Source organism: Pararge aegeria, chromosome Z (assembly GCF_905163445.1).
Source record: "Pararge aegeria chromosome Z, ilParAegt1.1, whole genome shotgun sequence".
Taxonomy (NCBI): domain Eukaryota; kingdom Metazoa; phylum Arthropoda; class Insecta; order Lepidoptera; family Nymphalidae; genus Pararge; species Pararge aegeria.
The window spans coordinates 11,365,750-11,626,236 of NC_053208.1; the positions used below are offsets into that span (position 1 = coordinate 11,365,750).

Here is a 260,487-nt window from a genome sequence, read left to right on the forward strand (position 1 = left end):
AAGAAGTAAATGGAAGAAGAAGACAACTGTGCCGACCCCACATAGCGTTGGACGAGAACAAAAAGAAAATGTTTCGTTTAGATGATATTGTTCCTTGACGGCTGTCAGAGATACGTCATCTATGATTCATCTGGAGCGACTATCAACTGAGTGTAAAGGTTCGAACTGGTACATAGCATGATAGCATAGCTATATCGTCTGCGAAAGGTGCAGAAGTCATTTGTGGGATTGAGTATACGCTTTTATAATATGATTCCTAAGGTAATTTTGGACCTACCAATCCATAAGTTTAAAGAATGTGTTAAAACACATTTATTACAGCGAGGTTATTATACAATTGATGAGTTTCTTAATGACAAGGTTGCTTGGAAGCATCCGGCTCCGCTTTCATCTCTCACAAGATAGAAAAATGAATGTTAAAATATAAAATGTAAATTTTTGATGTTGGAAAAGAGCAACTGCTGACGTTCTTGCCGGCTTCTTCTCGGTAGAATCTGTTTTCCGAACCGGTGGTAGAGTCACTACTCACGGACAGACTTGACGTTTCAAAAGTGCTTGTATTAGGCCTACTTGAAATAAATGAATTTTGAATTTTGAATTTTGTATTTTTTTGAATTTTGAATTTTATTACATGGGTGATGAAGGATATTAACAGCCGAGGTCATACTTGTAAATAAAATTTTAAAAATTTGACTAACTTGTACTGTACTCCATAACACAGTATGGATTAAAAAGTATATTAACTTACTTTATATTTCAATTAAATACTTTCTAAGTGGATATGATGTTATAGTTTATATAATCATTAATTGATGCGGCAAATAGAAATTTACAAAAATTTTCGTAAATTCAACTCATTAAATGTCAGAAACGCACTTTTTTTACAATCGCTTTGTAAAGGTCTAGATTTACGAGGCAATTTACCGCCTTACAATGCCTCGCAAGTGATTTCGCTATTGCACGTTCACGGTTTATGTCTATATAGCCTACCTATATATCCAGATAGTAAAATATTAAGTGAATGCCTACATCGAAGGCGAAAAGATCGCATGCAATCTGGCGCGTTTCCACTCTCAAATATCTTCGCGTGAGTCGTGTAAACTCGAGCGCCGCAAGCTATTATGGCCCAAATTACTCGCGAGAACTATTGATGAAAAGCTACATGAACGTGCTACTCGCTATTCTACATGCACGAGTTTATGAGTGGACGGCAGCGATGATTACCTTTGATTTGCGTGAATAGCGCTAAATGCTTAATAGGCTACAAGCCGAAGTGCCTAGCTTCTTCCCTATTCTTCTAGGCTATGGCCTAAAAAATTCCGCAACTCATGAAGAAATGAGCGTTTTTCTGTAACTACCTTCTTATACTAAAACAGCTGAGTGGATTTTGATACTGACTGACTACCGTCATTTTTATAACATATTACACATTTTTTTATCACATCTGCAGAAAGCATGGTCAACTCAAATCAAATCAAAAACTCCCTAACTCCCTAAGATTTATCCGTTGTTAGGTTATAAATTAAAGGAAAGGCAGAAGGTCACTTAATATTAAGATCAAGGATTAATGCAGATTTTTTAATGTTACTTTTCTGCTAAAAATTAAAATTAAATTAAAACATTTTTACCTATATTATAGAAGTAAAAATAAGATAAAAGAACGTTTACACGATTTGATAATAATAGCGCCTAAAACGTGGGTCCGTAGACAGTAACAACTGTTATCATGTTGTACTTACCACTCTTGCAGGACAGTGCATTATCCAGAACGAATACTAACTCATAGTGGAAAAAGCAGACTGATCTAACTTAAAACTAACTGAAATTAAAGTGCCCATCCTAAATGTTTGTTTTTACTGATGCTCAGTTTTTATTTATATTTTAACGGAGACAGTAAAATGAAATAAAATTATTACCACTGCTTTGCTATCAGTGCAAAGCAGTGGTAGAGTCACTAATTTAATGGTTCAAAAGTGTTTATAAAGTAGGCCTATTTGAAATCAATGCATATCGAATCTTAAATAGGTACTTTTAGCAAGAAGAAGAAGCTTAAAAAGCATTCGCGGTTTTATAATTCAATTAGACACAGTACTTACAAAGTTACTGATGACCCTTCCGACTAATGATAAATCCATCTTAATCTCAATAAAATATACTTTATGAAATGATTAACTTTTACGCAGACATGAGTTGCTCCTAAAAGAGCTGGTGACTAGTTGACGGCTTTCTAAATAATAAAAGTATAAAAAAGGCACCTTCATACTTCTAATGAAATAAAAAAGTCGTATTCGTGGAAAAGAAATCAGTAGACTAACCATAAAGAAACGCGACTTTCAACGAACTGCTATTCCATTTTTATGCTCACATGTTGAAAGATAAGATCTACCGTGTCTCTACTGAACTTAGTAGAGTTTATCACGAATACCGAAAACTTTCGTAAAAATAAATATGTGGCTCGAAGTAGTCCACAAGCGTTTTATATTTTGCCTTCAAACTGTGTTACTATTTTAGTCGAGATCATTTTTACGATCAAAATTGTCTTCTTTAGCTCTTAATTGCTACCTATTTAAATACAAATGTTTGTGCATTTACAGCGCATTTTGAAGTACAACCTCAATTGAAATTGATTTCAAGAATCATTAATTAAGTCATCGATAAGAATTCGGTGAGAAACCAATCTGATGAAGATGGGCGACAGAACTCCTAAAAGAATCGCAATAATTACTGTGGTCTATTCAACGGTAGGTATAAGCATTTGATGTAAATAGCTTATTGATGTTTTGTGTTTATTTTCATCATCGTCACATGATAACAAAAGGCCGAACGGTATAAATGCGGTAAAAAGAAGTTTATTTCTTATGATACCGTATTAAGATTAGTACACATAACATACAACGATTTTCTGAAACACAGGACTTCTTTAATTTCGAAAAATCAAGTAATAATATAAATGCGAAGAGGTCTGTTAGTTTGTCGGCAGTAGTGCTTTAGTACAAAACTGGAGATACAGTACAAGCGAATTAAAAGTTTAACAGATGAAGCTGCGGGCGGATTAAATTCAGTTTATTCCTACTTTAATACCTCAAGACTGTGGGAAGGAAGGAAAAAATAAACACACGGACGGACGGACCGTCTGACAAGCAATATAGAGATCATATGTGGATTTCGTTTTCCATTATGAGGTTCGGAAACATTAAAAATAATTTGCCTATTATTTGGGAATGGGACAGCATGATTCATTTAGTAGGTATACATGCAAAGGGTTGTTGCTAAATAAAGAAGACTGTATATAGCTAAGAAACAAGGTTTTTTAAATGACTTAAATATTCAAATCAATTATAATCTAATAACAATAACTAAGATTTTTTACTTTGCAAACTTCAGAGATAAAAAATGTTGTTTATGATTTTAAAAAAAATTATAGGTAACGAATCGACCCATTACCGGCCCTCTCGCACTACTCCTCTCTCAGGATTGATTGAATGTGTTACTATTGTAAGTTCACTGCTTCTCAGAATAGGAAAAGCTTTAGTCTACCTCGTTGGCTAAGTATGGATTGGTAGACTTCGAACGCCTCGGAGAAGTTCATGGAGAATTCTCAGGCATGCGGGTTTTGTCACGATGTTTTCCTCGTTAAACCACTTGCTTTAGCTTTATTAATTGCTTGAAATGCATATAGCTTCTAATTTTAGTTGTATGTAAGGGGATTGATCTTTGTTTTGAATTCATTTATCTCAAGTAGGCCTAATTTTAAACTTTACAAATGTCAAGTCTATGTCTTTCTAGTGACTCTACCGCCGATACGGAAGGCAGATTGTACCAAGTAGAAGCCGGCCAGAAACTAAGCTGTTGCTTCCTCTTAGGTCTCTATTTTTACTGATACTCCATTAATCATAATATTTACACACACACTTAAAAGTAAGTTGTTGACAGTAAACCAATGCGACACATGCAATATAGCACGGTTAACATCGTCAGCATTATCTTTACTCCTGTCAATTTTAAAAATTAGGGATGTATCATCTGCAAACAATACAATATCGCATAATCCATTGACATGGTATGGAAGATCATTTATGTGCACTAAAAATAGAATCAGAAGACGGTAAGTTTCGCGCTCATTTGGCAATCAAACAAACAAAATAATAATAACACTTTCTTTAGACACTGCAATTGTAGCACTTTCCTACAACACTCCATCCAACCTTTCAAAGTTTCAAGCCTCTTTTCTTACAACCTTTATCATCATCATTGTATCAATCGATTAACGGCCCACTACAAAGCACGGGTCTCCTTCCACAATGAGAAAGGGACCAATATGGAGAATTATCAGGCCTGCAGGTTCCTCATGATTTTCCTTCACCGTTGAAGCAAGTAATATTTTAATTGCTCAAAAAGTTAGAGAAGCGTGCTGGGATTCGAGCTGAGCCCCCGAAAGTGAAATCGAAGTCCTATATACTGGGTTATCACCGCTTCTTTATTTCTTGCAATATAAAGCTTAATTATTTGTCTCGCTTTATACAATATTAAGCAAAATTCTATGTCACCGGCAACGGCATTTAGACAGACATTTCTTAATTAGATTTCGATTGCAGTATATTATTAAGAAAACAAGCTTTAAGTTACACTTCAAGCGAACATCAAAATTATTCAGTATATTTTCAACCTGATTATCATTAACATCTGTCCCCGTAGCCATTTAAACCTGATTGCCAAGCCATTACTGAGAAAAAGGGGCATCGATACACATACCGTCGGAAAGACGGGCATACAACAGAATGATCCTGTAAGAGGTACCCGTTTTTCCATTATGAAGTCTGGAACCATAAAAATACCTAATTATGGCAACACTTATTTTTTCCACTTAATTATAATTATTAGGACAAAGCAAAAAGCAGTACAATACTATAAACTTGAAACAAAGGCTAGTAAGGTTTCAAACGCGCTTGATCTAGAAGAAGTAGAACATCGTAGTATTGTATATATCATAGATATATCAGAATGCTGTTAACTTTAAAATGTGAAAGTAAACTACACTTCTAAGAGTTTTAGATTTAAGACATTGCGTCTATCGCCTGTGTTACTTACAATTCGTATACTACGCCACAAGAACATCGATAAATCTAGCGACACGTCTAGGTATTACGACTACATTATAATACAGCTAAAAAAAATAATTATAATCAATTGACGATTTCAGCTTTTTCTCTAAATTCTAATTCAAAACCTACTCTTAATATATTAATATTTTCTAGTTCCAACTACCGTGTATAAAATCGTTAAAATCAATGACACGAAAAATACCTGCACCACTTCGAAATCAACCATATTGCAACTGCATCAATTTGTCACAGATAAGTGTATAAAATAACTTCACATTAAAGCTAGTCAATGATTAAAAGCTGGAGTCCAAGGTTCGCATAACGCACATGTCGGTTACAATAATATTTTTTGACTGACTAGGTAGTAAGTTGATTCGTGTCATTTCAATAGCAGAGTATGTTCGCTATCGGATCCATAAAAATAAAGGTATTTTACATATTCTTTCAGTGTAGTGGTTGCGTGGAAAGCAATGGGGCAATTTTGCCGAAAATAGTGAACTGCGGTTGGCAGGCCTCCATTATATTGAAAATTATTCCTATTATTTGCATACATATGATGAAGCTATAAGTTCTATTGTAAAAAGGCATTTCAAATTGTAAAATGCTGTTCCTTGCCGGTTTCATCTCAGCTGAAACTGCCTTCTGGACCGATGGTAGAGTCAATACACACAGGATTGACGTTTCTAATATACCTATATTAGACCAACTTGAAACAAAATATGAGTCTTCATTATTTTTAACGTTTTATCAGATTTCTAACTGCGTCTGGTAATACTGGTCATACTGAGAATTCTTCGACAAAAATCCAAAACGTTTTTAAACATTTGGTTCGGACCTAAATCGAACCGAGCGAATAAGCAAGTGATCCGTATTCGAAGTTGCTCGACCACGACACAATGCACAATAATAATAATAATAATAATAATAATTCTTTATTTTCAGACAATAGTCCCATAGAATGGGACAATGGGAAGCTGTGTGGCAGTTATAAAGTATTTCCAGTTTATTGACGTTAATCTGTCAATATCAGATACCTATTAAGCCAAATGTAATATAGAATTGCCTACCTTCTAATCTTACTACCCTGAACTTGAAGATTGAACTTCAGCATCACATTAGTTAGGTCCAACATCTAGGCATGGACTTAATTCTCGGGAGAGATAGATAGATAGATAGAACTGGGTTAGCATCAGATTTATCGAGTCGTGTAGCATCAGTAGGTACGTGAAGTCCATCGGAATCCTACACTTTGTTTTAACTTCTATTATCACGATAATATGTTAATGTCATTTATGCGATGGACGCTGACGATATCAGTCCAGTATGCACGTCTACAGTTGTGTGATAATATAATCATTAAAAGTTCACTAACCCGCATTAGGGCAACGTGGTGGAACTTTCTTTCCCATCGAGCAGCAGCGCCGTAGCACTAATGTCAAAGTAGTGAGCGGGGTCGTGGGAACAATTCTCCTAAAAACCCTCTTGTCGTTAGGACGTTATAGTTAACAACGAACACGATGATGAATACGTTAGGTAGTGAACTTCCATTTCTAGATAACAATTAAAATCACGCTGTTACTGATATTGTCTTAGCTAAGATCTGTTAAAGTCCTCTCCGAGGGACCACTTTTTACTTATGAACCTAACAGCCCAGACAGCCATTTGAGTCAACATTAAAACAATTAGTAACCAAAACACAGAAGTCAATAACGCATCTAATAAAAAGTAAACGATACACATTTGTTCATATAATATATTAAATAAACACCAATCTTGTTCAACGGTCGATATCACCGAATACAATGTCAATTGTAGCAACCAATATGGCTATATCGGCAAGCATACAATTTTTTGTTAAGAAACTCAAACCTGCCAAGTGATTATACGAGCATGGCCTAACACCAACTCGATAGGGCTTCGAAGTGCCATCAGCTACGATATAAAAACCTAATTCACCTTTAGGACACTCTGCGGCTGTGTACGTTACTCCTGGTGGAACTACATAACCCTCTGTACATAACTTAAAATGATGTATCAGAGCTTCCATCGACATTTTCATTTCTGCTCTTAAAGGTAATGAGATTTTTGAGTCATCAGTTCTAATTTCGCCTTCAGGCATTGTATCGATGACCTGATTTATAATTCTTATAGATTGACGCATTTCTGCTAAGCGAAGTAGGTGACGGTCATAACTATCGCCGAAGGCACCAACTGGCACATCGAAGTCGTACATATCGTAATTATCGTAAGGAAAAGCAATCCGTAAATCCCATTTTACTCCTGAACATCTTAGCATAGGTCCGGAGAAGCCATGATAAATAGCTTTATACGCCTCTACAATGCCAATACCTGCAGTTCTGGCGTAGTAAAGTCTACCTCCGGTCGATATGTCTTCAGTTTCATCAAAGCGTTCACTCAATTTCGAACAAAATTCATGAACGTCATCGAGAAATCCGATAGGAATATCTTGCGATACCCCTCCGGGTCTTACATAAGCGCAGTGAATACGGGCACCACAAAGTCTCTCGGATAATTCATAAATCTTTTCACGTTCTTCGCACATCCAAAAAAATGGGGTTATCCCGCCAGCGTCCAGAATTGTGCCGGATACATTTAAAAGATGGTTAGCAATACGTACGAGTTCACTGCAAAGAACTCTGATAGCCTTAGCTCTAGGTGGTACATCGATGTTTAGAAGGTTTTCAACTGCTAATGCAAATGCTTGTTCATTAGCTAGTGTGGATACATAATCAAAACGATCAACGTATGGCAAGTTTTGGCTGTAATGTTTGTATTCCATTAGTTTTTCTGAGGCTCTATGTAAAAATCCTATGTGTGGATCAGCTCTGACAATTGTTTCACCATCTAACTCTAGGATTAATCTCAGAACACCGTGAGCAGCCGGGTGCTGGGGTCCAAAGTTTAGCCACATATTCTTTAGTTTTCTTTCGATAGGCCTCACCCGCGAATCCCATATCACTTTGTAATACTTGTCTATTGTTTCATTGGTATAAATTGCTACTCCACTGAATTGTTCCAAAAAACGTGGATCGGGGTGCCACCTCGTTGCTTTCAAAGGGGCACTGGTTCGAATGCATCGAACGTGTTTAAAATTAAAATATCTTGATAATGATTTTTGGTTCCACATTATTTAAAAAACCCTGCTTTGATACCGATAAAAGCTAAAGAAAGCACAATTTAAGTTAACCTATAATATTTTTTGTCGTTCAATTCAATTCTTAAATCTCTTTTTTTAATTAAAGGATTGACATTTTATTTTGACAGATTTATTTTAGTCAGTTTCACTAGCAAGTGCCCTACAAAATGCTAATGGCATTAAAAATAAATAACCTCATTACTAACCTAAACAAAATAGACACTATACCGATAGTCCTACCTATTCTTATAGATTATTTGCAAATTCGTTTTTTTTTTCTACAAATAAACAAAGTAACTCTAAAAACTTCAAAACATACTCGTACATTAACACGATTACGTTGAATGCAAATCTCATATATGACGGGTATGAAAATAATGATTTTTATCACAATATTTCAGTCAATGAATTTGATGAAATATTGAGATATTGATGTACAACAGAATTGGCCATTGCATTGTAGGTATAATTTCTTTTCCTAAACAACAAAACAAATTGATTTAATATATTATTACTGGCTATAATTCATTTTCATAGCGTAACGTGTGTAGTTTATAATATTTATATTCCACACCAAAATCTGTTTGGTGTGGAATATAAATATTGAAGAAATAATAAATAACACCATACAGATTCTGCCGCTTTTCGCTGAGTATAGCAAATTAAGCTTAATTTTCATAATATATCATGGAATCCAGCAAAGGAACGCCTGTTTCTATCCAATATTTAATCATTAATTCAATAACTTAGGTACTTTATGTAAGATCACTGGTTTAAATATATAAAAAGGTTAATTAGAACAATGCAAACTAAATTTACAGGAGCTGTGTCTGATGAAAACGAGGTTTAAGTACATATTCCTAACATTGGTATGTGTGGTATTTTTCTGGCAACCCTCTTACAGCAACGTAGAGCCCCAGGTGGGTTTGTTGCGACAGGTAAGTATTAACATAGTGGCTACTATACAGTCAGTAAGAGTTTCATGTAACCTATGATCCTCCCAAAGGTATCCATGAAGATTCATGTTTTGCAAACTCATGAGTTACACATTTGTTTTGTTTGCCCTGGAGACCCTGGGGCTATGGAGTCTTAGTATAAAATAATTTACAAACTTTCCCGTCGTTCTACGAGCTACACCATTCCCCGCTCATTGCCACTTAGGCTTCGCGAGTTGTTGGGATATATGCGTAACTCTACGAATCTCCTCATTACTGATTTGATCACATAGAGATACGCCGAGCAGTCTTCATCGCCCGCTTGTACCATAAGATACCACGATTCAGAGCGGGCTGACTCATTTGTTTGCCACAGGATCAGCTGCATTATTCAGCCCGGAAATGTGGCCAGTATATAAGTAGCGCTCTACTTGTTTAGTAATTGGTTAAGGCTATGTTTAACTTTTTCTTGTAAATTTCAATAAAACCACAAAATGAATTAACAGATATTTACCTCAAGAGAATCTCCTTCTTCTTCATACTCATATTTAACAAAGGCATAACGTAACTGGTTTTCAAATTGTTCTCTCGCTTCCAGTTTGCTCATAACACTTGTTTCCTCCATTTTGATAATCAAGGCTATATCACAATTATTTTAGGTACAAATGTTTTTACACCGCATAATTGAATACAAAGAACGGCTGATGATCAAAAAAAAAATTGACACTGGCATGCTCATTTTTCACTCACCGTTGATAGAAAGTGTGTAACTATCGATAAAACAAGCAAGGTGTTCACTGAAGTAACGCGACTGGCACGCCCATAGGGGCAATTAACTAGTTGAACTATACGCTTGAAAATTCCCCTTATAAATATGCTTCTTACTTATTAGTTACTATTTCTTCGAAACTAGAAGTTCTACGTTTTATTTTCAAATAGGCCTACTTATCAAAAGCACTTTTGAATTATGAATACATACATATTATTATTATTAAGTGTTGATAAGCACAAAGCTAAGGCCAAAAGGGTTCAAAACTTCACAAAAAACTTAGATTTGTAATAATTATTTATCACTTGATCAAAATGTCGAATACGTAGATTATCGTCTATTCACTAAGTATAGTTTGATTGTTCTAAGTAGGCGAATAATGTTTTGCTATGGTGGTACAATTATAATTAATTCTTTTTTTTAATTCAAAGGGATCTTCTTTATTGTCTCAGGTTAGGTACCAACTAAGTTTTATTTACAATAACAATAAATACAACAAGAATGGTTAGTTAAGTTAAATAGTTAAAGATTGTTTAAAAAAGATAATTTAGAATTTCTTTAGATATGTAACCGTTACTATTATAAGACAACATTCACGTTAGAATATTGCAATAGAATTGTTAGGAAGTTAATTCCACACAAACATTTATTGTATGGCCATACATATCACATGTGTACCTTATAATATATGACTTCAATAAAATGAAAAGTTTATCTTTCGATGGAACGACTAGGCACAGCAAACTACGGTAAATCATATTTTAAGAATAACAACCTACATGGTAAGTTGTTATTCAAATATAAATTCAAATACTTCACATACTTATAAATTTAAAATAGAATGAGTAAAAAGTAAAAGTTGGAAATTTGTTCAAATGTAAGTCAGAGCCCTCATTGTCTTGTAGGTACATAACCTAACCCACATACGTTATAATCGGAACTCTGGGAAAAATTACAGACAATGTAACGACCTAGGTGTTAAGATACATTGAAAATTATATTTTGGTAGTGGTTGTTTATTTATTTATGAAATAACAAATATAACATATTTTGTAGATTCTTCGCACCCTTAAGCCTTCTCGACTTGTCAGGGTAGGTACTATATATTTCTAATCTACTGATGCTATTTTAATAAAACTTTTTGTATTCTATCTAGCTATAGTGACGAGCTGAAGATAATACTTACCTTCTGATTTCATTATCAATACAATATAATAAAGTGAGCCCACAACTGATTAACAATTCATGTTTTAAAGGCTTACCTACATATTTGTTGAAACATTTCAGACGCCTACGCATGACATGACGTACCTACGATTATTATTGAATATAATATTAAGTATAGGATTTTTATATTTAAGTTTGTAGTCTGGCCTACCTAACTACTCTTCACCAATTTTACTTTTCTCAAAATAGGCATGATTTTGATCATAATTTTATAGGTAAACTTTTATTTTTACCAAGTACCTAGTGGAAGGAAAACAATACTTAAATTGCCATTTTGTTAATTAATTTAAATTTCACTTATGACGCCTCCAATAGGCACAAGTAATATAGATCTTATTTCGGAAACCAGATATTATGAGAGTTTGTATTTCCGATAATTGGCTTATAGGGAGGGCGTGCTATTTTGAAAAAGAGAGCGAAATTGTCAGACGATTAGGTAATGGAGGGTAAGTAAAAATAATAACAGATCTATCCTTTATAAAAGAATACTTCAACGCCCATACGAGATAAGCAGGTAGGTAAACCCCATACCTACCTGCTAATCTCGTATGTGCGTTGGAGCATATTTTTATAAAGACTTTTTACGTAGGGACGATCATTAACAGCTTAATTTATGTCCCCATGCTAGACACATGCCCAAAGCAGGTAGGGCAAATGAATCTGCGACAAGCCTTCCATCAGCAACCGACTTTGATCAACATAGCTTGATTATAGAAATCATCTGTTTTGTACTGGCCTAACAAGGGTACACCTTTTTCATGAGTCTATATTCATTAACTCGTCGATATAAAAAGTTTTAAAGCAAAACAAACTAAAGGGCTACAACAATGACCATTAAGAAATGTTCAAAATGTAACGACAATGACTTAATGTATACGCATTCTTCTTATTAAAATAGGTAAGTAAGTATCTATTTGTATTATCTTGACTCTATTTTACTGCGGTCTAAAGTTACAATATTATTATGATGATATGTGTCGAACACATAGATCCCTTAAATTGCTCATAATGTGTAGATACCTATGTTATTTACGTACCCTACTGATCTCATCTTCAGTCAGCTGATTCGCCCTCGGAGCTTCCTTTTCAGTCATTTTAACTTTATGACAAGCGTCACGAAGCTTCGCTTCAAAGTTCGCACTAATTAAATTCCATTAACATCAAAATTAAATTTAGATAACAGCACAAAAATAAGTCATCTGATATCACGCGGAGGTAAAAAACAACTGGTACACATTTTCAAAGGTTTGTTAAAAGAAAGTAAAGGCAAATTAGAGTAATATGGTTTATTAATGTTAAAAGTAATTTTGTTTTGATGCGACGTCCTGAGGGGGATGGCGTGCGGCTTGCCGAGACAGGCACAGCGAGGTACCGGCGACATCGATTCCGTGCCTATTTAAAATACGTATTCCATAACTTACTATAATGGCGCGATGCAGTCGAAACCTTCGTTAAACCTTTGTTTGTTAACCTCCCTGGCGTAGTCGCACCGCGGTCTTGTTTGAATAGTTTCGGATTCTATCCCCGGCAAAGGCAATTTTTAAGATCTGAATTTGATTTTCCAGCAAAGGCTTGCAGGTTCTAGACGTTTTAGCGTTCCGGTACGATGTCGGGTAACCGATTACGAGTTTAGGTGTATAACTGCCATACCTCTAACAGGTTACTCCGCTATCACCTAGACAGTATCATCACCTTACCAGGTGAGGTTAAAAAACTTTAATAAAATTCGACCGAGTACTTTGCGACGCGGTTACCGAATAATTTGGCGTTGTGAGTTTCGATTCTGCTTCGAAAGACGACTTTACTGGTAGCCACAGCCCGCAAGGCATTCTGGTAATGGCTGATTTACACTTTGTTAACCCATCAAAAGCCTCCCCTAGGAGAAAAGTTATAGCAAAGACCCGCTACGAGGGTTGGTTTTAACGATTATCATCACAAGCTAGAGTCAATAACTGGGACTCTTCTCTTCGAAGCACGGCCATAGACACAACCATTTTCCTAACTCCGGGCTGGCACTAAATTTTTTTTTTCTGTTTTCGGTAGTTCTTCTTTTTTATTTCTCGTGATAAACCTACTCCAGAAGATGGGTAACCTACAGTTATGAAGAAGCATTATTTTTTTCCATATTCTTGTAGGTAATTAAATATTTATCTACGAAACTTTTTGTATCGGTATAAAATACTATTTTGTGCATCCCTCAATCTTGAGTTATGATGACGAAGTAGCTTTGAAGTTTCATTTTTTGGCTTGACCCCCTACAGTCAGTAGTCTCAGAACATTAAAAAATGCCGTCAGAAAATAGCAGGTTACTCAGAATAGATAATTTGCCGATTTCTCTAGGCCATAGGTTTCCTTAGAGGATAAGAAATAAAAAATCATATTTTCACATTAAACATTTATTGACATTTCAAACAACATCAAGTAATTAATATTTATATCAAATTCACAATATTAATAAACCTCGGAATGGAAGTTACAGATATCATGTGTATACGTTATCATTACGATCATATCATATTAACTGGCAACTGAGTAGTTTCAATTAAGGCAATAATAAAATTCTTAAATTAGAATAGCACATTTTGATTTATTTTAATTAGAAAAGAAAAACTAATTTTGTATGAAGTAGCATGTTTCGAGGCACTTAATACATAAATATAAACATTCAAATAAATTTGAACCAAGTTAATCAATAGTCAATGAATACGAATGAAAACCTAAAATAACAAACCTTTTAATTCAATAAAATAATTCTCATTCATTTATTATTACATATAAATAATTTAATTCAAAAACCTTTGTTTCATTGTAAAAAATTCACCCCTAGCAGATTTTCATATATGCCAATAAAAGTAAAACTTCAAAAATGCAAAATAAAAATCAATAAAATGTCACGCTCTTTAATCTATTTGTCGCTCTGTTATTCATAAAAAGGTACAAAAATTATACAGATAGTGTACACAAGCGATTAGGTATTTTCTCAACATAAAGATATTCACGGGGAACGTCGTCACCGGTATTAAAACTACATCGACTGATGAATATAATAGCGTATATTAAACTACATGAAATGCTAACAACTAGTGTCAATAGATGTTATGTTAGTATTCCCAAACCAGTGGTTGAACTACTTGTAGCTTAGAAGTAAAAAATAATCTTTTAATTTTTAATGGCATTCCGGTCATCTGGCGATACACAATAACGTTAGATACATTTTTTGAATTTGCGACTATAAAACGAGTAAGTTTGCAATGACCATATAATGTTTCGATACGTGAAAGCGACTCCACGTTTGCAAGCATGCAAATATACTAAGGGTCCAAGTAGAGTACGTACGTACGATGAATTTACTATATCTATTTATGAAATTTCAGAGAATCAATATGCGATAAATAATCGCCTGTGGACACTTGGTAACATACTTGTGCGGCAACTATAAAAGTAGAAGAAATGTAAAAATAAATAATTAAGTAAAGTATAATAAAAAAAAACTTAAGATAAGTTTTTAAAATGTTCATACAAATTAATATATTATATATTTTGCTAAATATTACTTAAATTATAAAATATATTTATTGTAACATAAGCTAAGAAATTATAAAATTGTACGATTTTTCCTGTAAATAAAGACTTTAATTATTAAAATTAATAATAATTTTGGTTTCAGTTACATCAATCAAGCTCCACATCACAAATCATAAGGTTTAATATCTTAAGCAATACAGATTCAAATAATTTAACCTTTCCTTATGTTCTATCCCACGCTTCTTCTCCTTCTTTTCCTTTGTCTCCTACTTGGTCGGCCGGGACCAATTCCGCGCTTTAACAAGTTGCAAATAAATTTCTAAGTATTAAATTTTTGATGAATAATAGTCAATAAAATGGTTATTTAAACGTACAAAATTTTAGTACGGTATGAATTAACACTAATGAAGAATTTATTCACTGCCTAAATTTTAATATTATGGTCTTTGTTGAAAAAACAAAACAAGTGATTTTGAAATATAACTTCTTAGGAGACTTTTTGGACAAGAATTGACTTGACCTATTTCGCTACACGAATGATCAAAGCAAAGAAATATTTAAAATGGACAGTAAAATACAGTAATTTAAAATAGGATTTGTTTAGTTAGTGAACTGTATTTGAATATTATCAGTGACAACATTTTTGCTTAAAAACGTTTCTATTTTTTTTTTAATTCATTCATTCAATAATATAAATTTCCAGAATAATTTGGACAGTAACTACAAAATCTTACTGTATAATTTAGTTTTCCTATTAAAATAGGCTTATATTATGAAATACAATTTAAGATAGTCAATAAAACCCATGTGACATTTCACATCATAAATAATTGAGTCAACAGTACAAATTCAAGGTGTAACTTGGAGTAGGTTACATTTATTACTATAATTTTTCAAGAGTTATCAATGAATAATTCTACATCACATCAAACATAATTAAAAGATAAATAATTACATATTTTACAGAAAGCAGTTTTCATAGAACTCGCTATTAATATATATTATGTAATATTTTTAAACAACTCAATCAACTGTAATAGATGTTAGAAGTTGCTTATAAAAATGCGTATACTTTAGGAGAACTTTCCCATGACGCTACTTAATAGCAAACAACAACCGGAGTATCTTCTACAGACTAAATTATTAGATAACTGTCGAACAATATACGAGTTAATTTATTGTTATTAAGAATTATGTTACTTATTTTACATAAAATCATATCATGTAGATATTATTTAGGGAGCATTCAGTGAGTTTAAGAGATTTTATTTATTTATTTATTTATTTCATACAATCATAAGTAGCTATATATAGGTGACTTGATGTCCTGAAACTCCATTGAGGGATAGAGAAAGGGTTTCGATATTTTAGTATGTAACCTGGATCACCAGGTTTGCTATTTTTATTATATTCCAAAATAGCAGCTACAAGAAGAAAATCTTCTGGTAGCGTCAGGCTTCAGAGAAATATTACCAATGCATAGATGATACGTGGTTTCCATTTTGACAGAATAATAAATTTCAGGACGAGTGTATTAGGCTAAAATAAGCAAGCTCTTTGGTCTAAGGTAACCGTGACCGCAATTTAAAATAAATTGTATTTGAGCATTTTAAAATTTTTCTAGATAAAGTGAGATAATTCAATACTTCGACTCGACTTCTTTACGACATAATTGAATACTTACAGGTGTTAGCCACAATTTATTTTTATTGTGGTATATAAATGTAAGTTTAAAGTAAGTATGTAAGTTTTTAGAATACCTGAAATTTTGTATAACAGTTTCACTTTAGGCGTCACTGACTGCTCCCTCAGCTAAGGTTCTATTTTTTAAAAGCTACTCTTTTATATAGTGTGATTATATCCCATTAACCATTACCCTAAACATTAGAGATAAACGATATTTATACTAAAAGGCTTGTATATTCGAGCGCTTTAGACTTTTTTGGCTAGCGTGTGGACCCTTGACACTACCGGCTTGCACTACTGGAAGTGTCAAAGGTATTTTTAATTCCCATTACACTACTAACAAATAGTGCTGTGCCATTGATCTATTTGGACCCAAATAAAAACTATGCTAACAGCAATTTAAAAAAAAACCTATTAATGTGTAAATTGGAGGCTAGTTTTAAACAAAATCCCCTAAAAAATATCTTCGATACTAAAATACACTTACAACGAATGTTAAATGATAATTAACTGCCTCCTTGATATAGTCGTTAGCATGTTTGAATACGGATCATAAGGTCTTGGATTGAGGTCCCAATTGAAAAGTTCTTAGTACGAACACAGAGTTAGGAAATTAGCGTTGTCCAATAACCAGCTTAGAAGAGCTCATCTAGCGATCAGTCCTGGTTGTAATCAATTACAGGTGAGTAACAGAGTTGTAAGTCTACAAAATTCAAATTAATAATTTAAAATTCATTTATTTCAAGTAGGCCCAGTTTATAAGCACTTTTGAAACGTCAAGTCAGTTTGTAGTGACTCTACCACCGGTTCGGTACGATTTAAATCTCCATTGGATGGAGAGGCATGCATGGCCTAACAGTGAGACTGGCAGAGAATTATAATAGTAGTTTATAAATAAATAAATATACTACGACAATACACACATCGCCATCTAGCCCCAAAGTAAGCGTAGCTTGTGTTATGGGTACTAAAATGACTGATGAATATTTTTATGAATAATATACATAAATACTTAGAATATACATATAAACACCCAGACACTGAAAAACATTCATGTTCATCACACAAACATTTTTCCAGTTGTGGGAATCGAAACACGGCCTTGGACTCAGAAAGCAGGGTCGCTGCCCACTGCGCCAGTCGGCCGTTATGATATAAGTATGCAAAGTGATACTTTACAGTCGAGGCGATAGCAGTCACTTTAAATTAGAACGAATAGCAACAGTAGATTTTAATCCTCCCGGAACATTTATCGAGGCACTAATCGCTAATGAATAACCCGTTTCGACCAAAATCTAGAAAGCGGCCAACGAAACTTTCATAGAGTGCAAACAATGGTATTTTCGGAGAAAGTATTCATAAGTTTATCCTGTTTTTTTTCCTCGCTTCAAGTGTGATGAAACGCGTATGGTATGGTTTCTTGATTCATAATCTACTATATGGACAAAACTCCTTTCTAAAGGGTAAAGAATTAACAATATAGGTTTAATAGTTCTTACTTGAAATGAGTGATAAAAAAATAAATAATAAAGAATATTTCGAGCACTATTTGGCGATGTAGCCAACAAACAGGTCTTCTACTATTTGGCCGGTGGGCAAAGTACGTGAACCTGCCTGTTTATTATGTATTACATAAAATAAGAGTTGAAATCGTCAAAAACCAGCAAGATAAAAGAAAATAACTCGAATATACCAGCCTTAAAATATAGACACCGTTTGCGACCTTTGGACTTTATTTTTGTCACAAAAGTCAACAACATTTTCAAGCCTATATACCTACAGTTATTAATTGTATAATAAAATAATCAGTCACCGACAAATAAATGAAAAATCGCTTGGACCAATAGTTACTCAAGCTAGTTTTCGTGTTTTAAGTGTAAAAAAACCAGTGCCTCTAAGTGTCTTCATGTTATTTGCCGGTGCTCGGTATTATATCTTACATGAAATCCTTCAACTTATGACGATTTTATACATTATTACGTACATTTAATTCTAACTGCGCCTTCTTCAAAATTTTACACAAAAAGTTTATATAAAAATATACATATTTGAATGTAAATATACCTTATACACGTGTATACATTTATAACTGCGTAGTATGGACCTACCTATTGTATATTATAGGTATAAAGTACAACAAATGTACAGGCAGTATACGATTTTTCACATAATAATACAAAACGTGAGAATTTTCAGTAAAGCAATTTCTTCTCAACACTTAAGAATATAATCTTAGAACGCATTTTAACAGTAGATATGTAGCCATGAAAACTATGTATCACTTATCACTTAATATGTATCATCCATCGGTTCAGACAAAAAAAAAAACTTTGTGCATTTCAAATTTAGGGAGGTTATCCTTTTAGAGTGACTTGTATAATTTCAATATTCTTGCATTCAACCCTAATAATATTTTCTGCTTATAATTAAAAAAAATCCTAATTTCTGATCCGTTTTATCAATCAGATCTTGCAGAAAATAACTATATTGCACAGCCGGCCATTGTGGTCTCGAAAGAATAACGAATATTAAAAAAAAAACTTATTTAACATTGAATAACGTGGTTGCATTATTGTATTACATACCCAATCGACCTAGGTATCAAAATTTATAAAATAATTATTATAAAAAAAACTAACATACACGCGTTTTGTAGTGTTATTGTAGTTGTTTTTTATTATTTTCATATTTTACTATAAAAAAATATTTTCTAATGTAAATACTTTTTAAAATATATTACTATTCCTAATAAGATTAATGTGATTAATATATTGTGTATTATTTAAATTGACATACTTTTTAGGGAGTAAAGAAAAGTCGAGACTGAATAATGCCTGACGCCTTGTGTGATCTTTTGACGACTTTTTTCCATATTGGCAATATGTTAATGTCGCCTTTTTACCTATGAGAGATCTTAGGAGACGACTACGATGGTATTGTCTAACCTTTTTACACACACGACATTCTGATATTCAGCCAAGACCATAATCAATTACTCTATTCTAAAGTTTGATATAAAATATACAAGATTTACATACCATCAAAGTTGCATTGCGTGTCGAACGCAAGCTTTCGTGTCGATTTTGCAAATTTAAGTTTATTCTATAGAATACTGTCTTGAGTATAATATAGTAACATAACAAATTTACAATATTTCCTGCACATAAAACCATTTCAATTTTCATTTCATTTCAAAAAGATCTTCAGATCTAAACGGTATAAAAAGCTGTGTGTGTAAAAAATATCTCGAATTGAATATGTGATAAGTATCTTGCATATGTTATATTTCGTTACGGGCAAAGCTATTTATGACTCCGTCGTTCATCGTGCCCGGGAAATGTGAATATAGGCAATACGGTAATGTGAGTTTTTTTGTTAAAAATTCATTATTTATCACATTGTCTTTATGAATATTGAAATAAGACTATGAGGTTATTTTTTATATGTCTAACACCTTTTTGCTTCATCGTATCGTATCATCGTATCATTGATAAATATGAGATTTATCAATTGAGTTTTGTTCGGAGTTTAGCTGTACACAAAACTCAAATGATGTAGCCAAATCAAAGGAAGCATTTAAGTACTTTAAGAAATAATGTAGAAAAGGATTAAAACCGATGGTCAGCAATACATTTGGTGCGCCGTCACCAATAAACGGAATAAAGTATTTCACACTTTGCCCAATATGCTTTATTTTCCATACAACCAGGGCATTACGAATAATCACTCAATCACTTTGCCCGCAACATATAAAATATTTAAAGGCACTTGTATCAATTAATATTATTATCCTTAACTAAATGACCTTAACCAATATCGGTGAGATTCTAGGTTAGGGCCCCGGCTTTTGTCTTTTTCGGCAAAAACTATTCAATTACTATGCAAGCACAGTCGAATATGGATAAGCGATAAATTATAAGAGGAAAAATTTCACGTAAATTTCTTAAAGTTCAGATTACAATTTAACCCATGTATTTTTAAAATTATATAATTTTCGATACTGACATAAGGTATAATCGAGACTACTGCCGAATATTGAAAATATTTTCCATCTAGAAAATGACTGCTTTGGTCAATAAATAAAAGTGGCAAACCGCCATGACAGGTAAAGGCTGGACTCAAAATGTTGACGTCACGTGTATATAAACATAATTTAGCACCGCTTGAACTTTGAAAATCTCTGCGTGTATAAGTATTTTGTGATTCCAAACTATCAGTTGCTAAGATTTTTTTTATCAATACCAAAATCAAAAATATTCTTAAATATTTTTAATATTTATAATTTGCAATTTTAATCAACAAAGCCTTTAATTTCAAAAAATAATACATATATAGGGCAGCTATACAAAATTAGTCATGATGCCTGTTATGCGTACAACTATGGTATCTGCTTGAATATAGGGAAGCTATAAATTAATATTGGTAACTTAAACGCTATATACTCTGGGGACCACATTTTTGGGTTTGCATAGCAATTGAAAGTTACAATTAATAGATCACGCATCCCATTAGGATAGCAAAGAAATTATCGAAATACAAAACGCAATTTCTTATTACGATAGTGACATAATACTACCCATCAGATACGGCGTTATATGTATTTTAAGTCCTAGCTAAAGGTACAGGTGTCCGGACGGTATAGGCTATATGCCTATACAGTCCGGACGTAGCGTTGATATATCTTGTTATACTCGAAAAGAGTAGGCATTTTTTTGAGTATATTAAGTACAGAGCTACTTTATGTTTTGGTACCAGAGTTTAGTTCGGCAATACAAATAAAAATACTCATATATAAGAACTAGTGTTGCCCAAATTCAGTCTTGGTCTTGCAGTCTTGGTCTTGTTCTTGCGTTTTTGCAAGACCAAGACCAAGAACAAGACCGCGTATTTTTAGCAAGACCAAGACCAAGACTGACCGTGCAAGACTTGAGCAAGAACAAGACATAGCCTGCAAGACTCTTGCGTCTTGCAGCTAGGACTTAGCGCTATTTCACGGAGTAGTTAGGTGTAACAGTTCGGTGTATAGGTAGGTAGGTACGCTTAGGAATTCTATGAGACGCAAAAAACTATATCAAAGAATATGAAAAACTGGACCTATGCGCATTACGACTAATACCATAAACATAGCGAATAAAAAAATATCTATTAAAATCAAACTGAGTGCATGCATAGTTATGTTTTAACCATCGGCACTTTGATAATGCGGCATCAAAGGTTTTGTACTTACTTCTCAAAGAAATTTGCCGCTTTTCGGAAGTACATGGTTATGATACACGCGCCGGCGGCTTCTTTTGAAATCTAAAACAATCGTTGCCGCCGCGCCGAAATCCTAACATTTGACACTATTCATGCAAAATAATTTCGAATTTTAAGAGTACCTACAGGTGTTCCAAAGAATAAATAAGTTTCAGATTGGTGATTTTAGATTGGTGGAGGACGCATGAGACAGAGTATCCGATTTTATCGAAAATGGCCCGTGATTTTCTCTCCTTACCTGCAACTTCAGTACCTGCTGAGAGGTTATTTTCTAAAGCATCATTAGTAATTAGAAAACATAGAAATAGGTTAAGTGATGAGTCAGCCAGATGGTTACTTTGTATTAATTCTTGGTCAAAAGAATTGATATAAAGTATCATAACCTAATGATAAAGCTGTTGATTTGTGTTGTATTTTATTTTTTATTCAAATAAATGATAAATCGTAAAACTCTTTTATTAAATTTCTTATAAGTTGAGGGTTCAATCTCTTTCTAGACAGATAAGTATTGTTCTTTAAAATACAGTCAAGTTATTGTAATTAATTTGTTTTTTTACATGTTTTAGCAAATGTAAGCTTATAAATCATAAATGTTTATTAAGAAACAGTTACTTCCATGGAAAACGAAATATAGGTCAGTTGATTTTTCGAACTTCTTATCAAATCTTCAGTTATTTATTAATCTGCTTGATCTTTACTATGGCTATGTTAATTCAAGCTCACAATGTTCCAATTCTAATACGTTTTTCTAAGATTTAAAGTAAACTTTAATAAATAGTAATAGACTAATAGGTAATTGCAAGACTTGCAAGACTCTTGCTGCAAGACCAAGACCAAGACCAAGACTGGGAGCGCAAGACCAAGACCAAGACCAAGACCAGGTGTATTGGCGCAAGACCAAGACCAAGACTGGCTAAGTCTCGTCTTGTTCTTGCATTTGGGCAACACTAATAAGAACATTATTATTATTTTTTGTACAAAAAGCTAAAATTTTAGTCTTGGGTCTTAGGTTAAGCAGGTTAGGTTTATTTTTAGGTAGTTTTTATTTCATTTGTGAAAATTATATACGGGCATATACTAAGCTAGAATTTAGAGTTAGTTAGTAACTATAAATTACACTGTACAGATTCTCCTGCTTTTCGCGGAGTACAGCAAATTAAGCATAATTTTCATAGTACAATTCCGCAAAGTAACGTACTATCGAATAATTACGAACATGATTACTAAAAAATATCTAATTTAATAACTCCGGTGTAGTTAAATAATGTATAAAAGTTTAAAATGTCATCTAACATCTAGCACAAATCTAAACGTAATTAAGAACATGGTAAGCGCGAAAATAACAAATAAATTTTAACATTGATGCTAAATCATTTAACTTAGCACCCATTCAGACTTGACAAAATTATGCATTTTTAGGACCAGTCAGTACCGAATGATTTGTGTGCCTCTGACCGTATCCGTTCAAATAAGTAAGTATCAAGTAATTTTTTTGTCACGACTTAACTTGTGCTTATGAAACTTAAATAATTAATTTGAACTTAACTATATAGTATCTAGAAAAAAAAAAATCTAACATAAAATAAACGTTTCCGCCTTAAATGACAGTGCATATCGCATAACTTATGATAAGCATACATTGGAATCGAAACGCATTGCATCGCAAATACAAATCAATAAAAGGCGAGATGGAAAGGTGAAAGGTGGAAGACAAAAGTAACCTAAAAATTAAATCCCTAATGAATTGAATCGCAATATACGTGTAAGTATGTGAACATGCGTTTGATTTATTGTTGTAATATTGTCTAGTACCATAACCTTTAAGCTGTTGCAATAGTAATCCCTTTTCGACGTTAAATGTAAACATAGCTGTTTTAGGCTGTCACTGCGTATTTTTTTGTCAATTTTGTACATTTTAGCTGGCATTACTAACATACTAGCAGAGCGATTGGCACGTGAATGCTTAAATAGTATGTAAAGATTACCGTGATACAATTCGTTATAAATCAAATTAGTTTAAAAAATAACCTTACCGGAAAGTAATATATTAAAATATGTAATTTGTGTTTTCATTGTAATTGTAATAAGTTACATTATGTAACAATTATTTATAGAAGAGAACTTTATTCCAATATAGGAATCAAGTAATTTAAAATGGGTACTATTCTATTCCATCCCCACGTTTACTAACAGTTTTGATCAAAGTTTGGATTTCAGAAAGAGTTTTGATATAAAAATTGCTATGAATGCTCATCCCATTAAAGTCTCTTTTTCATAAAGTCATTTTTATCTTAGCGGAATAAAAAGTTTTTTATAAAGTCGCGCAATATGATGTCCATAGCGCTTAAATAGTGCTTACTGCTAAAAATGAGACATTTAACAAATGAATATCTAAGACAATACATATAATAGTACTAGTGCCAGTAAGATGGTCAAGACAGAATACACTAAACCGAATAAGTAAGAATTGTGCACACATCGAAAAGCAAGCGTAGTTATCTCTATTGCCAAAAACAATAACCAATATTCGTAGCTTAAAGTATTTCGACCTTCTTTTTTATAACTTGATAAACAAATACAAAAACATTAATGGCAAGAGGACATATTAATCGTCAATTTTTTGCTGAGTCCCCGAACTTATGTGAGCACGATAACCCTTCAAATGATTTGGTTTTTATATTTTTTTCGTTATACTTCGAAAGTGCAGTGTTGGTTGACGCCACACTTGGACAGGCGACATCAAGCGAGTCGCATGGAGTCGCTGGACACAGGAGCTATAAACAACGGACGTCCAATGCTGAACATATGTCTTGCAGTGGACGTCCACGGTTTAACGGTCTAACAGTGGACTTATATCGGCTGGAATAATGATCATGACAATGATTTTTAATATCCCATAGGTAACGCTTTCGAAATGCGAGATATTCTAAAACACACCTGCCTATGATATCAACTAGTAAATTCTATTTTTACCCCGTTTGCGGGGAAACCTCTCCTGCATTTTATTGACCAATGGAATAGTGTCCTTATTATAGAATACAAAATAACGTACATATTTTTAACATGTTCTGCGTAATTTCCAAAATACATTTAGTATTAACAAATAATATACAGATAATGAGCACTGACTTTTCCAAAGTAAAACATCTACAAATGCGTCGGGTAAAAATTATCTTTCATTAATATAGTCTAAACACTTTACAATTCGTACAGAAAAGTTACGCACTCAATTATTATTAACACTCTTATTACTTTTTAAAATATGTTTTGTTAAAAAAAAAATGAAAACTTGTGCTTGCTGACTCATAAAACTAATTTGCACTTCTTCAATTAACCTAAAAGTGCTCTAAATACAAAGAAAATATTTTTTATTTTAATAAAACATTCTACAAAAGTTTCCATGTTTCACAACATTCAAATAAAAATAAAATATACACATGTATATAAAGCAACAGCAAGCCACATTATTTCATTATTTTAATACGGAAAATATGGGTCAACCATAATAAAATGAATATATAGAAGCCTAAATAATTCAACGCATATCCAAATAGTTTGAATCCCACTTGTTTTACCATTACCTTTCCTAATCTAGCTTTAGGGCCCCAATTTCATTGATCGATGCCTTAGTCTATACATCAAATTCATGGGATTTCTGTGGGCGGTCAGTGCATTAGCTGTCAACCAATAAAGATAACGGGGAATTCCGTACGGCAAGTATACAGCTAGAGCGTTTGATATCGACCAATTTAAATTCGCTGAAACAAGTTACAGGGTATTCCCGATCAAGCTTACACGTTCCATTTATTCCTTAATGTTTCTTAAAGTAAAACTGCCGAATCTCCATTGTTACTTATAAATTCATCAAAAGTATTATATTGTACTTAATAGTATTTAGTGTTCTGCGTAAGTTGGACGACTAATACCCGTTTTCACTAACGACGATCAACGCAATGCTTAATAAGTAACGCCTAATGTAAGAAGATTCCTAGGCATACATAAGCCGTTCACAAATAGTTATCACCTAAGAGTAGGTAGGTGAAATTAAGAAAGGTTTTTCAATAGACATCGCCCTTAATCATTTGGTATTCGATTTAGGCGATTGCTAGGTTTAGTGAAAACAGGAATAAGGCATGTAAAGCCTCTGAGGTCCGTTGCCGAATGCAGTCTTAACACTTAACCACAAATAAAGTACCGCTGCTAGATATAACGAATGAATGAATGAATGAATGAAAACACTTTTATTGAACACAAAAGAAAAAAGTAGTTAGATATAAACATACTAGAGCATCACAGCGATTTCTTCCATGATTGTAGGAAGTAGCTGGAAGACGTAATGTTACGAGGTTAAAAAGTTGTACTGGGAGTGTGACTGAGAAGTTTTGGATGATTTTTTATTTGGCCTTGAATACGATATTCTGCTGACCTTCACTGATGTAATTGAGTAGCTTGTAAAGAATCTAAGTGATGATAAGCCGAGGCGTTGGCAGTATTTCCGCGTGTTCTGCGAATGTCATGGCCGACATCCATAGCAACTGGTCTGTCTTCACTGCACCTGCTATCGTGCAGCCGAACCAGGGCCGATCTTTGCTTCTGTAACAAATAATCTATCGATTAGAATCAATCATTTGAAATATTGGATAGAATCATTATGAAATTCCATAAAATACATCGAACATTTAGCTTTAATTGCTAAAATCCACGAACACCAGGCAAATCTGCACGGTGAAACTTGAAATTCCTTCTATAGTTATGCACTAATTTCTTAAAATATAATTTCATTTTTTAGTGGTAGTAGAACTTTTAATTTTTTTTTTTTTTTTTAATTTAATTCAATTTATTTTATCGCCAAGCTTAATGCTGTTTTCCGGTCTGAAGAGCATAGTTGCCAGTGTAATAAACTGGCACAATAGGCGTAATATGAGATGAAAGCATCTCAGGTCGATGGACACAAAGCGGCCCTTTTTAGGATGATGTACCTTCGCATGCCCTGCGAAGTGTTGCGATGATTTTCCACATACAAAAAGATGGTCCATCCGCTCCGTTTATTATTATTATAAGAATAGCCACACCACAGTGGCTGGATGAGAAAGGCGGAAGACCGTGTGTGGTGGCGCCTTAAGGCCTATGTTTAGCAGTGGACGCTTGTGGGCTATTGATGATGAGCCACACCATACAGATTTTTGAAAATACACGCTTTATTCCGACGCCGCGCATCGTTTGGTCGACATTTTTCGGAGATGTCGTCTTAGGACTTAGTATTATAAATTTATTATTACTATTTTAAATTGATATGAATAAATTCAATTAGTTCAATATTATGAATGATCTTCTAAACTAATTGAAACTAATCATCAATTGATAGGAATGAATGAAAGTAACTTTGGAATTGTTAACTTATTTTCTTTTAAATTTTTCTATAGTATTTTAAGTTTCTTACATTTTGCGCTTAGCTGCCTATATAGAAAATGGATAAATAAATAAAATAGCGTGAATAACTAATGCTCCTCAATGACGGATATAGTAAGATTTGAAGTGTCACTTGACACGATGCTTTACCTTTTAGGTTTATCATTTTTGGGTATAAAAGTGATTGTCCATTGCGACTGCGGATTCCGCTTCGGTTCGTGTCCGATATACCATAGTATGTTTTTTATATCCCATTCTTCTATTTTGTGGGATCCCTGAAATAAAAAAGCAGTTGTTTAAAGCTTTAGCATGTCTTGTGTTCCTGTGAAACCATTTAGGGACCCATTAGAATTATGCATACAAAGTTATCATTCAAATCGGTCCAGCCGATTAGCAGGCGTCATGTGAAAAACACGCTTAAAGAAGAATTATAATGTTACACTAATTTTAACCTTCACCAATTACCTACAACGGAGGACCAAGTGAGAGATTTTTTACTGAAATTTACTTATTCGCTCGCGTGAATGGCAACTACCATTTATATGGTATCAAATGAGCGCTATCTAGTACTATTTATGAATGAACGAACGCTAGTGACAGTACGGTTGCCAAGTTTTGAAACTAGATGGCGCTCTTTCCATACCACACTTGTGGTTACTTGGCACTAAGCCCACTACTGCACGGCTAGCATAGGCAGGAGACAATTATATCCTCGGGGAAAGGATACAAATGTATCTTCTTTAACAGCTTTATCAACTTAAGAGCACCGGTGCACAAGCGGAAATATCCATATGATATATGTTTAATAATAATCGGGGGTAAACTTCTCCTTTTCCATGTTTCCGTGCTTTAGGTAGACACGTTAATTTGTCCCTTGTCAGGTAATATACTCGGGGTATATAATTTTTGTCTCCTACCCGTGATAGTCACTTATCATAGCATTGTTCCTATTAAGTAATTTTTGTGAATACGGGCGTAAATCCCTAGGTCCTAAGTCTTAGCTTTATTTTTCATAAACGAATGTTGCTCTTTTGTCTTCATTTGAAATCTATAAGAACTCTAATCTATTACATCATAAATTAAGTCATGATAAGAATATATGCCCAAAAATATTATGGAACGCTTGGAGGTTTTTAGCGTTTAGTGGAATTCAATAATTTTGCAGTATTTTGACGCCCTCCCAGGTGAGCGCTGTGGCTTTAAGTTGGAGGTCCAAGGTTCGATTCCTGACAGGGGCAATTTGGGATTTTTTTTTTAAGGGTGTAAGAACCTCTGACAACGGAAGGGATTCTAAAGATTCACCTTACTGATGATAAACTACTAACATAAACGAATCAGAATGGATCGGTTACCCACCTGCTTATCCTTGTAGTAGCACAACTTCCCTTGCTTGAATTCGAACATATGTAGCTTGAAGGCCTTCGTAGTTTCATTCGCTATCCGAAGCTCACTACAAGCTGAGGTTGTTGATCGGAGCGCCTCTAGATCGTGGAGTATTTTATTTTCCTTGACAACTAAATAGTTATCCTTCCTATCCTTTTCGTCCCAGTATCCCCAGCGTAGGACAACATCCAAGACGATCTCGTCTATGTGGACTGCGCGGCGCATAGAACCATCGCATATTACTTCCTCGAGCATTAGTAAATGGGACTCAAGGTTTGCTTTTTCGCAGAGTTCAATGCAGACGTCCGAGCTTGTTTTGTTCGGTGTCAGCTAATAAAGAATATAATACAATTAATTATAAAACATACTCTTTTAACAGCAAGTTTTCCTTATTCTTCTAAGCAGACCTTTTATTTTCATAGCTTTATTAAAAAGTCGAGACTTTGTCCCGTCCGCCAGATTTAAAATAATGTTACATACTCTTATGTTTTAACGTCCAAACCGAAGTAGTATTAAAGTAGCCCATGTGATTTTCCAGGCTGTAATATTTTTGTGCTAAATTTAATGTAGATTCTTTAAGGCATTCTGGATTTATTGACTAACAAACATCCAAACTTTCGCATTGATAACATTAGTATAAATAAGCTACGTGAACGAAAAGCACGTGTCACTCCGATACCGGAATCTTCTCGAAAGAAGCAATGAACAAAAACCTTATTATTCAGGCGCAAATATTTGACACACAAAAAAAAAGACATTAAATACGATTATGTTACCATGTTGTTATACTTACAGATACTTGGAAGCACGTGTTTCTATCGTGTACATATATCCAGGCTCGTAGATCGCCTGCGGCTTTAGGCGCCATAGTTGCGGTGTTGCTCAGTACGCGAACCAGAACTCGCCTTATAGCGGCTTCCCGACGTAGTTCCGCCTCGGTCGGCTCCCAAACAGCCTCGTAGTTAAGGATAAGATCCCGAACTACTTGGTGCTCCTTGATCGACCAAGCTGTTTGCAGCGTTTGACTAGTCTACAAACAGAATAAAAATTATATACCGAGAATGCAATCCAAAATTCGGTCCAATGGTTTATTAGAAGAAAGCGGACTAACTTATAAGATTTACATTCCATCAGAACTTCTTTTTTCGTCTACAAAAGGTCAAAGGGCTTGCGTATTCAAGAAGTAACAAAACAAAAGTTTTATCTACATTCTGACTATGATTTTAACAATGCACCGATTGTAACTTCTTAACCAGCTGGACAGATTACATCCAACCAGTCGAAGTTAAAAGGTAGCGACCAAAAAGTTGCAAGCAGTTCAAGAGCGCAAAATTCCACAATTTAAGACACTGAAATGTAAGCTAAATGCTTTATAAGTCCTTGTGACAGGCCTACGAGAATGTAGAATTTATAAATTTTTGAGTTGTTTTAATTTTCTAACCTTGGGTATCAAACTTGTTTTTCAAGATATTAAAATATATATAGTGTAAACGAATGACGAAATAATGTTCAAGGATGTATAAGTTTACTTAATAAGGACTAACCATGTAAAAATATTAAATTCCAAGAAGCATATTTATTTTTCCATTCAAACGAATTCAAAACATTCTCAGTGTTTACTTATGACAACCCTATTGAAGATGAAAGATGGAAACGCGCATAGTACCTACGCTCTGTTAAAACTATGGCAGTGGTTTACTCAAAAACAATTAGGTTGCCGGTTACATAGATAAGTCTCAGAGACAATATATATTGTACCTCTAAAGCCTGTAAAGTACTATTTCGTGTTAGCCATAAATTGTATTATGGACCAAAGAGTTATAAAAGTCTAATACTAAGGGGAATTTAACACCACCTAACATTCTGGAGGAACCAAAAAGCCGGAAACAAACATTTAACCACTAAATCAAGGCCTACTGTCATTAGTACAGCCGATGCCATCTGAGTCGTTCCTTCATACTCATCGTTTCAATATGGCGCTTTATAAGCACTAATGATACCGTGCGAGAGAGATACTACTAATATACTTACTACGGCGGTAGGCATGATGGTGGGTGCCCATACAGAGGCAAGGTTTTCAGCGTTCATCTTGTTGGCGTGCGACATTGTTTGCAGGAAGTGAAGGTGCGCAAACAGTTTCCGCGCAGTCTTGTGCGCCACCAGCGGAAGTGACATCATCACGCTTCGGTATGCCGCGTGACGTGCGTTCGGATCAGTGATATCTGTGATACAGAACCGAAGAATACTACATAATAAAGGCCGGTTTTACTATCACCAAATACCTAGCAACGTGTGGTGAGGTCAAATCAGAGTACACTTTGTCTACACTCTTTCTCTTCCCGAGGCTGCGGTACGAGACAACGATCATCAACCCAGCGTAGTGATTATAGGCAAACCATGCCATTTGGCCTCTCCAAAAAAATATTGGCCAAATTCTGCCTCTCCTATTAAAAATATCCAGCTGATACTATGCAATTCAATGCTGGGCAGTTACAGGTTTTAATCACTAGATGTTTTGAGTAGTTCCAAACGAAAACATCAATCGTTTTTAAGTGACAGAGCTCGTCTGGGGAAGTACTATCACAATGATTTGTGGTATTACCACCAACCAGGCCCTTCAGCATCACAGCAATGGTGCTCTATTGCTGTGATGCTGAAGGGCCTAGTTGCCGGTTTAGATAAAGTCCGTGAGGTTTAACACCTCTCCCTAGGGCACAGGTCGGTACTTTGTAGAAGATGTGTTCCTTGAATTTCTCTGTATATATTGAATATATCAGCTAGGTCTGTCAAATATAACTTTAGAAAAAAACATTATTATCTAGCATGCCAGCAAATGCTTATCTTCCTGACGTACGTCAAAAGAATATCTTCAGTAATCCAGGTAGATCATAATCACCTCGAATGTTTTTCTTGGCCTCAGCTGAAGTAATCCGGAGTCCCAAAGTCGAAGTAGACAATGTCAGTTAACTACCAACAACTGCAACTTGTAAAGACTAACGCAGGCAAGGTATGTATTTTAGTAGTTTAATATGATTACAACCCAGCACGTCAATAAGTATGTTCTGGCAGATCTCTAAAGAACCTCTTCAGTACTAATTCGAGATCGTGCTCCGAATGCTATCTTGGTGTGGACTGAAGCAACTACGAATCCAAACGGAAACACACTTTAAGCACCGACGTCAGTTGACTACCACGAACGGCAAATCTACAACGCAGATTAACGCAGCTAGGAGGATTTGGGTAGATTAATATGATTCTTCCCTTCCACGTCAACAAGAGTGGCAGATCGGGCAGATCTCAGAAGAATCTCTTCAGTACTCTGGCGACTTCGTGCTCCAAATGCCATCTTTGTCTGGGCTGAATTAACTACGAATTCAGACGTCAGTTCACTACCAAGAACTGCCAATCTATTACGCAGACTGACACGGGGAGGGTTTTACTAGTTTAAATTGGTATTTACCTAGTACGTCAACTAGTGTGTTGTGATTCTCCTGAGGCACCAGAGGTTCGGGCAGATCTCGGAAGAACCTCTTCAGTACTCCGGCGACATCATGCTCAGAATGCTGTCCCGGCGTGAGCTGAACCGACCACGAGTCCCGACGGAAACGCGCCAAAAGCTCTGACAACACCACCGAACTACCAGCTCTTCGGTATATCCCTTCGGATAAACTACCTGTAAACATGTGGGTGTTTAAATATCGAACTTTGTAACACCCGAAATCTAGTTTTTTTTATTCCACTACGGGTAAGCCTTGATCTGCAATGCAACCAGGTAGTTGTGATGATGCAGTTTTTATAATGGTAGCGGGCTAAACATTTAGGGATTGCAGTAATATTCAATGCCTGTGATGATAAAAGAAAAAGGTTTAAGAAGAACACCCTTTTAGGTACCTGCGAACATCACTTTCGTAATGGTATATTTATTTATTGGTTAATGGTAACAATTAAAAAAGGTGTCTATCTTTACGAAACGATAAGAAAAATAAAAGAAAAAGCAATTTTGATTTGTGATTCAGAACGTAGAAAAAACTCACAAACCTCTATAGGAATTGAGTATAGCGGTTCTTGTAAATAGTATTTTCGAATTTTTTCTGCACGGTGCACAACCATGCGTTTTCCTTCATTTTAAAATTCGAAGACATTTCATCAAAAAACTATACATACCGTGAGCATAAATGAAGCTAAGACTCTTGTCGACAATGACTGGAATATTGTCTTTTGTGAGTTGCTGATGATGTATATATGCGCCATTGTTGTGAGCGGCGAGTTTCACCATGTATTTCCAACCCTACAAGTAATAACGACATAATATTAGTATACTACATTTTTCTTCACCACTTTTCGCTACAAAAGCATTAATATTAAAAATTATAGTTATTACATTGACATCCATATCAACAATGAGGAGTTCGAGAATAACTGGAGTAGACAATAACTGTTAAGCATGAGCGTCGACAATATTAAAATAATACTGCTTTAATCGATGGTAGTAAGCCAGCTGTATTATAATGTAAACGAACTTTTCATTACTTTTAATGTAAAGTAGAAGAAAAATGGTTGAGTTATCCTTTTTTACTTCAACAGTAACAAGTTATGAAAATAGTGTTTACATGATATATCACATCTGCTGATTAGAGATTGTCAGCTTAGTATAATTGCCAACCTTGAAATTCTGAAGACAAATTAGTTTTGATATTTGAGATTTTAAAAGGTATTTTTTGTGCGGTACTTTGAGACTGTCGCACAGTGTCCATTACATAAATTAAGCAATTTTAAGTCTCGTTTTGCATACAATTATATTTGTTTCTAATGGTCGGAAAATAAATCTTTGAATCTGTTAAATCTTAAAACTCACTTGTATTCTAAAAACATAATTTTTATGTATTAGAAAATAAGTTCTATTTTCTGTAAGCTTGCTAAAGAAAAACCAAAAATAAAAGTGACGAAATAACTTAATTTTGTTACAAATATCATTACACCTACCAATGTCAAACACAATCTACGAACCTGCTAGATTTTATATGAAACTATCATGTGCATTGTGCATTATTGATCGGAGAGCAGTTGGTTATTACAGCAAAACACAGCAAAGTGTACCTTAAGATCTCTCTCATGTGGGAAGCGTAGGTAGAGAGTGGCATGAGGACAGTCCAGAATAAGGTTGGCACTGCCGTCCGATGGACACAGCTGCTTCGTCTCGGCATCCGCCGCTTGTGTCACTGTCAACGAAAAACATACTTGCAGTCGAATCTTAGAAACCTGTCTTATAACGTAAATAATTAGTTCATTTTTTTTAGAGTAAAATATATTTTAAAAATAGACGAAAATTAAATGTGGTTGTATAATTTAAAAAAATCTTTCTATATTTATTTATTTAAAATTACCTTAAAAATAATCTATGTTAAAAATTAATAAAAAGAAATATACGTAACTTATTGTTAAAATTTTGGTAAAATTGGCTAAAAGTCCATTGAGTTTGAAAATAATATAGTAATTTTTAAGAGATGAAAAAAAGAAAAATAAGTCAATCGACGCGATATTAGATCGTAAGTAAAAAAAGCGTAACCGACTCATGATTACAATAGCTATTTGCTATTGCGATATCGCTGATCTACTTTTAGAATGGATGCCCATTTCAATACGAGTGTTGTATTCAATACGAAGTTAGGTACATAACTAAATGGGAATAAAACCCACTGATAGTGATATTGTTGACTGATAAAGTTATTTAAAGCTTTATTATAAATAACTTTGCTAACGTTATTTATAGTAAAACTATCAATTTCAATTTTGCAATAATCTTAACTAATGACTTAGCAAAGGTTACGTAATCATTTAGATTACCAACTAATCAAGCACAAATAAGATCCTATGAAAAGAGTTTGTTCTTTATGAAAAAAGATGACTGTATCGGAGGATATCCATAACAGCGTGAGTCATTCGTCACCCAATAAATAGGCAGGTCGCATTATGATCAGTACCTACAATTAGGCAATTTATTGTAACTGTAGGTGTAAGTTTCATCATCATCATCCACAGAATATTAAAGACCCACTACGCTGCTCAAAAGAGGGACGGTGGGCTGAAAAACTATTATCACAAGTGATAATAACTAGGACCGGAGTCTTGACTTGCTCTCCGAGGCACGGGAGTTGCTCCTTCAGTTTTCTAACTCCGAGTAGGTACGCAAAATTATTAAAAAGACAATAAATACACCATAATAATAAAGCTGAAGAGTTAGTTTGTTTGTAAGAACGCGATTACCGCTGCAACTATTAGTGGAGACTAGCCCTACTTGGAAAAGCTTTAGTTGGATTTCACAGTCCAATTTTTGGGAACTGCTTTAGTGTATGTAGCTTCACTCTACGACCCTTAGGAGTTGAGCAAACGAAGAACTAGTGCGGACAGTTGATGTGACGTGGTTGGTTTAGGTGTATTGTATAGAATTGCGAATGGAAGTCTGTTTGGAAAAAAATTACATCAAAGGATCAAGCCAGCATATTTAAAAAAATATGGCTGTGTATCATATAAAGCGTAAATAAAATTATAAGCTTCGCCTACAGTAGCCTGCGCTATCAAAGTAGTGTCTGCACATTATAAAAATAACCGTCACGTAATTATGAACGCTGAATGCACACGCTAGTTTACATTGCATGCTAGGTTCCGAACGGATGTAGGCAATTGTGAAACCCTACTATGATATTATGTGTTTAGATTTAATAGCTCTATATGCTTCCGCGGGAAAAAATTGATTGACAGTTATCAGCGGTTTACGGTCATGACATTTCAAACCATAGGATCTGTGTCACTCTCCGAGCCGTGTCCTCAGAATACTACGCGTATATCTTCACGTTTAAGGTCTTGACAGTACATGAAAAATTCCACTACATGTTGCCATAGGATCAGTTTCATACCCCGAGGGTACCCGAGGTCTACAGTAGGTACATTTAGGTAGGTAGGTACATTTCAATTTCGGTGTATTAGTGGAATACTATGTATAAATATAATCTTATAAAAATAAAATGTGCACTATAATGTGCATCATATCAAGCTCTTTAACTATTTCCTTGTCCACGTGGTGGGACTTAAAAGATGCGCATTCAGTTGCAAGATAACTCTAGAACCCAACAGTGAATTATGGGTTCCCACCCCATAATACACCCCTAAATACCCTTAGTGCTACGCTATGCCCTATAAAGAATACATTGTATGTATTTCAAATGTCTAGATCTTTGCGTTGTCTATCAGTCAGTTTGTCAGACAGTCAGTTTTTTAGTAAGTCAGTCTATCAGTAAGTTAGTACCTACAGTTTTATGCATCGATACAAAGTTTTGTAATCAAAGTCGCGAACATAACGAGAGGATGTATAAACTACTTTATTTTCTACCAGTAGGCTAGCATGGGTAGGAGACAACTATCTCACCGGGGAAAGGATAAAAATTGATCTTCTCGCACAGCTTTATCAACTCTCAGAGCATTGGTGCACTAGTGGAAATAATATCCAAATATGTAATTATATGTAATTATGGGGATAAACTTCTCATATTCCATGTTCCCGTGCTTTAGCTGGAAGACAAGTTATTGAATCGGAGTGTATATTTTTTGTCTACTGCCTGTGGTAGCCCTGCACGTAGATGTACACCTGTACCTAGGTGTAGATTTTTTTGTATGGACCATCGCACACCACACGGTGCACTGGGGCGTAGCGTCATAATTATAAAAGTAGTATTGTTGCAGTATAATGCGTTACGATCCGCCTGTACCACCGTATGCGTTCTCTATTCTTATTTTTTTTTTCCACTACAAGTTTACCCTTGACTGCAATCACATTAAAATATGGTAACGGGCTGGCCTGTTCGTGGGGAGACAGTTTCGTTAAGCCCATACCTCTAATTGATTTCTTCGCGACATCGAACCCTAACGCTACATAGCTTAGCGGTATGTCTTTGTCGGTTGGGCTGTAACTAGCCACGGCCGAAGCCCCCAACAAGACTAACCTTACATTAAAAGCTTTTGCCCACATCATCACTTTTCGGCCGATTGGCGCAGTGGGTAGTGACCCTATTCTCTGTGTCCTAGGTTATGGGTTCGATTCTCACAACTGGAAAATGTTTGTGTGATGAACATGAATGTTATTCAGTGTCTGGGTGTTTATCTGTATATTATAAGTACTAGCTGACCCGTGCAAGTTCGTTGCACCAAATCGGTTATTACCGGAAAACACAAATAAAATGACATTTTCTAAAAATGAATCCTAGCTAGGTCGATTTATCGCCTTCGAAACCCCCTGTGTACTAAATTTCATGAAAATCGTTGGAGCCGAATCCGAGATTCCAATTATTATTATATATATATATATATATATATATATATATATAATTTATATATATATATAAATATATAAATGTTATGTTGGTTTGTGTACGCTTCAAAAACTCAAAAAGTTCTGCACCGATCGAGCTGAAATTTTAGCATGATATATAATACGCATCAAGGATCTATTTTTCTCAACCTTTTAATCACAAAAGAAATCCCTATATCCTATAACCAAAGAAAATTTAAAATATTCTTTATTTTCGTTTATAGTTTCAGTTGACTAATGTGTTTAGTAGCAGCCTAGACGATGCTACGCAAAACGTAGAAGCAGGGCTGTTCTTTCTCAAAAATTAAAAGTGTAAAAAAAAATAAGCACCTTTTGTATAAAAATGTGAGAAAACAAAATTTAAAAAAACAGGTTCATCCGCAGATGGTAGATCTAAGACAGCATTATCACTTACCGACAGGCGAGATTGCAGTGAAGGGCTAACTTCTAGTTAAATAAAGTCAAAACTTGTACATACTTACCCAGTCTACCATTTTCTGATTGTGGAAAATAAACCCGCCACAAAAAATACAGAAATTGTTAAAACGATAAAAAAATATTCGTCTATTTTAAATTCATTTATTCGTCTGGCTCCGTAACACGATCTACAATTCTATAAGGGAACAAGCGAATATAACAATGAATATAAAATTGTGTTTTTGTACGAATTGTAGATTTTCTCAGAATTTTATTGGGAGCAATAAATTGCAATGACGCACGTGAAGTAGGCCGCGTATTTCTTTCGAACTAGCTGTAAACCGCACGGAAGTTTGTCGGTGGGGTTCATGGGGTTCATATGTCACATGTTTGTCGACCTCCCTGGCAGTGTTGATCGCCGTGGTTTTAAGTGGGGGATCCCCAGCAGGGGCAATTTATAATTATTGAATTTTCTCCGATGTTGGGTCATGTGGGAGTCTTCAACTGTAGGTAGTTACCATTCTACCGACAAAGACGTCCCAAAGCAAAGCGATTTATTGTTCCGGTACGAAGTGATGTAGGTTTAATATTAATGCCATACCACTAACAGGTTAGCTCGATACCACCCTAGACTGCGTCTTCACTTACCAGTAGGTGAGATTGCAATCAAGGGCTAACTAGTAGTGGAACAAAGAAAAATGTTTCAGTAGCGATAACTGCGGTTGATACAGAATTCAATCACATTTTCAAAGAGACTTGATAGAAATATTTTTTTGTTTTCAGGTTGAAGGTATGAACATTTAATTGAATAAATGCCCGTTGTCTGCCTAGGTTATTCCTAGAGGCAAAAAAACGTTTCACGAACTCTTGTGTGATGTCTAACGACGTCAGGCGCCGTCTAAAGTTACGACACCGATTCTGCGGATCTTGTCTAGACAGATTTAAAAAAATATGTAAAATATATGTGAATACAAAAACAAAAACCCACACCTTGTGGCAAGGTGAAAACGGGCATAAGTGAAGCGAGACTTCCTAATAATATATAAACCTGCACTGGTCGTGAAAAAATTAGACCAGCTCCAGACCTGTGCCCCTCTGTGGAACACTAAGAGCACAGAGTAAAGGTGTACACTGAGGTCCAAAGAAGCCTCCGAGACGTGATAATTGCGGGGTGGAGCGGGGTAGTGCAGGGAGCGGAAGGTAAATTAGTAAGGGATCTGCGTAGCCTCTGCACACTGACGCGATGCTATGTAGGCATATTTTTTTTTTTATTATTAACGATAGGCCAGCGTTTGACGACAATCATGCCCGTTAGAAAGCAATGATGAGGTCTAGGTTGGAGCACGCTTGTCTAGAAAAAGCCTATTCACTATGACTATAATGTATCTGCATTTACCACGATATCAAAGTCTTCGAACTACATTATCTCTTCTTGATGCAGTGCTAATAAGCTCATGACGATGACTCACCTACGCATCGTGTTTTCCTCAGATCAACAGTGCACACTTCGTCGCCAGCGTAGTAGACGAGGACGCGGCGGATCAACATGATCCACGCGCCACGCCATGCCCCGCTCACTCCTTCCTGTTGAATAAAATTGAATAGAAACTCCACAATTTGCCTGTTTGTACAGTTATTCTGAGGTCCAGCGGGTATAAGAAATTATGAAAACGGAATTCGACTAAAACGAAATTCCTTTGTTTTACTGAGTTCCTAGGCGTGAGACTTTCTACGTTCACTTATTCGATCCCGTGGAAGTTTACTACAATTTATATGGGATGGAAAGAGCACCATCTAGTGACAATACCGGTTCCCAGTATTATTACTAGATGCCGCTCCTTCGATACCATGTAAATCGTAGTTAACTTTTACGCGATCGAATTAGTAAACGTTAGGTTGAAAATGTCTCGATTGTCTTCAGTGAATACATTTAAAACTAAATTCAAAATACATTTATTTCAAGTAGGCCTAATATAAGCACTTTTGAAACTGTCTGTCTGTGTGTTGTGACTCTACAACTAAAATAGAACGGATGGAAGGCTCTGAAATTTTGGTATTGGTGCATAAAAAACTACTATAAGTAATAAGTATAAAGGTATATGATTATAGTCATATATAGGTATCTTTATGGTAGTAACATGGTTAAGAATGTAAAAAATATATAAATGATTGAAACATATTAATCACAGGTAAACTATACTTTATAGCAAATTACGATAATATTCTACATACTAGTTGCTTAACATTCTTATCGTTTAATTTTCAATCACTTACTTGTCGCTATCCCGTAAGCGATGGTTAACGAGGTAGGGATACATGACACCTATCTTTTATAAGCATTGTTAAGATTAACTGAAAATGCATTCTTTAATATTTCGAAATTCTGTTACACGTTGTATACTAGTTTATGTATTAGTAGTCGTATAACTTGTATTAGTAGCAGTATAATTTTTTTTAAAGGAATTATAAAATAAAATTTAATTAATAAACGGCGAATGCCGACGCGGTCCAACTCCTAAATAAGTCTTTTTTATGTCGTAATTTGTAGTGGCTGAAAGTTTGTGCGTTTTTTTTTTTTACTACAAATGGATTTCCAGCAGCTTTATGTGTAGAATACACAATTATAATAATTTTGTCAAACCTCGTCGCCATTAGCGCGCCATCTTAGATTGCATCTTCATTTAGCGTATATAGTATAGGGTAAAATGCGCTATAGGTATATCGCCGCTAACTGAGCATTTAACTGAAAGACTGACTAAGTAAATGTGTAGTTCATTAGGTATCTGTTTTAAAGAAACTCTCTAAACAGAAAACGTTCCACCGCAAAATAGAATTTAATGGTAACAAACACATTTAAGATTAGGCACTTCTAATGACTATCATAGCCCTGTAATAGCCCTTTCATATTTCTAATCATACAGTTTTTAGTAATGCCCAATCGAATTCCTAACTTGAAAATTGTACATATTGGAACAAATCATTCGCTTTGTCGAACAATAAGTTAAATAAAATCGCACGAACACTCGCATGCGCAAAGCCGTGGACGAAAAAGAACAATATGAGTTTCAAAACAATTTTGCCCTCACAATGAACGCTGCATTTTTATTCTCGTTTTTGCCAAGTAAATCAACATAATGTATGTATACATCAAGCGAGACAAAATATAACAATCGCCAATAGCCAGTAACACAATCGTACTTGTAAATAGACTTTATACCACGGACTGTGTTATAAAGTCTGAAAATGAATTTAAGTTCTACAGAAATATCAGCTATGTTATAATAAGTAATAAATCCTTCATGACAGAATTTGAGCATTCGCGTTGCTCTATTACTGGCGTGTTAAAACAGGGCTAAGGATCAAACCTAAGATCAGTCTTGCGCCGAAGCTGCATTGTCGTCTTGACGACGCATCGTGATGACAGTATTCGATTACAGTTAAAAAAGAACCCTAAATAGGTACTACATCGCTTATTATATGATGCTATAGGCATCGAGCGATGGCTGGGTGCGTGCATTACACTTTATTAGGTACTATTAAGGGTACATTCGTAGCATATGTTATCACGATATTGAAGTTAATGTGCATTGAACTCTTTTTAAATAAAGGTACCAACGACACTATTCTTTTTAAAATCTTATTGGAAACGACTACTTATAGAGGGATCCTAAAACACTTACTTTAATCATTAGAACTTTTTTCTGTGTATTTGTTATGGTGATCATAATTAATCATAATGACTCAGTATTGCCTACATTACAACGCGAAAAAAAGCGACCACATAATGACCCGTGGGCATGTTTTACGTCAAAAGCCGCGATAATAGATAACACGTCTAATTTTAGCCAATAACACAAATTGAGATGTTACATTGTAATAAATAATTAGTGTCGTATGAATCTCTTTCTGGCGTAAGGCTTCGGCTGTCGCTAGGTACCACCCAAGCGTTCCAGTACGATGTCGCTTAGAAGGGTATGGCTTTTATTTTTTAACTGCCATACAGATTAGCCCGTCACCATCTTAGGTAGAATCATCATTTACCAGCAGTTGTGATTTTAGACTAGGCCTAACTTTTAGTAGAATATAATAAAAATGAAACTGAGTTTGGGAAAGATTTCTTTCGTTAGAACAATTCCAACTATTCGCCTCGGATAATGCGAGGTTTCAAGTATTTACAAACCCCTTCTTATAAGCATTATCGAAGACGGGCTTGGTGGGTGAATAGTGCAATAAATCATAGTACAAACAGAAGTTATGTTAGATGAATCAGATAAAGCGAGACATGTTTGGTAATGATCTAGAACTAGGTATAAACCTTTATGCTGTATGTCCAGTATGCGTCACTACTTAGGTACTTACCTACATACCAATTATTTATTTAACAGCACTTGTTTGTAGAAATGGCAAGCGTATGAATCAATCGCATTTATTCGCAAGTAGTTTTATTCGCAGTTTCTGTTTAGCAGTTAAATCAATCAAAAATATTCATTACGTAAATACAAAAATAAGCGGACAAAATAGTGAGTACTAATTTAAGAATTAGTTCGAACATACCTCTAACTTTTCTAAGTTATGTGCGTTTTAAGTTTATAATGTCAATTATAATATACAACAGCGGTCAAGAAAAACATCGTGAGGTAACCTGCATGAGAGATCTCCATAATGTTCTCGAAGTCGTGCGGGTCCACCAATCCGCACTGGGCCAGCGTGGTAGACTGCGGCCTAAGCCCTTCTTATTAAGGGAGAAGACCCGTGCCCTGTAGCGGGCCGGTAATGGTTTAATATAATGCTGCCTGGTTCCAATAATAAGACCAACAACACGGAGTGGGCAATTAATCATTTCTTCGTTTTCTCGGTTGAAAACCTGGTGTTATGCTTTTATTTTATCAGTTTATAATAGGAGCACTGACTTGGTGAAGATAATTTCACAAAAAATCTTTGAACTCATCAAACTGGAAGTTAGCAGTCCCCTTTTTGGTCAGGCGCTGGGAACTACGAGTAGTTAGCTGGTTAGTTATAGTACCTCTACTAGATGAGTCATACAACTGAACTCAATTTTGCGTTCGTATACGGGTACTATTACAAATTGATAGGAAGCGTGTAAGGACATTTTTAAACAAATACAAATTGAATAGACAGAGGCGTTAAAACAAACGCATCAAAGTACATATATTAAACGTAATATCTTATACGAGCGATAAGTTGGTTTAGTTTTGTGATAAAATAGACATGATAAATATAGATAGTTATTCCGACAGATGCATTTATTTCTGGACTTGCAATATAATCATCATCAGCATCAGCTAGTTCATTATCAACTGCTGGAAGCAGGATATAGGTGGGATTTAGGGCTTAGATTAACAACGCAGCTACAATGTGGGCTATATGGGTTTTTAAAAATAACTCGTTAAAAGATAGCCTTATTTAAGTCTTTCCATACTTGGGCAGGAGACAATGCTATACGGAGAAATGACGAAATGTTTATCTTCTACTTGTGAGAGCATGGGTGCGCGGATGAAAGTAGCATACCATTAATATACTTAATATTAGGTAGGTAAACTGCTCCTTTCCCCTATGGCATCTGCACGGCTAGCATGGGTAGGAGACAATTATGTCCCCGGGGAGAGGACAAAAATTAATCTTCTGCCCCAGCTTTATCAACTCTCAGAGCACGGGGGCATAAATGGAAATAATAATAATAAACGGAGTAAATATATCTATAGCATATTACTTGTTACCGTGCTTTCGCAGGTGGACACGTTAATTATATCCCTTGTCAGGGGATATCATTTTTGTCTCCTGTCTGTGCTTGCCCTCCTAAGTAAATTTTATCCCTGGTCAGTGGAAATAATCGGTGGATATATTTTTTGTGTCCTGCCTGTTCTAGCTCTGTGCAGATTATTATAAAACTTTAAGTTGTTACTGTGAACGATCAGGACTTATTATTGACCTGCGGGCTTGCTTATGCTACCGTCGCTTAGAGTGATTATATTACGACGTTCTTGTCTTAAAATAATAATTATAATATTTCTTATTTTAAGGAGGTCAAGGTAGGTTATTTAAACTGTCATTTAAAAATGGGGATGGGAATATGTCCAAAGTACTGTAATTAATACACAGAACAATTGTTCTCTTCGAAGTCTAAAATTCTAGAATTTAATTCTAGAAATATCGACCTCAATTTTTAAGCTCCGAGAGCGAGCTGAGTACCTATATAAAAGTCGACCATAATTGGAAGTGGCAAACGGGTATAAAAGCTCCTAACAACATCGTGAGTATATTTCCTATCGGTTGCTAAGTAGTCAACTCTAATAATATACATATTAGCTTTCCGCATTACTTCTCTAAACTCTAAATTTAAATATTTATCAAATCTCAGGCTCCTCAATTTGCTTAATTGGGTCAAGTTAGTGTCGGGTGACGTAAAATGTAGGGCAACGTAGTGGCCCGTAAAAATATGCGTTAGTATAAAGTACTTTCTTATGCATATTCCCACTCCTATTTCATCCAATGTCCAATGTTTTTTTAACCAGTTTTCCGAACATAAATATTGTTAGGATATAGATTTACTTGTGTTAGCAATAATAATGAAGCTGATCAGAGTATAAATCGCAAGAAACTTTTTTTATTACATCAATATACGACCCTGAATCTGAATTAAATTGTCACTTGTGTTGAAAACTGCCTCCTGTTTGATAGCTGGAAAGGCTCGTAATGAGCCAAACATCCACCAGTGGAGGCAGTAAAATCATCTCATAAATGCAAATTGTTGTCAAAATAAAGTTGTTTTGACTGTAGACCCGTTTCGATATTTTCATTCATTATAGCTATTGAGATCAGGACCAAAGATTACTGTCATATTTGTAAAGGATAATGACCACACTCACTATCAATTGCTCGTGACCACTGTGCTATCAAAATTCAAAGAGCTTAGACTGAAACTCTTAAACATATTCACAATAACCTATCTATAGACCTAATTTTGTGTAATTCAATAATATAATAACAGGAAAAAATTACGACTAGTAAATGATTAACGAATATTGTGAAAATAAACGCTCCTCTATAATACTGCAAGATATTTTTTTATGTAAAACTTATCATGTAGGGTTATACTGATATTTAAAATGCTGATGACAGACATTTACTAGTGGTAACAATAGTAAATTAATTTTATAACATGAATTAATATTCAGAGATGTTGCAGTGTAGAATAAGATGAATGTAGAAGGTTATGAGATACCAGTGTTTGCTTACAGAATTCATATTCACATCCTGCTTGGGTTGATGATAAAATATCAGAAAAACCCTATCATAATGTTAAAGATTACATAAATGATAAAACAGCTTTAATTGCTCTAACAGAAAAGTTACCCAGCTAAGTTTGTTGTCGGCTCTTCTTGGTCTAGGGGGCATTTGGAACCCTCGTAGCTTTAGGCTTAAGTTGGCAAACGAAGTTATCACCATACCCTCATAATTATCTAAACATTTATGTATGAACATGAATACAGAATTTTTTAATTTAAATTTGAATTTGAGTACCATCTAGATTTTTTGTCAATAAAGCTCAATGACTGGAATAAACTCTCTCAACTCTTTAACTAAACTCTATCTTAGTTAAGTAATAAAATTATTTTCTATAAACTAAGAGGATATAAATACCTTAAGATAACACCATCCGCATCTTGTAAACTCTGTAGTATATTTGGTTGGGAAGACATTAGTGAGATGCTCTGCAAGCTTTTGAGCCCAGTTGCGTCTTTCAGATGCACTTGAACAACTGAATAGAACTTTTCGCGGCGTATTACGAATCCCTGTTGAAACCGTCAGCTCAAAGCAGTACGAGTTGTTTGTTGAACTGAGGGACAAGTAATGTGTATAATAAAAATCACGTAACAATACTCATTTGAGTACAATACTAATTATTTATTAATGAAGCTAACACAGTTTTTAAACTTTTTAGGTTCTGTGTTGCATGAATATAAGTCATACAAATTAAAAACTCTAACAATGTTCTTATGGTATTCTTCTTTGTGGGAGATTATTAAACATTTGTAAAACCCTTTCTTGTATTAAAATGAGTATTTCATCAAAAATTACATTTTTAATAATAATAATCTATTGTATTTAAATATAAGCTCAATTTATTTATTTAAAATAATACTTCATTTACCTTGATGACAATGGCAAGACCATCTGTACAGAATGGATATTTTCAAGCATGTAAGCTTCCTTTAAAACTAAGTTTGTTGGATCTGAATAGCACATCAGTTTTTGGTCTGACAATACACAATACCGCGACTGAGAGTTCTTAAACAAATCTTCCACTACACCAGATACCACTTTGTTCATCACTCCACTGAAGTATGACACTGGTAAGCTGTTTATGGAGGGGCGCTCAATTACATCAGGTTTTTTTACAATTAGTTTATTTGATCGGTTTCTGACTGTATCTAGTTTTAATATATTTGAGAACTTTTGCATCATTGTACTTTGTACTTTGCTCTGCTCTGTGGACACTGATGCTGTCTCAGAACTTACATACCAACTTGCTCTTTCTGGGCTAATTTCACTCTTTTCATTGCTTGTTACCACTTCAGGAGTAGATACTGGTGAGGCGTCATTAGGATAGAGGCTATCAAAACGTTCAGGTGGAGCAGGTGGATTAAAATACTCTGTTTCCGTAAATTCATACTCATCACTACCATTATCTGCACTTGAAATAATTGTGCCATAGGTATCACCAATCAAAAAGGATTCAAGCAAAATGAGTTCATTACTAATCCCTTCATACTTTTTGTTGGATAATGCATTGTTGTTGTTCAAGGGATCAAACTCATAAATAGTACTTTTACTGGGCCTGGGGTTCACATCTGATTCGATGTTAGGGGAGGAATGGGGCAGTGTCCAATTCTCATATAATGAATTTTGACGCATGACTTCTGTATCACTCATCCTTTTTTTTGTCCTCCCTGGAACTTCAGGTGCTGATCTTAAAATCAAAACACTGTTTGTTCTTGAAGGGGTTGGTCTGTCATAATTTGTTATATTTTCTAAAGTTAAACTTGAATCTGTTTGGTCATTTTCCCGGCTGTCATATGAAAAATTGCTGATTGTATCCGTGTTGGAATCAGAATTACTTGAAAACATTGAAAGATCATCCAGATGTGTTGCGTTCAACTGCAGTGCTGGGAGCCTCTCCAAGCCTTCCTCTTCATTAGTATATTTCTTTTGTTCCAAAAGAGGGGAATGAAATTGAATATTATCAAAAAGACTTACATCAACAACTGGCATTGAGACAGATCTTTGATTGTCATCTTCAGGATTTTCTAGCTTCTTTGATAGCCGTAACTTAATGCTGGCTGATTTAGTACCCTGTTTTACAGATTTTGTGACAGAATCTCTAACGGATTTAGAAGTCATCAACGTTTTTTCTAGAGTGTCTTTCGCAAACCTTGAAGAGTCAGATAGGGATTTTTCAATTTTATCGTTGGCAGACTTTGCCGAACTACTAACTTTTTGTGCAACATCTTCTGTGATTTGTTTTGAAACTGAACTGATGGAACGTAATACATTCGCAGCTGTGATCTTTTCGCCATCCGCTGGCGCTTTAGTTCGTGGCAAGGGTACTGGCACTTTCAAAACATCATTCTGAGGCAGATACGTACTCCGAGGTTTTGGCACAGGCGGCGTATCCATGAGGAATTGATTACCTCGTTATAGCGAATGTGATGTGGCCACATATAATAACAAAAAATAACATGAATTAACGATGAGCCACTAACACAGTTCTCGACAATTTTAACTACAATCAACAATGAGTCACTTATCAACATCCACAACTGGATTACACAAAGAAAGGAAAAACGATAAATACAAGATATCAGTCGTTTTCAATAATACAAATAAAATTTTAATTAAGTGAAATTGTATAATGGTAAATAAAATAAAATTTAACAAAAAAAAATCGATAAAAGCAATCAATCAATCATCGTGTTTGTGTTTGTCAAATGCAAAACGGAGACGAATGACAGTACCACCTATAGACAAAGACACTAGACAAAGGGTTACCTTTTATTTTTGTTACACTGGCATTATGGCCCTGAGCTCCAATCATTTGGCTTCTCAAGAAAAGATAAATATAATATACACAAAGAGGATATGAACACGATGCTTTACATTTCTTCCTCCATACTAGCCTCCACGATTTGAACAAGAGCCAAAAGAAAATAAACAATCCGTTCTAAAGCTTATAAAAAGGGAACACAATCAACTGTTTTATACATCATCATCATAATATCTAGCTTGTCCAATCTACCCACTTATTTCAAAACAATATCATGTAATTAAATGTTGACTTAAATCGCTCAGCAGGCAATGGAAAGTATATCCAATTCAATTCTTCCAAAAACTCGTTACGGGCATATGGAAAGATGCACAGATACGGTAGAATTTTAAAATGTTGGTGCAAGTACGTCTATCGAACATCGTCTGCTAGTCACAGAGGCTTTTGTGTTTTTAGGCCTGTATCCAATACTTACTTGATTAGTTGTTCAGATGAACTAATTGATAAAATCTACTAGTTCAATGGTTGATACAAACGAATGTACTAGAAAACGAAGATTTGTTAGTGGGTATGAGCGAGAGAAAACATTAAAATGAAACTAAAGAGATCAGGTTGCATGTTTATTTACTCATACATCAGAAAAAATCACAATTGTAAAAGCGGTTACAAAGTCCCAACAGTTCATTTTTGGCAATGAAGTAAAAACATTGGAAGGGAAACCTTCCATAAACCACGAATGTCCAAAAAGTTGCCAAAATGCTTACAATTTTGTGCGTTACATATTTTTAATAATACTATTTAATGTATTTATAAACGAAGTCTTGAAAATACACCCGATTCCAATTTTGAGAATTAAAATTGAACCTTTCTGCAGGACCTCGAACCAATACATTATGCATTATTTTAAAGAAGGATTACAAATAAGACATTTGTTCACTAATCAGATTTATAGAACTACTTTTATACTTATGTTTTAACATGACTATGTTTGAAAATACGATAGAAATTATACTTTTATAAAGTAAAAGAAAATAAAGGAATTCCGAATACCGTCAATTCATTAATTTATTATAAATCAATTTAATTTGTCCTAATACTACTTCACTGACTAATAAAAATAATATAGGGCTAAACGAAAATCATTTTAACATAAAAATAAACAACAAAATTATATGTACAATTTAGCAATAAATAATTACAAAAAATAGAGTACAAAGTTATAGATAGCCTGTTATTAGGCGGTGTGAACCCCAAACCTATGTGCGTCATTACTAAAAGTACATTAATACTAGTGCAGGAAAACGTTTCTTCAGGGTTACCTACCAAAATATAGCCACAAGTATGATTTATTGTAAAGGGATAAGACTAGTTGATTTTGCACTGGACTTATATATTATATTGTATGTAAATATAATATTGCTGAGTTTTGCTCAGGCCAACGTACTTACGGGGTTGTTTCTTTCGCAGTCCGTAAAAAAATTAAAATTTGTTTATGATAGAATAATAAAATGAATTCTGCTTTATACGTAGGTATAATGTTTGCTAAAATGCAATACATTATACCTGTTGCTAGTTTTTATATATGTTTTCGTAATATCATAGATCATCATAATCATCGTAAACCCATTACTGGGCCCACTACAGGGCACGGGTCTCCTCCCACAATGAGAAGAGTTTAGGCCGTAGTCCACCGCGTTGCCACATTGCGGATTGTTGAACTTTTCACGCCTTTGAGAATATTATGGAGAACTCACAGGCATGCAAGTTTCCTCGCAATGTTTTCCTTTGCAGTTAAAGCAAGTATTTTAATTACTTAAAACGCACATAACTTAGTAAATTCCAGAGGTGCGTGCGTGTTGCGCAGTATAAATAGTGACTATTAGTACTAAAATTTACAGCCATATTTGGACATACAGACCGACGGTGATGTATCCTTACATTAAAAGTAATAAGTAATAATCAATAAAATAATAAATAATAAATTATTGTAAACCAGACGGGTTAGAGGTTGACACTGCCTGCATAACACGGGCCTTAAATTAGAGAATCTAATAATATTGTAGAAAAAAATAAATTCAATATTTTCCATGACAATAATATAGTTATAAATATAGAGAAAAGTTACTGGAATGGAATAAGCTAATAAGCAAAATGATCATTAAACTTAACTTACGACCACTACACTGATTTTCCTACAGCATGTCTCGGATGCGTCCCATTTAGACATGTCATAATATAATATTACTTTATTCAAGATACTGACATCTTACGATTTATAATAGTAATTTATTATACAAGTGCGCGTTCAGGCGCAAATTTTATGCAGTTACAATGACAGTGCACACGTGTATCATACTACATCTTTCAATACATTTGTAAGTAAAAACAACCCGCGACAACACTTACTGCTGCTAATGATACAGCACAGTCTGCCAAAGACTCTGCGCTAATATATTACACAGTCTGCCAAAATCAAATTTAAAGTTAGCACAAAGGTAAAATTTAAAACACTTTACGAGCAAATGTATTGAAAACAATATAATCTACTAGAAATAGTGCTCCAAGCCCACATTATGTCTTATCCCAAGAATATCTAATTAATATTGTACCCTTTGATTATAAATTACTGTACCCAGTTACTACGAGTACATTTAATTAATATAATATTCATGAAAGACATGTGAGGTTATTGGCACAGATACCAATGATTCATGCTTTTCCCTGTGGTTATTAAACCGATGGGAACATCAAAAATAGCATGAAGAAACCACCCATCCGCAAGTGCTCGGGTGCATTCAAATTAGCCGTCATATTCCACGCGACAGCAATGAGTCGCTGTAAGCGAGCTAGTGGCACTTTCACTTGACGATTAGTTAACGTAATTGATTTACTTTAATAAATAATGCAACAACATTATTCTGCCTGAGTAATTTGAATCGTTTTATTCATTTAGGACCTGAATAATAAACAGTAAATGATATGGAGAGGAACACTGTAAGAGATCCAATCATATGCCATCGACATAGGCCCGACAGTGAAAATGCTCTTATCTTCTCCCACGAAAACCTTAAGCTTCCTTCAATCATTATTTCACAGCCGCGCGTAACATGACATTAAATTTGAATTTAGTCTTACATCAATGGAAATCGAGGGAAACACTCAGATACATATAAATATTTATTAATATTACGAAGAAAGACGAGAGATCGTGCGATGCTGAACATAATTTACGTGAAGCTCTAACTTCTGTTTGCTTCATATACTTTCTCTATGGAAAAGTCATCATTAAAAGCAGTGAAATGGTATGACAACCCATAGTATCCAAGTATTTGCCATATCCACAAAGCACGTCGAAATACCTTTACATACTTTTTTTATGACAGGTACCTAAACGCTACATTTCTTAGAATATTAACTGCAATATCGCAAATCCCGATCCAGATTTTATTGTCAATGATAGAAATAAAAACATAAACATGGAACTAACAAATTAAATGCAGTATATTTTTATGAATCACTAACTCTAAATATAAAATTGCCAGCGGCAATAAAATTACATTTACATATAAACTAGTATTAGAAATAACTTGTTTCGTAATAATCACAACAATATAATTGGGCATTTGACGTGATTTTAATTAATTAATTTTATAATTGTATAAGAGCATTGAGGGCGACTAAAAATATCTTTAATATTGTTATATTGTGCTTGGTGTTATAAAAAATCAGTAATGTGAATACCTGGTAACTACTTTGACAATCACTTTCATTGTGATATGTGATAAAATAGAATCGATAACATTTATATTTAAACCTTTTGAATTGAGCCCATGATACTTTATTATAACAAAACTTTATGTAAACTAAAGTCACATGGACAAACGGATCTGTTTATAAGGGCGATTAGTGGAAGCCTTTGATAATTTGACAACGCATATTAATTTGGCAGATTAGCGAATTGCGCTATCGTTTAATCGCTCGAGAAAAACTAGCTTTAACAACCAACTATAGATGTCTTTGGTTCCAACGTTTTAAACCATTACTAATAGTCATCTACAAATGGCCAGAAGTTCTTCAATTCACTGTTAAAAAAAATAACTCTTAATTAGCTTTCACATTGTGATGCCATAAATTGTGGGTATGCATTATCTATAAAAGCAGGGATGATAAGGTTTGTTGCTATTTATTGGTCGTGGTTTCAATCTCATATGTAAACTATCCTCTTTTATAATAATATTAAAAAAGATCGAGAAATAATATTAAGAAAGAGTCGAAAATTCTGAAATCGAAGTTCGACTATATTTAAAGTTTTTATATTCTGCGCATACAACAGCCCAATGCGCGACCAATATGTCAACGTCGCAAAATTTTGCCAACTTATTTGAATAATATATAACTAGAATAATCTTTCCAGAATTACGGATTATTAATAGATAAAATATGGAGGTTCATCGGGATGATTTATATTGTGTACAAACTTGACTAACTTTCTCGATTCACCTAATAGTTTTAATGGTCATTTCAGTTAAAAAACTTAACCTAGCGACATTTTCCCCTTGAATACTTCTAAAATCGTTTAGCTGATATTGTGATGATTTTAGTCAAACACCCAATTGTTTATATAAAATTACAATGCTGAATACTCATTGACTATGACATCTCCCTAAAATATATCTCAATGTCCGTATACCTTACAAGAGAAAATGCTTAGCGCTAAAAGACGCGAGTCAAAACTAGTAGCCCGCCAGTCTGGATGCGTCCTATCAAGAACCCGTTGGGTGTAAAGTTAGATAATTAAAAAATATTGTGCCATTACGAATTGTTTTTTATAATGAAAAACGAGTGAGACGCAAAATCTATTTGTAATATGAAATTAAATACCAGTAGGTTGGAATTCGACTTTTTTCTAGTGACAATACGCAATGGCTGTCCAAAATATCGAACAATCTTATAGTATTGATAGTTTTTTTTTTAATTAAGTGTTTTTAAGACACAAGACGTTTTGACTCGAAAATTTAAAGCGATTTTAAGTAAAATCTTGTCAGTCTTGCAGTCTTGTGTCAATATACCTACATTAAAGAAATGCAATAGTGCAGTACACTGTTTTTATACATAATAAAGTGTTTATCAACATATAACAAGCTTTCATTTGAGTAATTTGAGCCAGACGTAACAACTCACTAAGAAAATAAATCATTTAAAGCTTTGCTTTAAGCAACATAAAACATCAATTTGAAAAAAAAAATATTGCAAACTATATTCCCACAGAAACAAAAATGACACAAATTCAAAGTACTTACACACACGTAACAAAATATTATAGTAATAAAAATTAAATATAATTAATATATAACTCTAAAACAGTCGAATAGGTAATCTGTGTTGACTCTAAACTGGAACTTACTTATTAACGATGGGACCGTTCAGATCGGGCACTTCAAGTCACCAAAAAGTTTTTACATTGATATATAGTATTTTGGAACCCGATTTAGGCAATGGCCAATGATGCAAAATGCCGCCAAAACAGATTTACATATTATACGCGATATATATTGCGTCGATTTGATCGGATAGGAACCCGTCTCGCAGGTGCATGCGCTGTTTTTCACCGCGGGAGTTGATCGGCACCACACCTGGATCCACGACAACGACTACTCCAACTATCAGGTGATGTTCCTCGAGTACAGTATTAGTCACCAGCGGGACCAGGTTGAGTGCTTCGCTGTCGTTGCCGTCGAGTTCCACTACAACGACTAGCAAGTTGGTCCACGTGAAGACGGCGCTGAAATAAAAAGGAAACCTCAATTAATTATTGCAAAGACGTAGATTTACCTATTTATTTCGGTTCCAACAGGCAGCAACAAACAACAACGTAACGATTGATAAGTAACCACGTCATTTTGGGAAACAGAACATATTTTTAACTAATTGTACGTTCTAGAACATCATTTTCTATATTATAAACCCACTTATAGGCACGGCTTGCGAAAAGAAGCTCCGTGCATCTGCAATCCGCTTTTATAATAAAATAGATACGTGCGTAATACTGGAACGTTCGCAGAAAGATAATAATGGTATGCTGGAGGTACGCAAATATAGTGGATACAGTAAAGAATGATGGATTAGATGGATTAGCTTAAGAATACGCACCATTCGGCAATCTTCTTATGGCACCTCATCACTGAGTTTTCAATATCAATAGGATGGTACCGCATTCCTCGAAGCATGATCGTTTCATCGAGCGCACCCACAACAAAAACGGCGTCGTGGGTATCATGGGAGTCCGAAGAGCCCAGGCCAGAGACACTTCCACAGGCGGAGGCTAAAGACTCTGTGTCGCTGTCGCGTGTCATTATAGAAGTGTCGTCGCTTCCAACAGCGGTCGTACTTATCTCTGTTCGCCTCAAGAATCCCAAGTATCCAGTTCGCGCATAAACTTCCCCAGTGTTTCCAGTAACAAGCTGGGCACTGAAATGATCAGCATAATCGCTCTCATCGCCGTAAATTGTAAAATAACCGCTTGCGTTATGAGGGGACTGCACCCATATCTCTCCTAAATGAGAATCTCCACATTGCCCTTTAGTCTCCGGGTTTGCAGTAATCACTTTAACCCCCGGCAGCAATTTACCGGACTCCATTAAGCAAAGGGAGTGTGGACTGCCACGTTCGACTAAAGACACGCGGTCGTTCCTTAGAGCCCTTAGATCTACGTATACAGTAGATGGCTCTGGACTACTCGCGCCTTGTAGACATATAGCAATGTTCACTCGGCATCCGAAAGACGTCGACACTGCTCTCGGGCTCAGACCGAGGGCCGAGAAAAGTTTGGAAAACGAGTTGGTCAAGTTGATTCTCGGTCGCTCTTCTGCAACTACAACACACGTCCTTACGCACGCCAAGTTAATACCCTTTGCTTTGAGTTGATTCACAGAACTACCCAAGCCTTTAGTGCATAGTTCCATAACACCGTATGAGCAAAACGTGTCGCGCACTTTGTACTGTGAGACTGCGCTTAGCCAAAGGCCGGGATTTATTTCCACCTCCGAAGGGGGAATCAGGATTGAGTGATGCCCTGAATAGATACTGCTGAGACACCATAGTACGAATCCCAGTCCGCAGTACGGATCGAGACACAGTGCTATGTGCCGAGATGGGTACAATTCGCAGGCTATTTTCATTGACCGGCAGAGTGATGTAACTGCTGCGTGCGACATTTTGATTCCGGCTAGCATGCCCGTAGTAGACACGCTAAAATCCAAATACGCGAGCATCTCTGCTGTCGGAGCTCTGTATAAAATAGGTAATTTCTTCTTGGGCATGTCGTCCGTATCGAGAGTTATTGGCCAAGCTTTGCTATCGAGGACATTACTAGCTTCTTTAGATCTGAGCAGTTTTATCACAGATTGGTTTGAGAGGACTAGCGTCGCTTTGCTCACGTCTACGATCATTCGGACCGTCGGTAATGTCGTGTGGAGGTTCTGAGGATGAGGCGGCCTTATAGTCACCGGAACTGCGCCCACGTATAAACAACCGTAGAAAGCGCAAATGAGATCAAGTCCCGGTGGGAATATTAGCGCCACATGGTCTCCTGTATTGACGCGACCTTTTTCTAATAACAGGTTGCCGATTCTCTCGGCTTTCTTGTGTAATTCGGCACAAGTCAAAACTTTGGATACAGCACCTTTTGAATTGAGCAATGTAAATATTACATGATCTGACGTACTCTGTGCGCGCCACCTGAGTATTTGTGATATGAATTGATACTGAAAAAAAAGAGAAATGAATTTGATTATAACCAGACTAGTGGAAAGTTCAAGACGGATTAAAGATGAGCTGTTTTTTACCTTTCGAGCGGCGTCAGAGTCATCCGTGTATCCCATATCACGACCCTGGGCAGAAGCAAGTCGATTGCCTTGGACCAAATTACCCACTATTACTGAGGCCGGCCCAACATCTGCTGGTGATACCAAATATTAATGAAGTATATTTTTATTTATTCAAACGACAACATAAATGTTACTATATTTTTCTTAATTTACCTGAATGTATTTCCCTAGGTTTGGGTAAGTTGGTAACACACGTGTGTGGGCACATCAGCACGTTGGCGGGATGCAGAGTCCCTTCAAGGAAGCGTCTCTTGCATTCACTAAGATGTATACCGCCGAGGGGCGTTTTAGGGAGATAGTTCGGTTGCACGAGAGCAAGGCAATATATGCCTACTTGATGGATAGAATCCACGGCTTGCAGCACGCGGGACATCCATTGGAAAGACTGAAAGTAAACAATTAATGATTGTCGTGCCGATACATTTTGAACGATACTGTTTCAGCAACATGTTACAAAAATCCAGTTCATCCATGTTCAGTTATTCTACGGAATCATATTCCATAGAACTGGACAACAACATGGATGAACTGGACAAAAAAACAACTGAAAATTATGTGACATACTAGGTACGAGCTGACGGGTTTGAACCACCAACTAAAATAGTAAACTAATTATGTGCATTTTACATAAGAAATACGGCTTTTTGGGTAGCGCGCATGAAACCGTTACCACCGTTAAAAAATAGCAACTTAACACAAAACTAATAATCCACATGTAATTACCAAAAATTCTGGATTTCTTGGTATTTACATACTTACGTTTATTTTAAAAGCTATATACTTATGTTTATTTTGTTAGCTTTTCGGTTTCACAGCTAAGTCTCAGAGACAGTAAATAATGTACCTCTGAAGTATTATTTCGGGTTTCATTTACACGTTGTATATGCTTACGCACGTTCGAAATTACTCAAGGAATCGTTCGAATCGAAAATCTCAAGGAATGACGATCAACTTTTAGGGAGAATTACGTACCTCTTCTTCTCCACAGTCCGGTCGTTGCTCAGCCACGATACAAATACGCTCATCGCGTAAGACCCGAACAGAGAACACAGCGATCCGTCCCCTGTATATGAATTTCATGGGCTCTACGGCGAGGACTGTAGCTATTATATCGTCCATGTTGTGTTTGCGCCCCGTAACAGTCATAAGGCCATCGCGAGAACCGCATACGAATACCAATCCTATAAAGAAAGAAATTTAGCCTTTTTATATCTAAACACTCTATCAACGAACGACAATTTTCGTTAACTTTCCAAGTTTTATCGAGCTAAGAATTTACGTTGGAAATAAAAAATATTGTACAATATGTTGAGAGCTTGACTGCAATCACACCTGATGGTAAGTGATAATGCAAAATACGGTGAAGCGCGTTTGCCTTGAAAATGCCACTCTTAGTTTGAAGGTTGTCATATTATAGGTACTGGAGAAAATGAAAACTGAAAGGGCATTCCAGGTCTTTGCGGTGCGAATTAGAAACGAAGATTCAAAGAGCTTCGTACGCGTACGTGATATATCAATCACGTACAGATCCTTACGGTACTTCGCGGTGCGATGATAAAAAGGTAAGGAACTAGATCAAAAACTTCTTGAGCACACTCTGCAAAATATATCTTATAGAATACCGAAAGGCAGGCATCGAAGATGCTCCAAACGACGATCTACGCAGATGATTTGACAATACAAATACCTAATGCAATACGCTTATACCTACCTACTGTATTCTCTCTGAAGAACTTGTCTTATTATATTAACAAATTTTTACGGTTTGTTTTAAAAATAGAAAAAAAAAAACAAGTTTAATAAAATAATTAAAAACCAGGTAATGAAAAAAAAAAAAAAGACTTTCTATATGTCCTAATTATTTTTAAAATATACTTCACACTCTAAAGTAATAACAATATTTTTTATCTATTAGACAAGTCAATAAAAAATTTGGCTATTTATTTATTTAGGAAGCCAACGTTATATACAATGTCTTAAAATTATTATAAACATAACAGTAATATTCTGAATTTTACATTGTATACACCACTTACAGGCTAACTCTGCATGCATCATGAAATATAGACGTTCTTCAATATACAGAACCTAAAACTAAAGAGATAAATTGGCTATATGTTATTCGTCGAAAAGTGCAGATGGGGTTAAAATAAATGTATGAATAGTTTTATAACTGTAATTTTAGTTAACTCACCACCCGGTCCCAGGAATCCAAGTAACCCACTGCGGACATAGTGCTCTTCGCCGATGGGTTCACCATCAGAGTCGAGCGGTTGAACCCGGAACACCGTGTTCGTAAGGCCCGGTAGCCCCCAATAGCCGGATCCGGTTGCCCCGGACAGAACGCAAATTTCACCCACTTCATCGGTCTTGCACAGGTATGCTGGCCCTTCCATTTTCACCACCACAATTACGCCTGTGCGAAAAAACGTTATGGGATATCAAATACTTAATTTACGTATTTCTTAAACATGAAAATCTAAAAACTCAGTTTACAACCTGAGTAAAAAATTATCATTTCTCTATTGAAATAGTAAAGTTTTGCAGAGATATGCTAGCCCTTTTATTTTCACCACTAGAATTACACGAAATAAACATTATATAAAATAAAGTTGAATGTTCATCAACGTCTTTATCATACAAAAAAAAACCTTAAACCTCAATTTTCAACATTAATCACCAATTATCAAGTAAGTAAAACTACTTTCATTATAATAAAAAACATTTTTAAAGGTATGTGTTCAATTGAGAAGTATGCGTACAAGATTTTACTTCAAAATAAGAAGGGTTTTCCAAGTGTCCGGCAAACTAAGTTTATAGCATGCGAGCTAATTAGCAGAGACTTGAAAAACATGCCAGTGGCAACTCGAATTTATGAGCATCTGTCGTAGAAGTCTGTAATATCCATAAAATAAACTGTTTCTTCTTTTAACTCACACGACGGCATGACTTGTCCACAATCTTGAAGTGTGAGTGAAGTTAGAGAGTTTTCTGCGTCCACCCTGACAACGCCGTACGAGAGGCCGGACATTGAGAGAACGCCGCGTCCAGCTGATGATCCTCCACGTCCGGCGCGCCGGACACACACTGTAAGCGATTCGCTACTGCAAGCGCATGGGCAAATGGCATCTCCCCGTACACCTGGTGATAAATCGAGATAAATTTAATAAACCTATCCTACAGCCAGTTCTATGTTAGTCTGCGAACGACTCTTTCTACAGCGATGAAGTATTTTGCCATAGTTAGATAATAATATGGGCTATATATTCAAAACTGAAAATTTTAAAGGCCACCAACTCGCATGGTATCGTGTTTGTTGGCATAAGCTTTCAATCTATGCCTCTCTTTTTCTCCGAATGAGAAGTCATGTAAAAGATGATGTGATATCCACTTATATTTCAAGCCCAGATATTTATGATTTATCGTTTATAGAAAATTATCAATAACTAAAGCTAAGAATGCATTCGTCATCACAATTTGGTAACTAATAAATGTATACAAACCTTTGCTTTGAAATATGGAAAGGAATTGATCGCATGAAGACAAGGACCATGGATTAGCACCATCGGCCACCAAAAGCATCCTTAGAGAGCTCAATGAGATCTCCTTATGATCGCGTGTGGCCAGTAGACCCCAGTGGAGATCACGTGACTTCACGATAGCTACTGACGCCCTGGTGAAAAAACAAACCATTTTGTAACACAGAGCCGAGTTATCTCGCACGATGGGATTTAACGTTTGATATCCAACATTTATTGGTTTTATTTATTTCATGCGAAGTCAGAACTTGCCTAAAATATAATATCACAACAGTGCTAGACATTATGCACAAATGTCTGACATTAAACGAAATTGGCAGTGTTCCTTTTCGTGCCGTTCTTTTCACTCTGTATCTCCAGAAATTTTGTCCTGAAGACAAACTCCCAACACATCTCGCTCCAAAGCGCGTTGCGCGAATTTAAATTTAAGGATCAAGTCAACTGTCAGAGCCGCTTGATGTGTATTTCAATATCTCCTAATAATATTAATTATAATCCTCCTAATAAATATATCTGCCATATAGACGATATCTTGGATTATTTTCTATCTTCACGTACATAATTGATTTCGTTTTAGAACTTTTCATCCTAGTTACATCAAAGTGATGTTTTTTAAGGATTCGAACGTCTAAAAAATACCATTGTCCTCGAAGTTTGAAACTAAAACATTTTGAAATATTAACTTTTGAGTTGTATTTGTTTTGATTACCATCAATACAATAATAATGGTCTCCAATATAACAAGACAAAAATAAAGCTAACTGACGCGGTTTCCGCAGCAACTGAGCTAATAATAATGTTATCCGCTAAAAGCCATTATATTATATATATATATATATATATATATATATATATATATATATATATATATATATATATATATATATATATTAAGGCATATAGTTATTATTAAGGATTTCCAGTTGATACAGTGAATAGGACAACACTACTTTTAAACATGCCAGTTTACCTAAGTGGCTACCCAATTTAGTCCAAGGCCGTGGGTTCGATTCCCACAACTGGAAAATGTTTGTGTGATGAACATGAATGGTTTTCAGTGTCTGGGTGTTTATCTTAAGTATTTATGTGTATTATATTCATATAAAAATATTCATCAGCTATCTCAGTACCCATAACACAAGCTACGCTTACTTTGGGGCTAGATGGCGATGTGTGTATTGTCGTAGTATATTTATTATTTATTATTATTATATATGCGAAATCCTAAAATAACCAACCATTCAGTTTTTATTTTAGGATTTTGCATATCTTAAGATAAAAGATTTTCATCTTGCATTTATGTGTATTACTACCATATCGTCCTATTTGTGGCAATTAAAACCTCACTAAATACCTACACTTACTTTTTTTAAACTATTATTTAGGTTAGTTAAAGAACCGCTCGAATAAAGTTAACGAAATTTTAACGGATTCTTAAATAATAACGGGCCGAAATAAAACAAACACGGGTATCAGCCAAGAATCACGAAGAAATCAACACATAAAAGTGGACCTCATTGAGAACCTTCGCCTTTTTGCCTTCCGACTCAATCTGAGAATCGAACCCGGGCTCCAAGCCATAGGGCACACCCCAAAGCTAAAGGGGTCGACGCTCATTAGCATTCACGAATCCATTAATATTTCACATTGGACCACTGTGAAACGGTTCGTACCTATGCAGCGAAAATAGAACGTTTTCAAGTACGATGTGGCCGTAAATCTAGTGCTTCAGAGAAAAGTCAGCATTAAATGACGTCCCGGCTAGAGAAAAGAAGCGATGTTTTCAATTTCATTTGACCGGGTTACGTAATGGCCTGTTTAAATGAACTAAAAATTTTTCATTTACTGTATTTCAATCGACAGTGTACTAGTGTCCACTGCTGAACTATATCTTTCCAAGAGTGTAGCACCACACACGGTCCGCCACCTTTGTCATCCAGTCACTTATTTGAGGTCATCTGTCCTCCAACCTGATCTACAACACTGCGTTTACCGAACGCGTCTGCCCCAACGGCCATCGGTCCTACGACAGACGTGAACCACCCACTGCCACTTAAATTAGCTAATCCTTTAAGCTATGTTGGCGGCTTCCGTTCTCCTACGGATTTCCTCGTTGCAAATTTTGTCCTGAAGACAAACTCCCAACACATCTCGCTCCAAAGCGCGTTGCGCGAATTTAAATTTAAGGATCAGGTCAACTGTCAGAGTCTACTACATACACTCCGTGTATTTCAATATCTCCTAATAATAATAATTATAATATCCTCCTAATAAATATATCTGCCATATAGACGATATCTTGGATTATTTTCTATCTTAACGTACATAATTGATTTCGTTTTAGAACTTTTCATCCTAGTTACATCAAAATGATGTTAAAAAATAAAGTTAATAACAATGAAAAAACGTGACTACGTCATATTAAAACGGGGCTACTAAATCGAGTTGTGATATACTTTATTATCATGTTTTATTTTCTTTTCATGTTATAGTAGGTTCTGATTTATCATTGGAACGTCAAAAAAATACCATTGTCCTCGAAGTCAGAAACTAAAACATTTTGAAATATTAACATTGCGTTGATAGTTCTGTTGATTACCATAAATACAATAATAATGGTCTCCAATATAACAAGAAAAATAAAACTAACTGACGCGCTTTCAACGGCAACTGAGCTAATAATAATATAGTTATTTATTTAAATAACGAATATTTTTTTAATGTCGACTTCCAGGAAACGGGACTCTTGCTGCGTGCCTGGCTCAAACTCCATGATCAAAATCATGACAACCGTGATTTACCAGCGCTTATGCTTATCTCATATATAAAAAAATTGCATGAACTCGCGACATGGCTCTACAATTGTATAAAAGCAGTTGAGCGTCAGTTTTCTTTAATTCATGATCGTGACTCTTTTCAAGTGAATCATTACTTGCACACGTTAGTCATGAAGCTATTGACTCACAGTTGACTATTATCTCACAAATACGCTTTGTACTAAACATGGTGGAGAGACATTTTAAGAATGATTAATTGACTAGGTCTTATATTCATATTGCCCTCGATTTGTAGCCGTGCATAGGTAACAAAGGCTATATGTTTAAATCCTCAGGGAAAGTTATCTTGGTGCTTTCTGGGTTAAAAAATATCCTACATCCATTTCGAGGATGCAAGTCTGCAATATACTCGCGCTGGACTCGAACATAGGTAAGAAATTAAAAAAAAAAAAAAAACACTGTCTCATTTATAATGAATTCTAAATACAAATAAATGTACGTTTTGACTCCGCAAATATACTCTTTGTCTGTGCGTATTATGTAGCAATCTAGCTTTGAATGTTTTATATTCACAGAGTCAATATTAAATCAATTATTACTTGGCCTGACGTAGACACTGTTGATGACCAGAAGGTTGATTATGTATACATTTAATGGCTTAAGCTCTGTAAACCATACAATTTGTCAAACCGCAATTTTAAAGTTAGTTTGGAGTTCATAGATGCATTCCAATTTCAATCGTAGTACTAAGACCATCAGAGACAAGTGCGTTCGGTTACTAACTTAAGTTACATAAAGATCATTTTATTTCAATTTATTGTTTTAATTCATTAAAATAACTTGCTCGGTGGAATTAATTAAGATGGTTAAAAAGCTTTATTATTGTTTTCAATTCACCGGGCACTTTATTGACACGTTGAATATTTCATTTCCATACAAAGCTAATATGCCTGCGAGAAACCTGTTTGACCAATAGTAAAAATGGAAAATCTTACACACGACACGTATTGCCATATATTCAGTGTAAAGCCTGAAAAGTCATTGATTTAAAATGTTTGAAAGTAAAAGTTGACATTGGCAGACAACATGGATTTTGTATGCAATTGTACGAGTTTAAACTTTTTGTGCTTGTGTCGAGAAACAAGGTAAACCTAGCGTGTTAATGTCACCAGTGTCCAGAAGTATCAACCGGCGACTGTATTCAGTTCCATTTTTCCGAAACAGTAACTGCAGTTTTCTGTGATAGTGTCCCGTGGCGGTAACAAAAAGTGTCTACATTTGCATTGAGCATAGCGAGGAATAATGTGAGGAAACATACCTGTATTTTGTTATCATGTGCATCCACGAAGCTGGGCTGACTTTCATAAGGGCGTATGGTATGAATATAACGTGCATTCCATTTAGGACGCTTGCCAGCACAGCATGCCACAGTCCAGTCTCCCTTTTGAAGTCTAGAACACAAACCATGTGCTCCCCTTCGGTGTAGTTGCAAGCCACGGAGAGCATTCGACATTGTGCCAACATTGATGCCCTGAAACAAATAAAAATAAATCAATATTGAACTCAATCTACTACAGTATAAAAGCTAGAGAGTTTGTTTTTTCAGTCAAATGTAGTCAGATTAAAAAAAAAAATCCATTTGATAATCCCAATCTTTTAGATAGTTTGTTCGTCCGCTGTATGGAAGTTCGTAATTTTTTAAGTTCGATGATATTTACTGTTTTGGTTGAAAAATATAATGTTAAAAATACATATTTAATAATTTATAAAAATTATACTCCCAATGGCTTTAAGAATAGGGGATGAAAGTTTATTCGTCAGAACTTAGGGATATCAGTTAAATTTATGGAAGGAAGGCGTGCGATGCGTTACAGTAGGTCGGGATAATAGGAGAGCGGAAGAAAGTTTGCATGTAAAACAAGACCGTGAAGACGCGGAGACCGCTATTGATAGACGTAACATAAGTATGCCAAATCATATTTATCATCATCGTAAACCTAATCAATATCCTATTATAAATTTTATGCTCGAATTTAAAAACGGATGATGCCACTTGAGGCCTCTCTTAAATTAACTTGCTCTTTGGGAGTCCTCAGAGCACCGATGTCATTCGAGCTTCCTTCGTCGATGTTATAACGGGGAGTCAGTAATTTTAAAGTTATACTGCTGTAAGCAATGGTAGTATCATTAACCTTGTATTATTCTTATACAACCAGTTAACGATATCAGATAATTTCAGGGTGGCGTGTTATCTCCTTTACTTTTTTCTATTTTTATTAACTCTATTACTCAAAACATCTCTTCCCTCTATCACATGTATGCAGATGATATCCAAATATATCGCTCATCTACCCTTCAAAATCTTGGTTCTGCTGTTGCAGCTATAAATAATGATATGGCTGCAATTTCTGAGTGGAGCAGGCAATATGGGCTAAAGGTCAATCCTGCAAAATCAAAAGCTATCGTTATTGGTAGCTCAGGAATGATCGCGAGGGTTGATTGGCTGAGCATTCCTTCTGTTATTTATAATGGCATCGCTATTCCTTTTTGTGACTCTGTTAAAGATCTTGGTGTATACCTCGGGAATTGTCATGGACAGTGCATGTCAAAGAGCTGAGTCAGAAAGTGTTTGTGGCGATGAGCTCGTTGCGAAGGCTGCAATCATTTCTTCCAATTCCGACCAAAGTTATGCTAGCACATTCTCTCTTTCTATCTATTCTCGATTATGCGGATGCAAGCTTTCTTAATCTGACCGAGGATCAGCTTAATAAACTTGAGCGTCTTCAAAATCTTGCTATTCGGTTCATATTTGGCCTTCGCAAATATGACCATGTTTCCGAATTTCGACAAAAACTCAAGTGGCTTCCTATTCGTCGTCGCCGGGATATGCATGTACTTTATCTTCTGTACTGTGTGTTATTTCATCTAAATACTCCCTCGTATTTAAAAGAGAAGTTCACTTTTCTTGGTGAGCAATCTGGTGTAAGATCGTGCCGTGCGCTGACGCTGTGTATGCCTTATCATAGGACAAAATTTTATAAGCGTTCGTTTAGCGTACGAGCTGTGGAATTGTGGAATGCGCTTCCATTGAGCATACGACGATCCAAATCACTGGCGATATTTAAAAGAGCAGTTAAGGCCCATTATATTGTTAACGACTTTTAATAGTATGTATATATGTACTTACTCATTTATTGTATGTTAAAGTATTTAATTATGTAAGTGTTGTTATTATATATATTAGTTTATTTTTATATTTATTTATTTATTATATTATTTACTTTTTATCTATTTGTGCACACTAGTTTATGTATTAGCATGTAGTTATTTGCATGTATGTATTTTAATATTTGTACCACCAGCAGTCTATTCTCCTCTTCTTTTTTTTCCTAATTCTAAGGTTGCCTGGCAGAGATCGCTATTAAGCGATAAGGCCGCCTTTTGTATTACTACTTCTTTCGATGTTTCTGTTTTTGTTATATTTTAAATGTTGTGGTATACAAATAAAGAGTTTAATAATAATAATAATTTGTTCCGCGCAATTGCAAATTGTGGAGGATTTCTTTGTACGTTTTCTTTTACGTATGTTGTATATTTTGTATAGTTCAAGGGAACAACAAATTCTGACAACGCATTGATACCGCAGACCATAAAAATCTGGTGCTCTTTTTTGACTCTTTGGAGGCATTTATTTTAATTTAAAACAAAAAACCTTCTACTAAATATTTTCACGACAGCGACATCTGTAAGGACTTCCACGTGACGCTATGAAACAGGTGAACTACGGCACTACTTCAAATGAAACGTTTTAACCGCTCGCTTCAATTTCCGCTAGATGTCAGAAACGCTGAGCTCCAGCAATTTATTAAACATGACACTAGATGGCAATAAGGGATGGTGTTCGAAACTAAAACTTTGTAAACAAAATTAAGTTTCAACCTCGCGCCCAAGTCTGCTTCTTTTATTGGAGCCGCTTACTTGCCATTGTTCATAGCTGAAGAAGACAAACAGACTTTTGTAACATCACAAGGAAGTTTTGAAGTTATTACAGTATTAATATTTGTTTTGAAATTTATCTTTATAAAAACTGCTTTACGCTGTTGATTCGTGGGTTATTGTTCTGAACTAAATGCATTTTCCTTGATGCGTAGGAAATATATTGTCACTCTTAATGGACTGCATTTTAAAATGCACAGGGAACTTCTTTGTGAAACTTAAATTCACCTTCCAATTCAAAATTAATTAATAAATTCAAGTAGGCCTAACATAAGCTCTTTTAAAACGTCAGTTTGAAGTGACTCCGCCACCGGTTCTGAATGCAGACTCTACGCAGAAGAAAGCCGGCAAGAAACTTAAGAATGAGAGTGCAGAATTTTTGGCGTATTTATTTATTTAAAACCGAGCCTGATATAAAATGAGCAAATAATATAAAAACATAGTAATAATGATATAGTTTATTAATTAGTTTAAATAAGTACAAACAAATTTTAAACTAACTTTCAAAGTACTCAAAGTCTTTTAACTCGAACAAAGAGTGCTGAAAGTCTCGTGGTTAGGAAATCTTACGGGATGAAGTTCGATCCCCGGCATGCAACTCAAACTTTTCGGAGTTATATGTGTGTTTTATAATGTCACAAGCTTTAGCAGATACCAACATGTTCCCCATAATGTTCTCAAAGTCGAGTAAAGTCTACCGTACTTGGCCAACACAGCCAGCCCAGCCTTCTAATTCGAAGGCTGGGCGAACTTTACTTATTTTTCTTTTGTATTCGAATATTTAATTAAAACTTTTAAATTTGCTCACTTATAAAAAGTGAAAGTTCTACACTGAATAATATACTTAAAATTCTTCATTATATTACACTGAATTGAAGCAGTCACAATTGGTTTTAATTCTTTGTTTACTGATTCATTTATATTTTCCCAATACGAATACCAATCACGACAAACTTAATTATCCTGCAAATAAATGAAATGGCACGAAATAATGATGCGATTTTTTTGAATACACACGAAAATGTAGAATTGACATAAATGTTTGCTCTTTGAGCGTTTAATTAAAATTGAGCGTTAACGTTACTGTTGATGACACTTTAATGAAAAATTTGGGCTTTATTTACAAATTCATCATTTATAATCGAAAAGGTGGTGTTGGCGGCTTATATACAACTATAATGAATATTTATATAACAGGCTATTTACTTAACCCGGCAATATGTTTACGTGCCGGCTCAATTCTTATGGGATAGTTGTCTTATGAGTGGGAATTTCGGGGTTCGATTACCGGCAGGGGCATTTTGATGATTTTCTTTTCTGGTTAGGTGGAAGGCTTCGGCCGCGGCTTACCACCCTACAAGCGATTAAGGGTTCCGGCACAATGCCGCATAGAAACCGAATATGTGCATGGTTTTAACATAACTGCCATTACTTTTACAGGTTAGCCCGCTGCGGATATGATGCCGCGTAGAAACACATTACGGGCAGTGGCATGCACAAAAGCACTGCCTACCCTAAAATTTATATATAACTCATATAAGAGGAGGATTTTTTCCGTTTTATACAATTTTCCACCTGTAAGGTAATGCTGCATACACTGGTAAGAAACCCAGTGCACGCCGCCGATTACGTAAGTTAATTTAACTGCCATAGTCTGCATTAGTCCGCTACCATGTAATACAGCATCATCACTTTCTAATGCCAAGGGCTAACTTGTAGTGGAATAAAATAAAACAATTAACTAACCGCAAGGCAATGCTTATTTTTTTAAAACCGGCTTTTATATATTTTTTTTTAGTATCAGACCTTATAGTAATAGACACTTAATTTTTCAAGCTAATAAAAAAATTATTGAAATAGGTACATATTAAATCCCCGTGTAGTGGGCGTCACCGAAATACAGGAGGGGAGTTTAAGTATATAGGTAGGTGAGGAACCCACGCGCCCATAATATTATGCTACGCAATTTTAACGAGGGGAAGGGATAAATTATATTTAAATGTATCGCAACCTCTGGACTAATTTTCATCTACTACTTCCAGTTCCACACATCCGAACTGAAACTTTGCACAGATATAATGAAGCGATAAAACTACAATAAATAATCATCATCATCATGATGATCAATAGCCTATAACAGTCCACTGATGGACTAAAGGCCTCTCCCAACGGGAGGGTGATCGCCGTGGATGGCAGTAGCAGCACAGAGGTGAGAGAGCTATTACCCTTTCTCCTTTATATTACCCTAGTCACACAACACTCGCAGGAAGATTACGGATAGTGGAAACTTTATTCATATCTGCGAATGTTTTGGGTCGCTAACTATGGACCTCATAAGAAATCGTAGGCAGTCACTCAGCGGATGATACTCGGAGTATCTCAACTCAATCGAATCAGAAATGGGGAGATCCCTACTATAGCTAGATTAGCTCAACGAGTTGCGAAACTGAAATACATTGATAGGGGTACGTAGCATAGGGAAGCGGTAGACGTTTGGGGTCCCAGCGTGCGGAAATGCTTGTTTCAATTTTGGAACTCTCTATAAAAGTAATATGCCCAGCAGTGGACGTCAATCGTGGTGATGGTAATGTTGAGGATTGCTAAAAGCGCGTCTTGTGATTGGTCGTAATTGCACAATTCGTCACCGATTTCGCGGGCTTCTGCTTTAAAATCTTTCATTATTGCACATGCCCAGCCCATGATGATGATGATGATTACTATGACGATAATGATGATGATCAGGATTGCTAAAGCGCGTCTTGTGATAAGTCGCAAGTGTGCACTCCACCGATTGGACGGGCCGGACGCGTAGATTTGCCCTCCGCTTTAAAATGTCTCATTAATGCAAACGACGAGCAGTGGACGTCAATCGGTTGTTGTGATGGTGAAGGTGATGATGGTCGTGATGAGGATTGCTAAAGCGCGTCTTGTGATAAGTCGCAAGTGTGCACGCCACCGATTGGGCGGGCCGAACGCGTAGATTTGGCCTCCGCTTTAAAATGTTTCATTAATGCGCATGGCACGGCGGCGCGGCGTTGCAATTGTGTTCAACGAGCCAGACGACATGTCAAGCACGTGAAACATTCTTGCAAATTCATTTCACAAACGCCAAACGTGCCCGTTGCTTGGCAACAAACTATCACGCTGCTGTAATGCTCCAACGTTGAACGCACAAAAGGCATTATTCCCACGTTCAAGGGGGCCCGAATGCAGGCAATACCTTTGTAAAGGAGAATGTATAACGATTTTATCAATACCCCTCTCGTTATAGAATACTAAGTCAGCTTAAAAAGTTTCCTACTGATATTTTTTTTTTCTTCCACAACGGGTTAGCCCTTATCTGTAATCTCATCTGGTGGCAAGCAATTGTGCAGTCAAGGGCATGGTAACGGGCTTATCTGGTTAACGTCATTGTAGTTATATTAAAATAATAACCGATTACCATTAGTCGTTTTCAACGCGACATTGTACCGTAACGCTCAATCGCTTCGCAGCACTTCTTTGTCGGTAGAATGGTAACTAGCCACGGCCGAACCCACCGGCTCACCGGACCTAACATATAATAAATCCCAATCCCCCTGCCGGGTTCCAATTCCAGACTTCCCGCTCACCATTGGGAGGTCATCAGTAATTAATACTGTGGTACCTACTGGGAAAATAGCACAAACCTAGTATGTATTTTACTTTTAATTGGTATAACAAATATTTCAGGAGTCATTTTTTAATTTTATAAAAAAAATACTGTAACTTGTATTATTACTAAGTCGCCGTCATTTACATCAGTCCTCCTTTTAATTGAAGTCCGCTTAACATTGGTTTTCGTTTTTTTCGTAAAGGTATATAACTGTGCATTTAATCCTAACTTACCGAGTAACAATGACGCCCATAGCAGATCCGTCTGCAGCAGATGTGTGTTCAATGTGCGCTGGACAGTCCTCCAAGGGTCGCGGCGGAGGTATCCAATCGCGAGGCGGCCTCGGCAGCTTCTCCGTTGACACCCACTGCAATGATGGCCAGCCCCGAAAAGACACCACATCACCAGATGATGTTTTCGGTAAACCTGTGTATCAAATTTTAATATTATAAAAGCATTTATTAAACTTGCATTTAAATAGTTTTATGGGCCTCACAAGAAGGCTTTGAGTCACTTAGCGGGCGATGTAGAGAGCGTTGCTCGGCGTATCTCTACGTGACGCAAGCGGCATAAAACCGTGGAATTTGGAAAAGACCTAGGTCCAGCTGCAGTGGACGTCTAACGGTTGCTATAATGTTGATTACACTTGCTTGATGGTCGCGGTTACAGCCTAATTGTTAGGAATTCGACTTCCAATACCTACTGGAAGACCAAGTTCGATATGTAAGTTTCCAGAGAGCTCACAATAATGATGTTGTAAAAAAACTTCTGAACTGAACAGGATAGCTTCTGTGTTTAAGCTTGGTGGATTTGATATCAGAAGAAATACCTACAGAACTAGGTAGTGTCCAAAATATGATGATGGGCCGAAAAGTGGCTAAAGGAACTAAATACTCCCAATTGAAATGGAGTTAACAGCGTAATTTTTAAGCGTTCTAAGTTTATGGAGTGAGTTTTTGTGTCCTTTGTCCTGATATAATACGTGGTAATGCTATTTCTGACTTATCAGGAATATTGAAACGTTTATACCTTTTAATTATAGGTAAATCAGATTTTGTCTAATATCTACATATTTTAATGCGTTCTTTCTCTGCAATCAACAATATCAACGTGTGTTTAACGCCTTTGGTTGCCTGGAAGAGATCGCTATGTAGCGATAAGGCCGCAGATTGTATACTTTTTGTTAAATATTTATTTATAATTATACTATATGTTTATGTGGTGTACAATAAAAGTGTATTCATTCATTCATCAACCCACTACCGGCCCACTGCACGGCACGGGACTTCTCTCAGAATAAGAAGAGCTTAGGCCTTACTCTAACACTCAGGTACTTATTGGATGCCTCCACACGCCTTTGTGCCGCCCTCACATTATTATGGAGAACTCTCGGGCATGTAGGACTGATTATATCAATAACCGTTCAATCAAGTGATATTTTAACTGCCCAAATTAAAAATCCACATAACTCCGAAATTTAGAGGTTAGGGGAGACACCTAAATGGAGGCCGAAGCCCTAACTACTGAGTTATCATTACTTTAGTTTATTAGTAATACGTGCAGCCATATACACGATCATAACGCAGCAACAAGAGTAGGTACATATAGTAGCACGTACACAAGCTATCCCTATTCCGTTGCCTTGAGTCATCATTGTTTATCCAACAAAATTATTTATTAGTAAGCGTAACCAGGCCATGATTTCCTCTTATTAGGGTGCGTTTCAACTGGAGCAGTGCAATGACGTGCAAATAAATACATTGTACCGTATAAGAGACTTTAGGTACACTATAACTGGGATATCAACTTGAGGAATAACTTCAAAACAGGAACGTTTCGATTATGATGAATTTCTCGTGTTCTGAGTTTACAGTTTTGAAGAATATTGTTCGTTCAATGTAAATTTCAATATTTTTGCTATATTTTACGACACACAAATCTGTGTTATATTTATATATTTAATAACCACTATTTCCGGATATGTTGGCTATGATTGGCAATGATTGAGTATTTTGGAGAATCGGTGTGGTGCAAAGTATTTTAAAAATAAGACCTCCCGCAGCGTTCGTTTGTCTGAACGCAATAAGCTCAAAACCAGGAGAACTGGTAGCAAACCGATTTCAATGGACGGAATAATTTTTGAGGACGATTTCGTGGTACAATTCATAAAGACTTGTGTAAATTAACTGAAAATCATTATTTAAGATGTTATGAAAAATCATGCTGATTGGGAGCTCGCGCGTGTGCCACGTAAACTAATCGAATTACTGAAGACACGCACATTACGCAATTATACACCCTAAAAAATTCCATTGAACTGTAGCAAAGTTATGTTTGTAATTGTAATTTATCTTCTACGATTATTTTATGGAAATAAAATGTTTACGTATATATAATATTACGTAGAAAAAAATCACCATCTCTTTAAGAATTGTATCTAGTTTAACGCCAGAAATAACAATCTTATACAAAATTTCATCTAGTAATTAGTATCAGGCAGTATTAAGAAAAAATTCAGACGTTCGTGGGCAGCGACTCTGCTTTCTGAGTCCAAGGGTTCGATAAATGTGCTTCAGTGTCTGGGTGTTTATATGTCTATTATAAGTATTCATGTATATTATTCATATAAAAATTCATCACACATCTTAGTACGCATAACACAAGCTACGTTTTCTTTGGGGCTAGATGGCGATGTGTGTGTCGTAGTATATTTATTATTTCTATCATTTATTTATATACATTTTTGTAATTATTATTTATAAGACTACGAGAGCACGAATAAGTGTAATCTTCGATAAGACGATATATTGACTGATATAGATTGATTATGATCCATTAATTTCGGATAAATAACTTTCCCTATTTCTAGCAATTCGAAAACATGGATACATTTTTATAACTTTCTTTATGGTATGCAATTCTACGCGAACAAAACTCAGTGGGTAAGCGTTCGCCCACTGAAATGACCGCCGAGCTGCCAGTTCGGCCACTGTTGTTTACTTTGGCTATGTACATATTGGATCTTTACCATCTCAAATATTTGCAGGATTGGAAATAAAATTAAATCATATATATTACCCCTGATTAATAAATGTCGCATAACATCGGGATGGTTTTGCAGTGCTTTGTCACACTGCAACTGACATCTTAGGCCACCTTTTATAATAAGGACCTAAAAATACTCTAAGATGAGCTACATTTTAACAACCACTTGACGCAACAGACTATTCCTTGCTTTTAAAAATATTTGCAGGATTGGAAATAAAATACATCAAAGATTAAAAATACTCGAGTAGGATAAACATAAACGAAAAAGGCTGTTACGACACCACGATGAAAAGAATATGTGGGCATATATTTTTCTCGTGGGAAGCCTAAGGTTGCTAGTTAAAAGTTAAATACAATTCTGATTCTACAATTCACAGATTTTTATTTGATGCACAAAATAGTAAATCAAGCTTAAACTTGTATGGCATGTCCAGCCGTGGCTGGATACCCAAAAAGACAAGCCCAAATTATTGAACGTTCCGGTACGGTGCCTCGTAAAACCGATTAGGGGTATTGGGTTAATGAAACTGCCATACCAGTAACAGGTTCGCCTGCTGCAATCGTAGGACTTTATCATACCTTAAACACTAAATATGCTTGCAGACAGAGGCTTACATTTTTGATCTGGAATTTTTCTGTTCATAATTAAGCTTGTAGCCTGGAGTTAGAAAATTGGTGGTGCCTCGTAGAGCACTATAGCTATTAATATCACTAGCATGTGGGAGCGATCGTTAAAACCCGTCGATCCGTATTGGAGCTCCGCATACAGGTCAAAGCTTTAAACACCTCGCTCCTACGTGAGGATGCGTATTTCGTATGTCCAGCCGTTGAAAAGGCTGTGGAGTATAATTTGAAATACCCAAACATCGGCAACACATACCTACTCAGATTGTCTGCACAGCAACGTCGGGCCTACATTACAACATAGCATTTTAATAGTGGTGATGGTAGTTTGATTTGAACTCGTGTTCCCGATGCGTCTTTCGGTGACTAAGACCTGTGGTCTGAGACAGGTGACAGTCTTGGCGAGTATAAGCCGTCGCTGGATGAAAAGCGGTTATGTGCGAAATCATTCCCGTAACCCAGTCACTATAGGCAGTCAGTTGGAAAACCATGGATAGAAATATTCGCTAGACCGTGTAGAGAAGCAGCGATGATAATTTGCCAACGAAAAAGAATAACGAGGTGTTTCTGTTATAATATATCATAATTAAGATTACGGACTCACCTTTCAAGCAAGCATCAGAAGTCAAAGCATACTGGATACCACACGAGCCGAGCAGAAAACCGACTTGTTGGAGACCCGCGTCGCGTCTAGTCAATGGCACTTCTATAGGCACGGGAACGATGCCCGCTTGCAGACAGCCGTAAAAGGCGCACATGAAATTGATTGGATCATTGTTAGGATACACTAACGCCACCCTGTCGCCAGGCTTAATTGAATTGTCTCCAGTGAGTGGACCGCCGCTACTGCTTTTCGAAGTAAACGTTCTATTTAATACTGCATGCGCTATTTTCAGAGATCTGCTCAGTAGCTTCCCTGTGGACAAAACAAATATTTACAATTCCGTGTTGGCAAAGCAATCACTGATCGTTGTCTTTGCATATTTTTTTAGTTACGAGGGTTTTCTTCGAACTCTTGTTAACAGCAGCTTTCGGTTTATTTACTTTTGTAGTGTAAGTTTTCCAGTTATCAACTCCGTAAGACGTAACAAACACACGTAAAACGTTACAGCTCCGGTGATTCCGGTGTTAACTTGAAAACTTATACTAAGGCCTCAGAAATTTTGTTTACGTGTACTTATAAAAGGTAACCTTTCTGAGAATATAAAATTTGAAGCAATACTAAAACTTCGGCGTACAAGTTCACAATACAAGTTGAAAAGGATTTTGTAATGGAACTTGCGGGTGAATTATAAAACAAAGCACCCGGGGTAAATGCCTTTGACATCAAAGGTGAGGGTAGCGCTTTAGAAACATTTGTTTAACAGATTGATTTCCAAGGTATTGGACATTTGTATTTTATACTACGTAAGGTAAGGGTTTATTGAACTGCTCTGCCATCTTTGCACGCATTTTTAATTTCCACCATAACATCAGGTGATACGTAGTCAAGCCTCAACGAGTAAAACTACTGGTTCGTCGAAGACCCTAGCTATTAGGAAAATATACTATTACATTTTCAATTTAGATACGTAAGGGAACTAACAAGAAAAGTCTCAGGACAATATTCCCGGGCCTTTTAAAAAATAGCCTTTGTTGTTGACATTTTTTTCTCTTCATTATTTGGAGTCACATTTAACCGATGCTGAGGAAAATTTAGCAGAGAGATGGCTGGAGACCGACATATAATACTTTTTATTGATGTTGGAAAATAGTAATTGCACTTGGCGTTTCTAAAGAGCTCATAAAGTAAGTAAGCCTTCTTGAAATAAATAAATTTAGATTTTTTTGACTTTTGATCCCGGAAAAAGGAACGCTTCCTCTAAGATTTTTGAAAAACCTAAAAGAATGCGAACGTAATTACGGACTACAGCTAGGAAAATATAAAGTAAAAGCACGAGGGCTGACAGCAGTTTTCAAACTTTTTCTCTTTCAATCAGTGTCTTACACCGTTAAAAAGTTTAAAAAAAACCAGCCACATCCGGTGACTTTTCAAAGTTGCAAAAGTTGGGAAAGCAATCGCAATTTATATCAAGTTCCGCCTCAAATCGGCGCCGATAAACTTTCTTAAGTTTGTTAATGAAGGTGATATTCAGCAGCATGAAATTTCTACCGAGTTAAAAGGAATAAAACGTTAATACCTCCTGCCAAGTAAATAAACAACTTTATTGAAATCAAAAAACGAAAAAGCTATCGAATTATAAAACAAAACGTAAATATAGCGATTTAGTTTTTATTGCAGGTCCTCCTTCATGTAATAGAGTCTATATATTAAGGGCACAGCAATAATTTTACTATTATACACCTTTCAGGTTAGCCCGTTTCTATATTAGATTGCATCACCACTTGTGGTTATCAATCAAAAATACTTTATTGCACACAAGAAAAAAAAAAAAAAAGAGACAAAAACAACAAAGGTACAAATAAATTTGTGTAACAAAGGCGGCCTTATCACTTATAGTGATTTCTTCCAGGCAACCATTACTAAGTTTCCGTTAGGATCTAGTACAGTGGCGACGTTTGCTTTAAAGAACGCTGTGGTAAGTGATGATACATCCAAGATCTTGCTAACGAAAATAGTTATTTGACAAACTGCACTAGTACTCCCTAGTATTGGTACTATAGTACCTGTACAGATACTATGTTCAAGATATACTAAAGAAATAAAATTAACATTTTAAAGTAGGTATAAGTTACGAAAATGAATTTACGGTGAGCTGATTTCTTTCTTTACCATAAAAATTTTTAATAAATAATTTTATAATGCCTACAGTGTAAATCTAAAAAATAAAAAATTACTTTTTGAACTACTAACAAACAAAATAAAAAGTAAAGTAGGAAGTTGTTGCTTTTTATTCTATGAATTTCAATTACAATTGATGTATTATAAGTAATTAATACTGTATATAGCTGTAAGCCGTGCACAGGTAAATAAGCAATTTTTTAAGTCCCCCAAAAACGTTACTCTATATGCTCTTCCGGAATAAAAAGTATCCTCTGTCCATCTCCAGGGTGAAAGCTATTTTCATTAAGATTATTGCAGTACTTGAGCCGAAAAGAATTAAAAAACAATTAAACAATCATGTTTATATTAATATGTGCGAAAATTATCAGCAAAAAAAACTTACCAAATGTGAGTGAGTTACTAAGTTTTCCGTTAGGATCTAGTACAGTGGCGACGTTTGCTTTAAAGGACGCTGTTCCGTATCTTTGTAGAGCTGCTTCGAGGTTTCTCGGCAGACCAGCTGGCACCACGAGCTGTTCGCCAACAGCAGGTGTCATGGTGCCGCCTTCTGGTTTCGGCGCATTAGGATCTTTTGGATTGGCTGCAATCTCTAACTCTATGTCATCGTCTTCGTAGAATTCTGGTAACGGTCTGCGCTTGGGTCGCTTTAGCGTATTAAGGAGTTGTTGTATTTTGGCTGACACCTGCAGGTTTATAAACGAAATAAATAAAGAGAAAATGCAAAATACACGTTCGTATTTAAATTAAAGTAAAAAAAAGTTCGGCGAAAGACGCTTAACGCTGTGGAATTCTTATGCATTGAAAGACCGCAACAAACAGTTAGATTTACGTTACATTATTGTAGGCTACGCCTTAGATTAGCCAATCTTAACAGTTTTAAAATCCATTTAAATGTTCGAAAAAGGCAAGGCATTGCCAATCAACCGACGATGTTCGTACCACCGAAGCCTAAATTATTATATGCCTTTTTATAAGTCTATTGTATTTGATATTTATATATTTGTTATATCTTCCAAGTATCAGAAGAAGTACGTACTATTATGTTTAAGGATAGAGGTGCGGATATTAGGCTGTTATCTAGGTTACATCCTCATTAGTGATTATGCGAAGTGTTTAATCGCGATGTTTCTTAGCAATACTTGATGAATATTTGTTCAAGCTTTAAAGAATTATCAGCTGTATGTTTTCAGATATTATGGGGATTTAAGTGATACGGTTGATATTTTATTTAAATTCCTTGTCGTTGTTGCTCTACACATGTACCTATCACCTGAAAGCAGGCTCATAGTTGTTCTTACGTGTGTTTACGTGCCACTAGGGAGATAGGAGTGCGTCGGATGTTATAGTTGCGGTTTCAAAAATAAAAATGATTACTTGTAAAGGTGTATAGTTTAAAAGTGTTTTGCGGTTGACCTTCCATCTGCCGGTGCCAGTCCCCGTATCTTCCGGTTGGGCGTAACACTGCACGCGGTCTGCAATATGAGCGCCACCACGTCGGGCCCCAGACGTCGTGTGTGTTACATCTGGCTGAATATCTGATGACAAAGGCCGTTCTTAATGTTAAACTGGCTTAACAATATGAATAGTCTCAGCATATGAACGTCCCACGGCTGGGTTCATGCCTCTTTCTCGTAACATGTACTTACACGCCCTTTAATACCTGGTATTATAGTATATATACAACGGTAACAGAACTACGAAATAATATTGAGGGATGCATATGTAAATTTTCATAAGGAAATCAACCTATAAAAGGATTTCGGAACCCCGATTCCGCACCCCAACGGGTTCCTATAGGTGTACTCAGAATCCGACGTCCACTATGTTCGACACTAAGCGGTCCGTATCAGAAACGTGGATGAAAAACGCTTCAAACGATATAACTGAACGACAACCGCATAAGGATGCCAAAGCTAACGGTGCTCTTTATTTCATTCTTCTACAAGTTAGCCTTTGACTGCAATCTCACCTAGTGGTATGTATGTATAGACTACATAATTACCACTTGGTGAGATTGCAGCAAAAAATATAACGAATTAACTTGTTATAACTAAGTAGTTGAGTAGTATTAGATTCATACGGTCTGTACGCGGCATCGTAACGGAACGTTAAATGGCTTGGCGGAACGTCTTCAGCTATGGGTAATTACCAGCTTGGTAATTAATTAGCCATAGCTGAACCGGACCAGACAAGTGATAATTCAGCAATTAATAAATTAACGAATTACCCTACCGAGGATCGAGCTCGGTACCTCCCAATTCAGGAGGTCGCATAAACCATCTGATTCTGGGCACACTCACATAAGCATTCTGAGCATACACTGTTAAATATAATGAGATTCAGAGCATACCCTTTCTACGCAGTTCCTATGCAGCATTAATGATAATTATCATATGATGGTTGTTTATCACAATCACGACAAAAGCTTATTATATAACCAGGAACTAACAAGTTATCCTGGCAACTCGTGATCCGTAGTCAGCTGTCAAACATGCTTTTAGAAAAAATTACAACCATTGCCTTAAAATCAAAACATTTTTCATGTTTACAAATTCAACTATTAAACTCTAACATTGCAATTGATTAAATATAATTTTAACGCTCTCCACCTGCGATGATCTTCATCAGATGTTCACTAAAATCACAAAAACACGCGAGGCATAACTTAGTTAATAAAATCAATGCTACCCAATAAAAGTTATGCGTGACCGTCGTTGCCGAAACATACTCACTTACACAAATCTTTTTTCAAGTTGCTTAAAAAGAGACAGTGTGAAAGAATGAATACCCCGGAGAAAAAATTACAAAAATGCAAACATAGTAGATCGGTAAGTTAGTACGTTATTCAGATCCTTCGAAACAGCCTCTATACATGTGTACCACGCCTATTTAACCAGCTCCCAAAAGGAGGTGTATGCAGAGGCGGCAATAAATGCAAACCGAGCGAACTGCTCGAACAAGTTTGAGCATTGTTCCAAAGGATTGCGTACGGATGTAAGATAAAATTTGATATTGACAGCAAAATGCACGGGGACTATTCGTATAGTCGCCGGTCTTGGAACAATGGCGTGCCAAGTTTTCTATGAGGATTTCAGAAACTTATCTAGCTATGACCAAAACGTTAATTCAATCTCTTATGTTAGCCGGTTTGATGTGTGTTTGTCTTGTTTCACGAATTGATTTTATTTTTTATAAACAGACTGGATAGCGACGACGGCTAATTTTTACACACGAATAATTTACTGTAGGATGGAACCAAAGCGTCGTTCTATTATTACCTCTTCTAGCGATATAGGTGAACGTATTTTGGTATTACGGTATCGCTGGTCTCAAACGCTACTTTTTGCACGAAAAACAGACTCATTATACAAAACCTAGTGCTGAAATATGAAGACGTAAACGTACATAGATAGGGGTTCTTCATAACCGGGACGTTCGATGACACACTTTTGAAGAGAATGATTCGATTTAAACCAACCAGGTAATAAATAGCTAGTAAGCTCATGCATAACGTGGTTATTATTAAATACCGTAACTTATGAAGAGAACTTGCGACCGATAAGTACTGTGCGACAGAATACATTATAGTGACGGAAGTGTAACGTATACAACGTCTAAATGAAAACCGAAATAATACTTCACATGCTTTAGAGGTGCATATGTGCTGTCTCTTAGACATGTCTGTAAAACCGAAACCTAAAAGTTTTTGAGTAAATCACTGCCTTAGTGTTTGCTGAAAGAAATCAGATACAGCCCTGACATCAGCAGAATTTAAATCATGTGACTCTTGTCACTTTATTAGGTACGCGTCGCGTAGCGTAGGTACTATGCCCGTGTCAGTCTTTTATCATCAATAGGGTTGTCATAACTAATCACTTGGAATGTTTTTAATTCGTTTGTATGGAAAAATAAATAAGCTTCTATTGATTTAATACTTTTATAGGTTGATTCCTTATGAAAATTTACATATGCATCCCTCAATATTATTTCATAATTCTGTTACCGTTGTATATAGACTAGAATACCAGGTATTAAGGGGCGTTTAAGTAATCATGTTACGAGAATGAGGTTAACCATGTATATTAAATATTAAATGACAAAGAAGTAGAGGAAAATAGAGAGAAGAATAAGTTTGATGGAAGAGAAGAGACTCACATATAGAGTGATAAGAGTAATTCCGATAATAACAATATCTTTAAAGTATATTTATAATTGCTAGCCTTCAGGCTGCCTTTCTACCAAGGTGCCACGAATGTGCCACGAAGGTACGATCCCTGTGTTCCATCGCTAATATGCGAAGCCGAGCTAATCGAAATGACAATGAACTATGAGAGCTTTGTTGTTATGGTGTTATTTTAATATATTATGCTAAACAACAGAAATAAACTAAGAGAAAGGTGATTTCACAATGGTTGATCTAAAGGACATTCTGTGAAAGCCGATCCGGTGAACACAATGACCAAATGTGTAACAGTCTAAATGGTATTTTTTTACTAGAAGACTTCCGAACAAGACGTTCTGGCCAGTCCATTTTTTCCATGTATGATACGCCAATCTACGTGATTTTTTTTGTTGAGGGATACTGGTCACATAAGGTGTAAGTTGTTCATTAAATCAAAAAAGCTTGCACAAATGCAATATATACGCTACTTCTTTGTAGTGGTTATTAATATAATTTTTATATTAGCAATCTAACCCTTATAACAAGAACGAGATACAAAAACGACTCTGATATAATAAGAAGAATAAGCCAGATTGAAACGTAAAAAAGAAGCAAAAAACATCTTAGAGCAATGTAAACTAAAATAAAGAAGTAAGAATGGTTTTGATGAAACAATCACTAGAAGACCGCCATTGAGAATTAAACTTTGACGTCGCTCGTTTGCGAGGTAATTAAACTTTTTTATCCTGATCCGAGGTAATCTTAGGAGCTCAGCAGTTCCCAGATCGGTAGAATCTCTTTTATAGAAGATTAAACAAGTGAGCTTATAGAAAAACTATGATTAAAGTAACACTTCAGTGAACCAGCTTGCTTTGTTAGAAATCCCTATAGGAAAACACTTTACAAAGTAACTTAATAACTTGAAGCTCGAAGAAATACTTAAATCACTTCATCCTTATATTATTGTTAGTATTAAAATAAAAGCCTGTTTATTTTTACCTCAGATATTGTTGAAATATTTTCAACGCAAGATTTCATGGCTCAACAAAGTGTAGTAGATTGTCATCAATCATGAGTATTTCTGTTCGCACGGTGTAGTTAAGGGTGCACTATAGGTCAAACAACAAACAGCAACTAGTCTATCCCTGTAATAACCAACGCTGTTACCCCGAATCAATAACAATAGGCAAATGTTTGTAGGGAAATCACAAACAAGCCATAGTCCCTAAATCCTTTAAATCCACGGCGTGTGGCCCGCAATTTCCTGACTGTAAGCGGTTATGGTAACGCCGTTAGTAGTTAAGCATACTACTAACTGGACGGTATTAAATTTTTGCATACCTAAAGCAAGCTTAAACACTAGTTGCTGCAACTAGCTTTCTTTCAGTCGCGAAAAAATTTGCACTACTTCTAACTTGTATATCTATAAAATCTGGTTGTGCCCCGTTAAACTGTCTGCGGTTGATATTTTGTAATTTTTTGAAGATTTCCGTTGTCTGTCTCCGAAAATCTTCATCAGATCTATATGAAATGGAACTAGGGCCCCTTTTATCAGAGAAATAAAATAATTATTTTGCATCTTATTTAAATCCGTTTATCAATGACAACCGAATTGATAACCTGCATTTTGAAGTTAGTCGGCTTAAATAGGCGTAGATTCCGCTGCCGCCCCAAAAGACTTGATCTATTAAAACAGTCCATTATTCGTTGTCGGCAATTCAATTGTTATAAGGTAGATATTAATTAATCCGAAATAAACATCAGTTCTACTAGTAACCGTATATATTTAATCCACGACATACCAGCTTTGCCATAAACAGATAACAGGTGACGGCAGACCAGAATACATTGACACACCCCTCCTCTTTCCACGGATGTCGTACGAGGCGACTAAGGAAATATAACGGAGAACAGGACTATCCCGTCTGCCCAGGGTTGATGAGTCCAGCAGTGGAATGTAACAGGCTATTGATGAAACAGGTAACGTATTCGAAAAAAAATAAACCTTGCCAAGATTCAGCTTTCAGTAAATATCTTCACATATTGCTCGCCCTTTGTGAGGAATACAAATATTTACAAAGACTTAATATCGGTTAAGCGGCGCCTAACGATACCTACCTTACCTTACCTATAGCTATTCAGACAACTTTTATAATATTATGTAATATTACAGTGAAAATGGAAAAATGCTCCGGATTTATCGTCTTTAATTTTATTGTATGATATATGGTTCTACCGCTATGAATAATACCTTTGTGATAAATATTGAAATTGTTTTACTCAAGATCAAAAAGGTAGCGGTTGTACAGTCTCTTAGAAAATCGATAACCAAATAAATTACCGGTTCTTTTGTACTCGTAATACCTCTGGTTTTGCATTGAGTGTTTAAAAAATATCAAACTCACTTAAAGTAATATATTCCGCCAGTTCTATCGCTGTTTCGGGCGATAAGCTCTAACCCATTAGCTATGTCGCTTACAATCAAACAAAAGAACTTCATACATGCAGAAAAGCACTGCTTACCCTAAAATTGAAATATAGCTCGCGTAGGAGGAGGATTTTTGCCATTTTATGCAATTTTGCTGCCGTATGCATACCCTGGTAAGAAACACAGTGCACGCCACTGGATGTCACGTAGCAACAAAAAGCAATTAGTGGTATGAGTTTAAAATAACTGTCATTCTCTAACAGGTTAGCCAATCACCACTTAAGACTCCATTCTCGAGCAGGTGAGATTGCAGTCATGGACCAACTCGTGGTGAAGATTTAGTGTGATCTTGATGATCGATAATGAAGATCATAAAATATGCTTCGAATTCGTTGGCGAGAGCCTATTTTTCACGGACACTTTTTGGCGACTATATCTAGTAGGCTCCCGTTTTAAGAGGCCTTTAGTCCAGCAGTGGACTTTTATAGGATATTAATGATGATGACATCTAGATATGATGTCATCTTTATCGACCTCTCTTTGTTGATTAAACAGTACACTGATAAATCATTATAGAAGTTTTTCTATTTTTTTATTCCCCTCACGTGGTGTTAAGTGATTATGCAGTCTAAAATGTTAGCGGGCTAACCTGTTAAGGAGCACGGTAGTTACACCCCTAATAGGATTCTACGCGAGATCGCACCGGAACACTAAATCGCTGAGCGGCATGTCTTTGTCGGTAGGGTTTTAACTAGTTCTAATTTGTCGGTAGGGTTTTAACTAGTTCTAATTTGTCGGTAGGGTTTTAACTAGTTCTAAGCAGATTCAGAAACTATAAATTTCCTAATTGCCTCTGCCGGGATCGAACCCGGGACCTCCTACTTAAATTCACAGCGCTCACCGTTGCGACAGCGAGGTCGTAAGTGTCAGTAATAAACGTGAATTCGAAGATAAATGTGTCATAATGTCATATTGCTCAGCCAGCGCATCGGCTTTCAAGGCCCATCTCTATATTGGAATTGATGAATGGCTACAATTAGTCGCTCAATCTATTTGGCTCGAATAGAAACCGCAAGTGTTAATTACCATGCCACCACAGGAATATACATTTGGCTATTATCTGAAAGTGCGATGTGCACTAGGGTAAGGGTGCAATGCCTTCGGGATTGGTTGTCCGGTATATCACTTCATTAATTCGAAACGGTGTAAACATCAATTGCTATGTACGCATGGATTCAGATGAAACCAAGCGCATTTACGAGTAGGAGAGCTATAGACTCCGCTAATTGGGAGTCTGTACGTATGTATCTATCTTCTGGGTGAATTGCGGGTGTCTTGCAAAAACTCGAAAATGGTTACTGGTTACTTTCTTCACCTTTGTGGTCTTTAAACCATCCAGGAAAAAAAAAACTAAGAAAAACTCATGAGCGGCTGAAAAATCGTAAAAATCTTTTATTTGCGACTTTCACTTTGAGTTACTTTATTTTAAAAAGTACGAATTCCACTTATATTAAAATCAATATTTAACAAAATAGTATTATATACTGTATAGGAGTTTCCATTATGGATCACGTATTCGGTTCGGGCCTCGAATGTTATGCCGTCGATGGGATGATAATTTTTAAAACCTGCATTAGTACTGCAAGGTGGGTCTTAACACTGAAGATCTCCGTCCTATGAAAGGGGGGATGACTGTTACCAGCGTTGGGACTTTTATATGCTGAAGATGATAATATGGCATTATTTAAACCTGAAACAACTGGAGAATATTCTGCGTGATATGTTACATTGAAAATTTGTACCTACTCTTAGCATCTAGTGTAACTTACACGTTGGAAGATGTGTAATTTCTGAAAGGTCTATTTCTGTCTTTTCCCTGGGCGCGTGTTTCTTCTCCCTCTGGTGGTGCAGTTGCGGCAGAGGGTGTGGATGGGCGCGGGGGTGCGGGGCGGCGGGTCGGCGAGCTGGTGGTGAACCCAGCTCGGGAGGTGGTGGTAGCTCAGTGTCGCCGGCACACGAGTCTTCGTCTGAACTTGATGCTGATACAAAAAAAATACATTGTATGACATATATACAAATAATACATTGTAATTTAATAAATACAGTGAAGATACTTATCACCTGACCCTAAAGTAAACCTTTATTATTATTTTTCCCGTTAAACAAAAATATATTTTAGAACGTAACAAGTAAAGGACCTTTAATTTAATTAAATACTCTATTTTAAATTTAATTTAATTATATTGATTTAAGTTTACTATTATAAACTACTATTTCAAATTTCGTGTTGACAGCTGAGTTATTGAAATTGTCAGCTCGACAGACGGACAGACAAAGTCACGCCAATAAAAGCAAGCAAACCACTGCGCCCGTTAGGTCGTCTAAAAGCAATAGAACGTTTACAATAATTTATTAGAACCAGTGCAAAAGATGATGTTATTATTTTTAGCACATATAACCGTTTATTTTGAACGAATACGGTTAATGAGTTTATTGTTTGCTAGTTTGTGTGAAGCTCAACATTAAACACAATGCTAACTGCCTAATTAATTATTTATTATTAGCTAATCTAATTAGACCGCTAGCAAAAATATGTAATAAATCATAAGCAAGCACGTTATCGGATACTGAGGTTTTATTACAGTAAAACCCAATGCCTAATAATTTTTGGCCTGATATGGGAATTGAAACCGGTCACTCATGTTAACCACTAGTAGTATGCATGAGTTACTGGGAGTAGTAGTAGTTGAACATGCTAACCACTAGAGTCTAGCCTAACGAGTCCTTAGTGCAGTTTACTAGGCTGCATAAAATTAGTAATTTTTTTAAGGGTAATTGTATATCCCTATTGTATGTTCAAAGTTTATATAAAACATAAGCTTATAGAAAAATCCTATTATAATATTAAGGATTACATGTATAATAAAACTTGGGTATGAATTGCTCTTACTTCATAGCTCAAAATTAATTAGACTGTGCGATGACAAAAAAAACTGGCTCTTCTTAGACCAGGGCGCGTTTAGAACCCTCCTTTAGTTTTATGTCAACGAATGCAGTTATCACCATCATTAACATTAGTCTAACATGTTAAATGTATGAACGCTTCATAAGTGCCTGTAATAAAGTCTACATGAAAAAAACATTTTTTTTTTTATAACAATTGTCTCTATTGTAATGGCTAGTGCTGGACTAAAAACCTCTCAGAACGGGAGAGTTTGCCCGTAATCAGCGAGCTGGGTAGACAAATTGGAGATCGCAATAGATAGTAGCACACAGATGCTGCCCGTTCTCCGCTACATTCCCTTAATCGCCTAGTACGGCACGGTAGTAGGGTTAGTGACAACTTTATTCTGAACTGCCGAAACCACAGAAACCACACGATATTCATTGCCGGTCTATTTTACGGAATGTTAGTCTTTCATACCTATTTTCGGTAAAGTACACGGAAACTGTTTCCTTGGAATACAAGGAATTTGTAGCTAAACAGTCTTTGAGGATTTTTTTTTATTGAGATGGACAAAGAATGCCTTTTAGGCAAGGAAAACATATGGCAAGAAAAAAAATCCAAATAGAAAAAAAACTCAAACGAATTCACGTACAACAGAAAGGTACAATGTATATGAGACGCTTATTTTGTCAAAGTTCAAACATTTCTAGATCATAGGAGATCAGAAAGTAAGAAGTCAGTCTGATGTCAGTACTATAGAGAAACTAACAAAGAAAAGCTCGTCGATCGTCTCGGTAAAATGACGCCTTTGATATTGAAGCTTACACAAACGGGGTATTTTCAGCGCTCTTAGTGTACAGAAAAATGGACCGCGGAAAATAATATTAAGTACCTACCTACATGAAATCTGTCATCATTGTAATATTATATTTTACTAGCTTTTGTTTTTTGTTAAAGCTTTTTTTTTCAATACCATCTGTACCGGTACTATTTCCGTAAGATACAGTTACCTATGTCGGCGCCAGTATTTAAGCCATCCTATTTAAAATTTTGTCGACATCGATAAGCGAATTTTTTATTTCACCTGGTACGTTAATAGGTACTTGTCCGGGGTAAACAAAAAAAATTAAACAGCGACTTTAATGATGGATTTTCAAGCGAGCAACGACACCAAAAGAAGACTCGGACCAGTTTGGCAAGACTTTTACACATATAATATTATACCTTCTAATCTTACTAACTACTAATATTAAAAAGTTACCAATATGAATACTTACATAGATCGTGTCTCTCTCTGTCAGGACTTTTGGCCATCATTGAGGTTCGTTTAGATGGCATGGGAAGAGATGGTTTTGGCCGGTTCTGCATTTCTGCGAGCGCCTGTTGCACTGCTTCCTGTCGCACTTCTGCAAACCAATATTGATATTAGAAACTGTTCAGAGCAAAACTTTTACTAAAAGTCGAATTTCTAAGCGATATCTCCATTGTTTTAAGTCGTTTTAAAATTATAACAGAATGATGCTAAATCGGATTTACATAAATCAATATATTAATAGCATCGACTTCAAATAAATATATTTTAACGATATAATTGCAACTGCATGAATTGTAAAAATTACGCAGCGCAGTGCACAATTTGACAGAGAAACCAACCTATACCGCGTGCTTACTTTGGAGATATCACCTACAAAGACAAATATCTATCGTGCTATATAAATTTCGATGCAGAAGAAATTTAGGCAAGATAGGATCTAGAGCTATTTTCACTTTAAATAATTACTATATAAAGTCATTCTTGTCAAAATGCAAACAAATAAAGCGCTAACTATATGCGTATACAAATAGCAAATGCATAAATATAACATACTTGAATTAATCTTTACATACGCATTCCAGTACGAAATATAATGCAATATATTTTTGCTTTATTTTGTAACATAAAACGGAAAAACATTAAAAATAATAACTACGCTACCAGCGAAATTCAGAAATATAAGCGTTGTAATCAAGCTAAATATTAGATAGAGATCATATTCTATACGAATTCCGTGCTTATATTGATTGTTAAAAAAAACGCAAAAAGTAAACCAGCTTTCCTTACCATATATCTTTAAAGGTTCGGTTCATAACTTTATTATAATAAGTTATTTGATTATTTATTCATGAAGATCTGACAAATAATTAACATTTATACATTTCTGTGAAAATCACTATACAAACTACACTTAGAAATGAACAGTTTCAAAATATAAGATCTCTCCAAATTAGAAAACCTGTTTTATAATTTTAGCAAACGATACTAACTTTTTGTTCACTTTACATGCAATTACTTTGATACAATAAGACACTAAACAGAGATGTTCACTAGACATCGACGATTTTGATTTGCTTACATTTTCATTCACTATTTCAATTCAACGGTATTGGTATTAATTCGACAAACGGTTTAGACTAATGATGCCTTTGATATGAAAACCATTTACCATCGACATCGGTCACGGTCGACAATCTCCAGGGAGATTTTCCAACTGCGGCAAACATTATAGAGTGCACAAGTGTATGAGCAAACAGTTTAAAGTTCTTTCCCTAGACCAACGAGGCAGACACATATACGATATATGTGTCTTCCATGAACGTATATGTAGAATGATAATATGATATAACTGGATAATAAGACGTGCAAGTATGAAAGCATGCGTTGTAATTTACGTGACACGGCGAGCGTGTTTACAGAAATAGTGTCAAATTAATAATACTCGTTTAGGATGCAAAACTCTCGTGATATACGTACCGTGTACAAGGCGAGAACGATAAGGGAAAAATAAGACGCATTATTTGGTTTCACATGAGATAAACAGTCTAATTTAGCCCTTACTTTCACCTTAATTTGTCACTAATGTGTTAAGATTTGTGTAATTTAATCAATGACTCTAGCGTTAGTTATGGCAAAATCTTACCATCGAATTCATAAGCATTACTTATAGGGCTGAGATCTATAGATTTACTTTTTCTAATTGACGGACCAAGCAGGTGGCCTACTTGATGGCAAGTGGGAAACTATACACAGAGCAACACTTCGTAGGGCAAGCAAGGAACACGTCCTTCGTATGATTCAAAGGAATCAAATACCGAAATAGAACTAAATAATTTACCTCCATCTCTCCAAAGACTTGATTTTTATACAAAAACAAGGGCATAAAATAAGGGTTTCAATGCGATTATAACTTATGCGATTGCACTATTATTTGTTAGTGGTAAATAAAGGATATCACAAAAACATAAAATTCCCAGATTATTTTCAGTTTGTCACTAATGAATGATTATTTTCTCCGTAGATTATGCTCTTGTAGAAATTAATTTATGTATATTTTTTGCGTAAAATAAGCACGTCTATAAGCTAACATGTTTCCCACACAGGTGTACATTAATTGTATGTATTATGTAATAGTATTTACAAACAAATATTACTAAAGGCCACATACAAAAAATACTTAATAAGCAACAGCTCATCACTTATACCATATGAACGAGTAAGCATTACAAGGTCAATACTACGCAGACTTTTTGTTGAATGCACATATCCTAGTCATGTTTGTTTATGTTTTAAAAATAAATATTACACATGTATGCATTGTTTGTATTCTGCTACATAAGCAATGTTACATAATTGCAACGATAAGAACGCTTTATATATTTTTTCATAATTATTAATACATTCTTATATCTTTAAAAGAGCAATTCTTTTATACCTGTATACATATATATACATAATCTGAATATCCGATATTCAGAGAAGTGCTCCAACTATGTTATTGAAATTTAGTATGCAGGTTCATGCCCTTTTTTTGCTCGGTATTATTATTACTAGCTCTTTACTCTCGTACGAACTGTAGGTCGTAGATGAAGTATTATTGTGTACCCTTCCTCAATCCACGGGTGTGCATCTAGAATCCTGAGTGTGACTTGGGTTTTAGGGGTACCCAAGACAAAAACATCAGTGTTTTTTTTACAATGTTAGTTAGTAGCGAATCGTTTGTTATACTCTGAGAATATATTTTTATAGTTTCCGTGGTTAACATACCTAGTACTATTCGTCGCTGTATCGTCTCACTAAGCGTTTAAATGTTAAATGTAAAAAATAATGATTTTCAATAATAATAAAACATATCAAGTACATAATATAGGGAGTATTTTAATAATGTATATTGTATATTGAAAAGTAAGATAGCGATGTAGTTTTTCGAAGTTATATTGGCATCCCAAGATTGGCATGTACAGTTTCGAATGCGGGATGTTTCTCCATGCAATTTTCAACCCTTATGATACTTGATTTCGGTAAAACTTTACAACCCCGCTAAGCTTTAGGATTATTATGATCTAATTTATCTTTAGATAACCGGTCTTGTAATAAGGTATTGTTAAGTGAGTGATGTGAAAATAATAATAATTTAATGACAATTTGATTTTTAGGATTCTTACTTTTCATCTTGTTTATGTGTTATGTGAAGCGGTGACAGCACAGTGGGTAGAACTTCGGCCTCACTTTCGGGGTGCTGAGTTCTAATCCCAGCACGCCCCTCTAAATTTTGTAAGTTATGCGCGTTTTAAGCTATTAAAACATCTATCTATTGATATGTATATAGATAAAATAGAAGTAAATCAACTTTGAGGGAAAACAATGTGAGGATAATAATGTTCTTAAAGAGACTCTCAATCCGCACTGGGCCAGCGTGGTGGATTATCGGCCCTTCTCATAGTGGGAGAAGGGCCGATAATGGGTTGATATGATGATGATATCTTTATACCTATTAAATAGTGACATTATTAAATAATGTGGGCTTCTTAGATCGGAGCGCGTTAATTCACAAAAATAGTAATAAAAATATAGTAGTCACCACTCACCACTATGTTAATTAAGTCTATGTGCCCAATCTGGTTTCAATTATTGAAATAAAATTAAATATAAGTATATACCATTTTAATAAAGTTTTAACTATATTCGAGCGTTGTTCAAAATAACTTTTGAAATTGAAATGAAATTTCAATGGAGCGGTTCGAGAGCATACCCTGCCGGATATGAACACGTAAATCCGCCATGAAACGGCAGAGGAATAGGTAGGTAAATATAAAAAAACGGAACCAAATTGAAAAACCCCGCTGGCTTTAATACACCGTTGCCGTTACATTTCAGTTCTCAGTCACTATGCTGTGTGTAGACACTCCACGCTCTAATGGATGAAGCGAAGTTACAGAAGGTGTGATAACAGGCTCTCCCGCCACTATGGCGGTGTCGAGCTAATGACACCGCTATTGTGGTAATGGCATGGCTAGTAACTAAACAAAACACAATGCACCCTTTAGTAATACGTTTGTCATCCACAGAATAATAAAGGTCACAGGCTAGCAAGGCCAAAAAGTTGACAAATAGTCATAAATACAAAAAGCATAATTTGATGGCGACAGTTGTCAACTTTTCGCATTTTTTTTATGCCGATAACATGTGGTCATCGTTAAGTAACGGTTGGAAATGTTAGTATATCGGGCGACAGACTCTTTCCCTCGTAACAAATATGACAAACCCTTCGTGCACACTTAACAAACTTTGACTCTTACTGAAGGTAACTTGGAAAGAATTTATACTCTACACATTAATTGATGAAGCCTGATTATAAAAGACTACAATGGAAGGGCGATACAAAAATACACCCATAAACGTCTCACTTATACTGCATTAGTTAGAAAAATGACTATAATTTAAAATAAAAATTTGGAAAATCCAAAAGTGCACGACTCATAATGCTCATTTAATTATCAAATATTGAAAAAAAAAAAAAACATGTCGTTCAAAATTAGTTGCCGAAAAAACAGCTGTACTAGGAAGGTACTGCACAAGCGCCCCTGGTGGAATAAATGTACATAATATCTCTAGATATAGATATATCACCATCCATGTTAATTTTACATGGATAAATATAGATATACAGTCTTGCAGTTTTCGTTTTTTATTAATTGCAATTAAACTACACTGAATTAATTAATCATTCGCATTCAATGACCTACAATCGTCGATTAGAATTTTTTTTTTAAATTTAACTCAAATAATGGATATTTTCACAAGTTAAGAGTGTTTTCGGGTTTCATACATGACGGACAGGAAAATTTTTTGACCTATTTTGGTGTTTTTTTCCAATTCTATTGCAGTAAATCAATTTTTTAAGGGTATGGAATTAATCTCCATTAAATTATCGACAATAGTATGCAAAATATCTTGATTCCGTGAACTAACAAGGCTATAATAATAAAAATAGCCGCCGAAATGAGGCGAAAAAAGTTTTTCGATCGTAAAGCACTCTCTGATGCTTTTCATCATGAGTCGTGCAATAACTACTATATTTTAGATTTAATATAAAAGTTACCTAAGCTGACAACTTACCGAAATGTACAAATTTGACACATGTGAATGTGTTGGTACATTATTGTTTTTAATAGTACCTGGGACTTGAATATTTTTCTAAACTTTGAACCAAATGTTATCGTAGAATACGCGGTGACCACCATTGTCCCGGTGTATTTTATGAAACTTTGTTCTCAACTTTAGTTATTTCTCCGAACGTTTTGATCTGAGGGAAACTTGTGGAACAAAAGTCATCAGTTCGCACTATCAGCTAAGTGCGTCACAGAGGAACCCGTGGCCTAAAAATTAATTACATTAATTGCGAATACCTCTCAAATTGTTTATGTAATGAATAAATAATATTCGGTTTATCATTTATACTGTGAGCTTGCAACTCGTAATTGCGTATTTTAGCACCAATTGAGTCAATCCTCAGTAATACTTTAATAAATATTTGCACTTCCGAACCATCGGCAATGATCTGCTGAAATTACCTAACATCAATAACACCAGAGATATTCCTATTTATTTTATATTTGGAGTTTGATATTACAAATTATTTAGTATATTATATATATTATTATTAAGTATTATTCTTTCCTTTAAATCAGCTATTAGCAATACCATATTTTAAACCTTAGCTTATGTTAGTAAGTGACAAGTGGTAAGTCAGTATACCATATTTCCATATTCCCGTTGTAACAAAGCACTAACCTTTCAAACATTTTACAAAAATATACACAACGAAGGTTAAAATTAAAGTTAAAACAAAGAACTATTTTAAAAATCTTATATTGTCTGCAAAATCCTGTTATCATAATTATGACTTAAATATTCGGAGTGTATTGATACAAAATTAAACGAACAAAATCTAAATTATTAAAATGTAATCTACATAATATTTAGCCGCAGCACAAACTAAGTCCGACAAATGTAAGAAATAAGCCCGGAGCATAAAGAACGAGTACCCTATGTAAAGAAAAACCCAGGATTGCGTAAGGCTTGAAAAACTTTTTGCCCTAGGATATTGCCTTTATGTTCACTTTGTAATATTCGAACGGAGTGAATAAGTATTTAAGTACTATTTCTATGCACATCCAATGTTCAATATTCATATGGGATGTCTATACATTCTGCACGAGAATAATCAAATATATCCCGTATTTGATTTTTATATGTTTTATATTAGCTTCTAAATAAGTGATCATCAGATGTGCATTACAATTTGTTTGTAAATAAAGTGGTTTTTTTTTAAACAACATGACGGTATCCGAGAGTTTCGTGCCGTTTGGTGTGACGGCATATGCGAAACGGCACGATAGATGTTATAAAACATAGAAATATAAAGAAAATCGCTAGTTTATTATAAAAACTTAATAGTTTCCTGTTAAGTGCAGCTCAAGCAATTGCAAATATATGAACTCGTTTACTCATTGACGGCCGCCATGCCATCCAATTAAAAAACTGGCACCGCTGGCGTCTCTGCCGTCGCCGTACCCATTGTTGTATTTACAGAAATAAAAATAAGGACTAATGAAAAATCCCAAAATTTTAAAATTCATACCTTTTAACTTTCGACCGATGATTGTCTATCTTATCTTATATATTTATTTTATTTATAAGATAAGTCATATTATTACTTATTATCTTGCCGAGCGTGCATCTTGTTAAAACACGAAAATTTGAATTGCCTGTTTTTTTTTAACTTACTTTACGGTTCTGAGTTGTAGCCCTTTGGAATAACTCTGTTTTTATAATGGTTTCCTCAATAAAAAACCCTGGTTTAAAGCACGGTTAAAATAAGTATAACCTTCAACTTGGTCATCGCACAGGCACCTCAGAAAGGTAGTTTCAATCATATCGAAGTTCACCGGGACATCTAGGTATTAATATTTCTTAACTTCTTTCAAAGCTTGGCTTCTTGCAGAATCCGTGCTAATACCACGTGGCGTGTGTATGATATATGCTTCGACAACTGTGTGAGTTGAATTATGATATGTGTTCATTGAAACATATTCAAAGCTGTTAACCTCAATATTGGAAAGTAGATGGTTTTCATGCATATTAAGCTGTAAAGTAAAACTCTTTATCGCAAAGTCTAATGCATTGCATTTGTTTGGTGAATTTTAGGGTCATGAATTGCTCGAGCTCATTAATCTAATGGTTAGAATTTTCGCCAACATTTTGAGTTATTGTGTTGCCTTTCTGTACTCTTCCTTCCTTTACGGGAGAGGAGAAGTTAAGAAGGGGTGTAATTTCACGAAGAGACCACAATAAAGGGAGTAATATATAGAAATACAATTTTCTAATATTATGAAACGTGTAGATTACGAGTTATACGGAATAACATGTACCCTATTACGTTTCGTCTATAAAGTGAAATGGTATACGGATGTAGAATATTTTAAAAACAACATTAAATATAAAAAAGATATTAATAAATACACAATAGGTACCTACTGGACTAATGGCGACACATGCAGCGGATATGTTGCGTGTACTTGCTGTTGATTTTCTCTTGCACGCACATGTGTACGACATTTTTTCAAAACGATCTAAGATGTCTCTAACGTTACGACAATTTATTATATTAACTAAGCTCAAAGCTTGTTCTAGGTTCAATTAAAACTTCAGCGTTTTTAAAAGCTTCACAGACAATCTTGAATTGTTATGGCTTATGTTTAACTGAACAAAGCTTAAGAAATCTATGTTTTTATTGGTATCTACAATATATTTAATATAATTTTTTTTCGATAGGTAGAAAAATTCGTGAGTGCACAACCACATAATAGTAAATGAGACTATAAAGCGCCTTATTATAAAATGCAAATTTCAAGAAACAAGGCCCCTGAGAGCGTTTCTAGTTGCCTTTACTATGGAACGATCAAATCAAATCAAAAGTGGATGACCTCTTGCATGAATGTAGCAGGCTGTCAGAAATCAGGCAACAACTGCCAAAATTTCACAACGAGATGACCACGGCCACTCTGTCAAGAGTGCTAGTAGAGTTCGGAACCGGCAATATGATAATTCGTTTTTAGGCTCGGATCAAAAACTCTTTGTGGTGATAGCTCTTCGGGGCTGTTTTTACTAAGTACCTTGAATTATGTTTCCATTATTTTTTTAAGAAAGAGTAAAATAACCGTGCCATAAATAGGCCTTCTTATTGTTATGGGTCTGTATAAGTACTGCCTGTCCTTGCGTTATACAGCGCATAGCTTTTTAACTCTACCTATTTATTCAACCTTAAAAGTTAAAAAATTTATGCGAAATGTAGTTAAATTACTACTTTCCCAGAGGCGTTTTTCACGGTCGGTAATACTGGAGCTTTTAATTTTATTTAGCTGCAGAGCGTTTGAGTATGAAAGCTTACCCAAGCCGATAACGCTTAAGAGGTTTATGAAAATTTTAAAATATTTACACAATACTGTAAACTACAGATGCGACCGACCGAATTTTAATATGAATGAAATAAGAAATTGCTTCATACGCACTTGTTTTTATTTATATTGCCAAACCAGACCAAAGGCTGGGCTTTGAAAGGTCTTTCAGGTCAGACTGTTAGAGGTTTATACAGAGTAACTTATGTAAGTTTTTATTTTAGAAATCTACCCGTAAAGGAGTTGATGATTGGAAGAATGCATAGCAGTCCTTTTTTTTGTCGTGGTGGAAAAGCTTTAGGGCTAACTCTGCCCTCTTGGGCAGGACAGAGGTTATGTGGGACTCGCATGCACAAACTAAAAACCATCACGGCGTGTCCCCTCGTTGGCTTTGGGGAACCCGTTGTATATTTCCCGGATGTCTACCAACCGAGTGCCAGGGCTCCTACGCTAAAGAGCAGGGGAAAGGAACAGCTTGACCCCCTCCTCAGACGGTTGGGAGTCTCGTATAGTTATGAGTAGCTAGCCCAATACCTACCCGCCGCCTCCCAGGGCAAGCTTACGTGCGGCATATTCCCACCTTCGCCTTCCCTCCCTCTATGCTGGCGCGGATGTGCGCCTGGAACTTCTTCACACATCGGTTTCTGCAAGATGACTTCTTCGCAGAAGTCAGCCACGGCTTCCCAACACCTCTCGCTGCTCAACATGGCAAATACTACGCTGGGATGCATTAAACTCCTGCGTTAAGTATTTTTGAACAACCCTCAATAGCGTAAAATAGATGTTATTAAAGTTTCAATAAGAAAATTTAAGGTGAATTAACCACTAGTATAAATAATTTGAACCTTCGTTAGAAAAGAGGATGGGTGTAATAAGTTTGACCGCTTGATCTTTCTGTCTGTGTCATCGCAGAACTCTAACGGATGGACGTATTTATTTTTTTAAACAAAGGATTGTTATTGAAGCGATGTTTCTTAGCTTTGTTTGATTAATGAGCTTGGTCGTTTAAGGCTTATCAACTCTGCTGGAGTATGATTATAATTTTTATCATTATCTATCTTTATTCTCAACTTTTCTATAGCGCAATGCTAGGTCCACTGACTTTTTCTCTCATAAAAAAGATTTTTGAACGGTTATTGATATATCGATCGATCTCCAAGGAAAAATATTTCGTTACTTTTAGTCTAAGATCCGGTATAAGAAATTTACCCTACATACCCTCATCGGTTATTTTTATGTGATAAGAAATAATTGATACATAGTTAACTCATTGACATATCGCGAATAGGTGGCGTAGTCACTTCGCGTGCGGAAAGTATTAATTACCATTTTTTTCTATAAAATTTATTGAATGAACTGACCCCATAAGTTATTTAAAAGAATTGTACACCAGTTGACAGAACCCTGCATAGTTGTACACTAATTTGCACCGTTAAAGAAACCCAGTACCTTATTATCTGAAGTCGAACTCATTAAGTACCAGAGTCTAGTGGTTTTTTATGTTCGACTTCAGATAATAAGGGCCTGGGTACACAGTAACTGCTGTATTTTTCTAGTCACTAGACAAACAATGCAGTTACAGTGTATGGTTATGCAAAGAGAACAGTAATAATACTATCATATCCTCCTCGACAACTTATAGCTTATTTGTCATTGATTACCGTGATAGCTCTCGCCCACCAGGGGACGCAAATGAAGTTGGTTTGTCGTGGGTTTAGAAAAAACTTTCAATGCTAGTTAAGCTTTTATTACTTTACCGATGCGCGTGGAAGCGGAGACGAGCGGCCAATCACTTTATAGGTAGATAACGTGATAAATCACGTCAAACGAAATAATCAGATTTGCTACCTCTCCTCCGCTCCTCACCGCTTGGGTGGAAACGCTACTGTACGATGTGCATACATACATGGCTGCATGGCAACAACATTGTTCTATAACTGCTTTTTTATTCATGTTTATAGCGTATAAATGATTATGATTATGAAAAACAAATACAGTCGTTATCACCCGTGGTATAATCGCAAAATAGAAAGTTCACGTTTTTAAGTGAGTGTTTTATCATATATTATATATTATTTTAAATTGTTTTAAAAAGGAAATTAACATAATATTGTCTTTAAAATCTGTACTAATAATAAAGCTGAAGCTTTTTTTTTTCAGCTTAAGAAAGCTATGGATACTGGACTGGATACTTCTTTGAGGTAGGGTAGGTGTGAACAAGCTGTGGAACTACCAGTCGAATTCGAAAAATATTACACTAAATGTTCGCGGGTTTATAGAACTTCTTTTTTGACAAAGAGGTTAAATAGTCTAGGTTATGAAAGTTTATATGTCACAACGTATAAAACTCGGGACTCGGGAGATATAAGTCGTTTTTTAAACAATCTTTTCTGAATTAGATAGCCCAATGCTACTGAAAGTTTATATACTATTAAAAATCGCGCTACTACCCTGAGTTAGGTGGAGTGGGTGGGTCGCGGTGGGTCGGGGTATACTGTGCAGAAAAGCGGAAGTAATAGAAAAATTGTGCGCGTACCAAATCGCGGGGCTACGATAGTATTTAAATAAATAAAATTTGTGTTTTGTCGTTTAGACTAAGTCGAAATAAAGACATGACAAGTTTTGCACTCGTAAGTTTCAACTTAGCGAGAAAACCGTTTCGATAAACTTACGTACAACTTGTGATGTCAAAGTACAATTTCGAAATACGTGTCAACCTATCTAGTTAAACGGTGAGCAGTGAGCGTTGGGGCAATATAAGTGGCGGATCATGGAACCGACCAAGTTGGGGATTTAAAATGTTTATATTGGCTCTGGTAAAGCGCGATGCTACAGCCGCAGCTTTATACCTTACCGCCAAGCTATTTAAATTGAAACAAAGAATTTATTTACATGGGCTTAACACGGGGCCATTTTTTTACTTCGACGTGAATCTACTATTTCATTACCTTATTTTTTCGTGTGATTCTACTATTTCGTTACCTTATATTAAAATGAATACATTAGAGCAAGTAAGATATTGGATTAATGTTTGCGGTGTTATCAATACAAAGTGATCGTCATATACTTGAGAAATTAAAAAAAAGAAAAACAAAAAGACAGGAATCCGATAAACATTTACCTATATTTATTTATATTTATTACAGATCCTATAACTAGATTTTACCTATATGTTCTCTGAAGTACAAATGAAACTTCTTTAAAAAATTCAATAACAATAGACACGTCAGTTTACAGGGGGGGCCGGATTACTGGGGGTCCAACTGTGTGTTACAAAAAGAGTTTTAATATTAGCGAAATAAGATATGTTATTATTGAGCATATTTCGAACTATACGGTGGTCAGATAAATAAAATGAAAATTACTATACATGTAGGGATGACTGATTATTTTCGTTGTTTTATTTTATTAGGGCAACTAAACATCGAAAGAAAAATGGAAAAGGAAAAGTGCACGTAAGATCTTAGATCTTATTTTAGTTAAAACGTTCTGAAATGTGAATCGAAAATTTGTATTGTCAATTAAAATAGCTTCATTAGTAATCTCCCACGGCGGCGCTCGACGCTAAGCGCTAAATCCGTGCAATATGGAGCGATTAGAAGCCCAGCCGAATAAATCTTTCAAGTTTAAAAGTGACCTATTTCAATTCAGTAATATAAACAAACCGAGCTTATTAAAAAACAAGTACAATATCTTTATTTTGGCGAGTTCGAAGCCCAAACAACCACTACTAAAATTTATGTGCGTTTTAAATAATTTAATATCACTGCTTTTACAGTGAAGAAAATCGTCGGGAGGAAACCAGTGTGGCTCAGATATCTCCATGATTTGCTGAAAAGCGTGTGAAGTCCACCAAACCGCACTTGACCAGCGAGGTGCACTACGGCCTACATTACATTACTTTTCATTGACAAGAGATTTTTATTTAAAGTTTTGCAAGCTAGAAGAAAACGCGCTATCGTGCTTTATATTATGCTGCTGCTGATAAAACTAACGTTAATTCCTATAACTACTAAGTACTACACCTTTTGACATGTTAAGTACCTAGATACGAAGTTGCATGTCATCGAGCGTATGATCCTCGAAGGTAAACGGATTAGATGGTCGGCAGATACATCAGCTGAGCGTGATAACAATCTTAACAGGTATTTCGGGAGTGAAATCCAATAACCGACGGCAGGAAATTGGAAATACGAACATCTCCAAATCCCTTACTGGCCTAAGTGAAATGTATATGTTACTCTTTATGTTGTAAAGCGTCAGTATGTTACTGTAAGTTGTGATAGCTTAAATAAATCTATATATATAAAAGAGAAAATGTGTGGGTATGTTCCGTATAGATTCCGAAACGGCTGGACCAATTTGAATGAAACTATCAGGGAATCTCCGGATTGACCTGGCAAGTAATCCTGTAAAGTTAGGTGACGATCGGCGCACTCCTATTTTTGAACTGTCAAATACAGCTTTTATTTACTAAGATGATATTCTATTGTTGGGTGTACATGGGTGTAGATAATGATCTTCACCTGCTCGAGAAGAGCATAGAAGAGAATGAATACGGAGAGAAATAAATGATTTAATATATTATGAGACTTAAATTAAAAATTTAATGATGTAAGTTCATTGTTTAAATAAAATAAAGCAAAATCTAACCCGGCAAAACGGACTGGGTACGCTGGTAATAAATAAATAAATATACTACGACACTACACACATCGGCATCTAGCCGCAAAGTAAGCGCAGCCTGTGTTATGGTTAATAAGATAACTGATGAATATTTTTATGAATAACATTCATAAATATTAAATACGTTACATTTATAATAAAAAGATTAACATCCAGACACTGAAAGACATTTATGTTCATCACACAAACATTTTCCAGTTGTGGGAATCGAACCCATAGCCTTGGACTCAGAAAGCAGGGTCGCTGCCCACTGCGCCATCCAGTCGGCCGTCAGCTTGGCGACACATACTTTTGCTTCCGTTTCAGTGGTACCGCCCACCGGGTAGGGTCCTTGGCACGCACCTGTCTTTGTAAATAAACCTGCTTGTCTGAAAGATCTCCACAATGTACTCAAAGACGTGTGAGATCTATATATTGGCACTTGGTTTGCGTAGCTGAGTACAGCCTAATTCTTATTCTGAGACCAGTGCCTTGTAGAGCGCCAGTCATGAGTTGATGATGGTGTGGATGGTGATGTTGTTACTGGCCCCTTACCTAGAAATGTTGAAGATGAATCGATTTTTTTATTATTTCTATGTAAGAGTATTTGTAACTCTACATACTTTTTATCCCTTTGTTAAAACTAAACCCACTGACCTTTATTAATATTATACCTACTGCCTGTCGGTCCCTATAGAAACTACGGCTAATAATATAGTGCGTGTTTTAATTCAGTGAGAGCACTCAATTTACCTCGAATTACGGCGTCACACAGCGCCAAAATGACGTAAATCAAATTGAGCCAAAAACCAAGTGACACCAGTCTAGGTCAGCGACTAAACAATATCAGCAAATCTTTTCAGACTTCTTATCCAGTGGAAGATAAATGTTAAATATGTATGCTTGTAGGGATTGTACCGCCGCCATATAAGAATGCAATGCACAATCTTTTGATAAGAAACTCAGCAGTTGCTCTTTTAACTTTCAACGATTTACCTATAATATATAACAAAATCTTTATTCTTTGCTGAGTTCAAACGAAAGCGGAGCCGTTTGCTCCCATGAATCCTTAAAGGTAAAGGATAGCCGATTGCATACTCTATCGAGCTCTTGCTCGTTTTTTATCTCGTTCCATTACATCACAAAATAATGTTTACTCAAAAATATTGTTTGTGTATTTCCAGTTGTTTCCCTAACGTTAAATTATATATTCTGATACATAATATAATACAGTTCTTTTTAACAACAACGTCGGCAATGTTGAATATATTAACGAGTAGTACCTACAGACATTCCGTAAGGATTACAATCACAAGCACTTATATCAATTTAACATTTAAGAAACTATGTCAGTTGTTAGCATGTACGGGAGCTCTTCCTAGGATTATTTCACGTTTGAAATAGACTATATACTACACTCATATCTTAAAAATAGCGTCGTATAAATGAAATACCATATTTTAGTAGTAAATCTCAAATATGTAAAAAGCTGACCTAACAAATATTATTTTGTTATTAAAATAATTCTTCAATATAAAATAAATCCATTGATAAGCACTGATATAAGAACAATGGTTAAAGTACGTAATTAAAAAAAATATGAGTGTCGAGGACTGTACTAATTAATTGTAATATGTAATTAAAAAATTTGAACATGGTGCTATAGAGCCGATATATTGGTTTTTTTATTTATTGTCCATGTCATTAGGTTGATGCAAATATATTAAACATACCAAATACGCCTTAATCTGTTCAGGCAATCACAATGTATGGTGAAATAAAAAAACTCATATAAATTTACATAAATACATCAACACGACAAATATTACTCACTCTTCTTTTGGACATCGTGAAAATAGTTTCATAATTGTCTTTTGTGTCTACACTATGTCTAATGTGTTAATCGTTACGCGGTAAAAACATTATGAGTTTAGATAAAACAGTGTATAAAAATGCGAAAACTATGCAGCAGTTTCATAAACTGCTATTGTTACAAAACTGCCAACATTTTACAAGCTTTTTATTGAGGGAAAATTAAATTATTTCAATACATTTTCAGCATCCAATTAATTTGAAGTTAACATGCCGAATGCACTACGACGGAATACAACAGTTATAATTAAACAATACTAATAACAAGACTGCTTCGTCGTCGAGCTTGCCGATAAGTCTTGACATATAATATTCTAAAATACTTAAATGTTATGCACCTTATTGTATTTCCTGATTCTAAATAATATGTTCACCAGACAAAAGCACTAAATATTTTACAGGTGTTAATGAGGTGGGTACTTAGCTTTCAATTTCAGACGGAAACCATTTTGAAGTATTAGGATTATAAATTTATGAAAGCCAGGGCTTCTAGCTACAAATTTATTTATCCTGATAGATATACACATTACTAGTGTACCTAGCTAACACCTGTAAAATTTGTAGTGCTTTCGTCTGGAGTGTCTATTTTCAGTTTATAAGCTGCTTTACTACATGTGATATCGATTAAGCCGGTCTACGAGTAAATCAAAAGTGGAGCAGCCTCCACGAGAGAGAAGGATTTTGAATGTCGGATCGAAATAATCTCAGACGTAACCAATTCGATTTTGAAAAAACATTATCATTATAAGTTTTATATATTCTTGCTTGTATTTAATAAGTTGTACTACAATAAAATCACCGGCTGCAGAAGAGTTTTTAAAATAGGATAAGTATATTCTCCTAAAAACTTTCAACCTTTACACTACTAAACCTTGACCTACCTCGCATCGCCTTAACCCCTTTTTTTTTTTATTGACTGTTTACTTTTATACCAATCCGCGGCTAGATTAAGCTTAAATTAATTAAGCCTACCGATGTGTCACGAGTGAAATGAGCCACTCTAATGTTAATCTGGGTAACCTGAGAGCTATTAGTTAGTTACCGCCATTGATTTAGCTCGACATCCCAAATTAGTCAGATTGATGATATTATTACTGGTGTCTCTAACCGTTCTAGTAAGTATATGATATTGGCAATAATATTAGGTGGTATTCAGAATTATGATAGTGCTCGAGCGTTTAATTAATTACAATTCCCGTAATTGATTTCTATACTTATATCGTATACTGACGACCGATTGGCGCAGTGGGCAACGACCCTGCATTCTGAGTCCAGGTTTCGTGGGTTCGATTCCCACAACGGGAAAATGTTTGTGTGTGTGTGAACATGAATGTTTTTCATTGACTGGGTGCTTACTTATGTTTACTATTCATAAAATTATTCATCAGTTATCTTTTAGTACCCGTAACCCAAGCTACGCTTACTTTGTGGATATTATGGCGATGTGTGTATTGTCGTAGTATATTTATTTATTTATTTATATAGTAATTTTGTATGTAAGGGTTAAATTTAAATTCTCCAATAGTAGGATGCATTGTTCGCGAATTACGTAAGCTATATTTTATTCATTTCAACTTTGAATAATGGCATTCGCATTAAAAAAACGCAACACAAGCTTTATCCGCGTGCGCTGACTACATGGTCCATCGAAGGTTAATACTATGTAAGCACTTACCTAATACAAAACATATTGTTATTATTTAGATCTAAAAGTCCGTGAAGCTTTATTACTATTATAAACTAGTCCCTCGCGACTTCGACCGCGTATAAGTCGAGCTTAAAAGATATACATATATACTATCGCGGTCTTTATTTAGAACTTTTTAAGATTTTCATACATAGTTTTATGAAAACTTTAACCGTTTACGCAGGGCACGCAGTGGACGCTGTCAAAAGGAGAAAATAACCCCCTATTTTGAAACATTCTTCACTGGTGGTATTCTGCTATTGGTCTTAGCGTGATTATATATAGCCTACAGCCGCCTCGACAAATGGACTGAAAGAGTTAACCAAATCGGTACTTACTAAGATCATCGCCTTGAAGAAACAAACTCTTCACCTTTACATATTAGTATAAGATATAAGGTTAACCACCGTTAAAGAATTTATAGCAGCAATCATTTAAAACTTTAAGCATGATTTTAAATCGTCATAATTAGACAAGCAGCTTTTTTTTACCCCAACGTCTAATAATATTTTTTACAACCTATAGTCCATGAGGACGAATCAGGGCCTTTAGCCGACAACCCTCTTCGTAGCCGCCTAATGGCCCCAAAATCTAAATCCCGCTTTCCTATGGGCCCAGCATATAAACTGAAAAATACTACAAAGTAGTACCGAACTATGTATTAACACAAATCCCTTACACTTGTTTTTCTGGTATAACTGCCCGACTGTCCCTTATATTTGATTACATCATTAAAATGAAACACTATAACTAAATTTAACTCTATTATAAAACTCACTACATATACGGCAAGAAGCTTGAATGCCGTTTCAGTGCACAACATGCGAAGTGTCAAAACGTACGCCCTCGAATGCAACCTCGTTAAATTGTTATGTTAAATTTCATTAACAGTTTGTTAGTACGAAAACTAGAGTTTCTGAAATAATAAAGCTCCTAAAATGTTTCCTGAGTTGAAAGCCCTATTCTCTATTTGTAATTCCTCAATTACTAAGTTTTAATTAAACCTTGGAATAGCCTTATCGGATGCCAAGTGATTTCGGTAATTCCTACAAAGAAAGTCATTTTCCGATCTCTTCTTTATTTATTTTACATCTTCTTACTACGAGAGGGCTACATACACTAACTAGAAAGAATTACATAATAATTAATATATGGATAACTGTAAGACAAATAAGTGAAAGATGACTATAAACATTATAAAATACATGATATTAATATGTTCTTATGTGATGACTAACGACTTTAGGCTCCATCTAAAATTACGCCACCGATTCGGCATATCGTATATTTTAGGGGACTCGTAAACCGACACTTGACAGATGAAGAAATATTATTTCTTTTTTTTTTTTAATTGCTCTATATATCCATACGGAAAACGATGAAAATTATAATACAAACGCAAAATACCACACCTTGTGGCAAGAACCATAGACCTTAGTAACCTAACTCAGGTTATAATTCATTAGGTAACTATGTTTAGTGAAAATCGATTGTTGAAAGGTAAGTGTATGGCTAGGAATCATCTTTGATTAGGCGTTACTTATGCATCGCCTTGTCCGTCGTTATTGAAAACGGGCATTAGGTACTATTTCAAAAACTATCACTACTATCTCAAGATAAACAAATAACAAGCTATCGACTAAGATTAGACCAAGGACTTGCAAATGGTCCAGTGCAAAATTGGAACAAATAGCAGATACGAGTATACATACAGCAGGAAAAGAAAAAGGATAAATACGTTTGTTTTTACCTATTATTATTACGGAAGTGTAATATTTTAAATGCATTTTCTTGCATGTTCGCCCCAAACTTAGATCTTGCGTTATTAACAGGTGCAGTACCTGTAAATAACTCAAGGTCTAAGTATGGGGCGAACTACTATCATAAATCAATGAAACTATCTAATGCAAACAAATATACAGTGCCAAAATATTTAGCTGCTTCATTGTATACAATACAGGTTTAATTCGAGTTAAGTAAACGAGAAATTTGCTATGCAGCTAGAATTTCGGGAAATGTAAGTACTTGAGTCTGATCCCAGAGGCACAATGCCGATTTGCTCGGCATTTGCGGTCAAGGGTTGGTGGAGAGAATGGCATTTTGAGTAGCGGATATGGATCACAATGAATACAAACTAGCAAACTGAATTTGTGTATTTAATAAACAATTTGATGTATTTTGAAACAGCCCTGAGAGTCGACGATTTCGATTCGAATATGGTTTTACCAGTTTTTTAAGTTCCCAGTCAGTTTTTATTGACTATTGATATCTTTCATTTTCACAGTGCCCATTTCCACCGATTTTTCTGAACTTAAGGCTATTTTTTAATTTATTTACTCTACAAAATAGCCTAAAAGCCTCAATGGCCAAGCGACAACCAATCTGGAAGTTTACTTTAAATTTAGAAAAGTAAAGAGTTCGAACGCTAAACGAATTGATGCCGAACCTCCACGGGAAAAATCTTTTTACGCTTTCTTATATTGCCCTTTTATGAAATTATATTTTTTTACTCTTTTCAATTCAACGACTGTGAAACACAGCTAGTTTATACAGATGTTCGAGCTTACAGGCATTTTACTGAAGCAAAAAGCTTTCAACTTAAGGCTTGTTTTCACGAGTTGACGAGGAATACTTTAGTGTGAATGTATTTCTTGAATTCTTGATGCTTTAATTAGACTTCGGTTTTGACTCACCGTATTGGGGTCGTAACACGTCGACTGCCGCAGAACTGGCTTTCGAGTTCCACGCACTACCACGGACCAACACCAATCATATATTCACAAACTACTAATTGAAGGTAGGTTACACTCTGTCTCAATAAACATAAGATATATTTTCGGTTGTCTCCTCTTTGAATAATCGGGACATATTTTGCCCTGTACTTATAAGTTATGCCGAGTTTACCCAATAAATTTAGACAGTGCAAGTTTAATATCTCTGCTACGAGGACTTGTGATGCAGTTATTTACAATATAATAATGATTTATATAATGCTGGTAGATTAACTGTACCTACCTACATTAAAATTATTTGTACAAGCAAAGTGTCCGCGTTGACTTGGGTGATTTATACTCGTAGTTAGTCCGTTCGTCGGACTGACTGTGCCTAAATGCTTAAACAGGGGTTAAAATTCATAAATATTACCTACAGAATTATATGACTCAAAGCCGAAAAAAATTGAGATAGTATTAACGAATAGTGAATTTATTTGTTCCGTCTTGGATTCCTTTGTGCCCCCTTTACGTTAAAAAACTACGTCACACGCTTAATACCGAAGATAATAAATTACAATTACTATTTTTTATATCTATAAAGTAACATATACACCGATAAAGTAATTTAAGTCATTCATAGTAGTTTGGATTAAGTTAAGAAAAAAGAATTAATAAGGTAAGATGGCAATTTGCCCAAAATTTAAAGAGTCACACAGCGAAATGCGTATTTTTTTAAATTTAAAATAAAGTCAGTGCTGCTGGATTTTTTTCTTAGGACATGTAGGTAACATAAGTCTTTATAAGACTAGTATTGATAGCATTTTGTATTGTACTGGATATTACACTATATTTTACCGATGAGAGTTTTTACGCAATTTAACACGTTCGCTTTTTTATTGATGTCTTACACCAGTACTATTAAGAGTTTATAAAACCATTACGGAACGCATTCGAGACATTTCAAATCGTAAATTTGAATAATTCGCACTACCTAAGTAAGCCCAAGGCCGACTAGCTTAAATAAATACCTCATTGAACGTTTTCTTGAGCAAAGCTTTATTTATAGTGATATTAGAACTTGTTCAGGTTGCTAATAAACATGTTGTTCGAGTTTATTAGATGTGTTGCAATTTCGCTATCTCGATGTCCCTTATTTTTTTTTAAGATGCTGCCCTTAGATAATAACTGTATAAAATACCTGTTAAAAGAAAACAAACAGGTTTTCATTACAACTGGTAAGCACTATTTTATTTGTTGTGAACCGAGATCTTTGTAGTGTAATTAAAAATAGTAACGTTCGCGCAAAACAAAAAACATTCTACCGTAACGAAAGTACGTAATAATTAAGAAGTAAAGTGCTTATTAGTTAAAGATCTTGAACAGGCGAGCGCAATAGGCGTATTGAATAAGAAAGAACAAAATGCAAATAGGTATGAATTATTAGAAGTCGGAAATAGACATGTAGGTATTAGTATATAAGACAGAGCTCCATATTCCTTTGACAGACCCAACACAAAAGATGACATCACACAAGTGCGACCACCATGTCCGTGGACAGCGATAGGTTCTTTATATTTTATGACTCACCCGAATGGTAGCGACTCTCGTTCCGCGTTAGTCGTCTGTTGGTCCGTCCAGGCGGTGAGCGAAGCGCCGCGGCCGACCTCACTGCGACGCGATAAAGAACCACACGTACACGTAACCACACATACACAAGACGTAGGTATGTCGCCGCCACAAAAGAGGAACCAATTTCAAATTTGGAATCGAGTCAATTTGCGAAATGGATAGTTATATTTCCTTTCATCTAAAGACAACACTGATTTTGTGTACAGCTGGTAGGTAACATTGAAACAACTTAGATATTTTCGATTCCAAATTAACTTCGTAATAAGTTAAATCACCATACTTAATGGAACACATTCTGTTTAAATCAATAAAATAATACATTAGGGTAATGGTGTTTAAACTTATTTTTGTAAACAAAACCATGACTCAATTCTGTTTAACTTATACACCCAATTATAATCTATATTCGAAATATATAATCGGATTGTAATATAAGACACGCAACCACATTTCATCGGTAAGCAATCAATATCACGTCAAACTGAATATTATTGGATCAGGAAAATAAAAATAATGTCATTGTAAAACCAAACAAAATTAAATATATCGTTGCTAGGAAACGCTTTTTTTTTTTTAAATACACTTTCGTGTTATTATGTTTTTATATAGCCTTTTTGAGCGCAACTATCTGACAGGAAAAAAAAACATTTATGGCATAATTTTTTTCGTTCAGTGACGTTTTGGCGTATTTAGTAAAAAAAAATATCGTGTTCGTTTTAAGTTTAACGTTGAAATGAATTTGAGAACGGTTAAAGCTAACGTTGAAGTAGATGTGGTGAGATTAAACTCTGACATTATAGAAGAGCACTTACGTTCCTCAACGTCCGTTCTACAGGACATAATGAACGACGATTACTTCGAAAACGGTGACATCGGCTATCGGTGTACACAATGCGGCAAACTGTACAAAACCGCAAGTTCCCTGAACATGCATCTACATCTAAAACATCCCGCGGACAAGGTTGAGGTTGAATGTACTCGGTGCAGTAAAAAATACCCCTCGCAATTGAGCTTGCAGAAACATGTGCGATACATGCACTTGTATGATCATCGGTGTAAAGCCTGTTACAGGACCTTTTCAACGGCAGCGCTGTTAGCCAAACATGAGAGCCGCTGCGTCAAAAAGGAAACCCCGTGTGATCTTTGCTGTAAAATATTCGATTCCGCGCTCTCTCTCCGGAACCACAACAAGTATATGCATCCGGAGAGTTTGAACAATTCATGTGAAATTTGTCGACGCACTTTCAAAAGTATTCGGAGCCTATCGAACCACATGGCTGCTGTGCATCCTACAAGCGCTACAAGTTGCCGATGGTGCCATCGCTCCTTTAGCTCAACACAAGCTTTACAGAGTCACATTTTGTATAAACATAAGATTGATGGAGTAAGATGCTTATTTTGTTCCAAAATGATGAAGTCCAACAGTGGTCTCTATCGCCATTTGCTTAAAAATCACACTTCTGTAAATAACTCTTGTAAGATCTGTAAGGTGAGTTTTAACAATTCCAAGGCAATCGGACAACATGTCATAGATGTCCATACAGATAATACAGGGCGAAAAACTAAATAGGTTTTTATTACTTTCACAGGCGTAACCTTTCGAATTATAATTAAACATTGTTGATAAAAACTTTAATAAACTTAATTGTGCTCGTAAACGTTGTTTTATTTACTACTGGCTGTTGCGCGAGACTTCTTCTGCTTTAATTACGGTTTTTTACAAATCCCGCGGGAACCGTCACTTTTCGCGGGATTTTTTTTTTAGTTTATAATAAGTACTTAAATCATATAGCACATAACTTTTATTTATAATAAATTGTTTTTTTAGCGCCAAACAATGAAAAAATTACGTTACTTTAGGATAATATAGGAAATCCAATTTTCAATTTTTAGCCGATTTTACTTCGTGATAATTTAGCTTTTTATTGATAAAACATGGTTAAAATCGGCGTAATCTATATCTATATCTATATAATATATAAATCTATAGAGTTTTTTACGGTTATTCCGTTAAAAATATTGAACTATACATCCGATTGAATTGAAATTTTGCATCCATGTAGAGGATACATTGACTTAATGGATAGGCTAACTTTTTTATAAGTGTTAACTTTACTTACTATCAGATTTCGAAAAATTTTAGCCCTAGAGGAGATATTGGGGGCGTCAAAATTATTTATATAATTATAATTGTTGATAACATCCTTAAGGTTTTTTTTATAGTAATAAATGATGGGCCAAGCTGTGTGTGATGGGCTAACCTAATTGGTTAGTAAAAAACCATAATTTGTTACATAAACAGAGAAACACTTTGATTGCGATGCAAGGAACACATTCTATGAAATGACCCCCTTCAGACTGGAACGCAGCTTAGCAGCTTAAATAGGTATGGGGGTAGTAGGGACTTCCCTGGACAAGCTTGGCCACAAAATGCTTTAGGAGGTACTACTACTAAAACTTTAAGTGCGGAGGAGTCTATGTAAGATTTGCAGTCAATGATTGCAACTATCTTTAATTTCCAAATAATAATAGTTGCCTCTGGAAGTAGGAGGGACATCTTTAGTGCTAAAACACATGTCTATATATATAAAAATGTTATGTTGGTTTGTGTACGCTTCAAAAACTCAAAAAGTTCTGCAATGATCGGGCTTAAATTTTAGCATGATATATAATACGCATCAAGGATTGTTTTTATCTATTTTTCTCAACGATTCAATCACAATGTGCCACAGCGAAGCGTGTAAAACGTATTTGGTACTACACCTTTAATTTAGGTAAAATTTATAATTAATATTATATGGCTCATACGTACCTCTTACCAAACAACACCGTATTATGTGCAGTATAATTCAAGAATTCCAGTGTAGCCCCAGGAGAGACCTAGTTTAGTTAGTTGATTGTAAGCGGACATTAATTGTATTTGGAACATTTTGTGGTGAGAAACGCAAAATCACGAATCAAGAGTTATACATTTTTAATCCGTTTTAATAAATAAACCTTTATTAATTAATAAAAGTTTAACAAGTATGTTTAAGTATGTAAATATTTGCCTTTGTACAACAATTACCGTTAGGAAACAGTTTTTTATGCAGTAAAGTAACAATTCAGATCGGGGAGGATATAAACACAATTTTAAATGAATACTAAGGTATCCTTGTTCATTTGTATTCGCTTTGGTAAATTTTGCTACCGCTTTGTTATGAAACATACGTACATCGCAAACTCTCGAGTAAATTTTGAATACGAGTTCCGAAGTGGCACTAACACAGCCGAAATAACCTGTAATATTAAATTATGCTTTGTTTGGAGAGAGACTAATAAATGCACTTTGCTTTTTTGGTTTAGTTTATATGTATTTATTATAAGAGTAGGTACAAAGGCGAGATCTATTAGGTACTCGCGACTAAAATCCATAATTAAGTTCGATTGGATTCACAATAATGAAATCAAATTCGGGTAAATCAGCATACCTACTCGATATTTGAAGGCAATACTAAACCAATATTTATAGCCTACGTTCGTGGTGACGTTCTTTGTCGCTAACCTGCGACCAATTACAATGAACCTTGACGTCTTTGTCTCAGGGGTAACCTGAAGGGGGAAAACTCATCAGGGGTATGACAATTATATTAAATTCATACGTGAACTTCAAAGACACGCATCGCTTTGATACAGCTTAGTTTGTGCAGATCTACATGATGTTAAGAAAGTAAGTCCTATCTAATCTAAACTTTGTATTCAAGCGGTCATAGTTTTTAAACTATATGTAATTTTGGATTTTAACATTTATGTTCGTGTAAGTAGTTCCGTTGAATTACGCACCTGCCTTTCTTAAGCCGCCGGGATGTGCAGGCGGCTTTGGTGCAATTTTTAACGCGGAATAATAGTGAATAACCACTGTTTTAAACGTTATGACAGCTATAATCTGTAAAATCTACAAAACTTTAAAAGGTAGATAAAACACGTTGCAGTGGGTACAAAAATACCTTTAATTTATATGAAAGTTTTATTAATATTGAATATTTCAAACAGCGTCAGCGAGTCATGTAAAATAAATCAAATCACGTTTAATGGAACAGTTAAACCACGAAACTATTTCGGCATCTGGTAACAGAAAATAATAGGCCTCTACAATTATGCAAACGGTTCTATAAATATTCGAACTATATCGGTATCCGCACATACTATAAACAAATATAAAATTGTGTGATTTTATTTGTACTTTTTAAGTATTGGAGACGGAATACGGTTAGCAATATATTATTTACTACAAAGCCTATAGTTATTTAGTTGCCAAATAGTGATAGTCGATTAAACGTAATGTATCTTTAAACATTAGTTAAGATATTAAACGATTTAGTCGGCTCTAAAATTTTGTATTATTATTATACCGGCCCGTTTATAACTATAGCTGCTGCAATAAAAGCAGACCCTCGTAATTATTACAGAGTCGTAAGTCACGAAAAAACTCGTTCAGGTAATTTTGTAGGTCCTTTAAGTAAAGCAGGGTCCCTTTTACTCTTGTCGTTTTACCATAAGAGTCAATTGATATCAAATTATTCATTTATAAGACACACTAGCAATTCTTTGTAACAGCATTCATTTAAATTAAACAGTGAATTAAATATTATGTCTAGTGCCATATCAATCAATTAGTCTTATAAATATTAACAATGATCATGTAAATACTAGGTGAACTACTCATTATAATAACCCTTATCATTCCAGGCTTCAGTATTTAGGCGCTACGTTGACCGTGACATTTTTCAAGACTACTAAACTAATATTAAAATAGAAAAATAGAATAGAATAAACTTACAGTGCAATATACTAGGTTACATAAAATTCATAATTCGTTTGAAGGAAATTGCATACAATTCTACAATAAACTACCAATTGACATCTTGGAGATGTCTCTTAAAAAGTTCAAAGTTTGTATTAAACGTAAGCTTATAGAAAAGTCCTATTATAGTATAAAGGACTACGTAAACGATAAAAAGGCTTGGGTGTAAATTATTGCTCTAACCAGGTTGCTCTTCTAATAATTTAAAAAGACATTGTGAGATGGTGATAACGTTTGGAACCCTCGTAGCTTTAGTTTTAAGTTTACGAATGTTGTTATCGCCATCATCTCACTACCGTGTAATTCTTATGTACGTATCAAAAGTGCCACCTATGGGCCTACTTGAATAAAGATATTTTTGACTTTGACTTTGACTTTATTGATTAACTGAATCGCATATTAGATTCGCTATCAATGAAATACATTTGAATGGTGAGTTTTTACGTAACGTAAACTGTGCATTGGCCCGTGGAGCAACTCGCAAATAGGTTGGGTGAAACTGGAGTTGGTCTGCTCATTTATTGAGGAATATTGTGTATCAAAGGACGTTGCGAACCTTAGTTTAAACGTGAAAAACCGCAGGGCACAACTAGTTTAAAATAATTTTGTCTTTGCTGCTGGCGAAAAATTTATGTCGCAACACAAATCTCTGAGCCAAATTTACAGATTTTAAAGTTCGCCCTGCCCTTTTTATGGAAAAGTATAGCAGTATTTTTTGAGCTGTCAATTTAGTTCAAAAGAATGGTGTGATACAAAATTTGCAGAAATAATTCAGTAACTCAGCTAATAAATATTCTAATGGTTCATGTTTAAGCTTCCATAGAAGTTTTCACTTCTGAGGTACCTATATTATTAAAATTTTAACTTATTACCGTGCTACCCTCTATTGCATCGTTGGTAAATATTTATTGTTGTTATGTTTGTAAATATTTTTAACCGGGCTAGATCACTAACCCATCTGCAATCAGCAACATTTGGGTTAAGGTTTCAGTTTCGTTTATTCAACCGGATAATTAGAGAAACCGTATCCAACTCGATTTCGCTCAATTAAGAGATATTAACCGGTTTACCGGAGTGACGCTACGATACAAATCACGATTTTAAAAGTTGTTTACTATAAAAGCTCTGAACCCTGATTTTAACCACCTGTGCTTAGTAAATTGTAGAGCTGATGGATGATGAAGAGCCAGATAAACTACAGCATTGCGATCAAAACATTTTAGATGTACAAGATCCGTTCAGGACGAATCTGTGAACGCTGTTCTAAAACGCACATTATTCACCGAACACAAAATAAAGTACTATAGAACTCAAGTAGGAAATAAAACTAAACAGTTAGTGCGTAATAGCACAGAAACTTGCGGAACCGGAGAACAATTATACAGGATGTTTGGTGCATCGTGTGCCAAATCGAATCTGATGATTGGAGGGGTCTTTGGCTATCTCTTCAGCCCTCGTAAAAAAATCTTGCTCAAACGGTTTTTTTTATACTGATTTTAAATTGTTTTTTTAAAAATTGTAAAAATTCTACATTTAAATTTTAATAAAAAATAAAGTTGTTAAGTATTAATTAATTTTCTTTTTAATCTTTAATTTGTAACGTTTTACGCTTCTTTTGAAACTAGAATTACACGCCAGCAACATCTAGTTTTTGTTTTACAGCCCCGCAAAGTTTTTTTTACGTAAAAAAATAAGCTTGAACGTCAACTTTCGGTTTTAATAAAAAAAAAACTAAAAGTGATCATGTTCTTCCAATTTTTTTAAAACATCTCTGGACTGTCCCCTTTCTAATGGTGTGCAATATGCCATGAAAAGTAATTAGTAACATCACTAATTTTCAAATTTTCTAAACTTGGTCGCAATTTTCTAATATTCAACAGGTGAAAGAAAAACAAGGGTTTGCGTAAATAACACTCACAATTCACAAGGCAGATGACATTTTCTGTCTCTTTCATAAAGTTATACGCCCGTTGTTCGTTTAAACAGGCAAAAATAGTTTTTTCACTCTAGTGAAGCGAAATCTATCTTCTATTCCTTTCTTGCATAGTGCAAACCTGTTTGAACCAATCGCGAACGGGCCCCGCGTCGTGCCTAACGTGTGTGCTAGCTTACTGTACTCCACGATTCTTTTATTTAGTTTTCGTTAAGTTTTGTTGTTTTTTGTTACGTTTTATTTACTTTTGGTGTTATTGTTAAACTTTGTTGACTTTTTTGTTGTTGCAATGACGACATACTCTAACGAGGAATATGCGGACATCATAATGGTTTATGGTGCAGCCCGTGGTGTCGCTCGTGCAGCGCAACGACTTTACCAGGAACGCTTTCCTGGTCGACGATTACCTGGCCGCAGAGTCTTCCAAGACACATACCGACGTTTACGCGAGACTGGGAGTGTCAATTTTCATGAACCAAGGGGACATGTTGTGCGACATAATGTTGAAGTGGACGAGAGAATACTGGCACTTTTTGAGGAAGACGACACAAGAAGCATTAGATATGTGGCGGCACAACTTGATATTTCAATATGGAAAGTGTGGAAAGTCCTTCGACAAAACGAAAAATATCCATTCCACGAGACTCCGGTTCAAGGTACGTAATTTAAAACCTTTGTTTGACGTTGCCTTTGTTTAGCAGGTATCCATAATCTTCTAGTGCAATTAATTACTGCTCAAGGGGAATTAAAAAGATTTTTGGTTGTTGCAGGTCTTGAGGGTGGCGACTTTGACAGACGAATGCACTTTTGTCGGTTTTTGTTACACACAGATGTGGATAATCCTGATTTTTTAAAAAGAATACTGTGGACTGACGAATCCAAATTTACCAGAGAAGGGATTCTTAACTTGCACAATTTACACCATTGGGCACCGAAACGGCAAAACCCACATGCCAAAAGACAGCAATCTTTTCAAAGACGGTTTAGTGTGAACGTTTGGGCAGGAGTGATTGGGAATCAGGTAATTGGACCGCACTACCTGCCTGATAACTTAAATGGCGATAATTATTTAGAGTTCCTGCAAAATGATCTGCCGGAATTATTGGCCGAGGTGCCCGTGTTTAATGAAGATGTGCCCATAGTATTTCAAAATGACGGCTGTCCCGCGCATTGGCGTTTAACTGTGAGGGAATACCTCGATAATGTGTTCCCCAATTCGTGGATTGGGCGCGATGGGCCTATTGCATGGCCTCCACGTTCCCCAGACTTAACTCCGTTAGATTTTTATGTCTGGGGACGTGCCAAAGAGCTAGTATACGCCACAGAAGTCCCAACGAGGGAGGTACTAATACAACGCATAGAAGCGGCCTTCGGTACAATTAAGAACGAAATACGGCTTCGGACTACAACTGTAACAATACGTCAAAGATGTCGGGCCTGCATTCGAAACAGGGGTGAACAATTTGAGCAGAATTTGTAAAAATTATGAAATAAATGTTTCAAATGCAATGTATTATTTTTATTTCAAGTAAAACCTACGAAATTTAAAAATTTTACCTGCTTGTGAGTTTTATTTACGCAAAAACTTGTTTTTCTTTCATCTGTTGAATATTAGAAAATTGTGACTAAGTTTAGAAAATTTGAAAATTAGTGATGTTACTAATTACTTTTCATGGCATATTGCACACCATTAGAAAGGGGACAGTCCAGAGATGTTTTAAAAAAATTGGAAGAACATGATCACTTTTAGTTTTTTTTTTATTAAAACCGAAAGTTGACGTTCAAGCTTATTTTTTTACGTAAAAAAAACTTTGCGGGGCTGTAAAACAAAAACTAGATGTTGCTGGCGTGTAATTCTAGTTTCAAAAGAAGCGTAAAACGTTACAAATTAAAGATTAAAAAGAAAATTAATTAATACTTAACAACTTTATTTTTTATTAAAATTTAAATGTAGAATTTTTACAATTTTTAAAAAAACAATTTAAAATCAGTATAAAAAAAACCGTTTGAGCAAGATTTTTTTACGAGGGCTGAAGAGATAGCCAAAGACCCCTCCAATCATCAGATTCGATTTGGCACACGATGCACCAAACATCCGGTAGTATGAAATAGTGCGGCCCGACATGGGTCGGTCACCGACACTGAAGGACTTCTTGCACCTTGCGCCGCGGTTCGGGTGCAAATCGGGTAAAATCGACACGGCTATGCTACGTGCTACCAACAATCGGATTAGATCCAATTTCTGGAATGAAATTAAGTGCTTACGTAATTAAGTGATGCGTAAGTTTATCTTAATATATACAAATCTCCTGTCACGATGTTTGTCCGCGATGGACTCCTAAACTACTTAACCGATTTTAAATTAAATTGGCACACCGTGAGCAGTCTGGTCCAACTTAAAAGATAGGATAGCTAGACTATAATTAAAGATCTATTTAATTATAGTCGCAATTTTATTTTATTGCAAATTATTTGTCTATAATTAATTGACAGTCACATGTTATATATATAAATATATATATATATATATATATACTTCATACTCATTTAACGCTTAGCGATACTGAATACTTTAAAAACAAAATCAAACGCAGACGAAGTCGCGGGCAACAGCTATGTTTAATAAATGTATATATTTTTTTTAATTTAGTGTGTATATTTATTTATATAAGTTTATTTTATATCTTTACTTTGTGCACCATCCATCGTCCGTTTTACTTATAGCTTTTTACGCTAAGGGTTGCCTGTAAAAGATCACTTTAAGTGATAAGGCCGCCTTTGCGGAAAAACTAAGACAAAAGTACGTAGTGCTAGGGTAACACCATGTACTTTTGTCTTTATTTTTCTTTGTAATGTTTCTTTGTGTTTTTGTTGCAGTTAAAATATTATATTGTAAGGAACATTTGCAATTTGCAATTTGGCTGAATAAATCATTGTTAAAAAAAACAAAACAGAATCGACATGGTTGGAAAACGTCAAATTTTCGAAAATACTCATTACCTTTTACAAGACTGTTTTAAAAGCCTTACAACCTATACTCCCAGAAGTAACATTTAAAACAAATTGGAAGACGTAATTTACGGTATATTTAAGGTAATTTCATAAAACCGTCTTTAACTTTTTCAGTATCTTATTATTTGAAAAAAAAACTCACTTTTAGTTTTTCTTATTTAAATTTGTTGAAGATATAAAGAAGATCTTTGAAAGTGGAGGACGGAATTCCTTATCCGACAATAGCGTTCCAATAAGCTTATTGGAATGCTATTTTACGTTGAAGATTATTCTTTGTCCGTTAAGCAGAGCAATTTGCAATTTAATAAAATGAATATCATATAAGTATTTAAACTACATATTTTGCAGGTTTAGGGGTTCTTTTTTCAAAACATTCTCAGTGGCCACATTTACGCCCAGGTATTTCTCGTGTTTGCACGTTTTATCCACAAAGACAACGTGAAGCCCTTCGGTCCCATTTATATTATCAAAAACATGGGTTATGGGAAATATATGTCACAGTAAAATCAGACATATAAGGGTAGTGTGGAAACAAGCGCTTAACCTCTCTCAGCTATGTATAAGCGGTAACACACTAATATACTGATAATGAAGATAATGATTGGAATAAAATATATTACTTCATATCACTTTAATAATCTCTTTTGTAACCCTCTCATTCCGCGTAATATTGGTGAAGTGCAAAGTGCTGTTTTGGCAAACCTAAAAGCCAAATGTGTATGAAGTTTGCATGTTTTAACAGTCAGTATTTAAATTATAGGTATAGTTAACTATTGTAATTGTTTTGAAGTTATTGTATTTCAAAATAACATAAATTGATCACGGAAGCGAATTTATCTATAACAGCCAGTCTCTTTGTTTACTTATATTATTATTTACTTATAAAACAATAAATACTCTTTCACATAACATTAGAAGGTAATGCCTTTCTAATCCCAAAAAAACATATAGAAACGATAGAAAAGTATAAATCGAACATAAATAAATTGCAAAATGTATCAAAGCGTACGTGCCTGTTTGATATGTAGAATGTAAATATGCATTCGTCGACGGTCCCCTATGAGCCTACGGCGTTACGTAACTTTTACCCTGTTTACCCAGCACCGGGGTTGACGGTGTAATGTGATAACGTGCATCCGCTTATAGGAACGTGTCAGTTGAGAACGTTTATCCTTTCATATAGTTTCAAGTTTTTAACACCACCTTTCACCACGCAGCTATTTCCTATTACAAAAGTTAACGAAATTAATATGTTCGAAACAAGCTCGGGCCTCATATTCAATCAATCGGTGATAGTTACGCTCAGAGTATCTATAGGTGATCCAATGTTACCAAAATAGCTCAACGAGTTGCCAACCTAAAGTTGTAATGGTACATACCTTGGAGGAGCGTCGTAGGTTGAAGCCGGAATAGTTAGACCCATAACTAAGTGACAATAGCAGCACAATGTGGAAATCCCTACAAAATACCTATGTCTAAAAGGACATGTTAAGTTGATGATTAGGTATAATAAACGTTTATAAATTACTAACGATAAATAATTTATTTCAATAGGTTAGGTTTTCTGGAAAATCCTCTTTCAGACCAAATAACGAAGGATTGAAATTAGTATAAAGATCCTGCTATTTTTAAACTTGAAAGCATGAAATTTGGTAATAGGATTAAGAAATTAATATACCTATTATAGCTGACACAGAAAATTAACCATTACGGGATAAAATTGAAGGTGCAGTTTTAATGTAAGTAGCGAAGTAAAATGTCAAAGTTCATACCACGCGGACGAATTAATTCGCTTTAGCTAGTCATTATTAGTTCAGATTATCTTACCCCTGAGCGTACATTGAAACTGCTCTCTAGGAATTAAAATTTATCAAAATGTTTATCCAAATTTATCTCATTAAATACAATCGTATCTTGAGTAAGTTTATTTTTTAATTCTAATTTCACCGCCACTAATTCTTAATATTATGACATCATTTAAATTCACCTCTACTTCAATGAGTATTTATTTCTACATAGTTCGTTCGTTCGGTACATAGTAAATTATTAAAAGAAAATAATTGAGGTTAAATATTTTATTCACCTCTGCATAATACTTGTGGGGTTTCATTGGCAATTACTTTATGAAATAGCAAACTGATACTTTTAAATACTTGATGATTGGATGATTTATGGAACCATAGCTGTTTGATAGGCGTTTCGTTCCACGGTCTAAGAGTTTATTTTTTAGTCAAAAACGATAAATTCTCATATTTTCAATCATTAGTTAATAATAATGCTATGCACCTCCGCATCGGATAAGACGCGAATTTTATCCAAATTAACGTTATCCAAAAAGGAGGCAGGTGACTACACGCTGTGCCATCTCGCAGCCTAGGTACGATACCCGACCGGACATCGGGTCGCATCGTGTGTTTGTTTACGCTTTGGAATAAAGGTATGCGAGCCTCATTACTGCCCTTGCGATCAATTGGGTCACCGTGGGCTTAATTGTAAACGAAGTGCTGGCCGTTTTTATTGTCGCGGACGGAGCGCGACGGACTTTATCAATGATATTGTCTATAGTCTATGTGTGAGTGGCATAGTACATATATGTGTGATATAGTCGTTGCGCTCTGGTCTCTGCGTCTATCCCTGCACTAGTGTTGCCCAAATGCAAGAACAAGACGAGACTTAGCCAGTCTTGGTCTTGGTCTTGCGCCAATACACCTGGTCTTGGTCTTGGTCTTGGTCTTGCGCTCCCAGTCTTGGTCTTGGTCTTGGTCTTGCAGCAAGAGTCTTGCAAGTCTTGCAATTACCTATTAGTCTATTACTATTTATTAAAGTTTACTTTAAATCTTAGAAAAACGTATTAGAATTGGAACATTGTGAGCTTGAATTAACATAGCCATAGTAAAGATCAAGCAGATTAATAAATAACTGAAGATTTGATAAGAAATTCGAAAAATCAACTGACCTATATGTCGTTTTCCATGGAAGTAACTGTTTCTTAATAAACATTTATGATTTATAAGCTTACATTTGCTAAAACATGTAAAAAAACAAATTAATTACAATAACTTGACTGTATTTTAAAGAACAATACTTATCTGTCTAGAAAGAGATTGAACCCTCAACTTATAAGAAATTTAATAAAAGAGTTTTACGATTTATCATTTATTTGAATAAAAAATAAAATACAACACAAATCAACAGCTTTATCATTAGGTTATGATACTTTATATCAATTCTTTTGACCAAGAATTAATACAAAGTAACCATCTGGCTGACTCATCACTTAACCTATTTCTATGTTTTCTAATTACTAATGATGCTTTAGAAAATAACCTCTCAGCAGGTACTGAAGTTGCAGGTATTGAGAGAAAATCACGGGCCATTTTCGATAAAATCGGATACTCTGTCTCATGCGTCCTCCACCAATCTAAAATCACCAATCTGAAACTTATTTATTCTTTGGAACACCTGTAGGTACTCTTAAAATTCGAAATTATTTTGCATGAATAGTGTCAAATGTTATGATTTCGGCGCGGCGGCAACGATTGTTTTAGATTTCAAAAGAAGCCGCCGGCGCGTGTATCATAACCATGTACTTCCGAAAAGCGGCAAATTTCTTTGAGAAGTAAGTACAAAACCTTTGATGCCGCATTATCAAAGTGCCGATGGTTAAAACATAACTATGCATGCACTCAGTTTGATTTTAATAGATATTTTTTTATTCGCTATGTTTATGGTATTAGTCGTAATGCGCATAGGTCCAGTTTTTCATATTCTTTGATATAGTTTTTTGCGTCTCATAGAATTCCTAAGCGTACCTACCTACCTATACACCGAACTGTTACACCTAACTACTCCGTGAAATAGCGCTAAGTCCTAGCTGCAAGACGCAAGAGTCTTGCAGGCTATGTCTTGTTCTTGCTCAAGTCTTGCACGGTCAGTCTTGGTCTTGGTCTTGCTAAAAATACGCGGTCTTGTTCTTGGTCTTGGTCTTGCAAAAACGCAAGAACAAGACCAAGACTGCAAGACCAAGACTGAATTTGGGCAACACTACCCTGCACAGTTAAAACCTCCCGATCCTCCAGGGAAGATGGCAAAAGACACACGGTATGACTATAGTACCGTGGTCGATAGGGCGGGCGCTGGTGTGGGATACGACCTGCGATGCGTACGTTATCAATTTCTCACTTACCGAGTACGTCCCAAAAAATGGGTGCAGCTGCCGAATCTGCTCCAATGCTTAAGCGACGTAAATACTCCGTAATTTATAATGACTACGTTTTTGCGGCGCTTGCGTTTGAGAATCTGGACCCATGGTCTTCTACCGTAAGTATACCAATTTCTTTAAATTTTTCACGGAGGGATTCACGTGATTTGAGTTTATATATTGACCGTACAGCTCTTTTCTGCAATATGAATATAGTTTCAATATCAGCAGCTTTGCCCCATAATAAGATCCCGTAAGACATCACACTATGAAAGTACGCGAAGTAAACAAGTCTTGCTGTTTCTACGTCAGTAATCTGTCTAATTTTCCTGACGGCGTAGGCAGCCGAGCTTAGTTTACCTGCTAGTGTATCTATATGGGTACCCCACTGAAGCTTACAATCCAAGGTCATGCCCAGAAAAACTGTGGAATCTTCCATTTTTAGTGATTCTCCATTTATTATTATATTTTTATTAACTTTCTTTACATTTGGTAAAATAAATTCCACACACTTAGTTTTTTTGCATTTAAAAGTAAATTATTGACAGTAAACCAGTGCGACACATGCGACATAGCACGGCTTACATCGTCAGAGTTGTCTCTACCTCTATCAGTTTTAAAAATTAGAGATGTATCATCAGCAAACAGTACAATGTCACAGGTTTCACTGACATGGTGTGGTAGATCATTTATATACACCAAAAATAGAAAGGGACCCAAGATTGAACCCTGTGGGACACCCATTGACGTAGCCGACCCCTGCGACCTAATGTCTTTTATGCAAACCCTTTGGGTTCTGTCACTGAGATAAGAGGCAACCAAATTTAGTGCAACGTTTTTGATACCATAATGGGCTAGTTTAAGAAGCAAGGTTTTATGATCGACACAATCGAATGCTTTGGATAGATCACAAAAAACACCAATGGCATTCTGCGAACGTTCCCAGGCATCGTACACATGTTTTAAAAGTTTAGCGCCTGCATCCGTGGTGCTACGACCTTTAGTAAAACCGTACTGCTCTGGATGTAGTAAGTTATTTACATTGAAGTGATTCAAAAGTTGATTTAATATAATTTTTTCAAAGACCTTACTAAGAGCTGGTAAGATTGAAATGGGTCTGTAATTGTTAATGTCGTTTTTATTGCCAGATTTAAATAGAGGTATAAGTTTACTATGATTCATTAAATTTGGAAAAGTTCCTCTATCAACACATTCATTAAAAAGTATGGCTAAGTAAGGGGCAATAACGTCTATAATGTTAGATATTACCATTACAGACATACCCCATAAATCACCGGTTTTTTTCTGTTTCAACAACTTAAAATTCTTTATTATATCATATGCAGATATATGTTTAAAATTAAATAAAACGTTGCACTCATTAACGTTGTTCCTCAATAAACTCTGAGCTGCAGTAGGTGAAGAATTAAGTGAATCAGTCAACAAAATAGGAACACTCTGAAAAAAGTTTTCAAAGGTACTACCTCACTGTCAGCGGTAACTTTATTATCATTAATAATTAATTCAAAGTTTACGTTGCGAGATTTAGCTTTCCCAGTTTCATTATTAACAATTTTCCAGGTTGTTTGTACTTTGTTATCCGATTTTATGATTTGATCCTTAAAGTATAGCGACTTAGCATGAAAGCAAACGTTCTTAAACGTTTTAGAGTACATTTTTACGTGTTGTAGGAAAGCTGGAGTATGGTTATATTGTTTTTCACTATAGAGCTCATACAAATTATATCTACTTTTGTATATGCCAATAGTTGCCCAATCGCTAAACTTTATTTTTTTATTGAAATTAATTACAAGATGAAGCAATCAGTTATTAATTTAACATTTACATGGTATTAGAGTAAATTGTAGACGACTGTGAGATCTACTTTTGCGAAAGAGGCGATTAGCCAAATCAAACTCGGTACAGGTGCGTTCGGGATAAATCGTGATATAGTCGTTTAAAAACGCCCAGGGCCTGAACACCAAAGCCTTCAAAAAACGAACACGATCGACTACTGTCTAATAAAATAAAACCTAGTGAGCGTCACTACAGAGCTCACCATTAGGTACCAACCCGTCGGCCTAGCGTGATTGGAGAGGTCTTTATTCCAGGAGTGTACTCTTATAGGCTATTTATGATAGAGCTATGCTCGCAGCATACTTAAACGGCCAATAAATTTAGATTTACTTTATTAAAAAGCCTATAGTTAGTAACCAATCAGTGGCGTGCATAGAGAGTATGCACAGAGTATGCAGATGATATAAAACCAAGAAAATCTCCAGTATGAGTAATAAATACTTAAGGGTAGGCTTTTTATAACTCTTACAAAGCCTATCCTTAAGTTTTTTATAAAACATACTGGAGATTTTTTCATTTTATATCATCTGCATACCCTATGCAGACCCTCTATGCATGCCACTGGTTACCATGTTTATTTTTGAAGAAAGCGTTATTCCGGCCCGGACACATATCTCAGAGAAATAATGGACAGTGGATTCGTAAACTAGAAAACGCAGCATTGTTAATCCAATGAGACTGAAGAAATCGTTGGATACTAATGGTGATACTAATGAACATCAACTTGGAAATCCCAACAAAAGACCTGTCTCCAGCAGTGGACATGAGAAATACACTGTAAGGTATCTTAAGAAGGCAGTGTTAGAGTTTAAAGAATTTATATATTTCGCAGCCATAGGTATAACTAATACACCATTAGCACACACACACCATTTATATTCCCAGTTTCATGTTGATGATTTTAAAGTTGTGCACCCTTAGGTAAAACTAAGGGTTAGTTTTGAACATTTCGTAACGGTAACCTTAAACAGTATCTTACATAGTTCTTTTTTCTTTAAAATAAAAATATTCACAACGATCTCGGTCTAATCGAGAGCGTCATTTCTCATGAAGTCATAAACTTGTTACCTTATTGCAGTGAATTCATACGTACAGTATTCAAAGGATATTTCAGCGAATTCAGTAATATAAAAATGATTCAGATTCAACAATTCAACATCGTCGCTTTTGCTAAAATGCAATTTTTGAATTCCGTTTACGTTTGCCTCTGTCACTAAATTCTTTTTTATTGGGCTCGTTTGGGCCACAACATAGCCCTTGACTACAATGTAACCAGATGGTATGTCTATCTAAGATTGTAGCGGGCTAACCTATTAGGCGTATGGTAGTTATATTGAATTCTTACGCTGAATCTGTTTTAGTTACTTAGTAATTAGCCACTAAACGTTAACTAGCCATGGTCGAAGGCTCCCATCAGACCAGACGAAACAATTTAGAAATTATATAACTATTTCTAAGCTGCTTCTGCAGGGAATCGAACCCGGCCGCTCCCACAGCACTCTCAACTGCGCGAGGTAGGTCAAAAACTTTGGCCCTGAAAATTTAATAGAAGCATCGCGGTAATCAAAATATATAAACGCTAACAAAAAGTAAGAAGGTATGAAACTCGGTGCTTCAAACACAAAGACGGTTTCTTATAATTAAGTCGTTTCTTATTTTAAGCCGTTGTAAATGTGTTTGAAATCTTGAATTAGCAGCCGAATCTCAAATAGTAATTAAACTTGTAAAAGTAAGTATATTGGAATCATCGATTTAATTAAATAGTCTTCTCTTAGGTTATCGTTTCCTATCTAAGACTGCTTTGTCACCATCGGCGCCTTTCATATAGAATATGCTCGCAAATCAACACCATGTGAGTTGCGATGTGCAATCGAGCAGTCGGTTTAGAGAATCGATGCAATGTAATGCCAAAGTTAAGTATATTTAATGAAATTTGTTTGAGAGTTGCAAATTCTCTGCTAATGATTTTTTATTTACAAGCATTCCGCAAATTAAGCTTGTAATGCGTGGGAGAATTGGAGCTTTAATAAGAGGTACATAAGTATGAATTTTATATAATAATACCCTGTTTTAGAATCAAAAAGTACTCTACGATTGCAAGCATACAATTAATGTTATACTAAAGGTGCCGAAGCTCTTATAAGATTTCACGTTGTCGCAAACTTAGCAGTCATTTTCGAGTATCGAAACACAAACGTCAAAGTAAAATTAACCTTAAGTGTTCTAATTTTAAAGCGCAAGTTCGTCTACAGCTAGCGTTATTGCTCTTGGAAACATTTGTAAAATAAAAATCGATACTACAGATTGTTAAGTAATTAAGGCCCATTTTGCTTTGACTTTGCATTTACTGTTTCATCACTCAAAAATAAACTACATTTGCGCGTGTTTAACATATCTCTAAATTCAGAAAGTTTTGTTTTCATTACAATACTATTTTTATTTTACAAAAAGTTCGCCTTTGATTGTGTTTTCACATAAAGGGTATATGTGAAAACACAATCAATTGTAATGAAAACAAAACTTTCTGAATTTGATGATGACGTGACATGATGGTAGTAACTACAGACATAAATTTATAAGTATAGCCCACAGGTAACTAATCCGGGTATTTGATTTCATAATCTTGAAACCTAATAAATGAAAATCCTTCATACCGTAGCTTTTTATAGTTTACGTAATACTTACGTAATAATTCTATTATAATACATATATTATAATAGAATTTTACTGGAATAAACTTTGAACTTATTTGGAGACATTTCCGTGATGACATTTGGTAATTCGTAAAAAAATGGTGTGGGCACCTTCAAATGAATTGTTAAAAAAAAAATAGCATAGACTTCAAACTAGGTAACCACTTTGAAGGCGATCAAAATTGTGCAAGTTCAAAATACTACTTCCAAAGGGCATGCACACGGGCAAGATAGCAGTGTCATTGACATTCGTGACTGTACTCTAATGTCTTGACACATTGATTTAATATGTTATTATCGCTTGGCAGATAGGAACGTTGATAGTCTCGGCAGACGGCTACTAAAAAACTTAATGTGGAAGTAACAGTTGGTGGCAACTTAGTCTTAGTGTAAATTTAATTCAAACAAATAGGCAAATTTATAGTATTTTGATACTTGATTTGGCATCTAAGTTGCAGACGTCTGGAGCTGTCAATAATAATTTTATTTTAAACTGCAATACGTTCCCTACACGTAATATTAAATTTATTAAGATTAAGTTATTATAAGATGTCATTGGGTGAAATTGTATCTGTTTCAAAGTAAGTTTTCCTTACAATAGAAATCGTTTAATTAAAAAAGAATGGTTCTTCTACCCGTAAACAATGATAACGCATTTGCAAACAATTCAAGGACCCAACATATTAGTTACATCAACGTCACGTAATAGGTACGCTTGTTATCCTACCTGTAGTTAAGCGTAGGCACAAATAGATAAACGTTGTATAATTGAGACTGTGGACATCTCATCCCCATAAAATTTGATAACTTAATATACTTTATGAAGTTCCCAGAAGTATTCAAGTTTGTGTTAGCATTTTTTTTACCGATCCTGATAAAATGTGCAGATATATACTTTGCTAGTACATAATGTAGTCAATGCTCCTGTCTATATGATAGCACTAATGATGATCTAAAATTCACAATATTTTTTTCGGTATGTAACACATTCCATCTACGTTGTAGATTAGTGACAGACTGTGAAATACATTAATATGGCGCAGTTATGCCCATTGGGTACGGAACTATGAGCATTGCATTTTAAGCGTTAAAAATAGGTACCTTTCGCTGAACATGGCGCATCGCATTATCTGTCAAAATATCTACGACTGCGGAAATCCACATCCGTAGCTGTGATCGCCAACAAAAAATACCTATTTCAATGTAATTAACTTCAGGCCGGCTTTGAATCAGAAACTTGTTTGACGGGTATGGCTGCATTTACTCATCGCGCAATCAAACTGATTATAAACACACACCGAGGCTGCCGCTAGATTGTTACATTTTGACCTACGACGCAGTCAAAGCGATGTTATAAGTTTGCCTGACCGTCTGCTTTATCACAAGTGTGTCTATGTTATCGGACCGCTCAATGGATATACAAATTTAAATGCTGTTTCTTTATGGTACACACCTTTTGTTCATTGGTCAATAAAGATTTTTTTATCCTGGTTATAAAAGACAGATACAGTCTGCATGGTAGCAGGCTAACTTGTTAGCCAGTTTGTCCCGATGAAAGAGAGGCTGAACGACTATAGTTCTATACGAATATATATATAAGTAATTTAAGTATTACCTGAATATTTTTACGTAATAGCATGAAACCTCGTCACTTAAGATCACTAAGATTTCCATTAAAGATCTCCTTATTAATATTAAGCAATACAAGTTCGGGCAATGAAAAGAAATATTTTCAAGAGAAGCCATACAGGGATGAATTTCATTTCAAATTCGCTTCCACAGGAAATTGCTACAATACAGCTTCACCGGAATTTTATTCAATACATTTACTCAGAAAGGATACCGCGTTGGCGCTTGATGTATTATGAATTGAAAAGCATATATATTGATGTTTACAAAGCAAAAGCTAAGTCACACATATATATCATGTTCGAATATCGTACGGATAAAAATACACCCTCATAAAGGTTACACAATTAGGTATATGCTACAGTATGAATCTGTGACAGAATCAAAGCTGTAACACTTCTATTACTGGCCAATGTTGCCCCACCTAATTGTAGGTACGTCAAACTGCTTATGTAGCAGATTACAGTATTGTTTCTGTTACATTTATAAATGCGTTTTTAATAAATCTGTTTTAAAAAGAAATGTTTAAAATCCTTTGTACGTCTCCAGTTTGAGTCTCTGCTAAGACTCGAAATTTCGTCGAAATTTTTTAGGTTTTTGTCGAGTTCAGGGGTTTCTGACTAGAATGTCTCACAAACTGCCTGGATTTAAAAAAATGGTGTACATTATCAACCCGTAATTTTATGTACAGCTATAGAGTAGCTTATGATCGCGGCGTTCATGTAAATTTCGAATATCAATTGGGTTGTGCTTCTCTTAAAGTTATTTGGCCAAGGTATTTTTTTGTGTATGAAAGGTACGCTGTGTCCTCTTTTTTGCATCCGAACTACGTGTTCGCATTATTTTACGATGATAGGTTGAGTAGTTTAGGCGTGGAAGCGTAACAAACATATAAACTCACATTTGCATTTATTATTTTGGTTTGGTTACCGCGATATAATAATCTTTCAAGCCTGCAAACCCATGTTGAAGAAAAGTGAAGAATCTAAGCTGTGGCTGGACAAAGGACTATCTTATACAGATCTATAAGATAGGCCTTTGTCCAGCAGAGAACGTGTGTCGGTTGATACTTCAAAGAAGATTTTCTCCAGAGTCTGTACATTTAAATATCTCTACGTTGGTCTGTCTCTATTTCGGTTTGTAATATTAACGAATCCATTAGGTAGACAGCGATGATGAAAACTATTGTTCGGAAACCTGCATATTGCATGCGGTGGAATGCATAATAATTCAACGCTTTGCGTACACTCCAATCCACAATGTAGAATGTACGTAAAACAGGCGTTAGGCCTCTCACCTGTTCGGTATAGTTTTTATTTTAAGGCTTCCGTACCTCATCATGGAAAACGGAATCGAAATGGTATAACTGCCTCTATTGTTTGCTAGTTCTGCAAGAATCTTGCAAATTGGATCAGACGCAGGCGTAACTTTGCGGAACACCATGATTAACTATGAAAATTAAGCTTCGTTCTGACACCGGGTCCACAAAGAATAATTTTGAAGTCAAGATCTTTACATATATACATTATAATCATTTCCTGAGGATGCTCCGGTGTCGGAACAAAACGTGCGTAGGGAGTACATTTTCGAAGATCTGTTTAGTGTGGAGTATAAAGAAAGAATAAAGTGTGGAGTGTAGATAAATAGTATGAAGAAATTATAAATTACGGCGAACAGGTTCTACAGCATTTCGCGAAGTATAGCAAATTAATATAATATTTTTTATTATAATATTAAGGATTGTTTAAACGATAAAAAAGCTTGGGTGTGAATTGCTCTAGCTTCATAGATAATATAAATTTACTGGAAGATGGTGATAACAAAAAAAAAATTTACCCGGCTAAGGTTGTTGTGGGCTCTTCTTAGACCAGGGCGCGTTTGGAACCCTCGTAGCTTTAGATTTAAGTTAGCGAACGAAGTTATCACCATCCCGTTACAATTATGTAAACAAATATGTATGAACGCTTCATAAGTGCCTGTGATAGGCCTACATGAATAAAGAAATTTTGAATTTGAATTTGAATTTAAGCTTAATTTTCATAGTAATTGTCTTTCAGGATATTGTAATAGAAAAAACGGTGGAACAACATTGCCGGCGTAATAACAGGCACATTTGGCTTAACACCTACGCCTCAGGTAGATACCGGGTGACAAATTGCAAGCTTGTTTATAGGCGAAGGTTTTCCACTAAGCATCATGTGGGACATCTGCAAGTCCGTCAACTACTAGTATTTTATTCCGGCATTAAATTAAAAGGAAAAAAAATTTACATAGTTAAACGACAGGGATCCTAGCCCGTATTTATGTAGTTTTGTGACAATAATTGCCTAACAAATAAACGTGGCATAACGTCGCAATAGTTATGCAGTGTTTTTCAAGCTCTGGTTTTCAAGATACTTTTTAGTGAAAATTAAGCTAAATATGCTATATATATACAAACCTTCGCCAAATACTAATAGCAAATTAAGCTTAATTTTCATAGCATATCGTTAATTCTGCAAAGTAACGCCAGCTTCTATCCAATAAGATACGTTTCATTTCACTGCGTCATATTTATTTTAGTCGCTGAAATACCACAACAACAACACAGAATTAGATCCACAACAACAACAGAGAATTAGATATACTTTAAAGGCACGGAACGTACTGAGCGATTGTTAATAGCCGTCATTTTTCAATAAATAATTGTATGGTAAAACATGGTATGGATATTAACAAAAAGCGCTGATAGCCTAGTGGTAAGAATTACGCTTCAATTTCGGGGGACACAGTACAGACCCCAGCCCGCACCTCCAAATACTCTAAGTTATGTGCGTTTTAAACAATTAAAATATCACTTGCTTGTTTTAACGGAGATAAAAAACGTCGTGAGGAAATCAGCTCAGGCATGCTGAGTTTTCCATAATGTTCTCTATGGTGTAAAGTCCTCAAATCCGCGTTTGGTCAAAACCTAAACCCTTCTCATTGTGGGAGAAGACCTGTGCCCCGTTATGGGTCGGTAATGGGTTAATATGGTAATAATGATGGGTGTTTCATTTATTTTATTACTTGTATAGTCTAAGCGCATTACGTGACATATTACTCTAGAAACTCCAGACTCTAAAAGCATCCAGCCACAATTTACATAGCTTTCAGTTTAACCTAAGTTTACCACGTGTTCCATAGTATCTGAATTGCAAATAACTAAGTTCCAGTTTCATAAAAGCTGATCATATCGACGGTTAGCTAAAATATCAATCTAACAACAATCGATAAACAATTGTTATCAATTTTTTTACGCCTTTCATCGTAATGTAGCCGTGCAGTATTTAAAAGAGTTTGTAAAACCTAAATGGTTAATTAAATTTACTCATCGGTTTCAAACGAATCTTCTAGTTCCGCTCTTTTGGAATAGATCAAGAATATAGTAATGTCTTATTAAAAACCAATATTTCATTCTGTAGTAGTAGTCGCGATCAGATTGTCCAATTTATTAAGCAATTTCCTAATTCCATGAGCTATGAACGATTCAGAAACTTGAGGCTATAGCAATGTAAATAGTTGAAACGCATATTGCTTACTAAACTATTGCACAAATTTTGAGTTATTTATTGGTTCTACATTGAGGAGTTTCTCTCAGTTAGAGATTTATGTTCAAGTCAAAAACTGAAGGAATTCGGAGGTTCTAACTTTCATTTCCCTTCCAACAACTCTATAAGCCATCAGTCGCAATTACTATGTTATCACGCGAGTACCTGATAATAATTAAAAAGAAGTAGAGTTGCTTTGCAGTACGTTACATCAAGCCCGCCAACCGGCTTCGGAGCAAATTGGCAAGTCTAAGCTACATACCACTCTCTCTTTTGGAAGGCCTGGGTAGCGCATGGTAAATTAATTGGGCTAAAGTTTATTGTATAGGTAAGAAGGTTTCCATTCCAAGGACCAAGGAAGCATTGCCGAATCATACTTGCCTATTATACTACAATCTGAACTTCTTTTTAAAGTTGCTCAATAATACTCATCGTATAAGATTTACGAACCAATCTTTGAGATCGGTTGTCTTAATCCGAGTGAGCTCTGTACTGACAAAATGTTGAAGCCGTAAAGCGGATTGGCTCACGTGTCTACTAAAGTAGCTAACGTATGGATCCTATATGCATGGCTTAAGCGATTAATTCAAAGCTAGTTTCAGGCTTCAACGTACGATCCCCACCTATTTACATGTTAAGAGTTATTTAATTTTAATTGATCCGTACTGTTCAATGATGTGCACTGTTCCGTATTTTTTCCAAAGAAGAATAACCGAACGAGTTGCGAAGTTAAAGTGGCAGTCAGCAGAGCAGGTAAGTAGCTCTGAGAGACAATTGGCTGTGGACGTTGGGGTCCCAAGTGACTGCTGTGGCTTCCCCGCAATGGAAAATGCTTTGTTAGTCGACCACCCCACTAGATGGACGACGATATCAATTGAATCGCAAGGAATCGGGACAAGCACAAGATATTGTGATGAAACATTTACAAAAGACCTATGTCTTGTGTACATTGGTTAAAACATTGACAATTAAGGAGTCTATGGTAGTTTTCGACTTACCAATGTATCAGTTAAACAATAAGAGTTTATAAAATACATTTATTAAATGGATATTATAAAACATTTTAATGTTTTTTATATTGAAAAAAATAAAAAACACATCTTTAGCTTTTAAATAAAAAAATTATAGCTTATAAATAAAGTACTTATCGATTTTCAAGTGTGATGAACATCCGCGTTAATAAACAATTTCGACAATGTTGCTAACCAGTAAGAAATATTCTAATTGTAATTGAAATCCCGCAACTTGATTGGCTTCCCTACGTTTATAATATTGCAGTTATTTTGAAATTTCAACGTTACACTCAGGTAGTCAAACCTGTATGATTCTCTATCTTTACTTTTTACGATACAAAAGTTGGAAAGTGCGCAGACTGTATCGACGGGCATGTGGGCGGGGTAAAACGCGGCGAGACGACGTCGAAACGGCGACGTAACGATACGCCACGCTTGTATCCAAAGTGGAATGAATTATGAATGCCCTTTTGACTATAGTCTATCTTTTCTAAGCTAACATAAATGTGACTAATCAGAGGTTTTCACAACTTACTGCAAACATACAAATAAATTTTTCAAAAATAAATAATCAAGAGCAAACCATCTGAAGATATTATATTTTGCTGTCATGATCGTCGTTAATACACATCGAGCGTCGGATAAACTGAACTAAATTTCTCTTTTAAAGAATTCATTTCTCAACTGAATATCTCGATACAATGTTGCAACATGTTTTGTTTCTGCAGTAAAACTTCTGATTGCTAAAATATAACAAATCCCTCTACAGGACTTACCAAATACTACAATATACTTAGTAAACAGCGTGCTATATAAACGTTAATCATAACGTGGCTAATAATAAATAAAGCTATTTAAAATTGTATTTAGAATTTCATGAAAACAAACGTTTTTAAAATTGCACTAAAGCTAGTCCTAATAGCGTTGAATAGAAAAAGAGTAAGATATTAGTTCACTCCAAACGTCATGCCAGAAATACTATGTATAAAAAGAGTTACAAAATAACGAACGCCTAGCTACAAAACGAATAAAAAAGTGGAATGAAAAGAGAACCCAGTAAAACTACGTGCTTCAAACGGATACTAGGAATATATACGGATACTACTAAAAGGGACTCTTTGAATTGGTAGTAGCCACTTTATGCTGTGAGGATAGATGGCTATATAGGTTTAAGTGGTGTGCTGTGCTGTGTGGTATTTAGTTGTGTACATGTGTATATTTGTGTAGGTAATATATGAAACTATTATATTTTTTAACCTTTGTGGGCAAATTATAATGCTAATCAGTTCGGAAATTAGTATTGTCGAAAATAAGGTTGCCTACACCTTGTATTGGAAAAACCGGTTATATTACCACTAACAAATATATTGAATAGGTTGATCGCCTGTTGCTGAGACCGCAGGCATCAGGCGACATGATCAAAAGCTTAACTCACCAGCGAACGAAGAGTTGAATATGAGAATTTATACTCTATTAGAGTTTTATAATAACTATAACGTATGCAAGCTATAAAAGAGCGCTATAGCCATCATAAAACTAATAATGTTTTAACTCTTATTCTTAACCAGCGATGTGCACAAGGTCATTGACCCGAGTAGGCCTTGTATTAAAGCCTAGTTGCAGACAGATTGTACTCAATCCATTAAGAAAACATACTATTTAAAGTAAAACTGTCTCCGCTGTTATGTCTACTAATTCAAAAAAAATGTCCTTCACAATCAGTGTAGGTTTGTGACAATTCTGCTGCACTCAAATCTCTTTGAACTAATTTGACCACCCAAAAAGAAGGGCTGGACCTTGAGACGTAAAAGATTACACTAATTTTAGGCGAATCAATTATGGTTTCGTTTTGTAATTTGTGTACAAAAGAATTGTAACATATATATCAATCTTATTTTCTAGGATAGTGTGTATATATTCGGTTACTCTTTAGAACGTTTACGTGCTAAAAATCGGTTGATTGTGAAAATAAAAGTTAATCCGGACTTGCATATTTGACCATGACACGGTTTAATGTCCCAAAGTCAATATTAACTGGACGGATATCGCGCGTGCCATGAGCCGTCCAACAAGTTGCAATTCAAGTTTTTCTCTCGTTCAGTAGACATAGATCTTTTAAGTTTTTATTAGTTGATTATTCCTACGACTTCTGCCGCGTTCTTATATTTTTTATTGTCATAAAGACTTGTTTTAAATCTTCAACGATTGATTTTATAAAATTACATATCATTATGCCAATTACAATATCTCTAATTAAAAAAAAATCTAGCCTTCATTTCATGTCTTAACAGTTGGATTTCATTAAAACCTTTTCTTAGCGCATGGTGAGTATCACTATAAAAGGCTTAAAAAAAATTATGACAAAAATAGGTTCAGACGTTCCGAATAATTAGCCCGCACATAGAGACTCATAGATCAAAGTATGAAAACGTAATAGTAGGAGTAAGAGAAAGTTATATCGAAATAACAGACAAACAGACAGGAATCGATTGAGGTGTATGTTGATGTAATAAAAAATTCCGATTCATAGCGTAGATAATAACGCTTTTTGCAAACAATAATTTTATAATTACTATAATTTTCACATTGCTTGTTGCAGTTGTTACATGTTTAACAATTAAACACGTAAAAGATATAAAACGCAGAATAATTTATTTCAAGTTACCGCAGATGACAATTTCTGATAGAATACTTTCAAATGTATATAAAATTGTGAATTTCCATTACCAAATATAATAAAACTAACCGTACTCCGCCGTTTCAGCAGCGTTAAATTATAAATATATCTCTATAACTTTCCTCTACAAACCGGCTAATGAAAAAAGTTTTTTTTCTTCAATCGCATTGGTTTTTTATGAGACAAGCATAGAAAGTCTTTTTTAATTATAAGTACAAATATTTTTATGTCTGAGCAGTAGCCGAAGTTATCAACTATTATTGTGTACTATATTTAAAAATCTACTGACCAACTTAGAGTAGGTACAACCTTCTTAATTAAAAGCATTTTTACGAATATTTCAGTCTAGGGATGTATTTCAGTAACAGCAAATAAATATATCCAACGCATTAAATTTATATGTTACAGTGTAATAAAATTACAGGAGATCACAAAATCTGTGCGTTATTTCGCTTTTACATAAACGTGCTTTACTAGCTATTCCCCGCGGTTTCACCCGCGTTGACTAAAGGTCGTAACGTAATGTTGTATTTCATACTTCACTCATTGACCAACGTACGTCTCGTAGTTCTCATGATCTCCTAAACTATGCAACTGAATACCTAGTATAAACTTTTTTATAACGTTTAATAATCTATGTCAGAAAATGACTATTGAAACTAACAGTGTTTTTAAATTTAAGTAAAGTACGTTATTTTGAATTCTTTATAAAAGATAGGCAAATACCTTTTTTTTCTATTAAATAATGATCAATATAATTGTAGCACGCAATATTTACGTATGACAAATCATTTAGTCAACGTACGCGGATAAAGCAAACGTAGCGCGTTTTTGCTTCTTCTCCTTCTTGCTTGTTTTACCGATACTATAACTTCAGGCTGAAATGTTATAAAATAACATGTAGCCTTTATTATCTCTGGACTAAATATATTTCTAATACTTAAATAGTTATTAAAATCAGTTCAGTATTCAAGTTTAAAGTATAAACTCATACAAACAAACAAATCTTCCCTCTTTATAAGATTTTATTAATAGGAATAGAAAAGTTTAATAAGTATTGATAAGGTTGCATTCCACCGATTAGTAAGAGTTCCTCATATTATATTTATTTTATACACGAATGCACACAACAGTTAAATGTACGTAGCCAGCTATTTTTTTGTGTACATACAAAGTGTTAAGATTGATCAACCATCTATGTACTGAATACTATAAGAATTATGAACTTATTATATGAAGAAGGGAATTTCATAGAAAGCTTACTGATGGAAAGGGCCAGATTTTAATATCTGGTCTAAAACGAATTATTATGTTAGTTTATTACTAAACAGACGATGGTCGCACTAATAAATTCCCCAGAACAGATGAAAAAGTGTACCAAGATAGCACTACAATGATTTACAGTGAGTTTGCGTGTTGTAGGTCAATTCCATTGTTAAGTACGTACTCTTATAGATTTTTATAAACGTCATAACGTCAAGTAATATATATACCAGAGGTACGTATGTAACACGATGACGTTAAATATAATATGATAATATCATATCCTGGAATATATAACTATGTTACAACTAGTTACAACGGAGACAGTCTAAAAATGGACGGTATGAAAAAAGCTTTCGATTTGTGTAACTTCACGATTTGATTTTTATTTCCTATTTCCTTTAGCCAACCAAGCTTAGCTATAGCTCTGTCTGATATCAATTTCCGTCCCTCTAGAGATCTTAGTGATGTAGAAAAGTATAAAGAAACAATTATTTGGATAAGATAACTTTTACAGTTTCGAGATACAAACATTTGGAAACTGAATGTGAACAAGTATATATTTTGCTTAATATTTAAGTTCTCTCCTTATCTATACTTATAATAGAGATTTCTGTACATTTAATATAATTAAAAAAAAAATATTAAATTTTTGCCTGTCTATCTGTCTGTCTGTCTATCTGTTCGGGCATCACGTGAAAACTAATGAACGGATTGAAATAAAATTTGGTACAGTGGTAGCTGATATCCCGGGTCAACATAAAGGATACTTTTTATCCCGATAAACAATAAGTTTCCTCCGGGAAATGGGATGTTTTTTTTTATCAATTTTACTTCATATCTTCGTTAAGTTTGCACCGATTTTATTAATTATTCTTTTATTTGACAGTGTATACTATCAAGCATGTATTGTCTAATTTTAATAAAGATCTGATGAATATTGTCGGAGATAGATGCATGGATGGTTGGAGGTATGTATGGATATTTGTTTGATTTGGCTGAAATCTGGCAGAGATACCTACAATATAGTCTGGAATAGCTCATAGGCTTCTTTTTATCCCGGAAAAGCAAACAGCTTCTACAGGATAGCATCACTATTTTTTCCGCATTTGTTTTTCAAAATCGGTTCAACGGAGTTATAGATGGACGTGGTTTTTTGGATAGGCATATTTGAAATATTGTAAAGCTTTTAAATTTTGTTTGGTTGAACGCGCTTATCTCAGAAAAGCTGTTTCTTTTTTTTTTTTTTTCGATTTGTAGTAACAATTATTGCTATATAACATCACGCTACTATCATTAATGAGAAATGTTGCAAAAACTGCAAAAAATATCCTTTTTAACAGATTCTGATCCGTGCGATGCGTGAACGGTAAACGTTACGCCAAACGACGGAAGTATGTAGTAAGTATATCGGCATTGTCGGAATTGTTGTTTCTTTAAAGTTCTATAAAACAGTCCGCGACAACATACGACTATTTTTTGAAGTCGACTCATTCGCGAACGAAGTCGCGCGGGTCCGCTAGTTATAAATAGAACAAAAGCATTATACTGAATTGGAACTGAACATGGCTTCGCCGCCTGCGATTAAATATTTACGAGGGAAAAGTTATATATAACAAAATCAATATAAGCGTTTGACAAAATTTGGAAGTCAACTGAAATTTTGACAAACGATCGCTGATATGTCGCCACCTTGTAACCTAAATGAAAAATTTGAAAGTATTGAGGTCGCTTTGAGGGCCTGTACTATGTTGATTTGCACGGTCAGTAGGGCATACAAACAACTCCTTGGAATAGCACAGCTTCAAGCTATACCATCAGAAGGTCGCCCTGCTTCCCTGTTCGTCAGACCTTATCCCGTGAGCTCCTACTTCTTCCCTCAATAAGGAAGCCTCTACTAATTTGTCTACTACCCCTACAAAAAGTCTTTTATGAAAATAGTGTCCCAAAAATTGGAATACACTTCTGGTGACCGCTTATTTAGCCCAACGGTTAATTGTAGCAATCCAAAGGGGCAATAGCGGCAGCGTTTTGAGTAATTTATTTAATAAAAATTTAATGTAAGTGGTAAGTTAGTTTTGTTTCTAAATATTTTTATTTTTCTGTAAGAAATAATTATTGTGTGAACCTTGGAAATAATAGATAATGAATAAATGAATGAATATACTTTTATTGCACACCACAAAAAGTACATAAAAAAGAGGAGTATTACAAAACAGGAAGTACGAAAGAATACGAAATACGAATACGATACAGAATACGAAATTCAATCTGCTATCTAAAGATATTGGATAATATTAATTAGTTATTTCGGAAGTTTCGAACACCTCATCTACCGGATTTAATATATTTTTAACTACCCCAGAATCGACCAACTCATTACATTGCATAATAAACATTTACTCTGACAGCCTAACTGAGGAAACATCTGACAATATACAATTAAGAATGTACCCTATGTCACCAATTAAATTACTCTACTTTTTTATTTGGTATTCAAATAACGGTTTTAAATACCACGTGTTTTTCAGAAATATTTATTTTAAAACTGTTATAACCTCCACTGTGGATGTAGCAAACATATGGATATCGACGTTGGATACGGAAGTATTCGCGTAACACCGGTACTTCTGACACCTGTCTACAGCTGTACTTTTTCAACATTTCACGTTAAATTTTCGGCTTTTTAAATATTCATACCATACCTATTTATAATCCCTACTAATCCCTACTAATATTATAAATGTCAATGTAAGATTGTTTGTTACGCTTTCACGCAAAAACTACTAAACCTATCCTCATGAAACTTTGTACACATATTCTTGGAAGTGTTAGAAGTAATATAGGATACTTTTTATCCCGACATTAAGCTCGGTTCCTTTGGGAGAGGGGATGAGTGTTTGACGATTTTACACCATAACTCCGACAAATTATAACCGATTTAAAATTTAAATACTTATTTTTGTATTATAAAGGTTATAATATGTGTTTAATTTTGCTCAAACTGTGGTTTGAGATAGAGGACAGAACTCCTTAGCGGACAGCAGCAAACCCCTCATTCAAGGCTTAGCGATACTGAATATTTTTTTTTTTTTAGATTTACAACTAAATTTAATGCCACATCAAAAAACAAAATCAAACGCAGACGAAGTCGCGGGCAACAGCTAGTATAAATATATAATAATAATTAATAAGTATTGTGTTACCTAAACTAAAATACTTTTGATCACTGTGGAGATATTTTCTCCATCTATAAGGTTTTTATTGGATGCTTACGCCTACGCTAAATAAATCGGACCAACTAGATATTACCTACCTATTCGGAGCCAAACTTAATAATCTTTCCCGGATAAATTTCACTACGAGTAGTTATATATACCTACAAATAGTGGCTCGATGACATAAAACAAAACAACAATTCTGGACTAGCTCTGTAAAATGAGAGGTAGCGCAAAAAATATTCTGAGCACTTATTGGGCGAAGCAAACAATCATACTTAGAGAGATTAATAGAGTGTTTAAACCAGCTTAGTATATATTAAATATTCTCTTGAACTCAGCTTTACTGTGGATATCCAATGATTCTTTTGTTGCTGCGCGCTAGAGAGCTTTGACGGTAAGCAATAAAATGCATGCACGCAGACAAAACTAATTTGCGAAACCATCGCTAATCCAGAAAGGACTTTAATTTACTTTGTATGCACGGACTGTATTTGCTTTGAAAGAGTTATGCTTGTTGCACGCCTTTTTCTAACACACTCGTATAATGTAAAAATGTTTGCTACTTCTCGCTGATGAGACACGAACGGATGGACACACAATAATTAAGAGAGCTATTTAAAAACATTCTAGTTTAAAAAAAAACAATCATCATCATTAATAATAAAGTAACTTAAAATAGTGATTTTTTTTGTCATACATTACACCTGGCTGGTAGTAAGAGTGACAACGACGCCCCTATCGTCCTTGGGCGTCCTTTTTGGCACCCGACACATGCCTTAGCCGACTGGGCAGGCTAGGGCCGAGAGAGCTGTGCTCTAAGAAACCCTATTCACAGTTGTGAATCTGAAAATACAAACTGGTGTTGCCCCTTGCCGACACAAATTTTTCTATGTAAGTAAGTAACTAGTCCGTCTTTTAAGAAAAATACTACATGAAAAATCACCGTCTGTCATATTTTTTTAAAGTTATTATTTATCATAGGTAATGGCGACGACCGAAATTTTTTGTAAGAACCGAAATACCTTGTCTGCAAAAGCCTAACTTGTACAAAACATCACAAAACGTATCTAACTAAACCCATCCATGATACCTACGTTATGTTTTGTTACATCGTTGTGTGTTATAGAATCTATCTAGATATCCTTCTAAATTCAATCCACAACATGCCCATTGTTACTGGCTGTGATATACGGACATGTTTGTTTATAACTTAGGTTTACGTAGCCTTATGAAAAATCGTTTAATATATCATTAATAAATACACTATAGCTTTAACTCTTTAGTCGAAGGTAAGTAAAAGCTTTACATGAATAGTATAAGTAGAAATACAAGTTAAATGCTAAAAAAAAACCGGCTAAATTTAAAAGCGTGGTATTTTAAAAGCAAACCTATGTTTGTGTCAGAGTGCCCGCATTATCCTCGTCGCGAAACCTCGTGTTAGCTGGTGCACTAATAAGTTCAGTGTTACCAGCTGTCAAACTTTGTTAGAATTGCTACAGCATTGGATTTTTTTACGTTTAACAAATATAGTTTATAGTAGTTCATATGATTAGTTTTGTCAACGACGATTTAGTTAATGTGCTTTATCTATTAATACCAATATTATTAATTTTTTTTGTTTGTAATAGACTCTAAAAGTACTGGTCCTGAAAATATTGGAGATAATTGCATTCTGTTGATGAAACATAAAAAGTATATGATTAAAGTATTCATTATTACGCAGACAAAAGTCCGCTAGGAATTTAACTAAAGTAGGTTATATTAGAATCACAATAATTATTAGTTATTCTTTTTTAAATAAATAGCTTTATCATCTATTGGATTTGGATCTACAAAGCAGTAAATTAGTTTTTAATTCATTCCCATTGGACATTCAATTTAGAAGTTGTCGCGAGTTTCAAAAAGTTATGGACAACAAATAAACAAAACATTTCATTTTAGAGATACACTTATTGAAACGGTTCTTTTTAAAACTGCAACCTATTTTGAGAACTTAAAAATATCTGTAGAACTACACTTTAATTGAATGCCGCAACGCCTTTTCTAAATAAATTATTCCTACGGTATGCTTTAAAAACAAAAACGAACGCAGACGAAGTCGCGGGCAACAGCTAGTATTCTTAAAAAATAATAAAAAGAAAACTTCACCGTGTTCTATCAAAATCTAGCACGAACCATTTATTTTAAAGTTTCCTATTCCTATATACAAGCTATCTTTGCACCAAATTTCGTCGATTTCGCGGATACGCCGTCGTGCATGGGCACTAAAGAATTTTGAATTCGATTTTTCGGTACAGAATGCATCCTTTATTACTTACTACTACACATACCAAATTTTAAATAGATGTGTAATCTATATATATATAATGAAAATGGTCTTCGTTTGAGGCTCAATCACGCCTAAACCACTGATCGTATCGACATGAAACTACCACCATTCGATGCGAAATTTTTCCTAGATGGTTTATGGCTATCTATTTTTTGAATTCCAACATTCCTTCATTTTTTTATTGCTGTTTTACTTTTATGAACATTTATCCCGCTAATAAAAACAAAAGATTTTTTGCATTTTCTCTTGATTCTTTTGTTTTCATGGATTTCAACAGAGTGTATTAAACGGATTATGGTTTTTTACATTCAGCTAAGAATCTACTCACGGTAGTGGAGAACGGCTGGACCAATTGGGCTTTTTTTTTATCTTCAGAATTGTCAGGAGAAAGTTTTGTATGTAAGAAAATTTTAAAAAAGCCCGATAAAAAGTTAAAAATTTCGATGATAATCGAAGAATTCCCATCTATATAGTCACTCACCACGAAATCTCGGGAACCATAAGACTTAGAAACGTGAAACTTGGTAGGAATATTACTTTTGCTATGTAGAGGTCAGCTATGAATAGATTTTAAGAAATTCATTCCCCAAAGGGGATTGCGGGGGCGTTAACAATGAACAATTCCCGTTTTTAAACTATAGCTTCTATAGACTTCAAATTTGGTAGGAATCTTCTGTAAGAGGTGTAGAAATAGGCTATGAACGAATTTTACGATAGCTCACCCCACAGGGGGTTGCGGGGGTGGGTATTAACAATTAATATTTTTAATTTTCCAGCTAAAGCTCCTACAAGCTCCAAATTTTGTAGGAATTTTCTATAAGTGATGTAAAAATGATTTATGAACAAATTTTACGATATCCCACCCCAAAGAAGATTGCGGGGGCGTTAACAATGAAAATTTTCAATTTCCAAGCGATAGCTCCTATAGACTCCAAATTTAGTGAGAGTGTTCTATATGTAATATAAAAATGATCTTCGAGCGGATTTTACAATGAATCACCTCCAATAAGGTTCGCGGGGGTGGGTGTTAACAATAAAAAATTTCAATTTCGAAATATAGCTTCTAAAAATTCTAAATATGGTAGGAATCTTTCATTATTCACATAAAGAACATCTCAAAATGGATTTCAATAAAGTCTACTTCCGACAGGAATTGCGGGGGTGGGTGTTAAAATCTAAAATTTTTGTTTCTAACCTGTAACTTCTACAGACTCCAAATTTGGTGGGGATCTTCGTGTATGTAGGGATATTCGTGTATTTCCTTACAACAATCGTCTTTTTGGCAGCGGAGAAAAAGTCATTGAGAGGTTTCAAAAACTTAACTTTACATGTAGCTATCCAATCAACGGACTAAGAATTTTACATTCATTTTACTTTTGCAGACTACATAACCGACGAATTCTTTTATTGCGGGATCGCGGAAATGTAACAGATTAAAATGAATGCATTTTCCAAGCACATGAGATGTGGAAAAGAAATTTAGTTACTTATTCCAATAGAATTCATAAAAAACATGCACAATTAATTTTCTATAAAAAATTGATGTCACGGAGAAAATTTTAGTTAACAGAAAATTCGGCGCACTTGAACCTAGACAGATTTCAACTTCACATATGAGACTTGCAATGACTTTAACTTAAACTTTCAATGCTCATTTCAAATTTTTTTCTTTATGTCAATTATTATTAATTTTTGGAAGAAAGGCACGGAAATGTTATAATGATTGCACATTGAAAGTTACAATGAATATTAGTGAGAAAAATCACCTGGATGAAAGATACAGGCTAAATCGATGGAATTTGGAATTTGAGTAAGTCTAAACAATATCGATGCTTACAGTTCTATACGCGGGGCCTATTTATGTTCATACAAAAATAAAAAAAAGGAGAATAATAAAAATATGAAAAAAATAAATAAAAATGAAACATACAATGTAATTTATTTCCTTTTTCAATTCGCCCAGCGAAGCGGGCTGGAAACGGCTAGTGTAAACATAAATCACTGTCGCTTTTATCAATTATTATCGAAAAATAATATTTTGAATAAGGAACACCCTAGAGCCGTTTCACCCTAGCGCTGTGCGGCTCGCGGCGTCGGTATCTATCCTTTCCGGTCATTCACTCTATCTAAATAATAAACGAATAATTACTGAATTGAAACAACTGTTTAAAAATTTGCTATACAACTAGACAGATCTGGAATATACTCGTACCTATCATGGATTGTATAATGATACGATTTAATGTTTATTGAACCAATTAGTATTTCAAGTAGAATAATCTGAAGAAAAGATATGGCTAGCCGATTGAACGGTGATTTTCAATAGTAAGTGACATAATTTTCATTAACATTAACATGGACTCTACTTCTTTTTGTCAAATTATTAAATGAAATAATGATGTCGTGAAATAAAAATCTATTTTAGAAAATACAAAACGAGTATTTTCATATTATGACACGCTACTTGACATAATAATCACACTATAAAATTATGGTTCCTATCCCTTTTCTAGAATCTCTGTTTTATTGAAAGTCGGTTTAAACTGTTACTCATTTTAACAACGCCCCACAAGTTTGTGACAAGAAAAATACTGTATAATAAGATAACAATAGGAGGAATATGTTCAACCGAAGCGTATTGAGGTTAGTTTTTGTTGTTTGCGCTTTTTCGTTTACGTCGACGTATATACTGGCAAGTGCGTTCTACCTCGTCCTACTGACACACTAAATGTTCACAAAAACACCAGTCGGATGGGCCCGCGATACGAGGATAGAGACTCGTGTATTTGATAGAAAAATGCTTTAATTTGCGGGAGTGCATATAATACCCCTTGGCGCTGTTGTGAGTTCTGTGGTCTTATAAGTGGGTGTTCCCGGGTTACGGTCACAGGCGGAGGCCGTTCGGAAATCTTTAAATTCTGAATTTCGGCATTGGCTAACATATGCCAACGCCCTACCAATAACGAAATTATACCAAGCGTTGTTGAGTACCGGCGCCTATACCGCGGTTTCTATGGAGAAACCCATTAGGGGTATTAAATAACTGCCATATCAATAGTTTACCCTCCTACCATTTTACACCTAAGTAAGTAAGTAAGATTGCAGGAGCTAACTTGTGGTGGAATAAAAAATGCACGTCAAATGAACTATTGCTAAATTTGCTATAATTCGCGACACCAAGTGCTAGTGAAACTTGCGCAACGACTTTTGTAAATAGAAGGAAACATAAAAAATAGTTACTCGGTTAATACTCGATTGACTATATTAATTCATCAACGAATCGCATAAATAAGCTAGTTTGTAAACAGTTTGCTGATTTCTAAAAAAACGGTGCAAGTTAGAGAGGTAATTTAAATTATCCTGTATTATGGGGTATATCACAGGAATATTGATTTGAGTATAGAACTATTTATTTCAGATTTTTTGTTTCTACTACAAATATGGGGAAGTTCAGATTTTTTTCACGATGCTTGAAAAACCGTAGTTGATAAAAAAATACTGACTACTAATTTCTTCATTGATTTTCTTTTTTGTTTACTTCATAAAATGCAACGACATAAAGCTGCTGTAACACTTTTAAAGCTTTACTAGTAGTGTGGTCAACCAAGACGTCAAATCTGCGACAAACGCGGGAGTTTTACCAAGAATCTTAAATCGTTGGTCGCATGCATGATGAAAATCTTCATACCACGCGGACGCAGTTGGTAGCCCAGGTCGAGCCTTCGCAGTAAACACGATAATCATATTTTATCAGAGAAATCGATCAGTCTAGCTATTTAAATATGTGTATGCGTCTAACATTTTTTGATGTCTATTTTTGCCACAATTTATACATAGTTTTGATTGAATCCTTTGTAAAAGTAGTTTGTACAGGACACATTTATGCTGGTTCCGAGAATAATGGAAATTCGAAAGAAATCAAATATTACAAAGACTTAACACAATGTCGCAACATAACACAATTATCTTTGTTAATAAAGATCTATTTCCCTAACACATACGCTTTTTATACAACAATATTTCAGTTTAATTAACTACAAGTGCTAATAAAGTTAAACACTAAAGCCCAAATACTCAATAGGTAATCATAGGTTTCTAAACAAAACAGTAGGAAGGTCCATATTGAGTTTGGATTCCAGTTTTATCGCCTCTTGTGATATAGACGAATTGGAACCTTATTCATCAAAATCGACCGAACAGGGGCGACAGCTTAACGCTGCAGTTGAATACCTGTCTCGTACATACTAGTACATACATAGACTGTTTAATAAACCCTTCCGTACCTCGGCAGGGTGAAAATTGATTACAGCCTTCTGTTTCAATCGTCAGATCAGGTGTCTGCGGAATATATTTGACACATTTCCTACTTATAAATTGGACTTTTTAATAGTTATAACAAAATATTACTAATTAGAGAAATAATAACTGGCCCTCAGTCAAATAAGTACCATTGCATTAACAATATCTAGGTGTATAATTATACCGGCAATCTGGGGTTAAATAATAAATTCTATGATCGGTGGTGGTGGTGTCATAGTTAAATTTATAATTCACCATAAGGTGGTAAGGTCTATATCTGTTACTATATGTTTCTCGCTACTATTTGTTGTACCGCTGTACGGCTCTTAACGTTATATTGGTCATAGACTCAGTACGTATGTACCTAACATAATTTTTTCATAAATATAATGCAACCATGAAATATTTAAAGGACAAGGTTTATCTACATAAGATTATCTTGATGATAAAGTCACTCTTTTGGTTTAAGAATTAAAACTTTACGCCTTAAGATGACGCTCGAAAATCATAAAATGCGTTATTGTGGCTTATTTAGTAAATAAAGGCGTGCACTTTGTACATTACAGTAGCACTGCCACCCTAAAATATATATATAACTCGTATAGTAGAAAGATTTTGGTGTTTTTTGCAATCTTTCTACGTGGGTGTATGCATACCCTGGTATTAAGCCTAGTGCACGCCACTGCATCTAGGCTTATTTATTAGAAATAGGTTACATACCTAACTTCCCCAACTTTTTATAAAATCTACTACAAACGAGTATGTTTCTAGAACATAGTATTTCTGCAAGAATGGCTACTGATACAGCTCACGTGGATACTACAGATAACAAATACCATTATAATTTTGTTGTTACGAAAATCAATAATGACTTTTTTACTTCAGGATAAAATGCATTTCTAGTGGTGAAATAATTATAGGTAGTTGTTCCCAACAACTTTTTTGACAACAAATATTTTTAATAAAAATGATTCAGTCAGTAGTGACACGACTGTTGTAGTTAAACAATTCTACAAATGGAACTATATTGATAGAAACTCAAAATAGCGCATTCCCTTTTTTCATGAAACATTTTCATTAAACGTTTCGAAAAAATCAAATGTGTAATTGGCAAAACCCATTTCATTACAAACACGAGAGTAATTTAACATAATATAACAAGTAATTTACCAACTATAAACATTCGAATCTATGCTTTTTTTTCGTAAGATAAAGCTGTCTATATAAATATGGTACTATGAATGCTAGATTTGCAACTTCTGGAGAAACTCTCAGCTCATAAAATTACATGCAATTTGTGTATCATGACAACTGTTATTTGACAAAAGATACCTCTTGAAAGCCTTAACTTTGTGACCATATTGAAAATTAAGTGCAAATACAGATTATGTAAGGTCTTTCAAATCATACTGGTGTTTCATGCCCCCTAATCATTAACTTTTGTGCGTTTTGTATTTTAAATATAATGCGAACAGTTGGCAACGTGTTCAAAATTTATTGGATAGGGCAGCTGAAACAGTTTGGCTTTAAAATATTTAAAATGATTATTTGTTATTTTTATATAAATACCTTAATTTATTCCTATGGTATGCGGCCACACCAATAACTCGAAAATGTGACCGTCTCCTTCGATGGGAATTAAAAGTTTAAATTTCCAGACATTGATATTAGCGAAATAACACCTGCACGAATGAAGTTCTTAAGAATCTTATTTTGCGTTATGCGAGCCATATTGCTTCACAAGATTCCTTCTGCAATATCAAATTCCGCGTAACCGTCTACGATGCTATGCATCCGTTCCTGGAGAACATTTTTACGTCTTTCAAAAGGAGGAATGAATTACCTCGATGTTCAAGTACTTAGCATGTACGTTTTTTTTTGTTAACAAATAAATGATTATGATTATGTAGTCATTATGTAGTGTACGACTATAAATTCGATTTAAGGGCAGTGTCAAAAATATTTAGGTATTTCTAGTTTTACCGAACATAAAAGTTCCAGCCCGGATTTGGAAATTGGCGTTGTCGTTTAGCGAGTTAAATATTATAGAGGTACAGTTTGTAAGTTTGTGAGGTTGTAGGGGGTAATCTCTGGATCTACTGAACCGATTTTGAAAATCCTTTCACTAACAGAAAGCAAATAATATTATTTTGAAGTGCCATAGGCTATATAGTAACCTGAAAACTGCAAAGCCTTTCTCGTGGAAATCGTTGAAAGGCCTCCAACTCGTATTGAAGCAGCATGAAGGGTTTAAACCCCTCTCTTTTGAGACATTAATAGGCTATGGATACGAAATTAGATAAGAGTCAGTTCCTAGCCTAGTGGTTAGGACGTCGGTTCCCTTTCGGGGGCCGAGTTCGAATCCCATCACCTCTTACATTTCAATGTGATTTGCGTTTTAAGCAATTAAGTATCACTAGCTTTAACGGCGAAGGAAAATATCGCGAGGAAACCGGCTTGAGAGTTCTCCATAAATGTTTACAAAGGGCTGTGAATTCCACCTATCCGCACATGGCCAGCTTGATGGACTACGGCTTAAACCCTTCTGATTGCAGAAGGTGACCCGTGCGCTTTAGTGAGCCGGTAATGGGTTGATATGATGGTGAATCCGAAAAGTATACAAAAGATTTACCGTTAGTTGCTCGAAATGAAATTTTGTAGGCACTCTCCTATGTAAAATCATAAAGCAGTTTTGAATCTCATTTGAGCGCTCCTAAAATTAAGAAAATTATCAGCTGTTTCTGAAAAAATAAAGTTTCGACAATCTCGCTACTCTTCTAAAGAACCGAACAAATAAAGTAAAAACGTGGTCGGACGATGCGACGCGGTGAGTTTTGAAATATTCGGAGAAATAGTGGATGGAAATACGCATGGGATAAATATATGAGGCATTTTTTAAACCCATTGTTAAAGAAGATATAATGTTTTGTCTAGAAATTATTTTTATTGTTTTCTTTTATAATGAATAAGTTACTGAGTTATTGACACTTACGTAAATAAAAACAACAATTCTATAACCAGATGTAATAAGATGAGCTTATAGAATGGATGAAAACTGGTAGAAGCGTGAACAAAGCACACTATAGTTATTGTTCAAAGGTGTTATTACATTGTTCGAGAAAAGCGATAAAACCAGCTAGGTCTCGTTTCAATTTAACAAAGCAGTTAAATGACTGCGAGGGGTCAGCGCACGCTACTGAATACAATGCAATAATATCACACTGGATAAATCAAATACCAACATCATCATACTCAATCTATTAAAGTCTCACTGAAATCATAAGTACCTCTCTCATATGAGTGATGGGTTGTCGTCGGGCTTTGGCGATTTCTGCCACACACAATTTTGATCGTGACATGACCGGATTCGATTTCAGTATGCAATAAGCATGGTGACTAATTTTGGAAAACTGCCTTATACATCATTTGTTCGGAGGTATTTACTAGGTAGATATACAAAAATATCTTATTTTTAGAGAAATTTAATGTTTTGTTAATACAAATTGCACAGTATATTAAAAAAATAATTGCCGCGCAAACGCTCGCCGGGTATCATGGCCGCCCTCGTGACGCCATAGGCAAGTTAGAGCTTTAGTGAGTCCTTGTTCCATAGCTAAAGATTTTAGACTTTGGTAATGATACCAAAAAACTTAGCAAATGATAGTTTGAAATCACGAAACACTTAACATACGCAGAGAATTTCCAAGCGACATGACGTCATAATTTAAATTCGGCGTTTCACCTGTCATGGCGAATCGCTAGATTTTGTATTCGCGAAATACCAATCTCACTTCGAACATAAATACATTTTTTTCATTATCTCTATATATCATTAGATAAATACAATATTTTAGCGATTCTTTGTTACTGTCATCATGCCTATAACCAATTTTTTTGTTTGTAATTTCAAATGCATTCTATAAGCCGCGTCGTCGAGTGTATCATGAATTAAATTTAACACTTTTATTAGTGTTTTTACTATCAGTTTTACCTATCTGGTTTAACTAACTAGGTTAGGTCCCGGGCGCCGCGACATTTAAGTGCGCCGCCGCTGGCTTAATAAGGTTGGGAACCCCTAGCTTATAGTCTTCCTCGATAAATGGACTATCCAACACAGAAATTATTTTTCGATTCGAAACAGTAGTTCCTGATATCAGCGCGATTAACAAAACCAACTAACAAACTCTTCAACTTTATAAAATTAGTAAAGATAATATAATGTCTTCTAATAAACAGCTCTATTTTTTTGTGCACTACCGAAGCAATTACTTAGAACTCATTTTCTAAAATTGAGTCGATTTATTGCAAGTAAGTGTAGTACCCATATTTACTACTGGTAATACACAACTCACCCGACATTACAAAAGGTATTAGGATAATTAAACTAGGGGGTATTACGGTGTCATCAACAACGAGCGTGACTCGACGTGCTGTACTTACAAAGCGGAACGCATTTGCATGCGACAATTTAGCACCGATAAACATTCAAGGTCCTATTTAAACACATTCTTTTATACTGTTACTCTTTTAATCAACTGGTATTACGGACAGTCTCGTTACCTTTCCTGGATTAACTAAGTCGCCAAGATTACATACTTGTATCTGTCACTTTATAGCTACAGTTGCTAAAGCACAGACCAACCCTGAAGTTTTTTATAACTTGTATTCAAGAATTTTATCTCCATTTTAAAGTTCTGTCTGTATGTGGCATCTGTCTTTTAAAGAAACGGATTAGGTTGCTTTTTTCTGATTGAAAGTCGTTATCGAGATGGTTCTTAGAATTGTTTTGAACATTCTTTCTTCATAAATGATACAATTAGGATTAAGATCTATCCTTTCAGGCGTTTGAATATTATCTACTCATATACGTATAAGTTGATAAGAGTAGGAACTCTTATCAACTTATACGGGTCCAGTAAATTTAATATTTAATATACTGTTCTTCATAATTTTTTCGTAAGTTTTTGCTAAGTTTGATAAAGTTTCCATGTATCTCTAAGTATTCTTACTATTTTTTTATTTAATAACTTGTTATTGATTTTTCATCCGCATGTAAAAAGATATACTTTTTTGAAATCAAACTTATCTGAATTCATTACAAAAAATTCTACAAAAATTGGTTCTGCTTTTAGCATACCACAAAGGCAAGGGGTTTTGTATCTCTAAAACAAAATCTGAATGCAATATTATAAAACAATGATTTTTCATACGAACAAAACGTTTTTAAATTCTATAAAAGTTCGTTATTGTAAGCATTTCGTTAAATCGTTTAGAGCACAAGAATACTCCTGGTATTCATTCTAAAGGCATTTAATTGAAACGCCGGTTAACATTGTTATACATTTTGCCTCGCGCAAAATATTTATCGAACGCTCGTTAGCCCAAACCTGACGGAGCGTATAAAAACGATTATAGGTTTTTCGGATAGCAAAATGGGTTTATAATATTATGTTTTAAAGGACAGTGACGAAATAATATAGGAAATACCTGCTATAAAATTCATGTCTATTTGTTGTGTGTATTGTTCGTGTTCTGTTTGCGTGTGAGTTTGGTTATATGTTAGTGGCCACTACCATTCCATTTAGTGTCCAAGGATACCTGAATGGTATCTCTTCTCATTGTGCGTGACCCGTCGGTGTGTCCGACGATTCCTTGTGAGCTGTCGGCCGCTACCACTGTCGCCGCGAGGTCCGCGAGGCAGTTGATTGCCCGCTGTAATATACCCTGAGATAACGCCTGGACATTATTTCAAAAGCCGTTCAAAACTGAGTATTCTATTGTACTATCTAAAAATGTTCACCTACCTTTTTACGGGTCAAATGTCATTAGTAAAATAAATAAACAAGTGATGTATCTATATGTGATATCGCTCTGGAGATTTTCAGTTTTTGTTTAACTTTAGAGTTGCACGTTTGTGAAAAGTAAAATGTGTCGCGTAAAGACATACTTCACTAAGCCAATTCGTTTTGCTGTAGTCACACACATTACACGTACTTTTCGTTTCGGGTTGCGCAACGGATTATCATAAAGTACATTGACCCCAACGTCTGATAAGGGCCGAGGTGAGGACGTTATCAGGTGGCGCAATGCAGGCCCGAAAATGCTCAAGCTGGCAATTCGAGAGGTGGGCGATCAATACGGGCTGTACTGGTATACCTATACCGATACCGCATTTACCAAGCGCAAGCTAAAATCCAATTTTAGTTTGCGCTTGGGAGGCCGAACAACGGAATGAAAAATCCAAAAACAACGTTTAAAATATGTCTCTTTGCTTAACAAATTAATTAATCTTTGTGTGATATTCTCTTATGTTCATCATTACATTCATGACTTTTTATTTTTACAATATTATCATGTAAAATTTCCAGACATCGACAATTATATTCAAGTGTAGCAAACTCTCGAGTCGCAGACAAATTGGCGACTGCAACAAAGCAACTTTGAATATACTATTAAAACTTTTTATTGCTTCAACTAAACAAGTAATGTCTTAACAACATTTAAAATACTTTAGAATCAAGAGTGACAATTAAAAACTGTGAAATAGAAAATTGTTAGCATAACGAAAGATAAAAACATTTCAATTTGATTACGTTTCGAAAGAGTGAACAAGGTGTGTAATTAAGTAGCAAAAACTACACGACATTAATAAGATGAGGCGGAATAACACACTTTACTTAGTAAACTCGCATTAAAATATGAATTATTATTGTTAACTAAGTATACTATAAATTAATTACAGATAGGTATATTTTCAAAGAAACATTTCATAGGAAATTGTGTTTATAAATATATGGTCAAAGATGTAATGATAAACTGATGTTGTAAATTTAACGCAGTGGATCATTATTAACCGCTTAATGTCCATTCTAGCTGAAGAAAAATTTCTTCTTCCACAGCATCCGTTCAGCTACTCGTATTACCGAGAAACGATTTCTCTACTAATTAAAGCCAATTATCCCTGCTATTTCATTCAATACTCAAAAGTACATTAAACACGAAACGATTAAAGATTAACACGGAACATTTAAAAGCTAATCTATATTGAACTTAAAAGTTCGCTTTGTTTAGCATAACCAAATACGTGATTATGGGTTTGTCGACGAATGTCAAGAAAGCCATCATAATTTTCCAAATACTTGTTATTTCTGTTACAAATAATAACATACATAGCAATAAAAATGAGACAATCATGCGGTACGCATTCACAAGGATAATTGAAACATTTAGAACCTCTTGCGTTCTCATGCCTGTTCCGACAGTCAGATAATTCAACTGTACCATACGCACCTCATCACGTTTCACCTCGGGCCAAGGTTTTTAACATTAACGATTTTATTCATAGGTACTTTATTTTTTATTCTTAGTCATATTGCACCACAAGCAAAAAGCTGATCCATTTATGAGTGCCAGGTTCTAGTGTTATATTACGTGCCTTGACGAAGGTACTGAGTAACATGGTGATAAAGTGTGGTTGTCGTGCATGTGAACCAGACTAAACTATAATACAAAAATAAACATTACGATGGTAACTACATGAACATACTGTAATAATGTCGTTATCGACGAACGCTGGACCTCGTTTTATTAATTGTTCCGATTTCCAGTCAGATTTTTTATAATACGCCAGAACGAAGGTCGGCCTCATTATTTTAATGATTTCTACTACCAGAGCAGCACAACGTCAATTTAACAATGCCAATAAACGTTGGCAACAGAAAAACAAATAATTGAGTGGTTCACTCTAGTATTCAGAAAATAAGCGTCAACATTTATACAATCATGCATTACTTTTGCTTTTACACATCTCTATAAACGCAACTGAAAATTGCATAACATTTATTATAAATAACAATAATCATGATCACTATGATAGTTCAACGTACTCATAGTCTAAATTCGAACAATCGGGAGAACTGATTCAAGATGGCCTTATCATTTGACCCTCGTTGGAGAAACGAGACATGAGACGTTGAGGTCCCAATATTTTGCGAGTCCAGCATTCATCGACGGCGACCAATTGACACTTGACCCCGACGACGCTTCTGTGGCGACCTTGGACTCGCAAGTACTGGATATATTTCGATTTAGACTGGACGTCAGCAATTAGATAGGTTTATTTAGAATTCAAAATTAATGCCAGTAGTTGCGGGTCATGAAAAATAACCTAATATGTTTAGTTCAGGCAACAGTGTTAGAAGCTATTATTTTGCATGAGAATAATATTTTACTAACCTTGAGGTTGCTGCTGCGCTGTGTAAGGCTGAAGAAGTCGCGTGCGTTTCTTTTCATATCCCTTTTGTGTGATGTCACCTGCAAGTGGAATCAGTCATTAGCCTTTGGAATAAAGTATTCATAGTAACTATTAGTATTGTGGGAGGCTACGAGCGTGGCTAGTTACCACCCTACCGACAAAGAAGTACGATGCCGTTCAGAAACCATATGGGCATGTATGGGTTTAATGTAACAGGTGCAGTGTAGGGCTAAAATATGTATAGAGGAATAAGAAGAAATTAAAATAATGTATTCTAACTATACCTTAAATTATAATAATACGTAAAGAGAATGTATACAAATAGTCTGGCGCAACCTACTTTATTCAAACAATCTTGAATAAATTGTGGCTAATTAAAGATTGATTAATTATTAAAAAAAAAAGATTGATTATTTATTTAATTAAACGAACTTATCGATAATTAAAAGATAAAAAAACCTTATATTAATTCAGAAACAATACGTGAATTCTATTTGAATATGTAATTTGTGGCCATATAACAAGAACAAACATTTGCACTGGAATTCGTGGTATTTATTTACTGGCAATGTTTGATGATGCACAGATTTAGGCTGAAGCTGCGATGCGATTTGCGAGTTGCGATGCCCTGAGCGATTACTGTTATAAAATTTTAAATACATATACAACCAAAATATGGGTAAGGAAGACAATGCTTTTTTACTAGTAATTAATATTATTTTCCTTTGTTTTGTTATAAAAAGGTCGTTAGTAGGACGAGTCGTGTTGTAAACATTAGAACGTTGGGCGATAAAAGGAGCGGATAAAAAAAGAATAAATACGACCGTAATGTGTTTCTCTGTACGCGTGGTGTGATAAATATGAATATTGACTAAATAATGGTAAATTTTTCATCTCATATAAGATTAAACACCTATTAAAAATAAGTAAAATTACGAATTCCTAGAGCACGTGAATTTCTAAGTCTGGGAGTGTTTTAAAATTAAATCCTTAAGACACAGTTAGGGGTATAGGTGTAATATAACTGCCATACCTACTTCCTAACAGGTAACAGATGAGGAGGGTGATGATTAAGTCTAAGAAAAAACTGCATCATAAGTTACCACTAGGTGAGATTGCAGTCAAGGGCTAACTAGTGTTGGAATTTTAAAAAAAAACTTTCGACGACTTTTAGGAGTGTGTTCAACAGCAAAGCAATTTTCGCATTCTGTTGTTTCAATAATATTTCTAAATTTATCTAACCATCGATCATCAATTTTATTATAATCAGAGTCAACCACAGTTAGTTTATTTAAAAATCTTTAAACTATAATCGAGATTCGTACAAATTTACTATCTCAAGATACGAAATCTGAAGTCATCAGTGTACTAAATGTACCCCATGCTTTTAAAACACTACACTCTTCTCTTACAGGAAAGTGTTAAGACCTACCATGCTAATCAAATGCGTGGTGCGTAAGCGCATTCACATTTATAAGTTAGGTATATTATAACCAATACATATAAATACTATGTTGAAAACCGATGGCTCAACGTGTTCTTTGATCAACAAAGAATGCTAGATGGGTCGGATGCCCCTTTCTCACTAACGACGAAAAGTGAAGAAAAACACCGTGAGGAAACCTGCATGCCTAAAAATTTTTCATTATGTTCTCAAAGGCATGTGAAGTCTATCAATTAACTGTATGAGGCAACCGGGCCGGGCCGGACCGGACCGGTGTTCCGGTAATAGGTTGATATGATGATAATGATAAATCAAATAAAATTTCGCCTCGGAAAACGCAATATCTTGTAAAGGGTTATGTGCATGACATTTAGCTATTATAACTTATGTAATTGCAAAACTACGTACTAAGAAGCATGGAAAAAAAATGCCAAAAAAAAACTGAGTAGTGGTTTTTTCATACATCGTTTACTTAATTATTATTAGAAAACCCCCTAGTTAGTAGGTTTCACAATCTTTGAATCAAACCACGCATAACAATAGCAACATTATGTAGGGTTAAATGAAATTTAATAATTTGCAGCAAATAAATTGATAACAGGGTCGTGCAGTGTCAATCGGCCACTCAATTGCAAGACTTCTACATATATTATTATCTATAACATGTTATGCAATCTTATAAACGCTTGCATCACCAATCGAACAATGTATAAAATGATATTACGTATAAAATAATAAAGATCTGTACGAATTACATTATATTGTTCCTTTTGAATACTCAAGGAATTACGTGTGCAACGTTTTATGATGCTGTTGATAACCGACAGACTTTATCGCACGATGTCGCAAGTGTATCACAGAGACGAGTGCAGTTTCTTCACCAGCGATGCGGTGTTACTAAAGCTAGTACAAGTTTGCTCGCTCGCTATCGAAGAGTCATTTTCTATTATGAGAATATGTGAAAATCGGAGTAAAATAGATCTTATTTAAATTTCATCAAAATTTTCCTCCAATTCTTTAGCTCGGGCTTTTAACAGAACGTTCGTAAAACTAAAATCAGAAGAACAGGATTTGTGACTTTAAAACAAGTGACATAAGGCCAATTTTTCTATGACGATACAGAGTTCGATACGCAAAAATCCTCCTCCTCGATTGCGAGCGAGCAAATCTTGTACTAAGGCTACAGGCGGCTGCTCTAGAGATGTTATTGAACATCTCTAGCAGTTTTTCTTAATATAGTCAATGCTGTTATTTAAGAATCAAATCCTTATTTAAAGTATGTTATTGTTTTTCTTTTTTATTCCACTACAAGTTAGCCCTTGACTGCAATCTCACCTGGTGGTAAATTAAGATGGTAGCGGGTCAACCTGTTAAGGAGTATCGTAGTCATACCCTTAATTGGTTTCTACGCGACAACGCACCGGAACACTAAATCGCTTAACGGCACGTATTTGTAGGTAGGGTGGTAACTAACCACGGCCAAAGCCTTCCCATCAGGCAAAATATATAACGTCACAATAATAATAATAAAATATATACTCTTTTCTCTTTCTCGTATTTAAAGTAGAAAATTTGTTATTGTTAATAATAAATTTTCAATCAATCAAATATTTTTAATGTTTTTAAATATAAATTAAACAAAACTTAAATCACGAATATGTATCTAGTTATTGAATCTGCGGAAATAAATTATTGTTATTTAAAATCGTATAAAAATGGATCTTTTTACCATGTCATAAAGCTCAAACTCACACTTCTACAGCCAGTTCTGTTGGCGGAACTTTGGTAAAAAATTTCATGGCACACAATTGGCGAGATTCAATAGAGAACCATTAGGTCCGCTTTAGTTATCGTGTTTCTTCTAACACGATGAATATGAGGAGCGTTTTCACAAAGCGATACACCGAATAAATTTGCAGTATTCTTTTTCTGCTGTTTGGGAAACTCTACAGCTGATCATGTCGGTACCAAAGAATTTTCGGTAAACGATACGTAGGGTAAACCAGTCAACTTTTATTGCAAGTGAAATCGGAATTTTAGTTTAAAGCTCGTTTCCAAGGAATAGGAAATAATTAAAACCCTTTTTATTGTGAGCATTAATATTAAATAAAATACAGCGGGGGCTACGGGTACCGATATACTACTGTACCAAAACAGGGGCTTGGAAAATTAAAAAGACTGATACCTTTAGATTATTATAAACGTGTTTTTAGGTGATAAGAAAGGATATTGCTTATCAAAATGTCACTGTACGAGTTGATTTTTCCGTAAGATAACAGTGCAATAAACTAGACTACATAAATTAAGTAATTCATTTAAAACAAAATTGTATACAATTTTACAATAAACTACCAGTTAATATCTTGGAGTCTCTTCAAAAGTTCAAAGTTTGTATTAAACGTAAGCTAATAGAAAAGTTTAACTTTAATATGAAGGACTACATCAACGATAAAAAAGCCTGTGTGTAAATTATTACTCTAACCAGGTTGCTTCTCAAATAGTTTTAAATGACAATGTGAGATGGTGATAACAAAAATAAACAACCGTCAAAGTTTGTTGTGGGCTTCTTCTTAGGCTAGGGCGCGTTTGGAATCCTCGTAGCCTATGTTATAAGTTGACGAATTTAGTTGTCACTATCAACTCGCTTATATTTTACATGTACGCATCAAAAGTTTCATCTCCGTGCCTATTTGAATAAAGGAATATTTGGTTTTGACTTTGATAATATGATATTACCTTAACAATGCGGTAACAGCCTAGTGGCGAACTTCGGCTTCACTTTCGGAGGAACGGAGTTCAATCTCCGGCACGTACCTCCTCTTACTTTTCGAAGTTATAACGTTTAAAGCAATACACTCTCACTTTCCTAAACAGTCAAAGGCACCATTGTTTGCCTGGGAGGTCTTCATAATGTTCAGAAAGGTGTCCGTGAAGTCCACCAGCCAGCACTTGGCCAGCGTGGTGGACTGCGGCCTGTACCCTCTCATTCTAAGAGCGCGGCCTTTAGTGGGCTCATCTTAGAATAACAAGTCACAAAGAAAGTCAAGTCCAACTAGTGAGCGTTGAGATTTGGCCATTCGGATTTCAGTACTCCTAAAATTAAATATCGATACAAAAATCGTAAGATTATTTACGAGGACTAAACACACTAATATCAAAGTGAATTGAACTTAATAGCATTTGATTTGAAGTAACAAGTTCTGTAAGAACTAAGGAGTTTTATTTTATCGCGTTACTCCTGAGAACGCTAGTAACGCTGTAGCTAACTAAAATATGATAAAACTAGGTAAGCTAGGTGATAATATTTTTTGCCGTTAAGCAAAACCTAATACTAAAGGTACAGCAGTTTGTCTAACATTGGTGAGCTACGCTGGATATGCTTAATTGAACGGAAGTGACAACAAGAGCGCACATCTGACGTCACTTTAGCGACAACCTATTGCGCCTTTCATTGTCCACGAGCGGTCGACCTGGTATTTCACTCACTTCCGATTTGATGGCCCCATGCAACTGTTGTACCTCCATATGATTTGATGTTTATATTAATAAAGATGATACATATTAGGATATCTTAGCATGCCTGCATGAAATATAATATATCAACAATTATAACCTTAAATGCCAGTATTGTGTTATAGTTGTAACTATAACAAATATATAAAACAAAACACTTGTTTCGTGCGTTTTTCGTACATAAGACAGTTTTAGATAAGATGCAGAAAACTGTACTCTAATTTAATAAAATAACTGCACCAGAAAATCTATTTATTTGAAGTGTTTTCTTCGTTGGGTGTTAATATTACAAATTAGACGTAGCTTTGCTACAGTTTATAATTCCGTGATAATAACTGTATTCATATTATTATATTGCTTTACGCGGCGCACGCCAGTAAAGCGCCCAGGCGACATGATTTTTCCAAAAACTTCAACAATCGACGTCATATTTTAGCCAATTTACACAATTCTTAATGAATTACCTAATTTTACTCATGAATCATTCCTATAGGTGATAACGGTCTGACTATCGTTTCTGTGGTTTTGAGTTTATCGCTTTCGGACAGACACCGATATTATATAGTGATTAATAATAAAGCTTTTAAAATATTAAATAGTTAATACACTTTAAGTTTAAAAAAACACATTATTATCACGCTATTATTTCAGCTAATCAGGGGATTTCCGTATCCTTGAATTTCACCCACGACTTTTCCTCGTTGCTTTCCATTGGAAATTGTAAATATGTACGTATTTTATTTTTCCTCAAATTTCATATGATTGATTATTTTTTGGTGGACAAGGAATGACTTGTTGATTTTAGATCTTTGTCTTCTAGTTACCAAGACCAGCATAGAGTCAGTGGTAGAATCACTAAAAATCGACAAATAAAAGCCGTACGTTTGCGTAATCTAAAGAATATTTGTATCGGAATTTCTCGAAATCGAAATTCGGAAATTTTTTTGTCAGTGCGGATAATTTAATACAAATACATGAACATACATTTTTTATTTTTATGTTTTTCTTAACGGTTACAAAAGATTAGTCCCCGGATAATAAAATAGCGTAAAATAGCTCTTAGCATTTAACTTTGATCAACGTTCTCGCACTCGGTCCAATCGTCGCAGCGGTAATTCCAAAAAATAAAGCATAATAATAACTTTAACAATTTAAATGGACCACCCCATTACTTAGCTATGCACGCCCACGCAATACGATGTATTTTTTTTTTAATTTACTACAAGTTAGCCCATGACTGCAATCACATCTGGTGGTAAGTGATGATGCAGCCTAAGATGGAAGTGGGCTATTATTTATTTAGGTAGACACCTAGTAATACGAGTAGCCATGATTTTTTTCATTTATGCTCGGACATGGTAAAAAAAATATATGAATTTTTTTTTGTAAATATGTTCTATTACCGATACCGAACCAACAAAAAAAAATCCGCAGTGGTTCCAAAATTATCCTGTATAAGTAATGAAATTAAAAATCTGTCATAAACAATCCACTTCCAACCATCGCATACATGTCCTAAAGCATAGGACATGTATGCGATGGTTGGAAGTGACCGATTTATATATATTCCCTGACCGATTTCGGCCATTCAGCCGATTAGTCTCGAATCAAATCAAAATACACTTTATTACACGAGATTTTGCAACTACGCGGTAGGTAACATACTGCACGAGTGTGAGCGCCGACACAGGTGCACCCTTTCTTCCCTCACCCTCGTTGTCCGATGGGACTGCAGATCCGACATGACCGGAAAGAGATTACGGGCAAAGCTTATAGCTAAACGTGCTCTCTGAGGCACGGGGATGAATCACCGTAAATTTTAATTTACAAACTCCGGTTCTAAGAATATCTTGATAAAAACACCCGGGAATCGAACGCAGAGCATCGTGATCTGAATATGATAACCACTTGTTCAACGAGGCTGTTGTACCTATATAGGGCAAATCTAAAAACTAAGTCTATGTAAATCGGTCCAGTAGTCTTCAGTAAAATGATAATAAGTAAACGCAATAAGACGAACATACAACCTCTAACTCCAAACAAACAAATACTATCGTGGGTTAAAACAAGATTGTTCTAGACATGGTACAAAACTGGGTTGTTAGGAAAATACGTTAGGTCTAAATAACAACATGAATCACCCTGCACTCGTCGAATGTACGATAAATTCAGTGATAAGATATTGCTAGCAAAATTAATCATCAGTTTGTTAACATCGTAGGAACATCATTTTCGAATACTTTAGAATGCCTCATGCCTTGGCTTTTAATTTCCTAAATGCATCTTCCTGTTGAGGGTTTGCCTCGGATTACGACAGCATGTATAGGGGGACACTGACATCATCTTTGTAAAAGACAAATTAATTAGACCCGGCTTGTATGTACAATAGAAAATTTACATTTCGGTTTCATCTTGCGCATCCTAAATTAATACATGACAGCGTAGACACCCACTGAATTATTCAAGTACCACGTGTTATACTTTTGCAATAGTTTGTACAAAATAACAATCGTTGCCTAGAGTTATCAAAGCCTGCCTACCCGCTTTTAAGTCGCTTGGTGGTTTTAAGTTCTCTGAAATTTAGTAGGAGGAATAGATTGGGATGTGTACAAAGACTTTTTCCTTCATTAAGGCCATTTACACATTTGTGTATGTCACTGATTGAACTTGAATTTTTGTCAAAGTCTTTTGAGCGGGTTCGGCCATCTTTGGTCTTCATCTCATCAGTTTGACTCGGTACGTTTAGAAAGAAGAAGCTCTAGTTAGATTAAAAAATACTGTATTTGCCATCGATGCTCCTTTAATATTTGAAGAGTTCCTTCGATTTTGCCAGGGTCCCTTCGATAGATCTTCATCAAATTAAAATGAGAGTACTTCTAAGGTATTGACATTCCGAAGAATTATGAAAACCGATGTATAATTGGCGGATTAATCGCGTAACAAATATGCATAAAATAAACATACAGTCGAATAGAGAACCTCATTCTTTTTTTAACGTCGGTTGAAAACACTACATTCATTGAGAAACAATTTTATCTTCTATACTGCCGGATAATACTACCTTAATGAACATCGTCGTCGGGACGGCGAATAAATCAGGTAACATACTATTCTGCAACAAATTACTTACTGATTTCATATCAAACTAGTGTATGTTGTATATTTCGTGTTTAGTAACCCTCTCCGTGTTTAGTACATAATCATAATCGCATAAAAGCACAAACTAATCACGTTCGCCTTCCGTCTATACGCAAAACTTTCCGTATGGTTATAAAACCTCATACTCGTCTGGGGAATCAACCATCAAATCTTCGGGTGAAATGAAAGGATAATTGTTAGCCTCATTGTAGTCATGAAATTCAGACGAAAATTCCGACCTGGCACAATAATTTGGTCGAAGAATGTGATAAAACACATTTATTAAATCGAGGTTATTATACAATTGATGAATTTCTTAATGACATGGTTGCTTGAAAGCATCCGGCTCCGCTTTCATCTCTCACAAGATAGAATAATGAATGTTAAAATGTAAATTTTTGATGTTGGAAAAGAGCAACTGCTGAGTTTCTTGCCGGCTTCTTCTCGGTAGAATCTGCCTTCCGAACCGGTGGTAGAGTCACTACAAACAGACAGACTTGACGTTTCAAAAGTGCTTATATTAGGCCTACTCGAAATAAATGAAGTTTGAATTTTGATTATATTTTAAGATTTTAGACATCATATATTTTGTTATGATTTATTATATTAGCTCTTTTTCTTTAATGCGGTTATCTGCCCGCGTGCTGATCTGATGTGTGATAGATCGCTGTAGTTAAACTGCGTCCCACATGAGTGCAGCCCGCGTGATCGTAAATGTGTAGAGTTTAGGCTTTAATCTACTAAAGTGCGCTGACCAAGTGAGGATTGGTAGACTTAACACGCCTTTGAGAACATTATACAAAGAACTCTCAGGCATGCAGGCTTCCTCACGATTTTTTCCCTCACCTTTAAAAAAGTGATATTTATTTGCTTAAACACTTAACTCCTCGAAGTAAGAGGTGCTTACTGGGGATCGAACTCGGCCGCCCTGAAAGGAAGCCTGAAGTCCTAACAATAATTTACCTAGTCCTAATAAGTCTTAATTCCTAGGTGACAACAACTAAGGTGTTATAAAATGGTTTGATGGCATATTGACGTGACAACGTCTTATAAATTGGTTTGCCGGGTGACACTTTAAGAAACTGCGTTACGCTCCGCTCACGTTATGCGCTCACAATGAGAGCGAGTGAGAGGCACGCGTCCCTTCCACTCGGGCATGGTTAGCCCGCCTAAGAGCGAGAGAGACAGACATAAAAAGTGAAAGGCACGCGTCCCTTTGTAGTAAACGCTGTTTCATTGTACGCAAATGTATTGCAAGTTATTGTATGTATATTTGTATATAAATACGTATGTATGTGTAAAGGTAAAAATAAAATTTTGTTAATATGAAATTCAGTGCGAGATTCTTTGTATAAATTAATGTTTTAAATATAATTCTTTGTATAAATAAATGTTTTAAATTGTTACTATTATTTCATCCTTCTTCCTACTATACGAATGAATATTCACATTAAAATTATTTTACCACTCAAAGTCGTTGTCACGTAAAACTTTCGCCCGTATACCGACTTTACAGGCAACCAATTTTTTTAATAAACATATTTTTCTTTCGATTCTTTATAAAGTACAATAAATACGAACAGCAAAAATAATTTTCTTTTATTCAAATACATACAATAAGTGAACGTGGGTATCTAAAAAGCGTAGCAAATATTTCGGGAGAAATAATAATATGCTCTTAACATCCGATCTTGAAAGCAGCTAAGTCGGTACACGTGTTTCTTTTTAATTGAAGTATCATAAAGGTATTTTGAGCAACAATGTTGAAGTTTTCAATTCTCTGAAACAACCGACGAATAGACTATTGTTACAGTAATTTTATTTAACTATGAATTAATATCTGCCAGATATTTTCTTAAATGATATAAATCTAGCATTTTAGACACACTTCAGTCTTGTATGAGACTAAACTATGCAGAGATACCTCACCTCCCGCTGTCTTAGACGATTGAAAAGAAGCGACGCATCAGGCTTGTCAAACTGATACATTAGTTACAGTAATTTCTTTGATAACTGTAACTTTAAATGTGCCAGATATCTTTATAATTGATTTGCATTTTATAAAATGTGTGCTAATAATTCTTATTTAATTTCAACAAAATAGTTAAAATACTTAAGGTACCTTAGCGAAACCGGTCAGCTAATATAGCATGAAGACGATATAAAATAAAAAATTGCGCTCGAAATCTATTCCATAGGAAAGTTGCATTTTGAATAGCCTAGAACACACAAAGCAATAATTATCTCGCCAAAAATCACGTTTATCTGTTGCCCGGTTGCTGCATGAAAGAAGTACAAACGATCAAAAATACTTTCTAATAATTCTATCCGCTAAATAAGTTACATAGGTAGGACGACTTATTTCGTATTATTGACTTATTTGTGAAAAGGAAAAATACGGCTGAATGGGTATTGATCATACCATAGCTCAAACCATCTGCAGAGGCATGAAAAAGTTGGTCTGCCGGTTTCTTGTTCTTCAAAGTGACAGTGGGACGACATTATTTGCAAAAACACCTTTGACACACTTTTAGACCAAATGACATCTAAAAGAGAGCGTACGCGTCTTCTCGCTCTCTCTGCTAAGGAGTCCGGCTACTGGCTCTCCCTTCAGCTAACCTGGGCACTATGTTAGACCACACCACTTTGACGGTGTCTTAGGCTTGGCGCCTCTATAATTCAAACTCATCGATGCCTCTGCGGTAACAGCGTTGACACCTACGGTCACCATGGACTCTCCTGTTTAAGAAGTGCTGGTCGCTTTTCTCCCCATAGCACCATCAACGACATCATCAGACGATCTCTTGCTACCGCTCACGTACCAGCTTTATTAGAACCTACTGGTTTGGCGCGGAGCGATGACAAGGACCTGATAGTATGACGCTCATTTCTTGGAGGCTGGGAAGGTCACTTGTGTGGGATACAACTTGTGTCGATACCCTAGCTGCATCACAAATCCAGGCCACCTCGTCAATGGTGGGTGCGGCTGCTACCATTGCCGAGCAGGCCAAGAGGCGTAAATATGAAAACCTGGATAGCAGTTTCATTTTTGTGCCTTTTGGAGTAGATACTTTGGGACCGTGGGGACCACAGGCACGAGCTCTTTGTAAAGAATTATCGAAAAGGTTATCGAGTCTACAAGATCCTATAGCAGGCAGTTACCTTGGCTCAATCTCTCAGAGTAACTTTAGCTAATTTGTGATAATATTCAAATTTATTGTATTTTTATCAGGCCACGTATTGATGTGGATCTGTGTGATTGTCTGGGTAAAAAGAAAATAAGTCAATGAAATGAAATACTTCTTTAATGTACGCTCATATCTAGATTTATTCGTGTAGCATGTTGCTTTTTAATCCAACACATGACGCCGAGCTGCGATACAATTGTATTCTACGTTTGTAATAGTGCTGTGCTGGAAAAACACTGAACCAATTTCATTGATGTTCTGATTGTTTGAAAGTACAAGGCCAGTCTTACAAATACTATTGGTTACTTATTTTGTAAGGTTTTTTTTTAACAAAAACCGGCAGTGCGGCGGTTGCTACTTGTATCAGTTAATGGCTGACCTTGCATAATAATTTTAAGACCATTAGGTCTGTTAGATATTTAAAAACATATTTTATAAATCTATGCTAATACATATTATAAAGAGGAAACTTTTATTTTAAATGTTTAAAAAGGACTCGAAAGAACTTAACCGATTTTAGATCTTTTTTCGTTATTATTACATAGGCTTTAATTTATTTTCAAAAACATTGGAGATCCTTGTGAAAATTGCAATAATGTAACCCAAAGTAGCAAAATTTTGCCTATAAAATTCATTACTTCGTGAATATTATGTATTACATGATTAAAGTAGTCATTATTACCTACATAAAATCCGCGGGAATATATCTGACTATCATAGTTAAGTCAAATTAGTTTTCTCAAATAAATAGTTTTATCATCAAGGCAGGAAATATTTTTTAATCCATTCCAATTGGACATTTAACGTAAAAATTATCAACCTACTCAAAGCCTTTCTTTTTAGAAGAATATACACCTTAAAATATGCTTTAAAAAGAAAACAAAATACGGACTAAGTCGCGGACATCAGCTAGTTATATCATAAACACAAAATTTATTTATTGATAAAATAGTTGGTCACAATAGAAATTTCTGGTCTTTATTGATCACAAAAATAATATACGGTCGCAAATATAGAACTAATTATATCTTGGACCAATATAAGTATAATAAAAGATCAAAAATAGAACTAAATTTTCAAACAAATAAACAGTTCTAAATTTTGTAGTGAACTGTGAAACAAAGACATGTGAGGCCATGAGATAATGATATCTACCCATTTTCTCAACTTATCTCATACGCATGATAGGCATCTTAGCAACATTTGCGGTAATTCAATCTAAATAGTAATTACTGTAACAGTAGGTAGTTTATTTGATCTTTTATCTTTTACTTAAAAAATCGGAACTAGGATCTTTAAAAAAATAAGTCTTTGTCAATATATTTTATCGTGAGTTGATACTTTTTGCAAGGAATCTATTTCCAGATTACGCTAATGGACTTGTCGACGAGTAAATTCTAGCTGATATCAAGAGATGTTTTAGGTACCTACTCCATTAGACTACGTTGGTATAAAGATACCATTTTTTCTTTCTAAAATTAAGGCGTAAATAGCTTTGGAAACTAACATGATATTAACGGAATTCTTAGAAGACCGCAAAACACTTCGATTTGTTTGTGTTTACCGGCCTTCTATAGAGCACAAGTTTCTCAGAAAAAAAGGGTTTTTGCCGAAGTCCACCAAATTGTCCATGTGCGGATAGGTCCATGTGCGGATAGGACTTCACATTTCTTGTATTTATTAAGGGATATCCTGCCATTGCCAGACGGAGAATCTGTCCTATGTAAGTACCATTCCACCATATTCCCCTAACTTTATCCTTTTATCGTTACCTTGTAGTTTCCATTATACCAGCACGTATATAGATCACTCACTCTGCTATAAAGTGAAAGCTGGATTCCACCTCACCACATTCTGGACCTATTCACATTTTATGTTTTTTTTTGGTGTCTATTTATCAGGCAATGCCTCGTGCTTATACTTGCTATCAATGCTATGTTGGTTCTGCTCTGTGACATTAGTTGCTTTGTCTTCTTCTTCTTCTGCCTGTATGCGTCGAATAATTCTATCTTGCCTTCGATTCTCATTCTTTGACACCCTCTATCACTCTTTTTGTAATGTTATACGGAATGAGTAAGCGAGACTCAGACCCGTAAAAACACTTGCGCCTTCTTGCTAGCTTATCTGCTTTTCCGTTGTCTCGATTTGGTGTCCGGAATCCCAAGAATTGGACACGTATGTTTTCACAGCTAGTGAAATTAATGTATCACATTCTTTCACTAAGCCAGAAGTGATATCCTTTCCGTCGCGGGCTTTTAGTGCAGATAGCTAGTTCTCTGTACGTCAAGTGTCTATTAAGCTACTGGCACGTGGCCTTTGTGGCATTCGAGTAAGTCTTGGCCTGGAAGACACTTCCGTATATGCCTACGCTTATTATTTGTTCCTTTTCTGGAGTGGTACTGTTAAAGATTCCAGCCCCATTGAGCTTTGTAGATACCCACGCTGTCTTTTATACATATAATAAGATCATTATTCAAGATTATTATAGACAGTTTATCTACGTACATTTGGTCAATAGCTGCATGTCCTTTATTCATGAAACTGCTTTTACTTTGTTTTGACATTTTAATCCTATACCATTGTGCTAGTGTTTTTTTATTAGTTTCCAAGTCTAAAGGACACAGTCCCAGAGGAATCTCCAGCGCTGCAGCCGGCGTAGTTCTTAAAGCGCCCGAGATCATCAGTGTGGCCATCCTTTGTACTTTTGTCAGCTCTTTACTATTTATTTTAACTTCTACCACCATATATCAACGTAGATAATTCTAGGAACTTTCACACGCCTTTGAGAATATTGTCAAGGCATGGAACATGGACTATAACGGCAAAGAAAAATATTTCTTTGCCGTTATAGTAAAAAGTGATATTCAATTGCTTGAATAAAAAACTCACACTAAGCGGGATAATTAAATATTTTATGCACCCCATGATATGTGTGATATATGACAAAGTGGGTTGTGTAGAAGAATATAAAGAGCTTATCTATAAATTAATTTTATTGACTATACCTTTAAACATAATATTATCGTAATCCGAATGATAAAAGAATCCCGCCAAGCAACGGTAAGTACTTGTTGTCTCCCAGCGTAATTGAGCATTAACCTATTGCCGTAATGGCGTAGGGGTCTAAATCGGAGAATATAATGTGGAGCACGCTACTTATAGCCTCATTGCATTCAATTTCTATATTTATGACTTCAGTGATTGACTAACTACAGGAAAAAGGTCACCTCTCTCGCTCCTCTCTTTACTCTTATAACACAATGTTAGTCTCCAGAGAAAGTTTTCAATTTTATTACAGAAATCAAAGACAGCATCTAAGCTGATTTTGAGTTGAGTCTATATTTGTATCAAATGCGCCATGGGCGGATGATATTACATAAAAATATTTGAGTTAAATTGTAACTATCTCATTCGCAGAAAGGTAAATCTTAACATAGAAAAGTGTTTTCGGTACCTTTTATTAACTAAATTGAATATCGGCAATTGTGATTAATTTCAAACTCGAAGCAAGCAAGTGCATTTAGACGCATGTTTGTCAAAAGTGCCAATTCTTTATTATAAAACACAATTCTATAAAGTAAACGAAATTGATGGTTATTAAAAAACTGTCTTTTTTATAATGTTTCCCATAAAAACGGATAGCACTAATCCTAAAAAAACTAGGAAGAAAAGACGGCTGAATAAGAATCTCTCATGACTCATTTCATGTGGTATTTTCTATTTTGAAAGACAATCTAGATCAATTTCATTAATTGTATTAATATTAGAATGATTTGACCGTCCATCTATTCTAGTGATGAAACTACGAGGTTTACTTATTTTATTACAAAACCCAACCACATCTATTCTACTTAACATATTCCGTGTGCCGAACAGGACACAGAAAAGATGTTTCTATTGGGATGTCCGTAAAATTTCATGTAGAACAGTTTTCTTAAATGCTTACGTTCGAGACGTAATCAAATGATTTACAATAAATGTTTACAGTGGAATGCATTGCTTCAAATAAAATATATGGTGCGCCTTTGCCAAAAAATCTACATACAATGCGTGTGTTCGAGTCATTGATTAACTTTGAAAATACGGAAAAAGTGCGATTCCATCTAATTAGTCTCAAACAAAAAGGTGGGCGTTCATAATTCGGCCCGCTTTTATCATGTAATCACATCGATTTTTAGTCGTTGAGGGACTGAAAATAAAAGTATAAAAGTGTCACTCACACATGGAGAGCTTAGAGTATATTTTCGTGATCAATGAAGAAATGAGGTGATTCCTAGAACAGAAAGAACGACCAACATATCTCAACGAACCGCGAAACTAAAAATGCAATGGTGGGGCACGTAGTTCGGGGATCCGAGGAGGTTGGGTTTCCAAGCTGCTGGAATGATAACCCCTAACCGGTAAAGCAGCGTTGTTATTAGAGCCTAAATAACGAACACGAGACGCAAAGCACCGCTACAAGCGGCCCAAGACCGGAATATGGGCTCCCTACAAAATATATGTGATGAACCTGATCTCTGTGTTCCAATGGATCCGTATTAAAAAGAAGGCAGTTAGTTGCTAAAAAAGATTGTTTCTAAAATGTACCTTGGTGGTACATTGGCAGTTGAAACATTAAAAGAAACGTTGAAATATTGTGATAACGACTAAGACACCAGGAGGTATCTTTGTTTCGATCGAGCCCATACAGGCCTGAAGTGTATAGATAATGCAATGATATAGATAATGCTGTCGTATTTATATCAAAATACCCAACAACTCAAACGTCACGAACATTAATAATGTAATTTTAATTTGGTTTTTGAAAACTATTTATTACTTAAATAAAAATTATTAGCTTATTTGTAAAAATCCTAATAAATTTTAAAATAAATATCTTGCTAATATTTATATATAGTTACCAAAAGATAAATTATTTACCCACTTTATAAAACGACTGTAACAATTGTGTGAATCGTACGTTTTTGACGTTTTTTTTTAAACAATCCTTAAAAGTGTAGGTAGGTATATGGAGACTAATTTTAGTATTAGAAACATTTACGTATCGCAAATAAAACATATACAAATTGTATGCGAATGAAGTTGCGGGCAACCACTAGTTACTAGGACATAATGTTGTACAAAATATCAACGAGAAGCCTAATTTCAAACTGAAATGCAAAAACTGTTTTAATATGCGACTAACAAGCAAATATTTTATGATATCATTTATATTACAATTTAGATACACTCTGAGATAATATTAGATATTTAATTTTTAAAATTAATATATATTAGCTTTTCCGAACCAGCCAGAGGTAAACAAACAGAAATATCAGCGAAATAAGCACCTACGTTTGGTAGAGCTCGCACATCGGTGTTTCTGAAATTTTACAAGATTTTTTTTCAATTGCAAAATGACATAAAAATACACCATTCCCAAAGAGCGTTGCTTAAGAGTTTTTTGTATCCAGGGAAGAATTGTAGAGAAAAATCTAATCATATTATATTTGATTTTTCCTTAATCTATACTTATAATAAAACTGTAACTGGCAGATTTCTGTACATTTAATATATTTTAAAAATTTTGCCCGGGGGATGCTATATAATAGATACTAAGTCCAAAACAGATTTTTATTTAATTTTTGTCTGTCTGTCTGTCTGTCATTATCGGGCATCACGTGAAAACTACTGAACGTATTGAAATAAAATTTGGTATAGTGGTAGCTGATAACCCGGGTCAACATATAGGATACTTTTTATCCCGATAAACAATAAGTTTCCTCCGGGAAATAGGATGATTTTTATATCAATTTTACCTCATATCTCCGTTATATTTTATTAATTCTTTTTTTGTGTAATAGTGTATACTACCAAGCATGTATTGTCTATTTTAATGAAGATCTGATGAATATTGTCGGAGATCAAGGACACAATTATTCTCAGATAACAGCAAGTCGCAAGGCATATAGGACAACGATCGAATGCATGCGTACCATCCTACTAAAATTATAAATGCGAAAGTTTGTGAGGATAGATGCATGGATGGTTGGATGTATGTATGGATATTTGTTACGCTTTAACGCCACAACGAATGAATCGATTTGGCTGAAATCTGGCAGAGATACCTATAATATAGTCTGGAATAGCTCATAGGCTTCTTTTTATCCCGGAAAAGCAAACAGCTTCTACAGGATAGCATCACTATTTTTTCCGCATTTGTCTTTCAAAATCGGTGCAACGGAGTTTTAGATGGACGTGGTTTTTTGGATAGGAATAGTTGAAATATTATAAAGCTTTTAAATTTTGTTTGGTTGAACGCGCTAATCTCAGAAAATGCTGTTTCGTTTTTTTTTGTTTTCGATTTGTAGTAACAATTATGGCTATATAACATCACGCTACTATCATTAATGAGAAATATTGCAAAAACTGCAAAATATCCTTTTTAAGAGATTCTGATCCGTGCGATGCGTGAACGGTAAACGTTACGCCAAACGACGGAAGTATGTAGTAAGTATATCGGCATTGTCGGAATTGTTGTTTCTTTAAAGTTCTATAAAACAGTCCGCGACAACATACGACTATTTTTTGAAGTCGACTCATTCGCGGACGAAGACGCGCGGGGTTATAAAATTTCAAGACATTTTGCGATTCGTTTATCGCACTTCTCCGTAGACACTAAAGCTAGCTATTTATAACAAAGCTGGGAACAATGGGGAGGTAATTTATGACGCGCGTATTTTTTGCGCGATGTTTTTCAACATGTTTGTCTAATAAGCCAATATAGATTTTTGTTTTTGCAGGGGTGTTTTAGGTTATTAACTTCAATTTGGTGAGGATCAGATCAGATGATCTGCTGAAATGGGGAAACCATCTCTAAACACTATCATACATGCAATAGCAAAGTGTGGTGGCGGCAGACCAGACTACAGTTGTCACCATTCCTCCTCTTCGCGCGGGTGTCGTACGAAGCGACTAAAGGAATAAGTATATCAAAGAACGGACAGCAGCGTCCTGTTCCACTATCAGCTACTTCGATGGCCTAGCGTGGTGATTATGGGCAAATCCTCCCGTAAGGAGAATCCACTTAGTCAAGTAGCAGTATATTGACTTCAGGTTTCCAAAAAATCCAATTGATGATTGATATGAACTTACTAAAACTTATGAGATGACCCTAGTACCACAATATAAAGAGTTACAGCAGTCCGACGCAATTGATCCCGTGGTAAATGCCCGCACCGCGCTGTCTAGACAGCGACGCGACAAAGTTTAAAGGCTATGGTTGTCAAGTAAACGCGTCATATATATGTTTTATTACAATCTCTGAACCTAGGTGAGGTATATGTGACTAAGTAACCAAATTTTTTAAAGCTTAATCTGTGGCCCTAAATCGCATAGCCTCATCTTATTCGTTGTGTCTTGTGACCATGTGACAAAAAAATCCAAAGCTCATATCCCAGACGCTTAGGGCCCCATAACAATCATGTTGGTTGTTGAGGCTAAAACGCAACTGCACAAGTGGTATGGTTTAAGGAGGCGAGGACAGATGATTTTAATGTCTTTAGACGTAAAAAGTCATTAGACGTTTCGGGGAGATGCCTTGCTGCCCAATAGTCAAACATTGGGTCGAGGACCGAGGTGGCTTCGGGGCTCAATAGGTAGAATAATGTGAGGTCATGACCTCCTAGGATGGCAATTCTAGATTTCACTAACAACCGTAACATAGATACGAACGTATTACCTTGTTGTTGTGGACTTATTAATATGGTCTAAAATAAATTAGTATTTATTTATAAATTTTTTGTATATATTTAAACTTCATATTTAGTATGAAAATTAAACATTCATTCTCAGGAGATGTTGAATTAACCGCAACGCAAGATTTGTTTGGTGTGGAGAGTATTAAGATTGAAAAAAATTATAAATAACACTACACAGATTCTCCTATAATCAAATATTTAAACTTCTTATTTTCGAGTTGCCTTTGTGACCACTTCACCAAATTTTTTGGGAGCTTGTATCTACGGTTTTATGGGATGCAGCCCCATCGTGTTCGTATTTAAACTTCTTATTTTCATAGTGCGCTTTGACCACCATAATGGGTGCTCACCAAGTAGCGTTAGAGATATGGGCTTACAAACCATTCGTCACGGTTTTATTTATTACTAGCTTTTGCCCGCGGATTTGCTCACGTTAAGTTCAATTTTAGATTTGGTAAATTTTAACTACAAAGGTTAAAAAAAAATGTCTTGCTGCTAATAGAACAATATGCCTGAACTGCACATGTGAGAAGCAGTTTTCTGTAAAGTCTATTCCCGCAAATTTGAAAGTCTGTCCTTGAGACTTCTTACAGTCATTGCAGACATACTTTGAGGGGAAACAGATTACGTTTGAATTCAAATGGAAGATCTTTCGGAGTTAAAGGAAGCAGCTTCTGTTTTCACTTCAGGATTTTCATCCTGCTAGCTAGCAACAGCTTTCCTGTGATAATCGGGATTTTTAATTTGATTTTTGTGATGAAATAAAGTTATTACATTTTTTCTTGTGTAATAGTATATCCCTAGATTTCTTATTACTTTTTTATTTATTAATAATGACGCAAATTCATCAGTGCTACCTATCTCAGTCAACAATTCTGGTAAAGTTTCACTGTGTACTGAAGATGCAAGACGCAAGAGGCAAATCACACAAAAAAGGTCACGCTCTCTAGAACAGGCACCTCCTACTCTCCCTCAATGCAAACTGATGACGTATCAGATAAAGGACCGTACTCTTCAACAGATATTTCCTCGGTTTATAATTCATTATTCCATTTAGTACTGAACTCGTGTCAGGCAAACGATCATGCTCTTCTATAGGTTCTTCTTATACGAAACCGAGTAATTTATTTCGCAACAATAGGAAATTAGGCATCAAAATGTCCATTGGATAAATCTTGGCTAAATCGTAATCACCGTACTGGACATTAGATCCGGCCTCCTACGTTGATAGATCAGCCAGTCAGTCAGTCAGTCAGTCAGTTACATAGATATACCAAGTTTTATTGACGACTTGAATAATTACTTAAAAAATCAGAAACTTTCATAAATATGTTCATCCCCTTTGAAACACGTATTTCTTTAGTTTTAAACCTAAAGTCAAAGTTTCATGGATGTTGAAAAATAAGTTGATAAATGAAGGATTTTATACAAACTTTTATCGCCTATTTAACTTAGGGTTGGAATTACCAAAAATTCTTCTTAGCGGATGCCTACGTTGTTATGACAATCTGTGTGAAAAATTTCAGCCCGATCCATCAAGTGGTTAGAGCTGTGCGTAGATAGATGAGTCAGTGAGTCAACTTTGCCTTATATATATATATATATAGATTTTGCTTAAAACACTGAAAAGATTATCATCTTTTTGTGCCGAAATATCTTTGAATATTACCTTTTAATGTTATTTAAAGTTAGTTTGTTGAGTTGACCTTATTATACGCAGCAACTTTTGCATTTTTAACATAAGTAAAACCGGTACACGCAGGCGTAGCTACAAGTTTAGTATAGGTATTGTACTAGAGTTATAAGTAACATACAATAGGTATTATTATATATTTATAAATAATATCAAAGAGATATGGTATGTTACAGTGATTTTTATTGTCGTTTTTCCTTTTACTGTGAACACTTATTACAAATAATTATGTACTTGGAAGTGTTAGGACATGGTTCTGCATGGTCTTGTCAGACCGCGTCACGACGTCAAACGGGTTTGTGTTGATACGTCATGCCAACCTTAAAAAACGGCCTAAGCACCAGTCGGTATATTTGAGCTGCGAAATGTCTTAAACGCCCTATAAACTGTTCGTTCCTAAAACGCATCTAGCCAACGAATGTAGCAGTCATGCGTACGGTTCACTGAACGTCCGCCAAGGACTTGTTGATGTGGTGTGCTGTGCACTCTTGTGGCATAAGCCATCATACATTTATTTTACTGCCGTTCATTTTTAAACCTCTCGTAATTTAACTTCCTGTCTAACTTGTTATAAGTACACATAAATAAAACTAAAGTGTCTGACTATGAATTCAACATAACAGACTATTTTATGGTCATCATGGATGTAGAATCTGCCCTGCTAACCAGTGATAGAGTAAACATTCAGTACGTGCTTAATATAGGCCTGATTGAAATAAATGCATTATGATTTTTGTTTTTGTTATGAAATACCTAACCACGTTATCGTAGAAAAACTAACCGAATAACATGGTTTTTTAAATTTTTTCCCGAAATTTAATATTGTTTTAATAATAATATGCGTATATTCGTGGTTATTATAGTTTTGACATTACTAATAAGTATTTTTGCTACCGTTTCTATCTTAATCTTTAAAAACAGATTTTGTTCAACACATCACAAAGACGCAAGCAATAATATAACATCAACAAATTTTATAATTACTTGTCTAATAAGAAATATATAAGCACATTAAAAATAAATAATACATAATTCGCTTAATGGTAATTAATTTTCAAACAAAAACATTCGCTATGCATGCATTGCTACATTTATAGTAAATACTAGCTATTGCCCGCGACTTCATCCGCTTTAATTCCGAATTCAAGCTCCGCTCCGCTTCCGCTTTAATTCAAGTCGGTCGCCGTCAGTTTTTTGGTAATGAGAATCATGTAGTACTTTTATTTATCATTAATAGCTTTCTCAGCGCACGCCTAATAACGAATTTTAAAGCCAATAATTTGCTATTTTAGGTTGCCTACATTATTACAATTTTCTTAAGGATCTCTAATTTATTTGATAAAAGCGTTCTATTGGAAAAACAAAGGGTTAAAATCGGTCCAGTAGTTTCGAAGTTCATTGGGTTAGAGTGGGTATAATCAAACAAACAAAAAAATCTTTCTGCTCTATAATAAATTTAAATTCAACTGTGAAATGTGTACTTATACTTAGTAGATGGCTATTAATTATGGGTCCGAATTGCTTACTCCGCGACATTTTCCCTACTTTTGGAATTTATAATTTTTATATGTTAACTTCTAAGAGGAATTTACTGGTACATATACAATCTTAATTATAAAGCAATTTATTTGGATAAGGATGGATAAGATCATGATATGAACGTAACCATCTATCGATTGTAACCATGTTTTGATTGACAAATTACAAAAAGCGCTTATTGTGACTTAACTATAACAGTTAGACAAATAGCCTAGTAGACTTTTTTGTAGGCAATGATGATTACTTTAAACATGTAGTACATTATTTTTATGTATCATCAATAATTTTCGCGGCGCACGACAGTAAATATATGATTTTTTTCGACATCGTTCAAACATTGTTATATTTCCGCTAATTTACAGAAAACTATAATATAGTTTATAGTTTTCTGTAAATTAGCGGAAATCTAATTATACAATAAACCCTTCCATTTCCACTTTGTCTATTAGTGAAATCTGTATAAAAATCCGTTCGGTAGTTTTTCAGTTTTTCGCACCCAGACAGACAGACTGACACGGAGGGGGACTTTCTTTTATAATAAATATAAAATAAAGATTTAAAAATAATGTGCAGATATTTTACGGTTGCATTCAAATGTTTAAAATTCTGTATGACGTCACATTTTTAATATATTATTATGATCTTGTAATTATGCTTTATATATGCTTATAAAATTAATAGGTAAAAGAGTTAACAATCAAGATAATAAGACTATAATTAAACTATGATCACGACCACTGGCTAAATAAAAAATCACACACATTGTATGAATTTTTAGCTTGGTCAAGAAGAAACATATCAAACTTTTGATGAAAGTGGTAGTAAGTATATTTATTTAGGGGTTTTAACTGCAGTGGCAATATGAATTATATATTTCTTTCTTAAAACATTATTATGGAAGTACAGTATTTTGCTACTTGTATGATGATCTGAATTTAATTTGAAGTGAATAGTTACTCTGTTAACAATAATAACATTAGAGTAATCTTATAAGAATATTTATTTATTCTGTTTTATACAATATATTTAAAAATCCATAAAGAAAATAAATGTAAATTATATAAACAAATACTACTCCATTGACCCTATAATGTATATAGATAGATATATGATAGACATAAAAATGCATCCAAAATAGCTATTAAACTAAAATACATGTAAAACATCAAACAATTCAAGATTAGGAACATAATGAGCAATAGATAATTAAATGATTTTTAGCTCAGTACTGATTATAAGTTAATTGATACTATAAATGGACATCAGCAAAATGTACAGATATGCTAAATCTATATATTATGCAGAAAGCTTACTAGCCCTTATTGCACAAATTCTTCTAAATACAAACATAATCTATCGAAATAATTAGTTCAATGGCGCGCGCGGATGATTAAAGCACACAGTAGAGTTATAAGAATATAGTTTTATGCAGGAAGTTTGATCAAAAACAGTCCATTCAAAACCCGATATCGGAGACACGAATATCACGCAAGCGAAACCGAGGAGTCTGCAGTTAAATATTTAGCTTCCACAAGTACGGCTTCGACGTCGCGTAGGTACCAACAAAGTTGTACTTTGTACAAATGAAGTTACTTCGGTTTGATGCGGCTTAATGAATGAAAAACAACTAATCGTGACAAGACTACTGCATTCCTCTGCAGATCATGTGTGACTAATCGAGAAATAATTAAAACATTGGGATATTTCTTGTCAGTCAACAAACCAAACACATCGCATGTGTTTCGGCCTACGGCAACTCAGCTATTCATATTTCAATATTTATCCAAAAACATCACATCAGCTGTCATTGGTTACGTCAGTAAACTTAAGGAGAGACGACTACAAGCAAACTTTAATAAAAACTTTCAAAAAAATATTTCGGCGGGATTTCCGTAACCAAAGAACAACTAATTCAAACAAAAAGTCAAACTTAACAAATTATCGATCTCCGAGATTCGCAGACTTACTGCATTCTTACCTTCAGACAACTCCAAGTCCAACTCAGCCAACTTATCTCTAATCTCGTCAGGCAACTTTGATATATCAACACTTAAGTCAGCCATAGTGAAAACAGCACTTTTTCACACAAAACAAATAAAGTTAACGACAAAAGTCTAAGACACCATCGTAACATCTAGCCATCTTGAATTTCGAATATTTTCTGTCCGAACCCAGCAATAGACTGAATTTGGGTTGCGAACGAAATCACCATCAGATGTCGCTTTCAATGCATATAATGGGTTTGTTTTCAATTACGGAAAACAGATAAAATAATACCATGTTTCATAACATATTAAAAATGGTTTTAGAATATATATTGTTATTACGTATACTAATTTAATATGTATTTTACATTATTTGTACTACAATAAAACAAAGTGTTTTTTTATCTTGGCCTTAGATTTCCACCATTAGAAAAATATTTTTTGTCTATTGAGCTGTCATTTGTTCTCTTATCAGCTCTATGGTTTTCAGCTTTGGGTTCTTGTCTTTTTTGCAAAAAAGCAAACACACACATTGCTAAAGACTTTCACATAGTAGTACAGCATATATGTTAATTAATTGGTGTTCATAGTCCTGGAAATGAATATAAACATTATATCACATTCATAATAAAATTGTAGTCGTGGTTACTAGAACACAATGTTCTTTTAAATAAATCTTCTTTGTCGTTACACTCTTGGCAGAGTGGTCATGGTCATCATGAAGCGTCTTTGAGGGCAGATGTCACACGCCCCACGAGCATCCGCCACTTCTCTCGGCTGGCCGAAAACCTGGTGCACTCGTGCAAAGGGCCACCCACAGCAGACTTAATCTGATCGGTCCATCGCATGGGTGACCTTCCTCGACCTCTAGTGCCCTCCACCTTGCCCTGCACGACAAGACGCCCTATGGAGTCACTCTCACGCCGGGAGAGTGACTCCATACTAAGATACTATTTTTATATTTAAATAAATATAAAAATAGTATCTTAGTCTAAGATGCGCTTTGCTACGTTAATTTACTTTGCTGCTACAACGACTAGACGTGCTTTTCCAACCAAGTTAAAATATTAGCTCTTTTTTATCAGCCGAAAATAAAACCAATGTGAAAACCCACGCAATTAAAGTTAAGCAATAAGTGAAATTACTATGCTTACATTTTATGCGGTCGGTCTAGGGTCCATCAGCCAATCCGACGATTCGTCTGTTATCTTAAAATAATTATTGTTGTAGTAAAACTTCTTTATCAGCGTTAGAAAAACAATTACGTCACAATTTTTGGTTACGCGTCACACTTTTCCGTTTCGCGATATCTTTTTCTTGTCCCTACCAGGGTTGATTCGAATCAATCGAATTCGATAATAGATCTAATGATGTTGTTAACATTGTAACTTCATCGATAGATTTTTGTTCTTTCTCCTGACTTTCATAGGTTCAGCAGTTGGTGATTAATGTATGCTTAATGCCGAATGGATAGTGTGATGAAAATTTCGGTTTTTATACTATATGTATCTCCTAATCAGAGGTAGGACGGTATTATTAATTTTCTTCACCATTCATTGTTGGCAGACACAAGTGGAGGTGCCTCTTTACTAATAATAATGATAAAATACTGATGATTTTAAGTGGAGATTTTAATATCAAATTTGCATCACTAAAACCTTTGAAAGTTGAATTTATGAAAGATAAAATTCAAATTATCTATGAAAAACAGTCCTTAAACCTCAAAAACGAGATCCGGCACTACAATTGATAGAGTTTTTACTCAGTTACTAAATTTTGTGGAATGTTAACAATATATTTCATATTTCAGTTAATATAAGCCATTAATAACAAAAATATATAATAACGATAACAATGATAGTAATAATTCTAATAATGAAGTCCTAGTAGTAATAAGGTAAAATGAAATAGTTGTATTATTTATATTCATGTCAATGATAATAAAAGCCTTTTGTTAAATTTTCTCTAATTAAACTTTATTTAACAAATTTCTGTAAAGTTGCATATAGTAGATCATTTTTATAAAAATAAGATCTTATAAAAGATTTCGCTTCTTACGTTTGTACACTAGTACACGCACATTTTTTTTTAAACTAAATCCAATCTAAATTTTTTTATATATTTTTTAATTTAAATTTTTTAACTAAATTAATCTGCTGTAACCTATAATTATATTGTTTTAAAAAAATCCATCGAGGGCTTTAGTTTAAAAAATGGGGTCAGGCAATGTGAATGGAAAAAAAATCGGAATTGTTGTATTCGTTTAGGTAGAACAAATAATATAATATTTAGTTAGCTTTACCGAATAAAAGGAAGTAAAAAATAAATAAGACAATATTGCAGTAAAATAGTAGGAAACTTTTTATAATTATGTAGTAACTTATAGTGAAATATATTATGTAGTCTTATAAAAAGAGATAGAATAGTTCGCAATAGTTCAAAATTGGCAACCGGATCCATAAAAACTACGATTCGATACCGTGTGATACAGCTTTAATAGTACTTTTCTTATCTGTGTGTATTCGAAAAAAAAGACAATGAGATGAAGTTGGTTTTCTATTTCATGTTTTCATAGACAATATTATTTATTTTAAAATTGCAACACTGATTCCTGGAAAATCATCCGATAGGTGACGCTAGGAGTTTTCTTCTTCCCCGCTTCCCGTCATTCTTTTTAGCCTAGTTTTTCTTTTTACGATAAATAGACGGCAGTTGCCCGTAAATTTATTCTCGTAATGGCTGCCACGCTAAATGTGTAGCTTATTGGTTATGTCATGACAAAAGTGTTTTCGGATGGGTGTGATAAACGAATAACTCAACAAGTGTTACGAACAATGATCGTATGAAAGCTATTGGAGTAGCATTCTTCCTGGAACGTTTCTTCTTTCATGTTTCGTTTTTTGGCAATTAAGTTATGGACTCGGCATTTGTGTAATATATGTAATAAAAACATAATCTATGCTGCGTGAAAAGTGTAAATCGGGACCATATTGAGTGTAAAGTGAATTGAGGGAATTTAAAATGACGGATCCGAGATCATCGTCAGCCCTGTTCAAGAGAGCGGAGCAGTTGAAAAGATGGGAGGAATCCGACACCAACAAACAGTCAGCGATGCCGAAACGAGCATCCAGAATACAATTTTCATCAGAAATTGTGTTTTTAGCGGCATGTACGTCTGGGGACAAGGACGAGGTACAGAGGTTACTGAAAATGGGCGCAGACATAAACACGGCGAACGTGGACGGGTTGACGGCGCTGCATCAGGTAAGAGCATGCTGTCATATCGAATAATGACATTAACATGTACATATTTAGTGTAGAAAATGTATAGTTGATACTTTTGTTGTTATTACTGTTGTAAGAGATGGCGTTTGGTTTCCTAGTAAAATTTTCTGTATTTTCTTCATATATACAAAATTTCCTGGGACATCATGCTTAGAGCCGTAGACATACTTTCTCTTTGAATTCATTTATAATGATTTAATTTTGATTTGATGAAATCTCATTTGATAGGAGATTTGAAAAAGAAATATGATTTTTTTTACTGTGCTCCTTATCTCTAAAACACTACTAAAAAAATTTTTTTACTAGATTTTATGAAACATTTTCTCATATTACATTCATTTTGAGAAAAAGCTTACTTTAAATAAGTGCTATTAAACTAGTCCTACTGGAAATAAATGAATTTTAATTTTTTTTTCATTTGCTAACTAGAAAATCCGCCTATTAGCATCGAAGCATAGCAGGTCTACCTATAAGGGTTTTAAACACAACATTCTAACACAAAACCAACAGAAAACTTAGCCCAGTTTCGTTAGGCTTTCACCATCTTAAAGTGTTACACTAAGTAACTTAACTTTTCAATAAAAGAACTTTGAAGACTTTAAAGGTTGACCTGTAATTAAGAATATATATGTAAACTTACATTGTAACATCAAGCAACTTACCTTATAGCTCAGGAATCAATGAAAATATTCCAAATAATTTTCTCTTAGATTCCAAACTTTGGAATACATGGCAATTCTACGCCATTAATTCCATCAATCTAATTTTGTTATGAAATTGGCATTGCCATTTGAATAGCAAAAAGATAAGATGAATATATTATCTTAATAAACAGTACAATCACACTTAACTTATATGATAGGAGTCTACTATCTTCAATTCAGTAAGTCTCTCTTTAGTGGTATCAGATATATTGAGTTGTACCTCTTTGACTGAATAACATAATTAAGCAAAACATGCACATGATCTTAACTCTCGACTGGAACTCTTTCATCCACAAGATTTAAAAAATATTTTTTTTAGCTTTTTCATAACAAAAAAATTACATATTGATTTATGTCGATTGATACTTATTGAGGGCATTGGTTTAATATAATTGCCACACTCCTAACAAGTTAGCTGCTCACATCTGAAACTATCATGCATACACTGTATCAAGGATAAATGTCCTGAAACTAAAGGATGTAGTTCTCATTTTACCTGATGTTGATATGTTGTTTGATATTACTGAGATAATATTTAGGTATGATTTTTATTAGATGCTACTACTATTATGCCACAGTTTCACCCACTTTAATGAACATTTTGTACATCGTACATTGTACATCGTATAATATAAATTTTTCATCATCTGTTAAACTATACAATCAAATAACATTCTGTAAAGGGCAAGGTTTATCTATGTAAGATTAATATATTTTTATAAGGATTACTAAATAAAATAAATAAAAAATAAAAATAGCCTTTATTCTCTGACTAAATACATTTTTGCTTATACTAGTTACTAAATCTATTATTTAATTAAGTTATATTTATTCCTAAAAAAATTGTAACACCAGCGCGCTTAGTCAGGCTGTCCTTGGACATAGGCCTCCTCTAGAATTCTCCAGTGTGCTCTGTCTCTGGCTATTCTGCGTCTGTCTTGCCAAAAGGATGCAAGTCATCTTCCCACCTTTTTTGTGGCTGTCCTGTTTTTCTCTTGCCAACTCTAGGGTACCAAGATATAATTTCTTTAGTCCATTTTTCTTTCGAGGATCTAACCACATGGCCAGTCCAGCGCCATTTTAGCCTAGCCATTTTAGAGGCTAAAGGATTACTACTTTAAGATAATTGAGAATCACATTTGAAATGTTTTCAAGACTTATAATTTTAGCAGGGTTTATGTTTTTTTTAACATACTAAAGACCAGTAATTTTTGTAGAACATAGTAGTTCTGTAAGAGTGACTTTATAAACAGCGCACATAGATAAAACAGATCACAAAGTTTTTTTTAAACTGAAATGTGATTATTTTAAAATTAAATATATCCTGTGTTACTTATGCAAATGGAAAAATAATTGTTGAGTAAGTTTAAAGTTTAGTTAGTAGTTGAGATGTTTATTTATTACAAATAAACAAACAAATCTTTCCTCTTTATAATATATGATATCTATCCTATATAAAGTGTAGGATTTTCATACAATATCCTTATTGGTATTACACCCAATTTGAGGTGGATTTTCATAGATATCCTAAAGTACTGTCTACAAAATAGCTGGTGCATTCACTACAAACAGATCAATGTGACATTTCAAATGTATGAAGACTTAAGTAGAACAGTGTTAGGTTATGTTATGACATGAAATGAGCATATGCTTAATAACAGGCAGTTATTTTGAAATCACAGACATACTCTATTCTATACACTAGTAATAAATAAGCAATATACTAATCTATATTACATATAATCAGATTCCATATATAAATGTTCACATAACTCAAATTTAGTCTATGCATTAATTTTAAAATTTATACAAAATTACAGTTCTATGAAAGCGTTTCTTTAATGTTTCGAATATCAAGGCAAGGCTAGACAAAACCGTGGCTAGGTACAGGTACGTGTTCTAATGAATAATTCTCCACCTAAACAACTCTATCTATAAATGTAATCCAAAGACACAATTTTGTCTAGTTTTTCGATTTAAGTTTTAGGTTCTAAGGTTGAGCCTATATACTGGGGATGGTTTAGAAAAGCCCTAGAGGTAAACTTTTTTTTCATCACACTTGCTTGAATGAGTATGGTATAGATGATCTATAAACAGGAATAATTTGATTATACCTTTTAAATAATAATAATTTGTTTATGCCTGTGCCTGTTTGTAGATTTAGATACTTTGGTCTTTATATATTAAAAAATTTACTTGTGAATTTATTATAATTTATAGCCAATAAGTCTAATGTGATGTTAATGTTAATGTTGGTTAAAAATCATTCATACAAACACATTTATGTTCATCAATATTAAGCTCTGAGATCATGCTGACCAAATTATTGCAGGATCAGATGGATTAATCATGAGTTAAAAATTATTACAGCAATTAGTTAAGCCTGTACTTTCTGAACATGGTTCAATTTATTTCTTATTTTTGTAATGAACTTAATGGGCAGCATGGATCTAAGCTTTGTAGGCTTGCAGACCACAAAATTAAAACTTTAACTTCAATGAACCCAAAAAGTGAAAAATCTAGATGAAACAACAGAATGACAAATAATGTGAGCCTCACAAGCAGCTAGGTAATGACAATGAACGCTTGAACAATTTTAGCTTTATCATGCTAACTACACATAGACTTGAGAGATAAATGGAATCTCCGAGCTACCCATTAGTAACACGTTGTCTTATATGCACTTTGATAGGAATATAACTGGACTGGTGTGAAGCGTATACTTCCTAAGGAGCACTAATATGATAGTGTCAAAAGCAACATCAACAGAGGAGCTTGGCAAAGTAAAGCTAGATGTGGTTGTAGAGAAAAACACAAGAAAAGCTAACCAATGGTTTGTGCTGGGAAGAATCACTGCCCAGCATGAATAGAAACAGGAAAATTAGCCATTGGTTAATCAAAGGTTGTTTTACCTAACAAGAGGAGGTTGAAGTTTTTTTAATAGATATCTTTACCTACTTAAATAAAATTATTCATGCATCATGTATATAAAAAACCATCTGTATTGAAGGACCAATATGAAACACTGCATAAAACACCAAAAAAACACGCTTCTTGTAGAGGAACCCTTTAATATTAATATTTATATTGAAATAGGCTCTGTGAAACTTTCAACTACTTATTACGATTATTTTGCCCGCTGACAGGTACCGCCGTGGACGGCGGAGAATTTGTAATACCCTAAAAAACCTACTGCTTTGAGTTTCTTGGGGTATTGAATGAATGTTTATCTACATTGCTGTGTTTGATAATTATCATGAATGTCTAAGCGGCTAGTCAACTTTTACTTGAGTACAATAAATATTTTGTTTGATAGAAATAGATTTCATTCATAATTTGATTGAAATAGATTTTGGCAAACTTTTGATGTCTAAAACTCTGAGTATACATTATACAACGATGATAAATCATGACTAAGTATTTTTACATAATGATATTATATAATCGGCTAAATATACGGCCGTACGTACCTCAAATTTATTGACTTATTTCTATATGGACAAAATGCCAGAAGGCACGCTATCTAAGTTTGAACAAAAAAAATTAATAATATTCAAACATATTTTAACTATTAGTGTAGAACTTTAAAACATAACCTACAAATCGGAATTATTGTTTGAAGTAGACATTTTGAGCCGGCATGCCATAACGCGGGAAAGAAAAGAGAGAGGTGTTAGCAGCATTAGGGTAAAATTTAAGGTTTGTAAAATTATTTAAACATTACATATTTTAAAGTAACTTCCTTTAATCATAGTTTCGTTGAGAATGCGGTACTGCCTGTCACGTGCGTCGAGTTTAGCACTCGGAATAACTTTCGATTGTTTCAACCGACCACTAAACGTCAGCGGGCCAGAATTAGATGCTGACAGTGTCTACGATAACCAATATTGAAACAGAGCAATCCAATATAATCGTCAATACAATGATTTTATGGTATAAATTTTGTTGTTAATATTTGTAATATTTCTATATATAAGCATTTGGCCCGCGTTTATTACGGTTTTTGTACAAATCCCGTAAGAACCGTTGGTGTTCTTTGGATAAAATGTAGCTTATGTTATTCTCCGTCCTTTTAAGTAGTTAAAATCAAGTTGATTCGTTGTTTAGTTAGGGCGTAAAACATGGACAAACAAAGAAACACACTTTCGCATTTATAATATTAGTGAGGATTAGTCATAACAACAATAATCGGGATGCTATTTTTAGTTAAGCCAAATATATCGTTCAGATACAGATAAGTAGGTGCAAGCATTCAGTGAGCACTGCAAAGAATTAACAAGTCTTAATAGACGCAATTAATATGACCCCAGATTGCTCGACGACAGACACGTAAGCAGGGTCCCTACTCCCCACGCAGATAGGAGGAGCAAGCTTTATATAGAGCAAAGCAATACTCGATGTTGAAATTTCTACTGTGGAAACTTTGCGTACCGGTACATGAAGAACTAGCATTATGGAACCTACTAACATAATTTTAAATTTTAAAGTTTGTTTGCCTTATATACAAATATAAGTGATAGAGAATTAATACATAGGTTACATTTTATTTTAGAAAATTTAAAAGTTTCTGCTTTAATGACTAACGACTAATAAAGTCGAGGGTAGAGGCGCGTAACGTATGAGATTGTGATTGTAACCAAAAATCGAAATTAGGAAGTTAGTGTTAACTACTTTTCTTCCGTGCCTCGGCAAGCACTCATTAAAATGTGATAATAGATAATATCCTTTGAAGCCCACTAATCCACTTTGGACCAACATAATGTCTACAAAAGCTTCTCTGCTCTGAGCGAGGAGTCAGTCCTGAGTTAGGAGGCCAGTGCTGGGATAGGAGGCCAGTGCTGAGTAGTGAGACGTTTATAGGCTGCTGATGATGTTATTGAAGTTTTAGTGGTTTCATAAACAAGATAAGAACATGAGGTTCCCAACGTCGTCGGTCTTGATCATTGATCGATTGATACTTCAGAACTTGTTCTTAGCTTGATATCGGTTTACAATTACGGGCCTTAGCGCCGATTGCTTGCTTATCCATTTGTGAGAAATTTAATACAATGCGCCCAGTACTTTTGAGATAAGTGATTTTATATTAACAGAGCCGAAGGACTGACTTAACAATAGCCTAAAGGTAGTAAGAAGGAAGCTGTTGAAATTCGCCAAAGAATTTTTAGAGATGACTGGTGTTGAGAGATAAGGTAGATGTGTGTGTGGAGTGCCAACTAATAAGCTCTTTATTTATCTTTATCGCCTGAGTTATCTATTTCCTTGTAATTTCGTGTCCATGATCTTGTTACGCTTGTAAGCGAATTCCTGGCGACGAGCTTGATGACGGTTGTCCACATTGTGTCGAAATCCTGCAACAACCCATTAGTTTTAATATTGGGTGTCGACTTTGGTCTCAGAATATTGTACCTATTACCTTGTAAAGAGTATCATTGGCACCACCTAAATTCCGTACACAATTAGATGATGTTTCGGTATTGACAAATAAATTGTCATAGCCATGATCTTTTTTTCGTGAAACTATTTCAAACAGTTTTCCTCTAGACTCATTCTAGAGGAAAACTGTTCTAGGGCGTAGTCCACCACGCTGGCCAAGTGCAGATTGGTAGACTTCACGCCTCTTGAGAATATTATAGCTCTCATGCATGCATGAATGTCCGATTCATGCATGCTGTCCCTCCGTTTTATTTCACTCGAGCAAATAATAATAACTTGACCTATAGTTTAATATTAAATTTCATGATATAAAGGAGATATGAAATTTTCAAGATGCGAGCTAAATATATGTATAATATATGAAATATTACCACTGTCCAAAAGTTGGTTATATAATAATGTTTTATCCCGTGCTCTCCGAAGTTATCATATCCGATACACGTTCGATCCGATTGCATCACATGTTCAAGTAGTTCTATATGACGCATTGGATCGTATAAAAGCGCGTACGTAACTCTTGAAATAACTACACGAATCTGTATGCCTGGCTTGGTTGTATCTCCAAAATATTATTTCCCCGCGGTTTCACCCACGTTAACTAGAGTTCGTAACGTAACTAATATAATGTTGGCCAGGGATACTTTTCACATAGACCCTCCCCGTACGTCTCAAAATAGTATTTTTTAATTATCTCCTAACTATGCTGGTCGCAACAACCAAACAAGCTGGATAAGGCCAGGTTTATGTACATCAGATTGTCTTGTTAGAAAATTAACTGTTTTTTGTAAGGATTTTTATCTTATTCCTATAAATGAAAATAACATTCTGATTTAATTTCTTGTTGGTTTTGTGAAATTGCGTTATTGTGGCCAATTTATAAGAGATACTCGTATATAGGTTTCAAGGACTTTTCTAAATGTACTGGAAACCCGTTCTTTTGTAAAGCATATTATAAGAGGCAGTGTCTTATAAGAGATTGCCAACGTTTTTTTTCTGCCTTAGTTTACAAAAACCATTATTTTAGAGTATAATGTTATTGTTACCGGTATTAGACTATGTTACTTTAAAAGCCTATCGATAGCCTGTTTTAACGAACGCGTGGCAGGCAACAACAACATGGAATCGGTTTCGGGAAGCATAACTAAAGGCTTCTAATTTATCTTGAATCACACTCAAGTCTGCATTTTGGGAAAGATCTGGATGGGAAAAAATAGTCTCTGCCTAATGCACCGCCAGGTGTTAAAGGCATTAAAGAAGAAGAAGAGGCTACTTCTGGATGAAATAGCTTTCTAATGGCACAAAAATGATTGAAATTAGTTCAGTAGTTTTAGAAAAAGATTAACAAAACTTTGTTCTCAATAATATTCGTATAGACTAGCGGATGCCCACAACTTGGTCTGCTTAGAATTCCTGATTACCTCTGAGCTTGCGCGCTGCTGTACGCTATTTAACCTCGCACGTTTGAGCTTTTAAATAAACGACGATAACTTTCGAACCATTTGTCCTAATCACTTAATGTATATGGCAAAGTTTATCTATTTTAAATACCAGAAGTGATAACAGTATTTATTTTGATAAAAATTAACTTAATACTAGAAAGGTGCACGATGTCCAGTTTAAATGTATTTATGGTTTTCTTGTTTGTTTTTCTTAATGGCTTCCACTTATTTACTGTTATTTTATATCACAAAACATGTAATAACTATAGTTCAATCTAAATATAAATAACAAGTTTTGTTGTAAGCTAAAACCCAAAGTTTGTGTACACAACTTGAAATTTTAAATGAATAAGAAGTATTTAAATGTATACTGTCTATAATATTAGCAATATTATATATGCTGATGCATGTTTTGTTGAATGCGCTTATCTCTACTGGTTCGAATTGGAAAAATCATTTTGGGTTGGCTAGTCCATTTATCGAGGCTACATACAGCCTATAGGATAACATCATACTACAACCAATAGGAGTAGATCATCAATGAAACATATTGCATTAGAACTAAATGTTATTAAACATCTATTATACATTTTAAGGATTTAACATCAACTTTACTTGATCTTAAGTATTAATTATTGATCATTGTAGTTTTTTTTTGTTTTACATTAAAATAAGTATTATTATTATATTTATAAAACATAAAAAATGTATGACGTTCATAAGTGCCGTAACTATAGCCTAAACTGAATAAAGATTTGATTGATTGATTGAAAGCCGGAAAAAGTTAATTATCTAAAGCTTCCGTTTCGTGTGATGCCTAAACAATTAAAGTTTCTCCAAAGTGGCGAAATGTTACCCTTTAAAAGTTCATATAAAAAGCCTAGGAAAGCAAAACATAAGGCTGTCTTTTAAGGTTGATTCGTGCGCAGACAAAGTAGTGTAGGGTCGCTGGTGTTATATATATTGCTGTTATAGACTTTTGTAAAATATTTTTTAGAGTCACAGTCCCAACGTACATTAGCTGTGTCTCCCTTTAACAACGTACATAGGTAACACTTATTGTTATTATATAATGACCAATTTTCAAAATATATTTATAAATGTGCTATTCTGATGTGTTATTAGCTTATTTTGTAGATATTACTGTAAAGTTTTATCAAAATCTGTTGCGTACTTTAGTGTGAAAGCGTAACAAAAATTCAGGTATCCATATATTTTTACTTGATTAACAACAAGGGCAAACGCAATCGGCTATTACCTTTATTTTAATTACAGAGTTTTCTTCCTACTTATATGAACTGATTGCCTTCTCCAGAATACATGCTTGCTACTTTTTCATGTAGTCGAATACGCAATTTGCCCCAACCTACTATGTGCTAAAATAAGCTTTCTTTGCTTTCTATATATATTTTAGTAAGCAAGCTTTTTTTTTACGTTATGAATAATACATCAAGAATTTTAATAAATTGTTTGGGTATGATACAATTTTCGTAAGATTAGTTTTAGTAGCACTTTCGGCAGTAAAATGGCACTGTTATCGCTGTAATAGTCATCTCTTTTATGAATATGGAATGCAGTCGGAAACTTTAAAAAAATTTGTTTAATAATCTAAAGTTGAACGTGATAGTTTGATTATTTTAAACTTGACCTGCTAGTTGGTCAGTTAAAGACTCACGATTTAGTCACTATGGGTAGTAGTGTCAGATACTTTGGGTTATTCGTCGTCGTCGTTATTATATCACAGTACACCGTATAAAACAGATGCTGTATGGTAAGTATATATCTCTTATAGCATAAACTATATTGTCACTCGGTGGCTGATGAAAAGTGCTCGCATATTTTAATAATATGCGCTATTAAATTACAAATAAGGAGATACGTAGAAATACCAGAGTTTCGACGACCTCCCTGGTGCAACGGTGAGCGCTGTAAATTTAAGTAGGAGGTCCCGGATTCAATTCCCGGTAGGGGCAATTTGGTAACTTATACTTTCTGCATTTTCTTTGGTCTGGTCTGGTGGGAGGCTTTGGCCGGCTAGTTACCATCCTACCGACAAAGACGTGCCGCTAAGCGATTTAGTGTTCCGGTGTGATGTCGAGTAGAAACCGATTAGGAGTATGAATAACCTACTCCCTAATCACTTACCACAAGGTGAGCAGTCAACGGCTAACTTGTAGTGTAATAAAAAAAAAGTTACCAAAATAGCTCAATTAGATGCTGAAGTGGCAATTGGGAGGAAAATGCCTCTTTGGGTTGCCCGAAGTGCTGAAGCGGTGAGACATCCCATTACAGCAGGTAGACAGACAGTATGAAGAGAATCGCTGATAGCCACTGGATACATGCAGCACAAGGCCGTGGAGTGTGGAAATTTCTCCAAGAGAGCCCTTTGAGCTTTGGACGCCTATGGAACCGGAATATATAATTTTTTATTAGGTGCGTTACGTCCATTATTAAATGACAGTTGCCATACTTAAGTCACATACAGGAACAATATTTCTAATATATATATCGTGCAACAAGCATCATCATATCACAACGTTCAACGTTCTCTCGGTCTAATGCACTCTTACGTTAAGAAGAAAATCTTTCGCTTCTTTTCTTATTTAATGCATTTTTTTGCGGTCGTAATAAAAAAAATGCGAATATTCAAAACCTAAATCACGACGACCGGATTTCTGCGTTTAAAAAACGATCGCATTCCAAACGAGCAGCACGACCTAATTTAAAGAAAGTAAAACTTTATTAGGCCACAAATAAAACTGATTATTGTTTTTTTTATAGTTACCTATTCGTTTTATTGAACAGTTTAAAACTGAAACATTTAATGTCTTAAAATAATGATTAATTCATCATTTTCATGTAAGCTACAAGTACCTGTTGCGAGATCCTAAAGCGACGATTCGATCTGAACAATTTATTGATTACTTCATACCTATTTCTAATATTCTCATCGAGCTATGAACAGGGTGCCGCATCTGGAACACCGTGTGTGCCCTATTTAGTGCAATGAGATAATTTTCCCTCAGTATTTGCCTCACAACTTATGTAGAGTCTTAACTCTAACTCTAAAGAATATGTAACGTTTTTTTGTAGTTTGATAAAAAGATTCGCTATACTACAAAGCAGACAGGCAAAATTTCTTAAAAGTGCTTACTACGCAATGTCAAAAATATTTTATTTCGAAAATCGACTTCCATATAATATGTATGTAGAGTTTTTGAAAATAATTTTAATTTGAGATCTATAGGGTTTTATCATACATTTTGTTGCTTAAAATATAACAATATGGTTGTTTGGTAGTTCGGTGTAAGTATAAGAATAATGTATAATAGAACTGGGAGATAACTCTTTTCTTTACATCTTGACAGCGATCTCTTTTTTTAGGGTAACTTCTAAATTGTGATTTCTTTAAATAACATCGAAAGTTGTTTGAATTATTACACCAGCTTACGTAGCGAAACTCATAGGAAATACATTCGATACTATATTGAAAAAATATATCCCATACTTTATTTTAAAGTACTTTTGAGTCAAACAAACACTTTGTCTGCTCTTCATCTAAGTATAAACCAAGCTGTCTGGCGCAAGTCTACTACACTGTCATGTGTCACTAAAACATTTTATCGTAATTTAGGAATAAAAGCCCGCTATACTAAATTATTTAGCTTTATTGTTTTGTTGTACAACGTTAGATCCTTACTAAGCATGGCTTATTCCTACCTTAAATATTATCAAGCCGACAACACGGCACATGTCTCTTCAGAATAGGACGGGCTTAGGCCGCAGTCCTATTGAACAGCGCATTGGTATGCTTCACACGCCTTAGAGGACTTAAAACTGGTACTTAATTTGAAATACACAAAACGCTAAAGAGTTAGAGATGCATGACGGGGATCGAACTCGGTCCTCTCGGAACGGAGGCCCAAATCTATACAGAATATAGTATGGACAAAAAATACGTAACAAAAACATAGTTTGCACTAAATACGAGTAGTAATAAATCGATTGTCTACATTTATTAGACAAGTTAGAAAAATAGAGTTTAGCCAATTTGACGTATACACAAATATGCCAAACACGCGATCTGCTCATGAAACGTATCAGTAAATATAATTTATATTGCAAATATATTGAGTCCTTTGATGTGCCATTAATAGCCGACAAGAGGATAGATGTACGCCTGTTTGCTATTTGACTTATTTGTACGAATAAAGTAAATATAGCGAATGTCTTCCTCTACACATTGCCGTTTTTAGATAAATATAGCAAAATTGCAAATACGCTATGCCAAGTAACGTTCCGCAATAAGTAATAACAAATTCTATTTTAATCGCCGTACATAATGTCAAATACTTCAACTAACTTGGTTGGCTTTGAATTTGACATTATGGATTGGATTGGATTGGATTTTAACTATTGTAGTACCTAATAAATAATCTTCATGTTACAGTTATTTCATAAATCGTCTGCAGTTCGTTATTTATAATAATTTGTAAGTAATTGTAAACAGTCCAGATCTGCTTTTGCGATCACATTTTGAATTATTATTTTGGCAGCGTTTGATCACGGATGCGTTTTGTCTTCGCTGTATGCCGCACGTTGTTTTATATCAGTATTTATAGTCCGCGATACTCCTCCTCTCATTAGATAGTCCGGGAAATTAGGTCGATGACTTCGTGAACTTCTAATTTCGTAAATTATAATTCGTTGTTTTAGTTACTTACTAGTTGACTACCGGTTTAAGATGAACTGTTATCATACCTTGTGTGTACAGTCAACTTTTTTTTGTATAGTATGGAATATTGTAAAGGGAGCACATTTGAAAGTTGCATCAACTGGATAAATCAGCCAAAAATATCTTTTAGTGCCTTTTTTTTAGTAGCGTATGGAACAGATTATATTTCGGCTTAATGTTCGTAAGCTTTTTGTTTTCAGCGCCGACATTTTAACTACTGCGACCCAAAATGCACCAAGAGGCCAACTTTAAATGTACGCTTTCAAATTATATAGGTACTGACCTAATGCATGGATATATACTCGGTATTATACCAAATTTGATACTGTCATTGACCGACCTAAATATTTTGTGTTGGATTGATGTATTGCTGAATGACACAGCGAGCGCCACGTAAATTTAGAATCGGGCGAGGATTTTTTCGAGGTCACGTTAGAGACAGCGGAGAGAGATTAGTTACGTCATAGGCTGCACACGCGCCGTTAATGTTTTATTTTAGTGTTAATTGTGGACGGAGCTTGCGGGCGGCAAGTCCGTCACTAATGCTAAGGACTTACACATTTAAATAACTTTTTTCTTTGAATTTGTTACTTAAATTTTTAAGTAAAATTACACGTTACACACTTTACACGCAATTTATGGTCGCAGTTAGGCTGTTAATAAAATTCATATAATATGTCATAAATTGACAGATCTAAGAGAAGTGCTGTCTTTTTCACAATATTATTCCCTGTGGAAAAGAAAAGTATTACTTTCGAAGTTTCGACCTGTCAATTTAGTAATGAAGATATTTTGTTCAATTTAATTAGAATTAATTTATGTTACATGACCTCCCTAAGTTTGTCCGCATACAGTTTCTTCTTCGTTATGCTCCTTTCAGGGATTGTAATATTTTCCGATATTTGAAGTGACATAAATATAAAATATTCAACTATATCTATCGTCCTATTATGCGTGAATTAATGTAAGTACATACAAACACTTTTACATATTACATTTTTAATATTACACGTAAGTACTCATGCATAATGTATGATAAGCAAAAACATAAATGTGATAATGAGGCAAATTTTCTTTGCAATAGTTTCTGCTATTTAACCTTTTACTAGGCAGTAAATAAACGCAAATAGCTTTAGAAGGTATATCTTCTTTCACTGCTTACAAGTTGTTCCTGCTACCCACTAAATTTATGTTCTAACAGTTTTGACGTGATATGATGTTCATTTGGCACTGGCATCAGTTTCTAGCGGTTGCTCGCGACTTTAGTCGCGTAAAACTTCTGAAAATAATTGAAAGAGATTGGTATTATACTGTATTGCAAGTTATCATATGAGTTTAATAATGATCCCCTAACTATTCGTGCACCCACGTAGATATTTTGTAATCACATACATACCCCTCCAATTTTATTTGTATATTCATCATATTTCACCAATATAAATAAACCTGTGTAGTTTTAGTAATAGTATGACTTTTTAAGCCAGAGCTGGTCTGGTGAAGTATCTACTTATTCAGCCTCGAACCTTCATTGCTGTGCATCAGTCTGAACAGCGATGTTGCTATAGTTATGACACACATGAGACTAAACATCTACGTCTTCGGTTATTGGACACAGGGCGGTACCCGTAACATGCCCTGATTCTCTAGCGTCCACCTCGATGTTATTTTATACTAGTTCCTCGTCTCATCTCCCGCGTATTGTTTTTTGTAAACAAACTTTAATTCACTATTTTGCACATTAAATCCTCCCAAGAAACCCACATACAGCCAAATCGCCAGACAAATTAAAAAAAATAGTTTTTGTTATAAGGACCATAATATGACATGATAAGTATTTTTTACACTCTTAAGCATCACACTATCAAGTTTGTATGTTTATACTCCTTCACGTCCAAACTACTAAACCAATTTTACTGTATGGAATGGGGTTGGAATTTATCCGATGGATTATACCCACAATATGCTACTTTCAACCCCGGAAATGTTCAAGGTACAAGTGTTATTTGTGACAAACTTAATAACACCTCAAACAGCTATAACTAGCTATAGTCATGCATGCCATAGCAAACTTCCCCGAAATAACATTTAATCCAGCTGCGCCTCGCGTTTTTACCAGCGATGAATTATTCTGTACAAGTAATTGCAATTAAAGAAATTAATTAGGTTACACCGTAGGCGAAGCTTTTTTGTAATAAAACTTATTACAATACAGACGGAAGCTTCATTTTTATTTATTTGTATATATATGTTGAATCTTCGCGAATAACAGTAGTCAACCATTAGCTGCTTCTTGTCCTTCACCATCACACGGCATATGATGGTGACGTGCGGTGACGGCAGATCAAGATACAGTTGTCACTACCACTCCTCTTCCCGCAGCACGGCTAGCATGGGCAGTGAACAATTATATCCCCCGGGAAAGGATATAAATGTATCTTCTCCCACAGCTTTATCAACTTTCAGAGCACTGGCGCACAAGTGGAAATAATATTTAAATAATATATGTGTTATAATAAAAGGCGGTAAACTTCTACTATTCTATATTCCCGTACTTTAGAAGGTGGACACGTTAATTATATCCCTTGTCAGGGTATATAATCGGGGGATATAATTTTTGTCTCCTGCCCGTGCTAGCCCGTGCTAGCCGTGCGAGGTGACTAAAGGTATTCCTTTCCTTCCCTTGATGACAGCGCATCAAATCCTTTAGTCCAGCAGTAGACTAATATAGGCTAGATATTGATTGATGATTCGTTATATAAAACTTTCATCGCAAATCGCAAGCCGCTGCGGAACAAGACTGGTATTTGGAACTCTCTACATAAGACCTTTGCCCATCAGTGGACGCCCATTGCGTGAATAGGTTGATGATGATAGAAAACTTGTATGGTTTAATTGCGTGTTCACATATTTATTTATGTAAAAATAAATATTTTAAGCATATGGTGAACCCTAAGAGTTTGATGCTTATTTAGCTTAAATGGGATATAGCGCCAGCGTCTTTGGTACCTAACCTTGCCCCCTTGGGTTAACTGGATAGCGTTCCGTTTGGTTTGAACTTATCTTTGTAACAGTCGTTTGATTGACATTAATCTTTGATTTTTAGGGTTCATATTCAAAAATAAATACTTCCTTTTTAACTTTATGCTCATATTACATTTTCGGATTTGAATTCCTCTTTAAATTAGGCCTTGACTGCAATCTCACGCGATGGAGGTTGATGCAGTCTAAGATCGTAGAGCAGGCTAAGAAACCCCTACTAGCGTTTAACTGGCCATGGCCGAAGCTTTTTACCAACGAAATAATAATATTAGTATGGACATTAAAAACAATAATCATAACTATACTCATTTAATTGTGAAATATATATATATATATATTATAATAAAGCTGGCTGTGCAATCGTTCCTAAATTAATTAAAACAATCTACTCGTTAACACAATCATTATATCGAATTACTACCTAATGTACTTAGATACAGCATAACTATAGCTTGGATACATTTTTGCATCAGGTATTAATATATCAATAATTATTAATGAACATCGGTTCTGCGGTCCTATTAACTACTATCGGAATGTTCGGATGTCCGTTCCGTACGTGTAACTGTTTACCACATTATACGGAGAATTGTACGTAAATAATTCTTGTAAAATTTCTGGTTCTGTATTCAAAGTAAGCCAAATCTCATCCTCATTCCAGATCGCATGGTGTTCATTTCACTGAAGTTGGCTGTATTGTTTACAAAATCGCCGTTTAATTTATAAAAACTATATCTGCTGACGCGTGATTTATAGAACTTCGGCCAACCGATAAACATGTTGTAATTTTCACAGATTACACGATAGCATGGCCTTTATTATTACGGAAAGTAATAAAAATTTAAAAATTGGGGATCCTAATACAAAACACCTTGCAAAATTGTTATAAGAATTATACCATATAAATTATAACAGACATAGCGTTACATTCCTATTGTTGTTGAAGTTTAATTAATTTGCCCTTATTTGTTACCTGTAAATTTTTAAATATTTGGTGAAAATAAGCAGCAGCTACTCATTAGTTATTTTATTACACAAACTTCTAAAATTAATATTCTTGGCATCCTGAAACTCACATGAGTAGGTTTGGACCCTGTACATTTCTCAAATATCTAATAAGCTATAATCTAAAAGGCTAACATTTATGCGAGAGTAGAAGGAAGTTATTATGTACCTTAAAAGATCTTTCAAAATGCAGATTCAAATTTTTGTTAATATTAATAATATAGAAATAATAAAGATAATATCATGAAAAAAAATTAAACCTGTCTATACAATTTAAAGTACCATTTAAATTTATTGCAGGGGGAAGAGTTATCGTTTTCGCTATGCTATTTCTGTCTAATCCAAAAATGAAATCTTGTATCTTCCAAATTCTTCGCTGAACTAGTCTTATGCAAGGCGAATTTTCTTTAGAATTATGTCACTGTTGATCGATTATAACCGTTTTATATCCAGTTTGTGTATTTCTAGGCCTAAGTACCTATTCTACTATTACTCTAGGTATAATGTAATAACAAGTTAAATTGTATGAAATGCTATGCGAACGCTAACATGCACTTAGCTTATGGTACCTAATTAATTTGCGAATTTTAAATTACATATTATGTGGAAAATGCTGTATATTGTTAAAGAAAAGCAACCTACTTTATTAACTTCCTACATATTCTTTAGATGGTACAAAGTTAACCTAGTAACAAATTGATTGTTAAATTAACAAGTAGTTAGGGCAATAGCTCAGAAAGCAGTTGGCCCTAGGTGCTTTAACTAAGAATCAGCCGGAAATAATAGCATTAGTTGTCCCTTACAAGATAAAAAGACAAAGTCAAATAACTCGCACTGGGGACTAGCGAGTGGCGTCAGAGCCTGGATTGAGGAAATCCCTACAAGAGACCTACACCTAAAGTCCTAAACAAAGTTTAAGACGGCGTCTTTAGATTGACGAAACGACGAACGATTGCTTTGTTTTAGTTATTTAACGATTTAAAATTAATTACGTAATGACCTTAGATATATTTTCTATATTTGTCCTTAACGTCTCGTATTCACGTCAAAGTGAGAAAAGACAGTAACAGATCATGAACATCTGTAACGTTTGGGCTGATGCCAATTTATTGATAGAGTACTATTTAGACATATTGTCGTAAATATAGCAGCTGTGTATCGTAACGAAGGTTCTCTGCTATCCAAAGAGATGCCGTTCTGCTAGGTTTTTTTTATTCCACTACAATTTAGCCCTTGACTACAATCCAACCTGGTACTTAGTGATGATGCCGTCTAAGATGGTAACGGGTTGACCTGTTAGAGGTTGGCAGTTATATTAAGTCCATACCCGTAATCGGTTTTTATGCGACATCGTACCGGAACGCTTAATTTGCTTGGCGGCACGTCTTTGTCAGAAGGGTGGTAACTAGCCACGGCTGAAGCCTCCCACCAGACCAGACCAGATCAGAGAAAATTTAGAAATTATAAATTCCCAAATTGTCCTGCTTGGACTTGAACCCGGGATCTTCCATATAAAACCACAGCGCTCACCACTGAAAACTGGCAGGTCGCCAATAATATATAGTTTACAATGAAAGTTTTACCTAATTAACCTTATTTGCTATATACTCCACGAAAAGCAGATAGTCAGCAATTTACTCTTTACGCGGGTTTCGCTTCGACACCAGAACATCCTTAAGAGATGTTGACTTTTTTATTCATTGTATGCAGTGTAAAGATTGAAGAAATGATAAATCACACCGATTCCTTTACCTTTCGCGGAGTATAACAAATGAAGCTTAATTTCCATTGTAATTAATGGAATTCCGCAACTTGCTACTGTCCAATATAATATTTAGTTTGTATACATTTTAATAATTGTAATATAAATAAATAAATGAATATACTACGAAAATACACACATCGCCATCTAGCCCCAAAATCCCATAGCATGAGATAAGGGCTAGAAGACGTAGAGTTACATATCGTTGAAAATAATTAGATTGTATAAACAATGTATTATACATATATAATTTGACGGCCGTTTGTGTGATGAACATGAATGTTTTTCAGTGTCTGATTGTTTATCTATATATTATAAGTATTTATGTATATTATTCATATAATTATTCATCGGTCATCTTAGTACCCATAACACAAGCTATGCCTACTTTGGGGCTAGATAGCGATGTGCGTATTGTCGTAGTATATTTATTTATTATCTGTACTTGTAATATTGCGTTTTAACCCGATATTTCTCCCATATATATTAAGTTATTGTACGTCTAATCAGCCTGAATCACCAAAAAATAAACAGTTGCGTTTAACAAGTATATTGGTGGTAATTCTGTTTTGCACACGAAACAAATCTCTAATCTAAGCTAAATTTACAAGGGTTAAGGTAGTGCTATCCTTTTTACAATGTTCCATTAAGCGTGGCCCTACTTATAGACCTGTCAGTTTATTTATATTTATGTACAAAGGAATTCATCATGATCATCCGCAGGCTATTAACGTCTTACTGCTTAGCACAGGTGTCGTCACTCATATGAAAATCAGTTTTAGAGCATATTCCCACCACGCTGCTCCAATGACGGCTGGTGGGCGAACACAACAAACAAGCGACAAAAGAATTAGCACCAATTTATTATCTTGAATTATACGATATCTGTAGAGTTAAGCAGTTTAAATGTGTGTACAGAGCGATCGATGTGGTTTTAAGTTTTAATAGTTAAAGAATAGATTGCTTGGGTACATAATTAAGTTGGAACGGACAGTTATAACGATGTTCCGCTATGCGTGGCGATATGAAATATTGTTGTATTAACTAGTGGCTGCCTCTAGACGACACGCACCAGCGACTGTGGCACTGACCCTGTAGTGGTTCCGTACCGTGCACATTGCACCTTTGAAATGCATAACAGCGTATATGTGTAACATGTTCTTGTAATTAACCCAATGAATGTACCCTGTATGGCTTTGTTAATATTATGTTTCATATAGGTACATATATACAGGAAATGTTTTTGCCACAATTTAAACAATAACGAGATAATAAAAGTTACTTTTAATAAAAAATATCATATAATATATACATGTTATAATCTTTAAATACTCTCATAAAAGCTGATGTAGCTGTTTGGATGTTCCCACGTGAAATCGCTTGCCCTGCAAACCCCTTAAACGTTATACACAGATCAATTAATGTTTGAGAATCTTTCAACAAAGTGAAACCTTAAACCCTAATTATTATTTTGTATGATGTATTCAGGATTATTAAATCTTACCCATCGTTTTAATGTTATAATATTTTAAAATTATAGTTGTTTATTTTTCGTAAAATTATCCATGCACCTGTTATTAACTAGTACTTTGCACCCGCTAATTTGGTATTAAATGACGTTTTGAGGAAAAGAAAAGTTAAGCGTTTAGTTTAGCGTAATACCAGCTATCATGTTGTGAGTTTCACACAGCAAAAACGTTTTCGTGTAATAATATGATATTTCTATTTCGTAATCGTGATCGTATTTTGAGATTATATATACGATGAAAATGGTCAAAATGATCTTTGAAACTAGAGAGATTTTAAAACGTCAATCAAGAAAAAATGAATAAAATAATACAGTTTCGTTAATAATACCAATGTTGTTTTGTTTTGTCTTGTTACTGTTATTATGTTACTTGTTAATATTAATTATTATTATATGATAATAGTTATTAATATTTATAAATAAAATAATTTCATGAGGGTATAATAGAGCGTCATCCGTCAACGTGACGACGGCATACGGGTTGCTGCAAAGGTTCGTTAAATATTAAAAAAAAAAAAATTCTTTGTTTAAAAAGTACTTTATGATGAGAAAACCATTAGTTTATTACCAGAGTTTATTTAACAAGAGGCCTAGGTTTTATCAGAGAAAAAAAATACCGTTTTTGGCTTTATATAGAAAACCCTGAGAAACTTTGACTTGAGTAATGTTTATAAGTTGTAAGTTACTTAGTTCATAAGTTATACATTTTTAATACGCCGACAAACGTACAGACGGACAATTAACCATTTCACCAATATGAAATTCCTACTTAGCAAGCTTTGTATATAAAATTATTTCCTTGTTTTCAGGCGTGTATCGATGATAATCTCGAGATGGTCGAGTTTTTGGTGGAGCACGGGGCTGATGTAAACCGCGGAGACAACGAAGGGTGGACACCATTGCATGCCACTGCATCGTGTGGATTTCTCAGTATAGCTAGGTAACATGTTCCTTATTATTGAAAAAAAACGACCCACAAGTGTGCAATACTTTCAACAGCAAATATTGTGAGACGGACATTTTTCACGTCAAAATTGGCACTTTTAGGAAGATAATTATGGCAAAATAAGTATTATATCAAGTATTATATGTTATCGTTTATGTAAACCTAAGTTGTGGAAACTTCATTGGTGTATGTTATATTTAAATACGACATTACTTTTATGTGTAATATTACTGTTTGTTTCCCTTGAAAAGCTAATAAAGAAACAAATAAAGGCTTTGCTCTCTCATTGATTCAAAACGTAAAAATCATGTCACTGGTGGATATTCTTTTGTATACAAATACTCGATATAAACTAAATTTGTATATATAATCGTAGTGCTGTCTTTTTCGCACTTTATACTTTGAAAAAGGATAGCACTATTTTTTTAGACTTGTGAATATAGTTTTAACTTAGCGATTAATGTACTACATAATTGGCATCAAGACTTTCTTACTTATGGTTGTTTTGATAAAGTTATTCTCATTACACGTTCACACACAGTAAGCATTCTTATTAATGTTTAGTTACATGAGACATGTTACATATGCTTAGAATAGTCCTTCTTATCTGTGTAAAAAGAGCCGTTTGTGCGACTCTTATCTTCCTTTAACCTTGCAATGGTGGTGAATTTAATAAGACTAAATTGAATCTTAATGTCTCAGTCTCGAAACCACCGCAGCGACAAATAGCGTCTAATATGCTGGCAGCATTGAGCCTTTGAATATCCAAACTAATTCTTTTGCCAAGGTAACTACTGCCAGCAGCAAGGTAACACCGGTAAAGTCATTAATCCTTTTTGACATTTCTTTAAAAAGCGCTCGATCCGCCGGTCCCTCCTACCCCAATGTCCACCCCGAAAAGCACAATTAATGAAACTGCTGTCTAGCTTGATGATCATTTATTTAATCACTAATTAATGCTCAGTCTTAAAAGTTATGTTCCTAAAAAAACCTTTTTCAAAATTGAAACTAGTTATGAAATTAATAAATAGCTGTTAGTTTATAATGTTGCCGTAGCTTCACTGAGTTGATATCAGGAGTGTATATTACAATTCTTTGAAACACAATTGACTTGAATTTAGACGTAGCTTTCAATAGACTCATTGATAATGAGTAAATGTAAACAAGGTCTGAGTCATCTCATTTGACCCTGTTATGTTAGGGAGATCCTGTGATGTCTATTCATTGTATTTTGTTAATTGTTCGCACTGCTGTGACATATAACAATACTCATGCTGATTATTCATGCTAAGTCATATTAGTTCAATAAAGTATTTCTATCATCATCATCATCATGCTTATTAACGTCACAATGCTGGCTACTACTAACTGTGTGTGTTAATAGTTAAAAAAAAAAAATTTAGACACACGGGAGTAATCCATACTATATTATAAAGAGGAAAGATTTTGTTTGTTTGTACCGAATAATCTCCGAAAAATACTGAATCAATTTCAACCATTTCTAAGCCAAATGAAGTTAAACTATCACGAAGTAACATAGGCTATAATTTATTTTCAAGAAAATTGGACATCCTTAAGAAAATTACAATAATGTGACCCAAAGTTTTTCTTACGGAGCCTAATTACGTGATTATAGAACAAAAAAGCTTTGTGGCTTTCATTAGAATTGCAGTATTCATTATTATTCAAGTAAATAGTTCTATCTATATAGCAGTAAAATACTTTTTAATTCATTTCAATCCAAAACTTAATTTAGAAGTTATCGTGAGTCACAAACCTTATACAAAACATTTTCCTTTTCAGAGATAGCTACACTTTATTAAAAAAAATATTTTTAATAACTATTAACACATAATATCTGTAGAACTACATCTAAATGGAATGCCACACTTCTCCCAAACAAACTGTTTCTAAACAAAAGCTAAGGGGACGAAGTCGCGGGCAACAGCATTATATAACACTCTTTAACGTGCTATTGTCGTCATCAAAATTTCTCATCCCATTTACTGGTCTTATATCATAGACATAAACGAGAAAATGGTAGACATAATTATCAAATGACACTCCTTCGCCACATTGGTGACAAAAAACGTAAAGAAGATAGTATTTAAGCAGTATTGACATTATTATATGTTTGTGATTCCTTCCTAAAAAATGCTAATTGCTGCATAAACATTTGCTTTCAGGTATCTCCTTGAAAACGGTGCAGATGTAGCGGCCGTTAACTATGACGGAGAACTACCTGTAGATATTGCCGAAAATGAGAAAATGAAGGACCTGCTAGAAAAAATTATAAAAGAAAACGGTTAGTTATTTATTCGTTTTAAATTATTTTCTAAGTACCAACATATATATACAATGGTATTTAGCTGCTAGTTTGTTATAAGCTGTATTACCATTATACGAAAGCAGTAACAAAAATCCATAAACACAATAAAATACAGTGAGTGTCAAAAAGTGTTCTTTTAACAATCCTTGTATGTGGCGCGGAACACTTTTCGGATAATTCTTGTGTCTTGAGCAACTAGAAACTATATGTTGTTAATTAAAGATATAATCAACATGAATTAATTTCCATGCAATTGTATTGTGCACGACATTAATCGTAAAACCGAACAGAAACGAACCTGGTGTCCAACCTTTGGCACTAACAAAAAGTGTCTTAGGTTTGTACAGCGCCTTTATTTAAGCCACCTTTTTTTAACGCTGGGAAATGCATTTATGTATCCTTAATGGAAGAGTATGTGAGAATTTCGGCCTGAATATCCACTTTAACCCAGCATGACACCCTAAATTAAAAATACACCCACAACAGGATCGCTGGCCTACCACTGTTGGTAGCCAAGCCACGAAACGATGCCGTATACCGAAGATCATACGTTATACGGTCGATCTAGTCTTCTTAATACATATATTGTATCCATTGTCTACTATTACAGGTATTAATTGTCACAAATCAAGACATGCAGAAGTGGATACTCTATCGCGGGATGCCGAAAACTGGGCGAAGAACGGTTATGTTGAAGTAAGGGATCCGAAGACAGGTGGCACTCCATTGCATGTGGCGGCGGCTAAGGGTTACTACGATGTTAGTATTTCGATTTCCTTTATTTATAATCTTTCTAACAGATCTCACTGCCTTAATTGGCCGGCCTGAAGTTGGCATTCTGAAACCTCCACGGCTGCACCACATACAGTATTGCAATCTGAAGATGGGGTACCAAGATTGAACTCAATGGGGCCTGTACTTGCAAAAGCCGTCATGTTGTCATTTCAGATATTCTACTTATTTTGCAAGTGCATTTCAAATGTCACCATTGAAATATGATGATATGCGCAAGTAAAGTCCATATGCATATAATCATCACTCTAATCTTATTAAAAACCCACTGCTGTGCACAGGTGTCTCATAGGGCTCCTATGGTAGGTTAGGGGTTTTAAGGATTCTTCTCACATCTACTAATAATAATAAAGGTCGACTACAAAAAAATCTTTTACAAAAATATATCCTTATAATTAAACTTTTTTTTGGTTGAATCCCGAAATCTGACCTAGATTGGCCTACGAGGTAAACTTGCTAATAATTCCGCACTCTGTATACTGTATAACATAGAATTTATGTATGCTGTATAACATATAATATATTTATACAGCCTATTCAGTGTATGTATGTTTACTTGATAATTTCCCATCAATATGCGCAATTAAGCGAGAAATTTGACACCATGTAACAGCTCAACTGTTTGTTATCGTTACATGACGCATGCGGTCATGTGATGCTTTTCCCATACATTCACTTGATAATCGTTTCTTGGAATCTTAGTGAAATGATAATAGTTGGAAATTATATTATTCATTATTCTCTTTTCGAAATAGGACCGTTATTCTAAATGTAACAATCTTTCAGTCTCTATCATATCATGTTATGAAGTCAAAAAGTCCTTATTTTAATAGGCATATCACAGGCTTTCATAACTAACTGTTTTCCATTAAATATAAGCTACGAGGTTAAAAGAAGAAGACCAAAAAAATAGCCTCGGCTTTTTTTAACCGCATCAGGACAAACTAATATTAAGTAAGCAATTCATACCCAATACTTTGGATCGTTTATGTAATCTTTTGTCATCCAATCAAAAACCATCGGGCGACACTCTGCATGACCTGTTTCCTGCGAAGTATTGCTCTGTTTATAATGGTTTTCTTTTTACAATCAGCGCATCTTTGGATCAGTCAATTATAAATATAAAAGATAACGTTACAGTGTATCGATATTCGAAACCAACTTAGACGCGTACAGATTTCATGCTAAGTGACGTAGATACAGCTCTGTAGATAAAAGCCATTTGCTTGCGAAATATTTACACACAGCACAAGTAGTTTGCTTACGCGCGGTCCTAAGAACCATACAAAGCAACCTCAAAACAGTAGTTTGAAAAGAATCTCGTTGACGTCTAACGCCTGCTTCTCGGTGATATGTCGCAATAGCTATACAGGGGCTTGTCTACGATTTGCCGATGAAGTGTAGCAACAAGCTGTGAAGACGTCGACAACAAATCCGCCATGCGGCTACGGCGAGATGTGTAACCTAAAATGTTCACCACCATCTCCGCCGTGCTATGCTATGTGATGAAAAGGGCGACTCTTCGGCATTTTGCTAAATTTCAGACTTATCGTGCATCTGCAATTGGAGCTTTAACTATGTATCCAGCTCGTTTTTCTCTGTGATTAGATACGTAGATATTAGTAGGAGACGAGTGTGAGTTACACTCGTCATTTTCTCGACTTTTAGTCATTTTTAGCAAAATGACTAAAAGTCACCTTTTTCATTTGTCTCGTAGATTTACGCACGCGACTCTATCGCTTCGTAAGCGCATCCATCTGTCCATATATGGGTATATGACAAGACACGGAAAAACCAAAAAAACTTGCGAATTATGGATAGAAACTATCATAAAATACAATTTTATATGCTAATAGCATTATTCTATAGTACTTACGATTTATAATTCTATCCATTCGATTTGTTCCTGGATCTCTTATTAGCTTAAAAAGCAATTTTTGAAATATTTTTCTCGTATTATCCATTTATTGTCCATTTTTTCTTAGCTGAATAAAAAGTTGACAAGTCTCGGGTTTTTCATATAACATAGTTTTGATAGACGTTCTTACGATAAGCATACAAACTTTATATTCCCGTTTCTCCGCAGGTTGCAAAAATCCTTTTGGAGAAATGCAACGTGGAACCCGACTGTGTAGACTACGAGGACTGGACACCACTTCACGCGGCGGCGCTTTGGGGCCAAAAGGACGCTGCTGAATTGTTATTAAAGCATGGTGCAGATCCCAACCTAAAAAACTATTCGGTGAGAAATATCAATTTATTGTATTTTAGCTATATGGCCGCGTATTATCGGTATTTAAATCCCTAGGAAACCGTTTATTTTCCTGGTATATACAGTAGCCTTTGTTAATCTCCGTCTTTTTAACTATCTCTATGCCAAAAATCAAGTTGATTGGTTGCTTAGTTATGGCGGTAAGGAAAGACAAACCAACACACTTTCGCATTTATAATATTGGGAAGGATGTTAACAATATAAAAATGAATATTAAAAAAAAACATTTTAACGCACAGTGACCTATTTTGTATAAAGTAATAAGTAACTACCATGTTTTATGCAAATAACCTTAATTAACCCTCTGACCTTAATAAATGTATGACTCACTCGTTTGAGTATAGCAGGATCGATGGGGTACTTGCCACACAGGCTGAATTTAATTTTATACATGGTGTATCTAATTTATAAAAAAATATTTTTATAAATCTACACCAAATTTATTTTAGGTCTAGATTTGAAATGAATTAAAGGGCATTGAAGATTTTGGCTTACTTACAGTCCGCCATTTTGTTTTTATTTCAAAATCGCATTCACGGATAATTCCTTGGAAAACAGGCAGCTAACACCATTACGCACAAATTATAATCTTAGATAAAAACTCGTAAGGTGTCACATTTCGAAGATATCAGCTTCCAAACTTTTCTTTTAATTCCTTAAAATTATAGTATATATGTACTTACTCTGAAGAAAGAAGACATCCGCGTTTAAAAACATTACCATTATTGTTTAACGACAGCTAGGCGATGGATGTTTCCAACGGTCCATCGCATAGCGTCACTTCTGATAACCGCTTTAACTTCGTGAGGGTCCAAATAATTATTATGAAATTTCAGGGGCAAACCTGTCTGGATCTTGTGGATCCGTCGATATCCGCGTGGTTGGCTGAAGCGTCCCTGAAAGCGCCGCGTCGCATCAACAACAACAACAATAATAATAACAACAAGCGCAAGAGGAGTCCCCCGCAACACGATGTTAAGAGAGTCGAGCTTGAGATCACTGGAAACACTGATAATGTTATTAACGGTTAGTATGGGTGCAAGGATAAAAAGCGGTGATAGCTCAGTGGGTAGGACTTCGAGTTCACTCTCGGGGGACAACATTTGATAGAAACTTTGCGGAATTCCACGATATATCATGAAATTTTCGTAATATTTCATAAGATCTGTTGGGTGTGGAGTTTGAAGAAATTATAACTTACACCATACAGATTCTCCTACTTTTCGCGGAGTAAAGCAAATTAAGCCTAATTTTCATAATATACTTGTTTCAACGGTGAAGGAAAACATCGTGAGGAAACCTGCATGGCCGAGAGTTCTCCTAAAAAAACCAGTGCAAGTCTTAACGTAATTCATCATCAAGGTACTTTTGGTCAAATACTTATTTGATGGTCGATTGGCGCATTAGGCAGCGATCTTGCTTTCTGAGTCCCGGGCTGTGGGTTCGAGTCCTACAACTGGAAAATGTTTGCGTGACGAACATGAATGTTTTTCGGAGTCTGGATTTTTATCTGTGTTAAAAGTATTTATGTATATTATTCTTAACATTTTTCTACAGTTATCTTAGTACTTATAACACAAGCTTCGCTTACTTTGGTCCAAGATGGCGACATGTGTATTTTTAAATGATATATATACCTACCTATTAGAACAAGATAGATAGGAAAAAAAAATTCAATACAAGAAAACAAAGACAGTAGAAATTGTTAGAGACTTAGGGTGCAAAGGCGGCCTTGTTCTTAATATTACGTGTACAGCGTTCCCATAGTGTCTGCTATTCGACCGAAGAATTCGTTATGAAACGTACTATTTTGTGTTTTGGTTTTTTTAACTAGAAGGTTTTGTATCTAAGGTTTGGGTTATAAGTTATAACCTAGTATAGGTAGGAATAAAGCATTTTTTGTATCCCCCGAAGGCTCAGGGAATATGAGAAGTTTACCCCCGATATCATTACACTTATAATAATGGAATATTATTTTCACTTGTAAGTCAATGGTCGAAGAGTTGGTAAAGCTGTGGAAGATGTTAAAATTGTATCCTTTACCCCGGAGAGAATAATGTATGCTGCCCATGAAATAAGTATAAAGTGTCAGCTTGTGATCATTAGTTATTGCATTGATTCAGATAAGCCGCCGACTGTGCCAGAGATTATCCCCAAGGTCTCGGACGGCAAGCCGCCGAAAGGCCGCGCGCCGTCGCCCGATTCGATAGAGCCGACAGCAGAAAACGAGGCTATGGACGAAGCACCCTCGTGGCGACGTTCGGCCTCCTTCCGTAACAGGCAGCAGGATAATGGACGTGAGTACTGTAGCTTTGTTATTTAAGCTGTTCTTTTGTTCATTACCAGCAGCGCCCCGCGGTCGCCGTAAATTTATTAAAGCTTTATGGAAATTACGAAGAAACGAGACTGCAAAGTTGACACACCAGCATGGGGTGTCAACATTGTACAACAAACCCATGCGGGTTTGTGGTACAGGTAATGAACTCCGCTTTCTTGTTATGGTTACGATCAGGTATTAGTTATTATGAACGGGATTAGCGGCTTTTAATAAAATGTAGTCTAAGTGCTAATTCATCTATCTCTTGAAAAGGAGAATGGTTAAAATACATGTATTTTTAACCCCCTGCAATAGTGGTAGACCACGTTAGTAAGTTTCATGATATAATCTTGTAAAGTTAGGTGCAGTGGTAGAACACGGCAAAACTAAAAAAGAAGGAAATAGTAAGTCTGAATATGTATAAGAAATAATATAATGATAATAATTTAAAGTATGTATAATGTATATGATATATTAATTGTACCAGTATGTTTAGAATAGTTATTGTTCTATTGTGTTTGAATATCATTTGGAAGAATAAGTATATAATATTGGTACTTTATCACTCTTCATTATTTATTATATATATATCCTTGTAATTTTTTTAAACAAGCGTCATAAAAAATTCGAATTCATGTAGAGTAGCATCTAAATGATGCTTCGTTAAGATTTAAATTATTTTAGTTTATTTTTTGCTGTCGCCTTTCAGGGTAAATCATAATTATTATGACGTGAAGCACTTAAAAACACCCAAAATCATTATATATATATGCATTCATACTGGTATTTTGTATCCTATATACTTTAAGAAGGTATTTTGTACATAGAGACGTTAGTATAAACTTTCCTCAATATTTGTCCACTGTGTTCCAGGTGAAAACAAACCGGCTAACAACAATTTGGACAGTGATACGATACTCAGGAGAACGCACAGCTTTGAAAATGACAAGACGTAAGTTTCCAAGATACTATTGGCTCACATCGGGTTTAACAGTATTTTGGCATGCAGTTCTCAGATGTACTAAAAGATCATTTCCATCAAAATCATATTGCATCGCATTTGTTTAGTGCAGGCGACGCTTTGTTACATAAAAAAATATGTTATTTTTATCTACATGAGAGAGATGCCTCTGTAGGGTTCCGTACCAAAATGTCTAAGAAGAATACTTATAGTGCTCTTTATCCGTCCATCTGTCTTTCATTACTTTATTTCAGTTAATATTAACGCTATCACTTTTGTATTTTCATAATTAACTCCCAGCGTTATATGGGGATGTTTATATTGTTGGGTTACTAGGTCGACGGATATTGTATGATAGAATTTTATTTGCACTTTTTTAAATATGTTTTTAGTCATAGATATCTAGTTAAAGGTAATAAAATAAACAGAATATTAGTTAGAGGTGTATGTAAATATAACAAGTAAAATAAATCAAGCTAACTTTTTTTTAAATCAGCTTACTTTTTTTTAGAACACTGAACTAGTTGTTTTTTGTTTTTGTTGCACTTTAAATTATTTACTTAAAAAAGTATTTAGGTACGCGTTTCTGTTAAAGGTACGGAACCTTCTGTGGGCAATTATGACTTGCACTTGTCCGCTATACAACTGGCGGTTTAAATTTTCACTATTTTCTGTCAAAGCTTAGGCATAAAACGAATTACAATAATGCTAGCTGCAAAACCTACATACCGGAATCAAGTTCGTACAGTAATAAAGTGTTTATTTCAGAAATACAGTGCAAGGAGGCCTTGTCAAACTTTTAGTTAGTCAATTCGACAGCTCACAGAAAAAGGTCGGAAAACGGAAAAATGGCGACAAAGAGTTAGTTAAAATATACAGTGCACATTAGTACTGTTGTAGATGGATTAGAATTTGCGTATAGATTGTCCTGTCCGATAAATGTTGCTTAGGGTGTTCCGAGGATCGTTTGGCGGGATGACGTTTGAAATTACTAAATTAATGAACAAGTATAACAAACGATATACTTATGCATGTGTTGTACGCTGCAAATCTTTCTCCTTTTTCGTGCCTTCGTCGGGTAGTACAATTGCTCTTGTGTGACATTTAGGTTGATTTCAATTGCATTTATTAGGGTTTCGTAGTCTTAACAAGGAATCCTTAGAGTTTCATCCTGTCTAATCCGTATTCCGTACGTTTTTCTGTGGATTTCTGCATTTTAATTCAGAAAGTGAATCATCGTGAAATTATTATTTTAACGAAATATTTAGTGTACGATTTATTTATGTGGTGCATCTCTATGTAAAGAGATAAAATACTCTCAGTAATTTTGTAACAAATTTTATAACTCATTTTGGTGTACGGTAAAAGTTTAATTATTTGACATGACTACGAAATCCTACATTTCATACTAACACACTCTTGTCCACATTTTCTCTCTTTGTTTTTGCAATAATTACGCCAGTTCATACATCCTTTTATTTAAATAATTGGGATGATAAGACGGACTTAATATATTTTAAAATTATTCATATTACATATTTTCTATTAAGCTTAAAGCTTACTTATATCTATAGGTGGAGGGACTTTTTTTGTTACCTACGTTTACTTATCTAACGATGTGGCTTAAAAACCGTGTCTATAATAAAATAAGCTGAAAAAATAAGAAACTAGTTAAGTGCGGTTTGCAATCATCGTTTCCAGCCAGTCAGTCGAGGAATTGTTTTAATATTTCACTGTTTCTGTATATTTAATCCACGGTTATTTCTTGCCAAAAGTCTTAGCATCAAATAAGAATTCTTGCCGGCTTCTCTCTTGCGAACCAGTGGTCACTATAGACGGACTGTCTTGACGTTTCTAAATTTCTTATAAACTAGGCCAACTGAAATAAATGCACTTAGAATATAGAGTACGCTCACTATTAAACTTAAAACTATTAAGTGACTGTTGTGGTCGCGAAATAAAGATATTAAATCATAAAACATACCGCTCATGTGCACGCTAACGTTTATTCGCATTTTATGTTATTCAGTAGGTCACCCCGTCACGCCATCCAAAGTGTGCGATCTGTCTGTACATACATTATGTAGCATGCTTGTGTGTTGTGTAAACAGTTTCTATCAACGATACCGCGACGTGACGGCGCGTATAAAGGCATCATCCTGTCCGTCTATACCGCCGCTGCCGCAGTCAACGTTGGCTTCAATCGAGCTAAGGAAAAAACAAAATCTGGAGGCTACTAACAATGCGACTGAGAATACTAATGAGGATGTTCCGACCAGGTGCTGCGGCGTTCAGGGTCCACATTGGTTTCTGTTTCGATCTGTTGCATCTCTTGATATCCTCTACTATCTATGTGCCCCTAGTATATTTATAAACTTTAGAAAGTGAATCTGTCAAATTTGTATGGACTATTGTTATTTACGGAATTACGCTAACGTTGTTATAACGTTAGTTTGTATGAAAACATACACAAACCTACGGAATGAATTCGACGAAGTAGGGTTAGGGCTACATTACATAAAGCTCACACTCCAGTTTCAGTTGAGCTTTAATTTCAGTCGACATGGTTGTACAATGGCAATCATTTGATGACAATCGTTTAAGCAATTTCAGTATGGAAAATTTTGACCACCTTGTTTTAGCAACAAACTAACTCAGTAGGGGGTGTGTGGTCTACAGAGTTAACAGGATGTGTGGCCGGCACCTTTAATTATTATTTACATTTTGACCTTTGGTGGTTAGGTTACTGAATGTATTAAGGTAAGCTCCATTTCCTTCTATCCCATGTAAGCAAGCAAATATTTCTTCAGCAATGAGATATTAATTGACTATACCTTTCTTTGTTTTTGTTATGTTGGCTTAAACTCATACTCATTTGCTAGATCATCACTCATGACACACAATGTAATTTATTTCACACCAGCTATGCTTCGCGTTTTACCTGCAATAGCTCAGTGTTGTGGTGTCATGTTTTATAACCTAAATTGGTCTCAACGAACGCAAATCGGACTAGTAGTTTCCGTGATTTTTCGCATCCGAACATACAAATAAACGAACTCTGTTGGTTTAATCTTTTATACAATAAAGAAAAACGCAATGTCAGTTTATATTAAAAGGAGTGAAATATAAGCTGATATCGAATTTAAACATTAAAGAACACAACTTTTAATTATTCGAAACAAATTGTAACCAGTAATGGTCTTAAATTATCTTCGAAATTATTCTTATCAGTTAATTTGCAAACAAACACGATGCTAAGTTCTTATGATCCAGACGAGAAACCAATGTGTGTCCACATTTTAACCCATTTTAATGTTTATAACCAACTATTCATTTAACTTATCTTTCTATTAAAACATTCTATAATATATTGTCAATTAAAAAAAACGGCACGGTGTTAGTAGATATGTTTAATGTTACAAAGGATATGTATCATGGCCAAATAGTATTTTGTGTTATGTGCAATATAGTATGGCCTGTTTACAACTACTGGTTTGAGCTTGACATCCAATCTTATCCAATGATTAGTTATAACTTATGATACAATTTAAGGTGGTAACATGCTCACCAGCAGTAACATGGCCTTGGTAGTGCAAAAATTGATTGATGTTAACACTTTGCTCGTAGGAGAGTAACTATATTCTATTTTTCTTTAATGTCTTATAGTCTAAAGATTTGTTTTGAAATATTTAAAATTCGAATTTAAATCTTATATTCGAACATGATATTATGGATATACTGAGAAAGTAAAGAAAATCCATTTAATCATATTAGTGTAATAAAGGATAATAACAGAATTGCACTTTAGTTCTATATAAATGTAGTTAGTAAAATGTTTTTTCAAATTTTAAACTTTTTTTGACATTATGTTTTGTTTATGTAGAATAAACCCGAGTGACAGGAGAGAAAGAGAAGCGAACACGTGGAACGCTCCGTCCAATAATTCTGCCACGGTCTCGCCAGCCAATTCCACTACACAGACAATCAGGAGGTATGTAAATCAACATAACATTAGCATTAAATTATTTATCTATACAAGGTGTAAATCAAATAATTTATTAATTTATTGATATGATTTCTAAGATAACTTTCACCTTCCAAAATTTACATTAAAATTTAATTGAATTTTTAATGAGTGCATTGAATCTTTAATATTTCTCTCTTGTGTAGATATTTTTTGTCATGTTTCGTTCAAACTGTTTAGTATTTTTCCGAAATACGAATAAAATGCATTTCCAAATAGGTGTGCAATACTTTAAGGTATTGATTTGTCTCAAAACTCTTCTTTTGATATGTTGCTTTATTGCAAAAACCAAATGCCCAGAAGATCATTTAAAAAAAATAGAATTCAAACTCCTGTAAACTCAAAATTTATATTTATTTTGTCCATAAAACGAACTCTGTTCTGCTTTATCAGAAAATTAATAATATTTGATTTATATACATAGAGTGCGTAGTGTGACAATTTCTACGTAACTGTTTCTCACTATTGTAACTAGATGGCGATCTTTCGATTCCGTACAAATCACCGTTTCGTAGCTAACTTTCACGCGATCGAATAAGTAGACGTAGGCAGAAAATCTCACACTAGGCGCCCTGGTAATTAGTAAGGACATTATGTCATTTACTGTGAATGGGTTGTAATCGGTTTAGTAAGTAGAAGGGTTTTGATATTATAAAGAGATACTATATTATAAATATATTATAAAATGGTGTTAGATGGTATGCCCAGAAATATAGAGGGCTTGTTGGAAAAGGGGTACCAAACCAATGGGGGTCTAACCATACATCAGTTTTGTTCCAGTGTTAAACTTAACATTAGTTTAACACAAGATGGATTTTCAAATATCAATACTGATGAAGAAGTTTAAAGTTTTCATGATATGTGCAGGGATAACCACAAAATCAGCTGTTTACTTTATGGTCAAATGGGGCAACAGAAAACGGGACAGTATTGAAACAGTCCTTCAAACACACTTTCATACGCACAAACATACAGTGTGGTTTCAACTCATTACAATGAGGTAGATTACCGAAAACTAAGAGGGCGCTGTTTTTTTTTTTACTTGTCTGTTGTCACCAGTTTGGGGTTATGGGTGGTTCCCCAGTAAGTGACCCATTTCCAACTGACCTTATATTTACGTTCAATATAAACAAATAAACAAATATTTCGAGGAATTATTAAGATCGATTACATGTTACAATGGAATTTCATTGCCTAAGATACGCTTGTCGAATTAGTTGTCGAAGTTGTTTTCAAACACAAAATTTTACACGTGTTGTGTATCGAAATGTGTGAAATAACTCTTTGAAATATCGTTATATTTCTTGGGAGTATGAATACGGTTAAACTTTATCACACCCTTTACTACCTTGTGTTTTCTCAAGCAATGATAAAATTCCAGTATATATTACAATAGGTATAAAAAGTTTTATATTCAGAGTTATGAAATTGTATGATATTAGATAAAACCAAGATAACTTAAAGAGTACTTTATTGAATGGTAGTGTTTTAGTAAAGTAGTTAGATTGGGCTACAATCTTGGATTTGTTCTGAAAGTTATATGTCATTAAAATATAATTTGTTATATAATATTAACTAATGAAATTAATATCGAAATTTATTTATTAGAACTTAACTTTGAATTAAGTAGAACTTAAAATTCAATAGTACCTGAACCTAAAACTTAGTACGAAAATGCACCTTTGGATGAGCTGAAAACGATATCGATATACAATATAAGAACCTAATCCTCGTTTAAAAACAATTTTTTTCGAAATTTACATTAATTAATTCATTTTTATTGAGATAAAATAATTTCTAAAAAAACTCACTCGTAAACCAGTGTAAGGTAAAGGATTTCGTAGCAAGGCTTATCCCATCAACCCTATTATTTTAGTTAAGTGTAATTAAGAGCTTATGTCTAATGTGCATAGCGCGTTAATATTATTGTTATGTACATCGCAGCTCCTCGGAGAGCGTAGAGTCGAACAGTAGCAATTCAACACCGAGCTCGGCAACACCTACCAAACTGTCGCCTGGGAACATATTCAAGAATTTCTTCAAGTACCAACGATATTGTAGCTTATTAGTTGTTTATTTGGACACGAGACTGTATATTTTGTGAAGTTAACGTAACTTTTATAATACCTACGGTAGAGCGGTTGGTTTTGTTAATTAATATCAGCTATTCATTATATAAAGCTAGTAGAATGTATTTTGTAAGATAAATGAAACGCTAAAAGAAGCATTACATCTTGAGTTAAACAGGAAAAAAAAAAGCATTGCTGATTGTCTTTATTTTCATTGAGAAAATAAAGACAATCAGCAATGTCTTGTATCCAAATAAAATTATATATTGTGTGGTTTTATTAGATTGAGCGCTTAGTCTTTTGTTAACGGACACTTTATTTGCGGATTTTTAGTGCATTTAATCACGCATGGATGTTATTATATGTAACTACTTAAATTATTTATTGTGTTTGCATGTTTTAGAAGTGTTTTATTCAATCAATTTTTTTTTAACTGCATAATTTGGATTTTATTGTTTCCTTTTGTTACGATTGCTTTTTCGTTTTGTCTGTTGGTTGGTTAACACAAAAGATTGGTTATAGGTCATTTGTACCTCCTGTCCGGGATGAAGAGAGTGAGACGCAGAGGAAGGCGCATGCCAAACGTGTTCGGGAGACGCGGCGATCGACGCAGGGGGTGACTCTTGATGAGATCAAATCAGCTGAGCAATTAGTCAAGAAGAAAGCTGGTAATGGAACGACGGAAACTCCCTTGCCAACCAGCGTGAAGGCAAATGCTACATCCAACATGGATCACTCGGTACGTACTTTTTGTTACGTTAACACAACATTGAGTGATAAATACGTAAACTGCAGCTATTTTAATATACCAATTTTGACACTGCTCACAGTACCTTTTCATTAAATTGGAAAGCTGGTAATATGGATACTTTAGCGGCAGAGTAAATAAGAATTTATCCACATTCTAAAGTTATACTTCTTTAAGCGCTTTATGAAAATACTGCACCGAATGCAAAACCACATTTAAAAGATTTTTGTTATGTTATTAACTTTGTCACTTCCTGATACCGTTGCTAGAGTATAATTTTATGCCCACACAAAGTTTCTTTAGTTTATTAAAATAAGAACAACTGACACCTGTTATAAGTCTGGTATAAAAATGTTTCATTTTATACGTTTTATTTCATTCTTCAGCTGTGTATTAAGTGGTGGATTAAAATAGCTTTGCAGTGGTTACACAAATTGTATGTAATCCCTTTTATAGTGAGAATGGAGTACTTAATATTGGATAAAACAACTGTTGCTTTTTATTGTAAATAATAAACGATTTTGCGGAAAATCCGTTCACTGAAGCGTTTTTAACTCTTTTATCATACTTCTGTTTCATATTCTTCTTTCTCCTTTATAACCCATAAACTTAATTATTTACTTTTGGCAATTACGCCTCGTTCGTTTTTAAATTATATCTCTCCGATCCCGTACTATATTATGATCTTACGACTTTTCAATTTCTATTATTAAGTCCACACCCTTAAACACGACTTTCGAAAATTAAAAATAGACCACTTAAATGAATTCTAAAAAGCATTCTAGATTGTGTGCATTCTAGATTGACGCTACAGAGTGAGTCTCCTTTTGCACAGACAGTAAATGGATACCCAAATTGAGTTTAGCTTTAGTCATTATTTTTTTATACTATGACCTGTTTATTCTATGGTATGGATTTTCGAAGTCATAATACCTTCCCATTAAAAATGGTTTTTCCAATTTATTATTAGAAAAGTGAATAGAAGTGATCGGGGTTTTCGCAAATAAGTGTATATAGTTCGTGATGATCCTGTGATGACAAAATTGTTTTTATTTTAGTATCTTACCATTATTTGAACTGCACTTTTGCAAATCAATTTGCAAAACAATCAATATTAGTTACGTATTATTTACGTTTCAGTATTCCGAAAATTATTTCCGTGTAGAAAAATAAGGAGGGTTGTTTGATTTGTGTTAAGTGGTATACGTGACACTTGTAAATATATATTATGTTTATGATTTTGTTCGAGTAATTGTTTTATGTGGTTAACTTTACCGACATTTAGAATAGTATTAATAAAATGACTCCCATACATTTATTTACATTTAACAGTTTACATTTAACGTTATACTTTAGAACATACCAAGTAGTATTTTTAGAAGGAAATATTAACACCAAAAAGACTATCTTCCAAAAGTTATTTAATTTAATGGGTTCTACGTAAATCTTTAAGTAAACTAGTTATTTTAGTCGTCGGTCGGTGGACCGATGTAAAATTATTAGTTTAGTTTTGGATTTATGTCCTACCAAATTTTACTCATTTTGCAAGGCTTGAAACTGTTTCCAAATAACCTAAGTTTTGGTTTACCAATAACAATTTACTGGCTTGGGACGATATACCAAATCACCCTGTGATCGGTCAAAGGTCCGAGGTTTCGTACGTTAAACCCGTGCACGTTCAAGTAAAAGAAATTCGGAAATAATACATGCATAAGCATGAGACTTGCTTTAAACGATTCGAGAAAATCGGAGTTCAATCAACCCTGTCAACTCTCACACAAGGAAACTGCTTGGTAACTAGTAAATGTTTAACAGTTAAAACATCCACTGATACCTCTAATTGGTTGGAAAATTAACTGGTTTTCAAGCCCTGCAATTTTGTGATTGTTATCATATATATAAATACCAGTATATGTTATATAAATACCATTTCTATTATCCGCATAATATTATTCCAAATTTTGTTGCAATCAATTTTGTAAAATATTCTATTTAAACATCGTAACCCTCTGGAGGTTCCTTTACGATATGCGTATCGTAGGCTCGCAGCGCCCTGAGCGGCAGGGACGTCGCCGTCACGCTAGCGCTGGCGTGCGCGACCGCGACCGCCACCGCGACTATTGCGGCCAACAGTGAGCGGCGCCCTTCTTGGCGGCTGCGACTCGACCCCACTAATAAGGTCCTTTGTCCCACGGTACACTTATACGCAACTATCAATTGCTTTGTAATTAAAAAACTATGAATAAAATTAAGACTCACATAAAGTAACGTTTTATTTATAAATTGAATTAATGAAATAACTTAATTTGTAAAGAGAAAAATAACAAAATGTGCAAAATTGTTTTTGCGGTAAAGTAGAGAAAATACAAATTGGCGTCTGGTTCAGTTATAACAAATATTATATAAACCCGTGATATATGTTAATCTGGCCAATTTCCCGAATTATAGGTAAAAAAAATCGAGATATTTAAGTAATAGTTTGGTTTATAAGAGGTTCACCCTACATCGATGACAGGGGCGCCGTGCGGCGGTTCAATCAATTGCGGTCGATTCGTGTAGCGGAAAAAATCTATTCGAATCTCGTTCTTTAATTTGTTCACCTTCTAGATTTCTAAATGCTTTCTGACTTTTTGAGATTTTAATTTTTATATCACTTGGGCACATTTATTTGGGCAAGGGTTGTCGATGGTCGATGATCGATGATATTTAAACATTAAACATGTCGAATGAAAGTCAAGCCGTATGTGAGAAATGCCTCTGATTTACTAGTTTAGGGGATATGTCCTGTATCACGTCGGGTTTTGGGATGATAATTAAACAATTGAGTTCACATCCTAGTTTATTGGTCCTAAACGGCTGAATAAGTGTTAAAACTGAATGGAGTATTGTTAATGTTATATTTTACATTATGTGCCAATCCCATATACCAATGTGTTGAAGCTCAACGTCCGATTGTAAACTAAACCAGATTCAAGTATTTGGTGCCTTAACCAATATGTATATATTATTTTGCAGTTTCGTAATTTTTTCTTACAAAATTCACATTAACTTATAAATGATGTTTTAAAAAGGTATTTGAGTATTACAAAGCAATTGGTAGTCGTGTTATAGTCACGGGCACTAACACCTTGGGCACACACGCATGATATGAAAAGTACTTCAAAATTGATGCCTTCCGTGCGGCGCTTGGTGTTGTACTATTGAATACGTTTCGACTCAATAAGGTAAAATGTTCTTAAATATATTGTGTACAATATCTAGAAAGTAGGGTAGGACGTAGGGAAGAGGGATGTAAAAAATTACTAATTAGCTAACCTAAGCTCAATCTTGCATCGTATACTGTCTCGACAAGTCGTGATGTCGAAGTCCAAGAACGTTTAGCACTAAAACGACAGATTTTTAAAGCATTAAAAGGTCTCTTAAAATGTCAAGGAATCCACTTACTTCTTCTTGATTTGTTATATTACGAATAAAAGTGTAGAAAGCTAGCGTTTACGTTTCTACGATTGTCAAAGCGCGTGGGAAACTTTGGTATAGTAATATTGTTACGTACACTCAATAGTTTCGAACCATTTGGTAAGATTTTCTGTTGTATTCTCGAGTCGTGGCGAGGTGTTTGGCATAACTGCGAAGCATTGATAGCTCGCGGCAATATTGTGCATTAGGCATGACAGATGACCTATCGGCTTTGCATTCGTTAGGTTGGTCTCCATGAATTGGTATTGATCTGATATAAAAGCTCAATAAAAATTCGGTGATAGTCTAAAAAGCGGTGATAGCCTTGTGTTAAAGGCTTTGGCTTTTTTTTTTAATTTAATCATTTAAACAGTGAAGGAAATCATCGTGAGGATACCTGCATACCTATGAGTTTACCATAAGGTTCTCAAAGGCGTTTAAAGTCTACCTATATGCACTTGGCTAGCGTGGTGTAGTGGATGATGATGGTGACGCAAAAAAAGACTACGTATATGTTATTTTTTTTGCGTCACTATTATATTTTACGTAGTACTTTATAGAGTTCGAAACGTATTTCTTCGTAAAGGCTAAATTGTATCGCGTTGTATTTTGTTTTTATCATAATATTGTTCTAGATTGTCGTATTGTTTCTAAGTGTTTATTAAAACACCTAGCATGTAATTTAAAGATAGGCTACGCCTTATACTGTTTGCAGTGCTCCTTCTATTTCTTAGCCAAATTGGTTTTTTAAATAGGGTTTATATCCTATTCTCGACACATAGTTATTGTAATTGATGTTCATGTCAAACCGTAAATATTTACCGAGAAGTATAGGTTTTTGCGTTTGAGTAGACATATATAGTACTAGCTAAGGTCCGAGGCACCGTTCGCGTGGAGTAAGGTTAAAAAAAATCCTTGGGAGGTCTTTGTATTAAGAATTAGGTTGCATTTGATCTCCTTGCGGAGTGTTAACAAAAGCTCACAGAAAAACAGACATTTGAATTTAGAATATTTATATACTGCATAATGAGTTTTTGGTATTTATGCAATTTTAATAAGTAATCCAAACTTAAAACCGTGAATATAACTACGATGATACCAACATATGTATCTTGGGTATTTATTTATTAAGAACTGATTGACAAATATATTTCCAATAGATACCATAAAATCATATGATTTTTTTGCATCAGTTTACAAAACCGTAAACCAATTCTGAAATTAGCTGTATTCTGTATTTCTTATTCATTTATACAGTCAATTTTAAAATCAATAAATAGTTGTGATAATGTTATTTATCTATCACGATGATGCAATATTCTTATTACTGCCATCTCGCTCTTAATACAAGAACATTAATTATTTTATTTAGCCTCTTTATATTGTATTGGGACACTCTAAAAACCAATTTGGATATACAATTTCTACCTACTGTTATTGTCAATGTGTTGTAAAATGTATTTTTTTTTGTTATCTGCTATATCTATAATATTAACGTTTATTACATAAGATACAATATAAGATATTACATTAAAATGTCTTATGTGATAAATAAATATTTCCTTGTTTGTTTGCTCGTAAACTAAATGTCGAATATGTATGTCATCCATCATCCATCAGTCATCACTGTTGCATGCTTTTTCACTTTCATTGATAAACGTTGTATAGCAATTAATATTCACAAATAGCTTTGTCTTCTTCCTTCTTATGTTAATTACTGTAATCAGAAAGAGAGACAACGGTGTGTAAACAATTTTTCACACCCTATACAACTCTTATCACTGAAGCTGTTAATGTTTAGTATATTATGTGTGTATTGATTGGGCTTTACATTTTGTGTGTGGTATTAAATTAACCCATTGATATACTTTTGTCAATTTTTCAAAAGCACATGTCCTTTCCAAAGGACTACTGTTTTGTTTCGAAAATCTGATATATTGCTCAGAATATAGAAACCTGATGATACTCTATCATCAAAATGTATTCGCCGCAATATAGTAATTATAGTATGTTATACAGTGATCTTTATTATACATATATTTAAAATGGATTATCTTACAGTAGCCTTGAAAGCATATACCCTTTTGTGGATATTTTGGAAATTCCTCTAAATTTATTCATTCGCTCAACGTGTAATGTGAAGTGAAGAAATTTGCAGTGTTTTTTTTTTGTAATCAAGGTGATTTTTCTAAAGATTTTGGACAAACCTAATAATATTGAACACAGTCGTGTTATGCGTCACAAAACTATATTGTATGCAACATTATATAGTATGTTTAAGTCCTTGGCGCTCCTTACGTACGGCAGGAGTATTATTAGAACGGAAATTGAAATGATTGGATTTCCCCTACTGTGCGAAAAGTTCTGTGAGGTAACCCTATAAATTTTGATGGCCTTCAGTGACGGGAGTTATTAGTATTTTTATATTGCTTTACATTTTTACAGCAATAAGAGACAATTGATGTTAGTCCAGTTTCATGTTAGACCTTAAGCCATTACTGAAGACCGTTTCACGACCATCAGACGGACAGACGGCCAGACGTTTTACGCTTGGGAACATTAAAAATTACTTCAGTTTATTATTCACTACTCAATGTTCTGTGTGTTTGGTTGTTCGATGTTGTATGCTATTTATCTTTTATGCTAAGCAAAATATCACAACAAGCTTCAATACCAAGAAACACGTTTTGTTGCTACAGAGAAAGTGAATTTTCTTCAGGAGGTAGAGCTAAAGAATGCGTTCTAATAGAGTCGTAACGACTGCTTTTATTTTTGAAATAAAAGCGGTGGAATTTAATGTTGCAATCTTGAATTAAATATTACTATCCATTCTTATAATTTAAATAATCCATATAATATGTGGCATTGGATGCCTTGTCGAAAGTGCGGATCATCAGCGATGGCTGAGGCAGGCCGGCTTTGCTTACGCGCTAATACTCTAAATGAGTATACAAACATGTTGACTTACTATATACTCATATTAAGCAAATAATTCTTTAATAAGCTTATTGATTAGAATTTTAGCATTGTTGTTGAGATAGATGGAAAATTATGTGAATCAAAGTGAACATGAGTAGCAATTAATTTTGAATGTATAAGTAATGTATCGTTGAATAACAGTTCGAGTTGGAAGACGCGGGTCGGTCTTCGCCCCGGACGACAGCGCCCGCTGCGGAGGCGACAGTCTTGCTACGTCGGCCACCCTCGGCCTCTACTGCCAACACTACCGCTACTGCACCTCCTATCAGTAACACTCACGTCAGTTCCTCGTCGACAGAAGACAGCCGCACCGGTACGTTAATAATCTCTCATGTTAATAAGTCATCATGATAATTACAAAGTTTTTAATCGATGTATCATGACTTATTTAATTAAATTACTCAGTGCTGGACACTAAGCTAAACCTCAGCGTTTGGGAGGCAAATGTTCTCAGGCCTTGACAGAAGAGCCCGTGACAAACATAGCCTAGTGGTATTTTTGTTTTCATCACCTCACATTGTTAACCATATAAAGAGCAACCTGATAATAAAAATAACAACTTCATACCCAAGCGAGCCTTAGTTGATGAGGATATAAAGGGTAAGCCAGTACCATCTATCATCCCAAATTACTATAACTATTTTTTGTTCAGGTGAAGAGGAAAAAGAACGCGAGAGCAGTTCAGAAAGCAAATCTTCTTCGTCACCTTCAAGCACGCAAGCGGCGCTCAATGTCATACAGCGCAGGCGAAGACCGAAACGACGTTCCACCGGTGTCGGCCATGTTGACATGGACGTGAGTTTGATGTTATCATTGAATAGCGGTTGCTCAAAATTCAATGATGTTTTGAGTTAATCCCATAAATTATTTAATAATTCAACAGTTAATCTTTCACAAATAGTTTTTCCGGTTTAAGCTTCTTAGCCTGAACTAAATTCCAGCTATGTCGCGAGATGTTCGCCGTCTTTACCAGTGTACGTTACGTTAAGACACTACTACAGATTATCGGGCAGGCAAGTTCGGTGATAGGAATCAATTTGATAAATTAAATTGTGCTTTGCCAGCGTACAATTTCAGAGGATGCTGCGATTTACCGAGTCGTATACGAGATAGGAGTTATAAACGCAGATAAGAATCTGAAAAAATAAATAGGTGTTATGAAGAATTCTAAGACCTACGATCAAACAAATTAACAACAATGTTATAAAGTGTTAATTTCTCAAATGTTGCTTAGACTAATTTATGCAAAACTTCCAAGTAGCTTTTTGATGAAAAGGGGAATAATTCCCTCCAGCACGGCTGGCATGGGCAGGAGACAATAATCCTACCGGGGAAAGGATAGAAATGTATCTTCTCCCACAGCTTTATCAACTTTCAGAGCAATGTGGAAATAATATCCACATAATATATGTGTAATAATAAACTGAGGTAAACTTGACCTATTCCATGTTCCCTTGCTTTAGCGGGTAGACACGTTTATTATATTCCTCAGTCAGGGGATATAATCCGGTGATAAAATTTTTGCTAACCTGCTAAGATGCAGAGAAAGCGGACTGAATTTATACAATAAATGATATCACTTGGCCGCGTCGCAATAAACATACGAAATATGTTACATTTGCTGAATATTCTCGTAACTTTTGATTCTTGGCACCTACCTTACAAGGGTCTGTCATGATTTCAAGTTTCCTTTGGTAGTTTTGAGAAAATAACTGTGACTCAACGCGTGAGTAACGTGTTTATAACGGTTATATTTAGATTTATATTAGCGATAGAAGAGTGCTCGGGCTACAGTGTATGGTTTTATGCTTTTAGGATATTGTTAACGATCGCGGCGGGGGCGGCGAAGGCGATGGGGAGGCGGAAAATATTCAGGTGAGTTTTTTTTTTGCTTTATCCAGCTATATAATATGTTATATTATAGTTAAGGGAATCACTTTATCTACACCAACACTTTTAAAATACTTTTAAAAAGACGTAATAGCTTAGTCTACCGCGGTAAGAGAGGAAAGGACGTCTTATGTCGTAGGTTCAAAATGTTGGGCACCTGGTGTTTGTTTAAATATTTATTTGCTAAATGATATTTGTATATTTGCCTCGTTTTTTTAGCGGTAAACAATTTCGTGTAAAGATGACCAGTCTTCGGTAACGAGTATAAGGGGGGGTCGGCCCAAAATTATATTGGGGTGTCTGTAGCGCAAAATTAGTGGTATATACCGTCGATAAATAGTTAAAAACGTCTGTTCTGGATATTATCACTTCATCTTCAAGAAATTATGACGCAGAGCCCACTTCCCACTGCACGGGGCTAAGGCCTGGAATAAAAGCATCCGAGCAGCGGGACTAACTCCTGGTGGTGGGGCTAACTCCTTACTCCGGGCTGGTATTGAATTTAAATACACGACATTTCTCGGCTCGGCTCGGGAATGGAACCCACTACCTCGTGATCCGTAGTTGCACACGCTAACCACTAGATTAAGACAATAATTATCACTACAAACTGGCGAATATAATCTTTAAGGCATTGGAGCAGTATTGAGGATTGTAAGCTCAGTAAGTAGCTCATTACCTCTCATGAAAGAAAAGTAACTCATTCTCTCCCATAAAAGAAAAGACTTGCACCCAATATTGATACATTTATAGGCAGAGAACAAATTGTCATGCACTGCAGAGATATCCTGGGATCTTGTGCAGTCCGCCAATTTGCATTATTTCAGTGCGTTTGTAATAAAATAAGCTTATATGAGATATACTTTTTTCCCCGACAATGAGTGAATAAGTTGGTACTTGGCGACGTACAAAAATTACGTGAATAAACTTCTTTGAAAACATCACAAATAAAGTTTTGCCACTTGAAATGAGTAATCGATTTTAATGATTATCTCTGCCAAGTGTTTCGTTTGAAAGCAGAGGAGTGTTATCAAAATAAAATGCTCTCATAAATTTAAAGACTCCATTTATCCGTCACTCGGACGTCTTGTGAAAGCAAACACAAATAGAATTTATTGTTGTCAGAAGTGAGAAAGTCCAGTTCATACACCTTTCGTGTACCATCGTTGGTATTGCTGAAATCAGGGTTATAAACACAAGATTTTATTTGTGTTTAATGTTATGTCTGAATATGGCCGTCCACAAGGCTATCACCGCTTCAGCCCATTGAAGTTTTGGTAGTAGTTACGTGCGTTTTCAGTTTTAATAATTAATATATAACTTGCTAAAACGGTGAAAAGAAAACATCATGAGGAAACCTGCATGCCTTCTCAGAGTTCTCAAAGGTGTGTGAAGGCTACCAATCTGCACTTGGCCAGCGTGGTTGACTACGGATTAACACTTCTAAACCTTTGCCCTGTTGGGTTACTCATTTGATGATAATAATGATGATGATGGCCAAACATTTTCAAAATCGTCTGTAGTTAATCAAACCTGTGCATACCGCGAAGAAATTCAAGTTTGGATCGTAAGAAAACAGATGACGCGTTCTGTGGGGCTAGAGCATATGCAGAAGAAAAAAATTATCCCCCGATTATATCCACTCAAGGATAAAATTGTATCTCCACCTGCCAAAGCACGGGAATAGGGTGAAGAAGAAGTGTGCAACCATTTGTCAGTAAATTATTGCTCTAAGAGAAGATAAAAATGTGGGAAATGGATATCTCGATCCAAAGCAAAGCGCTCGGTTTTAATTGTATGCAATTTTATTCGTTTGTTTAATTTACAAGACAATCTACAGAATATCTTATATTATTTATTGAATTTCAAGCATTTTGGGATCTGCAAATTGCATGGTTCGTCAATGGAAGTCAGTTAATAAGTAATTTAACTCGCAAAAGAAAGAGTATGTTTAACGAGAGTCCCTTATTTTTGAGAACAACTATAATTAGATTGTTTTTCGCATGAAACAGAAATCTCATTCATCACCTAGAATTTTATAAATGTGTTTATTTATTAAGAAGCTTTAGCATTGACTTACACAAATTTTTATTTTAAAGCATTCATTTACAAGAAATATCTCAAGTCTGGGACAAAAATTAAAATTACTGGTGCGTAGAAATGTAGTCTATAAATTTGCTTAATTAAGTTCTGGTTATAACCTTCGCAGCAGGTAAAATACTTCGTTGGACCATTTTACCTCGGACCTAGAGGTAGTTGTGGCCATTACTAGGGCCAAATCTTTAGATATAGGGTTGACATACAAAGATATTCAGCCGGTTGGCGCAGTGGGCAGCGACCCTGCTTTATGAGCTCGAGGCCGTGGGTTCGACACCCACAACTGTAAAATGTTTGCGTGATGAACATGGATGTTTTTAAGTGTCTGGGCGTTTATCTGTATATTATAAGTATTTATGTGTATTATATTCATAAAAATATTCATCAGTTATCTTAGTACCCATAACACAAGCTACGCTTACTTTGGGGCTAGATGGCGGTGCGTGTATTGTCGTAGTATATTTATATTTATTCTATGCCCCAGCCTGTAAATTTAGAAATTGGCCTTATTGAGCCCCCCTTGTTTTGTATAGCACGTTAAGCTTTCTGTCGTTACTGTCAATCTTCTCGGAGCAGGATAAAGGGTTTATATTTTAGAGCCCTCGCATATGGAAGACAAGTCTTGCCCCACCAGTATAATTTAATAATCGTTGCAACTGCAACTGGACTGCCTACAAAAAGCTGTGATACGGTCCAAGTTTCGTGCTTGTGTTTAGCGTGATTGCTTAGAAGAAGCATATTCACTCTTCTTTTGAATAAAACCTATATTGTGACCCAGGAAGGCTAAAGCTAGATGATCGATCCAGATTTTAACGGTGCGTATTAGAAACTAGTAACTTGCAGGTTTCGATATCGATATCCAACCATATATCAATATGGATGGATATGGATGGATATCGTTCAAATCGACTACACACTGTCCTAATTCTTTTCTCTTTCCAAATCTTCGATATCTTTTTAACGGCTGATCTAATCTCTTTATGAATAGAAAATAAATTATCACCGTAATCAAATGTTGTGTAGGCGCAAGATTTGAAACTAGACAGTATATGCCGCATTGACGTAAGCAAACAAAAGAGCGGGTGTATTTTGGGGCCGTTACCGCAGACCCGTTGAAGGCGCGGTCTGACATTAATGTTGATATACTAATGCTATCTTTATGTTTCTCGGTTGTCTAGTAAGTGATTGCATGTTTCGACTGTGTATCTCGAGGTTCGATTCCTTCGTTTGACCAAAAAATGTTACCTAGGTATTGGATTTTCCGCCTGCCGTGGTTCGCCGTGCCTCAGTGACCACGTGAAGCCTTCGGTTCGGACCGGAAAACCAGCATTTTAGCAGAGCGGTCGGTCCATGCTTTAATTCCCTCACTTCAACCCAAATTGCATTGGTGTAGCGGGTTTGGTCCATGATCCGATGTCCGGCTATGAGACTTAAATAGTCTAAGTGGATCTATAAGTACTAATAACCCCAGTAGTGTTACTGGTCTTATAGTCCTAGTGTTTGTTTGTATGGTTGTGTGGGTCTGGGTTCTCTGGGTCGCAGGTCAATAGTTGTGAGATATATTATGTTTTCAGTCAATCCACTCTCAGTTCCAGGCCGGACTATAACAGGTATAGGTGCTTAACTCGTATTAATGTAGTGAGAAGTTTCTTAGGTCTAAACCTCTCTTCTAAGAAAGAGAGACAGCCCGTACCATATATGTAACTTAGATGTCGGAAAAAAAAGAACGATGGATTCGCCTCTGCCCACGACGCTTAAGGTAGCTCGGCTCGGCTTTGCTTGCGCGTAAATATTAGATTCAAATTTAAAATATTTTTTCTGATGACTAATTGCCTATCAAGTAGCGACTGAAGCCGACGTCAAAATTTATTTATATCGTTCACGCAGTTTTAGTATCGCTTACATTATTCCTTGACCGCTGCGTTTGAAACCACAATCTCGTATCATCTGTTTAGCAATAACACGAATATATTATAAAACGTGTTTGAATATATCCGTTCATTTCGTTGTTAACAATTATCTAATTAAATACTAAAGAAATAAAACAATAATAGTGAACGAACTTTTCGAGTTAAGAATTTAAACATCACTTACTTAAACGGCGAAGAATCGTGTGAGATTTCTTTATAATTACCTTAAAGGCGTGTATAGTCTACCCATCTGCACTTGGTCAGCGTGGTGGTCATGATCAAAACATATAATAAAATTACAATTTTAAACATATAAGTACAAGTATTTATTTTTAAAGTCATTATTACCATCATCATATCACCCTATTATCAGCCCAATTCAGAATACGGGTCAAGTCTCCAGCACGAATTTAGGACCATTCGTCACGACTAAGGTGTATGGATTTACGAATAACGTCTAGCCGACTACATACTAATGTGGTTCAGGCACGGAAATAGGATACGTAAAAATGGTACAGTAAAGTTGGGTCACTGACATTCTTTTGGAAGGAAATAGCCGATAGTGAAAAATAAGACTTATATTTTATTCGTTCCGAATGTTATTTTTGATCTCAATAATCGCGCAGTAGGCGATTTATACAAATTTCATAATAATGACAGTTGTAATAATACGTAATTTTATTGTTTATTACACTTAAAAACCGTTAATGAATTAGTAATGCGTTTAATGGCATTCACTTGTGTATTGCCAATTGCCATAGATATTTTTACGGTATGAGTATATAGAATGATAAGTTAAGTCTTGGGTTATCTTAACTGTGTTTCAATGTTTCTATTCTGTTGTTACAGTATTTCAATAATTACGAAATACATAATTTGTGAACTATAAACATGTAAAATGGAACAAATTCCTGTTTTAATTTATAGTTAATGCATTAAAGTCTATGTCACAGTGACCGCTTAATCGATATTCTAAAGTGTCTACCGAAATAAAGTCTTTTGTAACACAGTTTCTCAACTATTTCTGTGGGTTTCGAATGCGTCGTTGAAAATTCCAGTCAGCTACTAAGGTTAGTATTTGGGTCAACAGAATTCTGAACCAGAGCCGCGTAAACTTGAAAATAGATTTTATATTTAGCTCTAAGATAATAGGCCATTTTATTGAGATACAAAAATAAATAAATTCTACAGTCAACGTATAGAACACCAAAGATGTAGGAGATAATTGGGCGAAGGACATAGTAGGTCCGGAAGAGTCTTATCTGACGACAATTAAATCTTCTCTCTAGTTAGCAGTCCCACGTTTCGGAAGGAGTAACATACCAGTTCAGATATTTAAAAAGACAAAAAAAGGCAAAAAAAGTTTTTTTTGTGGCTAGCTTGAATCGAAGTTCGCGAAACCTTAAATTTCTTCACAACTAATGTTAATTAATTTAAGTTCAAGGACATGGAAGGTGAATGTTAAATAAACTGAATAACTTTAGTTTTTTATTTATTCGAATATTGATGGGCCGCTAAGTGACAATGTAATGATATACACCTATTTCACTTACATTACCAGTTCCGGCAGTGACGTTTGGACGGACAAAGCGCCACAATGCTTTTTTACCACTTTGGTACGGAACTTTAACAAGACTTTATAATAGACAAACACGACGCCAGTATAATATTATAAGATAGGACATTCACAGCTTTGATTAAAATATTCTTTTATCATACTTAAATTTACTTAAACACACATAGGCGTAGGATTAAAAACTCGGACAAATTTGTTTCGGTAATTTGTCCGAGTTTTGTATTAGGGAAATAATCCGTCCGCGAATTCGAGGAAGGGGGGAAAAATCGGCCTCCCCAAAGTTAAAACTAAGATATAACCTCTGATAGATCGATTGTTTGGTATGTCAGCACTATGACCACAAGGTATAATGTAGGATACTTATACTGGTGCCTATTACATACACTTAAAAGAGGTTTTATTGTTATAAATAATTAAGATATCAACGTTTATTACTGTCGTTATTAAATTAAACCGTCAGAAGTGCTGTTGGTTTTGTTTCTGAGTGTTCCTTTTATCCGTGACGGATGACTGTTTATGAAAATTTATTTGTGTTTGGTATAATGTATGATGTTCGTCTGTTCGAGACGCGCGAGCTTATTTATAGTATGGGTTACCTGCATTAGCGGGGCGGGACGCACGCATACACGCCAAAGTAGTACGACCTTCGATTCCTGAAGCTCGTATTGAAGGGAATTATTAGTGATTGACTGGCAGTTGTGGTAATAATAGAAAAACATGTAATGTTTATTTGTGACGCTGTCCTTGAGTTGCTTTCAGGACGTTGGTTCGCGCTTCCCAGCTTACGACAGTTTTGTTATATTTACAGGTGATGATTTCCTCACGTGTTGTCTTGAATATCGCCCTCTCGCATAATTATTTCACTACGTCACGGGTGTCTCGCTCACACAAATCTACGTTGAATGTATGAACCGGTGTTGAGTGTGGGAGTTAACAATATTTTCACTCTGTGTTGAGATTTATAAGTCGCGGAAAACAGTCAGTGTGTTTTGAAACCGCAGAACGAACGCTCGTGTGCTTTTCATATATGACCGGGCGATAGTGATGTGATCAAAGATGAGTCGGAAACAAGATAGATATACTTCGCGGCCACGCAGTCTTACCTCACATTATGGCTCTTCACCGAGCATGTTGGGTTCTATGATTGGCGGACAATACAGCAGTCCTTATTCCAATAGTTATTCGAACGTGTATAGTCCGGGGACATACCGAAACTATAATCCATACACTATCGGCTTAGGTAGGCCTTCTAACATGGGTATTTACGGTGGTACTAGTTCGGGTTACGGTGGTGTATATTTAAGTGGAGCTTCCATAGGATCTCTAAATTTGATGACGCCAGTGTTAAAAAAAATAGATAAGAAGTTGGTTGCCAGTCAGAAAAACTTTAAACCAAAACCTGTGCCACTACTACCGGTCAAAGCACCGCCAGAGGCATCGCCGGAAAAAGAAGTTGAGGCGCCCCCTGTGAGGCCGGAAAGAAAATCGCGTACGACGAAACGAAATAATGAACTCAACAAGGAGCGGTCGCGTTCGCTCACTGATCTCGACTCAGTGGCGTCATTCACATCACGATCACTGAGTCTCAATTCACTCGCTTCAGATGGGTATTGTGTACGTTAAGTTTTTAAACTATATACTATATATTTCAAATTTTAATATTATTATCTTAAATAGTATTTCGATTATGAAATGTATTGTAATTAGTAGGTAGGTAGGTACATTAAACGACAACAAATTATTATTAAGAGAATAGGTATCAACATATATCGAACGTGATATTTGTTTACAATCAAGGAGTTTTATGAATTGAATGAGCCCAGAATTTATCATATTCCTTTATTTAAACTTCGGTTTAAATGTGTATCTCTCTTTCTGCCCGTAAAAGTCCCATATAAACGGTAACACGTGCATTCTGGATGAGAACATTACATTTAATGCTTTTTTTTATTTATCTACATGATAGACCTTAACTGCAATCTCACCTGGGGGTAAATTACCATTCCAGATGGCAGCGTAATTTTTCGGTTTCTACGCGGTATCGTGCCGGATCGCTGAATATCTTCTTAGCGGCACATCTTTGTCGGCAGGGTGCTTACCCCGGTTAAACCAGACAAAGTTATATGATTTTATCTTTTTTTTTTTTATGTATAATTATTTTAAGTTAAGTTTTTATTTAAGTCAGACAGTCATTAAAGACTGAACGCACCACGATTTTTTTTTATGACACGATTTATAATCGCGCTACAATACTCTTTTTAAGTCGGGAAGTGTGTGCACTTTAATATTTACTCATTTTACTGTAGCTATTTAAAAAAGCAGTGCTCGTTAGCATTTAAAGGTGTGAAATAGTTTATAATTGTTTGTATAGGAAAATGAACGCATACTGACTACTTTAAGTTTGTAATTTGTAAACAATGTAGACATCTTATTTAGCTGTTAAGACTATCATTAATGCCAAATCTTTACGGGAATGCCGCCGTAACTATAACGGTAACTAAGAACTTTCACGTCCATCTATCTAAAAAAAAGGTCACATCTATTTAAAAAAAAAGTCACCTAACCAAATGCCCCGGAAGTCATAAAGGGAATAAAGCCGATAACCCATCATTAAAATGTGGAAAACCGTTATTTAAATGCAAGTATAATATAGTATAGTAGATTTACGTCAATTTACAGTGAAATGCCTATAAAATATATCTCAACGACCCAGCGTAGTTCTGTAAACGGAATTGGATTACTGAGAAATTTGATATTATGAAAAAAATTTAAAAGCCACTAAGCTAGGTATCTAAGCTAGATGTCTACAATTAAAGTACATGAAGACGAAAAAAAAGGGTGTGAAAGTTTAAAAATTTAAGAAGCGTATTTTTATAATAAAACTTTTCCTCATTTCATTGGAACTGAATAAAAGGCATCAAGAGAGTCTATTTGCATTTCTGTTCTAATCTGGTAGTTCTTCTTAGGATGTGTCTTCGTTTATTTAAAAGCGTACTTATTTTACAGTCTGGTAGCGAACGCACTGAAGACGGCGAGGACCGGGATTACAAAGCTCTTTACGAGGCGTCACAGAGCGAGGTGCGCCGTTTACGCGCTTTGCTGACGACGTCCGAGCAACAGTTGCGAGACGCTCGCGCTACTATCACCAGGCTTTCGCAAGTGGTATGAATCAAACAATTACCTTATACATAAAATTCGTAATTCTTCTCTTCCTAAGCTGTTTCTCCGATTTTTATTTACTACAAGGTCTCAGCTCACCTTCAGAGCCACTAGATGACGCTGTTATCAAAATCTAGAATTTACTAGTTTCTTATAGGTGCTAGCGAGCTATGCGGCAGTCAATGTTTACTTACCCGGCCTGCTATTATATTGAAAATGCGAAAGTAAGTTTCACGCTGCAACAGAACAAAACATCTATGTTATTTCTTCCATATATATGCCAAGATATGGGCGGGAGAATGAGGCTTTTCTTCCTCTAATTTCGAAAAAAACGTACAGTTATTGATTTTATCCAAGCGCCGTTATGTCGTTACCTCTTCATTGTAAAATGTAAGAATCGACTTTTATGACATTTTGTATATAAATTAAATAATAAATACTACAAATAATCTTTATGACAAGTGTGCCTAACTTACGTACTCTTTTAAAAAACAATTAAATGCTGATTCTACTGATAAGAAGCAGATAATAAAACTGATTGTGTTCCAAAAACTAATATATCTGTTACAGTTTACTTAACAGGTAGCAGTAAACTGTAAAACCCTGTCAATTGAAATGGAGAATCGCATTAGTAGGGAAGCAGTAAATCACAAGTGATTAGTAGATACATGCGAGTGAAGCCAAATGCAGTGCTAGTATATTTATATTAGGCGTGTTAAAAAAACTGAAAGATGTTTAGAAAACATTATGTGAAATGGTGTTTATCATAAAACGGAGCTTTTGTTTCGAAATCACATAATTAATTATTGTATGCTTTTGTTTTCCGTCACTTCTCCGCCACCATAGAGTTAATAAATTTTTCGCCTGTTCATGAGAATTATTAATGAACATTTCCATATAGCAAATATGTTTAATAGATCCTCGCTGGTGTGTTCCCAAGATTAAAACAGAGACTAAAATGTTAACAAAATTTTAACTAAGATTATAGCGACAGATTGCTATGAAATGTTGTCAGTTCTGTATAATGTAATAGTCACTTAGTTATTTTCAAAAATATAGTATCACAGACGTGATGATAAACAATTAATAAAACCCGCAACGCTATTAATACACTCGTTCAGCTATTAGCGACATACTAAGAATTGCGCTGCGATTTTGTTATTAATTTTGTTATTATGTGTAGTATTTAAGACTGTTGGTTTCTATGACGAAGTAAAAGCAATTTCTTTGTATTTTCGCGTCATTAATATTACTTATTACATTAGTGTCACACATTAGTGACACCTACACTTACACCATAATTTACAATACTATTTCACATTGAATGTGAAAGTATTTGTCGATGTTTTTAAGTAAAAGTCACTCGGGCGTTACTAAAATTTGTTAAGTGAAAAGAAAATAAAAAATGAGCCACAGAATGCATATTGTGCGCGAATATACTTCAGTGCGTATCAGGACCTTAAACGGTTTCAAAAATTAACTTGGGTTAAACTGCGGTTGGAAACTAGGAAAATATACTTTAACCTTAAAAAAATTTAAAATTTAAATTAACTTTTCCGTACAATAACTCGCCTTTATATGACGCAGTGCAGAGATTGCCTCTATTGGCTAATATTGAAGTTTATCACCATTACATACTCGGCTGCACCTACAGCCTATAAAATAAAATTGAACTCAAAATAAAAATACAAATTTAAATTAAACAATCATTCAAAAATATAATCGATTCTATATTTATTGTTCACGTCCCATGCTAGTAGAGAATAATCTGTCACAGAAACAAAAGAGCTAGTTGTCCTGACACACTAATCCAAGAGACGCGTACGATAATAGTTAGTCTACATGTTTGGCGCGTGGCTCACGACCGTGACACTTGTAAATTCATATATACGCGCCCCTATTTCCAATCGTTTGACTAATCTCCGCCCACTGCTTCCCACTAATTACATTTACAGATTCCACTTGACAAATTGGCTCAAATTTGGCTTATCTTTAATCGTGTAACTGCTCGTCAAATTTGCAATGACGCCATTGCACGTACATGATGCGCTATAAATTTCGCTTAAGGTTTTATATGTATGTTATATGGGTAATAAAAAGTCGAATGACGTGCTTTCGCAACGGCGAATTGAATCTTATCTATTTCAAGAGAAACCTTCGGTTTTACTAAATAAACAAATGCATTCATCATGCATGGCAATTGATAATGCAATTTAGACGAAATGTTCACTGAAAACTATAGTAACCTTGTTTATACAATAATTGGAAATTGTTGGAAGTAAATAAAACGATGTTTTTCTTGTGATTTTCAGAATCAGAATTCGCTGTCCGAGATAGAGAAGCGAGAAAAGAGAGCAATGGAGAGGAAGTTATCTGAAATGGAGGAAGAATTGAAGGTAAGGGTTAGTACACGTTTTAACACCATACCACACTTACACTATACAATTCCACACTCCAGGAGATTAAAAATACATATAAAGATTCAAGAGAGAGAATTTGAAAGCTTTTAGGCTGATAAGGTGGTCGCACATTAGTAAACCGAGAAAGACGTAGAATTTTCCTCAAGTTAATGGGCCAGTGTAGACACTTCTGAATTTGCGCAGCCAGCCATGTAGCGTGGGGTTTTGGTAGGTGCGATAAGAATTTGGTCCATAAATAATTGAAATGTCCATAAATGTTGCAGAAGATTTAATTTAATATTAGAAGCATGTATTAATAAATGATAGAATTATTTATGATTAGATATAATCCGATTGGCTAATGTTACACACTATGATGTACAGGAACTTTGGTCGGATAACATAATTTTGCCTCGGATTACATCATCCGAGATTCTCAGTTAGATTTTAGCTTTATTCAGGTTAATACTTCGGTCTCTAATGTACACTTTTCTCTTAGATCTTGTATGAGGCAACTCACATACAAGATCTAACAGAAAATGTGTCTGACGCTTAGTAGTTTTTTTTAATACAAATATTAAATATAACTTGAAATATGAATATTCTTAAAATAAGATATTCCGAAATTATTGATTTGCAGAAATTAGGCACTCTCCTTTTTAAAATTTTAACATTAGCTAACTTACGAAAATGGGTTCCCATATCGCGGGTGATATCTTATTAGTTTTTACGACTGACTTTTAGCTTATCGCTTAGTATGTTATCGATCGAAGGTTTAGTAGTTTGAAATAGTCGCATCGGCCAGCCAAAACCCTACCTACGCGGCATAGCTTTTGTTTCAACTTAAAGATGAAATCATTCTAATGTGCGTCCGACCTATAGAGCTAATGGTGGACGACAAGATGGCGCGAACATTGCCGCCAAAAATTACATAACGAGTTGTAATATAGCTGTTCGTTTTATAGCAATTGCAAAAACTAAAAGCCGAGAACGAAAGGCTGAGGGCTGAGAACCGTGCTCTAACGCGGGTCGTCAGCAAATTGACCAACTCTGCCGCCAAATAGGTAAATGTGTTGAGTTGAGCATACGCTCCGTGGAGGCACGTTGCGGCGTAGTCGGGAACTTCTCATACTAAAGTTTTATCACATTAAGTGTGCTTTCGTTTATTCACTACACAGTAGATATTTAGCCGCACACAAATTGCCTTGTGTGATTAAAACGTTACCACTAAAAGTTATCTCGCTAAAGTAGTATATTGTTAGAGAAATTAGATAAATGAATTCCTTATTGTTGGAATTTACAATCATCTATTCAGTTCTATCGAATGAGATGAAATCGATTAAAGTATTTATTTATCATCTTTATTCGGATAGTTATAAATATAATTTCATGTGCACTTGCTTAAGAGTTTGTGAGTTTTGTCGGTTTTTTTAATACTCAGTGTGCGATTATCACGAACGATAGTTATTTCAGTGATTTCTTAACGTCATTATTGCTAAACTTGTGTTGGGGGTTTTCAACTGCGCCAATCTGTGTCCCGCGCGCCACGACCGCGACACCGCAACACTAACCGTGTGCTGTGCTATGGCGAGCATGTTTGATACGTGTCTAACAAGGTACGACTACCCTCGACGATTTGTGACGCGTAGTCGGACCACTTTAGTGTTCTACCAGATAATGTTGTTATGCCATTCTTATACCTGCATCATTATTTTATTTATTTATAAATACAATGTTTACATGCTAAAAGCGTTGACGTTTATCAGTTCTTATTAGAACAGTTCACACCACGCAAGCTCCAATGATTTTAGAGTACTGTAACACTAACGTAGTAGAGCAAAATTAATCTAATCTTGATTTAAAGCTCCTATGAAATTCCGGTTCTGTTGGTTGAATTTCCTTATTCTTAAGTCGTAGATTCCTTACACGGATTTCAACAACTTCCCTGAAGTGTTGAGCGCTGTGGTTGTATAATGGGAAATCTCTGGTTCGATCCCAATCAGGGGCAATTTGGAAATTTATAATTTCTAAATTTCTCTGTCCTGATCTGGCGGGAGGCTCTGGCCGTGGCTAGTTACAACCCTACCGTCAAAGACGTTCCACCAAGCGGTTTAGCGTTCCCTTTTGATTAGGAGTGTGGGTTTAATGTAACTGCCATAAAAGGTTAGCTGGCTACTATCTTAGGCTGCATCACGACTAAGGTGAGACCCATCTGGTGAGATTGCAATCAAGGGCTAACTTGTAAAACAAATGGTTCAGTTTACTTTGACGTTTTGGTGCTTCAATCCATGAAAACTTCCTTCGGTTGCTAGTTGTGCCAATCTCGGAACAATGTTTATTCGAATTTGATTAGCAAACAGAATTCGAAATTACTATACGGTAAAAAAAATGTCGTACCAACCATGTCATAACGTTTATTAACCGGTTAAAATGAGCATTTATTTGTATTCATTGTTAATAAGCTTGTAATGAATTGGTGGTATCGTTATATTCATTTGCTTCTGTGGAAATCAAACTTAAAAAAATTCAAGTAGTCTTGTGATCTATGTCCTCGCTTCATTCATTAAGCTTCGAGTTTTAGCATCATCATCGTCATCATCAGAAGATAGACGTCAACTGCTAGACCTAGGTCTTTTGTAGCGAGTTCAGAAGTCAGTGTTTCCAGCTAGGATCTCCTTACTACCGATTTGGATACGTAGAGATTCTCTGAGCCTCATCTATTTCCAGTTAATTCTTTAATGTTCGAGTTATCTGTTCAATTGTATAAAAAAAACTACATACAATTATATAGGTGAAGCATATAAATAATTGTATTTAACTAACCGGTTAGTACGTTTTATACATTGATCAAGTATATAGGAAATTATATAAACGCGGTTCAAATTTAAAAATGATTAGGTAAATGGCCTATAATAACTTATCTGAAAATTTGTGCTCGTAAAGTGTTGTCCAGGGTGTTGCATGTCTGTCCCATTTAGAAAGAACACTTAACACTTCACATAGAATCATTTCCAAAACTGAGGAGTTTGCAACACAGATATTTACAAATTATGTTTTTATGAAATCACAATGCCGCATTTTTAAAGTACTGTAAAAATAAAACTTATAAGATATTAATTGTAGGTTTTTTTTGTAAATTTTGACATTCGATTAGCGCCAATATTCCTATATACCAGAGCCTTTATTCTCTATGCTATTGTGATCTTAACTGTTTATGAATAATTTGACACATTACATGTGTTGGCAAGTCGAATTGCCTACTCTGATATAAAATATCCCAAAAAAAAAAAAAAACATATGTTTACAACTTTGAACAATTTTTGATATATTTTTATCAAAACGGCTGAAAACGCTGAAATTTATAGTGACAGAATCAGTGTCATGTACAAGTATAAAGTTAAACCAACCCTGAAGTTTCTCTATCATCCCTAATGGAGAAAGATTTCTTTATATATCCATCAGAAATTGTATGACGTATATTTTGACACCTTTTCGTAATAGTAACGAATATTTTTACGTCAGTAATTGGATAAAGTTTGTTACGATTATATGTTGTAGAGATAAGGCTATGGTTTTTTTTATTATAGAAAAGCTTTTAGCTTTACAATAAGGATAAAATAATCTTAATGTTTTTTAGGATTTGTTTTTCCTTATTTTTAATGTCATTTTAAACAACTGCACCCCAAGCACAAAAAAGTATCATACTTGAATTAAATGAAACTCATTCTTTGCTAAAGGTGTGTTAACAATAATATTAAACATTTAATATTATAAAGTTTAATAATAATAATCAAACTTCTACTAAAATAGCATTGTACATAAGGAGAATCTGTAAATCTAGTCAAGGGCTTTTTTTTAATTATGAAAGAAATAGGTATCTATGTATTCACATCATTTGAGTAATTCTCAGAACCTATCATTGCGGAAATCTCTATAGCCCGCATACCTGGATTTGAGCTCTTTCTTTCCAGGCCTCTTCTAAACTAAAGGAGGCCTAATTTGTGTTTGTTAAAACGTTCACAATTGAATTATTATTATTAAACGCATTATGTACATAATATTACAAGCAATAGTATGGTTTATTTTGTTATTGTTTGAATATTATAAGAAATATTATATTATAGGATATTGGAGAAGTTTTTTGTTTGTTTAAATGTTATTGCTAAGAAGTAAAAACAAAATCTTAGTTAAATGAACTCACCTTGTCCAAAACAACACAGGGTTTTTGTACCGAGGCAATATAAGCTTTGAATATTTAATATTTAATATAAATGTGCAATTATGATTGCAATAGTTTAATATATAACAGTTAATTTATGATTTTACTATTATAATAAACTATTGCAAGTTTATGTTTACAAATTGACCCTAATTACAGTAGGTAATATAATTATGTAGACCTTACTCTGCATATCATCTTTTAAGTGCAGGTTAAAATAATAATTATCTCAACATAAAAAAAAAATGTATATATTTTAATAAGTATGACTGAAATCTTCGTTTGTGCTTATTCTGATTAAATCATTTTGTTTAGTTAAAATCTTTGAAGTTCGAAAAAGATTATTTTATAATTGTTCAAAGATGTAAATCAACATCAAAATAAGACGCGAAATGAATCAAGACGTTACGTCGCTTACATTCGCATAGTATTCCTTTCTTGTAATTAATGTCTAATCTGTTGTCACTTGTCACTGAACTAGTGACGCCGCGTTCCGTTCGGCCCGTGTCGGTCGCCGTCGGCTGTTGTCGTCATATTGGCGCCAACAGTTTAAGCGAAGTTTCACGTCATTGTGCGTATATTATATGCGAGAAGAAAGGACTCAAAACTAAGGGTTCGCGGGTTTTCTCTGTTTATGGAGAGGCGGCGGGTTAAACAGAGAGCGGAGACCAAGGCGCTCGTTCACTTAAAGACATACATACGGTAATGTATAGTACCGCTTATGATGCAGCGAGTAGTTAAATGTGTCAAATAAAACGCGTATGAATCAATATATAAACGCTCTTATATTTCTTATTTGATCTCGCGACACGACCTTGCTCTGGTCGCATAGTGCGTCGTGCCTCTGTGAACGAGTTCTAAGGCTGCCAGTCCACCGGAGCGGAGTGAGGCAGCGGAGCCGAGAAACGGACTAATGCGGAGCGCAGTTGCGTACTGTGTCTGGTTCACTTAAGAGCAGCGGAGATTTTGTGCAATCCTATTGGTTAATATTTCTCCGTTTCTCCGTTCTGCTGCCTCGCTCCGCTCCGGTGGACGGGCAGCCTAACTGTCCTTTTTTTCTAGCACGCAAATAATGACATAAATTTTTACACAGTCTTAATTCGTTGCCGTTTTTAGACACGCACGTTGACTGAATATTACTAAATAACTCTTTCTTTTCATCAGCTGCGAACATAGCGTAACCCAAACTTCCTAAAAATGTGAAAAAATGGTGTGCTCATGTATTTATAAATATATTTTCAGCATCAGCAGACGCTTCAGGCGGAGAACCAGCGATTGAAGGACGAGAATGGCGCGTTAATACGAGTGATCAGCAAACTGTCCAAGTGAGCGTTGGGACATAGTAGTATTTGACATTCGTTTCCTAAAATAAATAGTTTGTATATACCTTTGAAAACCTTGATTGCTATATAAGATGTAGTTCAATTTTATAGTCGCCGCAATACAATTATTTATGAATTGATACTTATTATTAATATTTTATTGACATATAAATACAAATACAATAAATAATGATAGATATTATACATAAAAATACATATTATATTTTATATCATTGATAGTGGTTTAAAGGGTATTATTCTTTATTTATATTTCTGTACATTTTGCCAAGACGTGGGCTGTCTCATGGACCTTTGTTTCGTGTTCGGCAGTAGTTTTAAGCGAATAGATTAACGCCGCAGCGTTTATGTATTTTTATTTGAGCGTCTTGTGTATTTTGTCTTAAGCGTTTTGGTTATTTAAAGCATGGACGGTTTCATTTGACACATTACATGTGTTGGCAAGTCGAATTGCCTACTCTGATATAAAAGATCCCAAAAAAAAAAATCATATGTTTACAACTTTGAACAATTTTTGATATATTTTTATCAAAACGGCTGAAAACGCTGAAATTTATAGTGACAGAATCAGTGTCATGTACAAGTATAAAGTTAAACCAACCCTGAAGTTTCTCTATCATCCCTAATGGAGAAAGATTTCTTTATATATCCATCAGAAATTGTAAGTATAGAACTATTCTGAGTTTTCGCTATTTCTAGAAACGCAATATTGGTAAGATGTACAGAGTGATTGTATAAGACCCTTTAGATTGTCTAAATAAAGTATGTGCATACACTTAGTGTATAATTCATGTTGTTACCACCAATAGGTGGGCACTCCCCGTTTTTGCATCGTTGGTTTATACAATATGTATCCTCTTTTTTTTATTACCAGCAACCCTTTTTCATTACTTTTTAATGTAAATTATGTTTTGAGAAAAGAACCCATGTGACATAGTTATGATTAAAAATATTGTATTTTATTAGTTGAGAAAAAATGACTTTAAATAGTAGGAATCTACTCTGAGAGACAATGCCGACTTTGCTTTCCGAACCGGTGGTAGAGTCACTGCAAACTTAGGTAATACTAATTATAAAGTAGGCCTACTTGAAAAAAAAATGCATTTTAAAATTTGAATTTTGTTGTACACGAGTCTTAATATATTCCTTTGCACTATCCTGTCTTACGGAAGTGCAACAGCTCGGGTTTCGGGCCTTATAGATTATTTATTTTATACATATACGAAATCAGCGAAAAGAGATTAACTTGTTACGGGAAGAATATATGTAGATATCAGAAATGGAACCTAGTTATTGCATCTATCGTGAGACAGTATATCATGCGTGGAAAAGGATAGTTGTTTAAAGTCTGTGTGTACAACAGAGCTGCCGTCATTATCTATGGAATGAATTCGATAGTCAAATTAGTTGAGTACTTTATGAGATTGCTATAATTTATCTTATCCTAAATTTCTGACAATAACAGATTACGTGGCAGTCAGTACTTAAATATTTTTTTGAAGTTTCGTGGAGTCGTTTTTTTTTATATGCGTTCGACTCCTGTTTAAATTCTGCCATACCAGTGGATTTATCATTTATTACTATTGGATATCAATCCGTTCCCAAAATAGCCTTTATATTGATATATTCCTAAACCATGTAAGTGTAAAGTAGATTAGAATTAAATACATTTTTATAGATAGCCTGAAGGCGTTACAATATTGTTAGTTTATACATATATATCTCGAATTACTTATATATTTATAAATTGTATGTATAGCTTGTTGTGTAAGCAATAGTCGCGAAATGATTGGAAATGTGATATATTGAATTTTACTAAACTCTTTCAAGTGTATGAACTTTAATTTAATATTAGGAAGAATATATTGTTTTATAAATAATGTAATGAATTGATGATAAATGTTTTGTAACGTGCGATTGGTTAGTTTTTAAATATTTGTTGGGCAAGTTAGATCGTTCGTTTTAATATATTTTCAATACATTTCCTAGTAAAATGGTATAAACGACACGAACTGCCAAAGGTCTCAAATAGTTTTCTATTAATATAGACTTCTCACTTATATACTCTGAGTTTCGATCACACTGAGGCGAAACCAGTGTGGGACTCGGAACGCGATTAAGAGCAATTTGCACAGTCAAACTAACGCGACTTGCCGCGCGTCCTATTCTTAATTCCTCAATGTAGGAAATTGTTTGTTAATTTTGAAGACAAAGTTTAACTTTTGTTAGCTGTAGCCAAATAAGTATCATAAGATTCAAGATAGGTATACAAATTGGCTTTAAAAAAAACAGTTTCAACCGCGAGATAAAATTATAATGAGGAACGCGCTAGTGACTGAGAACGTGGGAATGGACTCGAATAATCCTTATATTCACTTATATTTTGTTCTATTGTTTTCCCCTTAAAATACTTGTTACAAAATTACGAAAATCTCTTTTATACCACTCAAATACCGTTTACATGACAATCAAAAAGACCAATAATATATTTTAAAATATTATTATAGTCGTAAAAATTTAATAGGCCCGTTTTGACATTTGTGCAAGACCATAGAATGTAACTTGGAACAAAACTGAAAGAAACAATAAAATAAAAATCAATTACAGTATTTTAAAAAAAACGTAAATTTTTTTGGGACGTTAAATAATATGAAAGAATATATCGCGAGTATTCTTTTTGCGCTTACTTTATAATAGCATGCAATTTATAATTGTTGCGAAACGTTTCGAAAACAGTTACGTTCTCATCCTTTTTTTTTTTTTTTTTTTTCTAGAGTTGTAACCATTTTTTTTACTGAATATAGAAATTAAATATTGTGTAGTAATCTTTACTGCAAAGAAAGAGCTGGTACTCAAAGCCGCAAATAAAAGTTTGAATTGACGACACTGGGTTCTAAATAATGAGTCTGAGTTGATGTATCTGACCAAGCGGCACATGACTGAAGCGTCCCCGCGCGCACTGCGCAGTTTTTCGTTCCCCATCTTGTAAAGTTAACTGTGCGCTCGTTTAAGTTTGATATATATTGTTAACTATTACGTTAACTTTGGCTCTTCTACTTTGGACATTGATTTAAACATAGTGATTCGACTCGATTTTTGTGTTTGTTGTTATATAGTACGAACTCGAACAGTTTCAACATATTGAAAAGTGGACGGATAATCAACAGCCAGTCACGCGAATTGGTTGTGAAGTTAAAGGAATACTTTGAACGAACGAACACTTTACAATACATAATCATATCAATCAAGTACTGATACAAACTTGAATTGATTTATCGTGAGTATCGAGTACAGAGTCTTATGGTTCCATAACTAATTACGTCGCGATGACAAATGTCAAAACGGGCCTATTACTTTTTTACGACTATAGTTGCACTTATTTCAAAAAACTGTATATCTATATTTGACTACATTTCTTAAATATAGTTCAACGGATACATACCACGATAATATTTTGGATTTGTCGATATTTCGACCCAGTTGCATGGATCGTGGTCACGACGGGACTTAAACTGTAAGAACTGTAATAAGTTAAAATATTATAATAATTGACAACCACAAATCTGGGCTCACTAGTATTATTTCTGGTATTTTCCCATGCCATTGGTAATGTTTATTATTAAAGCTATACAAAATACGAAAAATTACTTAATCTATGAACCATTAAACCCTTATTTTGCACTTACGTACAACGAGTACGTTTGTTACTTTGTGTACTTCTTGCTACTTTGAAAGCTTAAACGTATGTGGAGCGATATTTCTCGTATTCGGATATACGTATTTTTTATGAAATTAACTGTCATTTTCACAGTTTAATGAGGTAAACAATGTTCAATTTATTCAATAGTTAAAAGGAATGATGTGAATTATATTTATCTTTCCTTTGCAATGCCTGGGGAGCTTCGCCCTCCCTGTTTAATGAAATAAAAAAAAGTAGAAATGTACTTAGTTTCTAAAACTCTGCCGTGAATTTTATATCATAGACATAGTTGTCTAAAAATCATTATATTTTGCTTCTTTTTTTACTTTTTAATGTATTGAAAAACCAATTATGATACTCGTCTGCATGAAGCCGAGGCTACGGTAAAATATGCTATTTTAAATCTCAAATTTACGCAGTTGTATCATAATGTATTATTTTATTATGCTGACTATCCGTATCAAAACTTGCACTTTATTGTATTAAAGATCGTTTTATAGATTTAAATACTAAGCTTTTATGATTTAAATAATTTATTTGGTTAAATAAAATAAATATGTTCATTGTCTTATTTGCTTTGTTTTTATTTTATTTTTTTTTCCTATTTTCAAAGCTGGATAACTAGAGCTACCGTCACGAGAAGTCATACATTTTGTAAATATGGAACTTTTACTACGCTACGATGTTACGTAATGGCAATTAACCACAAATAATCCCAAATGTAACCAACTCAAAACGGCTTGTAAGTTACTTACTTAATTTTGATGACCACAGAGGTCATGGTGCAATGGTGAGCTCTGTGGTCTAATAAGCGGAGGTCTCGGGTTTGATCAAGGGCAGGGGCAATTTGGAAATTGAAAATTTCTGATTTTTCTTTGGCCGCGGTCATTACCTTGTCGACAAAGACGTTCGCTAAGCCATTAAGAGTTCCGGTACAATGTCACGTAGTAATTGATTAGGGGTATCGGTTTAATGTAACCGTCGTCCCCGTAATAGGTTAGCCCGCTATCATCAAAGAATGCATTATCACTCAACCTCAGGTGAGATTGCAGCCAAAATACCCTGCAGTGTAATAAAAAAATACTTGGTAATATATATTAACGATGTTTACTCAATTTGTATCTTTTCGTGACGTGGACTATAGTAGGTACGTCTGTTCCGATTGTGCCTTACACTGCGTTGATGGTGGTTTTTAGTACTGTTTTTATACTGAATATTTGTAATATCTGTATGGTGACCGTGCTTCCATTATAAGAATAGACTATATACGACTAGGTATAGTTAACAAAACAATAGACTAAATAGACTAGACATAGGCAACTGCCTTTCATAATATTTCGCAAACACCCCCCCATCAACAACGTAGGATCTGCAAATCCATAACTTTAAATGAAAGCAGTGTAACATAAAGAGCTAAATATGTTTTCCTAAAGTTTAGAATTACGAACTTTAGTAAGGGTATGGAAGTAAGAGTATGTATATATCTAATTATTTTTTAATTGAGTTAATATCTCAATCTGAGTTCTCAGTTAAAAATTTCGCAATATTTTTCATTATATATAGGGCGTGGCGTTCTTATATGCATTAAAGATGAATGTTGATCAAGATAGTGATCCCATCGAGTCTGAAATCTTTTTAATGGTTTTAAAATTGTATTGCTTCTAACATATGTACCTATGATTTATAAGCACTTATAATGTTAACATTCTTTATATATGGCATCTTTACTTAGTACGTAAAAAAATCCAATTAAGTTGATCGCATACTGCCTCAAAAATAATAGATATTACGTTATTTCAACTGCGTTACTTACAGGTTTTGTGGTAGTTTACGATCAATAGTATTTAATTAATAACGAATTATGAAGGAGTGCTAGCTATATAGTTGTTTTAATTTTATTACTATAAAATGTTGTATTTCAAGGTCTAACTATGCGTAGGTACGGTATATCCTCTATTATTAACAAAATGGAATGTATGATGCGATACGTCATTTTGATGAAATTTCTGCGCGAAAGAAGCACTGTGAGACTTATGCCAGTTTTCAACAACGGCGTACAAGGCAATACCTAAGTAAGTAAGGCCTAATCAAAGAAGATTCCTGCGTCCTGCCAAGAGCTGTGGTATTTTTTGTTTGTATTATCATATTTTTCATTTTTCGTATCGATTTAAGGTTATTGTTAATTAATTTCAAGTCCTTACACGTATCGCACTAACAACGCCAAAATGGTGTGGAGACCAAAAAAAGTGACAACAGATTGTCCAGTCCTTATAACAGAGGCCAGTGGCACGGTAGACTATTGTGTTATCTGTAAGTGAATTTATAATTATTTGATTTGGTCTTCAATGCACTTAAATTTTTCACTTGCATACTATTTTAAGTAATTCTTTTGCAGAGAGCCGACTTAACACGTGGTTTTAGAATCGATTTAGTTGTTCGGGTGTTGTCCGACTAACAAGTATCGAACACTTGTTCATACTTAGTTAATTAATTTTATTTAGGAATGCAAAGTATTACCACTACCGTTTGCGAGTTGCTCTCTAGTATCTAAATACAAATCGCGGTATATAACCTGGCTGAACTGTACCCTTATTAGAATATTTACACGCTCGCAAACGTAGTCTCTTTCGCGTAACGAAAAATTATTCCGTCATAAAATAATAGGCCTTATAATGCTGGTTTTAGAGTCGCAAATTATGAAATACAAATTGTTATCTAAAAAACGTTCCCGTTCTGCCAAAGAGAAGCTATAACGAATTTATGTCAAATTTGAGCTTTAAACAATCCTTTTCACACCTCGTCGAACTACAGAAGGTAGGGCTGACATGCAGCTGTTCTGTAAAAGCCCTTAAAAAAAAAGATTAAAAAAAAAACTACAGAAGGTACTGTTCTCGCATGTCCCATGTACAATGTTACCATCGAATTAAGAGCCACTCGTGATTTATGTAAGTCCGGCCAAGTAAAATTACCTTTTACTACTATTGTTTCAGTATTAACAGTCTTTGAACCCAGTTATTTTGAAGTCCTACATTCCATAGCTGTTAGCTTTCCATAATCGATAAAATTGGATAAGTCCATTTTACCCTAATGAAAATTTGAATCCAGTTCCAAAGGTAAATAAATTAAAATGGTAAATTGATAAATTTATTAATAGTAAATTGACGTATCGCTTCCATATTACCTATTAAGTACCTATATTGCTTGTATAAAACTCATGTTGAAATAAAATTGAGTTTCGTGATTTTTTATCAAATTGAATTATAAGTAAAACAAAATGCATTGGTGGAAATTCTGTTGTAATACTTTAATTAAACTAAACCTAGTTGAAAATTCTAAAAATAGTTTCATCCTTTACTAAGAATCATACCGGCAATCTTTTTAACCTATCAACTTAGTTAAGAGATTTGTCATATTGTTACCTAATGCTGGCTGCAAAACTACTGAAACTATTGCCAACAAAGCGACACTTCGCAGGGCATGCAAAGAACACGTTCTACAAAAACCCTGATGTAATTTCCGTTGTAATTACAGACGTAATTACACTAGCAACCACGCCTTTAAGGAACACAGCAAATACTATTCTATTCTAGTATATTCTTCTACTCATAGAAGAATACTATATAAATATATATATATATATACATATATAAATATATATAGTATATATATATTATATACTATAATATATTATAATAAGTTTTGTAACTGTATGACCAAACCGAACATATGCATATTTCTACAACGTGGACGTGTTATGTATTATTTAATAGCACATATAGTAGGCTTTGTTGGAAAGGGGGTACAAGGGCACCACCTATATAAAGCATCGCGAAAAACTCGTTTAGAGAAATTATTATGATTTTAATGAACGTTCAAGTACAGGGTTAATTTAAAGTCCAGAAAGCTCTTGCCGTTTAGGTTGCTTACATTAAAACTGGCAACTTTTGTTCCTCGATATTTTTTTAAATCGATAGTTTGTGAAATATTAAATATTTTACATAGATACTCTACTTGTTACTACTCTGTAATGTTATATCAGCAGCAGTGCGCGAAGCACGACTCTATAGTGCAGTCACTGACCCGACTACGTATCATATGTATTTGGTTTCACAGTGTAAGTGCCACTTTACAGATAACACGATTTAGTATTTTTTTTGTATGAAATAAATTAATACCGAATTTTGAAAAGTCTCAGAACAAAAGTTGTTTTCATGATAGGAAATACAAGGCCGAGAGTTTTCTGATCATTTTTCTTTAACCCTTTATGTCCGTTTTGATATAAAGGTAACCTGTAATAAAACCTTTTATCTGTTGCCTTAGCAATCCGTGACCTTAAATGTAGCCACAGCTGATCGTTGGAACTCTATATTTTGTATGACAACATTAAACAGTTATTTCTGTTTGCCCCTAAAAATCCATGCACCTTCCATCCCATTCTCCAACGAGCCTTGTATAAACATTTTTCATTCAGTAGATTTATGAGTACATTATGATATTTAATGTGATGCGGAAAAAGACTGTTTGTAATATGGATATATAAAACATGTCATCGAAAATAGTATTTTACTACATAAAATAGTTAATCATTTACGAAAAGCAATTAAGAAAATTTATGATTTGGATCTTCTTAATATATACTTGACCTTGGCAAATTATTCTTCTGCTTTATCATAGTAACATCTAGAGGAGGAATATTTGGCAATCACATGTAAAAGAGTGGTAGGAAAGTAACTTAGCATAAAAAATTTAGGTACAGCGGCACCAAAGAGTCTAGCAGGTTGATCATGGATCAGATGCCCCTCGGGCAAGTTAGGTTCGTATTTTTTCCTTAAGATAACCTGTTAAAAATTATGTGCTTTTGTCTTTAATCCACATTATACTGAAATACGGCGTAATAAAACAGTAAAGATAAAATATATACAAATACATTTAAAAAAGTTTCAAAGTTATAAATGTGCGGGTTGCGATAAGTACAATTTTCCAATGTGTTTTATAATGTGTTTTAAATTAGATATGAAATATTTGTTATATTTGTTACACCAGTAATGTGTTCTTGTTGTTTGAATTCTAAACAATTATTCTATTTGGGTGTTTTGACTATGATCACTTAAAGCAAAGTTATTATCGTATCGTAAACGTATCGTATAATCCTTATTTGATTTTTATGGATGCCATGATACTGTAATTTTGAAGTAATACTTACTGCTTTAAGCGATCGTTAGTATTCGCACTTTTCAAAAAGTGCACTAAATTGTGAGTAGGTGTACTTATGGAAAGTGAACAGATAATATTTTACATTTGACTTCCGTATTATTGTAACATAGTCTTATAGGCCGAAACAAACTGAGCGTACTATGAGCTGGTTAGTGCGCGCATACAGATACACTACGTATAGACAGGGGACCAAAAAAATTATCCCCCGATTATATCAGGGTTAAAATTTACCTGCCAAAGCATGGTAAGATGAAAAGTTAATTCCCTTCTAATATTACACATAAATGATTTGGTAATATACAATTATTTGGAAATACACTATATATAAGTATATTATTTGTTAATATACAAATAATATCCGGTAATATTAGAATGGGGTAAATTTCCCTGTTTCCACCGTTGCGCACTTGTTTTACAATGTTCTCTCTGCTGCCCTTATGCTAGTACAGTTTGGCTGAAGCCGCTTAAAATGCGCTGAGTATACTTACGTCATGTAAAATAGTCAACCGTAGAAGTTACAGTTTTACTTTATAAATGACAGAAAGATGAAAATAATGGAACCGTTAATAATCGACTTATGATGCAATTTCTATAGGCTCTTAATACGATCGGCGTACTAATATAAATGGCATAAAATAATGACGCTGCGGGGCAGAAATCGTATAAAGCGCTGAAATTGCGCGCAAAGGGACGCAAAATCACCCGCGCAATGTACGCTAAGTGTGTTTCGGCACTAAAATATCTATAAATCATTTACCTATTCCACTTGTAAACTTTATATCTAGGTACGAATTTCATTTACATCAGTGTTATTTCAAATAGTTTTGACTTTTATTTTAGTACGGACCAGTGGACCACAAAATACCCTGAGATTTAGCTCTGATTGTCTTTAGCTTTTCATTGGAAGTTATCGAGTTTCATAATAAAAACTATAAATTTGTATTTAATCTGTGGTAAAGTATAGATTATAGGATTTCGCATCAGAGTCTAATTAAAATGGAAATTAATATTACGATAACATAGAATTTTTGTTTAATTCCAAAAGATTTGTCAGAAAACACGTCTGGTCAAAATATATAATTTTAGGCAAATCATCTCTCGATAATAATGCTTTTCGTGAATATAACAAATGCCTTTGATATCGCATTAATCTAGATAGATAATTCATTAATCTCATTCAAGGACTAAAAGCGGAGCTCAAGTCTACTGTTGCGATCGTGAGATCGTGTCCCAAAATGACATACTTTTCATTGAATTTAATTTTTATTTAATGGTAATTACTTTTTAACACTGACACTGACACGCAATTGAAATAGCAGACTTGGGACCTTGGTCAATTAAAAAAGAAAAAAAGTGGCCGTTCGATCGCAAGTCCAAAGTTTTAACTTCTATTTCACAACAGATGTCGTGTGAATCGTGTGTGCATTGACCATTACACTCTGGGCTCCTCAATATACCGTCTTGAGTGTAATGACCATATTACGCAAGAATCGTTATGTATTTCCGAAAACTTACTGTTTCCTCTTAGAACTAAGATAATAATATACTCCTGTGGTAAAAAGTAGCTCATGCTTCGTTCAGGATCTCCGCTGTGCTTTGTCAATATTGTTTAAACTGTTTAGCCTTGGAAATGTAAGCAGCATATAGAGGCGTTTGGAAACAATACATATTACATCTAGATGTACTTAAATTTCTTACCATTAAATTTGGTTTTGGTCGGTTACGCTAAGTCTGCGGAAATCGCTCGATTAACACAATTGTAATCACATTTTGTTGTTTTACTATTCCTGACGATCTTCGTAAAGCTGCACCGATATTGACGGATCTTTTAGATTTGGAAAACAGTTTTTTCAGGCTACTTTATACCATGGGAATAGAGATATTCCACTCGAAGAGGTAGGCGGATAACTGATAAGTTATGCTATATAATTACTTACTTTAGTTGCAATGTATGGCCAGACTACTATTTAATTATCGATGTATGATTGAATTAATATTACTATTGTGTCCTGTTTGTACCTTATGATAAATGATGTCACATTTCTTGACTATTTTATAAATAAATGGAGTTGATGAACTGCTTTTTTTCCATTCATTAATTTGAAAAGGTTTTTTTTTGAATATCCGAATGCGATGCGTATGTCCGTCTTTTATGCAGCAACGGAGCAACATACCGACGGGATTTTTTTTGCATAGATCTAACTTGACGAAAGGATATTTTTGTCATAGGTCATTACATTCTACCTTAAAACTGCGTAAGTATTTAAAACCTAACTATAGACAATATTTGACACGTATGAAACCTTTATTCTACAGCCAGCAGACTTCGTGTATCTTTTTATCCTTAATTCACGATTCCTATGGGGCAGATCAGCAGCACAAACTTATAGTAGGTACCTAGCTAATTGTAATCGATGGACCAAGCAGGTGGCCCACCTGATGGCAAGTGGAAAACGAACGCAGTATAAACAGAGGAAAATTTCGCAGGGCATGCAAGGAACACGTCCATGATTTAAAGTGTCGACTAGGTGTTAAGCCTCATAAACTTGTAATAACACCGTCGACCGCGTGATCCTACGCTGACCCACCTGTGGGCACACCTTCAGACCAGATCACAGAAATACTTCTTATCGGTTATAAAATTCATAATTCGTTTAAAGGAAATTGCATACAATTCTACAATAAACTACCAATTGACATCTTGGAGGTGTCTCTTAAAAAGTTCAAAGTTTGTATTAAACGTAAGCTTATAGAAAAGTCCAATTATAGTATAAAGGACTACGTAATCGATAAAAAAAGTTTGGGTGTAAATTATTGCTCTAACCAGGTTGCTCTTCTAATAATTTAAAATGACATTGTGAGATGGTGATAACAAAAAAAAACACCCGGCTAACTTTGTTGTGGGCTTCTTCTTAGACCAGGACGCGTTTGGAACCCTCGTAGCTTTAGTTTTAAGTTTACGAATGTGGTTATCGCCATCATCTCACTATTCTTATGTATCTACGCATCAAAAGTGCCACCTGTGGGCCGGGCCTACTTGAATAAAGATATTTTTGACTTTGACTTTGGTGGAAATAAAAATGGCGGTGGTACAACCCCGCACGAGCAGTTACAAAAAGCTCTACCTACTACTGAAAAATTGTTTTAAAGTATTACTTGGTCTGTCTTTCTGACACGCAGTGCCAAAATTACCGCATTAATACCATATCATTAATATGGAAGTATCTACCTATAGCTTTTCCGTTTAGGTACACTCGCAAGCTAGTTATTTATTTATTATTATTTTGTTGTTGTTTAGTCGCGAGGATTCAGTGACGACGAAAATAATGGGGCTGGCTGAAAACCAGTGCTGCGCGTTTTAGTATGCAGCTATACTGAGCCAGCTCCTTTGTCACACATTTTTTTTAACAATTTATGATACAAATGTAATAGTTTACACAAATGTGTGATAATAAAGACGATTTTTCTTTCTTTCTTTCTGGTTTGGAAACTAAGTAGGTAACTTATATAAAAATAATCATCAGAATAATTATCTATCTAATAATAATCATCGGAAAATTAACCTTCCTAGGTACCTTCCATTACATCAGAATCGTCCGAAACACTGTGTGTGTAAACTGTAAACACACAAAATGTTTTAATTACACGGCGCACTAGTATAGTAAGGTGGTGCACGTACTCGCCGTGCCTTTTAATTAGCCGACGCGCGAAGGTTTCTTTTGAAGCGAGTCGGCGAGCCGCAATGGTGCAAAGTACATATTTTAAGGAAAGAACTAAACACGTGATAAATAAACAAAAGAAAGTATATCAAATACATTTATTAAACGAACACATACAAAAACAAATAGGTACCCACTAATGTTGATACAAAAATATATTAACTAATTAATATTTATACAAACTACAACAAAGTTGATCCTTCATAACCGGAGCCAAACACAAAACATCTATAATAACCACATGAGTATTCACACAATAATAAAAAATACAGAAACAATGATGTTTTAAGTAAAAAGAGGTACCTACATAGATTTTACCAAATGCTTATTATTGGTGCACAAATTGATTATCAACACAACTTAGTATGACGTTATGATATTATCTTCACACATGCGCTCACTAAAAATAACCTAACCTAAATAACAGGGTGGCTGGTTTTTATCTAAGGTTATTTTCGAACGTTATCCATAACTGCGTACCTTTATGATTTATAGGTAGGTACTCTTACAATTTTAGGCTGAGATCTAGGTATAGAGCGTTGTTACGTAGACTGCTTAGTCATAGACCATAGTTAGTGTTAAAACGAGACATATTTATGACGTACGCATAAATTTATCTCGTTTTAATTTTTCTTTAGTCAAGTCAAGTGGCACTATAGATGTCTATTATTTATACTAGATCTCGGCCAGTGTCGTTGCATAGCATCAAATTATTAGAATGTCTATAATATGAAACAGAATAAAATAAACATATTAACGATCATCATTTATAATGTAATACTTAAATTCTTTTGATTCACATTTTACAAACACTTCGATAGATGTTGGCTATTTAGTTTGAACGAATATAAGCTTTAAAACAATCAGTATTGCGCCCGTTTTCTTCTGACGTCAAAGTGTATGACGTAGTACGTACGAGTACGAGATTCAAGTGTAAAAATCATACTAAGGCACGTTTAGCTAAATAAGTTTCAGTGGATAATGGCTGGTTAGCTGACTTTTAAAGGTCCTTGCTGGAACAAGTCTAATTGCATCAGAAAATTATCTACCTCTTTTTGCTTCATCATTGGCTTGAAAGATATATATCAATTTATTCTATTATTATTATTAAGGCATTTTCGACATAGGTACTTAAACTTAGATAAAATATAGAAGATTCTTGGTCGTATCTAACTTGACTAAGCGTCTTATCAAATGGAAAGAAATAGAAATGAAATCACTTACGGCCGACCACTAAAACGTCTGAATAAATTGTTAAGTTGCCATCAGATATAAAGTGACTATAGTTTTTGGCTATTGCTGTATGGACAAAAAGTCGAATTCTTCATTAAAAATTTAAGACTGCCTTAACAATTTTAAAAGTTAATATAAGTTCCATTGAATTATACCTAGGTATAAAGATTTTCTGTTTTCCTGGTTTATAATATTAAAAAACAAAGTAGTTATATTTAGTATTTAAATATCAAAATTAATAACGTTTACCCTAAGTCAGTTTTTATCACAAATATTTTGTTACCTGTATTCCTATTCTAATATAGCTTTTGCTCGGCACTCATTAGGTACACATGTCTTAAATGCATGCTTTATATAATTTTACGCGTTTGGGCGAACTAAGACTTTACTTAGGTACCATCAATTTTAATTTACATAAAATGTAACTTATAGACTAAGTATACTATTTAATTTATAGCTATTTCATCGCATATATAATTATAAGAAACTAAAGGAATTAGGTATATATTAGTATTCGCTGAGAAGTATTCGTTGATAGATAATGTACCTCCCTACTTAAAATTAAATTATGAAGTCAGAATTATATGAGATTTAATTGATAAACTCGCTTTATGGATAATACACACAACATTAAAAAAAAGGATTTATTTCATTATATTTATTTTCTTCGATATTGAATTCAGCTGTACAGTACCTCACATCGTTTTTTAGAAAATGTGCGCCAAATAAGCGGATACAGAAAGTGGGACAGCAAAGTGATTCTATTAGGTTCGCTTTAAAAAAAAAATATTTTAGGTTTATAACGTATTCGAGAACGTTGTCCAAATTACGGGAACGTTGTCGTTATGAACATTTGATTTTTTATAAACTAAGGATGATGTATGATAAAAACAGAAAAAAGTAGTGTACTAAGTACCTAATTACAAAATAAAACTAACAAATGATTTTTTATAGTATACAAAAGAGAAACTAAAATATAGTTTATATTCACGGTAAAAATGGAATCACGTGCTTAAAAACTTCATGCCCTAAAGAGCTTTTGAATATAAAGCGCGTTCGACCGGTGCTGCGAAGGGCGTGCGTCATATTCAAAAGCGCCGGACACATACCAAAGCGCTTCAATGAGTGCTTTGAGATCAAAGGTACTTCCAACTGTACCCGGTTCAGTTGAGCTCTATATCGACGCGTTGAGGCATGTTGAAAATGTAGATTTATATTGTAAGGTTTAGGATTAAGCTATGAAGTGACTCAGCGAGCCTTGATAAAAGTGTAGGTATGATTCATAAAATATATCCATCATATATTATATAATCGCTACACTGACACCAACTTTAAATGTTTCTCCATAAACCTTTAAGTCATCGTTCACAACATTTTTACACACACACACACACTAATTTGATCAAAAAAATCGATTGGAATACGTCCATACGCAGTTATACAACGAGGTAATAATTATTGTAGGATGCATAAGTAAAATATGAAATCAAAAGAAGCATGTTTTTTTTTTTCGAACGAATTCAAAACGTTATTAGATTTTACTTATGACATTGACATTATGTTATTGAAGATATTACCGACACGCACCTAAGCTACGCGACGCGTGCCTAATAAAGTCACATGATTTAAATTTTCACGTGATGTTAGAGCTGTATCTGATTTCATTCAGTAAAAACTATGGCAGTGGTTTGCTCAAAAGGTTTTCGGTTGAACAGAGAAGTCTCAGAGACCGGACATAATGTATCTCTAAACCCTGTGAAGTATTATTTCGGTGTTCATTTACACGTTGTATAAGTAAATCTATGGTTCAAGTCCATTTTCTACATATACAGGTAAGATCAAAATGAAAAAGGACTATAGGCAAAAATAGACCGCACGCTCTATGCGCGCTTGCCATCTGTACTGACCTTAAAGCGTCATAAAGTAATTTATAGCTTTTAAATAAACAACAGCAATCAAAAGGTTTGGATCCAGTTGAAAAGTGAATTAAATTAAGTGAAATGTTGTTACTTTATTCGAGCTCCGTTATAGTTCACATAACACTTTGTAATTATGTGTGGTGCAACGTCGCGAATTGTTTTAATTACATGTTTTCTGTTAATGAGTAGAATGATGATTTCAGAAAACAATCATTAGCATGCTTGATGAGTTGAAAGTAATGATGTTCTGTTGGGACTTTTATTTCGTAAACGTAAATTGAATGTGTTGCGTGTATATGTCAGTAAATGGTAAATGTATAACGATCCTACAGGGTTAAATAAAAAGTACCACAAAGCTCTCGGCCTGTAGTTGTTTACATTAAAACTAACAACTTTCGTTTTCGATCTTTTTTTTACTCCCTTTTATGGGAGATACTTATTCAATATTTTACATATTTACTCTACTTGTTACTGCTCTCTTGTAACATTGGCAACAGCGCGCGAACCACGACTCGACCACGCGACGTTGTTTAATCACAGTGTAATGTTACTTTACAGAAATATTAAGATTTGTAATTTCACATGCATGAAATCATTAATACTGACTTTCGAACGGTCATAGAAAAGAAGTGGTTGGTTACATGGTTACTTTTAATGAAAGGAACTACAAGGCCGAGATTTCTGGTATTTTTTAGTTAACCCTGTACGTATCTAATTTTAAGAATTAATAGTCCACTATGCAAATTAAGCTTAATTTGCTTTACTCCGCAAAAAGCAGGAGAATCTGTATGGTGTGATTTATAATTTCTTCAATCCTTATACTCCACACACACATCATTAAACGCAAGGCAAAACCGCGGCGTTTAACTTGCGTCCAATCACAATAAGCGCGCGTTACTGCAAGTCTCGTGATTGTCGCTCGCAGGACGAACGAAAACTTGAACGAAAATTTCCTCGATTTCTATGGTGGGATCCCATGGGATCAGATCCAGATTAAGTGAAAAGGGGACATCGAGAGTATACACTCTTCTCTGAACAATATCATATTTTTTTAACAATTCACTTTACATTGAACATACAAACTCATATTTTCTTGAAGATTGTCAAAAATCACACTACGGCACAGACACGTTGAGCATACGACAGAGCACAGCTAGTTTATTCCTACTTCTCCGTATTGTTACTACGACATGAAACGGTTAAGAGGTACAAAAGAACTGAGTAGGTTCGAAGTTTGGCAGTGTTAAACAGTTTGTGTAAGTTTTAAGGGTATTTTTTCTTACTTACTATTTCTACAAGTAAAGTTCTGTAAGTAAATTACAATAACATCGTTTTGATGATAGTTTCTAAAATAAATTGTTCTTATAAAATACCACTTATTATCGGTTCAAAGGCCGATCGAAGGTACGTAATAATAAGAAATACCTATACACAATCATAATCTAGCATAAATATAAATATATTTCATACAATTTCCAACTCTTTTTACATCTTTGGTTAAAATACCTAGTAATAGTTGGTGACCACTCCGAAAATTTTGTTTTCGAATTCTAAGAACACAAGTCATAAAATAAAAACATCCGCAATCACAAGCTTTACGCGCAATCAAGATTTTATTTAACTCGACGATTACACTGCATATCTGAGTGACCTATATTTATATTTCGAACAATTTTAAAGTATAGATTAAATTTAAAAAATTGAAATTACTTTCGTCAAATATTGCCTCTACAGTTTTACCTTTTGTAGCAAAACTTTTTATTTGGAAGGACTGAAAAGTGTACATCTCGTAAAAA

General features: G+C 34.7%; 4 protein-coding genes across 13 annotated transcripts; 1 reads left to right on the forward strand and 3 right to left on the reverse strand.

Moving 5' to 3' along the window:
• Positions 1-6,879: 6,879 nt before the first annotated feature.
• On the reverse strand, positions 6,880-8,177 carry LOC120636357 (NADH dehydrogenase [ubiquinone] iron-sulfur protein 2, mitochondrial-like). Its single transcript, XM_039907804.1, has one exon. The coding sequence runs from the start codon at positions 8,032-8,034 to the stop codon at positions 6,880-6,882; it is 1,155 nt and encodes a 384-aa protein (XP_039763738.1). The 5' UTR covers positions 8,035-8,177.
• A 16,952-nt stretch (positions 8,178-25,129) lies between these two features.
• Positions 25,130-47,136, reverse strand: LOC120636505 (arf-GAP with Rho-GAP domain, ANK repeat and PH domain-containing protein 2). Its single transcript, XM_039908013.1, has 11 exons — positions 45,402-47,136; positions 44,891-45,086; positions 38,698-38,812; positions 33,547-33,668; positions 32,614-32,737; positions 31,910-32,122; positions 30,481-30,671; positions 29,243-29,479; positions 28,423-28,779; positions 27,217-27,341; positions 25,130-26,250 (listed from the first exon to the last, which is right to left on the reverse strand). The coding sequence occupies exons 1-11, from the start codon at positions 46,925-46,927 to the stop codon at positions 26,118-26,120; spliced, it is 3,339 nt and encodes a 1,112-aa protein (XP_039763947.1). The 5' UTR covers positions 46,928-47,136; the 3' UTR covers positions 25,130-26,117.
• A 765-nt stretch (positions 47,137-47,901) lies between these two features.
• On the reverse strand, positions 47,902-178,657 carry LOC120636021 (disco-interacting protein 2). Of its 6 annotated transcripts, none has more exons than XM_039907256.1 (18): positions 178,487-178,657; positions 154,236-154,313; positions 107,420-107,500; positions 86,398-86,526; positions 84,003-84,212; positions 76,997-77,118; positions 75,966-76,266; positions 73,403-73,714; positions 69,360-69,552; positions 62,815-63,027; positions 58,684-58,853; positions 58,118-58,321; positions 57,375-57,596; positions 56,153-56,361; positions 55,334-55,565; positions 55,139-55,251; positions 53,445-55,057; positions 47,902-53,076 (listed from the first exon to the last, which is right to left on the reverse strand). In XM_039907256.1, the coding sequence occupies exons 1-18, from the start codon at positions 178,569-178,571 to the stop codon at positions 52,824-52,826; spliced, it is 4,740 nt and encodes a 1,579-aa protein (XP_039763190.1). In that variant the 5' UTR covers positions 178,572-178,657; the 3' UTR covers positions 47,902-52,823. The 6 variants fall into 6 exon arrangements, with proteins under 6 accessions (XP_039763190.1, XP_039763189.1, XP_039763187.1 ...); XM_039907255.1 differs by lacking the exon at positions 107,420-107,500 and adding an exon at positions 151,599-151,712 and having other exon boundaries at positions 55,139-55,248; XM_039907253.1 differs by lacking the exon at positions 107,420-107,500 and adding an exon at positions 151,599-151,712.
• A 2,484-nt stretch (positions 178,658-181,141) lies between these two features.
• Positions 181,142-243,039, forward strand: LOC120636171 (protein phosphatase 1 regulatory subunit 12A-like). Of its 5 annotated transcripts, XM_039907509.1 has the most exons (19): positions 181,142-181,757; positions 202,233-202,363; positions 204,556-204,674; positions 205,309-205,457; positions 207,577-207,732; positions 208,599-208,788; positions 209,886-210,059; positions 210,953-211,031; positions 213,152-213,319; positions 214,924-215,031; positions 217,009-217,107; positions 217,656-217,872; positions 224,458-224,629; positions 224,969-225,111; positions 226,132-226,191; positions 234,796-234,951; positions 237,261-237,344; positions 238,313-238,411; positions 242,809-242,928. In XM_039907509.1, the coding sequence occupies exons 1-18, from the start codon at positions 181,515-181,517 to the stop codon at positions 238,409-238,411; spliced, it is 2,547 nt and encodes an 848-aa protein (XP_039763443.1). In that variant the 5' UTR covers positions 181,142-181,514; the 3' UTR covers positions 242,809-242,928. The 5 variants fall into 5 exon arrangements, with proteins under 5 accessions (XP_039763443.1, XP_039763444.1, XP_039763446.1 ...); XM_039907510.1 differs by lacking the exon at positions 238,313-238,411 and having other exon boundaries at positions 237,261-237,350; positions 242,809-243,039; XM_039907512.1 differs by lacking the exon at positions 217,009-217,107 and having other exon boundaries at positions 181,143-181,757.
• The last annotated feature ends 17,448 nt before the right edge of the window (positions 243,040-260,487 follow it).

What these genes read in the sequence shown, in the direction of transcription:
- LOC120636171 (XM_039907509.1), top strand. Translation starts at nt 181,515, where the DNA reads ATGACGGATCCGAGATCATCGTCAGCCCTGTTCAAGAGAGCGGAGCAG. An exon ending in AAAAATTATAAAAGAAAACG is followed by an intron (nt 204,675 to 205,308) that starts GTTAGTTATTTA and finishes CTACTATTACAG; the next exon opens with GTATTAATTGTCACAAATCA. An exon ending in CACTGATAATGTTATTAACG is followed by an intron (nt 208,789 to 209,885) that starts GTTAGTATGGGT and finishes GCATTGATTCAG; the next exon opens with ATAAGCCGCCGACTGTGCCA.
- LOC120636357 (XM_039907804.1), bottom strand. Translation starts at nt 8,034, where the DNA reads ATGTGGCTAAACTTTGGACCCCAGCACCCGGCTGCTCACGGTGTTCTG.
- LOC120636505 (XM_039908013.1), bottom strand. Translation starts at nt 46,927, where the DNA reads ATGGATACGCCGCCTGTGCCAAAACCTCGGAGTACGTATCTGCCTCAG. An exon ending in CCATCATGCCTACCGCCGTA is followed by an intron (nt 29,480 to 30,480) that starts GTAAGTATATTA and finishes TTCTGTTTGTAG; the next exon opens with ACTAGTCAAACGCTGCAAAC. An exon ending in GCTACTACAAGGATAAGCAG is followed by an intron (nt 27,342 to 28,422) that starts GTGGGTAACCGA and finishes TTTTTATTTCAG; the next exon opens with GGATCCCACAAAATAGAAGA.
- LOC120636021 (XM_039907251.1), bottom strand. Translation starts at nt 178,571, where the DNA reads ATGGCTGACTTAAGTGTTGATATATCAAAGTTGCCTGACGAGATTAGA. An exon ending in CAGAGAGAGACACGATCTAT is followed by an intron (nt 84,213 to 86,397) that starts GTAAGTATTCAT and finishes TTTTTGTATCAG; the next exon opens with CATCAAGTTCAGACGAAGAC. An exon ending in CTGGCACCGGCAGATGGAAG is followed by an intron (nt 76,267 to 76,996) that starts GTCAACCGCAAA and finishes ATAAACCTGCAG; the next exon opens with GTGTCAGCCAAAATACAACA.